The 284,656-nt window shown below is 48.3% G+C and overlaps 8 protein-coding genes, 1 pseudogene and 2 gene segments (V, D, J or C); 7 read left to right on the forward strand and 4 right to left on the reverse strand.

The window, feature by feature from the left end:
• The first annotated feature begins 18,580 nt into the window (after positions 1-18,580).
• On the forward strand, positions 18,581-29,937 carry DERL3 (derlin 3). The gene is made up of 7 exons (XM_075012982.1): positions 18,581-18,785; positions 20,729-20,794; positions 21,398-21,471; positions 22,091-22,184; positions 25,671-25,866; positions 26,538-26,628; positions 27,225-29,937. Exons 1-7 carry the CDS (start codon positions 18,693-18,695, stop codon positions 27,343-27,345), a joined length of 735 nt encoding a protein of 244 aa, XP_074869083.1. The 5' UTR covers positions 18,581-18,692; the 3' UTR covers positions 27,346-29,937.
• A 150-nt stretch (positions 29,938-30,087) lies between these two features.
• Positions 30,088-56,627, reverse strand: SMARCB1 (SWI/SNF related BAF chromatin remodeling complex subunit B1). Of its 2 annotated transcripts, none has more exons than XM_075012980.1 (10): positions 56,447-56,627; positions 51,568-51,679; positions 51,000-51,029; positions 45,945-46,074; positions 44,764-44,901; positions 42,170-42,297; positions 41,344-41,510; positions 40,002-40,192; positions 31,482-31,613; positions 30,088-30,462 (listed from the first exon to the last, which is right to left on the reverse strand). In XM_075012980.1, the coding sequence occupies exons 1-10, from the start codon at positions 56,537-56,539 to the stop codon at positions 30,423-30,425; spliced, it is 1,161 nt and encodes a 386-aa protein (XP_074869081.1). In that variant the 5' UTR covers positions 56,540-56,627; the 3' UTR covers positions 30,088-30,422. The 2 variants fall into 2 exon arrangements, with proteins under 2 accessions (XP_074869081.1, XP_074869082.1); XM_075012981.1 differs by lacking the exon at positions 56,447-56,627 and adding an exon at positions 55,757-55,867.
• A 6,861-nt stretch (positions 56,628-63,488) lies between these two features.
• MMP11 (matrix metallopeptidase 11) lies at positions 63,489-98,376 on the reverse strand. The gene is made up of 8 exons (XM_075012399.1): positions 98,140-98,376; positions 81,162-81,412; positions 77,013-77,156; positions 75,514-75,647; positions 71,648-71,895; positions 71,089-71,302; positions 67,413-67,670; positions 63,489-65,153 (listed from the first exon to the last, which is right to left on the reverse strand). The coding sequence occupies exons 1-8, from the start codon at positions 98,233-98,235 to the stop codon at positions 65,020-65,022; spliced, it is 1,479 nt and encodes a 492-aa protein (XP_074868500.1). The 5' UTR covers positions 98,236-98,376; the 3' UTR covers positions 63,489-65,019.
• Positions 98,377-123,632: 25,256 nt separating this feature from the next.
• Positions 123,633-128,641, forward strand: CHCHD10 (coiled-coil-helix-coiled-coil-helix domain containing 10). 2 transcript variants are annotated; one of them, XM_075012953.1, is made up of 4 exons: positions 123,633-123,773; positions 124,996-125,215; positions 127,611-127,758; positions 128,365-128,641. In XM_075012953.1, exons 1-4 carry the CDS (start codon positions 123,727-123,729, stop codon positions 128,382-128,384), a joined length of 435 nt encoding a protein of 144 aa, XP_074869054.1. In that variant the 5' UTR covers positions 123,633-123,726; the 3' UTR covers positions 128,385-128,641. The 2 variants fall into 2 exon arrangements, with proteins under 2 accessions (XP_074869054.1, XP_074869053.1); XM_075012952.1 differs by having other exon boundaries at positions 123,637-123,773; positions 124,993-125,215.
• A 3,143-nt stretch (positions 128,642-131,784) lies between these two features.
• C18H22orf15 (chromosome 18 C22orf15 homolog) lies at positions 131,785-135,901 on the reverse strand. Its single transcript, XM_075013040.1, has 5 exons — positions 135,877-135,901; positions 134,481-134,567; positions 133,546-133,671; positions 132,916-132,990; positions 131,785-131,954 (listed from the first exon to the last, which is right to left on the reverse strand). Exons 1-5 carry the CDS (start codon positions 135,899-135,901, stop codon positions 131,785-131,787), a joined length of 483 nt encoding a protein of 160 aa, XP_074869141.1.
• A 14,114-nt stretch (positions 135,902-150,015) lies between these two features.
• On the reverse strand, positions 150,016-150,939 carry LOC142022811 (pre-B lymphocyte protein 3 pseudogene; annotated as a pseudogene).
• A 3,240-nt stretch (positions 150,940-154,179) lies between these two features.
• On the forward strand, positions 154,180-164,942 carry LOC142022701 (uncharacterized). 3 transcript variants are annotated; one of them, XM_075012828.1, is made up of 7 exons: positions 154,180-154,659; positions 155,063-155,182; positions 156,399-156,755; positions 159,313-159,345; positions 162,259-162,327; positions 163,913-164,064; positions 164,768-164,942. In XM_075012828.1, the coding sequence occupies exons 2-7, from the start codon at positions 155,179-155,181 to the stop codon at positions 164,882-164,884; spliced, it is 732 nt and encodes a 243-aa protein (XP_074868929.1). In that variant the 5' UTR covers positions 154,180-154,659; positions 155,063-155,178; the 3' UTR covers positions 164,885-164,942. The 3 variants fall into 3 exon arrangements, with proteins under 3 accessions (XP_074868929.1, XP_074868928.1, XP_074868927.1); XM_075012827.1 differs by lacking the exon at positions 155,063-155,182 and having other exon boundaries at positions 154,180-154,223; positions 154,483-154,659; XM_075012826.1 differs by lacking the exon at positions 155,063-155,182.
• An 8,212-nt stretch (positions 164,943-173,154) lies between these two features.
• On the forward strand, positions 173,155-173,756 carry LOC142022814 (pre-B lymphocyte protein 3-like). The gene is made up of 2 exons (XM_075013041.1): positions 173,155-173,203; positions 173,488-173,756. Exons 1-2 carry the CDS (start codon positions 173,155-173,157, stop codon positions 173,754-173,756), a joined length of 318 nt encoding a protein of 105 aa, XP_074869142.1.
• Positions 173,757-246,953: 73,197 nt separating this feature from the next.
• Positions 246,954-254,766, forward strand: LOC142022815 (immunoglobulin lambda variable 7-43-like). The segment is given in 3 exon segments: positions 246,954-246,999; positions 247,144-247,265; positions 254,668-254,766. Coding segments are annotated over 3 exon segments (267 nt in total).
• A 3,842-nt stretch (positions 254,767-258,608) lies between these two features.
• Positions 258,609-259,114, forward strand: LOC142022816 (immunoglobulin lambda variable 8-61-like). The segment is given in 2 exon segments: positions 258,609-258,654; positions 258,789-259,114. Coding segments are annotated over 2 exon segments (372 nt in total).
• Positions 259,115-269,289: 10,175 nt separating this feature from the next.
• Positions 269,290-280,907, forward strand: LOC142022442 (vacuolar protein sorting-associated protein 29-like). Its single transcript, XM_075012273.1, has 4 exons — positions 269,290-269,360; positions 277,054-277,245; positions 278,549-278,784; positions 280,331-280,907. The coding sequence occupies exons 1-4, from the start codon at positions 269,358-269,360 to the stop codon at positions 280,446-280,448; spliced, it is 549 nt and encodes a 182-aa protein (XP_074868374.1). The 5' UTR covers positions 269,290-269,357; the 3' UTR covers positions 280,449-280,907.
• The last annotated feature ends 3,749 nt before the right edge of the window (positions 280,908-284,656 follow it).

The raw sequence follows: 284,656 nt of genomic DNA on the forward strand, positions 1-284,656 counted from the left end.
GAAATGAAAAGTGGTTATGATTATACAGCTTTTCATTGTAAAAAGATTAACTGATTATTTCCAGCCTCATTAGGAGTACATGGCCCCATATGGCTAACATAAAGTCTGCAAAATTCTTATCCACCAGACTATACATCCCATCACATTGTTGATTAGACATGTAAAGAACATTTGGATAACATTATCACAGTGTTGCTATTTCAGACTGCTGTTACCCATCTAACACTGAGGGCTGAGGAGTGGGAAGGACAGAATGCTATTCTTTTGAGCTGAGATTCCAAGGGCAGCTGAATACATCCCAGAATAGACAGCTCTCTTACTCATGAGCTACAAAAGGGTCCCCAGGAGAGCCTACACGGCTCTTTTGTCCACAGTTTCTGTCAACAAAACATGTTTTGTGGGTAGACTCTCCATGACTTTTGTTGACAAAACCCCTGTTTTGTCAACAAAACCCTCTAGCGCAACAGTAGCCAAAGTGAATCACCGGCTTTCATTAGACAACTGACTTGGTGCACCTGGCACAACATGTGATGCAAATGTAATACAGTGAACAACAAGAAGTCCTGTGGCACCTTATAGACTAACAGATATTTTTGAGCATAAGCTTCACGTCGGAAGCAGGTCTTTGCCCACGAAAGCTGATGCTCCAAAATATCTGTTAGTCTATAAGGTGCCACAAGACTTCTTGTTGTTCTCGAAGATAAAGACTAATGCAGCTACCTCTCTGATACTTAATACAGTAGTTACAGAAATGTTTTTATACTTATTGTAAAAATCCAGTAATATCACACAGCCACAAGAAAAGACATCAGTACATTACCCCTAATGACAGAAACACGTCGAGAGAGTCAAATGGCTGGACACTTCATGACAGGAAGCAAGCTGAGGTTGCAAGGGACCTAACGTGGGTTGTTGCCCTCATTAAAAGAAAAGTTGAGAGAGGTTAGCTTATGCTGGCCTGGGCTTGTTCATTGGGGGCCCAACCATTATATGTTAATATGATGACTCTTGCAAAGATCATGGCTGGAAGATGACCAAGTGGTGAGGCCAGAGACTAAACCAACTGTATATTAAGAGATTGTAGAGAGACCAATTTACAGGACAGCCAGGCATACAATCAAGTGGATCCACTTATTAAACTTCATCCTGTTTACTTCAGACCATTTCTCCAATTTATCTAGATCATTCTGAATTATGACCCTATGCTCCAAGGTAGTTGCAACCCCTCCCAGCTTGGTATCATCTGCAAACTTAACAAGCGTACGTTCTATGCCAATATCCAAATCATTAATGAAGATATTGAACAGAACTGGTCCCAAAACAGACCCCTGCGGAACCCCACTTGTTATGCTTTTCCAGCAGGATTGAGCACCATTAACTACTACTGTCTGGGTACGATTAGCCAGCTAGTTATGCACCCACCTTATTGCAGCCCCATTTAAGTTGGACTTGCCTAGTTTGTCGATAAGAATATTATGCGAGACCGTATCAAATGCTTTACTAAAGTCTAGGTATACCACATCCACTGCTTCTCCCTTATCTACGAGTCTTGTTATTGTGTCAAAAAAAGCTATCAGGTTGGTTTGACATGATTTGTTTTTTACAAAACCATGCTGGCTGTTCCCTATCACTTTACTACCTTGCAAGTGCTTGCAGATGACTTCCTTAACTACCTGCTCCATTACCTTTCCTGGCACAGAAGTTAAGCTGACTGGCCTGTAATTTCCTGGGTTGTTCTTATTCCCCTTTTTGTAGATGGGCACTATATTTGCCCTCTTCCAGTCTTCTGGAATCTCTCCTGTCTCCCATGACTTTCCAAAAATGAGAGCTAACGGCTCAGCTATCTCTTCTGTCAGCTCCTTGAGGATTCTAGGATGCATTTCATCAGGCCCTGGTCACTTGCAGACATCTAATTTTTCCAAATGGTTTTTAACTTGTTCTTTTTTTTATTTCAAAAACTAACTCTACCCCTTTTCCACCAGCATTCACTATGTCAGGCATTCCTTCAGACTTCTCTGTGAAGATCGAAACAAAGAAGTCATTAAGCAGCTCTGCCATTTCCAAGTTCCCCGTTACTGTTTCTCCCTCCTCACTGAGCAATGGCCCTACCCTGTCCTTGGTCTTCCTCTTGTTTCTAATATATTTGTAAAAGGCCTTCTTGTTACCCTTTATGCCTGTAGCTAGTTGGAGCTCATTTTGTGCCTTAGCCTTTCTAATTTTACTCCTGCATTCCTGTGTTATTTGCCTATGTTCATTCTTTGTAATTTGTCCTAGTTTCCATTTTTTATAGGATTCCTTTTTTAGTTTGAGATCATGCAGGATCTCCTTGTTAAGCCAAGGCGGTCTTTGCCCATATTTACTATCTTTCCTACATAGGAGAATAGCTTGTTTTTGGGCCCTTAATAATGTCTCTTTGAAAAACTGCCAACTCTCCTCAGTTGTTTTTCCCCTCAGTTTTTCTCCCAATGGGATCTTACCTACCAGCTCTCTGAGTTTACCAAAATCTGCCTTCCTGAAATCCATCATCTCTATTTTGCTATTTTCCCTCCTACCACTCCTTAGAATTGTAAATTCTATGATTTCATGATCACTTTCACCCAAGCAGCCTCCCACATTCAAATTCTCGACCAAGTCCTCCTTATTTGTTAAAATCAAATCCAGAACAGTTTCTCCCCTGGTGGCTTTTTCAACTTTTTGGAATAAAAAATTGTCTCCAATGCAGTCTAAGAACTTATTGGATAGTCTGTGCCCCGCTGTATTAGTGTCCCAGCATATATCTGTAGTGTAACCATAGCCTAAATGCTTATGCTGCTTGTGCATCTGTGCCATCTTTGTACGTAAAGTTATTGATATTGGCTCTATAACTGCATTAGAAATGTTTTAGGGTTAAGGGTCACCATGGAAGGTGTGATCACCTCCCCCGTCAAGGCACATGAGCTAAACAAAGGAACAGAGATTCAGACGTGGATTCCACATCTTATGGAAATTGACTGGGATGTATTGGCTAACCCAGTGGCCAGTGGCAGAATGCCACAACAGGCCACCTGATCAGGTGATTCTCCATTGCCTACGTGAAGAAGAAGGGGTTTTTCTCTCTGCATGGCAAGTCTACAAAGATGTCCCTGGCAGTGGCCATCTTATTCTTCAGTCCTCATGAATTAAGCCTGTGTGGACTGGGGGCCTGTCCCTCAGAGGATGTATTTTTAGAAACTCTCAAGAATAGCAGTTTATGCCATCAGCTGCATCCTGCATCAATAGCTTTAACTGATGTAAGTAATTTGCCACTTTAATGATTTTTTCTCTCACCCTATACTTTCTTTTTTTTATGAATAAACCTTTAGATTTTTTATTCTAAAGGACTGACACAGCGTGCTCTTTTTTTTTTGGGTACAATCTAAGTATATACTGACCTGGGAATATGGCTAGACCCTTGGGGGCCTGGAAGAAGCTGTGTGGATTTGGCGAAATAAGTTTTCATCACCTCTCACCTGAATAAGGAGGGTTACTGTTTTGGGCTTTAGAAGCAGCTAGAGAATGTGTGGGTTTGTTTGAGTAGCTTCTGTCTGGCCAGAGGAACTTTTGTGGCTGGCGTGGTTTGCCTTCTTAAGAAGGAGACTCCAGTCTGGGCTATAAATGACCCAGTTTTAAGCAATTTGCACAGGGTAGATTCTCTCAACTTGGCCCAAAAACCCCTCTAAATATTACAGGCTTGTTAAGTTTGTTCTGTGCATTAGGATGGGTTGAATTAAAGTTTTGTACACTCTCCCTTTCAACTTCGTCTCTTTTTATTCTAGAGAACTTGGGACAGTTACACCAAGCTGCTTTGATACCATGCTAGGGGCCAAGGTCAGCAACCATGGATCCAAGGCATTTAAAGTCTTTCATTCTAATGTTCATTTGTATCCTTCATACTTCGTTTACCTGATTCTTTAACTTTAGTGACCTTTGCCCCGATATAAGAATCAGGGGAAGCTGTTGTTTCTTGCAAGTAGCATATGCTCTAGCACAGTGTTTCTCAAGCTTTTTTTTAAATAAAGTACCCCCTTTATAAATAAAAAAATTACAAGTACCCCCAGACTTTTCTTATCTACCCCTAAGAGCATGTGTACCACCGGTTGAGAAACATGGTCCTAAAGTCATCTGAGGTCTTGAAACAAGTGCCATTCAACCTTTCCAGATTACTGTACCCTTTTCAGGAGTCAGATTTGTTTTGGATCCCACCAAGTCACACCTCACTTAAAATCTACTCACTTATAAAAACATGCCAAAATATCACAGAAGACTACAGTTGAAAACTTGCTGACTTTCTATCTTATTATGAAATAAATGAATTGCAATATGAATATTGTACTTACATTTCAGTGTAAGGCATATGAAGCAGTAGAAATAAGTCATTGTCTGAATGAACTTTTAGATTGTACTGACTTTACTAGTGTTTTTGACTTTGACTGACTTTACTATGTAGCCTGTTGTAAAACGAGGCATATATCTAGACGCACTGATGCACCCCTGGAAGACTTCGGTGTACCCCCAATGGCACATGTACCCCTGGTTGAGAAACACTGCCCTAGCCCTCACAACTTGGAAAGGGAATGAAAAATATCTTAAACAAGAATGAATGCATAGACTTCCCAACCACATGATCGCATCTATTGGGTGAGTTTTACAGGTCAGCTCTTTGAGCTTGACACACTTGGTTTGATATCTGGATTTCCCTTTTCCTATGTGCTATCAAATCCCACCAGCTGGGCAAGGTGTGTTTTAACGCCATCTTTATTTGTCTTGATTTAGCAACATTCTCTCTTGACAGTCGCTCCATAATGAGAAGGATGTCTTCATGTCACCCTCCTATTTGTGAGTTCTTGATGGCTGATCAGCCCAAATGGGGAGCTGCAGCTCTCATCACAGAAAGGGCAGGTGTTGATAGCTGTTGGAGAGGTGCTGCACAGTTTTTGACGTTCTTTCCTCCTTCTCCGCATCTCCTCATCAGCACTGCAGCAGGACCTCTCAAATTGCGCCACCTTCTCCTGGATTACCGTTCTCCGCTGGGGATGGTCTTGGGCAAGGTTCTACCCAGTGTTCACTCCAAAGCTGCACTTTTGCATGTGTGCCTTCAGCATGTCCTTTTATCACTTCCATTGGCCCCCAATGCTCTCCTGTCCTTCCTCCAATTCAGAAAATAGAACCTGTTTTGGGAGGCACTGATGAGACATCCAAACCACATGACCAGTCCGATGAAGTTGTTGATGAATGATAAGGGCTTCAATGCTGGTCATGTTCGACTCTTCCAGGACACTAGTGTTCATGCACCTATTCTCCTAAGAGATATTTAAGATTCTCCCGAGGCAGCATTGATGAGATTGTTCAAGTGCCTTCAAATGTCACTTGCATGTTGTCCAGGATTCACATGCGTATAGTAGCGTTGGAACAACAACTGCTTGGCAGTAACACCATACCACTGACAGGGCTGTCTCCTGTACAAGTTGGTTGATTCATAGGACCTATATGGCATTTTACAGAAGTAGCTATGCCAGAAGCTACATCACCACACCCTGCTGAAAGATGCCACCAGTTGGTCCATGGATATCTGCAGATGTCCTGCATCTGCAGAAGATTCCCCTACTTGCTGCCCAGGGATATGCCTTATGGGAATGAGATGTCCCTTCAGCAGAAGCTACTTATTGCTCCATATTCAAATCTGTAATTTCACCATTGATAGTTTCACCCCGTGACCTGCCAGAATGCTGTGCTGAGCAAAATGGAAGCTGCTTGCTTTAAAGAGCTCATCTGTTTGCTCTTGACACAATGAGAGAGGGCAGACATGTTCCTGAAATAGTTACAGAACACAAAACAGTTACGATTGAAACAAGTTCCAGATGGTGCTTGAGAGGGGTTTGGTTTTAGCAACAACACATTAAAATGGATTTCATGTCTTAAAATTCTTCTGGTATCTAATGAACAGGAAACATGAATTACACATAATAATTTACTACAAACAAAAGAGATGAACTCTGAGACAGGCCCATTTATCTTTGTTGGAGAGCCTCCTTGAGGTTTGCATGTTTAACTCATGAGAGCTAATGGCTTTCTTCCTCCACCTTTGTTTTCTAACTCTTAGCTATTTGGGGTCCAATACGAAAAGGAAGAGGAAGGTGCTGAGTTCTTATTGACAGAGCTTGCTTACCTGTGACCTTGGAGAGATACACAGGAGTTCCTTGAAAAACATACAGCGGAACGAAAAATGTGAGAAAAGATTGCAAAAAGAGGTCAAGGACTAGAGGCAGTTAAACAGGAAAGAGGCACCTGATTTCTCCCACCTCCTAAACTGCTGCACATCCGGGAAATATTTCATGTAGAAATGCAAGACCAAATTTATCCCACGTGTAATTTTAGTGGACTTGCAATAGGGATTACCTGGGCTCATAGGCTACAGAGACCCTTTTCTCAGGCTTGATTTACTGGAAAGTTAGAAAACTGTGAATTGGGAGTGCTTTGTTCCATGTGGGCCTTCAAGGGGTGATTGGATTGGAGGCCAGGCTTTGAGCCAGGCCTAGCCAGCAGCCTTATAAAAAGGTAGCCACAGCAAATACTGTGAGCAGGGAACAGGGGAGTTTGCCTTGTGGGGAGCCCCATAATGTTTGGTCTTTTTCGCTTGTAGTTTGTTTCTCTTCTGCCTGTCAAGGGGACAATAAAATCTTAGGGAGCTCTCTCTGAAGAAAAGGAAAATGGATAGTGATAAGTCAGCTGTTGTGACCTGCACAGTATGTGCCATGTTTGTCTTCCTCCCAGAAGATGGCAGGGATTTCATTTGTACCAAGTGCAAGATGGTCACCGTGTTGGAAGGAAAGATTAGAGGACTTGAGGCCCAAATATCAACCCTCTGGTCCATCAGAGAAGGTGAAGACTTCCTCAGTGGAAGGCAGCATTGAATACTGCACGCACAGGAGGTGGAAGAACCAGTGAGGGCAGTACAGAACAAGGATGAAAACTGGACGCATGTAACCACTAGGAGAAGAAAGCCAACTCAGGTATCTCCTATTCCGGTGGAGGTAAGCAACTGTTTTCAGGCTCTCTGCATGGGCACTACAGTGGAGAATGCTGTGGCAGAGACCTTTCAGGGAAGTGATTAGAAGATGTCCCCACTGACTGGAAGGTATGGGATGCACAGTCCTAGGGATGAGGATTCTACAGCCACCACTCCTAAGAGAAGATGGGCGGTGGTGGTTGGGGACTCCCTCCTAAGAGGGATGGAGTCATCCATCTGCCAGCCAGACCTGGAATCTTGGGAAGCTTGCTGCTTACCAGGAGCTAGAATCCAGGATATGACAGACAGTCTTCCAAAATTCATCAAACCTTTGGCTTATTACCCCTTCCTACTTCTCCATGTAGTACTAATGACATAGAAAGAATGACCTTGAACAGATCACTGCAGATTATGTAGCACTGGGAAGGAAGATCAAAGACTATGGAGTGCAAGTGGTGCTTTCATCCATCCTCCCTGTTGAAGGAAGAGGTCCAGGTAGGGACTGTTGAATCATGGAAGTAAATGTGTGGCTATGCAAGTGGTGTCGGAGAGAGGGCTTTGCTTTCTTTGACAATAGGATTCTGTTTTGTGCACACGGATTGCTAGGAAGAGACGGGATCCACCTAACGAAAAGAGAAAAGTGCATCTTTATGGGCAGACTTGCAAACCTAGTGAGGAGGGCTTCAAACTAGGTTCATTGGGGGACAGTGACACAAGCCCTGAGGTAAGTGAGGAACTTGGGTATTGGGAAGAAACACAAGGAGAGAGGGACAACAACCAAAGACCCCTGATTCAAAAGGGGAAGGGAGGCCAATCAGCTAATTATCTAAGAGGTTTGTACACAAATGCAAGAAGCCTGGGAAACAAACAGGAGGAATTAGAAGCCCTGGCACAGGCAAAGAAGTATGAAGTAATTGGAGTCATGGAGACTGGCGGGATGATTGACATACTTGAAGCACAGTTGTGGAAGGGTATAAACTGTTCACGAAGGACAGGCAGGGGAGAAAAGGAGGAGGTGTGACACTGTGTAAGAGTACGATTGCTCAGAGCTCCAGTATATGGAGGGAGAAAAGCCAGTTGAGTGTGTCTGGGTTAAGCTTTGAGCTTTGGGTTAAGCTTATTGATGAGGGAATGGATTACACCCTCGGCAAATTTGCAGATGACACTAAGCTAGGGGGACAGGTAGATGCACCAGAGCATAGAGTAGACCTGGACAACTGGACGATTGGGCCAAAAGAAATCTGAGGAGGTTCAGCAAGGACAAGTGCAGAGTCCTGCACTTGGGATGGAAGAATCCCAAGCACAGTTACAGGCTGGAGACCGACTGGCTACATGGCAGTGCAGCAGAAAAGGACAGTGGATGAGAAGCTGGATAGGAGTCAGCAGTGTGCCCTTGTAGCCAAGAAAGCTAATGGCATATCTGGGTGCATTAGGAGCATTTTCAGCAGATCTAGAGAAGTTGTTATTCCCTTCTATTCGGTACTGGTGAGGCCACATCTGGAATACTGCATCCAGTTCTGGGGCCCGCAGTATAGAAAGAATGTGGATGCATTGGAAAGGCTCCAGCAGAGGGCAACGAAAATTATTAGGGGGCTGGAGCACATGACCCATGAGGAGAGGCTGAGGGATTTGGGCTTCTTAATTTGCAAAAGAGAAGAGTGAGGGGTGATTTGATAGCAGCCTGCAACTTCCTAAAGCAGGGCTCTAAAGGGGCTGTTCTTATTAATGACAGCCGTCAGAACAAGGAGCAAAGGTCTCAAGTTACAGAGCAGGAGGTGTAGGTTGGATATTAGGAAAAACTATTTCATCAGGAGGGTGGTGAAGCACTGGAATGTGTTACTTACAGAGCTGGTGGAACCACCATCCCTAGAGCTTTTTCAGTCCCAGCTTGACAAAGTTATAGCTGGGATGATTTAGTTGGCATTGATCCTGCTTTGAGCAGGAGGCTGGAATCGATGACCTCCTGAGGTCCCTACCAGCCCTAGGATTCTAAGATTCTGTGACTAACTGCAGTGTTTTTGAGTGCAGCTGATAATTGCCGTTAGGATTGCAAAGTGATTTAGCAATACCGTACCACTGATGGGGCTGTCTCCTGTACAGTGTTGTTGATTGCCTATGCAGATGTGTCCAGTCAGGGTTATAGCTGGAAATGGTTTGCCATTAGCCTGTCCATCAGTTCCAACATGCATCTTGCACAGTCCATTTCACAACAGATTTGATGTGGATGGGGCAGTCAAGCTAGTTTTATAGAAATCTGGGTCATAAACTCAGTGGATAGCAATTCCCAGAGGCCCTGAAATAGGATGAAAGGCGGGGAGTCAGTGAATGGCGGGAGAACCACTGTAAGTTACTGGGGAGAGTGTCCATAGTGACTCTATGTCCAGTGCCCACGTGGGCCAATAGGTCAATGCCCTAGAAATAGAATCAGTTAAGAAGCCCTGGGACAGTGAGTTTGAGCCCTTGAGACACAGACCTTCTATTTTAATTTTTGAATAAATGCCGTTTCTCTTCAATTCTCTCTAGCTTTAACTTTAGAACAGATATGCAGAACTGAGCAATTCGGATGTGGGTGTAACTCTGGAGTGCACTTATATTAATGTGCAAGAGGAAAGATCTAATTCCTGAATCCCATAAAATGTTGACATGCTAATAAAAAGATTAAATCTGTCTCTGGCTATACTGCCTCAAATGCACCCAGCTGTGTCTGAAGTCAGAAGCAAAGCAAGGTCAGGTGGGGTTGGTGTTTGCTTGGGAAGTTGCCTAAGATTTCACACCCTCTAGCCATTTCTTTTGCTTCTTCCAACACTAGGTGGCAATCTTCTCAGTGCTTTGACTTATCCCTTACCACGTGCTTCTCTTAAACCAAAAAGCAAGAAAGAACCTTGAAAAAAGAGTGGACAAGCAGAACTTATCCCGCTTTTCATCTGCCTATAAGGAGAAAATAGGAAAAATGAGGAGATTGTGAAAGTTAAAACTGCCATGCAACAAAAAAAAACAAACTAGAGAAGTTCACGGAAGGTGGGTCCATCAGTGGCTGTTAGGATGGGCAGACATGGTGTCCCTAGACTCTTTTTGCCAGAAGCTTTGGTCTCACCCAGGATGGCTGTTCTTATGACATTCCTTTTCCATCAGAACAGAGATTTTTATATTGGTCCCTGAATGTTTTGTTTGTCACTCACCTTTTCCCCTGTACAGTTAACAAGACTCAGTGTCTGTAGTGCTCACACTGAGATTGTCTGGTTTAGTAGATCGTGTCTGGCAGGGGACCTGGGAGTCGGCTGCCTGCATTCCATCTGCTGCTCTCTGGAAAGAGGTTTGGCTGGAAACTTGCCTTTGTTTCCCCAACTGTAAAATGAATATATTAGGGATGTGCCTGATGGGAGAGGCCTAATTTCTTTACCTGTCTGTCTGTTTTCTAGTGGGGGTGTAGCTAGGCTCATGCATAACATCTTGTGATGCTTAGAGAAAAGAGGCTATCAAAATGCAAAGTAAAAACTTGGGATCTGGGTATCCCCTCCAGGGGTAGATCCTATTGGAGAAGCATAAAGTGAAGAAAAAAACCCCCAAGATTGCTGTGCCAGTTTTCTCCCTCCTTATTCTGAGGGTGGTGGGCCAGCTTTGTATTCCCGCTCCATAGAGGCCACAGCTCTGTCCCAAACCCCTGGTTTACTACAACCGTGCAAAAGTCTTGGAGCCCGTGCCCTGGCTGCACATGCACTGAAGTCACCCCCTTCAAATGGAGCGTGAGTAGCTGCTCAGGAAAACAGAAATGACGGGCACTGCCTCAGTGTTTGTGCTGTGGAGAGCTGACAGCACATTCCATCACTCAGTATCTCTCCACCATTTGGTCCAGCCCTGCTGAGTGATGGGGAAGGCAGAAGGATGGCCACTGCGGGGGGCTGACGTCACCCTCTCCCTTGGAGGTGGGGATCCACATATAGTGCTTGGAAGCCCAGTGCGTGGGTGGAAACAGACGATGCCAATAGGCAGCTGAGAGACAGACCAGAATAAATATCGGGGGATAAAATAGGGTGAACTAATCCCTAGGGCCTGCAAGAGTGTGTGTGACTTGCACCTTCTGAGTTCCAGAGCTCCCAGGGGCCAGTTCGGACCTAGGTGCAGGATAGATTAGCTCTAAGCACTGCCATAAACTGCCTAGTTGTCATGGCCCCTATGGGCTTTGTGGCAGCTAAGGAGTAGCCGGGGCTCAGGACCATCTACTTGGCCCAGGTGGCCGCTTTAGAGCCAGCTTTGTATCTGCTGGAGTTAGCCTGTCTCTGCTGGTATTCCCAGGGGTCACCTATTGGCTCTTGTATCCCCCTCCTGTACCAGGATAGTCTGTGTTAAGTGGCCTCGGGGTAATCATGAAGACTTCAGTCAATTACATTGTTTGTTTTTCTATGGGGACACCCTCCTGGGTCCACTGTCCCTTCTCCCACCACACTCCCCAGCCTTTCTGGACCTAAAGGTGATGGCCTGGAGTTCACCAGCCTTGCTCTGGTTTCAACAACTGCACTGTAGGACAATAGCAACGTAGAGGGTCTAATCCTGCTCTTATGGAAGTCAGGAAGAGTTTGGTCACCTGACTAGTAGGAGCAGGATTGGGCATGATGTGCGCCTGATGCAGCCTTCTTATGTTCTTAGACCCAGACAAACCTTTCACCAGACAACTATTCCAGTGAGCTTGGCTTTTGTTACCTGCCTGGACACTCCTGTACCTCCAAACTCCCACGAACATGGGGCTGTGTCCACAACAAAGGTTATAAGCACAGGTGAAGTTCTGGGTCCACGTTCACCCTTCAGACCTGGGGTTCGCTCTACCTGTAGTCCAACACCAGCATTAATACAAGTATCCCCCACTTTGAGCTGTCAGACCACAGACAACTTCCTCAGCACTTTGGACTGAGGGGCCTTGTATCACCAAACTGTTTCAGTATCACACGTACCATCTCGGCTTATTTTTGATGCCTTTCCTGGTATTTCTCGAACTTCGCGGTCCCCTCATTTTCCAGCTGGGTTTTGTTCTTTACCAAACAGCTGTTCTGGGTGGGGATGTGAAAAGCAGAGGCTTTCTCCCCAACACTGATAACTTCATTTCCCACTAAGGAAGATATAAATGGAAATCTCCAGGCTCATTAAGAATCTGATGACAGCTTTACCTTCTTATTCAGAAACTTAACACCAGACTGATTCCCCTGTGTCTACAGCCAGAATAGTGCCAGTGTTAGTTCTGACTTCATTGGCGAGTTCTGGAAAGCAGGCTCATACTTACACCTCCAATTTAAAAGATCTTCAGTTTGAAGAGTTTTTCATAATATGTGCGACGGTTATTCAGGGAGCTGAGTCTGTCTGCCACCTGCTCAAGAACTGAACGCTCACCTCTGTTACCATCATCTCGGTTTGGAGTCAGTAACCAAAATATCAAGAACAGCCATTTTTTTTCCAATTTGGTTTAAAAAATAAAAAGCTATAATTCAAGACCCATGATGCATATGCACACGAGAGACGGTCCTTAATACATAACCTCAAACCACACTTTTTGTAAACCCCTATTTTAAGAACAATGATTCGTAATGCGATCCATGTTTGCTGCAGGACGTTCACAAATTTTTTACATATTCTATTTCCTCGCATTGTTCATGAATGTTTATACCACTGTCTGCCTTTCACGCCCAAACCTTCTCTCTCTCCTTTGGGGAACGCTAGGAGGAGTTATCCAACGTTTCAAGATTATGTATAATTTGCTATTTAGATAGGAGTGGTTTATTTTTGGGCTTTTAGAGGTTCACCGTTTATCAAAAGTAATCAAGGAGGGATTTTTGTTTCTAACTTTGCCATTATAGCATCCTTCAAGGAGAAGTCCTCAAAGAGCCATATGTGGCTCTGGAGCTTCAGGTTGCGGACCTCTGATTTAGGTGATACCCAAGGACAGAACTGGGGCAGGGCTCAGAAATGCACTGGCTGAGTGTCGGGTGGTTGAAATGTTTCTAATTGTTGTTCTTCCAGTGAACTTTTTCCTATTTGCACCCAACACTTATTCCCCTCTGAGTCACTCTGCTGCACAAGAAGAACTGGGCTTTTACTCCTGAGTGAGAATCAGTAAAAACAACCCCCTCACCCACTCCCGGATCACTGGCATTGCTGCAGCATGCAGAAGGCTCTGTAGGGAGTGATGACACACTTTTTGTCGGGGATTATGAGCACCTGCCTGGTAATCACTGGGGTTGTGATGTGATTCTGAGGCTGTAAGCAGGAGGAACAGGAAGCAATGGGAAGGTCTGAGGGTGAGAGGACTGAGGCTGTATGAAAAGCTCCTTGTGCCAGATGCCTGTGCTGTGTTCCATGCGTAGAAGTACAGAGAAATTAAAGCGAGCTGGGGGCGAATGGAAAACAGCCAGTGTGTGCCCGTGACTGAGGTGACAGAAGCAGGCTAAACAGTGTAGCCCAGCAAGGGTGGGCCTGTCACATGCCCCAAATGCTTTACTAAGCACAAAATCGGAGGGGGAATATCTAGTTTGGGATTTTCTGCTACTTTTTCATAAAGCTAAACTGGTGGCACAGATCACAAACCTACTGAAGAGCAACATTTGTAACCTCCCTTTTGGGGACCTGACAGTCACGCGAGTGCCCTACGGCTGTTGCCATGTTGCAAGAATGACCTCAAAGGATACTCTAGCTCCTGCATTCCCATGTGATTAATAATGCCTGTCTGCATCCTTGGAGCCTTTCAAGTCTGGAGCAGATGTAACCCAGACACCCAGCTGTCGTTCGCTGTCCCATGTAGTGGCACCTCGAGCACTTCACAGAGAGAGAATGTGTCCTCTCTTGCTTACACAGAGCACCACCAGCCTTCTAGCTCAAACCGTAGAGGCACTTGCACTAAGCTCTGGAAGTGCCAGGTTTGAGTCTGCCTGTGGGCAGTTACACGGTACCCACGTTCAACTGAACATCCTGTTGGGAAGCTTGGAAAGTGCTTTTCATCTCTTCCATAAATCATTTAGTTGCTGTGTGATGCCTTTGGGTAGTTTTCAGGGACCACTGCCTGGATAGAAGGGGACAAAGATGCTGGTGTCATTTCTGGTCCCTGCGCTGATCTGATAAAAGCGCTAAACAAAGAGATGTAGCCCTGTTCACTAGCCCAGCGTGAGGTTATTCAGCATAGGGGAAGCCTTGCGATTTCTCACACAACTGGGGGAGACTAGGCGAGAGGCTCCTCGGCGTGTTCTGCGTTGTGTACGTCGGACCAGCCGCACTCAGCCAAACCACCAGGGACAGGCTTTAGTCTGAAAAAAAAAAACAAAAAAAACAAAAAAACCATAGAACAGGATCACTGTTCAGCAGCCCCTCTTTGTCTGCTGCTTCAGCTCAGCTTCTTCTGAGACCCTGCTGGGGCCAGAGAGCACATCCTGGCAGGCACTAGGAAATTCTCCCAGAACTTGTGGTTCCCAGGGCTGCTACTGAAATGAACTGGTCCTTGGAGAACACCAGCTTCACTGGTGCTACGCTACTGTCATTTGTGCATCTCAGGGGTGGGGAGGTGAGGAGTTCCTATGTAAGTTTACTCAGTCCTCCTGATATAGAAGTAGGCAATCAGGCATCAAGGCTGAAAACTAGTCTGGAGGTGCAGAAGTTTACTCTTCAAAGAATCTGACGAGGGCAACTCTGTGTAACACCACATCATCCAACTAAACTGCTGCCTTCTTGGCTGCAGGGGATAGAAACCAGTCAGTCAGAGCTGGCTGGGCTTTAACAGTGCAAGCAAAGGGGCCCCCTACATGGGGCTCCTGGAGAGTACAAGACCCTTGTAGCGGGGAGCGTGCCCGAGGTTCCTGCTTGGACAGGAGCCATGGGCAGGCTGGATCTGTCCGTTTGCCATTTAACAGGCATTTGCCAACCCGACTGTCAGTTTCTGAATTTACTAACAACAGTTGCACCTCACTGTAATATTTGTTCAGAACAAGTTAGTCTATAGGTGGTGGTTTAAAATTTGCATTTAAAACGTTTAGTGGGGTGCTGAAGATTATGGAATCACATCTCTAAAAAATCCTTGGATAGATCTTTAGATGCACAATTGGAGTATTCATCTTTAAATGCTTGAATCTTCAGATACAGCGTTTTCAAAATAAATCCTTCAAAAAACCACCCTTATGTAACGGACACATTTTAATTTTAATTACTATAGTACAAAAAAACTTGGTTCCAAAAGCTTCCTGACCTTTCTGTCCGTCCCTGTAATCTTTCTCCCATCACCCTACTATTAGGTAAAGCCCTTAAAGAGCCAACACTCTTTTCTTTTCAAAGAACTGGACAAACAAGTTTCTCTTTCTTTACTTCTATTTGATGGTCTCGTTTTAAGAGACCCCTCTTGCAAAATAGTTAACTTACTAATATAGAAAATCCCTTGCTATGCTTCACAGTTTTGATAATGTATTTTTAAAGCTGATGGCTGTTCATAAACATGTCAGTTGTTACGGAGATCACACTAAGTAAATTAGTGTTCCCTTTTTCTAAAAGCAATGAACATTGTTATGAAAACTAACCCTCTGTGACTGATTAAAATAATACCTTTATTATGGCAAGTAAAACATGTAGTACACTGGACTGATTGTTTTATGAAGCCTTAACACTACATTTAAAATATAAAAATCAGCTTAAAAATAATGTTTGAGAGAATGTAAAAGACAAGAGCTGCATCCTGGATTCCATAATATTTAACATTGTATTCAGCAGGACAGCTGAACTGCCCTTACTACAGAATTTTTTGCAAATAAATCTCTCTCAGACTTCAGGGTACATCGAAAAACCCATGCCTGGCATTTTTCACTCCCAAATATAGTGCTTTTAATTAAGTTCCTTCTGCATGCCCAGTCTTCACCATCTGGCATTGCAGTGGAAAACATGCTCAATTTTCTTTAGCAAGAAAGTACCAAAGAGTGCAGAATTTTTTTTCCCAAATGTCATTTGCTTCATTTGGATTCTGGGATTTGGCTGGAAGGGAATGAGCAGAAACAGGAAGTGAAGTGTAGGGGCAGGACAGTGGGGTGTGAGCAGGGTCTGTGTGGAGTGGCTTGGGGCAGAGCAAAGGTGGAATATGGGTGGAGCCCCAGACAAAAGTAGGCAGGGGAGCTAACTTCCCCAACCAGCAGCTTCACCCACCTCCCATCATGCATGTAAGAGCAGATCAGTTGCTGCACACCAGCACCTGCTGCAGTCTTTGTAGACAAGGGCTGTACTGTATTCACAGAGCCACACGTGCCAACGCTGGTGCATTCTATGTGAGGGAGATTCTCTCTGCAGGGAGCTGCAGCTGTCTGGCCACCATGAGGTGGGCTAGGGAGCTTGGTAGAGGGACTGCAGGTTTGTATAACATTTGGTGGTGACCATAGAAAGTTCAGGTTCTGCTTCTGATCCCAGCTACCCTGAAAGTCCCCCCAACCCCCCCCCCCACATAAACACACACGCAAACACGTAAAAATGAACTGGAAACAGTAAGCGTTTAACAGTTTCTCTATATTGCACACTATCACTATTATAAGATATTTAACTAGAAACATCAACTTTATTAATTCCCTTTTGCGTATGGAAACCACCATGCATTCTTGGAGCAATTACCCTCACAAGCAAATACATTCTAAAATTAAACCTGACGTAGCCCCTTCCATTGCTGTGTTCTTCAGCAGGCAGCCAACACTTGTTGTCCTTGTTCTTCAAATGAAGTCATCCATGAGACTTGCAACGTTCAATTCAGAGGTGGAGTTCTGATGAATGTACAGAAATGTCAAATGATGGAGACATTCTTGGCCCATTGCGTTTCATGAATAATTTTTCAGACTGCAGACAACTAAAATATCACTCAGCGGTGCAGGTTGGAGGAATTGTGTAGTATATCAGGAGAACTGTACCTTGAACAGCATGTCACTCAGGCCTTCCTTTAGTTCAGGAATTGCTTTACCTCCCTCATCCAATAAGCGAGCAATGTCTTGATCTGCAAATATCACTCAGCATTTCTAAATGAAGAGAGAGCCTGCATTAATGACACCATGGAGAGCTTCAGTTATTGGGACAATGTCCTGTTTTAAGCCATTTGCTACATCAGTTGTGTGCTTCTCCAGTTTACTGCAAATGTAAATATTTCTGTTTATTAAACTCTCTTTAATAACAACTTTGCATGCATCAATGATCCCAACATAGGGATGAAAATACTCTTTGGATTCCTGAAGGTGTGAAGAAGGCTTCTATGGTCGAGCGGCTTGCACTTTCTCAAGAAGGTAGGATCACCTGTATGAAGATTTCTTTCCTTCTTGCCAGAAGTGATTGTATGACAACTCAATGCGCCTCCTACTCAATGCCTCTTGCAACAGGCTCATAACACTTGCCAATGATGTATTTTGGCTTTGAATTTTTGCATTAGCTTCTTCTACAGCATCCATACTTATACAAGAACTATTAGTGTAAAGTACATTGAAAAAGACCAAAGTTGCTGCAAGAATCCACTTCACTGCAAGCCAAATTCATCTGAAGCGTGACTAAATTAATGCAGGCAGTTCATCACGGCCTCGCAGTTGTGAAGCAGTGATTTAATTCTGGTGATCCTTCATGTCAATTTTGTTGGGCACAGTACTTGTCAAGAAGGCTCCCCTTTGCTCTGAATCCTGCCTCCCAGAAGACCCTGATGAGATCTTTCACCATTCTAAATGTATCACGACATTCTGGAACATTATGCAGGGCATGCTCTGTGGCAAGGTAAAGCAAAACGTGCAGCACAGGGCACAAATTCTGCTCTCGGTTCCTGATCCTTCACTCTGGCTTGGATCCCTGAAATAAAATATTGTCTCCAATACATTCCAAGAACTTGCTGGACAATCTGTTCCCTGCCGTTTTAACAAATACCTGGATAGTTGAACTCTCCACATGACCATGAAAACATTATTTGGTAACTTGTCCTAATTAGCTATGAACTTCTATCTGATACAACCGAGTCCTACAGATAGTCGTTACCCTATTAGGTGTGTGAAACTTCTGTGGAGGGATTAAGTATATCAGAGCACAGCTTTAGGGAACTAGGACTATACCCTGCTACGGGGAACAGATTCCCACAGATGGCAGTTTATCACAGTGGTGGTGGTAGGAAACCCCTGTCTGTCGGCATTACCTTCCGATAGCAGGATGAGGTAGCGCATCCTTACCATTAGTAAGCGTGGGCTCTCCCTATTGGTTTTGGGCGGGGGGCAGGTTCCCCTCCGCTGCGCTGATTGGTCATCTCTTCCAGACACGTGGCCCTCTCGTCTCCCGCCACAACAACAGTGCCCCTCCCAGCAGAGTAGCCCCACTCGTGCGCTATCATTGGCTCGGGGGGTCTTCTCACTCGCGGGTCTGTCCCGCCCTCCAGAGCTGCTCTTCTCCATGATTGGTTCGTCGCCGCCGCGGCTCTCACCAGTCCCCTCAGGTCAGTGTGAGTGTCTTCCGGGTTGGTCTGGCGGTGGTTGGCTGCTACGTGCTGTCTGTCGCTGCATCCCGGCGCAGTGATGGGCGAGCGAGAGCTTGAGGGGTGGGGCTTCGCCCGCCCCGCCCCGCCCCGCCCCTGTGGCTCCGCCCACAGCGCTCTGTTGGAGGGGCGGTGGCGGCTCCAGCTGCTGCCCGGAGGTCGGAGCCGGTCCAGGGCGGCGCCATGGCCTACCAGGGCTTCGCGCAGGAGTACCTGGGGATCCCGGCCGTGACGCGGGCCTACACCACCGCCTGTGTCCTCACCACCGCCGCCGTGGTAAGGGGCCCGGCCCGGGCTTCCAGGGGGCCGAGGCCGGGGTGTGCCGCGGTGCGGACAGGCTCAGACACGTGTCCCCAGCCCCGGCCGCCGCCGCCGCCCGCAGCGAGCGCCCCGCCCCGGGGCACGTGCGCGAGCTGTCAGACCCCTACGCCCCGGGCTCCCCAAAGCCGCCAGCGTCTGGCCCCGGCGCTCCGTGTTTCCCAGGCCGCCGGCCTGAGCCCCCCGAGAGTCTCCGTCCTAGTGATCGGTCCCGCGCCTTTTCCCTGTCGCCCTCCCCCGCTGCTGGGGGGAAGGGTCGGGTGTGACTTGGGCTGAGGGGCAGGTCCCTGGGCTGAGCCCTGTACCTTGGGCGCCTCTCCTGATTGCTAGGGAAGGAGGCGGACTGTGGATGTGCCACGTGCGTTTACCGGCTTGCACAGCTGGACTGGGGGTTTGCCTGCTCCTCCTTTCCTACCTGTGGTAGTGATCGGTCACCGATTTAATGAATAGCAACAAGATTTTCGTCTTCTGTGGTTATTCCCTAGGCTAAATGCGGCTAGTAGTGGCATTGGTGGGCTTGCATTTTGGGTCTCTCTCATCTTGCATGATTGGTTCTGATTGTCTCTCTGGCTTACGCTTTCTTTCCCATCTGCAGCCACGGTATAATATCTGTAATGCTCTCTGAGGCCAGACTGCTGGGTGTACTGTGGATGCTTCTATAGGCCTGCAGACAGCAGGCTATGGTTAGGTCTGCACCAGGAAAACAGTTGATTTTTGGACACGCAGTTCTAGGTACACCATTTGCGTCGCTAGAAGCACTGTATCCAAATCAACTTTCTTCCCTTGTGTAGTCTGAGCCTTGGCAGTCTCATGTTGATGTCCCTTACTCCACACGACAACATGGGGTACAGAGGTCGATGGCTGAGGCCAGAGAGGTCGATTTTTGCCGTGTCTTCACCAGAGGCACAAACTCAAACTCTGGAAGATTAACCGCATTGTGTTTGATCTTCCCGTAAGCATAGATTCACCCAGTGTTTTTCCAAACCGTCCTTGAAAATGACCATGCTAGGTAGGTGTTGGAGTAAGCAGTAAGGTCAGAGGTTGCATTTAATGTCCTCCATGAGATGGCAGGTAGGATGTGTTGGGGAGGGGAGTGCCGATGTGCTCCCTAACACATTACAGGTTAGGCAAACACCTGTCAGACATGGTCTAGATAATGCTTAGCCTTGCCATGAGTGCAGGGGACTGGACTAGATGACCTTGCAAGATCCCTTCCAGTTCTGCAATTCTTATGCAGGCACCCATTGTCCACCCAAAATTGGAAAATCAAAAGCTGCTTGCCTGAAAAAGGAGCAGCAAAGGGTGACAACAAGGAACACAGGAAGCAATTGGTACCAGTCCAGCTGCATGCATGGTAAAAGGCCAAAAGAGAATGGCTGCTCCATTTGAGCAAAAAGCAACTCATTCCCCAGTGAAAACACTTCCTATATTTCAGCTCCCCTGTAGCGATAGGCTTCTTTCAGTCTCCAGCAAATTCTACCTTTATCTGCAAATTGCTTGCACTAAGATCCTTCTGTTGAAACAGTTTGACCATTCTAACTCCATCTGTCTGTTTATCCTTTCCCTTGTTCCTCTGCTGTGAGATCTGTCCTGGACCTGTTCCTCTTTCCCTCAAGCCTCCAGCCTTGGCTGATGTCTTGCCCCTTTCGACCTTCCCAACATCATTAAAAACCCAAAACGAAACCCCTCCCCTGGTTTGTCAGCCAGCATAGAAACCTGAGTAGCTGTGTATCCCAACTGTTGTGTCCTTTGTCCTCCCTATCCCTTTCTGCATCACTTCATGCTGTCGTGCCATGTGTAAAATTTAAGTGATCTCTTTCTTAGGGGCGAAGTGTGGTATAAACAACTGCTTCTCATGTCTCACTCCGTGGCTGAACAGTTTCTCTCTTGGCTTCTTTCAGCAGTTAGAATTCATCACCCCTTTCCAGCTGTATTTCAACCCAGATCTGATTTTCAGAAGGTTCCAGGTGAGAGTCTCTTCTTTTACGGGGGTAGTTTTGTGCAGAGTCCCTCGCGCTCTTCCTAGCCTGATGATCCAGAGATTCTGTGAGCTGGAGGTGAAGCCAGCGGCAGCCAGCCCAGCTCCCTATTGGCTTATCACAAGGAGCCCTACTTGGCCTGGAGAAGCTTCTTTACTCCAGATACTCTCTTGTCCTCTCCCTGGTGAAAGTGGCCGCTCGGCCTTGTGGGACTTTCTCACTAGTAGACACTGTGTTCTTTGGGTCCCTTTCCTGCTTTCCTCAGTCCAGTCCCCTTTCAAGATGAAGGTTGGGTGAGATTTATGAGTATCTAGTCTCCTGAGGCTGGATGGGGGAATGGTCTCCTTCAGGAAGGAGTCTTGACTCGCGTGGTGGGATCATAAGTTGTCCCTTCTTTTTAGAAGTGTGGAAATCTCTCACAAAGGGGGTCCTGAGAGGGTAACAGGAATCCATGGGAGGTATCTCATACAATGGTGGTGGTTTGCTAAGAGGGCAAATAGCATATGGAGGCAGCTAGGTGCATGGGGGCCTTCCATATCGCAAAGCAATATGGTTGCCCATCTTGTTCTTTTCCTGTCTCTTCTCTTGCAGATTTGGAGGCTGATCACCAACTTCCTCTTTTTTGGGCCCTTGGGATTCAGTTTCTTTTTCAACATGATATTTTTGTATCCTTTGGTCTCAGCAGCACTTTCAGCTCCCTTTTCGTTTTTAAATTTGACTCGTCACTCACCAAACATCCCGATCTAGCTGGCTTGTCTCATCATCAGTGCTGGGCTGTAGAGTTCCCCTTCCTCAGGTCTTTGCCAATCTGCATTCAAAGTCAGCTACTGGGTAGGGATGCTGCAAAGCCGGTTGGTCTCTTGGGATGGGAGATGGCCAAGCTCGCTGCTGAAGAGACCAGGTTAGTCAGTCGCTCACTCTGCCATCCAACAGACCTGTCTGGCTGGGGCAGTTGTCCTTGAGGAATGGCTAGGGTGGTGTCAGTGAGACAGGCAGCATTAGCTGCTGCCAGGGACTACAAGCTCTGCCAGCTCCTGTAGCTGTGCTGTCTTTCCGCTGCCAGTGCAGTGTGACTTCTGCAACTTGCTGAACAGAGCTGAGTATGTAACTTGCTTTGACCCTGAGTGACCAGACAAATCTCATCTGGCTCTGGGCTTGGGCAGCTGCCTGGCAGCTTCCTTTAATGAAACTGTTTGTGGGTAACACCTGGGACTCAGCCAGTGACACAAAGCAGTCGGCTGTTAAGTTTCCTATACTGCAAACTCTTTTGTTTCCCGCTTTCAGGTACAGATATTGCCGAATGCTGGAGGAAGGCTCCTTTCGGGGAAGGACTGCAGACTTCGTCTTTATGTTTCTCTTTGGGGGATTTCTCATGACAGTATCCTTAGTCTGAGTTGGTCAACTCTGGGCTGCTGTCCCGTGATACTCTGTGTGAATAAGCTGCCATTTTCTCTGATCTCTCGTACAAAGAACCTTCTTAAGCTTTTTTGTGTGCCTCTTTGTTGTGGTTGGCTTTACCTTAAGGTGGAATAGGGAGGCAATGTCTACACAGTAGGGAGCGATTTTTGGGATACTGCCATATCCTGAAATAGCTGCACTGCGTCTGTACAACATGCCGGTCATTTTGAAATAACAGGCACGCTATTTCGACATCCCTGGACACCCCATTGCAGGAGGAATAAGGGATGCCTCGAAACAGCGCTTTATTTTGACACAGGCTATTTCAGCACGTGGCGCTATTTCAAAGTTGACTCCAAATAAGCTACGCAATTTGCATAGCTTTTTTTGAGTTTAGGTTGTTGTGTAGAGGTAACCAGACTGCAGAGTGGCAAAATACACACTGTGCAGGATATGAAACAAACCCTGGAGCCACGTGGCTGGAAGATGCAAGTGCTGTTTATGGGATGGCTCTTCACATGTTACAGCCTCTGTCTGTGTGGGCTCTGAAGTAGTGGGCTAGAAATTCCCCTAGGTTATTCCCTTTGTTCTACACATCTGTTCTTCCTCATCTGGCTTCAAAAGGACACATCTAACTACAAAAATTAGCTGTGGTTTTCTCGGTGACCACAGAAGCACTGCTGTATTTACAGAAGACACACACACAATGTGGCACTTTTGTACTTGTGGGTGCAGGAAGCTGTTTGAGCAATAGGTTTAGTGAGAATTGGAGCCAGTTAGTTGTTACCAGCTAACAGAAAGCCTTTAGTAACCCAACTGAGCTATTAGGTTCTTGATTCCACATCTCTGTCCTGAGCCATGCTGTTGTCACGGGGAAACCACAGCATGGTAAGGGTTTGCATTGGAGTGTCTAAGCAATTGGCTAACTTTGAGAACATAACATAAGAACGGCCATTACTGTATCAGACCAAGGGTCCATCTAGCCCAGCATCCCATCTGTTGACAGTGGCCAGTGCCAGGTGCCCCAGAAGGGGTAAACGGAAAACAATGATCAAGTGACTTGTCTCCTGCCATCCATCTCCAGTCCCTGACAGACAGAGGCTAGGAACACCATTCCTACCCCTGGCTAATGTCCTTTTATGGACCTAACCTCCATAAATTTATCTAGCTCTTTGAACTCTCTTAGAGAGGTATTCAGACATTAAGCCCCAAGCAACCCAGTGTATGTGGGGGGGAAGAGGCATTCTCCTATTGAGCTGAAGGCAGAACTTGCCCATAAATCTTGATCAGCTTGTGTAGCATAAGCCTCTGCACTGTTTATAGTTCCTGGGTGTCACCAGGGCTACTTCTGATTAATTTTTTTTTATTTTGGGGGTACCTAATGTGAACATTGTTTTAAGCTTGAAACCGTTTTCGTATAAGAAAAAGGACAAGGACCAAAATCCCTCTGCAGATAAACTTTCTGGAGTTACTGTTGCTGAATGCACTTAGGAGGCTGTTGCTGCTTATTTCCACCTGGACATCTGTTTACCACCAGCTGCACTCTTCCTCTAAAGCTATTTGTATGTTCATATGTAAATACTGAGCACAGTTGCACATCCTGCTGCTGTGTCTGTAAGTGCTTAGCAAGGCGAATGCTGCTGAAGCTGTGATGGCCACCTCGTGATTGGCCAGGCCTGTGTCCCTGCACGTGGTGGGAGGAATAATGGGGAAGCAAAGCTTCACCTCTGAAAACCTGCAGCTAGCCGGATGTTAGAAACATGTTAGAATGTTAGCATGTTAGAAACAACCCAACCTTTTCTCTTGGCAAGGAAGGGAATTCATTTGTGGGGGGCAGAGGGGGAGGGGGAGAAAAAAAAAGCTGTAGTTTCTTTGACAGAACTCTCTTGCACAGGACAAATGTGATCAGCTTGGATGAAGACCAAGAGTAGGCACTTGCTGGCACCCAAAACAGGACATTTAACTTTGAGAAGGGGCCTGGCTAGCTAAGCCTTGTAATGGGGTACAGAACTGCTCCCATACTGGGTCTGCAATTCAGTCTTCACCCAGGAGTAGTTATAACCCTCTGGTGCTGCTTCAGAGCCCTAGGAGGGATGTTGGCTCAGTCCATTTCCTGCTGGACTAGTAATTAAATCCAGCACGGCACACTAATGGGCATTCTCTGCAAAGGAGGAGGAAGAGCTTGTCATGGCTATTGGTCTACCACTCCTCAACCTTGGAAGGCAGCTTGGTCTTGTGGGCAGGCCATGGTGGAGGGAGTTGGTGGAGAGTACTTCTGCTTTGCAATCAAGCATTGATTCATGGGGAGGCAGGCACGTTCACCTCTCGCTCTTGCTCCTAGCTTCCCCAAAGGGAGAAAGCATGATGTCTACTTTGCCACCTTTGCAAAATGCATAGAGCTCTTTTGAGGAAGAGCAGCGGTGAGGGGGTAACAAACAGTCCTGCCCCAGTCTCTGAAGACTTCCGAGGGCATCAGGCCATTGGTCAAATCCAGTAGCACTAAATTCATGCTCTCTAGATTATAGGAGAAAATTAACAAACTTGGGGTCTCATAAGATGAGCTGGTAGATGTTGGACACTCCCCACCATGACAGTTTGGAGGCAGGAATAATCAGTTTGAACCCCTGGGAGAACCCTTGGGCTCTTCCTGTGCAAACGGTTGCTTGTCCTATACCTGTCCTGGGGAGGAACGTGCACTTCAGAAGAATGACCTGCTGCCACTGCTGCTATTACAGAGAATTGTGTACAAAGTGGGGGTCAGTGTGAGGACTGCCCCCTTTTACAGGAGAGGGATGAAGTTCTGTGGGGTGGACCTGCTAACTTGGACAAAATGAGGGGATGTGTCCCCTGCACCCAGACAGGTCCTGCTCACAGCTGTGTAGGAGACCGGGTCCAAAGGAACCTGTCATGTTCAGGCTCCCCTCTTGCACATTGGGTTTCGGCTACACCCCTGGAACCTGTTAACATCTAACGCTGAAGCCTTGCAATGGCTTGGTGCAGTAATTAGGTCTCTTCCACAGCGCACAAAACTTAGGCTGTTAAAGCACGGTGGCCAGTGCAGGAGAATTGTCCTGCTGCAGGGGAGACCAGTGTCTAGGAAAGTGGAGGGGGCTGCAGGGGTGAGAGTGCAGGAGCCTGTGCCAGGCAGCACAGAAGAGTGCAGTTGCAAATGACACAGCGTCAACGAATGTTTTGTGACCTGGGGAAGGGGCGGAGGCAGAGCTGGGCCAAGGGCTTGGGCTGCCCGAGCCTGTCCAAGTAGCCGGCCGTCACGTGGGCTCTCGCTCACATAGTTGACACCAGCACTCTGAAAGCCGCAGCCAGCCGCTGCCTGTATCGGCCTAACCTGTCAGAACTTGAGACATGTCTGGGGCTGAGGCTAGCGTGCGTTTGTTTGCTATCCTGCTGCTTTGGTGTGTGGCGTAAGCAGAGTAGGCTGCTGGCTCCTTGACTCAGTAGTTCTCAGCTCTTCGGCCTCTTTGCCAGCCTCTTTTTCCTGGGCCAGGCTTTCACCATCATGCTGGTGTACGTATGGAGCCGCAGGAACCCTTACATCCGCATGAACTTCTTTGGGCTGCTCAACTTCCAGGCACCCTTCCTGCCCTGGGTTCTGATGGGATTCTCCCTGCTGCTGGGCAATTCCATCATCATTGATTTGTTGGGTAAGAGCTCACTGAGCAGCCCTTGGAAGGTTGGCTGTTGTGTTTGTACAGCTTTCCCAGCTGTGACTGTAGCAGTAGGTGTTACGGGGCTTGGGGTCCTCTATGTTCATGATCCACCCTGTCTCAAAGGAGTACTGCTGGCCTCGTCCGAGTGCCACAGACACGCAAGCTCAATCTCACTCATGAATTAAGTGCACTTTGAATAGCACCTGCATCTTGTGCCTGTGAAGCAACAACTAGCCTGGGGAGGTGGGGATGGTGTCATCTATGAATCCACAGCAGAGCTGCATCAGCTGACTCTCCAGTAATGGAGAGCTTTAAGCTGAAACTCATTCCCCCCCCGCCATCCTTCTGCCCTCCCAGTTTTTGCCATAGCAGTTCCTGGTTCTTCATTTTACTGTCTCTATCCAGAGTTCTCTGCAGCCATGCTTTATTGTGGAGTAGAAAGCTACTGAAAGCCAGTGCCTTGCTAAAGGTGAGCACACAGCCAATGGGGAGACTCTCAGAGCTTGTCCCCTGGAGAGGCAGAGACAATGCAGTTGTCTGCTTGGAAAATTGCTTCCAGGTAGCTTTTTTTTGCCTGTCTCAGTGAGCAAATAGCTGTTGTCCGCCCAAGCCCCAGGGAGGAGGCATGTCTCAGGGTAATAATTTTGCCCTCATCTTCTCTACAGGAATTGCAGTGGGTCACATCTACTATTTCCTTGAAGATGTTTTTCCCAACCAGCCTGGAGGGAAGAAGTTGCTGCTTACTCCAGGATTCCTGTAAGTGAAACGTTAGTCATCTTTCCTGGGGCCGGTGCGTCGCCAGCTCCCAAGGGTTTTCACCAATACAAAATAACTAAACCTGCCTCAGTGCTGGGAACACTCCAGACCTCACTGCGGGGCTAGTCATGCCTTGAAACAAGTCAAGAACCAGGTTGCAAAGGCTGACAGCTCTTCACTGCCACCAGTGCCTGCTGTGGAAAGTATCACATGCCTCAGACTACTGTGCTAAGTGATCTTGACATGCTCAGCTGCTACTTCTGTGCACTGACTCAGGCCCTTGTTCCTGGGAGTCAGGTTTGCTACAGAAGGAAGTGACTCTTATCCACCACTTACCATGCCATGAGGGAAGCACTCTGCTTGATACCTTAAGTACAATGCACTCATAACTGTGGATAAAGTTGTTGAGGAGGTTAGCAGCAGCACCTTTGTTTCCCTGCCTCAGCTGAGGCCAAGGCACCATGAAAGTCGCCCCCACTCCCCCTGCAGTGCTGAGTGAGGCTTGGCTCCTAGAAGGGATGGGGATGGCTTTTGTCCCCCTCAGGCCTAATTTGTCCTCTTCACTTCTTTTTGTGGGCGGGCCTGGTCCCTGCCAGGAAGCTGGTATTTGACACTCCTGAAGAGGATCCCAACTACAACCCCCTTCCTGAGGATCAGCCAGCGAACTTGCCAGGAGTTGAGCAAGACCAGAACCAGCAGCAGCCGCCGCCTCAGTAGCAGGGGAGAACTTGCTCTCCCTCACCTGACCAAATTCTTCTCCTTCCTGCTGGACTGGTACTGTGCCCTGGGCAGAGGGAGGCTTTGCAATGGACAGATGTTACCCGAACAGCAGTTGTGGACACTATTTTAGTCTGTATTAACAGCTGGCTGTTCCCTGGGGATAGCCTATTTCCCAAGGTCTCCAGAGTGTCTTATGTACAACCGGAACAGTGTAATGTACATGGAAGTGGTGTAAGGAGGGGGTAGAAACTAGCCCCCTGGCCCCAAAACTGTAGTAAATCACACAGCAGTCTGGGCCTCTGAACCATTCCTCCGTCTAGCTCTGCTGGACCCCGTGTCGAGTCAGCTGTCGCTTTGGTAACACACTCCCATACTCGCCTTCCCAAGGGGCTCCATGGCTTGTTTTTAGGCCATGGAAACGTTGGAGCACTAACAATGGCCGTGTCCTGTCTCTCTCCAGACTGGTGCTTGGGGTGCTCATTGCCTCAGTTCTGCTCTTGCCCCTCTTCCCTCCCCCTCATTCCCCAGGTTTTTCAGTGGCAGTGTGGCAGGCAGGCAAAGCCCTAGCCACTGGCTGGGACGCAATCACTTAAGCCACGAAACAGCCAGGGCTTCAGCCTCTGGCAAAAGTTACTTTGATTCAGCTCATAGGAGGGAAGACAGACTAGTGCATCTGCCCAGCTAGGGAGAGTCCCACCGCAAGGCTAGAGAGTTTGCCTGCCCAAAAGATTGAATGCTGCAGGAAGAGGGTCAGGGAGATGGAGGATGTTTAAATACAGCAGCAAGGCCCTTTGAATGTAACTGGCACAGGTGTGTTCTAGGATATGCCTCCAGGCTCTAACAGTGCTCAAAGCTGTCGGGCTCTTCTAAATATTGTACAGGGAGTAAATGTTACGTCACTAAATTTAAACAAGGTTTACCTCTGTACAGCCCAGCAATAAGTTTTAAGCCTTAGCTACAGCTACAAAGTTACAATGCTTTAAATGCTAGCTGCATTGAACCAGGGCAACTGCCTGTGACCTACATCCAAAAGTTAGACTGATTTAACTTAACCTGCTAGGATCCACACCAGGTTGTACCAGTTAAACTAAACAATTGTAAGGGGGTAGACTAGGCCTATGTGTTTCTTTCAAAGCAAAAAGCCCTTCACAGCTGGCCTGTATCATAGTGCTGTGGAAGCCTGTAACCATCAAGAGCCAGGAGACCCTGGAATTAAACAGTAATGAGTAACTAGCATCTAGTTAGAAGTGAAACAGTGCAGGAGCCATCATGCAAGGAAAGCATAGAGCTCAGCCATATAATCAATTCTCTGCTGTTTGTCAAGTACTGCTATCGAGAGACTGAAGCCTCCTCACCCCAAAGTAAACTTGATCTTTGTGCCTACAAAATGAGAAATCCATTGTAATCCAGTTCCTTTCCAGGCACAGGCATGTAAGGAAATTTACTTATGGAGTCATAGAAATTTGAAGTTTAGTTGTGTATGAATACAGCTTTTGGCTAGAGGAAGTTACCCCCTGTTGGACCAACCTTTTGACAGAAGGTAAGAGGCAAAGAATAACCCATGGATAGCACAGTTGGTGAGGATAGAGGTTAAGACTGCAGTGATAGTTACCAGGTTTGCAAGTTCATGGCGTCTGCAAACTCCTGACATCTAAGTTTTTGTTCTTCTCTTCCCCCAGACTCAGAAACCCATTTGTTTTCAAACAGCTATGAACTGAGTCTGCCCTGGTGCAAGATGAAGTATGGTAATATTAATGCTAAAAATCTTCCAACAAGGCTAAAAGTGTGGGTGAGCTGTGTTACACAGCCCCCGAAAGGCTGTGATGCCCATCTCAGATTGCTAATGTCATCTGCCCTGCTTGCAACATTCTCCTGGCTCTTCCAGGAGGAGACTGCAAACCCTAGCAATGCAGCCAACAAGCCATCGGCTTGGTTCTGACTACATAAATAAAAATAAAAGCTGACACTGCTGTATCTTGTTATAAAAACAGCTGAATTAAGCTCTCCCTGGGAAAGGGCAAGTCTCTGCTTCCTCACCCTTAGTGTCCTGCCACCCAAATGTTAAAGGCATGTGTGAATGCAGCTTTTGCCCATGGGATAGCTTAGTTAATTCATTAGCTGCAAGGGAGGGACTGACTGCACAGAATCCTGCATAGAGGTCAGTGGCTTTTTACTGAAGATGCAATTTTAGCAACTGAAATGCAGTCTCTCTTCTGGGAATTTTGGTGTATTCTCCCAACTCAGGTTTCCTACTAACACTCCAACCATAGACAGAGATGAACTTAAAAGCTTAATGAAAGCCATGGACTAACATGCTCACTGAGCAAACTAGCCAGCCTCCATTCGCTGAGCCCATTCTCAACAGCCAGGGCTGGTTTTGATCACACTGACTACACTAAACATCTGTAATTCCTTCACAAGCCAAAAAGCGTTAACATTCTATGTAGTCCTCGTCGTCTCCGCCAGTCCCATCTAACTGCAGCACAAAGACCAGTCCTCTGGTAAAAGACTAGGACAGGGCACAATTCCCTTTGAAGCCAACTGGATCTATTCCAAATGAGGTGATAGTCCCTATCAAGTATGAACATCCAGCTCTTGCTCAGCTGCAGGGCAAGAGGGTGGCTGGAGACAGCCTGTGCAGCTCCAACACCTCATGCTTACACATCAGACTGCTTGACTGGCAGGAGACAAGCACTGGGAGCTGGCCGTCTCATGCGTATGTTACTGATTCAAACCAACTCTTACACATTCCTTTTATTTAAAAAGTTGTCCTACCAGTGCACTTTGCACCTATACAAAAAAAATTTACTCAGTCCACACACAGGTACACAAGGGCTCTGACAGCTGCCACAGGTCTTGGATAACGTGACGATGCAACGCTCTCAGCACATGGCATGAAGGCGGAGGCAAGGGTGGGAGTCTGCAGTTCTCTGAACTGTTTGGCAAGTGGAATGCGTCCCCTTGCTCTGGGCCAGAAAGATGCAGGGCAAACCCCTGCCAGTCCTAGGTCCTCTTGTGGGAGTGGAGTGGAGACAGAGTCTGTAGGAGGAATATCACTGTCTTGTCGGGGACAGTTACCACGCGGGAGCTGTGTTGGCCAAACGTCTCATGCGCCTGTAGGAAGTGAGGGGAAAAAAGGCACAGTTAAGAGATAGGGAAATCACACTTTAGAAGAGCTGAAATTGTAGCACACGTCCCCTTACAGATGCTAAATGGCAAGTTACTGCACAGTCCACAAGACAAACCTAGATGCTGGTTAGCACCATAGTAACCTGGTTGTACTAATTATTTCTCAAATCACATTCTTATCTGCACAGTTCCACAGTGGAGGGAGGGGGTACAGCATTTCTGCCATTGTGGGGAAACCTAGTTACTTGTTTCTATGTATTTTTTTAAGCCTGAATTGGGTTTCAACCTTCATCAGCCATTGACAGTTTAGCTTTACTGCAGGAGCTGACAGAATGTCAGTCTGATCAAATTCACTATTAAGTAACCGGAAGACAGCTTATCAGACACCAAAGACAGGAGCTCCATAGTTCTGAGCAAACCCCAGGTGTTGCTTCAACTGCTAGATTCTCTCAATTTTATGACCTACAGTATCTTGGGGAGACCACTCTGAAGCCAGGCAGATTGCATGTCACATCCAGGCAGGTTTCACCAGCCTACGATGCCTTTACATTGCTGCTTTGTAAGTCTCCCCCTCTCTAGGGGCAAAACCTGCACTTGTAATCACTACAGCATTCCTATCCGTGTCAGCAAACGGGCAGAAGTGCAGTTCATCAGGCTGTGGTTTGGCATGGCTTTCCCACTTCAAACAGCCCCTCTTCAGACATAAAAGAGCTGCTTTGTCAGGCTCCTAGGCAGCATGTGGCATTTAGTCCTAACACTCCTACACACCTCAGATATTCCTGTATTAGAAGGGACCTAGCTTTGAGCAACAGATGGTTAAAATGAAAATGTTAAGACACTCGCAGAGTGAGGCGATGCTAATTTAATATCCTGAAGCAAAGGAGAGGGAAATCCTCTTTCTGGTATATGTATCTGAAATCCTGCCATCAGCAGAGTGGGGGGGAAAAACATCAAAGCTTTTAAATTTTAGGGGCTGGAATGAAAACTGTATGAAGGGGCAGCACCTTGTGTTTCTGTCTTGGTCTCTGATCTTCTTCTCCATCTCTGCGTCTGTTAGGGTTTCAAGCAGAGGGCACCACTGGTCAGCATCACCTGTGTTCCGAATGGCGATCTCCACAGTTGGCAGAGGGTTCTCACTAAAGCCCCAGATCAAAATGAAACACAAAATTCAGGAAAAGCTGAACTGCAACAGCCAAGACACACAGATCTTTCCCTTCCCTTGGGCACTGCTGAGAAGGACATGGAGAGGTGGGTGGAGGGAGGATTACTCAATGGTTCTCAGCTCTGGCTGGGCACTCGTTCTTACATTTCTTGGTACGGTCCAGTTCATGCCCAGTAGACAAGTTGCAGAACCTGGAGTCTGGAATTTCCATGCATTTAACTACTTCAAAGCCATCATCTCTAGTATACATCAGTGATAGGATGTGTCAAACAAATTCTGAACAAGTGCTTATTTTAAAAGGTGTTCACCATCAGGAGGCGTATGACTAAGAACAACAAAATCATAAGGATTGCAGTTTAGAGCCATCAAGGTTCTGACTACCAATCCCAGTCTCAACAGATCCCCTCTTCCACATCAAAGGCTCACTATGTAGCTGGCTAATGGACAGACACATTCAGACCAAGTGACCAAAGACTCAGAAAATGATCGTATCACTTCATGAAGGCTGAAAGCTGTGTCATATCCAAGGGGCCATTCACAAACTGGGAGAGTACCTGGTCTGCTCAGGAATTGGGCTTCTGAGATTTCCTACCAGCATTTCTCAAGTCTATGTAAACTGCGAATGATAATTCTGAGTTACCCAGTACACCAATATGACAGCTCTTCCTTCGCAGCCTTTACTAGATAGTCCTTCAGTTCATAGGACCTGGAGACAACAATTACCTCTTTCAGCTCCCTCTGAAGAGTACCGCATTATTGCAGTTGACTTCAGAGGCCCTAGTCACAGACTAAGTTCCATTACGGTGCATGTTCTACAAAAAGTGACAGGCCCTGACACACACAGCTTCGACTGCTAGTGCGAGTTAAAAACTGGTCTGTTATGAGCAGAGCTACACCTACACATGCTCACAACGCAGTCTTCACTTGTCCCTTTAAGAATTATGGCCCCCTGTGGTTATGAGAGTGACTTCCTAAATACTGAGCTGCTGGAAATCCAGCATAAATACAGGCAAGTCTCAGTGTAAACATTTGTTTCTAATTCTGAAAGTGTGTGCGCAGAGGGCTATTGCAGGTGCACACAGCCATGTCTGACCCCTTTCACAGGCATGCCACTACACAGCGGAGGATCCTATAACTCCTAGGCAACTAATCCCAGCTCTGAGTCACAGTACACAATTCAGCTGCTGATCCCAATGGAAATGGGTTCTCTGCAGCAAAGCTGTTAACCTAGAATGGTCAAGTTTAGTATCACCTGTCAAGGAGAAATTAATCTAATGCCTCTTGGGAGGATACCTCACTGGAGTCTATTTCTGGAGCCCCTTTTAACCACTCTGCCAAGAAAACACTTCAGCCCAGCCTGTGAGCGTTGCTGTGTGGTCCAGAGCTAAATCTTAGCTGTGTATTCAAATAGATGTTTAAACAGCTCTTGTTTTTCCTTGCACACTTAGCCCTTTTCAGGTGGTTAGACGAAGTTTCCTGAAGTACATTTGAGCTACCAAGTGAGAGGCGAATTTGAGGGCAAGATTCTGCCTCACACCTGTACAGGTCAACAGACTTCAATGGGGCGTGCATCCCTGGGCTTAAGAGCAGGATTTCAGCACAGTCTCAAACTGTATCCCACATTTCCATAGACTGTCGGGAGTCAGAGAGAGGAATGGAATCCATGCTCTGGGACAACATCCCAACTTCAAGGGCACAATGCAGCTACCAGGCCAGAGGAGTGGCAGAGGCGATTCTCCCATGGCAGGAAGCCATGTACCGTAAACTCTTTCATATCCAGCATGCTATCATCCAGAACTCAAATAACTGGCATTTTAACCCTCTATAAATTCTAATTACATTTTCCGTGAGTAGAATAAAGTGAAGTATACGTTTGCCACATACAATACAGTAGGGACGCCACATTCGCAAGGGTTCAGTGCTGAGAACCCTCACGAATGTTGAATTTTGCAAATATCCTTTTACCCGCCCCGCCCAGGGTCCAGAGATGGAAGCCAAAGGCAACCTGGCTCTTGGCCATCCCACCTGCATGCTTCAGCTCCATGCACGCCTCTCCTGCACTGTTCATGACTGAGCCGCAGACCTGGGACACTTGTTCACCTTGCACTGACCCTATCGCTTGCAAGGGTGGCGTTCCCAACGGCCGTACAGTATCTCCTTGGAATGGCGGCACACGCAGTGCAATGGTGCACGTCCGCTGAGCTGAGTCCCCGGATCCAGAAGTGTTTGTGTTCAGGAAGGGGGAATGAAATTGATGTGCGCCCTGCACTTTGGCTGCTACACTTGGGGTGGCCTTTCCTTGGGAAGCCACTTCATGCAGGCTGGTTCGGGATGGAGTGAAGGCTGGCAGGGGGCTTTGCCAGACCCACAACAGAGGGGCCAGGTGAGACACCCTTCTCTGTTGGTACCATGCAGGGGATGCCAGCATTTGTGAATAATGGACTTAGTGAATGTTAAGACCTTGCGGTACTATTGCTGTTGGTAAGTAAAGTACTCAACTACATTTGTTTTTTGGTTTTGGTTTTTTAACTATCTAATCTTGTTTTTCCTTAGTGTTATATACCTCTTTATTATCCAGAATATTTGAATATCTCACCACCTTCCAGTCCCGGGGTTGCTACATATGAAAGAGTTTAATGCATAAGGCACAGTCAGCTACCTAATTTTTAGTGTAGTGAAGGGAAGTAACAGTTTTGACCCTCCCTATACCCTGACCCAACCCTCCGGTAACACCATGAGGTAATGTTTACACATGGCAGAGTCCATATAACCAACTGAGCTGGGTGACATTATTTTACTGGGTATAAGGATGACCCATAAGGCACAGAGTGCTGGCAGAATCAGCTTGCTCCGTTAGATATTCAGGTGAAAACTCTTTGGGCCAGGGAATTTGTCTGTAAGGAGCTGTGTAAGTCACTATCTACTTAAATCACAGGGACAGGAGAACTGGATGGGTCCCATTTTGGCCTCTTCTTAGCTTCCACCCACCTACCTACCTAAGTATATAAAACAGTTCTGTAAAGTGGCTCACAGCCCCATACTGCTACATCATGCATCTTGGCTCTGACCTTGTTTTGCACTAACAGTGCTGACCAGCAAAAGCAAAATCCCACAGAACTGCATGGTTTCACCTCTCCCTCAGATGATTAAGATCCGTGTGACTCCTCAGACTTTGTCAGTCCCTGAAGACATTAAGGCTGTTCTTTTGATACTGCTACAACAGACCCTTCTCCTACATGACTGGAATGTCTCTCTTTAGCAACCACAACTGGTGTGGTTTGGGAATTCAGGAACTAACTGACCACAGAACCCAAATATCATTAATCACAAGAAGGTTTCAAAGCCACTCCTCTGCTGGAGCAGGAGGAGGGAGGAGAGGACATTTTCACTAAAAGAAACAAAACATTGGTTTAATTAGTGTTTTTTTTTTTAAAACAAGAGATGTCTGAGTATTGATGGTTTGTTCTGCTGGGGTCTCCTTTCCCCCATTCCTTTCCCAGCAGCAGCCAGCACTTTGATTTCCTTATTTGCTATAAGGTTCCATTATCTTTTAAAGGACGTCTGATGTCTACCTACTGGAATTACCCTCTATGTGCAAACTCGACCTACTGAGACCTTCTAGGGCCACGCAAAAGCCCTTGGTAAATTGGCTTGAAGAAGTCAGGGTATGAAGACACATTTTAGGACCCCAGGCGGATGGTACACCACTGCACCCATGGCAAACTCAGCACTATCTGAGAGAGGTTTAAAGGGAGGTACATTTTCATCTCATGCAAGCAGTTTCCTGATGGAACAACTGTCTACCTGCAGATGGCCTCTTAAATAGGTCACGTGTGAGAAATGGGGAAGCAGAGATATCTTAGGGAAGACTTTGGTACCCAAGCAGGTTCACAAGGCCCCTCTGAAGCACTAAGGGACAAAAACTAGGACTAGTGACCATTTGGGAATGCTCATCTCCACTGGCCAGAGGACACACTGTAATGAGATGGGCAGAAATGGAGGAAGTGTGTCGGTGGCTAATCTAAAAAACAGGCCCTCTAGCCCAGTGCTTTTGAAGAGTTTACTCCCTAGCACAGCCAGGAGAAAATGATTTCCTGTCCCCATTACTGCTTTTCTAGTGCGGACAAGACCAAAAGCACTTCTGCCAAGGGATTTTTAAACAGTTAACTGGATAAATGGGAGCATGTAATTGATTACCCACTTTGACTCAGCTTCTGCTGCTCTTCCTCAGTGTGGCCATGAGGTCCTGCTGCCTGGCCCACCAACCTCTCTGTGGCTGGGGCTGCCTGGCCCACCAACTTCTCCATGGCTGGGGCTGCTCCAGCGCAGTGCAGCTGTCGCTGGTGGAGTTTGTTGCCCAAGGGTCAGTTAACTGGTAAGCATAATGGTGAGCCTCGTGCTTAACCCTTTAACACCCCCATTTCTGGTGAGGCTGCCAAAAATGGTTCAGTTCCTAATCACACCAAGAGATTTCACTGACAAAAGGAAGGGTAAGTCCTGTCCTGAGACGCTAATGAAGGGGATGCCAGTTGCAAGCCAGTCCATGAGCTCTAACAATTAGATTGTATCATAGCTGAAATCCATGACTCAAACTCCCCTTCAGAAAGGCTGTTTGCCACACTTAAGCAGAGTATTTTATGTTACCTTTGCTTTACAGTGAGCCTCGCTCTAGTCTCTAACGTACATTGCTCTGGTGATACCTGTGGAATTATACTGTTTCTGGGAAAACCATTGGGGTATATTCTTGAAGGAAAAGGAACTGAGACGTGCCCAAAAGGCAGACGAGGTGTAAAACACAGCTGACCTACAGCACTCATTTCCAAAGGAGGCAGCTGCTCGTGGACAGTTGGAAACATAACAAGACCATGAGAAACAGCGTGAGGAAAGGACAGAAGGTTACAGTGACACAAACATATATGCTCAGAGTGCTAATTGGCTGGAGCTCTTCTAAAATAACAAACTGACTGATAACTCCTTAGTTACCACCCTTAGAACAACACAATGTGAACTCTGATAATCCTAGGCACCTTGGGATTGCCTTTTACACAATAAACACGTCAAACGAGAAGCGTAAGTGCCAGCACTGAATTCTCTTTATTTGCTCCATGAAGCAGCCTCCTATTCCTACACTAACCCCAGGAGATCGAAGAGCTCCTATCAGAACCTTGAAAAGCTACCTCCTCTTTTCTACTTCTGTACTCTCTCATCCCCTGGAATCAACCCCAAAGCTCTATCCATCCTCCAATAAAGGTTGGGACAGTTTTCTCCAGTCACTGGGGTGTACAATTGTGACAGCCTGACATAGCCATCTGGAACTCCAGAAAACCAAGGTAAGGCACTTCCTTTCCCCCAGCCATAGCTGGCCCAGCAAATCACATACGGTGTTGAATTCTGATCCTTCATATAGTATCACAAAGCACAGTGTAGTCTGCAAAGCCAGCCCAGAAACCAGCCCTATGCCTCTTCTCAACTTGCATACCTGTACTATATTATAATGTAATACATTAAGGATTTAAAAAAAAATCCACACACTAATTCATCACAGACCACTACATAATACAACTGGAACCTATTACTGTCAGGATTCATAACCTGTCTCCTGGTGATAAGTAAATCCTGGACTTGCTGCACGCCAGCTACAAGGTCTGGAATCAAACCAGCTTTTATTCTGGCCAGTACATAGCTCTATAGTGGCTGTTTTAATCAACATTAAGCTCTCAAAATACCCAAGACACCATGGCTCACGAGTCACTGTGGCAGAGGGAACCCCAAGGGCTTAGATGTAACACTCTGTGCAGATAGGAATTGGCATCCGCTGATCTGCAGGGCTCTACTCCAGGAGACAGACATGGTGCTGCTGCTCTCAGCAGCCAGCGCCCCAGGCCGGCAGCTCCTCTGCCATCAAGCCTGCTGCCAGTAGAGCTGTATGATCCCTAGATTAGATGCAGCCACGTGGCCAGGAGAAGCTGCTGGCACAGGGCACTGGCTCCTGGGAGTGGCAGCGCCATGCTCGTCTCCTTTGGCTGCAGCGTCTCCTGGGAGGAGAGTTCTGCAGATACCAATTTCTATCCATAGACATTTGCATCCACGGTTAGACATTCGTATCTGCACAGGGTTCTACTTAGAGGCCTCTAGAGTCAGGGTGGGCAATAATTTTTGTTGGGGGACCATGCCAAGATTTGGATAAGTGGTCAAGGGACACACTTTTCTAAGGAGGGTGTGTGAGGCTGGGTGCAGAAGGGAGCTCGGGAGGGGGCTAGCATGCAGAAGGTGTGTGGGGTCTCTGAGGGAGTTTGGGTGAAGGACGGCTTTGTGACCTGGGACAAGGTTGTGGGTGCAGGGTCCAGGAGGGCATATGGATGCAGGAGACTATTCTGACCTGGAGGCAGGGCAGAAGCCGGGTGCAGGGTTGTGCAGAAGGTATGAGTGCAACAGAGGATTCTGACCTGAGGGAGAGGTGAAAGAAGGGGTGCAGAGTCTTGGATGGGCCTGCGTCAGGGAAGCATAGGCGGTGTGAAGGGTATGGGTGGTGACCTGGGGCAGGAGAGTTGGGATGCAGCAGGGGCTGGTGTGCCAGCTACTGGCTCTCACCAGGAGGCACCTGCCTAGGCAGCTCCCAGCCAGCAGGCCCTCAGGCAAGCTCCCTGTTTGCCACGGCCCCAGGTTGCTCAAGGTGGCCAGCCACATGCCTCTCAGGAGGGAAGGTAGCCAATAAGAGCTGAGAGGATTGTGCTGGAGGGGGGCAGGAGCAATGCACAAAGTCCCTCCTCCTGCAAAGTGGCACATGGCCCAATAGTTAGCTGCTGCAGCAAACAGGGAGCCTGCCTGAGGAACCTGCTGGAGTGTATCTGGCCCCCGTGTTGTATTTTGCCCACTCCTGCTGTAGAACAGGGTGTTTATATCATGAAAGGAGAGCATGATTAAAGGGCACATCTTTTCAGTATGAAAAAGATGAACAGCTGTTACCCAATAGTATCCTGAAGGGCTGTAATATGACAAGAAAGATGTTTTGGAATCACAGAACAGAACCGCCTGGGACAGTTAGTGTCCACAACGCCCCAATGATGAGCGATGGTCTCAAAATGCAAAGTGCACTTAGGCAATGAAGCAGCTGTTCTGTTGACTCAGTTTTAAAATCAAAACATACCCTTAAACTGAATGGGTGAGGTCAGCGAACCCATGAGAGCCTCAGGGTCTGAATGAGACACAGGCCTGAGGCTCAGCAGCCAGAGCCAGACTTCCCTAGAGTTTGCAGTGTTTGCATTGGTTTCATTCCCAGCCCAGCACAGCTGAACTTCACGCTCTCCAGAGCCAGCGTGCACGTTACATCCAAGTGAGGATATACACCTTTTCCCACAGCAGCACCCATTCGGAAATTAGCTTAGGCCAGTGATGACTGCATTGGAATAGCACCTCTGCCAACCAGCCTAAGCGCATCTGCACCTTGACCTCACAGCCACCCTGTGAAATGCGGCTGGCAAAGAGGAAAGTCTTCCTGCAGGATTTCCAATAGATGACCACAGGGGAGCTGCCAACACTGTACTGGAAATGGTTGACACAGAATACTGGCTTTTGGCAATTCTTTTGATTTGTGTTACTCAGACACTTGCCTGAAAAGAATATCTTTACTGCTTAAGAGTTCATCTGCTCCTTCCCCATCTGATGAGCCTCCTACAGCAATTAACTAATGACCAAGTGAGGAGGGCTTCAGGTGACAAACAGAAGGACCACATGAGCTCAAGAAGTCAAAACCTTACTTCCATGCAAGCATCCTTAGGGAGAGCAGAGTAGGAAACCAGAGTGCGGGACATCAACGGGAGTGTCTCCTGGAGAACCCCTTTCACAAGGAATCACAGAACCAGAAGGGACCTCAGGAGGTCCCCAAGTCCAGTCTTCTGCAATCATGACAGGGCCAAACACCATTTAAGCCCATGGTGTCCAACATGCTAGCAACCGGCTAAATAGCCACAAGTTGCTAGTGGAATATGGCTACTTTGCTTGAACGATAAACATATTTTCAGAATAATGTGGCTCCTTTGCTACAGCAGTAGCCACTATAGTGGCTACAGGTTCAGAACCGGTTTGACACCATGGATCTAGTGGCTACAGGTTCAGAACCGGTTTGACACCATGGATCTAGTGTATCTCTAACAAGCATTTGTCTAACCTGCCCTTAAAACCCTCCAATGGTAGAGATTCCACAATCCTCCTAGGCAATTTCAGAGGCAGTTATTGAACAGACGGACTAACTGTTACAGAACAGGATGAAGAGGACGGGATGACAGCTTCCCCCTCAAACCGTTCCAGAACCATGCTGTGGAGACCACATGCCTCAATGAGGTAAGAGTACAGTGTTCTGTACCTGAAGGCGTAAGTCTTCTGATGCCAGCTCAGCTGTCCCCGAATGCTGTAAGCAATGGTGGTGACAAATTCCCCACCAAGCCCAAGTTCTGAACACAGCTTCAGTGCAAACTTCTCCGGGGAGTTCTCCTTCTCCGACATGTCCCATTCAAACTGGTCTACCAGGGAAATGTTCCCCACATGGATATTTAGCTAAACACAATGACAAACACAAGTCAGATGTGTTTGTATTTCAAATGCTCCAACAAATAAATCTCTTCATCACCTTGTCAAGGTCAGGCTTATTTAATGCAGAAGTAAAAGTTCAGCAGCAAAGAAGATAAATGGCCGAACCTATTCCGTGCATTTCTCTAACCATTGTATTTGAGTTCTTTACTGCCCATAGTGCTAGGAAATTAAGAGACCAGTTCCAGCTCCCATCCCTAAAATGCAACAATTTTTCCTTCCCCCTCTGGAACTCACGTTATCTCATTTCCTGGCAGAAGACAGCAGTCTGCTACCAGGGGCTTGCAATGGAGAACATATTACTGAGGAGTGTAAAATCCCACTTCGTTAACCAGCTAAACTCTAGGTTTAATGGATTAAATGGGTGGGGCCGGGCTGGAGAGTCTGCTCCAGTCCCGATTGGTTAGCTGTCACTGGTAAGCCTCATCCATTTAGGCTGAGGCTTACCAGTTAACTGGTTAAACATTAACACTGAGGTGTGATCTAGACCAGGGGTGTGCAAAGGTAGGGGTGCGTGTGTGTGTGAGAGATTTTCTAAGGGGAGCACGGTGTGATCGGCTCCCCCACCGCGGCTTCTGTTGCCTCACCATCCCCCACCTTTCTCCCCCACAGCCTCCACTGCTGCAAAGGAAACCCTCCACCCCCGGGTCCCTGTGGCTGGGCCAACTGGAATGTTCAGAGGCCCCGAGTTAAGCAGCGCGGCCAAGGCAGCGGCACTGGTCCCCACAGCTCAGGAGTCCCTCCAAGAGGCTGGTGTGGAGTGAGTGCTGCCTGTGGGGGGTGCAGAGCTGCCACTCATCAACACAGCACAGCCGTAAATCCCAAGTCCTCCCCCTGAGGCTCCCTCCCCCTTCAGGGCAACCCCTGGAATCCCGTAGCACCCCTTTCCCAGGCACACCCTCCCCTGCATCCTTTCCTATGGTCCTTCCACAGGCTGGGGGGAATCCACCTAATTGCAGTGCCAAAACGTGGGGACTGACATAAAAAGTTTGCTCACCCCGATCTAGATGTGGGACTGGGACCCAGGAACTCCTAGCCTGAGGAGCCCATTACTTTTTCTTCCCCAAGCAGCCTTCTACAAAATAATTAACTCAGGTCATGCCTTCCTTCCTTATTACCTTAATAATAACTCGTTGGTCAGACTGGTCTTCTAGGATACTGTCAGTTGGGTAAGACTCAATCTGTTGTCGAATTGCAGAGGCAATGGCAGGGACAAAGGTCAGAGGATTCAAATCCAGGTCATCACAAAGAATCTCTGAGAACATTTCTGGGGTCATTAGCTTTTCTGATGAAGGTGAAGAAAGGACAACCAAGCCTCATTAGAACAAGCCCGTAGACCCAGTTTATTCAGTCAGAGTAGACAGCAATTAGAATCCTTTTCTCACTCACTGATTACAAGGCACTAGGATCTGCTGCAACCTCCCATACTGAGGGAAATGTCAGGTCTAACCCCTTTCTTGTAAGAGTCAAAGGAGGTTTTCAGCCTCTAGTTTGCAATAGCAAAAAAACCCAAACTTTTACTTAAGGAATGGACTCTGTTTACTATTTGCTCCTATTGAAACAATATAACTGCAATGTAATACATACAAAGAGGGCTGAGATTATGGAGAGAGGGGTTTTTGGTGCTTTGTATTTGTATTCCATCTGAATACCAGATGAGATCAGAGACAGTGGACTGCAGCATCACTGAAAGAGGTCTGCAGAACACGCCCATTACAAAAGCGGGCCTCAAATTACACACACTTGCCGAGCGATCACTGCAACCAGCAGGAAGGACATATAATCCAGGATGAAACTTGACAATTAAATGGAATCTCAGAGAAATGTGAATCCTTGACAGCTTTTGCCCATGGGTGGCAGGGTCTCTATCTCAAAAAGTTGCTGTTGTATGGATGCAGATGAATTGCTTCAAGCTCCCAATACACAACAAAGCTGCTTACATACCATTCATGTTCCACGTAAAAGCATCTCGGAGTTTTTGCCCATCAATTTCCATGTCCAACCGTATTGGAACCAGAACCTCTGGCTGGGATGCATTTTCATGGATCACTGCTGGGTCATGGTCATCAAAGCTGAAAAGAAACCACACCAACATGTAGCATTAGGAGCTGGTAGAAAGTACAGTAGCATCCATGAGATGAGAGAAAGGATTAGGCAGGAGTACCTCCTTCTGACAATCACAGCAGGCTTGAAAACATAAGCTTATGGGTGCAAGGCAGCAAGGGGCACTGGGTTTCATCTTCAGTATGCCTAGGATAAAATAATATACTAGAGAATGCAACAAGGAAGTGCCTCTAGATGCACGACTGGCTCCCTCTGAGGTCTTCAGATCAAATCTTTTGTGGAAGGTATAAAATCATCATATGAGTCATAGCAGCTGGAAAACACTGCAAAGGATAATGTAAAGTTATTGAAATTTCTGCAAAAAGGCAGTAAAATATATATCTTGTATGATGGAGCAGGACAATTTGACTTATCTAGCAGTTGGAGAATGACGATAATATGATTTTTATCATTTGGTGGGATATAGCGCTCCCCCCTTCTAAGTCGTGGGGCCTGTCTCTACTATCGGGTACATGGCTGCGGTGATTGATTCACCGAGGTTCGATTTAGCGGTTCTAGTGAAGACCTGCTAAATTGACTGCCAATCACTTGGACTTCAACTCCAGTACTCTACTGGGAAAAGAGAGGGATAAAGGGAGTCGACAGGGGAGACCCAGCATGGTGTGGACGTCACGGTAAAAAGATCAAAGCTACCTCAACTTGAATTATGCTACTAATGTAACTCAAACTATATAGCTTAGATCAGCTTTCCCCTGCAGTGCAGGCCTGCGCAGGTTGCTCGCCTTCAGAACACTTCTTTAGCGAATGAAGGCCATTAGTGCTGTGTGGCTGGTTACTAGCCTATGTGAACTGAACAGTAGTTTCAGTCCAGTACCCAAAGGTCAGAAGTGCAACTCCTAACCACCATGACAGGCATCCCTACTGATGGCCTTAGCAGAGCTGCTAATGAGTGGGCCGGAAATGAGAGTGAGCTATTCTCTCTACTGACAATGGCCCACTCTGGGATGATCCTGAGACATAGCAAGAGGCAGCACCCGAAAGCCTGCATGGCTGCCTGTGCTGGGTCTTATCACAGACCAATAGATTTGTATCCTGACTGCCAGTCCAGCACCTTCAATGAGCTCTAGATTACACAGGTTTAAAAAAACAAACAAACAAACAAAAAAAAACCAAAACCCAACCCCACAGATTATCATCAATTTCCAGTTAATCACTAGTTAATCAAAAGCGACTAAAAAATATGATAAAGAGCTGGGTACCAGCTCTAGAATCAGGCACAAGAGAATCAAGGTTATCAAATTCAGTGTCTAGCTGGGAACCATGATGTACACAACAGACACACCCCCTGCCGAGGGCAAAGCAAAACTTTAAGCACTTTTGTTAGCAGAGTTAGTAAAGTCACATATAAAAATATTGCACTAGGACACCATTATCATGCATCACACCTCACAGATTTTCACTCTCGTGTGGATTTGGCGCTAAGAGACAGGTGGTTGTCCATGTGGGTCCTACTCTGTCCTGGGCATGCCAGAAATGTCAGATGGTCCAAATCACTCTTTACATACAGAGTTGTGTGGCCTATTATGGTGCCTAAGGGCTGTCATGAATAGTCATACAAATGCCCAGTTTCCCTTGCCTGTTTCTGACTTCTTCCCCCTAATACTGGGATGTTCTTATCCTATGATGTTAACTTAACATGCATACCAGTTTGTTGCCAAAGCAAGTTTGTGATCAAGATAGGAGTGGTGGCAGATGTTTAAACCAAACAAGGCTAGTACCAATTCAATGGTCCTGCTGTCAAATGGACTGTCTCTTCAAGCACAATATTTCCAGCTCACCAAAACTCAGGGGAACTGTGAGGCCTCTTGCTTGTGCTAGAGTTCAAGGCTGGAAGCCTTATCTAACTTTAAGCTAATGCCTTAAGTGATCTAAGTCTACAGATTCTTTCAGTTACTGCTAAACAAAATGCTAAGCTTGCTCCATGGGCTCCGCACACATAGTACTGTTCTGTTTCTATAGAAGGCTGCAGACCTGACAGTTCTGCAAGATACGTCATCCCCTGAAGTGCATAAAATATTAAAAGCCAGGCAACACACATGCTACCGCCGCTGCGTTTTAATCATATGGGGTGAAACTCACTCCAGACTGAGGCCAGTGCTAGGCCTATGTGCCACTCAAGTTTCTTTAAGCATGAAGTGGTGCAAAGGCCTAATGTACAGGGCCTCATGTACTATGCAGGGGTCAATTTCACCCTTGGGGCATAAGCACTTGGCTTCAAGAAGCCCAGTCTAACCAAGAGAGCCTCAGTTTGGGGACAGCCGGGTCTCTATCACAAAGTATAATGTGCAATTTTAAGAACATCCAGCAAATGCTGATACAAGGCAGTACAACACGCCTGCCTTAGAGACATCTTCTAGACAACTGTCCTCATGTGCAGAAAGTCAGCAGTTTCCAACATCAGGTGACCAACTCACCAGAGTGGGAAGGTTCTCTTCTTATCCCTGCCCATGCGGTTTCTGTTGATAGTTGTTGAGCATGGCACTGCATCGAGGTGATGAGAACTGTTGGGTAGGGTTGGCACCCACTGGTTATTCCTTTTTGCCTTCTGCTCTCTGAAAGAGGAGACTTCATATTAAATTTGCTATTCAAGCATCAGATATTGCCACACACACTTTTTATGGTAGGGTCATATATACAGCTCTAAGCCTGACTGCAGGCTCTTGCAATGATAACTGTAAGTTACATAGTAAGTGTGTTTCATTCAGGAGTCTATCATTGACTGAGTGGAGAAATCTCAACCCCAACTGGAAGAGTGTGGGTCTGGCCTTCTGCAAAATAATTTTAGCCATCGGATAACGCTTCACCCTTCTACAGTAGTCACCTGAGGGAGCTCACAGCACTTCATAGAACATATGCCATTGTTCCAATTCATTGACCAGCTTTTTCTGTTTGATTTTGCTTTATTTTAGTCTATTCCAAAGAAACCACTGCCAGGATTTAATAGCCTAAGCAATACTACTTTAGGCTTCTATAAATCATCTTATCCACAGACCTCAAACTGTTTTACAAACTTTAAGTTATATCCTTACACTCCTTCTAAGGCAAGTCAGTTTGCTGACATGGAAATTAAGAGAGAGAAAGGATAAGTAACTTGACCAACGTCAGGAAGAGAACTTAGAGATCCGAGTCTTAGTGCTTTCTAATGGTTCAAACTTGGTGCAGTACTTCCCTTAATTAAGAGACTGTCATCATCTATTCCCTATTTCTCTCCCCGCAAAGAAGTTCTAACTGCCACATGCATCATTTTTAAATACCAGATTACCTTTTGGATTTTGTTCTTTTAAATGACTGCTGGAGCATGTAACTGTCTGTCTTACACCCACTTAGTGCAGAATATGGGTGTATTTTTCCTCAGAACATTCATCCTAGACTCTAGGATGAAATAGATCTAAGGGACGCAACGTCAGCAAGTTTCAAGCTGCATGTGTGCCAACAATCAAATCCTTCCATACCAAAGATCTTCTTTTATGAAACTGTGATTAACATTAACAGTCAGGGAACACAGAGAGCAATAGATACTTCACTAAATAATACTGAAAGAACAGCTCTTCCAATCACTTCCACTCTGATCCTAGCCCTCAGCAATGTTTATTACCTGAGGTAGGTGGGCGGCTCTGTGCTGATAGACACTGCCTTGTATTTCTCATCATTTCCATCCAAGATCTCTTCCACTTCAGAGGCCTTCAAGAGAGTCACACTCGTAGCTAGTGTCGTATAACCGTGATCTGTGATCAGAAAGCATGTAAGTGGTTATATCCGAAATACTGTCAGTCATGGTGCTATGTATAGTAAACTCTTTCATATCTGGCATTTTATCATCTGGAACTTTCAACTAATGAGCATTTTAATCATAAGTAAATTTTAGCTGTGTGTTCCGTAAGTACAGTATAGTGAAAGTAAATACAAATAAATACAGCGAATACACTAGAAGCATCTGACAAAGTGGGTCTTAGCCCACAAAAGCTTATGCTTTAAAAATATCTGTTAGCTTAGAAGGTGCCACAGGACTGCTTGTTGTTTTTGCAGATACAGACTAACATGGCTACCCCTCTGATTCTTGTCAGCAAGTACAGCGTAAGTTTACAGTGTGGTTGGTAAATAAAGTACTCTGCATACATTTTTCTTTGCTTCTTAATATTGAATCTTGTTTTTCTTTAGTGTTATACAATGCTAAGTTTACCTCTCTATCATCCAGAATATTTTACTATCCGGCAACCTCCTGGTCCAGGGGTTGCTGGCTATGAAAGAGTTCACTGTAGTAATTCCGCATGCTGGAATTTGGCAGCGGTTAGCGTCGACTGAGATTGTGTAAAAACTGACCAGCTTGGATTCCTTCATCTTGTCCCTTTAAAGCATTTCATTTCACAAAAGGAGTTTGATCTGTCAGGGAAGCCTCAAGTGCACTCAGGAGACTGTGAAATTCTACTGACCCACCCCTGCCCACAAGCAGCACCAAAAGGCTCTAGCCCCATTATGCTAGAGTGTCTAACAAGCGTAGTCTTTGCCCGAGGGACTATACGCTCTAGTTCTGGGCCTAGTAAAGCCATGTGAGGCAAGTTTGTTTTACATATACTAAGCCAATCAGGCCCAGTCCTTCCCAAGAGAAAAACAGGATTTGAACCCCAAAGAATATGCAACTGAATCACAAGACTGTATGTAATATTTTGTGTATAAAAATATGACAAATAAGGTCTTTTATGAAAGCCTATAATGTTCTGACCCTGACAGTCAATCAAGGTATGTATATAATCTGGGGCTATAAATCTGTGTATTTGTACATAGACAAGTGTGCTTGCAATTTGTGCTACAACATTCAACTCCACCTCCCCAGAGAGAGGGTTTAATTGGGAAGGGAGGAGCTACCCCCCTAATCAGACAAAACTAGCTCCAAGCACCTACCCTAGTACAATCCAGGAAATGACAGTGGTGGCCTACTAAAGCGAGTGGAAGATACTGAAACAGAAGAGAAAACCTCAGTCTTGAAAAACTAAGGGAGGAAAATGCCCTTAATCTGCATAACCATGAATCACCACTGAGAGGCCTGGGCTACCTTAAAAAAAAAAATAGTACCACTAAGGCCTTGTCTACACTGGCAAGTTACAGTGCAGTAAATCAACCCCATCACTAATTCCAAGATGTCCACACTGACAAAACAGTTAGGCTGGGTCTACACTAGAGAGTTTTGTGAACAGAAAGGGCATTCTGTCAACATGACTCAGGGAGCGTCTACACACACAAAGCATTCTGTGGACAAAGTCTCAACAGAACTCCGCATTTTCCTCGACAGTATTATCCCTCAAAAAATTGAGGCATAACAATCTCTGGACATAGTACTGCTGGGAAAAGTGCCGTGTAGGCACTTCTGTCGACAGAGGGGGCTTCTGGTTGCCGGGCTGCCCTCTTTGCAGAGCTGCCATTCTGCTTTCTGGCACCAGAGGGCAGCGCAGTCTGGCAGTTCTCTGTCCACGGGGCGAGCTGAGTGTAGATGCGATCTGTTCAGAGGTTCTGTTAAGATCACCCTGTCGACAGATGCTTCTAGTGTAGCCATAGCCTTAGCGTGCACAAACTCAGGGGTGGCTGTGTGCTACGAAAACCACCTCGACAAGAGGCCTCGATCTTTCTCATGTCGTGACTATAGTGCTGTGGTACCCATGTGGACGCCATGGTGTAGTACACTGCATTAGTGCTGTGACTAGCCTCCAGTAGCTGTCCCACAATTCCTGTTTTCCCTTCTCTGGTCATTGGTTTGAACTGTAATGCCCTGTCCTTAGGTGACCAACCCTTAGACCTGCCCCTTGGGAATGTGGAAAGTCCCCTTACTATTTGCTGTATAACGCTCTCAGTGCTTCTTTCCAGGTGACCATGCATGCTCCACACACACGGCAATTCCCAGCTTGGAGCCACGTTGAGATGCTGGACCTCATCAGCGTCTGGGGGAGAGGAGTATTTCCAGGCTCCGCTGCACTCCAGACATAGGAATTATGCTACTATGAGCACATATGGAGATGCTTGACCCAAAGAGCCCATGGCCAGGATGCACTGCACTGCACTGCAGGGTCAAAGTGAGAGCTGCAGAACGTCTACCACAAGGCACAGGAAGGAAACCATCATGCCGGTGCTGTGACCATGACCCGCCAGTTCTACAAAGACCAGCGTGACCCCATCTCTGTTGCAAAGACCCCTAGGGATACTAGTGGGGTTCTGCAGGCCAAAAGTGGACCACGCCAGGAGGAGAAAATTTTGGACAAGGTAATTATGGACAAAGGGGTTGAGGGGTAAGGAGGAACCAGAGGCGAAGTACAACTCAGCATCCACACTGGAGCTCTATTCTATCCCAGAAAGGTCGGCCAGTTGCAGCAGCCAGAGTTTGGGAAGTGCAAATGGCAGAGGAAGCCTCTCAGCGGCTTTAATTTTGGAACACCTGAAGCAAGTTGTTGGGGGCAGGATGGCTGCAGAAAGCAGGCTTGGGTCTGTACAGGGCTCGTACCAACACATGCCTAGCTGAGAGGCAGAATGAGCTGTGTTGAACTCTCTCTTCATGGTAACTGGGCTCAGACCTCCATAGAGGTTAACCTGAAATTGCACCTTTATATTTATTTTCCATGCAACATGTTTGTTTTTCCTTATTCTTTCATTTTTGAATTGGGAATTTTTTTCCTATTATTAAAGCCTTTTATTTGTACCCCAAAAGGTCTCCAGTGCAAACTGTGTGGAGAATGTCCCTCAAAATGAACTGCAGAGCAGCTTTTACTCAGTTTGGGGGTGACAAACCTGAGAGGAAGACCTCAAGTGTCTGGTAGACAAGAACCTGGGGTAAATAGATTTGGGCAGGCTCAGGCCCAGAAAGCTACTGAGGTCACTCTGCAAGAAACAAGTAGGATGGCAGCAGCCAGAGTAAGACCTGATAAGTGGCTGATAAGAGTTAGGGTTCTGCAAACTGAAACCTTCAGGACAAAAACCTGCACCAATGGGTCTCAGAGACCAGCTCAATAAACTTTTTAGTCGTGCAAGCCTGTACCAAACAGCAGTGTAGGTGTGTGAGTACAGGCTGGAGCCAAGGCTCTGAAATACAAACTGGGGAAGGGTCAGAGCCTCAGCTCCAGACACAGTAACATCATCTATCCTGCAGCCTGGTCAAGTGATCTGGCTCTAAGACTCTCTGTTGCAGCATTTTCTCTGCACTCTAGCCGTACCATGAGTGCTAGAAGCAAAGCATTAACAGGGCAGGTGCTGATAAAATCCCTTGCTGCCCTGGGCGATACCCAAAATGTTACATTAGACCTTATTAAAATATACCACAGAGAAAACATCTGAAGTCTCTACAACCTACAGCACCACAGGGAAATAAGACCGAAAATAAGACCCAAAGTGAAAGCTTCGAAGGGCTGATTAGCGATGGTGCATCATGGCAGCATTTACAAATGACAGCAAACAAGCTGCAGCTACTGGATCACATTCTGCTAGCACATCCCAAACCTAAGAACATATATTATGTGGGTCAACAACTCTGCTAAAAAGACTTAAGGGGCTAATTGTGCTGCAGGACAGGGATGTGTGAGGGAAACGATCAAGGTTCAGCAACGATTGGCACTTCTAACTCTGCTAGGCAGTATTAGGCCTCACAAGCAGACCATCCAAATTTGGGCTGTGGCTCTGAAACATGGACAAAAGTCAACAAAAAACAGACTGAGGTTTGTACCAAACACACACATGAACCCAGAGCTTCCAGGTCCATTATTTAAAGCTTTTTTTGGGGGGGTGGGGAGAGAACAAAAGGAAGAACTTCAGGTTTAGTGAAGAAACTTTAGTGTTCATGAAACAAAAAGAAAAGAAATCCCCAGGTCCTCACTAAAATAAGTGTCAAGAGCTACATCTAACGTGCATTCTATTAAAAATATGACTTCTGGTCTGGAATTCCCATTAGATAAAAGAAATCCTACTAACCTGTTTTTCTTGGACCCACCACTGCAACCCACCACAAAGTAGAGACATTTCTAGGGGTAAGACATAATGCAAAAGGACACAGAGAACAATAGCACTCCACTTTCTTTTCCTGGGGCCACAGAGGTCGGTAAACGCCATCTCAGCCTTCAGTTCTGATGTGCCCTTGGAGCCCTCTGGAGGGATACAGATGAGTACTCACTTCAGCATGGAATGAATACCCCGAGAAACTAATGAACCCTGGATACATAATGGTCTGAAATTGTTTGTCAGAAGGCAGTGACAAAGGTTAATCACAGAACTGAACTGCTGAAAAGACCTATCAAAAATGTTGAGAGGCCAAATTCCTTTGCAGTACAGGAAGAGCTGGGTTACTCAGAATTTGGATAAAAACACATGCTCAGTTAACTGGCACCTGTTCTATTCCACAAAATCCCATGAAAGTGAAGAGAAGAGCCCATGAATTAGGAAGTCAGGTCAGAACAAGTATAGGAAAAAAGCTCCCCTCTTAAAAATGGCTAGCGCCAAAGGCCAAAGATAGAGTAAGCAATGTGGGAAAAGCATTATCCCATTCTTCACATATCTGAGTCTAATGAGCCAGGAGAGGAAAGAATTAAACATCTGACGATACATATTTGATAGCAGCAGGAGACCACAATAGTGATTCTTTCTCCAGCAAAAGTGTAAACAATGTAAGGGGAAGACTTACATCTTCTGGGACTGTGAGACCGCTGAGATTCTGTTGAAAAAATAAAACACAACAAGTCAGCAGAAAACTCAGAGGACAACATAATTCAGTAACATGTCAGGTTTATTGTGATCCAGTCCTGCAGCTTGTAAGGTTATCTTTTAAAAGGAAGCTGTTTCATTACTTCCTTCTCTTGCTAAAGAAACCTTTATTAAGATAATAGGATTCTTACTCCTTTATACAACTACTGAACAACACCACTTTTAAAATCTTGTTCTTCCCATGCCCTTGCCTTGAAAGACAAGGTCAGAAAAAGCACCTAATTTTCAAGAAGAAAAATGTTCAAACCACAACTTTGCAACATCACAAAAAGAGTTGTGCGTGTGAGCGCGCACACACACACACACACACACACACACAATGCCTCTTATGACAAATTTAATAGGATGGGATTTATTTAGAAATGCAAAAATCTTTTGCAGTTCAACACATGTAACTGGTACAATAAAAATCAAAACTTATGGGCATTATAAAATGTACTTAATTTTTTTAAATCTATCCTTTCTGGAATATTTATAAGTTTTCTTACCATGAGAAGATGCAACTATTTTCTTCCTTTCTTCTACTGTGGCTAGTCGCCTCCAGAGCGAGGGATACCTCTTGTATAGGGAGCCACGAAACATACGTAGATAGTTCCCCACCTACAAGCAAAAAGGAGGTTTGTTTTGAGGGATACAGCTCAAATGGAAGCTGTTTCCAGCAGGAATCTGAGGGTAGATCTACACTAGGACAGAAAGTCGATTTCAGACATGCAATTCTAGCTATGACATTAGTGTAGCTAGAACTGACGTATCAGAATTGACTTTGTTCCCTTGTGTAATCTGGGACGTGGAAGTTTCACGTATTGTGTGAAGTACAAGGGTTGATATGCAAGCCCAGAGAGGTCAATTTTGCAGAGTCTCAACACACATATTAAACTCCGGAAGACCAATCTTCCCGCAGTTGATCTTCGTATAAGTATAGATTGGCCCTCAGGCCTACTGATTTCTTGGTGCTGGTGAAGTGGGGCACTTGATGGTTCTTTCAGCAACAAAACACTTCCTTAGATAACAGCGAGACTTATATAGTATTATAAGGCTTTGTCTACACTAGACAGCTTTCACAATGGCCAGGCAGTGTAAAATGCTGTTTTTCAGCACATGTTGACAAAATACTTCCACCCCTTATGAGCGGGGTTTGTGTTTTGGACAGGAGAGCATTCCTGCTCACAAAAAGCCACTTGCGCTGCCATTTGCGGTACCAAGATTTTTGTCTTGGGAGTGGGGAGGACCTGGTTCTAAGCACCTGTGAATGACAAATTTGTTGCTCAACTGGCAGCATAGCCAAAGCCTACCTAGAAAACAAAACTATACTGACCAGCATTTCTTTTACCAACTAGGTGACAAAGAACCCCATCTTAATCATTTTCAATTTAATAAAACCACTAGCAGTTTTCATACAATTTTTAACCATTTAACCTTCCAAGCCTTACTCCAAATGGAATTAACCAGGCCTTCCAGTGTTAAGTTTATATTGTGTTGTTTTGTTATTATTCCCGCAGTACCATAAGAACATAAGAATGGCCATACTGGGTCAGACCAAAGGTCCATCCAGCCCAGTATCCTGTCTGCCGACAGTGGCCAGGGCCAGGTGCCCCAGAGGAGGTGAACCGAAGACAATGATCAAACGATTTGTCTCCTGCCATCTGTCTCCAGCCTTTGACTAAAGGCTAGGGGCACCATGCTTTTCCCTTTACCATTACCATTTTTTAATAGACTGAACCTTTGCTGTTTCCAATATTTTTCTTTGTGCAGAATGCAGTAACTTAAGACCTGATTTGCATTTTGTGTTTTAAATCCTCTGATGAACATGGAGAGTTCAAACAAATCACAATTCATGACTCACTTGCCAACAATTCTTTTTAAAATTCTGTCAGCATCTGTAAAGCAGTTTCATCTTGCTGGCATAATGTCCACACTTGCGTTATTTTATCTAAGCACTAAAGGTTACAGCAATCTTTAGTGAACAATGAGGCTACTTCTATTTTCAGTGTTTCCCAAAGTGTTGTCCACGTACATGGACATGGCATGCAAAAGGATTTCAAAGGGCATGCGGCAAAAAATAAACTATTAAAAACCATGAGATAAGCATTAGGATGGCACTGGGAGAGGGGGGTTCACCGATAAGGTCGAAGTCCCGAAACGGCTATGCAAATGTTTTAAGTTTGGGAAACATGGTTCTAGGCTATGAAACTCTTGGCGGTCACTCAATAAATGAGTAGGATGGTTTCATGTCACCCTCCTATTTATGAGTCCGTTGATGGCTTATCAGCCTAATTCTGGAGCCATAGGTCTTATCACAGAAGAGACAGACATGGTAGCAGTCGGAAGGGTGCTGGACTGCTTTTGCGGCTCTTTTCTTCTTCTGCACCCTTCCTCACCTGCACTGCGGTGGGACCTCTCAAACTTCACCACCCTCCCATGGATTACTGCTCGCAACTTGGGACAGTCCTGGGCAAGGTGCTCTGAAGTGTTGAGCAAATCCCCCAGCAACTGCCAAGGGACAAGCCTGCAACACTTCCTACCCTGAATGATGCCCAAGCTGCATCAAAGCAATGAAGTGCAACAAGGCAACTGGACTAGGTGGAATCCCTGCTGAAGTCTTCAAAGCAAGCAGGTGAGAGCTCCACAAACAATTCCACCTCCTGAGTCTCAAGATCTGGGATAGGGAGCAGCTGCTGTGAGAGTTCAGACACGCAACGATTGTCAGTCTCCTCAAGAAGGGCAACCAGTTGGACTGTGGAAACTATCATGGCATCTTCTGCCTGGCAACGGTCAGGAAAAACTTAGCTCAAATCCTTGCAAACCAACTCCTGCCACACTGAGAAGAAATTCTCCCAGAGTCCCAGAGAGGCTTCTGACCATTCTGAGCAACAGAGGACATGATTTTCACCGCCTGGCGAGTGCAAGAAAAATGTCAACAATAAAATCAAGGCTTATACATGAGTTTAGTTGACCTAACAAAAGCATTCGACTCAATCAATTGCAGCACCCTGTGGACCATCCTCTCAAAGATCGTCTGCCCCCAAAAATTCATTAGCATATTTAGACTGCTTCACAACAACATGACTGCCACAGGAGACAAGGCTGCATCATTTCTGGATCACTGTTCTGCATCTTCATCACCATGACCCTTCATCTCACTGATGGCAAGCTTCCAGGTGGTGTGAAGATTGTCTGTAAAACAAATGGGAAGCTTTCCAATCTCAGGAGACCGAAGGCTAAAAAGCAAGACCTCCATGACCTCGATCATGGAGATCCAATAAGTGGATAACAACATGATTGTTGCTCTCTCTCCTGTAGCCCTTCAAACCATCTTAAGCACCTTTGCCAAAGCATAAGAGAATCTCGATCTCTCACCGAATGCCAAAAAAGACCAATGTGCTCCACCAGCCTTCGCCAACAGGACAATCTCACTAACCTTCTATTGAAGTAAATGGAGAACTGCTGGAAAATGTGGAGCATTTCCCATACCTTGGAAGTCAACTTTCCGCTACAGTTGACATTGAAGCTGAAATCCAACATTGTTTGAGTTGTGCAAGCTCTGCTTTCGCCCGCCTGAAACAAAGCGTCTTCGAGAACCAAGGTATCTACGCTGAGACAAAGCTCCTCGTGTGCCACACAGTGGTTATTCCAATGCTACTGAACGTACATGAAATCTCAACAACATACATATCTCTGAAGGCACCTGAACAATATCATCAATGCTGCTTCAGGAAAATCCTAAGTATCTCTTGGGAGGATAGGCTCGTGGACACTGATGTCCTGGAAAAGTCAAACATGACAAGCATTGAAGCCATTATCATTCACCAACAACTCTATCGGACTCGACACGTGGTTCAGATGGCTGATCAGTGCCTACCAAAGCAGATTGTGTTTTTGGAGTTGAAGGAAAGACAGAGGAGCGCCGGTGTCTAGGGGAAGCAGTTTAAGGACATGCTGAGGGCACACTATGAAGCTATCATTTAAAGCAATAGCATACCAGTAGCCTGTAGAATGTCACACAATGGGGCCTTCCTCTATATTAGAAAAGACAGAGGTTGGTTGTAACTCCAGTTTCAGCTTTTCTTATATGATGTGTTATTTGATATTTATCCGTAAACAGGGTTAGAAATCAGCTGGCAGCTAAGAAAATAATGCTGCCTTTTCCTTCCATGCTGCTAGGACTGCGATTTTACTGGTTGCAAACTGCTGAGTAACATATGTAGATATGCAATTTAACACATATGGAAATGTGTAATTTAAAAAAAATGTGAGGAAGCAGTACATCAGCAAATAGTTACTCCAACATGCTGAAAAAACCCAAAAGAGTTTATGAGAACTGTAGAAGCATGAATAGGATCTTCCTCACAAATACCTAAAACTATCATTTCAATAAACTTCATCACATGGCAGCTTTTGGAGACTCGAGATCTTTCTAAATGTTCACAATATAACCTCATTCAGAAATGTGATGATACTCAGGACATTGCGAACTGGAGAACAGAGACAAACTCCTGTTTTGGGTTGAGTCTTAAGCCCTAATATGGCTAACGCTTCAACATGCTTAAAACTTTTTGTACCTGACCAGTCTAACTGAAACCCTCGAAGCCAAATCCTGCTTCCCAAGCCTGCAGCCATTCTCCCCGCAACATGCCAACTGAAGAGCTCCTAAAGTCATCTCTTATCTATGAGCATCACCTGCAAGACCTTCACAGCCAACACAGGTGCTGGAAAGCACATCTGGACCCTGTGGGTGCTGAAGATGCCCCTCTTACAAGGTTGTGTGAACCAGGCTGCCCTGAAAAGGGACAGGACTTCAGCGCCCCACCTGGATTGGTGGGAGAAAGGAAGCACTGGCAGGGATGTCTCTCCCCTGCTCCTGGGGATTTGCATATAGGGTAGCTCAGTCAAAGCTCCCGCACACCCACCCTCCGATGTATCCTCCTCCTCCTCCTCCCCCCCACTCCACTTCCTGTAGCCTCTATCAGGCCAACCCCCCAACCCGATCCCCCCAGCCGGCTAGACACCCCCCCCCAGTCACCTCCCCCCCTACCCCCACCAACCAGCCCCCCCCACCGCCAGTCCCATTCCTTCCTCCCCGCTCCCCCCGCCCCAATCCGGCCAGGCCACCCCGATCTCCCTCCCCACCCCCAGCCCCATTCCTCCCAGCGCCCGCCAGTCCTACCCCACCCCCCGCAAGCCCCATTCCTCCACCCCCCCCCCGATCTCCCCTCCCTTACTCGGTCCGGCCCGGCCCCCACCCACCGTCATCTCCCCCCACCCGGCCGGCCCGCACTCAAGCCGGCCCCCGCTTCCTCAGAGGCGCCCCCGCAGCGCGGGCCCAGGCCGGGCCATTGTCCCGCTGCCTCCTGCCGGGCGGGCCGGTACCTCGGACCCGATCATGTAGAACTCGCCGTCCTCCTCCAGCTGGAACTTGACGGGCTTCTGCCCGAAGGTTTTGCTCAGCGCCATCATCATCATCTCGGCGGCGGGACGCGGGGCAGAGCCGGAGGCTGAGGGGGAAGCAAGCGAAGGCTGGGTTGCGGCCTACTTCGCAGCGTCAGTGCGCATGCGTCGAAATCCCCCCCCCCCCCCCCGCCGGCAGCCCCCAGCGCGTGGGCGCGGCCTTAAAGGAACCGCCTGCGATTTAACGCCCGCCCGGCTAGGGCGGCACTGGAGCGCGGTACCCACCGCCCCTCCCGCTGCCTGGCTCAGGGGGCTTGAGAGGCGGGGCTCCGGCACTAGGGGGCGGGGCTCCACTGGGGGCCCGGCTGTAAGGGGCGGGGCTACACCTCGGCTTCCCCACGCCAGGCAGCTTGGCAGGAACCACCCCCGCTTTGTGCAGAGGCTTAATGGGGCCTGGCCCCAGACTCCTGCTTGCAGCTCCTACCGCCTTCCTGCTGGGGGGGGGGGACCACCGTGCCCTAGGGCACACAGGGGACACCGGCCTGCGGGGCTGGGCTGCTGTCCCATATCAGAGCTCCTTGGTGATGGGGCTCCAGGGTTGAGGCACCAGGGATGGGGGCTCTGCAGCCTCCAGTGTGGAGGCACCAGGGAGGAAGAGGAGTGGAGAATGCAGGCTTCAGAACCTCCCGGTGGGGGGGAAAGGCCAGGGAGTGAAGCTGGAGTTGCCTCCCTGAGGTGTGGGAGGCCGGCGAACAAGGCAGCCGACTCATGGAGGAGCTCCCTGGCAATGGGGCTGCCTCCCTTAAGCATAGGACTCCAGGGAACAAGGTAGCCACCCTGTTGGGGAGTTTGCCAGCAGCAGGTGCTGCCACCATGGCATGCGTGGGAATGGGGCAGCTACCCCACAGAAGAGCTTCCCTGCAGGAGGAGCTGTGGCCACAAGGTGCAGAGCTCCAGGGAACAGGGCAACTACCCCGGCGGAGGAGCTCCCTGGCAGGAGAGGCAGCCAGCCCAAGACACAGGGTGTCAGGGAACAGGAGCCCAGCAAAATACAGGACAGTTTGCCTATTTTCTTAAAAAAGTTGGAATGTCTGTGAGATACCTTCAATAAGGGACAATAAGAACAGGACAGATGGTCACTCTAGTCCCGGGGCTTCTGCTATTCCTCAGGTGGATTGGTGCTGTGCTTATTTTTCCAGCGCCCCTTGGCATCAGTCCTGCTGGCCCAGTGGCTAATCCACCACTGCATTTGAGAGCGTTGGACCCCTTGCTGGGCCTGTCCTGCTTTGTGCTTAGGGCTGAGTCCACCCTTCTCTCCAAGACAGCATTCCCTACCAGTTGTGCAGCCTCTCAGGAGAGATTCAAATGTTGCCCAGCTGATTAGCCCCAATTAGCTGATTAGATTAGATTGTTTCTACTGGTGGCGGATATTTCCACAGGCCTCAGTGCATGTTAAATTTATTCCACACACGGATAGAAAAAAATCTCCATGTGTGGATGAGAAAGATTAGCAAGAGCTTTGCACAGAGAGCCATGTAGTCACCTTCAGCCTGGTTTAGCCCGTTATCAGCACAGCTCAGAGCACTCCGAGAACAGGGGTAGCATATTTGGGAACAGGACAACAAACCTCCGTCAGTGCTAGAACAATTTATATAGCGGGGGCAATGAAAGCCATTGAGCCAAACTGCAAAGCTGGTATAGAATGGCAACCACTTCAAGCTGGGGTGCAGTAGTAGTACCCCTCATTCCAGCACCTATGTAGATCTCTCAAGCACCAGGCTTCCAGTGAGAAAGCACTGGCACGGTGCTAGTTGTAAAGCCCTGTCAACCCTGTGGTCGCTGGGTTGGTTGCCACTTTGTACTATTGTTAGCTAAAAACATGATTTATAGCCATGAAACATGATTCATGATCATGGCACCGGGTATTTTGACCGAGCCAGCAACGTAAGTGGAGACATGTTTGTCTTCCTGAAGATACTTTGTAGTGCAGAGAGGATTTGCATAATGGGGTTGGGCCTGACTCCACAGCTCCCTGTGAAGCAGTGTATCCCCAAAACTGCACTGTGCACATGCCAGTGTGTTCCCCTTCTCCAACACCAAGTACACTGTTCCCCTTTTGAGGCAGTATGGAATATAGTGGAATCAGGACAATCAGTGGGACACAATAATACCGGGATATAAAATATATTGGAAAGACAGAACGGGTCGTGTGGGTTGTGGAGTGGTACGATATGTGAAAGATAATATAGATTCAAATGAAGTAAAAATCCTAAATGAATCAAATTGCTCCATAGAATCATTATGGATAGCAATTCCTTCCTCTAATAGGACTATGGCACTAGGAATATATTATCGACCACCTAACCAGGACAGTGATAGTGATGCTGAGATGTTAAGGGAGATTACAGAGGTGATCAAAATAAAAAATTCAGTAATAATAGGGGATTTCAATTATCCCCATATTGACTGGGTACATGTCACCTCAGGACGGGATTCAGAGATAAAATTTCTTGATCCCTTAAATGATTGCTTCTTGGAGCAGCTGGTACAGGAACCCACAAGGGGAGAGGCAATTCTCGATCTAGTACTGACTGGAACGCAGGATCTGGTCCAAAAGAAGTAACTATTACAGGACTGCTTGGAAACAGTGACCATAATATAATAACGTTTAATATTCTTGTGTTGGGAAGAACACCGCAGCAGTCCAACACTCTGGCATTTAATTTCAAAAAGGGGAATTATACAAAAATGAGGAGGTTAGTTAAACAGAAATTAAAAGGTAGAGTAACTAAAGTAAAATCCCTACAGGCTGCATGGAAACTTTTCAAGGACACCATATTAGAGGCCCAATTTAAATGTATACCCCAAATTAAAAAACACAGTAAGAGACCTAAAAAAGAGCCACCGTGGCTTAACAACCATGTAAAAGAGGCAGTGAGAGATAAAAAGGCATCCTTTAAAACGTGGAAGTCAAATTCTAGTGAGGAAAATAGAGAGGAACATAAAGACTACCAAATTAAGTGTAAAAATGTAATAAGAAAAGCCAAAAAAGATTTTGAGGAATGGTTAGCCATAAATTCAAAAAACAATAGTAAAATGTTTTTTAAGTACATTAGAAGCAGGAAGCCCGCTAAAAAAGCAGTGGGACCCCTGGACGATAGAGATATAAAAGGAGCAATCAAGGAAGATAATGCCATTGCAGAAAAACTAAATGATTTCTTTGCTTCAGTCTTCATGGCTGAGGATATTACAGAGGTTCCCAAATCTGAGCCATCCTTTGCAGGTGACAAATCTGAGGAACTGTCCCAGATTGAAGTGTCAGTAGAAGAGGTTTTGGAACTAATTGGCTACATCTACACGTGCCCCAAACTTCGAAATGGCCATGCAAATGGCCATTTCGAAGTTTACTAATGAAGCGCTGAAATGCATATTCAGCGCTTCATTAGCATGCGGGCGGCAGCGGCGCTTCGAAATTGACGAGCCTTGCTGCCGCGCGGCGCGTCCAGACGGGGCTCCTTTTCGAAAGGACGCCACCTTCTTCGAAGTCCCCTTATTCCCATCACGGGAATAAGGGGACTTCAAAGTAGGCGGGGCCCTTTCGAAAAGGAGCCCCGTCTGGACGCGCCGTGCGGCGGCAAGGCTCGTCAATTTCGAAGCGCCGCTGCCACCCGCATGCTAATGAAGCGCTGAATATGCATTTCAGCGCTTCATTAGTAAACTTCGAAATGGCCATTTGCATGGCCATTTCGAAGTTTGGGGCACGTGTAGACACAGCCATTGATAAGCTAAACGGTAACAAGTCTCCAGGACCAGATGGCATTCACCCAAGGGTTCTGAAAGAACTCAAATGTGAAATTGCAGAGCTATTAATGGTGGTTCGTAACCTATCCTTTAAATCAGCTTCGGTACCCAATGACTGCAAGACAGCTAATATAACGCCATATTTAAAAAGGGCTCTAGAGGAGACCCTGGCAATTACAGACCGGTAAGTCTAACGTCAGTACCGGGCAAATTAGTAGAAACAATAGTAAATAATAAAATTGTTAGACACGTAGAAGAACATGATTTGTTGGGCAAAAGTCAGCATGGTTTCTGTAGAGGGAAGTCGTGTCTTACTAATCTATTAGAGTTCCTTGAAGGGGTTAACAAACATGCAGACGGGGGATCCAGTGGACATAATATACTTAGATTTCCAGAAAGCCTTTGACAAAGTCCCTCACCAAAGGCTTTTATGTAAATTTAGGTGGTCATGGGATAGGAGGAAAGATCCTTTCATGGATTGGAAACTGGTTAAAAGACAGGAAACAAAGGGTTGGAATAAATGGTAAATTTTCACAATGGAGGGGGGTAACTAGTGGTGTTCCCCAAGGGTCAGTCCTGGGACCAATCTTGTTCACCTTGTTCATCAATGATCTAGATAAAGGGGTAAGCAGTGAGGTGGCAAAGTTTGCAGATGATACCAAGCTGTTCAGGATAGTCAAAACAAAAGTAGATTGTGAAGAACTTCAAAAAGATCTCAGCAAACTGAGTGATTGGGCAGCAAAATGGCAAATGAAATTTAATGTGGGTAAGTGTAAGGTAATGCACATTGGGAAAAATAACCCCAGTTATACATACAATGTGATGGGGGCAAATTTAGATACAACAGATCAGGAAAGGGATCTTGGAATAAAAGTGGATAGTTCTCTGAAAACATCCATGCAGTGTGCAGCGGCAGTCAGTAAAGCAAATAGGATGTTAGGAATTATTAAAAAAGGGATAGAGAATAAGACGAAGAATATCTTACTTCCCCTATATAAAACTATGGTATGCCCACATCTTGAGTACTGCGTGCAGATGTGGTCTCCTCACCTCAAAAAAGATATACTGGCATTAGAAAAAGTTCAGAAAAGGGCAATTAAATGATTAAGGGTTTGGAAAGGGTCCCATATGAGGAGAGGCTAGAGAGACTGGGACTTTTCAGTCTACAAAAGAGGAGACTGAGGGGCGATATGATAGAGGTATATAAAATCATGAATGGGTGTGGAGAAAGTGAATATTGGAAAGTTATTTACTTGTTCCCATAATATAAGAACCAGAGGACACCAAATGAAATTAATGGGTAGTAGGTTCAAAACTAAAATAAGAAAATTTTTCTTCACACAGCGCACAGTCAACCTGTGGAACTCCTTGCCGGAGGAGGCTGTGAAGGCCAGCACTCTAACAGAGTTTAAAAAAGAGCTTGATAAATTTTTGGAGGTTAGGCCCATAAATGCCTATTAGCCAAGGGTAAAGTATGGTGCCCCTAGCCTTTAGTCAAAGGCTGGAGACAGATGGCAGGAGACAAATCGCTTGATCATTGTCTTCGGTTCACCCCCTCTGGGGCACCTGGCCCTGGCCACTGTCGGCAGACAGGATACTGGGCTGGATGGACCTTTGGTCTGACCCAGTATGGCTGTTCTTATGTACGTTCACCAGATGCAGAAATACCACCCTGGGAAAGCTACACATGGCTGCAGACATAGAAACATGGCTGTGTCATGAAGAAAGAGGTTCTCTCTTTAGCTGTTTCTTTGGGATCACTCAGGGGTAACTCTGCCTTTCCCCCAATGTGGATTCCATCGAAACTCTTCTCTCCACACTTTCTCTCAGCAATATCATTTGCTCACACTATTTCAGTCACCAAATTGGCATAGATGATTCAGACCCACCACTCTATTGCTGAGGTATATTGCCCTGTCCAGTCCGGTGTCTCAGCCAACACGTATTCCATAAACTAAACAGTTTCTTTTGTCACAGACTATTGATGACCTCACCATCTTCCCAACCGTACAAGTCAACCTAACTGTCTTCATCAGCTCTAACCCCCATCCCCAGCTGTGTCTGTGTTTTGCAGCTTCTTCTTCCACAATGTCCTTTTCATTCAAGCCAGAAAGCCAAATACTGTCTGCTCTTCAGCACCTCTATTCTTCACTCCTGTAACCTTCTCTACATCTCCCTGACAACCACATAATCCCCTCTAACTCATTCAAAACACAGCTGTCCAAATTATTTTTGTTTCCTGTCACTCTGACCCCATAACCTCCCTCTTTGAATTTTAAGTCTCCTTACATCACCACACCAAGTTCCAGGGTCTTATTCTCATCTCCAAGCAAATTCACAACTCTGGTTCTCCTCCGCTTGTGCACTTGTATCTCAGCCTCTCATTCTTCCTCCGTCACAATAACCACTTGACCCACCTGTTTATGAGCTTCTCAAACACCTCCCCACCTTTTATGCCACAGCTCTCAAGACCAACTTTAACAATCAATGACTACTGGGCTGAAGGGTAGAGTTAGTGAGTTATGCTGCTGCTATTTTAAAATCTACATAGCAATTGTACATGATCATATGTGTTCTAGTGCATTCTCCACCTCTTTCTTACATCCTTTGTCTTCTTAAATTGTGCTACCTTCAAAACAGAGGCCAGGCCTTTGTCAAGGACCAGCTTACAAGACATGAGCAACACCCCCCCCTTTCTTCACAGCTATTTAATCCTTACCCACTTTTGCTAATGCTGCCTTCTTATAAGAACTTTTTCCAAAATATCTTTCTGCGCCTGTCCCTTTAATTATTGCAAATTCAAGCTGCTGAAGACCTAAACTAGCCACTTTGTAACCAGTTACTGCTTCCTGTGCTTCCTATACTTCCTGCTGGAAAATGCTCTTTACTCTTGCTAGAGTTTTCCTTTTCTTATTCTTGAAAGAAGAGTGTTTCTGTCAGCACCAGTTTTGACTGAGGTGTCTAAGTGCTGCTGTAATTTAAAAAAGTTCATTAATGATAATATGACCCAAACTCATCTATACTTGTTGCAGCTGGGTCTGATGAGCAACTCACAATTGGAATACCCAAAATAAAGCAAAACAAAACGAAAAACAAAAACCACCGCTCTTGTACTTACAGCACACACAGTGCTCAAGATAAGTGTCTGTATGCAGGATCTGTTTTAATGTTGTAGTTGAACATTATGTTAAAAGCAATCCCCACTAAACAAGGCATAGAAAAAAGACCATGTTTATTGGTACAACACAGTATATATACACATACACACACAGTATGTATAAAAAGGTTTTATACACATTGTACAAACATTTACATACTTGCTTTGAAGAAAAATGTTGTAAAAACAAACACTGAGAAGTGGAAAACCTAGACCTGAAATATAAATGAGGTAAAACTTCAATGCTTAGAGAGAACATGCAGGCCTAAAGATGAGAAAGGCCACTGAGACATCCTTTATTGCTGTGGGCAAGTTTAAATCCCACCTTGTCTCTGCTAACTAGGTCTGAAAGAAAGCTGATAAACAGATAGGATAACTGAGTATGTTTCTACCCAATCTTGACCTCCCATTCTTGGGCAATCAGAAAGGGTCACCGGAGGTTTATTGTGCTGACCAGGATTGTTCCAACACATACAGTTTTGAAATGCAGCAAAAACCATGAGGTCTGGAAACAGTAACATTTTGCTCAGTTGGAGACATGGGGAAGGAGATAAAGAATGGTAAGCACAAAAGATGGGAAGTTAGATGGGGTGAAGAATAGAGAAGAAAATGTATGGCCCTCTCTTGTGTAGTGATTTACAGGAATAGGTAGAGAATAAAGGAGTGAAATAAGGCACAAGTGTTGGTGCTGAATCTGGACATAGTTAACAACCTGAAATTTTGGTAATGTTACAGACACCCAGCCACTATTGTGGTGAGCTAGTGTCCTTGTGAGATCCCAGAGTTAGTAACAATATACAGAGATATATGGCAGTGTCCTGCACTGAAACCTAGCACCTTTTAAAAACGAACAAGATATTTTTACAAATCAGTACAAAATGATAATGAATATTAGTCACAATACAATGCAAAAAAACAGAAATATCAAAAACAACAAGAAGTCCTGGGGCAACTTATAGCTTACAGATATTTTGGAGCATAAGCTTTTGTGGGCAAAGACGTGCTTCGTGAGATGCAATATCAATAGATATTTGGCTGAAACGCAGGGGCCCAGACTAACCTTTATCATCATAGTGAAGCAGTTCCAGCAACCTGGCCGCATTCTTGCATCTGAACTTTGTAACACTTAAAAGTCCCATGTGAGAAGCATGGCCGTCAGCGGAATCCATTCTCAACGATGCTGATGTCAGGAATGACAAAGGTGGCTCTGCTGTTGGCAAGGTTAACGTAGGGAATACCACTGGAACCTATTTTTTAAGTGGATGAGCCTAGATAGCTAAGGAAGCATGACCCATCCAGGCTGGCCTCTGGAATTTAAGTGCAGGAAGCATTAAAGTAGCCACCCACCTGCAATCAGGCGGCATCCTTATTTCCAACACCAAAATGTGACTGGGGCCCCTGGGCTCCAAAAACCGGGCAACCTCGAACCAGGGGTCTCCTTGAGCCATTTGTGCAGCCAGTGTGTCAGGAGACAGGTGCAGCAGGAGGCCAAGAATGGGTGTGAGACTTCTCTGTCTGAGAGCGTCACATCTTTCAAAGTGATGGGTGGAGACACAGAGAGGCGGGAGGGGGATCTGGCGGGCGCCAGCACTTCTCTTCATCGGAAGAAATTGGAAGAGGGGGCACAGCTGAAGAAATCATGGCTAATCTGACGGGGGTAACCTTCCAGCACTTTCACCTGCACTGGGTCGAACTTCCAGTAAAACCGACCTCTCAGGAAATAGGCAAAACCTGTGGAGGAGACAGGCATAGAGACAAGTGTCAAAGAAGACAGAGCAGATGCAGTTTAGGGGGCTCTTTGTTGTCTAGCATTATTACGCCTTGTGTTTATGTTCTGTAGTGGACTTTATGCTCAATTTGCCAGTGGGCAAAGGGGTTGCAAAGGCCGAGGAGGAAGGACAAGGAGGAAGCTGGAGATGCTGCAAGATTCATGCCCCCTCCACCGAGCTGTGTAACTCAGTAGGGTTCTTCCAGACTATTTTGCTTTACTCAGTGTTACAAACAAGACTGGGGCATGCAGGGATGGGGGATGGGGGCGGGGGAGTGTTAGGGAGTTTAACTTACTGTACTGTTACAGGGACCTGGTTATGGAAAGCTCAGTGAGAGATGAGAGTCAGGATGAGGCCCTTTATCAGTACAACAAGGGCTTGATGGAATAGGTGTAGGATATTGCTGAAAGGAGGCCATTACTACTTTGGGATTTACACAGATTTTCAGAAGGGTCCACTATGAACATGTGGTCTGACCTCCTATCTAACACCAGTCAGAGAACTTCCCTACATTCCTACAGGAGATCTTTTAGAAAAACATCCAGTCTTGATTTAAAACATGTCAGTGATGGAAAATCTGCCACAGATCTTGTAAACTGTTCCAATGATTAATTACTCTCACTATTAAACATTAATGCCTTACTTCCTGTTCTGAACTTGTCAAGCTTTCGCTTTCAGCCAATGAATCATGTTTCTCTGCTAGACTTAAGAATTCATTCAATATCTGTTCTACCTGTGAGCACTTACAGTTTAGTCAAGTCTTATGACCTTAACTCTTCTTTTTGTCAAGATAAATAGATTGAGCTGCTTGAGTTATCACTATACAGCAGGTTTTCTAATCCTTTAACCATTTTCATGGCTCTTTTCTGAACCCCCTTGTATTTATCAATGTCCTTCTTGACTTGTGGGCACCAGAACTGCATACAGTATCGCAGCAGCAGTCGCATTGCACCAGTGCCAAATAGAGACGTAAAATAACGTCTCTGCTCATCAAGATGCCTCTGTTTATGCATCACAGGATCATATTAGCCCTTTGCCACAGCGTCACATGGGGCACTCTTGTTCAGCTGATTACCACCATAAGCCCCAAAACTTTTTCAGAATCCCCAGTCCCCTGAACAGAATCCTTGCAAGGAATGCCTACACTCAGGCATAACAGTCTACAGGAAGCCCTTGGAAGGGGAGGGTTAGATGGATCGGTACATCTGTGGTCAGGTGTTCTCTATGTATCACTGGATGATGAGGCTGTGCTGTTTTCAGCAAGGAGCCCTGTCAAGGGAAACGGCAGAATATCTTGTATATTCCAAACACCATTATAAGGAGCAAAATGCGGCCTGGAGTTCTGTCACATTTGTATCTTCTTCAAATATCAGAACAGGTGCAGGTTTTCTTGTGATTGCTAGGAGTGTGGTGCTCTCAGAGGTGTCTACAATGTCCTATGTGTGTTTCCTTTTTGGGTATAATAGTATTGTTGTGGTACTAGTTGTTCAATTACATCCTTGTCTACAGAATTTGTGAAAAATGCCTGTTATTCACTGCAGGCATAACCACACAATCTCAATACAAACTGATATACAAACGTGTTCATTGTATTTCTCTTATGGATGAAAAATTTGAAAAAGCACTTCACGATTAATAGTTCAGATTAAGATAAATCATAGAATCATAGAAGAGTAGGACTGGAAGGAACCTCGAGAGGCCATTGAGTCCAGCCCCCTGCCCTCATGGCAGAACCAAGCACTTTCTAGAACATCCCTGAAAGCCATCTATCTAACCTCTTCTTAAATATCTCAAGTGATGGAGATTCTACCACCTCCCTTGGCAATTCGTTCCAGTGTTTGATCACCCTGACAGTTAGGATTTTTTTCCTAATGTCCAACCTGAACCTCCCCTGCTGCAATTTAAGTCCATTGCCTCTTGTTCTATCCTCAGAGGCCAGGAAGAACAAGTTCCCTCCCTCTGCCTTATGACACCCTTTTAGATACCTGAAAACTGCTATCATGTCCCCCCTCAATCTTCTCTTTTCCAAACTAAACAAGCCCAATTCCTTCAGCCTTTCTTCATAGGTCATGTTCTCTAGACCTTTGATAATTCTCGTTGCTCTCCTCTGGACCCTCTCCAATTTCTCCACACAATCCCACCGATTCCCTTCGTACCTGAGATGCAGGAAGAACAATAAACCCCACAGCAAGAACCAGCCTCTATGCTGGTCTATACTCACCAAACTCATCCTGGAAAGCAGCATCTATCTCCTGCGGGATGCCACGCCAGTCAGACATCCTGCGGGGGTAGATGGTGTCCACCTGATGGGTGCTTGGGTTGAAGCGCCAGTAATTGCCTCCATTGAAGAAGTAAATCTTGTTCTTCTCTGTCCCCCACATTAAAGCTGCCTGGACAGGAGAAGCAGATAGGCCCAACTCCGAGACAGAAGCAGGGCCCGACACGCGTCTCTCGCCATCATAAATCCAGTACTGAGAGCCTGATGATGGGACAAGAGAAGAATAATATGTAATGGGAGGGGTGAGCTGAAGCTCTTTACTGTCTAATAACTGTATGGTGACCTGTGCTAGTGACCTGGAATCTCAGCCCAGTCCTAAAGAACACTGACAGGATAGGGGAGAATAAACTCTCCTCTCACCAAGGCTGATACCAACGAGATGGTCTGCTTAGTTACTGGCTTTGCATCTGTACCTTGAATGAACAGACAGCTTCATTCTTTCGGGCAGCCAGACAGTGTGTGTAGCTACACGGTGCTCATCACTGTGGTGCAGGTTATACAGCAGAGAGCAGGCTTTGGTTGTTTTTAGTCATTGTGGATAGGCTCAGCAAAAAGAGTGAGCTTTGAATGTTGCTTTGAATGTGCTGAGGGAGGTCAACTCATTTTGCCAACATTCCATCGAAGGAATCTGTTCAGTTTTTAATTTACAGAAAGACAAATATGGAAGGTGTGGAAATCCATGAAGCAACTTTGCCAAAGGACAATCCCGCTCTCATCCACCCTGTGGGCAGGGAGACTAAACCAGACACAAGAGCCAGAGGTTGCCACGTGTGGAGAGGGAGAAGAAAAAAGGGCTTTGCTTTGACGTGGGGGGCCGGGGAGAATTAAGGGAGGGGTTAAGATCCTTGCCATAACAAACTGGGAGTAATATACTCTTCAAGTCAAAGCCTTAAAGAGAGAGAACTAAATATTCAACTGCATGCGCAATTATGCACCAGTGATTGTTATGGCACCTATGAATGACAGGCTTGGAACTGATTATTTGCATGAGCCATTAGGCTCACTCAACATGAAATTGCTGCAACTGCATGTGCAAACCACTTTGCAACTCGCAGGCACGTTATTTGAAAATGTCGGTCTAAAACAATCAGTAATGTGAAGATTGAAATTAAACAACCATTTGTCCGGGAACACATGTAACCAGCCCTTCGTGCTCTTGACGCAGCAAGCTGTCCACGTGGGAACATCAGTGATGCTGGTACACAACCGAGCAAACAAACCAGCCCTGTTAGTGTCAAACTTCGCTAGAAAGAGAAACACGATTGCTAATTGGAAAAAGGTCAAAGGAGTGGGAAAGTCATTTGATATTTGCACTTATTGCAGTATTTGTGAAAAGCAGGGAATGCAAATTAAATGACTGCTTTCTTTTTAAAGCCTCACTGCCTATTTCCTTGTCACTCCTTGGAAATCTGTAGCTCTCTGGCAGCATCTTGTGTTTCCACAACCCAGTTCCAGTTATATCTACTTCCGAGAGAGATTGCCCAGATGATGGAGGTAAGGCTGTGGGAAGGACAGGAGGACCAACTGTTCAGTGCAAGAACCACTGTGGATATTCAATCCTAGCACAACTGGGCCCCATTTCTGGCTGGCCCTTAGGCACTATCGTAATGAACACGATTGATACTTCTATAAATGTGCATGTATTTAAAAGGGGGATCTGCATAAATGAGCAAGAAACGGTCAAAATAAATAAAGGCCAAAATAATATTTTGAGTTTATATTAAAACTGCAGTCTTTGTGATCACTCCTAGGCATTTGAAGGTTGCTTAAAGACACACTCCAGAACACTGTTCTAGTTAAAATCCCAGCAGCTTTAGCAGTGTTGAGCCTTTGTTTGCAGATCTGTCTGTAGGATACTTCTAGATGCTGAGCCATTTGATACGGTCAGTGACACGATGAGTAATGCCGCAGAGGCCACACACGCAACCTGGGCAACAATATCGTACCAGCTTCTGGATATTTTTCTACATAATTTAAACTCCGAAAGAGAGTTAAAGAAAATGGCAAGTGATTTTTCAGGTGAAACAAGGCAAACTATTATTCGTGGGTTCCAGAAGTCCTCAGGAAAAATCTGGCATCTACGCTGGTTTTTAACATCTCTGCATTTACCAGAGAATGCATATATGGCTCCAGAAAGTGGCACTAGGCATGCAAGGGTCTTGTTTAAACTCCAGGCTCTGGTCCAGCTCCCACAACCATCCTCCCCATGGTAATAAGCAAGAAAATGTGCTGATGTTCTGCCACGGTTCCAGGCACTCCAGAAACTCATGATAAAGTGGGAACTTTGAACGTGCACCAGGGGCTCATTTCTTACACCAACTTTCCTGTGATGGCTGGTGCAGAAAGCAGGTGGTAGGACTATGGTCTTACTACCTTTAGTGATTGCAAGACTGTTGTGTGCTGAAAGCACAAATGAGCATGACCGTGGCTTGCCCCTTGCACAGTTTAGTCGGGGGAATGCTCCTTGTACACCCTTCTCCTTTCCCAAACAAGCGCACAAAGGCTCATTGAAATCTAGACCCATGTTTGTAGAATCCTGAAAAAAGTTTGTGCTTGTTTTACAAATTGCACTGTGCATTTTTAAGTCCTTGCATTGAAGGCAGTATTGTCTCATAAGGCCCAGAGGGTATAGCCCAGGGTGTCACCGCACCTGACTGAAATCCAGGCTGCTGGAACACTGATGGGAGACCCTGCAGGTCTGAGCCATCTTTGCCCCTGCTCAGGGCTTACACAAAAGTAGTCTGTGGCCAGAACAGACAACTGGGGCCACTGGCTATAAAAAGTGAAACTGACCAAGGCAAGGCTTTACCTGATCTCTCTTAGATGGGTATAAATCAGGAATTCAGTGCAGCTACACGAATGTAAAACCACTGTGAGGGACAAGTCGCAACTAGGCCTCTGATTCAACGTCCAAGCTGAATGAAATCCAGAAATAAACCGGTACCCATTAGCTGTGGGGCATCAGATAAAACTTTTTTCTCTTCACTACACAAGCAAAAAAGTAGTCCAGTAGCACCTTAAAGACTAACAAAATAATTTATTAGGTGATGAGCTTTTGTGGGACAGACCCACTTCTTCAGACACAGCAGGTCTGTCCCACGAAAGCTCATCACCTAATAAATTACTTTGTTAGTCTTTAAAGTGCTACTGGACTGCTTTTTTGTTTTGATACTAGATAGACGAGCACAGCTCTCTCTCTGTTATTACTCACCACACTAGATTTGGGAAACTTTTTTGTTTCTAAGGACTCAAACCAGCTGGGCAATGCGGCTTTAAGAAGAAATGGCCTGTTGCTCTTTACCAATTTTCATATCAAAATAATAGTCTGTAAGTTTTGCCTTCACTCCTCACCTCTGAGCAAGGCACATTTTCAGAGCTACTAGGCAGAGACTTGGCAGCAAGTAATTTGCTCCTGTCCCAAAGGAAAATTTTATATTTAGCTTTGTCTAAAACGAAGTGAAGCCCCCGGTTCCTCTCCCATGACATCTGTTAAAATATTCAAATTAAAGACAGTGAAAAACAAAGGGACTATTCTATTCGGGGAGGGAAGCGCTCGTGTTACCCCACTAGAGGAGTTTGTCTTTTCTAGCTCTCTGATCCTTTCTCTGTTCTCACTTACCTTGGAAAAACCAGATATTTCCTAGGGAGTCCTCAAAGGCTGCGTCGACAGAACTTGGAATTCCCTGCCAATGGCGAGAGGCCAGGGCTGGGTAGCCGGCCTGCAGCTTCCCATTCCTGAGCCGCCACACGTAGTGCGACTTGAAAAAGAACAGCTCCCCCCGGATGGTGGAAACGGCGTCAAAATCCGTGTCACAGGCATCAGGCTGCACAGACTGAGAATAGTGTATGCCAGTCAGTTGCTGAGTTCTGAGCGGCTCCCCGCCCTGGTGCCAAGCTCAGTGGTCCCCCCCGGCCCTGGCTTGGTGCCGCGCCCAAGGAGGCTGTAGGCTTTCACTGCAGACAACAGGGTCATTCCCAAACAATAATTTAAATCCTTCCCAAGCTTCACTGATTAAGACAAGTGCTCGAATCAAGAAGCCTAGGAGTGAGGAGTTTTAAGCTGCAGGTGCCTCACCAGGGGTGTGTGGATTCAGTGACTACAAAGTTGGGTGTTGCCTTAGTACTACTGGGGCCACTCAGTAATAGTGGCTATGACACAAGCATTGCTGGTCACTCACCCCCACATTGGTGATCTCGTTTGTTTCAAAGTCTGGTGGGTTTGGCTCTGGCTTCTCAGTCGGAGTTGGCACCGGATCAGTCTTTGGTTTCCCATAGAGGTATTGGATGCCTTGTTTGTCATCCTCACTCAGGCTCAGAGGGTAGCGGAAGATGTAGAAGGGAGACATCAGTGACTTGGCGACAGTTGTGTGTTGTAGGCCCAGGACGTGACCAAATTCATGAGCAGCCACTTGCAGCAGGTCAGTGCCTGCAAAGGGAAGAGGGTGCAGGTATTTTTCAGTGCGCTGGAAAACTCTCGGGATGGGCACAGCCCTTATGCTTTGCTCCCCAGGATGGGATCATAAAAAGCTTGGTAGAAAGGGGTTCTCTACTTTCAAGAATGGCCATAATGGGTCAGACCAAAGGTCCATTGAGGCCAGTATCCTGTCATCCCACAGTGGCCACTATGAGATGCCCCAGAGGGAATGAACAGAACAAGTGATCCATCTGTGGTTATTCTGAGCTCATGAAAGGAAAAATGAACTATGATGTTTTCCTTGGTGCTACCCCCCCACGCACCCACAACTCTAATAGATTTAAGAGAGGACGTGCTTAGGTATAAACCACTTGAAAATATCTTTTCAAGGGAACATAAAGGGGATTCAGGTAGACAGAAACACAGGGCACTCTAGGGAGAGCTCATTTAGTTCCCAGCTGATCAGTTTTGGATTAAAAAATTCTAGCAGGAAAGAAGAACTTAAAAGAGCAAATTAAGACTGGGAGGAAGATTCCTGTTGTTTTCTGATGAGTCCAAATGCATCTCATTCTCCCTGGTTTCCATCAGAAATCTCCAGACTGCAGCCCAACTGGCAAAAAGAGAGTCAGCTAACAGAGCTGGTGTGCTCCTATAGCGTACAGTATGGTGCAGAATATGCCAGTGGGGTGTGGTAGGAATACCCAAGAAAGTTTAGTAGTGACCAGCATCTTGAAATCTGAAAAGTTTGCACAGCACGGATGCAACTGAAGTGATCAGAGGCTAGGTCAGCTGATTTCTACATCAGTGACTTATTAAAACCTTTTGAACAGTGTTGTTAAGATTGGTAGATGCCTCGTTCTCTGCTTTCCAGTACCGACAGATCCACTGTGCTGTGCACCAGCTTTTTGAGGAGCTGAACAACAGGATGGCTGAAAATTCTTTGCGTGGGAAGTGCCACAACAGACCAGCAGCACAGACCCAGGAACTCCTGAGGGCTAATCCTGGTTCTGCCAGTGACATGCAGTGTGACCCTTGGGCAAGTCTCTTGTGCCCAAGGCCAGTGACACTCTTCACTGGGCCCTGGGAAATGTGTGAGGGCTCGGCTCTGGACCCCCATAAGGGGTGGAGCTTGTGCTGGGTGTAAGGGGAGGTTTAAAGGGCCTAAGGGGAGGAGCTAGGCTCTCCTTGCCAGCCATCAGTACAGCCTAGACCCAGTGGTTCTTAACCTGGCATGCACGCACCCTCTGGAGGTGCGTGACACCCTTTCTGGGGGTGTGCGACATGCCAGATTTTTTTAGAAGGTAAATCATTGAAAACACAAATTAAGCACAGGCACATAAGTACAACTCCTTTGTTTCATTAAACCTACATATGAATTCAGTTAGCTGCTAACTGTTAGCGCGTTGGTTACAGTTTACTTCCACAGCAAAGCTCTGCAACATCTCTGGGTAGTACTTGCGTATTTTTGTATTCCTACTGTACTATTATTTGTGGTGAGTAATAACAAAACTATTTTACATCTATTTAATATGCCTTTAAAAGTTTATAGCCCCCCACCTCCATCTCCATTTTTGATGCCGGGTGCAAGAACATATTTTATTTTTGATGCAGGGTGTGAGAGCTTATTTTGAGAACTAAAGGGATGCAGGCTGCAGTAAAGGTTAAGAAACCACTGGCCTAGACTACACTCCGTGGGACTCTGGCAGCGATTTAAAAGGCCTGTGGCTCCTGCTGCAGAAGTGGCTGTGGTGGGCTTAGAGCCCTCTGGGTTCTTCGTCTGTAATATGGGGATGATGCTATCACCCTGTTTCAGAGGAGGTCTTAAAAGGTTAAATAAGGCTAACAAAGCTCTTTGAGGATATGAAATTGGAAGTACATGCTATGTGCGATTACCGCCCGTCCTTACTGAAGAGAAAGAGTGAATGATGATGAAATCTGCTGATGTTTGTTTCCACGAGTTTTCAGCCTCTCCTCAAATGCAGGATTAATTAAGAGCAATAGATTAGGACATTTTTTCAAATGGTTTATCTAACTTGTGAGAGTGAAGAAAAGTGATTGCAAATGTTCCCAGATTTTCTCCTTGCAAAATCACTGGGAAGTACCTCTGATCTTGCAAAAAAACACTCCGGCTGATTATTTATTACCTGGTGTTGATGTGCACCTGAACCTCTACAGAGGAACACAGTCCCTGGCTGCAGGGTAGGCCCATCAAAGGCACCAGAGGGGTGAAGGTGGGGCAGTTGAACTGCCCCCAGGCCCAATGTATCAAAGGGGCCTGCAGCTCTGGCCGCCACCAAAGTAGCAGCGGCTGGAGCTCTGTGTCCCTTTGAATTGCCACAGCAGCACTCCTGGGCGCAGCCGGGGGCTAAGGGCCAGCACCATGGTCAGTGTGGCACTGAGGACTGAATGTCCTAGGCCTTGTTTCTTCTGCCTTGGCTCCGCCCCTTCTGGGGCACAGAGCCAGGCCCCCCTCCCAACCTGCTCTAGGGCCCATAGCGCCCAGTGTACAAACTGTCAGTAAAGTCAGTGGAGAAACTATCTTGGACTTGAGTAGGTGCAGGACTAGGAGCTCTCTTGATGTTCACACCTCCGCATTAGCATCTGCCATTGGGCCACAACGCCTCTGACTAAGTTGACTTATTTTCTCCTCTCTCAATGTTCACAACTCCACATTAATTGCCGATGATGGGCCATTTCCACCCTGACTGAACAGGCCTTGTTAGCTCTGGCCCTCCTCTTTACTGAGACCCCCTCTTTAAATCCTCCTCTGGACACACACCCCCCGCCACTCATGCATCTGACGAAGTGGGTCTTTGCCCACAAAAGCTTATGCTCCAAAATATCTGTTGGTTTATAAGGTGCGAAAGGACTTCTTGTTGTTTTTGAAGATACAGACTAACACAGCTACCTCTCTGATACAGAAATGCAAGTGTTAGCTTAGCTGTTTTCCTTTTCTGCTCCCTTTAGATCGTGTTGGGGTGGAGAAGGAGGACGGCTGTAAGTTGCTGTGTGTGCATCTAGCAGAAAAACTGAGGCCACAGGCAGCAAACCTCCTAGATCCCAAGATACCCCATGTATCTTGTGAGATGTTGGGGCCATCAACCGCTGAACACCACAATGATATCAGCCTGGCTCTGTTTCTAGGAAAACAGTTTTTACTTGCTCTGGGAATCAAGTCACTCCCCTGCAGCAACTGTGAGATGCTGTACGGCAGCAGCGTATTCCCAAGCCAAAGCCAGACACTGTGAGCCTGCGTGGCTTCCTGTTAAGACTTTCAAGAAGGAAGGTTTTGGAAACAGATGGGGACTGTGACTGAGACCTGTCTATTATACTGGATTTCGGCGGGGAAATATTCCCCCGCAGTGCTGGAGCTTAGTTTCCCCTCATCTCTCGTTTTATTTCCTAACTGTGGCTTTTCTGGTGACCTGGTGTTAGAGCCCAACTTCACTGTGACCAGAAAGAGACAAGGACAAGCACCCTATGACATGGCCTGATTCGGATGTGAGGACAAGCCTGTTGAGATCTTTGCTCTATAAATTAGACACTTTCAAAATGTATCAATGGCCTGTTCCCCCTACCCCCACCCACTCCAAACATATACAGATGCCTCCATCAGAATGGACAATGCACCTAAGTTGTTCCCAATTGTCCAGGTCTCATCGTAGTCAAAATGGACATCTCCCTCACGGTGAGTCTTGGGGAAGAAAGCATGAGCCAGGATGCCTCCAGGCCCATCGAACGGCAGATTATCACCATGCCAGTACCTGGAGGGCAAACATATCACAATTCAGTGAAAGAGCAACCAAGGGAACCTGGAGAACAGCATCCCACGCTCCCCACCACAAGCTAATTTGTGTCTTTCAACTTCAGGCCCCTCTCGTCCCTGCAAATCTTGCTCTCAGTAGGGAGGCTGAACCCTCTGCACAAGTACTGTGTATCCACATGAGGCTGTAGATACTAGTAGTTTCTCATTGGGTTTGTTTCTTCCCCTTGTTCAGCTTTCATCAAGTCTGTAACATTCAGGTGAAGGCTGACGAAGCTACAGGTTGAACCTCTCTAGTCTGGAACTCTCCCATCCGGCAACATCTGTGGTCTGGCACGATTTTAGTTCGTCAGACAACCACTTGTCTTGGATGTGGCCAAGTTTCCTACCACCCCAGAAAGTTTGTTTGCAACCACCCGTCCTGGCTCTCAGTGTTCTGTGCTGTTATTTAGCTGTTAATTACCCCAAATGTCTTCTAAGACCCCCGTAAGCAGAGGAAGAGTTGGTAATGCTGTTAGACAATATTGACCTTCCATGGCCTTGCAAATTCTCTCATTCAGCGCCAGGCAGGTCCGGAGGGTGCCAGACTAGAGAGGTTCAAGCTGTGCTAGCATTAAGGGAGCACAACTGAACTGAGGAGAACACAAACAGTCTTCCTGGCCCAAATCCTCAAAGTCTCCCTTGAGTCCAACTGCAGTTGACTGAGGCAATCCGGGAGAGAGGTTAACCGTGGAGCAAAGTGCATACAAACATGTTCAATACGGCCCACATCCTCACTCAGATGGGCTCCACAATCCCTTTTAATTAGCTTTGGGTAAACATTCACTGGAGTGAAGTTTTCCTCCCCTAAATATTTTGCAGAAAGTGAAGTTCAAGCCTGGAGTCAAAGATTTATTTAAACGAAGAAACTAAATCTGCTTGGGGGCAAGAGATCAGGCCATTCAATGCAGGGAGAGACTGAAGAACTGGAAGCAGTCAAAACAAACATTCAGCCAAAGATTCCTGGCTGGTGAGTGGTTGCATAAATTAACTGAACAATATTTTACTAATTTGTTTATTATTGAAAATATTAGTTGTGGTATGGTGCTGCAGAAGGGCCCCATCTGGGGATCAGGGCCCCGGTACGCTAGGTGCTGTACACACACACTACACAACAATAGCCCTTGCCCATGCAGCCTTCTACCTAAACAAGAAAACCAAAGTTTTGAAACAGAGCATGGAAATAACTCAGTGAATAAATAACACGCTGCCAATAGTCTGACCAGCTCTAAAGAGGCCTTTGGGATCTGTCCTTTTCACACTGGGCCCAGTGGGAGAAAATGGGTGTTTCCTTTTGGATTCAAACATCTTCCCCTTCCATGCTCACCTTGTGAAATCAATAACTATGTCAGCTCGGCCCTCGTGCACTTCAGTGAAGGTTAATGGTGTCACGTCACTCCAGACTTTCAAGGCTTCCGCAATGGTCCGTCTCACTTTGGCGTTTATGAGTTGCCACGGAAATCGTATAATTCTAAAGAGCAGCAGATAGCATGTTTACAGATAGGAGGTCCGAAGAATGTAACCATGGCCACACCAGGTCAGATCACTGATCTTTCTAGCCCAGTAGCGGACGGTGCCAGATGCTTCAGAGGGAGTGGACCAGAACAGGGCAGTTTATCAAGTGATCCATCCCGTTGTCTAGTGCCAGCTTGTAGCTGTCAGAGCATGGGATTGCATTCCTGACCACCTTTGCTAACAGCCCTTGGTGGACATGCCCTCCATGAACTTATCCACTTTGTTTTGAACCCAGTTATCCTTTTGTCCTTCACAACATCCCTCGCCAGGAGTCCCGCATGCTGACTGTGCGTTGTGTGAAGTATTCCCTTGTATTTGTTTTATACCTGCTGCTGGCTACTTTCATTGGGTGACCTCTGATATGTTATTTACATGAAGGGATAAAGTCTCTTTTCCAAATTGAACACTTCCACTGTGTTGAATCTCCCCTCATATTGAAACATTCCATACCCTTAATTTTTCTGTCTCTTTCTTATACTCTTCCCAATTCCAACGTATCTTGCTTGTGATGGGGCTACCCCAATTTGTTTCTCTCCAATCTCTGCTGCCAGGGCGTTTTATTCCTGTGACAGCTCGTGCTTGTTGACCTCAGTGGGTCCCCTTCACTCCCCATCAACCGGAGCCTAAGAGATTGATTCCACAACCCTTTCTTCATCCCAGTGAACATGAGCAGCCCTGTTAAAGCCAATGGGCACAGGGGATGGAGCTGACGTGCTCACGAGTCACTGTTATGCACCTGCAATGAGATGCTAACTCAGCGTCCCCACTGTAACAATGACAGCATTGTCATTCGAGCGGAGAACACAGCTCAGGGAGGAGGCAGGACACCAAACATTTCTAAATTACTCTTCCCTTCAGGCCACGTCTGCATCCGAGGCTCGGGTACAAGTCAGGGAACATTTGCCACGGACACAATGGGGCACCACCTGGGACTCCACAAAGCCCAGGAAGGGTCCCCACCGACCCAGCCTAGCACCATTCAGTCTGGCCATCAGCACAAGCACTGTCACCAATGGTACAACATACTCATCACCACCATAATCACCAATAAATTCACCATCATTATCATTAAAACAACTGGTTCCTGACCCTGAAATTTGCCTGCCTCAGCATAATCACTGCCAGCACCATCAATTGCTACAGCCTTGGGGGAACTGCCTCTGTCAGCAGGACTTTCCTCTAACTGCCTGGAAATCCCCAGACCCTCCATTAACTCACCCTCCTTGTCCCCGATGACAGTGTGAGCGCTGCAGTTAGAATGGCATTAAGTCACACACCAGCACCACTCTCACCAGGAAGGTCACCCTGGCCCGCACAGCAAATTTCAACCCGCTCAGTGGCTGAACCACTTCTGGCCAAGAGCCATCAGGGAAGGGGATGTCCTTCATCTCAAGCCAGCGTGATGGGGCAGGAGACAAAACTGCCCCTGCACGGAGGAGAAATTGTAAGGCAGTCGCTCTGGTTCGGTGATGAGCGGCTTTGCTGTTGAGGACTTCCTGCTTCCTCATTTCCTGCTTACGCGCCCCCCATTTATGCTAACTCCACCAGCCCTCCCACAGCTCCCTTCTGGACAGCATCGGGCCCTGCTGGCACAGGGAAAGACCGCTCACACCTCCGTGGACTGCCTGGGGTGAATCAAACCCACAACCAGATGCGCTGAGCTGGGAACGGGGGAACACAGGAATTGCCTTACTAGGGCCAGACCAGTGTCCACCCAGTCCAGCATATAGGTTTAGCAATAACCAATGCCAGAGGCATCAGTGGGAAATGAAAGGAACCCTCGCCCCTATTTGGTAGTTATGAGATAATCCAGCCCCGGGGGGCTTCTGTTGCCCATAGAAACATCCAACCCTTGTCTGACTCCTTCTGCGCTCTTGGCCTAAACAGCACCATGTTGCAGGGAGCTCCAGAGTCTCTGCACTGCCTCCGAAGTTTGAGTTAGCCACCTTTCAGTTCCGTTGGCTGGCCCCTGGTTCCTCTAAGATGTCGGGGGCCGGATGGGAGCTGAGGGAAGGGACATTTCTGGAAGTGCTGCCTGCTCCTGGGAAATGAGAGCAGGAAGAAACTACAGGTGCACGTGCAGGCTCTTCGCCTGGATTCACACCGTGCGTTATGGCACTCAGATACCAGGTCCCTAGAAAGGCCTTTGCTAGCACGTCTCTGAGCTGGTGTCTGGACATACCTGCATTGCGCATGTGTGGAGTTCTTAAAGCTGTGGGAAAAGCTGCCATTTCTTGGCACCTGGTTTATGCCGAAGGCAAACGCTCTTTCACTAACTGGCATGAGCCCCGGTATCCCACACCCCAGTAGCTCTACCCCGGGACAATGCGATGTTTCTAGTGTCTGCAGCATCAGGACTGCGATTCCCATGCACAGTGTTGGTGCTTGTTCAGATCAGCAGATTTTTTTTTCCCCCTCTGGCCCCAGGGGCCAGGAGTAAGAAGCCTTTCGCTGCTCTCATAAGCTACGTCTGCACGTGAAGCCTACTTCGAAATAGCCTATTTCGATGAGGAGACATCGAAATAGGCTATTTCGATGAATAACGTCTACACGTCTTCCACGGCTGGCAACGTCGATGTTCAACATCGACATTGCGCAGCACCACGTCAAAATAGGCGCTGCGAGGGAACGTCTACACGCCAAAGTAGCACACATCGAAATAAGGGTGCCAGGAACAGCTGCAGACAGGGTGACAGGGCGGACTCAACAGCAAGCTGCTCCCTTAAAGGGCCCCTCCCAGACACAGTTGCACTAAACAACACAAGATCCACAGAGCCGACAACTGGTTGCAGACCCTGTGCATGCAGCATGGATCCCCAGCTGCCGCAGCAGCAGCCAGAAGCCCTGGGCTAAGGGCTGCTGCACACGGTGACCATAGAGCCCCGCAGGGGCTGGAGAGAGAGCGTCTCTCAACCCCTCAGCTGATGGCCGCCATGGCGGACCCCGCTATTTCGATGTTGCGGGATGCGGATTGGCTACACGTGCCCTACTTCGACGTTCAACTTCGAAGTAGGGCGCTATTCCCATCCCCTCATGGGGTTAGCGACTTCGACGTCTCGCCGCCTAACGTCGATTTCAACTTCGAAATAGCACCCAACACGTGTAGGCGTGACGGGCGCTATTTCGAAGTTGGTGCCGCTACTTCGAAGTAGCGTGCACGTGTAGACACGGCCATATTCTCCTGAGATTAGTGGCACAGCAGCATCCTCTGCAGTCAGCGAAGGTTACTTAAATGCACACCTGCTGAAGACACTTCCCTGGGCCCTACCTACAGGCACAGGAGCAGTCTCCTTTCTGCATAGGACTCGGACTCAGGCCAGCAGTTGCAGATGCGCACTGTGGGGAGAATACAGTCAGCCAGCTAACCCTGGCCCTAACCGGGAGCGTGCAGTGTGTTTCGGGTGACACTGAGGCCCTGCTTGGGAGCACTTCAATAAAGACGGACTCGAACTGGCTATTGAAAATAAAGGCTGAGGTTGAGTCTCAAGGGAAGGCAGGTGCTGTGTGAGCCTGTGGGGCTGGTGCAGGGTGGCGGTGTAAGTCTGAGTGCGTAGGTGACACATGAGTGTGGCTGTGCATGGGAGAGAATGGGAGCGCTCGTGGGTGCGAGGCACCAGCGGGCTTGTGAGCAGCACGAGGATGGTGGGCTGCACATGGGGGGGGGCGCAAGAGGCGGCGGGTGCAAAGGCTGTCACATGTACAGCGAGTGTGTAAGTGGGTCTGTGAGAAAGGGCAGGGCTGAGTGGTGTGTGTGGGGCACATGCCCTGTTCACCCCATCACTTCACACCCGTCTTCCCGGAATTACCGCACCCTGTTTCTTGAACAAGTTCCTCAGCTCGGTCTGCCCCGTAATGGGTGAGCTCGGCCTGCTGCAGCACCCAGGGGAAACACTCCTTTAGGAAGGAGGACCTGAGCGGGACTCACTCCCTGCCTTCCACTCTGCTTCTGGGCGTGTCTTACTTGTAGGTGAGGTCTGTCTTCTCCCAGCGTCCTCCCGACAGCACAAACCGCTTCTGCCGGTTCCGCCCATTCTGGCCGTCGGGTGGGGTGGGTAGGTCCGGCACACCGCAGCGGGGCGGGTTCCAGCTCGCCGCTGGCCTGTCCGTGCTCCTGAAGAAGCCTTTGACAGGGACTCCAGGCTCCATGGTATCAACTGAGGAAGAAATCCAGGGGTTCTGCTCCTTCCAGGCAGGGTGTTTCCGAGACCCATCCTAGGCAAGAGACAACCAGGGCTGTGACTTCTGCAGATGGCAGAAGAAAGCCCAGCACATAGCTACACAAACCTGTCCTTTTGCCTAGGACACAACCACCCCACCGCAGTGCCTTCCTGCCTCATGCCGGCCCTTCCCGAACCCTCCCTTTCAGGGCAGGAGCCTCCTTTCTTCCTGCCATGCTGCTCAGCAAGCCCACCGTGGGTCCTGGTGTTCTCCCTCCACTGAGCTCTGCTGCTCTCCAGGCTGGGCAAGCCACAGCAGCTCCTGGTCTGTGATCCCTTGAGAGCCGGTCAGTGGGCAAAATGTGAGCAGGGAATAGACCCGTGGGAAAAAGAGGAGAATTGCTAGGCAGTAAATTCCCCCACCCCCACCCGCCTCTTTTTACCCAGTTGGCTGCTCGCTGTCATTCACCCGATCACACAGTGCTCCGGAAATGGTTTAGTTCTGTACCTCGCTCTCCCTTGCACTTGGGACAGAAGCATCTCCAAGTCTGGATGCTGTGTCAGGAGGTGGGGAGGGAACGTAGGAACCCCTGCTTTGCCAGTGGGCAGCAGGGGGCTGGACAACAGCTCACGGAGCTTCAGAAGAACCAGGGGTGGGGGCCACACTGGTCTCTCCTTTTGCTCTGTTCCCCCTTTATCATTTCCTTACAGCTGCCTCTGCCTACAGAAAAGGACTCCTCACTGCCCCTTCCTGGTGCACAAGCATTGTCTGTGTGACACCCTCCCCCACCCGTTCCCTGTAAGCTGAGCACTTGAGCGACCTCCCAGGAAAGAGTCAGCTGCTGCCCAGCTGATTAGCAGAGCGCATCCACACATGCCTTTGTGCACGTCGCATAATTCATTCTGCGCATGGAACAAAAACAGAGGAAACCCTGCCCCCCATTCCTGAGGACTGTAATGAATTGCCCCTAACCTGTATACTATGGCAAGAGTTCTCATCCCCCTGTTATTCCCAAGAGAGGTCATGTCAAGTGCACCCAGCCCTTCCCATATAGCTAAATGGGAGAGAAACGGTTCCAACCAGATAGGAGGCGAGTGCCAAGAGTAGGCTGTGTCCTGGTGTGGGAAAGGTTATGAACCATTCGTGGGTGATGACACTTAACATTTTATATAGCGACAGAGAGGTAGCCGTGTTATTCCGCATTCGACCAAAACAAAAAAGCAGTCATGTAGCACTTTAAAGACTAACTAAATAATAATTAAATACTAAAATAAAATAAAAATAAATAATAAAATATTTGGTTAGTTTTTAAAGTGCTGCATGACAGCTTGTTCGTTTTTCATAGAATACTAGGACTGGAAGGGACCTTGAGAGGTCATTGAGTCCAACCCCCTGCCCTCATGGTAGAATACAGACTAACACGGCTACCCCTCTGTCACTATTCAACATGCAAAGGCACTACAGTCAGCCGTTTGGAATGGAGATCCATCAACCACATGAAAAAACTCACCCTTATTTTATTAGTCTTTAAAGAGATGCATGACTGCTTTTTTCATTTTGGTAACATTTTATATAGTGCTTTTCATAAGCACTACCAAACCAGCCGTCTCCCCAGAGAGTTAAAGCAGTCCTACAATTCTCCATTGCACAGGAGGGTTAGATGGAGCACAGAGAAATTAAGACCAACGTTTTCAAATTTAGATACCATCGCGAAGCCAGTGGTACTCAGCCCCTTTGGAAAAATCAGACTGCATAAATCAGGTGTTCGAATGTTGACTCCGTTGCTTAATTTTAAGATAGCCACATTTGGAAATGTTGGTGTAAGTGATGAGGCAGAACGAGTCAGCATAAAAACTGTGGATTCCTGCCTCCCAGCTCTATGTTTAGGCTATTCCCTCACCCTTCTCTGACAGTCACAGCCTGGCCTGCTCCATCCTCAGCAGCCCAGCTGGGCTAAGCGGTGGCTAATATGTTATAGTTAACATAGTTTGGGTAAAACAAAGCAGCAGAAATGTAGCACTTTAAACACAAACAAAATTATTTATTCAGTGATAAGCTTTCGTGGGACAGACCCACTTGTACAATTTGGGCAGACAGTGATGCCTAGTGGACAGAATACTGCACGAGGACTTTGTATTCCTAGTTCTATTACTGGCCTGTTGGGTAACCTTGGGGCAAGTCACTCCACCACTGTGTGCCTCAGTGTCCGCCCCTGTAAAATGGGGATAATGACACCTACTTTCTTAGGGATCTACTAATGAAAATTGCTGTATAAGAGCTCCAAATGTTGTTATTACTACCATGAAACACAGTGACGTGTTACAGTGTCAATATAAATGGGCCGTCAGATGTTCAGGTACCATGGCAATGAGTAGGGTATAAATTTTAGGTCAACAGGAGAAAATAATGCCTGCCCTATTGTGCAGCGGAGCCTTATATTGACATGAGACCTGTATGACAGCCCTCTTTATTGCAGTTGCTAGTGACATTTGCTTGGTCACTGAACAGCACGGTGGGCTGGCACTTTACATACCGGGTATTGTTTGTTGGCTGAGCCCATTCTTACAGAGAACTGTCTGGCAGAAAGAAGGATCCGCAAGAAGGAAAAACACAGTCCCTCCCCCAAGGGTAACCCCAGAAAGGAATGGGTGCAGAGGACCCCGAGTCCCTGACACAAACTTGTCTAACCACCTGTTACAAAGTATACAGCAAACTCCTTCACTGCTGCTGACTCCTGGATTTTACCCTCCAGGTAAGGGAGATAACTGTTAGAAGCCGGCAACACGGGGCAAGATGCTATGGTGAAGGAAGCTCCCTTTAACATGAAGTAGCAACGAAGGGTCCTGTGGCACCTTATAGACTAACAGAAAAGTTTTGAGCATGAGCTTTCGTGAGCTCAAAACTTTTCTGTTCGTCTATAAGGTGCCACAGGACCCTTCGTTGCTGTTACAGATCCAGACTAACATGGCTACCCCTCCGATACTTTAGCATGAAGGGCTCTGTGGGTCACTGGAGCCTCCAGGCTGTGCCCTATCTGCTTGTTTTCTTTAGGTCTCCAGCTCACTGTGACTGTTAAATGGAAGCTCGCTGCGCTGACAGACTCACTCAGGTGCCAGCAGACAGGCCAGCCCCCTGCAGCACCAGCCAGGGGTACGGTCAGCTTGGTACAGCGCTGGCTGGTTTGTAAGGAGGGAACTGCAGTTTAATCCCACAAATTGCCACCTCTCTGATCCAGCACAATGGTTCCATTCATGTGGGCTGTAATGAAGTGTGAAGCTCTCGGCATTAATTCCGCTATTGTGGCTGAGATCTATGTCACAGCACTGTGCCCTCCAGACGGGTGGCGGGGACAGACACGGGAGCTTGGCCGATCAGGCAAAGGCACGTGGTAGTCTGGCCCCTTGCTTCTAGCATTACCCCACTTGCCCATTCTCAGCCAGCCAGAGGCTCCCCTTGCTGGACGGCGACCACTGCCGGCTGGCCTCGTTGGAGAAACCACTCTGGTTCGCTCGTTATGAAGACAATCTTACCTCCCAAAGCACGGAACGTGCCCTAGCGATCGCACCACGAGGGCGCGGCCGCTGCCGGACACCACCCAGGAACACTCTGCACAGTGCCTATGCCCAGCCTTGCCAGAACAACTAGGACTTTGAGGTGATTTGTGACAGGAGGCGGTGCCGAGCTGCTCCTTGGTGCTTCTCACAAGAGCAGAGCCTTACAGGATGAAGGGGACCCTGAGGTTTTCCTCGCAGGGCTGGTCACAGGCCAAGCCACCGGGACCCACCGTGGCACGGCTCACCGGGGAAGTGCGCTGAGGACTCGGAGGCACTTTTAGCGCTCAATGAGACAGGGACTCTGGCCGACTGCCCACTCTCCTGACTCTGCCCACCTGAGAGAGGCCCTGGGCAGCGCCAGACTGATGCGGCTCGGTCAGGCACGGTGCCTGCTGCATCGGCTAGAGCAGGGATGGGCAACCACGCGTGGCCCTCCTTCACCTCAGTGCACTGCAGCAGCCTGTGGGCTACTGGGGTTCCACCTGCCTCTTGCGCATCAGGGAAGCAGAGCCCCGGACTTCCTTGCTCCTCTCCCTCCCTGCCCCAGCACTTCTGGAGCAGGCAAATCGCCTGCCTCACCTGCCCTCCTGCTCCCCCCACCCCCCAGCGATTCCCAGCATTACAGAGCTGGGAGGGAGGGGGGCTGAACAGGGTCCGAGCACGAATCAGGCCATCCGTGTGCTCCAAAACTTCTGGGGGCAGTGGGAGGGGACGGAGCAAGGAAATGTGCAGCTTCAGTGCCCCAGTGTGCAAAAGGCGCCCAGGGAGGGAGGAAGCTGGGGCTGGAGGGGTCCATGGCCCTACGGTGCAGCCCACGGGTGCATGGGGCCTGCAGCTGCCCACCAGTGAGCTGAAGGGTGCTCATGACAGACACCAGGGCAGGGTCTGCTATGCAGCAGCCACCTTAGAACAGAAGATTAGAACCTGCTCCCCCCATCTGTTTTTTTGCCCTGGCTTTGCTAGAGGAGCTGGTGGGTCTCTTGATAGCAGGATCTTGTTAGCTCCACTGGTGCAGCTGGAGCCCCTCTTTGGGAGAGACCAGTCCCCCCCCCCCCCAAGTCCTGTCTTCTGTCTGAAGTCCCCCTCCTAGAGAAGCCCTACTCCTCCACCCCATATCTGGGCCAGACTCCTGGGCCTCCAACCCCACTGCCACCTCCATCCAGCCAGAGGGGCTCCTCACCTATGCCATCCCCTGCCTTTCCTCCTGCCACCCCAATCCACCCCACAGGAACAGCTCTTGTCCCTTCCAAGGACCCTGAGTTTTTCAGATGCCCCCGGTAGGCTGTGGAGGCAGTGTGTGTCATGCATCTTCCTGAATTCATCAGTAATCTCCTGGAGCCCAGGCGTATTATAGCTACCTCCTCGGGCGGTGGAGGCTTTCATCCAATAGACACACTTGGGCCCTGTCTACATCAAGGACCAGATGCGCATTGGTGCGGGTCCGGAGACACAGGGAAGGCAGTTTGTGTCTCCACTGTGCTGGGGCTGGTTTCACTAAGTGGCACCCCGATACAATGAGCCACTGCAGCTACCCAGAGCCACTAGAATTCTGGGTGCTCTGATACTGCCCCAGCCTGATCCCTGTGCCCCTGGGCGTGCCTCAGAGCACCCTTCACAGCTGAACAAGGGATGCTGGGAGAGCAGCCCAGGGCTGCTCTGCAGATGGTATATGGGCCTTCTCTGCTGGACTGCTTTTTACCCTTCCTGAAGCTCCCTATGCACCAGCCCCACCCCTCACTCCTGGCTTGCTTTGCATACAAACTCTGGGATGGGGAGGGAGACCTGGCTGTTGGCACAGATGTCCCTCGTCTCTCGGCTGTAAGCCCTGACTGCTCCTCCGGCCCTGCGGCTCCATTAGGAGCAAGGGCGGGACTGGAATGCGGCTGCGAAAGCCTCTCTTGGCGGGTTTGCTTTTGCTAAGAAAAGCATTAACTACTTAGCAGTGTTGGGGGCTGCCCTCCCCGTCTCTGATCTGGAGGGGAGATAAAATTCCAATGGGCCGCAAGGAAAGAGATGCCATCACGGCGGAGCAGAAGCAGCTCCTGGAGCCTGAGAAGCTGAAGCCTGGAGCCAGGAAAATCAGCAGTCTGGGGAAGAGAAGGCTGTAGCAATGTCTGCCAGTGCTCGTCAGGAATCCAACTCCCCAGGGCTGCTTGCAAAGGGCTGGGCTGTGAGACTCTTACTCTGCCCAGGGGAATGCCTTGCTCTGCTCGTGGTCCCAGGGACTGCTTTAGGGCTAGGTTGCTTCTCACTCTATTGGTGGCCCTATGAGTCTGGGTTGATCAGGACATGGTGGAGGGAGGATTTATACAGCTAATTCCCACTGGCCTTTATGGGACTTTCCAAACCAACACATGGAGCCCAAACAACAGAGGGGGATATTTGGACTGGAAGGGACCTGAGAGATGTTCATTCAGCCTATTCTTAAAAGCCTCCAATGATAGAGATTATACAACCTCCTGGGGTAATTTGTTCCAGTGTTTAATTGTCCAGTGCCTGACAGGTAGGAATCATTTTAACCGAAGTCTCCTCGCTGCAGGTAAAGCCCATTACTCCTTGTCCTGCCCTCAGCGGTTAAGGCGAATAATTTATCTCCCTCTTGATGGCAACCTCTTATGGACTTGAAAACTGTTTCAATTTCTCCACCTCAATCTTTTCTTCTCCAGCCAAAACAAGCTTTTTTTTTTTTTTTTTTTTTGAGCCCAGTCTTTCAGTCATGCTTTCTAGTACTTGAATCATTTTTGTTGCTCTCCTCTGGACTGTCTCCAATTGGGTCACATCTTTCCTGCAGTGTGGTGCTCAGAACTGGACACAATATTCCAGCTGAGGCCGTATCCACACAGAGTAGAGCGGCAGAATTACTTCTTGTCTCTTCCTTACGTTTCTGCTAATACATTTCAGAATGACGTTTGCTTTTTTTGCAACAGTGCTACATCATTGACTATTGTTTAGTTTGTGATCCACTCTAACCTCCAGATGCTTTGCTGCAATAGTTCTTCCCAGGCAGTTTGGTAGTGGCGGTCATTCCCAGGTTTTAAGGTGGGTAAGGTAATATCTTTTATTGGACCAACTTCTGTTAGGGAAAGAGACAAGCATTTGAGCTACTCAGAGCTCCCCACTACCCCAAGGACCAACACCCCAATCAGATGCCTTTCAAGATCCATGTGTCCTATATATTCCTACCACCACATGGACTGTACTGCATCTAGTGCTCTAAAGCTGCGTCTACACGTGCACGCTACTTCGAAGTAGCGGCACCAACTTCGAAATAGCGCCCGTCGCGTCTACACGCGTCGGGCGCTATTTCGAAGTTAACTTCGACGTTAGGCGGCGAGACGTCGAAGTCGCTAACCTCATGAGGAGATAGGAATAGCGCCCTACTTCGACGTTCAACGTCGAAGTAGGGACCGTGTAGACGATCCGCGTCCCGCAACGTCGAAATTGCTGGGTCCTCCATGGCGGCCATCAGCTGGGGGATTGAGAGATGCTCTCTCTCCAGCCCCTGCGGGGCTCTATGGTCACCGTGAGCAGCAGCCCTTAGCCCAGGGCTTCTGGCTGCTTCTGTGGCAGCTGGGGATCCATGCTGCACGCACAGGGTCTGCAACCAGTTGTCAGCTCTGTGGATCTTGTGTTGTTTAGTGCAACTGTGTCTGGGAGGGGCCCTTTAAGGGAGTGGCTTGCTGTTGAGTCCGCCCTGTGACCCTGTCTGCAGCTGTGCCTGGCATCCCTATTTCGATGTGTGCTACTTTGACGTGTAGACGTTCCCTCGCTGCGCCTATTTCGATGTTGGGCTGAGCAACGTCGAAGTTGAACATCGACGTTGCCGGCCCTGGAGGACGTGTAGACGTTATTCATCGAAATAGACTATTTCGATGTCGCAACATCGAAATAAGCTATTTCGATGTTGGCTGCACGTGTAGACGTAGCCTAAATGTCTCAGTAACAGTTATGTACGAGAAACGAGGTCATCATTAGGCTCTCCAGTGAACTCACACAGACTTTGTCCCACTATGTGGTGGATTGACATGGCAACAATCAATCCACCAGCCCTTGATTTTATCATGTCTACTGCAGACGTGGTAAATTGATCTCCAAGCTCACTCTCATTGATTCCTATCCTCCAGCAAGGTGAGAAGAGTAGATGGCGTTAACGGGCAAGCAACCCCTGCTAACCTTACCACATGCAAGATCCCACAATAAGTACGTCAGCTTCAGCTGTGCTAGTTGTGTAGCTGAGGCAGATTGATGTTGCACGTAAGCGTAGACAAGGCCACAGGAAAGTGATCACAGCATGATCACTCCAAGTCTGACCTATCAATCCTGAAAGAAAATCTGCCCAACACTTTCAAAAGATGAGCCCGGAAGGTGAATTCTTAACTGTTCTAGACACTACAGATCCTGCTCCGAATAGTGACACCAACACAGTCTGGTCCAATAAGTATCAGAGAGGTAGCCATGTTAGTCTGTATCTTCAAAAACAACAAGAAGTCCTGTGGTCTTTGCCCACGAAAGCTTATGCTCCAAAATATCTGTTAGTCTATAAGGTGCAACAGGACTTCTTGTGGTTCAATAAAGGATATTACTTCCCCAACCTGGTCTCTTTCCTTAGCAGGCAGTTCCCATTCTGCAGTCCTCCTTAAGTGTGGTACTTTGTACATGTCCATCTTATCCTATTTCAGGCCATTTCTCCAGTCTGTCAAGATCTTTTGGAGTTTAATCCTATCCTTGGAAATGCATTCAACCTCTCCCAGCTTGCAATTGTTTGTAAACTGCGTAAGTGTAGGCTCTGAATTAACCAGGAGCCCCTGCCAGACTTGCTGGCTATTCACAGAACCATGTGGTGCTAGGCCCAGTGGGAAGCCTGACTTAGCCCCACGGAGCAGTCACCCAGGAGCTGATGAGCAGTGCCAGACTGGTGCCTGCATTCTGCGCTCCCTCCTACTCCCATCCCAACTCCATGCCCTAGCCTGACATTCATAGCTCACCATACTATTTTCCTACCCAGATGGGGCCTTTGGGCCTGAACATTTGCCTACCTCTGTACTCGACCATATGTCTCTCTAGTTGGTTTATAAAAGATAGTATCAAAAGCCTTACTAAAGTCAAGCTATAGCTCAACCACCACTTCCCACCTAGCCACCAGTCTTGGTACCCTCACAAAGATGGTTATTAAGTTGGCTAAACGTTTTTTCTTGACCACTCCCTGTTGACTGTTACTGATCACCTTATTTTTTTCTAGGTGGTTACAACCTGCTTGTTTGATTATTTCCTCTCTTAGCCTTAAGGATACCCAAATTAAGCTGAGTGGTCTTTATTTCCCCTGTTTATAGGTTAGTGCTAAAGCTGCCCTTTTCTAATGTCCCTGGGGCATGCTGCTCATGCAAGTACCTGTGTGCAGCACCCAGAACTCAGCCCTTTGGGATGAGCAATTCACACCATCCCCTCTGTCATTTCACTCCTCTTCTGATGGGCTTTGTGGCACAGATGCTGCTCAGTGGCCTCAAGGTGTTTGTAGTTCACCGATTCCCCTCCCACAGCGCCAAACTGCCTCTTCTCCTGAAAGGGAATTAGAATTACAGCCGACCTCTGAAAGAGTCCTGCAGCACTGCCCTGCAACCCATTCAAGCACCTCACGCCTTCCTTGGCGCTCCCTTCCCTTGGGGAGCTGAGAGAGCCAGACTCTCACTCCAAGCGGTCTGTGCTGTCACGTTTGCTGCTTCCAGGACGGATCAGATAGCTACTGTGACCACTGGAGAGGCAAACCTTCACAAGCCCAGCAGTCAGCACACAAGCGCCCTGTATTTCTGCACATGCCCTCCTCCCTGTCTCGGCTCTACTCCTTGGGATGAGGGTGGGGGAGATCTGCATCTTTTTATATCACTGGCAAAGAAAGCTATTTCCTGTAACACCATAGGGCAAGAAATTGCTGCTCTCCATGCTCAGGTTCTCACTTCCGTGGTTCTGCTCCAGGACAGCAGCCCCTCGGGTTTGCACCTCTTGTTCCCTGAGACGTGGGGCAGCTCCAGCCTTCATTCAAAAGAAGAGCATTCGTATGCAGTAATACTAATCACCTTTGCCCTTGTGTTGAGCAAGTCCATCCTTTAACCCAGAGCGGATTTGGATTCTACGTGCTGCGAGAGCTGCTGTGTAGGAGTGACGTTTGGCTGACTCAGAAGAAGTCATTTCCACAGGCAATCAAGGAACCTCACGCACTAGGCTGCATACTAGACTCCGTGGTGGGAGATGCTACTGCTACCAGAGAATCAGCCTTCAGTTCTGTGACATCTTGTGTTTTGGGTGTCCTGCACCCTAGCATCTCTGCCCAGTAGGATCTGATGTAAAGAGTGGCACAAAGGAGACCAGCACAAGATGTTTTATTGATCCTACACAGCCCAAAATGATGCAAATCCTTGGCCTTGTCTACACTACCCCTCTCTTGCAGAAGAGGCATTTAAATGACATGGATCAGAACTGATTAATGAGGCACTGGTATGAATATTCAGCAGCTCATTAGCATAATGGCTGCCAGTCAAGCTTCAAAAATGCTCTTTTCGAAATGCAAACGGGCCATGTAGATATGGGTGAGACGAAATAAATCCCAGACGTCAATATTCCCTTATTCTCCAATTCATTTTAGGAATAAGAGAATTTCGAAGTTGGGTTTATTTCAAAGTGCCCCTGTCTACATGGCCAGTTTGCATTTCGAAAGCAGCACTTTTGAAGTGTGACTGGCTGCTTTTATGCTCATGAGCTGCTGAATATTTATACCAGTGCCTCATTAACCAGTTCCAATCTGTGTCACTTAAATACCCCTTCCAAAAGGGAGGGGTAGTGTAGACACAGCCCTTGAGTGCCATTTTCTGGCACTGAATCTATTAACTATTTACATACATACAGACCTCACAGGACCAGCCCATATTGTTGTCTGGGATGCCAAGCTGCATTCTGATCCACACGAGAAAGCCAACAGGAAGTTGAAGCTAAGGCTGAGGAAGATGCAGGAACAGGGCTCCTTGTACTCCCAGACCAAGGCCTCTCCCTGCCATTTTCCTTGGCAATCCTCTAAAGCAATCTCCCTGTGACCAGACTGTTTCCTGTGTATCTGGCAGTGGCTGTTGTTGGCAACGAAGAAATAAAATGTTTATTTTTCCTAAGCAACAGGGACCACGGAGCACTGCAAATGTTTATGCCCTCAGAGCCAGCGAGAAGGCCCACGCAGATGTGACTTAAACACTTCAGGGTAATTTTCATTCGTAGCCATTTTAGTTGTGTGATAGCATGAGGCGTTGGTCTACCAGCAGCCCTGTTTCCGAGCAGGCAATGGAGCCAAAGCCTGCAGACTACTACAGCCAAGGGGACGCACAAGGAAACAGACCCCAGGAGATCTGCCAAAGATCTCGAGAGTGCCTAGTCTGATGAGATATGAGACCCCTGGGAAAAAATCAAGAAGCCTTCCCTGGACTTAGCACAGGCCAGTCACCCTATTCTTTAGGCGTACGGAAGGTCAAAGCTAAAATGATGCACCAGCAATGAGCACGCGCAAGGGACGGGGATTCGCTCACCTATGGGGCCACATTTGTGCAGGAACCCCACTACTTACGAGGGACATGTGCTAGGGACTGACACCACACCAGTACCAGGCAGGTCAGGCACCAGCGCCCCGACCTATGAGGAGCGTGTGGCTGCCCAGGCCGGAGACTGAGATCCGCTTTTGTACAGAAGCGGAAACCCCTGACCTTTGAGCATGTGCTGAGAGACACTCCGCCACCCCGAGCCCTCTGGCCCAGCCATGGAGATCCTCAGGCTATTGGGAGAATGGACTGAAAAGAGCTGGATCTGTGTGGCAATGCAGCCCACGCCCGCAGACTACTATAGGCAAGAGTACGCACAAGGAAACCGACCCCAGGAGACCTGTCAAAGATCTCAACAGTGTCTTGTGGTGCCTGTGTGGTTCAGTCCCGAGCACACGTCCCTCCTAAGTGGTGGGGTTCTTGATAAAAGGTGGTCATTTCGGAGCACTTTCCCCGACCAAAATACCTCTCTGGTCTTATCAGCACGCTGATTAACAGTGTGATGCCTGTACACCCACACAAACGATGGGACATCAGAGCTCCGTCTTAAATGTAAGTAATGAACAAGCTCTGGAGCCTCTGCCCAGAGCAACAGCCTGAGAATGCCACTGGCTCCCTCCCAGCTTGTTTATTTGCTCATTTACTCTCAGAGCAAAGCCCTCTGATGGGTTATCCAGGGACTCTACCATTTGTTTTCCCTAGACACCTCCTGTCCCATCTGTTCCTCACTGGCCTAAGCAGATAGGGATAGCTGCCACATTTTGATTACTCTCTGAATGGACTTCTGGTCTCAGCCTTCTCGGAATTTGAACCAAGCCCAAACTGAAGTTTTTCTGAAGTTTGCAAATGTTTGGGTGACTGACTTCCTTTTGCTTCCTACTTTAAGGCACCCCCACAGCCCAAACACCCAGCTCTCAGAAGCACCATTCTCGCTCTCCTGGCTAGAATGGGACAGAACCTGAACCTCAGAGGAAAAAAAACAAACAAACAAACAAACAAAAAAAAACCACACACTTGTTCTTGTGAAGTTTCCATCTAGTTCTAGACCCAGGGTGGCCAACATGCAGCTTGCGGCCCAGAATCTGGCCCTCAAAGCCTTTTCCCATGGCAGCGGCACCGCTTTACCCAAACTGGCCAAAGTGAATGTGGGGCACGGGGTGTAGTCGGCAGCTTGCAGCTCTGAAGCTGCATGTGGCTCAACTAACGGAACTACATTTAATTGGTTTAATGGCAGGCAGGGTGGCAGGTGAGATATGGCCATTAAACCAATTAAATGTAGTTCCGTTATTTCAGCACAGCAGGGCCGGGAGCCACCCATGCTGCAGGTGGGGTAACTCAGCGGAAGAGCTGGGGGGGACGGGCGGCTGAGTCTGCCCCTGCTGGAGTCACACAGTCCCAATGGGAAGTGGGGGGAGGCAGTGGCCGCGGAGGTGCAGTGGCAGCGCATGAAGCTTGTCATCTGAAGCAGGTTAATCCTGGGGATGGGGAAGGCGGGTTTGAGGCTGATGGGGGTTAAGCCTGGGGATATGGGAGGGACGGTTTGTGGCTTCTTGGTCTCTGGCCCCAGAACATGTAAAAAATTGCCCTGTGGCCCCCGATGCAAAGGGGTTGGCCACCCTTGTTGTAGACCAAAAAGTTTTGAAACAGTCCATAATATGTTTTTTTTGCTGCTCATCAGACCCACAGAGCTGAGCTCTGGAGAGTCCTCCATCCCTGCCAGCACTGTCAGAGAAAACCAGTCAGTCACTCCTCCTATACTAGTTCTGTTACCAGGGAAAGAGACTCAGGGACAGTGAGGAATTTCTTCAGACCCCAGCTGACATATTCCTGCCCAGAAGTTTGTGGCTTGATGGCCTTTGCTGTTTATTTTTATCCTTCCCAGTGTAACTGCAGATGTGATTCAGCATGTGGGGCAGAGCACCTGGATTTGCTAAGTTTGTTTTACTCCTTCTCCCTCTTCCGACAATGCCAGGCCCCTCCCTTCCTCTCCACCCTGCTAAAGCCAGGAGCTAACACAAAGCTTTCGGAAACTGAAGTTGGCTGGTGTGTGTCCGGGAGGGGGAAGGTGGACACTGCCAAAGCTTCACTTGCTGGAACGTCAATGTTTACATGTGCTCAGGAATCCCCAATGAAGGGGAGGATAAACATATCTAAATTATCCTGAACACTCTTTTCAATATTTAAAGAGTGAAAACAAACAACATATATCAACTTCTGCCTGTGAGCTTTGTCTGCCTGGAAAGGGAGGAGCCAGTATGGCCAGAGCTCTACCTCCTAATGTCACCCCCACATCTGCTCCTGGCTCAGATACCTGGATGTCCGGCATCTGCAAGAAAACAGTGCATTCCAGGTAGGACTGCTGGATCTGGAGAAGAGGGAGTTCCAGGAAATGACACACGGCACGAGGACATCAGTTTTCTCCCCCAAGGCCAGTTTCTCAGTGAGATGCACTGGTGTTAATTTCCCAGCGAAGGCCTGGAGCCAGACCCTCTCCAGATGCTCCATTTGGTCTGGGTGTGCACTGGCGTGAGAATTTGAGCTCTTAGTTTGGGGATTTTACACAAGCCACTACAGATAGCTTGACTCTTGCTCTAATCCTCCCTTTCCTCGGGTGCCAATATAAAAGTTGAGCCCCCTTGACAAGAGCTCAGTTCCAGGACTTAAGTTTCCTTCACCCAGTCTTACCTTGTAACAAACCTTAGCCCGGCAGATAAGTGTTGGCGTACCAACAGCTGACAAACTCCATGCTTCAAGGCTAACACAGACCTGCTGAGGTCAGGAAGAAATCCAGCAACCCCCTTCTCTACCACATCAATGGTATGCTTTTGTACACTGTCTGGGTGCAATGAAAGGGTTTTGCCCTACACCATGTGGTCAATCCAAAAATCCCAAGAAAGCCCATCTTAATATATGAATAATCAGGCATTCAATTAACTTAAATGGCAACAAGTTTCTATGGACATCAACTTGAAAAAACAAGTTCTTGGAAATTCTGAGCCACCTAGGTTATAAATGATACCTTCGACGACTGAAAGAAGTTGGGAGTTGGTGAGGGGAAAGTATTTCAGCTTCTTCACTTAGTCTATTTGACACCACTTCTGTACAGTTAAGTGTCACCGTTTATACTGCATCGTTAATTTCATACTTGCTGGAAAGACCAGATAATCCTCCTGGAAAAGGCACAAGTTACTAGCTGCTGGAAGATGCTCCATCCAAAAAAAAAAGATCAGATTAAAATACCCCAAGCTGCCTGTGCCCCTTTAGAAATGAAATGTATTTTTGCATGATACTCCATTAACAGCCGGGGGGGTGGAACGCTTTGCTGTAAGAAAGTCTTGAATCAAATGTTTTTGAGGAGGATGCTGAAAAGATGTAGCTATTGCATAGGCATAATACGGATATCATCCAACGTTACTCACTAGATCGGGGTAGTTCACAGTCATGATTCAGAACAACATAAACAGCTGGCTGTCAGGGATTAAGGGGAAGTATTCCTCATGGCCAGGTGACTGCACTCCCTCCCTCACGGGAGTGGTCTACCATTCTCTGAAGCATCTGGTATTGGACCCTGAACAAGACAGGCCCGGAACAGACAATCAGGAATAGTGGATGGACTGCATGTGTGGCCCTCCTTCAATTCAGTGGGCTGCAGCAGCAGCCTGTGGCCCAGTGGGGATCCAGCTGCAGTCACCCCAGGGTGCCCCCCTCCCCTAGTCTCTCACACTGGAGCCCCACACTTACCTGCTCCTCCCACCAGAATTTTTGGAGCCTGCAAATTGCCTAGTTCACGCTCTGTCCCCACGCTGCCCTCTCCCTCCCAGAGCTGGAACACTGTAAATCAGCTGTTCACAATGTTCCAGCTCTGGGAGGGAGAGGGAGGCCTTGGGACAGAGCGTGGATGGAGGGGAAGGCTTAGGAAGTGCACACCCCCGGTGCACAACAGGCACCTGGGGGAGGGAGCAGCCAGGGGGCTGCAGGTTGCCCACCCCTGACACAGGCCATTGGACTGAGTTGGTGTGGGGGTTTGTGTCTTACCAATCCCTCTCTTCCTCCTTTCTGTGCCCCAGGAATGCTGGCCAGCATGTCTATGCCTCAACAACCTTCGCATTCCCTTGGCAGCAGCAAGTGGGGGTACTGGGTATTAGGGAGTGTGTGTGCTGGGGATTAGTTTCACTTGGGCAAAGTTATATTGGGACCTTCATTTACACAGGAATTTTAGGGCTGGCAGCACTGCCTTTCTGCAAAGAATCCTGCCGCTGGCCTCTTGGCCTCAGGGCCTGGATTAGATGCACTCTTGGTCTATTCAAGACTAGAGATTTACATGTTTCTTTAGGTAACAAAACCATAGGGGTGATTCAGGAACTCTCCTCTTTCCTCCCCCACACACACCCAGTTAAGGTCTCTGCAGGAAGGAGCAGCGCTCCAAATTTGTAAATCGCTAACTGGTTTGTTGGCAGAGCTACAAATCAACCCTTGGCTAAATTTAGCTGAAGCTGTAACATGGCTGGGGACAGGCAAATAAAGCTATCTCCATTCAGCCTGTGCTCTGCCCTTCTGTCCAGGAAGGCCCAGCTGGGATGAGTTCAATGACATTTTGGTTTGGATAATAAAAGTGCTTCGTAGGCCAAGAATGTTTAAGCCAAGCGCCAGTCCCCAGCAGACCTCACAGCCAAGTTTCAAACCTCTCAGATGACAGAGCTTGACAATAAAACCTTCCGCAGGACCTGCACTAATCCCCAGCGGTGCTACTGGGCATTGCTCTGTCACCCGGTTCATAACACCAAAAAGGCACGAGCAGAATAACCCAATTAGCCATGCACAGCCCCAGGGGAGGCAGCACCGTGTCCTCTGACTTCACTCCCATCAGCACCTCCAAAAGCTAACAGCCCCGACCCCGGGGCAGATTTTGGCAGGCACACCTGTGAAGGCAGGAGAGCCCTGCCCCTTCCTTCAGCAGATTGTATTCATCTACTTCTTTTTAGAGCCCCTCATCGCCTCTCACTTTCAGAGCCGCCTTGGCAGCCTGAGGGACACATTCGCACCAGGCAAAGAAGGCCACTGGACCTTTCTGGAGAAGAGGGGAAGGATCCCTGGTCACCTCCTACCCAGCCAGCCCAGTAATCTCCTGCCACCTCCCCCCCGCACCCGGGGGAGCGCGCTTTGAAAGCGCAGCCTGGCATGCAAAACGCCAGCCTGCAGACTTCACCGCCCTCCAGCCAACCGAGGGGCTGCTGAGCTTCCAGAAACCTGCCCGCTCCCCAACAGACAGGCGTCTGCGGCCGGGGGTACAGCTGGAGCGCCCCGGGAGGGTGGGCAGGTCGGGGGAGAGGGAGTTCCCCAGTTCTTCTCCTGGAGCAGGGAGGGGGTGGCCAAGGAAATGGCCCGGGGGACCCCCGCGGCTGGCTCCTAACCGAGAGGGGTGCGCAAGAGGGAGCCCCGATGGCCTTGTGAAAGGACCGTGGAAATCTGCAAGGGGCCGGGGGTTGGGGTGGGGGGCGCATCCACCCAGCCCCGGGCAGGGTCCCCCGCGGCGGCAGGTAAACAAGGCGAGGGCTCGGCGCTGCTTCGCCCTTCTGCCGCTCCGGCCCCGCGGGGTGCAGCGCCGCGCGGGGGCGCAGGGAGAGGCGCCCGCCCTGTCCCCCCCGGTTGTACTCACCGGGGCTTTGTGCCGGCGGGCGCCCCGCGAGGCGGGCAGCGCCTGGCCCCCCAGCAGCAGCAGCAGCAGGGCGGCGGCGAGCGCTGCCCGAGCCATGCCCCCGGCCGCCGGGACGCGCGCAGGCGGCGGGCTGGCGCGGCGGGCGGGAGCCGGGGCGGGGCGCAGACATGGGGCCGGGGATGTCCCGCGGCCGCTTTTATAGGCGCCGCGGCCTTTTGTTTCCCCCCACGCGCGGGGCTGCCGAAGTGACACAGCCCCGGGTCACGTGGCGTGGGGCGGGGGGGGGGGGGGGCGGCCGCGTTAACCCCTTCCGCGCAGGAGGCGGCCGCTCCGCGCCCCCGGCCGGGCTGGCGGGGGAGGGGGCAGGGGGCGGGCGGTCCGAGCGGCTGCTGGAGCAGGTTTCCCCAAGGCCAGCGCCTCCGGGAGCGCCCCGGGGCATGGAGGGGGGGCGGTTCCCGGGGGCCCATCGGGGCTGAGGAATGGCAGGATCGGGGCCGAGGGAGGGTGGGAAGGGGGTTTGATCTGCTGGCCCCACGCCGCCCCCCGCAGGGCCACGGCCCTCCCGAAGACCTTTGTTGTTCGGCAGTGTCATGAGTGCAACGGCCCCATTGTGTTAGACGTGGTGCACACCACACAAAGGCAGCCTCTGTCCCTGAGCGCCGGGAGCCGGGTGACACTCAGGGTGGATGCCAATCACCTCTTCGCCCCGATTATGCCCCCTTGGGCGGCTGCTGGCCACCCCTCTGCCCCGGACCCTCCCTAGGCGTGGGAGCTGTGATGGCTTGTGTTAGACCAGCATGGGGCTCTGCCGGGGTATCTGGGGCTGCACAGGTGGAACGAGGGCTTGGTAGGACCCAGGCCTGAGTCATGGTTCAGCCAGGCTATGTAGTTCGTTATTTACATCTTGCACCCTCTGATCAATCCATCTGTTCTCCCAGACCCTAACTACTGCAGTTGTTTTTTTCTAAATCCCCTCAAGTTTGGCTATAGCCTTTTTCCTAAATTGCCCAAAACTAACTGCAGTGTTCTAGTGTGATCCCCGCAGGGCTGGTTAGAACCTCCTACCTCCTGTCTGCATTTTAGCTGTGTCCGATCACACTGCAAATTCAGGTCTCATGGCCCATCTCTTCCTCACCAGCTTCTCATCTTCTGCCTCCTCTTGTGTATCTGATGGGGATGGCTTTTCCCAGGAGTATTAGCTTGCGTTTTGCCAAGGAAAATCTCTCTGTGTTATTTTCTGTCCGTGTCTTTACATAAAACTCTCCTGGTCTCCATCTAATTTCTCTCTCCATCTGTGAAGCTCGTTAGCCCGCTGTTTATTTCCTCTTCGAGAGAATCAGTGAGGATGTTAAGTAGAACCAGACCTATGCGTGATATCCCATCTGACAACTCTCTGTTTCAAAAACATGTAGCCATTCTTTTGCAGTGTTATTTTCCCTGCATTCTTGAACGTTGCTGTGGATGCGCCTTGAGGGAGGAGGATGAGCAAACAGTGCAAACTTGACAAATTAGCACCATACATGGAATTAGCTTTTGTTGACAGTTCGTTTGCCAGTTTTCAGTCCACACCATGGTGGCAAGGTGATTAGAATAATTTGGGGTCAAGGGCTTTTACTAATGCAGATTCTTTTCATCCACTCACAGTGTGGTGCTCTCAAAATGGACCAAGATTTTCTCAGATACGGAGGTTTTCTTAGATATGGAGGTTCTGTCTACGCCATAGCTCCCGTTGTTGGCCCAGGTCCAGTGTTGTCAGCATGGATGGAGACTTGGAGTATGTAGCCTGTGAAGAATGATCCAGCCCCCAAGAATGAGGGAGCATGAATTAGATGACCCTAGCAGGATTTTCCATCTCTGGTATCGATGAGAGTGAGTCACACAGGATAAGGCCTTGATTTAGTCGGTGCCTGACTTTGAACATATGAGCAGCCATGCAGAGTTTAATTGAAGACAGTGGAGCAATCCAAATGTTAAAGTCAGGCATGGAACCTGCAGAATCAGGGCCTGGGCGGGTGACACAAAGAGCAGCTATGACATTGTTAATGTCTCCTGGTAGGATCAGATCATCTTCTATTTTGTACTGTAAATGCGATCTTACCCTTGTGCCCAAGCCAAATACGTCACGTGTTGAGATAAATGATGCTGTACATCAGAATGTAAACGATTACTTGATAATTGCTGTAATTCGTTGCCAGCTGTTCCCTCAGTTCTTCATCTACATCCAAAATATTCTCATTTTCTGATTTGTTTTACTTCCCTACACCCTCCCTCCCAGTGTAGCGCAGCAGGAAGAAGCCTGAAGGCGAAAAAAATTCCTTTCAACACTGTGTTCCTCTCTCAAGAGCACATTTCACCATCTTAGCAGGGGCCTGTGAGGAATCAGCCTTCCTTATTGTTTTAGGAGTGCCAATTTTTCTTCCAATGGACACCAGGCCCAGAACTTGTTAGCAGTGAAGGGGGCTTCTTTTTCCAATGAGTGTCACTTGAGCATTGTGTGTGCACAGAAGCTGTACCAGCTACACTAACGGGCCGATGTGAAAATGTTTTAATTAACCCAGCGCAGCTCTGGGAGTGCACACAGATGGTTTGAAGCTGGTTTCACTTGCTGCGTATGCACAAGCTGCTGCAAGGGTGGGAGTTGAACCCATGTAAGCCAGGTTTACATGCATGTAAGTTTCTCCCTCCTCTCAAAACTGCCCTGATTTGACTGAACTCCTTTTACATCATAACTTTAGTTAAACGAAAGCTCACCTAATAAATTATTTTGTTCGTATTTAAAGTGCTACTTGACTGCTTTTTTGTTTTAGTTAAACTAATGCACTTGTCCATGGGGAGGAAAGATATAGGGCCAGTCCCCCGGTCCCATTAAAGTGAATGTCAGAGCTTACGGTAGTACAGTAAACAGCAAATTTATGTAAGTGGCAAAAGGTGGTCCAGACTCTTTTCTTGTCCCTCTTTGCCCCAAAGGTGAGCAAACAAGTTATCAGCCTCCACGGAGTAAACAGTCATTGGGTATGGCCAAACCCACGTACACAGAACTCGTCCCAGCCTCATCCTGCCAGAGCCTGTGCTTGAAGGCTATTTCCAGTCCTTGCTGCTTCTGCCTGGGCTGGGGGTTCTGCACAAACTGTCCTCCCAGGAGGACTTTCAGATCCCTGCTCCCAGCTGAAAACACAAAGGGCCTGAGGTGGGCAAGGTTTTAACAAGTTAAAAAGAGTCAACTGAGGTGCTGAAAAGGGGTGCCCAGCCTGCAGCCCATGGATCATACACGGCCCACCAGAACATTTCATAATGCCCACAGCCTGCTTCAATCCAACAGTGACTATACACATTAGCATTTTATCCTTATGTTTACATTATTTAGTATACACAGGTGTGGAAACAGACAAAACTGTACATAGAAACAGCCTATCTACGCACATATGCAACAGACCAACTTAAAAGTATACATCAGTCCAGGTGACTTTAAATCTTATTAAAGTACATAGAATCGGTTTGGCCCACACAAGGTGCTGCTTAGGTTATAAGATTGGGCCCCACTGTAGTAAGGGGTTTGCTCTGGTCTTTATTTCATACAGGTTGTTTCAGCAATCCCAGATCGGACAGCGAGAGCCAGGTAGAGTGAATGAGTACTTGCAACAGTGATCAAGTGCTCAATCAACTGGCAGGCGCATGGCCCAGGCATCTGCCTTCCTGCCATATACATCCTGCTGCATGCAAGCAGGAGACTGGGGCTTTGGGGTGGGGGCAATAATTTCCCACAATGATCCTCATATTTGCATGTCCTCTTTAATTAAGCAGATGCTTGTGAGAAGCAAGAACCTCCATGACAATAACCATTTAGTCCTGAGGGCGGATGGATGGATGTCTGATTTTAACGCATGAAGAGTTTTCATGGCACGTGTTTGGCATGCGAGTGAAAGTTCTGAAGTCAGCTGTGTGTACACTACCATTCATTTACTGGTGCCCACACCCGATATCATTTACCACTTGAGAGTGGATGGATATAGGGAAAGAAAGCCATCCAAGTCCATTTTGGAGAGAGCAAACTCTGGATTGACTCAGCTGAGACAGAGACCCAGTTTGGACATTGCAGTATAGGGTGCATTTTATGTGAGAAGTCCTGGTCTTTATCGACATCCACTACATGGACCGCAAGTTTGACTACAAATTGCTTCAAGAAATGTATACTAGTAACAAAGCTTTGATCTCTGCCTGGAGTGCAGAAAGAGAGCAGACCTTCCTGGCACGCAGTCTTACATTATTGATTTACACTTCTCTGATGTATTGTTCTCATTTTGTTTGATGTGAACCATATTTAGAATGTAAATACTGCATATAATTAACAGATGTAAAAGAAAGAGAATAATACAGATATGGTGCATTTCACCCACAGACCTTTCAGTCTTTCCAAAGGAGACAAGCATTTGACAGACAGGGAAGCCAAGGCAGAGAACTGCAGTAACTTGCAGAAGACCACGTGGCATGGGATGTGCAGATTCAGATCTCCTGACTCCCAGCTCCATGCACAATCCACTGCACTACAAATGTATCTTAAGCTGATACCCTGCTCCCTGGACAGATAAATGTTCCAGCCTCAAGCACCAGTCCATTATATCACCCTTCAAAGTCTGCTTTGCCTCATCTCTGCAAAGTTGACTTGGAGCAGCCCTGAAGAGTTAACTGCAAGAGATACCAAAGAGAAGGAAGGAATCATAGAATCATAGAACACTAGGACTGGAAGGGACCTCGAGAGGCCATCGAGTCCAGCCCCCTACCCCAATGGCAGGACCAAGTACTATCTAAACCATCCCTGATAGACATCTATCTAACCTGTTCTTAAATATCTCCAGCGATGGAGATTCCACAACCTCCCTTGGCAATTTATTCCACTGTTCGACCACCCTGACAGTTAGGAACTTTTTCCTAATGTCCAACCTAAACCTCCCTTGCTGCAGTTTAAGCCTGTTTTCTCTTTTTCTATCCTCAGAGGCCAAGAAGAACAAGTTCTCTCCTTCCTCCTTATGACTCCCTTTTAGATACCTGAAAACCGCTATCATGTCTCCCTTCAATCTTCTCTTTTCCAGACTATCAGAGTTTAAGAAGCAGAGTTAGGACTTCTCCTACTGTCCGGGCTCTGTCCAGAGTGCATGAGGATAGAGTTCCTGTGATTTTTCTCTGGGGAAGCTCCTACTCTCCTGGCTGGGTTGTTTGGGTACTTATCTGGCTCTGTCAATCTGTTTCTTTACTTCCCCAAGTGGGTCATTCATTTTCTTAAAACTGAAAAGCCACACCCCCAATGTGAGATATGCCATCATGTGCCAGCAATGCCCCTCTGCCATGCAGCCTGGACCAATCATATGCCCTGTGTCTACATGAGCCCCTTCCTTTGGAAAGGGGCATGTTAACGAGCAGGTTCAAAAGATGCTAATGAGGTGCCTCCAGATAGGAAGAACACCAGATAGGAAGAAGGGCTTTCAAAAACTGGTGGGCTCCTTTCAGAAGGTCCCCTCTGCACGGGTGGCGCATGATTCGAAAAGCCGCACTTTCGAATCGCCGCGGCCGCCATTATGCTAATGAGGCATTGCATAGTCATTGCAGTACCTCATTAGCATCTTTCGAATCCACTCGTTAACATGCCCTTTTCGAAAGGAAGGGGCTCATGTAGACCCAGCTATGGTCTCTGCACCAAAGAATGAATGGCATAAATCCAGGATCAGGAATTGAAATACACATTTCCCCACCTTTGATATTCTCAGGAATTGGACACATCCTATTTAATTTAACTGACTTCATCTACTGGACCTATGAGTGACAGGTAACCCCCCACCTTTTCCCCTTCTTGCTTCAGTACCCCCCTCCTCCCTGCTACATAAACCCTGGATTCTAAGTGTCTACTCCAGTCATCTGAAGAAGTGGGTTTTACCCAAGAAAGCTCATCGCCTAATACATTTGTTAGTCTTTAAGGTGTTACATAACTGCTTGTTACTTGTGAAGCTACAGAATGAGACCATTTAGGTGGATCCAGGCATTTTGATAATAATGGCTATATCTACCCTGGAGGGTTTTGTTGACAAAACCCATGGGGCATCCACGCTAAAAATGCATTCTGTTGTCAGTAACTCCACAGAAGGCGGCACTTTTGTCGATAGCCTTCTGCCTCTCCCCCGTGAGGGAGAATGCCTTTCTCGACAGAATCTGTAAACAAAAAAGAGTGGTGTGGATGCTCTGGGGGGCCCTCTGTCAACAGACAGGGCTTCCGGCTCACTGGGCAGCCCTGTCCACTGGGCTTCTGGGGGGCTGTTCTGTTGACAGGTCACTGTAGTGTAGGCATACCCAAAGAGAAAAAGTCCTTTCTCTCTGCAAGTATCTTTCCTTTTTGTTCTTTTTCCTTTGAATGGCTGGTAAATCTGTTGTCGAGCCATCCGTTCTCCCAGCCCACTCCTGTCTGGGAGGAACTCAGTAAGCTACTGCTGGACCCACACCTGGGTAGCAGGGAATAAACGTCCTTCAGTTGTGTGGACTAGCAACAGGCAGAGGCTCCCCTTTAAAGAGAGAAGCCCTTTGCTGCGTGTTGGAGGGCTTGTGTTGCATGTGAATCGGAGTGATGCAAGCTCAGAGTCCTGCAAAGACGCTTATATAATACAACTAAATGGCACCGTGTACTCCAGGGTTGTCTTTAACTAAAATAAAGATTCCTAGTGCAGCATGCAGGTCAAGTTCCTTTTTACCAAGATGCTGCTGCTAAGTCTCATCACACCAGCTGAGGTGCTCAGACAATGCTGTGATAGGGGCCATATGTGGTAGGTAGCTAGGTCTCTGGGGGTACTGAGCCCTCCACCACTGGGAGAGACAGGTGGGTTTCAAGTAATCAGCACAGCAATGCTCACATCACTGACCCGGAGTTCAGCTGTTTAGCCTGATGAATTTAATCAGGCTGCTGGCAACAGCTCAGGGGCTCACCTTGGCATCCTCCTGCAGAGGGACTGGCCTGGTATCTCTGGGAGAGCTGCCAGTTGTCAAAGGGCCAGAGGCCGATCTGCTACAAAATAGATTCCAGTAGGTGTGGCTGCCGGTGATGTCCTGGCAGCCTTCCGGGAGCCACAATCCGTACTGCGACTGCCTCCCCTGGGCCCTCTGTTTTGCTACAGTCTTGATGCATTCCTGTCCTAACGAGTTAGAGTTGCCACTGTTTTCCCACCCAACCTTCACTCTCTCCAGCACATCCTGAAAGGATGCAGCGCTGTTTGGGAAGTCAAATACTATAGTGATAGGGCACTTATAGGCCCGTAGGCAGAATTATTCCCCATTGCCCCACTACTCCCAACCCCAGGAGATGAGCTGGCTACTGGGGCACAACCCTGGACACGTTAGGCAGTAAGGCAGGGCTTGGCTTGGCGAGCACGTGCCCATGGAAGCTCCTTGCTGGCTGCTCACCTGGCTCTGCATGGTGCCAAAGAGCTGTGACTCAGAGCTCCATTTCCCTCGGGTCGTTTTGTTTAACAGCTGTTTTCACCAATATCCCATAACACGAGTCTCGTAACCACGGGGATGAGAACAGGTGCAAGGGGCTTGTGACCAGCATTCCCTGTGAGCTGGGCGCTCGTGCAGCTGCTCAGGAGACATTCGAAAGCTGGCCAGCTGATGAGCAATGCGCCCACAGCTAGGTTTTGTGTTTCTCTTGGTGGTGCCCATTCGCACTTGGAGCACACAAAGTGGATGGAAAAAATCCACACCTGGTTGGATAAGATTAGACGGAAACATTGCTTGTGACCAGTGTTCCCTAAAAGCTGAGTGCTTGGGTGGCCAGCCAGGAGAGATTCTGGTGCCCACTGATTAGCAGAGCCCCCACAGCCATCCACAGCAGGCACCATGTGTTTCTGTTGGTGGTGCACATCCACACATGCTTTGGTGCACATAACAAAATTTATTCTGTACATGACTGGAAAAGATTAGAAGGAAACATTGCTTGTGACCTCCTTCCCTTTCCCAAATGGGAGAAGGGGCCTGACTAGAGCCCAGATAAATGGGAGAGGTGTCCTGCTGTGAGAAAGGTCATGGAACTAGGTCCTGGTTTGGAAAAAGACCCATACTCATTCCGGCATCCCTAAATCTCAGGTAACAGGGCGGTGGGCTCAGCAGAGAGCAATGGTTCCATGCGGTGCTTCTTGTCATCTGTACTGCGAAGCACTGTATCACGCCTTGTGTTTGTAGGCGCCTGGGGTCAGGGGCCTGTAGAGTGCGTTGCGCACATCTATGGCGTGATACAAACAAGCGCAAAGGTGGCAACCGTGGAGGACTTCTGCAGTGCTCGAGACGCTGGGTGTCAGTGCCTCAGTTCTCTCCCATTTGCTTGAGAGGGCTCAAGGTAACTACGGCTCCTCCTGATTGTGCCTTGCAGACTCTTCGACCTCACCCACCTCTTCCACAGACAAAGTCCATTGGTGAGTGCTAAAATAATAGGAGTGTTTTTCTACTGTCACACAGCACCAGGAGTCAGGCTCATTCTAATTACGGCAGAGCTCTGCCAGGAGGGTGTGGGCTGGGAAGGCCAGGCCAATTTCCCTCAGGCAGTGAGGGAACGCTGTGGGAAAACCTGGGGTCCAGGGCACGGTGCCAAGAAAGGTGAAATGAATGATGTGCTCTCAGGGCAGTCGTTTGGAGAAGAGGGAGACTGAGAGTTTCCCCTCCCGCCTGATCATGACAGACCCTGTCTCTTCCTCCCCAGCCGTTGCGCTGCAGGCCCGGATAATACCGCAGCCAATCCCTCAAAATTTTCAGCCCTTCCCTCAGAATGTTTCACCCCCCACCATGTTGTGTACTTCAGCTGCGACAAAATGGCCTCAGTTACTGTCTGCCTGAGCATCCCCTGTTATCGGCATCACCCCTGGGGCTCCATAATGACGATGACTAAGCCTCACCATGTGCTTTTCCAACAGGTGCAAGGGAGTGTTTCATGACTTGCTAGTCCCTGGCTACAGCCAGGCTGTTCAAGGAAGCCCCTCTCTGTTCCGCCTCCCTCGCAGATGCTCGCTCAGGGGGCCAGGCGGGACTACACACAGGCAGAGGAGGCTGCTGGAAGTCAGCCTGGCCCAGCTGCCCCAGACAGAGATGTGCTGGTGGCAGCCCTGCCTCCACATGCCCAGCCAAGGGGGTGGAACAGATAGTGGAGAAGGGCAGGGGGAGGCAGGAGAAAGAGAGAAGTCCTGAAACTCCTCTGCAACTTGGGAAAAATGGGGAATAACTCCACTGACTGCAGTGGGGCTACTTCAGCAGGAAATCTAACCAAGGAGAAGTATCAGGCCCAGGCAGCTTCAGGCAGAAGAGAAGACAGGTGGGGCCAAGGATGGTGAGGGGAAACCCAGAGAAGGAAGGTGACGGGTAATTAATTACCTCTTCCTGAGACAGAAATTCCGCCTGTGTCTTGCCACCTCTCCTGCCAGGCAACTTTGTTCTCCACCCCTCAGCGGCAGGATTTAGATTGAGGTTCCACTGCAGAGTCAGCCGGCAGCTCTCTGCTCCAGCAAAGCCCAGCAGCCAAAGGCCTCAGGACAGGAAAAGCCTCTTTGTTTCTCGGCTGTACCCGACTTCTGTTCTCTGCTCTCAGCAGGCAAGAGCCTCAGGAATTGATCACTGCTCAGTCCGTGGGTACTGCTCCCACCCTCTCATTTCCCCGGGTCCTTCTGCCCTAGAGGGGACAGGCCATGGGGCTGCCCTCCACCCGACAGGATGGACATCAACATTTATCCTTTCGGAAGCAACAAAGCCGGGGCTGCCCCACCTAACACAGTCGCACCAGGTGGGTGGATGATGATGGAGCAGGTCTCCATGCAGCTCCATTGCCTGTAGCCCAGCCTCCATGCATATGCACAGCAGAACTGTGCTGCCAGCGAGGCTGCCAAGTGCCTCAGAGGACTGGGTTGGCTCTGCCCTAAAGCAAATAGCTGCCAGCAGCCCAGTGTTCAGCGTATGACTCTCCATAGGCTGCACACAGGCTCAGAAAGGTGACGCTGGCTGATTAAGTCGTGTCTCGGTGCTAGGGGCTGCACGCACCCAGCAGGAGGCGATGAAACAAACTGTAAACCTTGTATAGAACGGCATCCACTTCAAGCCAGGGGTGCTACAGCATTCCCCGCACCTCTAGTTCCAGCATCTCTGGCGCACAAACATCAACTGGCCCTGCCTGCCAGACGGGCTGGGAAAGACAGACACGCTGAGCTGCACATCATTTGGCCTGAGACCGAGTTTCATCCCTGCACGCTTTCCTGGCCCTGGCCCAGCCCAATTCAATCGAGGAGCCAGGCGCCTGGGAGCCAGTTCTTATTTCTGGTGAGATGTTTCAGCCCCAACTTGTGCAGAGGGAGAGTTTTGCGGGGGGGGGAGCCGGTTTCACCCACCAGCCTCACTTTACAAAAGGGTCCCAGTGGGGGCGGGGGGGGGCGTTACAGGGGCAGGGTGGGAAATGCTGGTCCCCAGTTAAGTGAGAGCTCACAGCTTATTTCCCTCCCCGAACGCTGTGATAATTTTTGAGCCCAGTCGTACTGCCCCAGGGCTGGGTCTCTGCTAGCAGCTGGGAGCTTGCTGTCTCCTTGTACTTGGGGCAGGCCTCTGTGCCAGGCAGCAAAAGCAAGGGGAGGCTGGCAGCCTGTGCCAGCCAGAGCTCACTGCAGAGCCGCCAGCTCCACCCCGCGGCTTGCCCCCCAGGTAAGGAGGTTTCTAGTGCTGACTTGCAGCCCTAACCCTGCCAGTTCTCCACAAAGGAAAGCCACCCTGGTGAGATGTCCCCACCCCGTCTCCCTGTCCCTGGAAAGGCAGAGCTCAGAGTGGAATGTCAGCGCGGAAATGGACTAATTCCAATTAGTCCCATTGTAGCCACGCAGCCTCCCTGAGGAATTATTCCTTCCAGCCTCAGGGAGGCTGCATGGCTACAGTCCAGCGTGGGGTGGGATGAGAGAGAGGTAAGCCGGCTGTGCAAGGCCACGGCGTTATGTTCTAGGCTTGGATCTGCTGGCCTCCCTCCTCACCACCCACTATAGCTTTTCCGTCTCTCCCAGTGCTTCCCGCCCATGCCATCCTCCTCCACAAACGCCTCCGAGTTCTCCTCACTGCGCCTGGAGGTCGCTGCCTGAGCCCCTTCCCCTCTTCAGCACCGTCCCCTCCTTGTGCCCCTCAGGGCATGGTTTTGCCTTTGATAAGCACAAAGCGTGAGGGCCTCAAGATGCACCGGCCAGCTTCAAACATTGGAGGTCATTAGCAGCAACCGCAGAGGGCACTGGCCAGGTGCCAGGCGTCCTCCGGAGCGCTCCCCAAGTTTCCTTAGCGCCAGAGGGGCGGCTGAGCTCTCCCCAGGGAAGCTGCTACGTTGATTGATGCCAGGTGAGCAGCAAGAGGCCGGGCTGTGGGCTTCCCGTCTCATTTCAGTCAGGGGTTATGCTTGGGGTTAAGCAAGCCACATGAAAGCAGCAGCTCATGAGCCAGAGGGATAGGCAGATGCAGCAGGGGAGGGGGCTAGGGCTAGGCAGAAAGAGAAGGGAGGGCCCGCAGGTGAGAAACAGAAACTCAGGGAGTGAAGGGAAGAAGTTAGTTGTATTTATTGGCATTACAGTGGCTTCTAGGAGAACCAGTCCTGGGCCAGCAGCACCCGATTGTGGTAGCTGCATACAAACCCTCTTAGCTGGGTGCTGGGTGCCCTTCACATAAATTAGCATGTCCAAAAGTCACACACTGATGTGTAATAATAAACTGCCTGCACTTCCTACCAGCCTGTGGGGAAGAAAGAGGCTTTGTAGCCTGCCCAGGTAGTGTGATAAATCCAGACTCTAACATAACCGGAGGATGTAACCTCATTGCAATAAATATGCAGTTGCCCACGGCATGGCTTAGCCACAGCCCTGTTGACCCCTGCTCAGTAAGCAAATCCTGGGATGCACGCACTTTTTGGCAGCCTCTCCTGTATGTGCGCAATACACCCGAGTCAGGAGGTAAACAAGGGGTGGACACAGAGAGAGGGTGAAGGTGGGATGTGAGCATCTGGATGAGGAAGAAGCTGTTAAGGCTTGAGCTAAAAGCCCAATATCGCTTTGTTAGAAAAGTGACGCTGAAAAGGATGTGAAATGCCTCCAGGGACTTGTTTAGATTCATTACTTCCCTGCAGAGCTAGGGTGAATTCAGGATCAAATGGCACAACAGCCCTGCGGCTGTAAGATTGAGCTCTCATTGTCCTGGACTCTCTGCCACCGGGGCAAATCCACACCGCAAAGGCAACAAATAATTGCTTCCCCCAAAGTCTAAATCCCCAGGTCCTGGCTTGGTTTTTATTTGCTCCTCACTCAGGCAAAAACCCCCATTGACTTTAATCCCCATTAACTACAGTTGGCAGAAAAAAAAACCCACCTAAAAGTCCAATTCTCTCATATTGCTTATGCTGAGCAGACAAGTTCACAGACACCAGCCCTGGAGGATCTTCAAGCCACATTGTCCACAAGAAAACCATGCCACTGGATCGATTTCCCCCTTGCAGACTGATAGGAAGTCAATGGATTGCAGAGATAAGCTTTATGGCTCAGGCTGTCAGCTGGTGTAAATCATCATACTTCCATGGACAATAGTTCTAGATCTGGCCTCTTAACGTGTCATTAGTATTAGTATTATTACTGCAGTCTAATATGCTAACATTACCTCCTTGTACGTGCTATACGCACACAGTTATGGTCACTGAAACAGCCCAAGATTTCTCCTTCTACTTCACCCAGTGGATTGACTGTTATATGTGTTTTACACGGATCTTGAAGTTTCTGTGGAAAGCCAGAGAGAAGCCAAATCTGGAAGCCTTCAGCCAAAGTTCTTGCCCACCAAAACGTTGGTGGGGTGGATAAAATGGAGGTCCATCTCAGAACAGGGCCACTGCCTCAATCTTATGACATGCTGATGTCATTGCAGATGATGAAAGGTTCTGGGAAGTTCTCCAACATGGTGTGAGGGACAAATTCTTCCCACAGGACTGGATGTTTGTGATTATGTGGTTTAAGTATAACAAGCTTCTCTAAGTCCACAGAGCTGCCAGCCTCCAAGCCATCCACAATGTTTATGCAAAAGGTGACCATCCACCCTGTATTTGGCAGGACGGCCCCGGATTTGGGATGCCAAAAAGGCATCCCTACTAATTCTTTAAAAGGGACTCATTGTCCTGCATTTGGGCCTTCCCTCCGCTAACCTCTTCCACCAGCAGCTGCGCAGGCTGAGAGCACATAGGTCACTTCCCCAGGCCTCAGAGAAGTGAGGGGAGCGTGGGTGACCGCTGCGTCCCTGCTGCTTCCCCGAGGCTCGGGCAGGGCTGGCAGCTGCTGCCTCCTTCCCAGCGCCCTGGGGCTTGGTGGAGCCAGGAGGAGCCCCCCCGCACACCTGTCCCCTATTTGGGACAGGGAGATACAGTCCCCCTATTTATGCATTCAGGTTATTGAACAATAACTCAGAGGCCAGAAACCTATGTTCCCTCTAATCTTTTCCACCCAGGTGTGGGTATTTTTCCCATCTATGAGCAGAATACCTTTTTTAGGTGCACCACCAGTAGAAACAAAACCTGCCTGGGGACACTCTGCTAATTAGCCAGGCAGCATTTTATTTTCTCCTGAGCAGCCACACGAGCTCCCAGCTTCCAAGGAACACTGCCAAAACGACCTGCTTTGGCAGGAACTGGTTCTGCCCCCCAGTTTGGGGCATCTTGTGCCCACTGGGTTTCTGCAGTTACAACAGACTCTGAAAAAGGACATGCAGAAAGCCCTCTGGAAATGTAGTGACCTGACCCCTTGTAACGCCCTGGAAGAGTCCTGTTCGGGGTGTGGTCTCCAGCAGACAGCAGCGCAAACTGTTCAGCCATACTGGCCCTGTATCTGCCGCAATCTGTCTGAGACTCAGTTCCTAGCGTTCACTCAGGAAACAAATGTCACATTTATCGTTTTAGATCAATCACCAGGGTCTGAGAACCTTCAGAACTGAAACTGGGCCAACCCAAAGGGGTGAAAAGCCCTTTCATTTGCTTTGTGAGGTTTATTGAAAACTACATCGTTCATCTGCTGAAACTACACAGCTGTTGAGGTTGCCCTCGGGGCAAACCACATCCAAGAAATGGCATGTAAACTTGAGAGTTCGAGACTTGAAAGCTGAAATGCTGTTCTGCATTAGCTGTTTTCCACCCACCACCCTCACTCTTTCTCCGTCCTGCCTACCTGTCTGTCCTCTGGGCAGTTTGGCTTTCCTTTGCCCTCTCTTGGGCTTTCTCCCTTTATGTCTCACTTTTCTGGTTTCTAAGGCCTGTCTCTTTGCAGCTAAATAAACCCTCAGATCAGAAGTGGCTGAGGTGTGATAGAAGCAATGGGAAATTCATTGTCTGAGGATGTATCTTCAGAAGTCCATGTTGCAATTATGACTAGCAGGGGCTGCCCCTTTGTGGCGGATACAGCTGAAGCACAGGAGATGCTGGTAGCCCTGGGTCAGGAACCCTGGTAGCTGGGGTGCAGATTTGCTGCTGGCCCTGGGCAGGGGGCCACCACCAGCTGGGGGAGGGGGCAGTGACAATGCTGCAGGGAGATAGGTGCACCCCTGCATCCAGCCTGCTCCCTCCTCCTGCCCGCCCCACTCTTCTCCTACATCCCCCCCTGCCCAGACTCTCCCTTGCCCACCCTGCTCCTGCCCAGATCTCCACCCTCAGCCCTCTCCTGCACCCTCCCTCACACACAGACCTCAAAATACCCACACCCAGTTTGCTCCTGTACCCTCCCTCTTGGCCTGAACCCACACAGCCACCCCCAGCCCATGGAGAGGGGGAGAGAAACCAACCGGAGCTCTGGCCCCAGCCTTGCACTGAAGAGGGGGCTCCGGCCCCAGCCCCATGCTGTGGAGAGAAGCACCAGGGGGGCTCTGGCCCTAGCCCTGCATTGCAGCGGAGGGTCCATGGGGCCATTGCAGCAGAGGCCCCAGCCCCCAGTCCCACTCTCTGGCCTCCTCCTATGCTGCATGAGGGGGGGAAGAGGGGTGGGGCTGAGCACCCATCATGTGTCATTAAATAGAAGGACAGAGAGAAGGACGGACAGAGGGACAGACGGATGGCTCTCCTTTTATAATAGTATACAGATTATTTGTATTATTGTAGCAAGTAGGAACCCCGGTCATGGGCCAGGACCCCACTGTGCTGGGTGCTGTACAAACACAGAACAAAAAGACAATCTGTTACCTCTCAATTCTCGCTATATGACCATGTCTCGCCAGGCTATTTTCATGCCATTACCATCCAGGGCTAAGGCATGCTTTGTGCAACCTGACATGGACCAATATTGCAGAACACGTCTTCATTTGTTCCAAGGAATCCTATGAATTCAGTTGATTCACCCTGTAGATTTTCTCCCAGTGAATGAGGGAAGTTTTGCTTGCAAAAATGTTTATGGGCTGAAGGAAGTAGGCACGGGTGGCTATGCATCCCCAAGCAGCTCTGCATGTTTCCACCCATACTCCACCCCGAGACCTGCTCCTTTGTCTCTTCCCCTTGGCTCCAGTCCAGACAGGCTGCTCCTGTTCCAGGAAGCCTGGTGGGACTGGGGTAGTTGGCCAGCCTGCAGCCAGCACTTGGGGTGGCAGGGCCTGCGCAGTATTGAAGGGTCCCTAGGTACTGGGGCCATGCTGGTAGGGCTGTATGGCTGTGGGTGCTGGTGGCGGCCTTGTAGGGGGATTTTGAGCTTCAGTGGGGGAACGTAGGTGAAAGGGGCAGGATATGGGGTGAGAGGGGCAGGTTTGGTCCGGGGTCTAGCCTCCCCAAGCCCAGAGTTCACCCATCACCACCCATGGAAGTGTGATTAAACATGCAAACAGATATTTGCACATGTACTGCAGCCAAAAGAATCTGCATCAGATTTGAAATTTTTTGCAGGCTTGGGAGCCATCCAATCTGGGAGTAGAATTAAAACTTTGCTGATCAAGCACCTAACATCAATAGTGGGATATGACTAGCCCACATACCAAGCAGTAGCTGTTGTGAATAATACAGTAAGAATGAAAGTCGTACATGAAACCCACGTCTGAAATCTATTCAGTCGTAAAGCAGTCCTGAAAGCATTTGGCATGCTTGTAAACACCAAAGATTCTTGGAAAATAAATCACAGACAAAAGGGGGCTCAGTTCATCTGGAGAGTTTGTCCAGCCCTACAAACAGCCATCGCAACAGATGTGCCAACAAACTATATTCAGCCAAACATCTGAAGAAAGGCAAACGTGAACGTACACCCATTGTGCTGCCCAGATCTGCCCATGCATGTACCAGTTCAGTGATTCCAGGTGTAGGGAGGCACACAGAAAACTCAACAAGCATCTGCAAATGGTTCATCAAAGGGCTGTGCTGTGTGAAACAGTGCAGTGCCCAATGCCCTACTGCAGTTATCATAACAGATTATGTACAGCCGGGAGCTGCACCAGTCCCATGTTATGCCATGATTGGGGCGGCCGTAAAGAGACAGAGTAACTCAAGGAAAGGGACTAGTAACAGGCAGGTGTCCGTGTCAGTCTGTATCCCAACAAAACAAAGCAGCAGAAATGTAGCACTTTAAAGACTAACAAAATTATTTATTCAGTGATAAGCTTTCATGGGACTGACCTGCTTCTTCAGATCAGTTTCATTTCCAGTACAGACTGACATTTATAGGAACAGAGGACCCAAAAAAAATTGAAATAAAAGCTGACAAATCAAATACATAGGAGGCAGATGAGGAGTGGGGGTGGGGATGTTAATTGTCCTGCCTGAGATTATTACAAGCATGAAAGAAAGAGAAGCAGTCCTTGTAATGTGTGAGGTAACTGATGTTTCTGTTCATACTACGTGTTAATGTGTCAAATTTGAATGTGAATTCCAATTCACAAATTTCGCCCTGTAATCTGGTTTTAACTTCTCTGTGCTGTAGGACACAGATTCTCAGGTCTCTAACAGAATGGCCCACTCCATTGAAGTGTTCATTGACCAGCTCACTGAATACATCGTTTTGTTAGTCTTTAAAGTGCTACATTTCTGCTGTTTTGGTTTTTTTTTTCAAGAAAAGGGGCGGTGGTGCCAGAATACCCGAGGAAAGATACCCAGGGAGGTAGGGCTACCTGCACTGTGCCTGGGGGAAATATACAACGGAAGCACCAATGCAGCGATTGGCCACCTAGGCTAGTGAGTGGGCCCCATGAGTGGCCCTTCTTCATCTCAGTGGCCACAACATGTTGGAATCAAGATGGTCTCCCAGGATAGGGCTGCTTTGCTAGCTGCGCTTCCGTACCTACAATTTGCCGGTGGAACTGTAGCAGCGCTTTGATTGGACGCAGAGGTAGTGCGTGGCTCTCACGGCCTACATTGTGTGCAATCAGCAGGCACCTCACTTCATGTGGCTTTGCTTTACATTTGTGGCATTTTAGTAACGCTGGTACAAAAAACACCCACATGGATGGAAACCAGCAGGATCTGGCACCCCACCATGGGGGCGAAGGTAGCCAAAACGTCTCCTGGACCATGCATCGAACTCTGATGGGCTGCAGGTTACCCACCACTGCCGTAATGTTTGCTAAACTCCTGTATGTCTCTGTGCATGTTTGCTAAGGGAAAGCGCTCTAACCTTGCACACACAAACACTTCTGCAACAGTTAATCACTACGCCAGTGCAAACTTTGCACTCTAATTCTTGCCAGTTGCTGAAGCCAGCCAAAAGAGGAGTTTTTATGAGACTGAATGTATGAGCACAAGCCCTGAAGCCATCGCATAGCTCAGATTTTTTTTTAGGCAGGGCAACCTCCTGATTCTTCTCTACTTTTTACATGCCCCTATAGGTTCTGGGAAGCAGTGAGAAATTCCTGGCTTTCTGAGAAAGTAGCACCTGAGGCCTGTGAGCAGGGCTCCCTCTAATTTTTTTTATCCCTGGACAGAATCAATTTTGTTATGTGCACCCAGGCATATGCACTGTGCACTGCCAACAGAATACTCAGTTTGCTGCACAGGCTGGAGGGAGCCATAGGCAGCCACTAAAGCTGGAAAGAGCAAGGTGTGCTGTGTGTCTATGCAACTTCAGGTGGGCTCAGAACTCTGGTTTGGGTTCAGGAAAATACACTGCATTGGCAAGGGAAGTGCCAGGAGAGAAAATAGGCCTTCTCCACCTCCAGTGTCACAGATTTTATGAGTTGTTTCCTTCTAGGGCTGCACTGTGTGCACCAGGGCTCCATGCTAGCTTTCAAGTAGGCACTGAATTCTTCTCCTCACCAGGCTATCCAGTCCTTCCAGATTCCATCAGAGGAGAGGCAGGATGGGACAGTGTTCAGTGCACTGGTCTGGGACTTCGGAGACCCAGGGTCCAGCAAACAAGATCCTGGGATGCATTAACAGGAGTATCATGAGCAAGACATGAGAGGTTACTCCTCTACTCAACTCTGCGTGATTAAGCCTCAGTTGGAGTGCTGTGTCCAGTCCTGGGCACCACATTTCAAGAAAGAGGTGGAGAAATTGGAGAAGGTCCACAGAAGAGCAACAAGAATGATGAAAGGTCTACAGAACGTGAGCTATGAGGAAAGACTGAAAGAACTGGGCTTGTTCAGTTTAGAAAAGAGAAAGAGAAGAGAGAAGACTTAGAGGGGACATGATAGTGGTTTTCAAGTACCCTAAAGAGGGTAACAAGGAGGAGGGAGACAAATTGTTTTCCTTGGCCTCTGAGGATAGGACAAGGAGCAATGGGCTTAGACTGCAGCAAGAGAGGTTTAGATTAGACATTAGGCCAAACTTCCTAACTGTCAGGGTGGTTAAACATTGTAATAAGTTACCTAGGGAGGTTGTGCTATCTCCATCACCGGAGATTTTTGAGCTCAGGCTAGACAGACACCTATTGGGGATAGTCTAGATGGTGCTTGGTCCTGCCAGGAGGGCAGAGGACTGGACTTGATGACCTTCAGGGTCCCTTCCAATTCTAGTGTTCTGTGATTCTATGATTTCTTAAAAAAAAAAACGAAGGGTCCTGTGGCACCTTATAGCTTAACAGAAATGTATGAGCATAAGCTTTCGTGGGCAAAGACCCACTTCGTCAGATGCAGGTGAAGCGGGTCTTTACCCTGACTGGGTCGATCTTCCAGAGTTTGATTTTGTGCATCTGGTAAAGACGCGCGAAATCGATCTGTCTAGGGTTGGCAGTCGACCCATCGCTATTGCAAGGAATAAGGACAGTCCATTGATGTTCCTTAATGAAGACAGTCAACATAAGTCAACTTCTGATAGGTTGATTCTGTCTACAAAACTGCCGTAGCTCGAACTGCCTATCTGAAATTGACTTCCAGGTCTAGTGCAGACCTGGCCTCGGTTTGAGGTAAATAACAATTCTGAACTGAAGACAGGAAAAGCTGTTAAACGTCTCTGTCTGCCCTGACAGGAACCTTTGAGCACTCTGCAAATCCAGGCTTGCTACACGTACCTATGGAGTTACTATTGAGTCATTGGTGCTGCATAACATGAAAATCATAAACATGGTGCTTTGCTGCATTGTGGGTCCCTGAGCGCTGGCTGCCCTTGACCCCGCCCCTGCTGCCCTCTGCCCCGCCTCTTCCGGGAGTGCAGACATCTTGCCCGTGGAGGCTGTCGGCGCCTCTAGACATGAGCAAACTCTCTTGCTTCCGCAGCGGTGCATGAAGCTGGGCTATTGTCCGCTCTGAGGGTGTTCCATAGATAACAACACGCACACCTTCTGGGATGTAACCTAGGGAAACCAGACTCCATGGGACACTGCCCAGCACCCTCTGGAAAGCCTGAGTCACAAACACCTCTGCAAGGGCAGAACACACATACTCAGCCCCAGGGGGAGAGTAACTTGGCTTTCTCACAGGTGTTGTCCTATTGTAACCCGCTCCATTTGGAGAGGAGGGGGTTCAGGGCAAGGGTTTGGGGAAGGGGAGGGGTGGCAACTCCTATAGCAGTACTGGGACAGGAACCTTTCTCATTTATGGTGGCTGGAAGTGTCCAGACCCCTGCTCCCAGTGATCCACTTTTTAACTGGTGCAGCACGCTGCAGATCACTGGCTTACTTTTACCTTTCCTGAGCCCCTACCACTGCGGTGTCAGAGTGGAGAACAGCCCAGCCAATTCGGCACCTAAGGATTGTTCGGTGGCTTTCCTGAAACGAGTCTGTGACCCAGTCCAGTTCCCAGGGCACATGCTATCAGAACCTTCTTTGGAAGTATCTGCATCCAGGCTGGGAATCCGACGTGCTACCCTCCGACCACGGCTGTGGGAACTAGGCTAGCTGCATGGTGACCTGTGCCTGGGCCATCCCAGAGCTGCGGCACATTTATTAGCACCCATCTCACCTTGGAGAAGCGGTCCAAAACTACCCCCCACCAACAGACGGACACTGCACAGGCCAGGTAATCAGAAGCAACCAGCCAGAAGCTGCAGTCTCGAGCCTTGTAGGAACACAGGTTTGTCAGTATCATTCCTAGATGCTGTTATTCCCCAGGGCTGACAAGCAGAAGTCTCTGTGTTGATTTGGGGACACTGAGGTTTGAACCAGAAAGAAGTTTCTGGGCATTTGCCAGTTTGCGTGGGCTGGTGCTCCTGACATCACAGATATGGACATCTGAGTCTATTTCAGTGTATTCTCCACTCAGTGTTTTACCAGGCTTGCTAACTCCTCTGAGAACGTGCTAGTCCTGTTAGCTTGCTGCTGCTTCAGCCACCTCCCTCCTGCTTGCAGGAATGTCCTGGCAAAACCAACAAAGACCCTGTTGCAAAGATCCTCTCTGAAGGGTGCGTGTGAAGATGGGAAGGGACAGTGATTGCTACAAAATTGTAGGGAAAGGGGTACGAAACTCTCCTAGTCAGACAGCACAGGAGGTGGTGTTTCCCCACCTCTCTGTTAGAGGTTAGAGCTGTAACTCCTGAGCACAGTCAGCTGGTCTGAATGGGGGCTGTTTGCACATGGTGTCATGAACTTGCAGCTGTGCCCATGATATCTTCATTTTACCACCTTGGTGGACAAGTTCCCTGGGACCTGGTGGGGAAGATGATGAAGTTTCCCACAGTGCTTTTGCTTTCCGCGCCTTTTCTCTGTTTCTCTCTCTCCTGACACAATGAAAAGGGTTCAGCAGCCAATGGGAAACAGCCCAGGTCCTACGACAACGTCTTTCCATTTGATTTCCAGAAAGTCTTGGAGCAGTGGCTGGGCTCTCAGGTGAGAAGGGAACAACAGTAAATGTGGGGCACAGCTGAATAGTTTGTAACCTCCTAGGTGTGCTTAGCAGCTCCCAGCAGGGATCCAATTCTGGAGCTGTAATTGTAATTGTATCTCCCAGACACCAGGAATGGGGTGGGAGCAGGGTGGAAAGTGTCTTTTCCCTTCACAATGGAAGTGATGTATTATCACATGTTTACGATTTCCAGGAACAATAACTCTGTTTCTCTCAGAAAAACACAAGGCTGAGCTGCAGATTGTTGGAGATGTGGGAATAGGGTGAAAGAGAATAAGAAATCGTCAAGGGATCTGGCTGTGTAACTGTCTAATGAATCAGTCTGTGTAGTAAGGTCTGCAGCCCATGTCAACACAGCACTTAAGCTAAAAAGTTGGTTTCAAGGGTTGTCATAGCCGGGTGGTAGTGGGGATAAGCTCCCACTATCTATAAAATGCTCCCATGGCGTGCGTCTCCAATAGCCTCCAATAGCGACATCTGCTTACTGCTGCTCACAGTGCGGAAAGGACTGCCACTCCCGGATTGGATTGCACAGCCACAGAAGACGCTGCTCGGATCAGTCCAACTGGGACGCAAACCCATGATCCCTCGGGATCGAAGGATGCCTACAACTAAGCTAAAAAGTTAGGGGGAGGGATAGCTCAGTGGTTTGAGCACCAGCCTGGTAAACTCAGGGTTAAGAGGTTAATGTGGGGTTGAAGAGGCCATTTAGGGATTGGGGCAAATAGATGCCAGGGATGGTGCTTGGTCCTGACAGGAGACTGGACTAGATGACCTCCTGAGGTCCCTTCCAGTTCTAGGAGATGTGTATCTCCAATTATATTTTAAATATTTTATTGTAGGGTTTGCTTTTCCATTTAGTTCTGCAAGTGGCACTATCACCAATCTAAGTGTTAAAAACATGGGTGGGCCCCAAAATCACAAGAGTGGATTTACAATCATGAGATTTTTGAATAGAATAATTTTGGGGTTCCTTTTATTTGTCTTCGGGTGCTATGCTCTTTGGGATTCACGTTTCCAGGCTTTTCTCTGCAGCCACCAGAGCGAAAATCTTTGCTTTGCTTTGCTTTTTCTTTTTTTAATAAAAACTGATATGTGCACCTAATCCCTTGACTTCAGTGCCTGGGGCCTTCAAAAAAGCACCACCTATTGGGAAGGGTGGCAGCACTGAACAGTGAGGCCTGTGGGTTGTTCGGATCATTTGCAAGAGTGAGTTGTAAAGGCTAAGGCCCGCTGCCAAAATGCTTTCTCCTGCACTTGTGGTGAGCCTCCACTGTTGGTGGGAGCCCTATCTGATAGCTGAGAAGAAAGAGGTAGCTAAGGCCACTCCCGCGAAAACTTCAAAGTGTGAGGTCAGAGAGGCTGAACAGGGTGCTCCATGCATTGGAGAGCCAATACAAGAGAGTAAAGCACCCCCCAGTTCTTGGTGGGTATAGCTGTTAGAGCCACCTTCAGAAACATGGAGACAACACCTCCATTTGATACTATATTTAGAGCCCTGCAAATCTGCAGCTATCTGCTTTATATCCGTGGGTATCTACAGCCACAGATGTGGATGCAGATCTCTGTGGTTCATTTTTGCAGACACAGATGTGGATACAAATTTTGTGTCTAGAACCCTGTAAATCTGCACCTATCCACTTTATATCCACACATGTGGATGTGCAGATCCGTGGATCATTTTTGCAGACGCAGATATGAATGCAGATACCAATTCTGTACCCACGCAAGGTTCTAACTACATTCCACTCTGTTACTACTGACCTGGGGACAAGGTAGCTTAGATACCTACACCACTCCCATTACTACAGTCAGAGCTGTCCTGCCTATTGGACAAACTGGGGCAGTCACCCCAGGACATGTGCTCTTGGGGGCCCCACAGCAGCCACCCCAAACATCCTATGGACAGAAGGGATGGGGGATTACCTGGGGCTGAGGGTTGAGCAGCAGAGATAGCAGGAGTCAGCACCCTTCTCCTGTGGTCTCCCCATCTCCCCATGCAGGAGTTGGAAGCAGGAGCCTGATCCACCCTGCTGTGATGTGCCATGCTGCCCTCCCAGCCCTGAGCCTTGCTTCTCCACCATGAGGGAAACAGAGCTCCTCCGCGGTTCCTGCTGTCTGTGGAGAAACAAGGCACAGTGGGCCGGGAGGGCAGGCTATTGCTCCTTCTGCCACTCACAGGGTGAGTGCAGGAGGGAGGAGAGGAAACCCCTTCTGCCTGCACCTTGCCCAGCCCTCAGCCCTAGGTAACTTCCAGGCACTGTTGCCTGGGGAAGAGCGTAAGGGAGGAGGCCGGGCAGAGGAGGGACAGGGTCTGTGGGGGGTGAGGGGTGCATTGTTCCAGGCTGCATCCCCCCTTGGGATGTCTGACTGCAGTATCTGTGCTTCTCTCTTTCTCCCCAACTATTCTCACAACACAACAGCTATTGTCAGCACACCTCTGTGCGGCAGGGCTAGTTCCTTATTCCCATTTTAAAACAAGGAACTGAGGTACAAAGTCTGGGACAGAAGAGAGAATTGGACCAGCTATTGCAAGTCCCAGGAGAGGCCACATTCACACATCTCATAGAGCTGGAACGGACCTTGTGGGGTCATCAAGTCCGGCCCCCTGCCCTCTTGGCAGGACCAAGCACCATCCTTGATAAATAAATAATAATAATAATAATAATAATAATCTATTTGCCCAGGCCAGCATCCTACCTCTCAGCTTAAATCTACCCCTACCAACATACAACTTCAACATGATAAACTTTGTCTGGCGTGATGTGCCCATTGAATGTGAACTGATTTCAATACAAAGGTGACAGACATCTTAGAAATGCTTGGTAGGCAGGAAAATACTTGATACTTGATAGACAGGTGTGTCCCATGAAAGCTCATCACCTAATAAATTATTTTGTTAGTCTTTAAAGTGCTACTGGTGTGCTTTTTTGTTTTGATAGTATACAGACGAGCACGGCTATCTCTCTGTTACTGTTGATAGATGGGCGTTGCTTGTGAAAATATCAAACCTGGCTTCACTGAGTTATAAAATCCTGATTCACCATGAGAGCTGAACAGTATTTTGTAAGAGGTTATGTAAAGGGAGCACCTTCAGGGTGTGTGTGTGTGTGTGTGTGTGTGTGTGTATATGCGCAAATCTTCCTTCCACACACCCACCATTCACCATACTGAACTTTATGGCAGTGCTGATGTTGCAAAAAGAAGCCAGACAGCTCCCTCTGGTGTGCATATGAATAGTCACTGAATCTTGTAGACATGGGTTGTTTCTCTCATGACAAAAGGACATTTAAACAGATTGGTGAATGCTGGTAATTATACCTCATATGCGTGAGAAGGCCCAGAAACGCCAAAACTAGGCTAATTTACCATTATGAGAACAGCAGAAATGTAGCACTTTAACGACTACCAAATGATTTATTCGGCAATGAGCTTTCATGGGACAGACCCACAGATTGATCTGAAATACAGGGGGTCTGTCCCATGAAAGCTCATCACCAAATAAATCATGTTGTTAGTCGTTAAAGTGCTACATTTCTGCTGTTTTGTTTTGTCAGCGTACAGACTGACACAGATCCCTCTCTGTTACTATTACCATTATGAGGTTAATCCTGGGAAAACGAACTGCCATTGCAGCAATTTATGCATCTTCTGCAACAACAGGGATGCTAGGGAGATACGAAAGTTGTTGTACTGGAGATCACTGCTTTGCACTGACAAATTAGTCACCAAAAAAGTAGCCTGACCAGCAGAGAGCAGGCGGACCGTCCTGAAAGCAGACGACACCTCCAAAAGCACAGCACACCCCCCCACAACACAGGGACAGAGTTCAGCTCTTACTAAGCAATTCCACCTGCGGCTGTCTTGCTATCTCTGGGTGTCTCATGGAGGCACCCGGCACAAGGAGCCCCTAAAATGAACTCTCCTTAATTACTGGGCTGTAATGGGCTCACTGCCCCAACCAGAGGCCATGTGGAGAAGTGTGCTCAGGCACCTGCTCTGTCACTCCTCTGTGTCTCTTTACATACATGAATGGTAACAGAGAGGTAGCCCTGTTGGTCTGTACTCTAACAAAACAAAACAGCACCCACCACCACCTCCTGGAAAACAGCTCAAGGTCAAACGCATGGCTAGTGTCGGGAGCGCGCCTGCGCAGAGATCACAGGACTGGCAGGCCTAGTGAGGGCACCGGCTTCACGTGCTGTCACTGAGCGTGCGCGAGTGCCGCTGGCGCATGCTCAGTAGCAGACGAGCGACTGCGCCTTCCCACGTGAGTTCCCTTGGCCAGCCCTTTAAACCAGCTGCCCGGCGCTCGAGCTCAAGGAGACTGGGGTCGGACGCGGCAGCTGCAGGATGGCCAGGGGTGGCAGGAGCGTGGCGGCCCGGCCGGCTGCAGCCAGGTGCGGCGGGGCGGGGGCTGTCTGGGACTCGGCGGGAGGCTCCCCGCTTCTGGGACAGGACAGTCTGCGGGGGTCCCTGGCCCGGGCTCGGTGAAAGGGGAGGGCTCTGGGCCGGCCGTGTCCCCGGCAAGCAGCGCCTGTGCCTCTCCCAACCCCCGTGGCACTGGGCAGTGTGTCAGGGGGGCGGGAAGGGGGTGTGTGCTGAACTCAACGCTAACCCTCTACTCTGATGGGAGCTACTTCAAATCGGGGGGGTGTTAGCGCCCCCCCCGCCCCAGCCGAGCACCTGTCTCCAGCCTGGCGAGCATGGTGGAGAAATATCTTTTATTAGCCTAGCTGCTGTGGGTGGGAGAGAGAAATATTACCAGTTGCGCAGAGCTCTTCCGTGCGGCTGGGATTGGCAATCCCAGGGTCACAGCTCGGCACAAGGTCAGACAATGAATGGATTTAGCTTAAATCCTTAGTGTGGGTTCTAAGGGCCTGTTCACTGTGAAGTGGCGAATCTCTCCAGATTGTCTGTCTGCTTAGCAGTGCTATCCACGGTTTCCAGTCTGGGAGCTGTCCTTTGCCCTGGTGAAGGAGGCTTTCACATGGAGTGGTGGGAATCAGCTGTACAAGGCATGGTGCTGTGGGTCACCTTTTGTCTGTTTGCAGGCTCCTCCTACCAATATAGAAATGCTGTTCTTTTTCCTGGGGTTGCAAAGGCCGATACCGCTCTGGAGCAAGTTGCTAACCAGTTACAGAACACAAATCCAGCCTTATTTGTAGCAGTGCCCTTGGCTAGCTGAGAGGAATAGGTTCATATGGTGAATTTAGCCATAGTGTTGTCATTTTCACATATTTGACTGAAAGTGGACGTACGGTGAAGTGGTAAAGTGAATTCTTGAGCTGGTGCATGTGGAAGTATGGGAGGAAGCAAATGAGATCTGGGGTGGCTGTGCCAGATTTTATCCAGAAAGCTTTTGAACTGACACCTTTTGAGAAGCTTTTTCTCTTGTCTGCTGCGAAACTAGATGCAGATCAAACTTAGAAAAGTGCCACACAGTGAAGCTGTCCTATCTTGCCCACCCCCAGAATACACCTCCATGAGATAACAAGCAAGCCAGCTGGTGGGGTAGGAGATCCTACGGTAGCTATGTCCTAATGCCTGCTCCTTTCTTTACAAATGTCACCAAACTTTTTTTCCCCTCCCCCTTCTGTTCCTTTCCCTTGTACTCAGCAGTGCAGCACCTTCTCATGCTCCCCCACCAGCTCATCCTCCACCTTCAGCTGTTGCAGCCCCAGCTCAGCCCCAGCAGCCTGGCCTGATGGCTCAGATGGCTAGCACTGCTGCAGGGGTTGCTGTTGGATCGGCAGTGGGCCATGTGGTTGGCAGTGCTCTTACGGGGGCATTCGGCGGTGGCAGCAGCTCTGAGCCAGCGAAACCAGCAAGTGCTGTCCAGGTAATGCAGCTCCATGGTTTGACTAAGGAACTATTCTTCAGAGGTTCATGGATTCTAGGAAGCAGGGCTGGCTGTCTGGTATCATTGAGTAGGCTTCCTGCACTCCAGCATGACACAAACAATATCCACTTTGAGCCCTACTATAAGTAAGGGGTCTCTGAAAGTTGAAGTGTGTACATGTGCAGGTAGGAATGTTTCTGTGCCTTAAACTAGTTGATCAGGCTATATTGGTGATTTTTAAGTGTGGACAAGAGACTGGAACACGACACTATGGGTTTAGCATGTCCGTTTATTGAACTCTGATCACTTAGGGCTTTTAAACTTAATGAGACACCTTTATTACACAACAATCTGTCCTTTTCCTCTCTTAAAGAAACAGTGGGTATTTGGTGTTTTGAGACTAGCTAAATCTAACTTCTGAAAGCCTGTCTCGACTTGAGGAGTTGGAGTAAAATAAATTAAATGATAGTAACCTGCCCTTGTCATCTTTAAATAGGAAACCTGCACCCATACCATGCTGTTACCTGAGCTGTCATCCCAAACTCTCAAAGCTCCACATGTGTTCTTTAGCCTTCAGCAGGGATGTAAAATCCCATCTAATTGGTTAACTGGCCTGTGGTGCTGCTGCAGGAAGCAGGGGCACTCCAGCTGGGCTGGAGTAGTCCCTGTTTTGCGGTAGACCTGGGCATGGCGTGGATGGGGGTGCTGTAGCTGGGCTGAAGCAACCCTGGTCATGGCATGCCACAGGCAGGGCTGCTCCAGCCAAGGGGTGCTCCCACTGGGGCTGTGGTCTTCCAGCTGCCACTCCCTTCCTAACAGCCCCTCCCCAGGGGGCTGCTGTGGATGGGGCTACTCCTGCCTGGTTGCAGCACCCCTGTCTGTGGTGGCCCTGTGGGGCTAAAGCACCCCCAACTCCTTGCAGGCAGGGGTCTGCTCCAGCCCATACCAGTTATCTATAACTGGAAATGGATGAGGCTTATTGGTAAACCAGTTAAACATCCCTAGTCTCCAGCTCTGCTCTCGAGAGATTCACTTTCTAGCCAGTTGCAGCAGAGCATGCTGGCCTGGGGCCTTGCTGCTTAAAAGGACGGGTAATTTAGATGACTTTTGAGAGGACCCATTTGTTTCAACTGGCTCTGAGTGTAAACTTGGGATGGGGATGCAGGATCTTCCTAGTCTAATCCCACTCCTGATGATGGTTACTCTTCAGCACTTGCATAGCTGAATTGCTCTGTCTCCCATTTCTCAGTGTAAAGTCGGGCTAAGGCTGACCAGTCTTATCAGGCTGATGACTAGAGGTGGAGCACAACAGGTCTGTTTGGAAGCAGAGTTGGGATTTTCACCATCTCCTTGGAGAGACATAGTGCAATTCCTGTCACCTGGTGGGGCATCTAAAAGTAGAAGTTATTAGCAAAGTGCAATCATGACATAAATCAGTGTGGAAGATTACTAGGGTCTAGGTGCTGGGAGGCAGGCTGTGGCTTGTAGAAGAAGCCTTGGAATCTCCTTTAGAAAGGCTTTGCCTGCAAAACTCTGCACCTGGCAGTGAAGGTTCCTTCTTGGATGTGGTGGTGCCTCCTAAGAGGTCCTAGGTCAGACTGACTGGGAAGGGAACATCTGCCTCCCTGTTTCACTCGCTGCCTGCTCTAGAATGTTGAGGCGGTGTGTATTTCTGTTCTGCTAGCAGCTGACCATTGTGCCATTTGCAAAAGTCTAAATTTACTAGCCACTGTGTAAACAAGCAACAGAACCTGCCCTGGGGTATCTTGTCTTGCTGCCTGCATAGCTAAAATCCAGAAGCCTCCAAAGTCAACTGAGCATTCAGATACAAAGTCTGTCTAGCATTCGCTGCAACTCAGCCTACAATGTGGCTGGCATTTTAAGGCTGCTGTGTGTCTATGTGCATGTTTGTGCTTGACTGGCTGAATGTCACTGCCCTAATTTACATTGAATATAGGGCCCAAAGAATCAAAGGTGGTAAACCAAGCCAACCACTGCCCAGCAGTAAACAGTTTTAAACAAGGTCTGGGGTTTGGACAGTGCCTTCAACCTGCTTGGTGCCATTCAGAATCCTTTAACTTTTTACAAAAGGTACAGAAAAGAATGAAAACAGTTAAAATTTCAAATCTTCAGGCTTTCAGATAAAATCTTCTGGCATTCACTGGTGTCCAGGAAAGGTTCTTATTTCTCAGTTTGGCCATCCCTTCTGTGTATTTGATTTATGAACTGATCATTAGCACTGTAATTGTGCATTGGTTTCAGAACAATGGCAAGATGTGGGCTCCATTTAGTCACATGCTCACCCTGACTGGGAGCTAAATGGGGATCATTGTGGTTTGTCTGTCTGAGTTGGTGTCCCTAAACTGGGTTGTTTTTCTGCTTTGGTTGCCTGTAGGAGCCGAGACAGCCTGCATACCAGCAGCCACAGTATGGACCTTGCCACTATGAGATGAAGCAGTTCCTCGAATGTGCTACCAATCAGAGTGATCTGACCTTGTGTGAAGGCTTCAATGAGGCACTGAAGCAGTGCAAATATAATAATGGTGAGATTTTTTTTTTCTTGGTTTTGCTGCAAGGGGGAGAGAAGGAAAGCTTAAGTCTGGTACTAGCAAGCAAATGTTTTAAAGTAGCCTGGCTTAGCCTGGCATGGTTCTGAGCTTTCTGATAGCAGCTTAGTAGTAGCTTCTCCTAAAGAAATCAAACTGGCTAAATGTGGATTAGGTTGTTGTCCTTCCATGTGATGTGATGGCAAAGTCTCATGCCATTTTCACTAGCGGAGTCTTCACCATGCTTGGGAATCGTGGAAATGGGAAGAGGGGCACCTTTGGTCCATATAACAGAATGAAAATGGTAGTCCAGCTACTGGGCTCAGAGCATCCACTCTGAAATAGGGAACTCCATTGCCAAGTTCTCTGGGGGATCCTACTCCATTCCCAGAGCACTGGCAGCTATTCCTCTTGTTTCTTGTCCATTTGCTGGAGAGTTGGGTTCACTTCTCCTGGAGTGACATACTAACTAACTAATTAATGAGTAGACCAGCCCCCTTTATATGCTTGGTCAGACAGATACCCTGCATTGTGACTCCCTCAGTCATGTGACAGGCCTCTTGCCAAATGCTGAACTTGAGTTTGTCCAATCTTTCTTTGTAGGTGTCTCCTCACTCTTGTGAAGAAATTCAGTGCTACCGCAGGGAACAGAGAGCCTGGACTGCAGACAAGAATGGAAGAGATGGGAAGGAAGGGCTAGTGACCAAAGTAACCACTGGGGAGGAGGGATAGTCTGACCAGAGCAGAGAAGCACTTTAGAGTTTATATGCTTCTAGGGTGGCCAGGAAAGAACAATGGCTGGAACTTCCTGGGGCTTTTAGAATCAGATCAAGTTTGTTTGGCTGTATGTAATAAAAGGAGATCTATTTTAATCTGTGAATAGGCTGTGGTCTGTTAAACTGTAAAATGTCACTCTAATCTCTGAATGTTTTCTCCTCCTCTCTTCTCCAAACAAGGGGAGCAAACACCTTTAACATGCATGTGGCTGGATGACTCAGCAAAACCAAATCAGGCCAGGCTTGGATTTTCCCCCTCAGAACAGGTACCACAGGGGTAGCAGATAAGGCCAGAGCAGAGAATCTCTGAGAGCACTGCCCTGCAAGTTCTTCACTGACTAATGCGTGAAAATCTCATCATCTACTGACATACTTGGGACAGAGGCATGGAAAGAAAATGTGACCTGGTCAATTGCATGACTAAGAACAGGACTGACTGGCTGATCTCATTTGAGTCTTAGTGTGTTATGTAATATGCTGAAGGTCACTAACATCCTGTTAAGTTCACTGGCACCACGTGCGGATTTAACATTACACTAGGAGCTGACGGGTCTCATGTAACAATCCAGTATAGCTAGTCAGTAATGGAAATGGATTAGAAGTTGTGCAAACTCCACACCTTTTTCAACTGTACTGGGCTTTGGAACAGCTTGGGTGACCTTGGCACAAGCAAAACTACGCTGCTAGCAGTCAGCAGGCTTTGGCTGGCAGGAATGTAGCTCTTGTGTGACAAGCAAAAGAATGCTTGGCCTAGTAATTCTGGGATTTGGGTGAAATCTCTGAACAATGGGTTATTTTCATTGTCTTTGCTCTGTAGCTGCTGAGCGCTTTGTAAGGAAGACGGTTGCTGGCAAGTCTCTGCTAGTGCAGTTCTGTTACTCTTTGCTGTTTGGCAAAACTGGGAAGTTACATTCCTCTAACTACAACAAATTAATGGCTATGCCTCAATCTTGCAATGCAGGCCTCTTCCCCCACCCAAAGGTCCTGACCTTGGCTTTGGGCATTGCAAGCTATGCATAATGCAGGAGAAGCTCAACAGCCGGACTGCCAGGTGCTACGGGGTGGGAGAGCCTGCCAAGGAAAACCTAGGTGCAGCGGACATTCTAAAGCTGGGGGACTGGCAGCCCAGGTGGTGGGCCAAGGCAGTCAGTCCTCAGCAGCGCTGGGCCCTCCTACTTCCTTCAGAGCAGTGTGCAGTGGTGCAGCAGCACTGCCAGAGTACTTCAAAGGGGCCCAGAGCACCTGATGCCAAAGTAGCAGCAGGAGCTCTGTCCCCCTGTCCAACTACCTGCTGTGTGTCATCCTCTGGTCAGCAGGCCTGCTCTCAAGCCTTCCCGCTTGTATGAGGGGTGAGAGTGATCTGAGGAACACTAGTATAAATCTGGAGCTAACCAAAGGGGTCAGAGCTACCCAAACGTACCTACCGAAGTGCATCTGTAGCTGGGCTAAAGCCTCTGAAAGAAACCCATTCCCTGCTGAACAAAACTACATTTCCCACAATCTTTAAACCTCTGTTTTTATTCTGTTTATGTATCTAATATTTATGTAGAATACATTCTACTTTGATTCATAAAAATAGCCCTACAGGATCCACTTTTCCAAATCAGTCAAAAAAAAAAAACAAAAAAAAAAACACCTAATGGGACCATGAGATCACTGTAGGAGATGTCAGAGCTGCTTCTTCAGAAAGGCCAGTGCCAGAGGAGTTACTGTGAAATACAGTGGGGGATTTTTGGCAAGCTGCCTTGCAAGAATTCCATATCAGAATTGCTCAGTTTCCAAGATTATATTTTTCTTTGACAACCAGCCCTAAAAACTGAACCTGGGTATGAAATTTAAGATTTAATTTAAAATTAATTTAGTTTTCTGCATTGTGCATGATCATAAAGAGCCTCCCCGTGGATGCAAATAATACTATTGAGGGAGTAGACTGACTACAATCCACTTTGGTCTCCCAAAGCTAGTGTGCTTATGTGGTGGTAACTGCAATAATATAATGCATATTTTCTTCTCACAAATGGCACTGGATTCTTATAAATGTACCAGTTGGCCTTGGCCTGAGCAGGAGAGATGAGTGTTCACTATGAGAGACATGGGCTACGTCTACACGTGACGCCAACATCGAAATAGGCTATTTCGATGAATAACGTCTACACGTCCTCCAGGGCTGGCAACGTCGATGTTCAACTTCGACGTTGCGCAGCACCACATCGAAATAGGCGCTGCGAGGGTATGTCTACACGCCAAAGTAGCACACATCGAAATAAGGGTGCCAGGCACAGCTGCAGACAGGGTCACAGGGCGGACTCAACAGCAAGCCGCTCCCTTAAAGGGCCCCTCCCAGACACAGTTGCACTAAACAACACAAGATACACAGAGCCCACAACTGGTTGCAGACCCTGTGCCTGCAGCATGGATCCCCAGCTGCCGCAGCAGCAGCCAGAAGCCCTGGGCTAAGAGCTGCTGCCCACGGTGACCATAGAGCCCCGCAGGGGCTGGAGAGAGAGCATCTCTCAACCCCTCAGCTGATGGCCGCCATGGAGGACCCGGCAATTTCGACGTTGCGGGACGTGGATCGTCTACACGGTCCCTACTTCGACGTTGAACGTCGAAGTAGGGCGCTATTCCGATCCCCTCATGAGGTTAGCGACTTTGACGTCTCACCGCCTAACGTCGAAGTTAACTTCGAAATAGCGCCCGACGCGTGTAGCCGCGACGGGCGCTATTTCGAAGTTAGTGCCGCTACTTCGAAGTCACGTGCACGTGTAGACACAGCTATGGTGTGCAGCAAATACGCTTGAGAACACTTCCTACATCAGAAGGTTCTCCTGTTTCCAGTAAGGGTTGCTTGAAAGTGTTACAGTAGTTCAAATGGAAGTGCATGATGCAAACTGATGCTCATGTTGGGTTGTGACTATCAAAGCAGCACCTTTTTGCGGAAGGGACCTGCACCCACGTGTTGGAGTCATTAACATAAAACGTAAGCCTGTACTACTTTTAGTCTGTTGGCCTTGACCTAAACTCTGTGCAGAGGATGACACAAGCCCAGCTAGCCTTCCATTTGAAAAGGTTCTGGGTGTGTGCATGTGAGAAGGATGCTCTGTGGTGTTTATAAAGCAGTGGGCATCTTGCATTCTGCCCTAGGGTTTGACTCCTGGGTGCCTGGCTTTTTGACCCTGTGTAGAGTCTCTGGATGATGTTTCCAAACACCTGGAAGCCTTTTTCCACAAGGGACGCTATCCTCTGTCTAGGTGGGCTTGCTAGAGAGAGCAGAGCCTTTCTTAGTCTGCTGTGTGCTTCTGAATTTGGCTGGGGAGCCCAGGAGCGGTTCTTTATGTGGGCGAAGCTTCCTCTGCATGGAACTTCTCCCCATGTTGTCCTTCCGCTGAGGGTGTGCTGATAATCTCCACAGCCGTTCTGGGAGACAAACCCAGAAACCAGCGATCACAAGTTAGTTTCTGGCTAGGCTCCTGTTTTCTAAACCAGAGTGCATGGCTTTCTGCCAGCGGACTGATTCCTTCCTTGTTTATATGACAATAGAAAGTGAGGGAGTGTAGAGGCCTGAGCCCCAGCATTCAGAGACAAGAACTACTTTGCTTTTTAGTCAGTCCCTCCCCGGGTTGAGCAGAAGACAAAGCAGGCAATTGTCCTGAGGCCTGGTGATTCCAAGGGGCCCAGAGCTCCTGGCCCCTGTGGCTGGTGCTCAGGCAGCCGGAGCTCCAGGCTCTTTAAATTGCAGCCCTGCGTTCTGCATGGCACACTCCAGGTGGCACTGGGCAGTGAGTGTGCCGTGCTCTGGGTAGTGAGGAGAGCTGGCTGTGCCCCGGCACCTTCCAGGAATTCAGAGCTGACCCCCCACTGCTTGCCCAGGGGCCTGTGGAGGCTGTTAGTGCCCATTTCCAGTTTCTGAGCATCTGTCCCTCTTTATCCTGATATAAAACATTCCTCTGCCTCTGTTGCCCCACGTATGAAATGGGGTTGGTAACTTGCCCATCTCTGGACATGGTAAGGCTTAGTGAGAGCATACGTGTAAAACACTGAAGAGAGAAACCTGCAGGCCTAGTAGGGATTGGAAATACTTCCCAGTTCAAGCTCAACAGACCCATTTTAGCTTTTTTTGTTAGTTCCTTTTCCCACCCATGTCCCTGGGATGGTTCATTCCTTTAACCAGAACAACAATTTTTGGCCAAGCCAGTTCTGGAAAAAAGTCACAAAAGAAGCCTCAGGCCAAATTCAGCAGAAAGGGGCTATGAAATGCAGGGCTAGTGATGGTGCATGATGACACGGGGCAGGGATCTGACTAATAATGTCTGATGTCACACAGTTACATCACTGGTCTCCCTGGGGAGATTTTATGCACAAGTAGAACAGCTCTCACCTGCCAGCTCAGGGTGGTATGTTCCCAGGTTCTCCAGAAGGGATTCATAGTAAGTTGGTTCTGAGCCTTCTCCTCCTGCCAACACAATTAGCAGAGCCCCATGCTAGTTTTTCATATCCTGGAAGTAGGTTTTGGGCCATAAGACGTACCTGAGCTTGTGCAATTCAGTTATGTCACTTCAAGAAGTGATCCTTTCATGCTAGCTTGACACAGGGTGTGAGTTTGTCATGACACAATTGCCACATGGTTTCTTTCTATCCACCTACTACCATGCATTCATTGTTGTGCTGTGTTTCTCTACCAGACGCACTATTTTCTCTATTTGCTTGTACCTTTGCTCTCTTGTATGCATATAATTCATTTTTACACAGTGGGATGGATATCCCACCAACTTTGTTCATTTATGTTGGTGTGCAACAAGCAAAACCCCACAGAAGGAAGGATTCGGGGGTCCATTCCAACAATGGAGTATGCTGCTTTGCAGGGAGTAGCACAGCATTCCTAGGGTATGTCTACACTAGGGAATAAATTCAAATGTATTAAAGTCGACTTTATAGCACTGGATTTTATAAAGTCGAAGTTGAATGTCTACACTTGCTCAGTTTACAGGGGGCTTGGCAAACAACTTACGAATGACTCTGATGAGGATATAGTGCTGCCTCTCTTGTAGGTATTTACTGGCCAGCTCAGATGCAGGACTTTCCACTTGACTCAGGTTCATCAGGGTCCCTGACTCATCTAGAAGATCAATACAATCTGCAGAGAGAGATTGAATTAAGATTTTGTTACATGTGTTCAGCATATACCTGCACCTTTACAGTTCATGCAGAGTTAGGGCTGGCTTATCTACACAAGTCGGTCATGAAAGTGACTGAAATGGAACCAAATGGAGGCCACTTTAATTCTAAATAAATGTGTCCACACAAGCATCTAGGGCAGTTAACCCAATGCAGTTTAAATTCACAGCTTTAGTTCATTTGGATTAACTTTCCCAAGTGTCTGTGTGTATACAGGCCCACAGTTGCATGTGTAGTCTCCGTGCCTAGAGTAGAGCTATCCCCATTTGACACAGCCAGCGAGAGGCTCCGCCTGGCAAAGTGACTTGGTTACAAAGGCAGGAAATTCATTTGCTGCCTCCATGTTTTGTAAAGCCAACATTTTTAGATCTCTTGAACATCCAACAAACCATTGTTAGCTGCCTAGTTTGTCTGTTGCTTAGTAAAGGGCAAAGTGAAATTTCTAGTGTATTATATGTAGCATATTATACTGATCACAAGCAACGTGGAGCTGTGAAGGAGGGAATCTTTATAACATAGGACAGAGAAGACGTCATCTGCTACAGTCCCCTCCATTTTGCATTTTTGCCTGACCCTCTTAATCTCTACAGGACCCATTTTCACCTTTCCACTGGCTCCCTCATTGTCTCTGATACTCTAAGACCATCTGAAAAAAACCCAAGCATCCTCCAGCACTTTAAAGACAAAGAGCATCTGAGTCTATCTCCCACGCTATCTCCCAGGCCAGTGACCTTCACTCCCATTAGGAAGGGGATGGAAAGACAGTACCTTCTGGCCTGCACTGGCATTTCTGCTTCAGGTGTGTGATGAGGCTCAGGACCCGGCAGTGCAAGTTCACAATCTCTTGGCAGTCAGCTGTGAAGGATGGATAGGGAATTAGCAATAGGAGGAGATGATAATTTTCTCCAAGTTTCAGGGGCTGCACAACCCACCGAGTTGCAACAGATTGTGTCTTTGGAATACACCTTTCCGCTTCATAAGATGCTTGGGCTTTGGTCTGGCTTATTAAAATTGGCCTCATAAAATAGAAGAAACAGGCTCAGAGTTTGATAGCAGAGTTTCCAGGTTGCGACTGAGGGCCATTAGTTGGGTTTGAGTAAGGCCTGCACCAGTCCCACTCTTGCTATTGCTGAGCCCTGGCCTAAGCTGTCAAACCTTCATTGTAAGAGTGCTCAAAACATTGCACTGTACAGAGCAAATCAACAAATGGTCATTTTCTCAGGGGAGCCAATTCTGTAGCTGAACAGCCCATTAGTGTGTGGGTCACAGAAAGGCCACTTAGCGCAATTAAGTTGGGAGTTGGTCTGTTCTGCAGTGGTAGGAGCTGCCCCCAGCTCCCACACACACCCTTTTTTTTTGTGCAGGGCCCAAAGGTGCTCCTCGTGTTGTTCACCAGTCAGATGGCACTCAGCAGGCAGGAGATGTGGCTAAGGTGCTCAGGAGTGCAAATGAGCACAAAAGCTGTTGTCACTGATGTGATCAGAGATGACTCTGCAGACAGATGTGGAGCAGAGTTGCCGTTTCTACACAGTCACTTTGTTGAGGATTGTCAAGTATCAGAGGGCTCTAAACTTTTCTGTTAGTCTATAAGGTGCCACAGGACCCTTCGTTGCTGCTTGTTTGTTGAGGATGCGGTAGCTGCATTTTAGAGAGGCATAGACCCTGCCCTAGGGGAAGAGGCAGCTGCAAAACACAGGAACTCGGTTTCCAGCAGGTGTCTCTTGTCAAATTACTTCACATAGTGTATGTTCCTGAATCACAGAATGGTAAAACTCTGCAATGACCACCCCCGCTTTAGAAAGATGGACTAAAGTCCCCTTTAATGGTATGAAGCCTGTCTCTGCAAATCATACCAGATAATGTTCAGCTCTGATTTAAGTATGTTTAACTCTCGCTCCCAAATCACTTTACAAAGGAGGCAAAATACCCATTTTACCATTGGGGAGACTGAGGTACAGAGCATGCACAGTGAATCAGTGATTTCCTGACTCCCCGCACTGCCATCTAACCACTAGGAAATGCTGTCTCCCCATATACCCTTGCCCAAGCCACTGACTTGAGGCAAGCTGAAAGCACCACCGAATTGTGACAAGAAGGAGAACACAAAGCATGCTGTTCTGAGATGCTGGATCCAGTGGGTAAAATCTGGGCTTCCCCCACTTACCTCCATAGCTCACGGTCATGAACATGTAGCTTACACTCTGCTGGGCCTAAACCCCCTCTGCAGTGCCTTTCTGGAGGACTGGTGTCCCTCTACCCCAAGCCAGAGGACTTTGCTGCGGGATGGCTGGAATGCTCTGACGGCCTTGTGTTTTTGGGCAGAGTTGCAGGCAGCCGCGGTGACAAAAGCCTGTTTGTAAGACTGGCATAATTAGCCTGCTGAGAGCCCAGGGAGGGGTGAGCACGTCCCTCATTAAGGCTCCTATTGGTTTCAACAATCAGATTTCCCAGCAATGAGGTAATAACTCCTTCAGATTCCAGAGCTTCTCAGAGAAGCTCTGGCAGGGGCGAGGGACAGGGGCTGTGCTGAAAGAGGCAGAAACATCTAGGAGGGCTGCCCAGCCCGTCAGAGCATCTCATTGTTCCAGGCCGTCTTGATGCCACTGTCTCGTCATCACCAAATAAGAGTCTCAGGGGCCTCTGCTTTGGATTCAGAGGATTCCTCACCCATCTCATTTGCATCCAGACTTTGTCAAAGTCTCAACCCAGCTGTACAGAATCTCTTTTTCTCAACCCGTGCGCTATGTGCATTTTTAAACAACATTAGCTTCAATAAAATATTTAAATCTATGGCCTCATCTGTGTGCCACGTCGGCAAATCCTGAGCACAGTCCTGACTGTACAGCCACGATTGCTAGTGCTAATAACTGGCAGAGCAACATCAATTGCTGTATGTCCAGAGAAGAGGCTGGGTGGCCGGCTTGGCAGCTAGGCCAGGCTTGGCCAAGGGGATTGCGTGGGCCAAGAGATGGAGTGTTGCATGCTAGCCCAGCTCTTCTGCAGGTGACGTTGGTAAGTCACTCTGTACTTCAGCCTCTCCCTTTGTATCACAGGGATAACTGCTGTAAACAGAGCACATTTGATAGGATTATAGCATGGGTGGAGAGCTGGCGAACAAGATGTCCTGAGCGCTGCATTTCTAGTCTTTGCTGCATTTATGCTTCCGGTTCAAAGCCTTTCTTCCCTCCGTTGGAATGATGATCATTCCCAGTGCTTATCTATCACAAGGCCTCTTCTGAGCTATTTACAAACAGCAGAGAGAGCACATTGCTTCACAACCAGCCATGAACTCTGCAGGCAAAGCCTGGTTTATCCCCATTTTACAGAAAAAGACCAGGCTGCCCAGGGACCTGCCGGGTTTGCTGGGCCTGGCCTGGAAGTGCTGGGTAGTGCCCATTTGAATGGTGTGCCAGTTCATGCACGTCAGCACTTTCCAATTTCTCTCAAGCTACTTCTCTGCAGTGGCAGTCTCGTCCCTCCCTTTGATTTCTAAAAATCCTGTGGCCTGCAAGGAGCCTTGTGCCTTCTCCAGGCTTTGCGATTGTTTCCACGGTAACACAAAACACTGGCAGAACTCTGCTATAACCCTAACTGTGACACTTTCTGCTTCAAACTGTCCCTATGGCGATGGTTGCCAGGCAAACCAGGAGGTATTTATATTTTGGTCCCTTGGGGCCTTTTTAGAAGTTGCCTTAGCGGTGTCATCTCATGGCATGAGCTGTGTATTCAGGGGCGCAGGCCTGAGCTTGCAGCTGACAAGGTGGCCTTGTTTGGGCCAAGCGTGCGTGTCTGTGGAGGGCTCTGGTGTGCCTTTAGGAAATAGGATGCAAATTCTTATATTATGGCTACATGGTCTCATCCTCAGCTTGAGCTGAGCAGAGGGAGGCCTCTTGTCTGCCCGGAACCCTCTGAGGGGAGTCACAGGCTTCACAGTGATGGGCAGAAGTATGTTTGCAATACCGGAGCAGCATGGGTTATACCCTGGCCTCTGCCGATTCCAAAGAGCGAAATAGCTCATGATGTTATCCAGAACCAAACGATCTGGTTGGTTGATGGTTACGGTTGCGAAGTGCAATTTAGGAGAAAAGTATCATTGAAATCACCCCCAGAAAAATCCCAGCCTCAGACTCCACAGCTAAGGAAATCACAAGCTAAACGTACCTCAGTATTCCTGGCATCAGCCTCATCATTAACACCCAGTTTGCCCTCTCCCCATAAATCAGTCCTATTCCCAATTGCGAGCACCCCCGTCACCATTGTGTGAATATTTTAAAGAGGACCACACCGGTTTTCACTGCTCTCAGTGGCTTTCACAGCTGCAGAGATGTGAATACTGCTGAGCGGCCACAGGAGGGGGGTGTTTGTTGATGCTGAAACACATGGCTCCCAGACATAGCACCTTCTGCAGCGATCCTGTCAATGGATGCGGTTCTGCCCTGTCCTTGTCTCAGAGACCATCAAGGAAAACTCAAGGGGTTTCAGAGGTGAAGGGGTGGGCACCGGAAGGTAGGGTGACCCCCATTGCCCTATGGCAAGTACGGGACACTGGCCTGCAGGGATGGGGAGCTGCTGTTCCATGTCAGGCCTCCTCAGTGACGGGAGCAGATGCCCCACAGTGAGGCACCAGGCATGGTGACTTTGCAGCATCCTGCTGAAAGGGGCTTCACAACCTACCAGCAGACGAGCACCAGGGTATGAAGAGGCCACCCTATGGCAGAGCTCACCGGTGGTGGGGGCTGCCTCTGTGGGGGTGCCAAGGAATGGGCCAGCTGCCCAACGGAGGAGTTCCCTGGCCGTTGGGGGCTGCCACCTCGAGACAGTGGGTGCCAGGGAAGAGGAGACCCACAAAATATGGGACAATTAGCCCATGTCCTTAAAAAAGTCAGGACGCCTGTGAGACCACTTAAATAAGGGACTGCCCCAGGAAAAACGGGATGGATGGTCACCTTCCCTGAAGGTGACATGGGTCCCAGTCAGGCGACACTGAATCCGAGGGCCCCGAGCGGCATCAGCATGCACCAAGCTGGGACCGGTGCCTTCTTTCAGACGGGCCTTCAAACCAAGGCCCTGAGTGCCTGTGGGTTAAAGATTCCTGGGCACTTTCCATTTGAGCAGGTCCACGTCTGCCAGATTCACACTCAAGTTCCAGTCATTTGTATCCTTCCACAACTGTCACCTATCTGTCCTGCCCCCTGCCCTGGGGGAGTCCATTGCTATGTGTCTCGTTACGTAATTCATTCATCATCTAACATGGATTCACCTCTTCAGTGTGTGATCTGACTGCCTCATCCCTGGCCCCTCCTCCTCCTTCACACCCTTCTGCTCTCTGAGCAAGGGCTGCTCAGTTCCCATTAAACTCACTGTTGTTTCTGACGCCACCATCTCCCATCCAACCCGGCGTGCTCTGTGAGCGCAGCCCGGGTCACTGCTTGGCATTTCGCCACTGCAGCCGCACTTGCCTCGAGTGGCCTCATCTGTACCGTCCCACTGCCCTGAGGTGGTCAAGAAATACAGCCAACCCTCAGTTTAACGGACCCTGATATAATGGACTTCGGAAATAACAGACACTAGCCGTGTCTACACGTGCACACTACTTCGAAGTAGCGGCACTAACTTCGAAATAGCGCCCGTCACGGCTACACGTGTTGGGCGCTATTTCGATGTTAACATCGACGTTAGGCGGCGAGACGTCGAAGCTGCTAACCCCATGAGGGGATGGGAATAGCGCCCTACTTCGACGTTCAACGTCAAAGTAGGGACCGTGTAGTCGTTGCGCGTCCCGCAACTTTGAAATAGCGGGGTCCGCCATGGCGGCCATCAGCTGAGGGGTTGAGAGACGCTCTCTCTCCAGCCCCTGCGGGGCTCTATGGTCACCGTGTGTAGCAGCCCTTAGCCCAGGGCTTCTGGCTGCTGCTGCTGCAGCTGGGGATCCATGCTGCACGCACAGGGTCTGCAACCAGTTGTGGGCTCTGTGTATCTTGTGTTGTTTAGTGCAACTGTGTCTGGGAGGGGCCCTTTAAGGGAGCGGCTTGCTGTTGAGTCTGCCCTGTGACCCTGTCTGCAGCTGTGCCTGGCACCCTTATTTTGATGTGTGCTACTTTGGCGTGTAGACGTTCCCTCGCAGCGCCTATTTCGATGTGGTGCTGCACAACGTCGATGTTGAACATCGACGTTGCCAGCCCTGGAGGACGTGTAGACGTTATTCATCGAAATGCCTATTTCAATGTCGCCACATCAAAATAGGCTACTTCGATGTAGGCTTCACGTGTAGACGTAGCCACTGACTGCCCATCCCCCGGCCTCCCGCAATAAATGCTGGAGACTCACCAGAGCCGCCACCGGCGCTGGAAGGGCTGGAGGGGCCGCCACAGCCAGAGGAGCTAGCGGGGGGGCTGTGGCGGGGTGCAGGAGGTCTCCTCCCCCAGCCCCGTGTGCATGGAGTATGTCTAATGGTGTTGGAGGCTGCTGCCCGCTGGCAGGCTGGGGGTGGCCACACTCTCTACCTTTGCGTTGGTAGCTTGGAGCTGGGGGCTGGAGAAGCTGCAGTGCTGAGAGCTGCAGGAGGTGGAAGCAGCCAGGCCGACATTCAACTCCTCTCCTGGTAATTGGGAGACGGAGATGGAGGTGTGAGGTGAAGAATAGGGCAGAAAGGGGGAAAGGAAGAGGGGGCAGAGAACAGGAGTGAGTGAAGGGCTGGGAAGGTCAGTGCAACGTCATGCAGTATAACCATTTGGATATAACGGACTTTCGGCATTAATGAACACCCCTTCCCCCTATTGGTCTGTTAAATCGAGGGTTTACTATAGTCACAGAGAGGTAGCCGTGTTAGTTGGTATCTTCACAAAACACAAAGAGCAGTCCTGTAGCACCTTAAAGACTAACAAAATAATTTATTAAGGGCAGACCCACTTCTTCAGATCTGGAAATAGTGCTGAAAGTGAACTGGCGTGACAAGATATAACAGAGATAGAAAACCAACGAACAAAAAAGTTAAATGAAAACTGACTAATCAGCAGGGAAGTACCAGATGTAAACAAGGCTGATGGACGGTTGCTTGCTAAGTGGTGATTCTTTGGCAGGAAAGTGGGTGGGGGCAAAAAGAATCTACACTGTCCCCCCAGATTTCCTGGCTGGCGCCATTAGACCCAAATGGAAATGCTCCTCAAAACTTTTCAGTATTCACATGGAGCTCGCGAGCTGCAAGGAACAAGCTCACCATTTGCAGCATTGCTCATGTTGGGTGTCTGCAAAGAGAAAACTTTTGAAGTGAAGCAATGTTGGGTTTTACACGTCCGGTGATTGCTATCAAGAAAAAGAGAAGAGGATCAACTAATGGAAAAACATAAAGTATTTGCAAAACCACAAATCCACCACCTTTTTACACAGACCCAGAGGCTACATGTCTCTGCTGCTACAGGGTTGTATCTGAGGCTGTTTACTGCGGGGGGGCATGACTTTTTGGTGGCTGATCAGTATTGATGATTACTGGTGATATGGAGCTACAGTGTTACAGTTTCTTTAGTAAACAATGAAGTAAGGTGATAGCAGCTAACCAAGTACCAGAGAGGTAGCCGTGTTAGTCTGTAGCTTCGAGAACAACAAGAAGTCTTGTGGCACCTTATAGACTAACAGATATTTTGGAGCATAAGCTTTCATGGGCAAAGACCCACTTCGTCAGAGGCATGAGTGGCGGGGGGAGGGTGGTTTCAGAGGGGTATTTAAAAGAGTGGGGTCCCAGAAAAAGGGAGGGACAGAGCTGACAAGTTCTATTCAGCAAGGTGGAAATGGCCTATTATCAACAGTAGGTATAAAAAGAGGAAAAAACAAGTCAGCTCAGACAGGGGGAATATGAGCCATTGTCAGAGTCTAATGGGGAGATCTTAACGCCCAGGGCAGAGAAGCTGCCTTTATAAGATGTGAGCCACTCCCAGTCTCTGTTTAATCCTTGGTTAATGGAGTCAAATTTCAAATAAATTGCAGCTCAGAGATTTCTCTCCCCATTTGATTTCTGAAATTTCTTTGTTTCAGGACTGCTACCCTTAAATCTGCTACTGAGTGTCCAGGGAGATTGAAGTGTTCCCCCAAGGGCTTCTGTACATTACTGTTCCTGATATCTGATATATGTCCATTTATTCTTTTACGTACAGACTGTCCAGTTTGGCCACAGTAAATTGCAGCAGGGCATTGCTGGCACATGATGGCACATATTATATTAGTAGGTGCGCAGGTAAAGGAGCCCCTGATGGTATGGTTGATGTTAGGTCCTGTGATGATGTCAGTGGGGTAGATATGTGAGTGGAGTTGGCAGCGAGGACCATTGCAGGGGCTGGTTCCAGGCCTAGAGCCATTGGTTCGTGATTTGTGGTGGCTGGTGAGGATTTGTTTAAGGTTGGCAGGCTGTCTGTAGGCGAGGACAGGCCTGCCTCCCAAGGTCTGTGAGAGTGAAAGATCGTTGTTCAGGATGGGTTGTAGATCACTGATGATGCATTGGAGAGGCCTTAGGCAGGGGCTGTATGTGGTGGTCGGTGGTGTTCTCTTGTTTTCCTTGTGAGGCCTGTCTTGTAGCAGGTGGCTTCTGGGTACCCGTCTGGCTCTGTCAATCTGTTTCCTTACTTCCTTAGGTGGGTATTGTAGTTTGAGGAAAGCTTGGTAAAGGTCTTGTAGCTGTTTGTCTCTATCTGATGGATCAGAGCAAATAAAGTTGTATTTGCTAACCAAGGTTGCTAATCAAGGTTGTCTTGAGACACTCCTCACTGCACGTACTGTGCAATTCTGTGGACGAGGGATGAATTTATGAGGATAGCAGGCCGAATTTATGATGAGGTAATCCTGATTCATAGCCGACTGCACTTGCAGATATATATACAGGGGTGAAAATCACGTTGTTTTGAGGTTAGCACTTGCTCTATTCAGTCTTGGAACAGTGTCAAAAAAGGAGGAGCATGCACTTCAATGTGACCTGCCAAGAAAAGTTTCACCAGGGGTGGGAGACCTCTGTTCCGGAACACCGCTTGTCTGGATCGAGACCCAGAGGCTCAGGGCTCCCTTCTCCAGCATCTGGCCTGTGGTGGGGTGGGACTGCGGAGCCCTAAGCCTTGAGGGCTGGATCAGGCAAGCCAGGGCTAGATCTGGTCCATGAGCTCTGATAGGGTGGATGGGGGCCAGGAAGTGGGTGATGCCACTGTTCCTGTGTCCCCTCCACTGCCTGGGGGAATTGGAGGATAGTGCTTCCTGCAGAGAGGCTTTGCCCACTGCTCTGGTTGGCCAGAATTCCAGCCAATCAGCATTGTGGGGATGGGTACAGAGCCCGGCAGCCGTGGAAGGAAAAGCTCCCTGGAGAGGCTTTTCTCCAGCTGCTGCCATTTCTCCAGCTGGGGGACGGGGTGGCAGCAGTGGCATATGGAGGTAAGCCTCCCCCTGAGCCTGCTCTTGCCCCCCCCATGACCAGACCCCTCCCACCCTGCTCTTGCATCACCCTCCCATCCAGACCCCCATCCCCAGCCCATTCCTGCATCCTTTCTTCCACCCAGACCCCCCACCTGCTTCCCAGCAGCCTCCTCCCACACACTGACCCCTGAACCCCCCCATTTTTGGCCCCACCTTGGGTCCCTAGAGGAGTTAATTTTGCCCAGGGGAAGCCCTGAACCTCAGACCCCCACTTCTCTACCCTCTTGCCTGTGATGCTGGAGCATGAAGGGAGTGAGGTGTCTCAGATAGGGGCCACATCAGTGAGGGTTTTTTGTCTTTGCTTCTCACTTTTATGTAACCCCTGACTTATTTTTTCTGTGAGTAAGTGGCTCCCGACTCAAAAAATGTTCCCCATCCCTCCTTTAAACAATGGATTTGGGGGGACCTGTCTTTCCCCTCCTTTAACATGTATCAAAAAGAACTTTTGCAATGGGCTTTCTGCTTGCGTTTTACCTCCAAAAAATCCAGAATTTTAAGTATGGGTTGGCTGGGAGACTTGATGCGTGACAGCATCTATACTAGAGTTGTCCTTCTAGTCAATTTGAGGTCTTATACCAAAGTACCTGAGCACTTTTCTCATCCTTAATTGAAGGGGCAATATTACCTAAAGCTTTTACCAAGAGCAAATGGAAGAGATTCAGTTTTCCTTTTCTTTTCATTGAGTTTTTACAAATATTATTCGTCTTCCTTTATAGCCCTAGTGATGATCTCCTGCTGAGCTCCTGTCTGACTGGTGAGCACCTTCTCTTCCTTCTTGCTTCAGGCTTTTATTTCACATGTAAGTGGTTGCTGGTAAAGAAGTGCAAACAATCTCCTGTGCCTCTCTTTAGGCATCATCATACACTTTGCAACAAATAACAATACAGCCTTATTCTAATTCCTAACAGGTGGGGAGGTCACCGGATCTCCAGTCTTTATATCTCCAGTGCAAGATCAGGCATACATTTCCACACTTAAGGGAGAATTTCTAGTGATGTTAATGGGAGTTGTATGTATGGATCAGAGTCAGCTGATAAAACCTGACCAAGAACCAACTGAAGTCAATGGAAAGATTCTCTTTAACTACAAAAGGTTTTAGATCAGTCCCTTTTGGTATAAAATGCATTAACACAAGAAAATAAAAAAGAAAGGTACAAATCCACCAGAACCCAGCCCATGAATAGACACTGGGGTGGAATTCAATCTTTCCTTTTGCACCTGCTGTAATAAATACTCCTAAGTCAGCCTATTACATGTATATGTCCTTCTGTATATTATATTATATTATATTATATGCATGTGTCCTTCTGTACTGTATATTAGTAAAGGGTCACATCCAGGATGGTCTGATCCCATTTCCAGCATCCTGCTCCTGCCTGTAGAGTCCTTTACACAGCCCATCAGCAATGAAATGATTTATCCAAATGTGCAGTGAAGCAAGTGCTTTATAAGTGCTGATCTTTGTATTGAAGGCACTCAGTCTGCGTCTACATTAGCAAGTTCTTTTAAAAGATTTTTTGAAAGAAGGGGGCACTTTAGAAAGATCCCACAGTGTCTACACACAAAGAGTGTTCTTTAGAAAGTAAATCAAAAGAATGTGGTGCTCCTTTCGAAATCGCTCTTCCTTTCCCTTTTCAGGAACAGCACCCCCTGTCGAAAGCTTCTTCAGAAAAAAAACATGTGTAGACACTCTGCAGGCCCTTTATTTCAAAAGAGCAGTTCTCATGGGGCCTGATTTTTCAGTCCTTGGCCTGTTCTTTCAAAAGAGTGTGGGCTGTGCAGATGCTCTCTTTCGAAGGAGCAGATCGCACTTTTGATCTGTGTTGGGGTGTGGACATAGCCTTTTGAAAGAAGTTCTTTTGGAAGAGATCTCCCGGAAGAGCGTCTTTTGGAAGATATCCATAGTGTAGACGTAGCCTCAGACTTCAGTCCAGTTCCAGTCCCAGTGGAGTTGCTTTGCAGGGACGCTTAGTTATTGGCAACATGCAGATCCATTGATAACTAATATAAATGATGATAGGAGTAATTTTTTACACTTCTGTAACCTCTGCAGTGTTTTAAGTGCTTTACAAACCTCAGAGCGCACTGTGAGGTGGGTGGATATTCCTACTCTGTAGTTACAGGTGAGTAAACTGTGGCCTAAATTGACTTGCCTCAGGTCACAGAATGAAATTTACCCCAGGGCAGAGGACTTGTGAAAAGCCACTACATCTACAAAGTCCCACAAAAGGACTGAGCAGGGGATCTGAGCAGCATACTGAGTAGTATAATTCAGGCTGGCAGGAGCCAAGGTGTGGGTGGTAGACTGCAGGGCACACAGACACAACTGGGAGTGACTGACGTGCTGGACGCTGTTTGCATGTGAACAATCCAGGCTGGAGATTACAGCAGCAAGATATTGCAAAGGGCACCCGAGGTGCAGGATAGGAGTGACACAGCAACTCAGTAGTCTGGATTATAACCTGGGCAGGTCACACATGCAGGAATGATAGGTCACAGATGTGTAGATGATAAGTGCTGTATAAGTGCTACCAGATTCACAGTATTCCTCAGTGTATCCCAGCCCTAGCAGGCCTGTTTTCTGCTCTTCCCCACCTGTGGAGTCACTGCCCACCTGTCTCTCACCAAAGAGAAGAAGCTGTTTCTGCTCAGACAAGAGCAGCAGATAAATACAGCACGCGGCTGCCCCCCACAGTCCTTACAACTCCCTTGTCTGTGCTGTGGTCAGTGCAAAGGATTCTGGGTGTCTTTGGGAGCGAAATGTGCCCCCATGCAGTGGTGCTGGAACCTGGGTGCCCATCCAGAGGAAGGTGGATGCAGACCTGACTGGGCCTTGGGACTGGAGGAGCAGGAAGGGGCTGGGAGGGGCTTGACCCTCCTTGTTGCCCAGGTGCCACACACCACAGGCCATTTGAGGCAGCCATGTTATCAGAAGCTCCACTAAGCCCCCTTCCCCACCCAGCCCTGTCAGACCCATAGGCTGGGTTCCAGGTACAATTTACAGGGTCCCAGACCCGGCGCTGGCTGAGCCCTTCCAGGTCCCATCTTTCATGGGGGTGTGGCCATGGCTGTTTGTGGGGCAAGAGAATGGACTGCTCAAGATAGTTAAAACCAAAGCAGACTGTGAAGAACTTCAAAAGGATCTCACAAAACGGAGTGAGTGGGCAATAAAATGGCCAATGAAATTTAATGTGGATAAATGTACAGTAATCCACACTGGAAAAAATAACACCAACTATATGATGGGGGCTAATTTAGCTGCAACTAATTAGGAAAGAGATCTTGGAGTCATTGTGGACAGTTCTCTGGAAACATCCACAGAGCGTGCAGCGCCAGTCAAAAGGGCAAACAGGACGTCAGGAATCATTAAAAAAGGGATAGAGAATAAGATGGAGAATATCTTATTGCACTTATACAAAACCATGGTATGTCCACATCTTGAATAGTGCGTACAGATGTGGTCTACTTATCTCAAAAAAGACATATTGGAATTAGAAGAGAGCAACTAAAATGATCAGGGGTTTGGAACAGGTCCCATATGAAGAGAGATTACAGAGACTAGGACTTTTCATCTTAGAAAAGGGGAGACTAAGGGGGGATATGATAGAGGTATATAAAATTATGAGTGGCGTGGAGAAAGTGAACAAGAAAAAATTATTTACTTGTTCCCATAATATCAGAACTAGAGGACACCATATGAAATTAATGGGCAGTAGGTTTAAAACAAATAAAAGGAAGATCTTCACACAGAGCACAGTCAACCTGTGGGACTCCCTGCCAGAGGAGGTTGTGAAGGCTCGGACTAGAAGAGGGTTTAACAAAGAGCTAGACTCATTCATGGATGTTAGGTCCATCCATGGCTATTAACCAGGATGGCCTCTGTTTGTCAGAAGCTGGAGGGGGATGGCAGGAGAGCGAGGGCAGGGGATGGCAGAGGGATGGCAGGAGAGCGATTGCTTGATCATTGTCTGTTCGGTTCCGTCCCTCTGGGGTGCCTGGCACTGGCCGCTGTTGGCAGACAGGATACTGGGTTGGATGGACCCAGTATGGCCGTTCTTATGTTCTTATGTAATGTTTGCTGGGGACCTGCCACAGAGGATGATGGCCGCAGCTTTTGAGTGACAAGCCAGCTCTCAGAAACCAGGAGACCAGTGAGCAGTGCCCAGGCCTCAATACATTGTATTTCAGTGAGCCTCCTGAATGAGGTCTGTGAGGAGAGCAGGAGCCAATGCCCCAGTCTAAGAAGCAATCTGGTGTGCAGAGCGGGGGTAGCTTTGTCACAGGGCTACTGCAGAGGAGCGGGGTTTGTCTCACTTCCCCATAAGTACAGCAAATCTGTGGATATCCACATCATCACAGATCTGCAGCTCATTTTTGGGGGGTACAGATCTGGATGCGGTTACAAATCAGCCTTCCTCTGGAGACAACCATTGAATGTGGTGGGATATAAGAAGCCAAAGGACACTTCTGTATCCTTCACTGGGGAAGAAAAAAGGACAGTGCCATCTGCAGTCCTGAGGAGTCCCAGCCAGGCTGAATGGAGGTGGTTGGAGACCACTTTAGGTGAGACACTACTTTAGACAAGGGGTTAGCCTGTTAAAGTTAAGTTCATACACTCTAGGAAGCGAGTTGCACCTATTGTTTTGTATGGAACCACTTCTGTGTCCATTGGCAGCCTAACACAATAACTCTTAACTCTTAACCTTTGAACACTTAGGGTATGTCTATAATTACAAGAGGATGGACTCATTCAGGGTCAGTGATTTAGCACGCCTAGTGGGGATGTGCTAAATCAAACCATCAGGGTTCTACACCTGACCCTGATCCTCCCCATTGTTGTGAGGAGTAAGGGAGGTCGATATTTGTCCTGTCGACCTTCTGCTGTGTGTACGGCCTGCAAAACTGATCTACGATATGTTGATTCCAGCTACACAACTGTCGTAGCTGGAATTGCGTATCTTACATAGACTTTTCCACCGAGTGCAGACCTGGCCAAACTTACAACAGTCGTTATTACATTTGTATCTCATTGCTTCAGGGTTATGAAGGAGCTGGACCTCTGTTAACTCAGACAAGCTAGTGTGTCCATTGTCCTCTTTGGGACAGCAAGTCTGTTAACTTCTGGGCATGTCCAGTGACAGAGGCTGGAGTCTGCTGGGAATGCGCCGAGTATGTGGGGACAACTGTGCACCTAGCACTGCCTGCATAGAGCCAATGAGGCCTGCGATGGCCTGGAAAGCAGTTCTCTGCTGCTGGAGGTGGATGGACTTAGGGAGCTGAGCTACAGCACAGCAGGCACAGACAAGATCACGTCACACTCAGCACAGGCAGTGGTGAAGTATCTCACAACTCTAGGTAACCTCAGGGAGGGGCAAAATAACCAGCCAATCTAATACAAAGAGCAGCAGCAGCAGCAGAAGTAAAAGGGCATTACGTCTGTGCTGTGTCTGAAACAATTGCAATGAAGCATAGAGCTGCAGTTTAGAAAAATAACAATTTTGAGAGATTAAGGAGAGTATATTCCATGCAGCCCAGGCAACTCTACACTACACAGGATATTTGGCATGAAGCTAATTATTAGCATTTATTGTTTGTCTTGCAGAATCTCACAAAAGCCTCAGTCAGGATCCAGTCCCATCACGCTGGATGTTTTTCACATCAAGTGACACGCAAGAGGGAAGCATCACCTCAGCAGACTGTTGCTGAACATGTCCGAAGGGCTCAACGCTGTTCGTTTGATAACACCCACCTTTATGGACATACACCAAGTCCCCATACACCAAGTGTACTGGGCTAGAGTAAAGAATGAATAACAGCAAAGTAAGGCCTCAGAAGCACGTGCAGAGATGTGAAAATTGTCAAAACAGGGTTATTTGAGCCCTGAACCTGCTCTCACTTAAGCACAGATAGAACTTTCCTCACCTGAGCAGCCCCATTGCCGTTAATTCTGGGTTTCATTGGTCCAATAAAAGGAGCCCCTTGGTGGGTTGCTCTTCTCTGTTTGGGACGTGGGAGTGCATTGAATGGCTGCCCCAGGCCCAGCAGGTGTGGTGGTGCTCAGAGTTAGCTAATCACCCAGGTCCTTGTGCACACCAGAGAGAGCAGATCTACCCAAAGACTGGCAGGCAGGGCTGCTGAGGGGCTCAGGGCTGGGCCCACGGTGATGGGAGGTTTATTATTTACCCCCCACCAGAGCGTGCAGGGCTCTTGCTTCCCTTGCCCAGCCAAGCTAGCGATCTGTCTGAATTCCTCAGCTGTTGTGCTGGCGATGGCTGAACTCAACTCACAGAGCATTTTGCTCTTCCCGCAGGGTCCTGTGTGTCTGAGCTAAGGCCTCTGTACTTAGTTCTACCATTCTTAGCTAAGACTCTGTACAAAATCTCTCTCATCCCACTGAGCTAATGGCCTTGAGTAGAGCCAGGAACAGAGGCCTGGAATCTATGTTTGGTTTCCCAGTCCTCCACCCCCTGCTCTGCTTCTGGGCTCGTTGCTCTGGCAGGCTGCACTGCTCCCCCTTCCACCTGTTCCCCTCAGCCTCCCTGTCCCCACAGTCTTCAGCAAAGTGTCCCTCTGCCCCTCCACACCAGAGCTGCTACCTTGCTCCCTGGCAGAGGATGAGGGTGCAGGTATTTGGACCGTGCGGGGCACCAGAATTTGCAAGGACGGTCCTGCAGCCTGCACCCACATTCCCTCCCAGAGTCTGCACCGAAGACCGCCGCCTGCACCCAAGCCCCACATCCCCTGCTCCAATCCAGAGCCTGCCCTCCTTCCCCACCCAAACTCCCATCCAGAACCTCAGGCAGCTGTCAGGGGTGGAGGTGGAGAGCGTGAGAGGTGTGGGTGCTGGGCATTTTGGGAATCACCAAAAGTTTTCCAAACTTGCTGCTCCTGGGTGGGATCTCCATGCAGGGACAGATGCAGGTGCTCAGCACCAGGCAGGATCTGGGCCTATGTGTCTCGTAGCATTCTGTGCTCCACCAGGTGACATACCTCAGACAGGAAGCCACTGTCTGTCACAGCACTCTGAGCTCAACTTGCTTCTAGGCTAATTCAAGGGTGGGGAACAGGGGTCGTTTGCTTTTTCCATTCCTTATAGGGCTGTGGTTCCATCAGCATGAAGCTCAGCAAGCAGGGGCTCAGCAGAGTGTCCCAGGGGACAGCACAGGTTTTGGTTCTGCATTTCTAGAGATAGTAGATGGCATAGCTGATGGAGCAGTAATAGTCAGCGTCATCCTCAGCCTGGACCGTGGTGATGGTCAGAACACAGGCGTTGCTGGCGGGGTCCTTAGTTGCAGAGAACCGGTCTGGAATCCCGGAGGGCTTGTGCTTGTCCACCTCTGAGTTGTAATAGAGCAGGTACCGCGGAGGGCTGCCAGGCCTCTGCTGGTACCAGGCTACCCCATACTCTCTGATGCTGTAGCCAGGATTCAGAGCACATGAGAGTTTCACTGTTTGTCCCGGCAATACTACAATGGAGGCTGGCTGAGTCAGCACTGGCTGAGCCCTGGAAGCTGAGTGAAACAAAGGCTTAGTTGCAGACAGATTGTGCCAATCCCACTCCTGATCTCTAGCCTGTTATGGTGTCCCCTTCTGCTCCCCAGCTATTGTTTGATATCTCATGACCATGCCTAATCCACCCATCCCCGTCTGAAGGGCAGCCCAGGGGACTCACCCTTTGGTCCCTCCCTGTGCAGAATTCCCTGATGGCTTCCACCTCCCATGAGAACATACCTGGCACCAACACCCCGAGAAGGAGCAGAGTCAGGAGCCACAGCGCCATGGCAAAGGCCTGGGAGGCAGCCAGAGGGAAAGGAATTGGCAGCTGCTGTGCAGCTTGGCCTCCAGCTTTGTGCAAACCTGCAGCAGCTTGAGAGCCCCGGGGGGCCAGACAATTCAAGTGGGTCTATGCAAATGAGCTCTGGGGCTCAGGGACCACAACAATGGTCAGGTGATGATCTGCTGTTCTCTGTACTATTCAGCCACAAGACTGCCACCATTGGAATAAAGGTGCAATCACCTCAGGGAAGAATGGATTCAGGGCTCACACCCCAGCTGTATTTTGGGCTGTCATTTGCTGCAGGATCCAACCATGCACTCCCCTTGTCTTGCCTGCCCCCCTCACACCTACAGGTGCCCTGTGTCGCAGTGAGAGAACTGGGTTCTGTTCCAGCTCTGGCTGCAGATCACCCATGCAACAAAAGGGCAGATTAAATTCGATGTTGATAAATGTGAAGTAATGCACATTGGAAAATATATTCCTGACTATACATATAAGATGAGGGTTCACAGTGAGCTGTTACTGCTCAAAAAGAGAGCCTGGAATTGTGGCTAGTTCTCTGCAAACATGTGATCTGTGTGCAGTGGCAGCGAACTAAGTGAACAGAATGCTGGGAATCATTAAGAAAGGGATAGATAATGAAAGAGAAAATATCATATTGATCACATAGAGCCATGGTTCACTCACTTCTTGAATCCTGCATAGAGATGTCGTCTCTGCGAGAGACATTGGCATTGGAAAACTGTACGTAGAAGTCCAGACTTTCACTACGGGTGGCATTGGTAAAGTTTCAGAAAAAGGTAACAAAAGTGATTGCGGGTTAGAACTGCTCCCAGATAAGGAGTGATTAATAAGACTAGAAATTTGCTGCATGAAAAAGAAGTGCCCAAGGGGGGATATGATTGAGGTCTATAATATCATGACTGGTGTGGAAGAAGTAAATAAGGAATTGTTATTTACTGCTTCTCATGACACAAGAACGAGGGTCATCAAATGACATCAATAGGCAACAGGTTTAAAACAAACAAAAGGAAGTGCCTCTTTTCACACAACACACAGTTTGTGGAACTCTTCGCCAGATGTTGTGACGCCCAGGAACGCAACAAGGTTGAAAAAAGAACTAGGTAAGTTCATATAGGTTAAGTCAAGTCCATCAATTGTTGGCCAGGATGGGCAGGAATGGGGTGCCCAGCCGTGCCTATGCTATGCCCCCACCCTATTCCCTCCAAGCTCTGCCTCACTCCACGTATTTCCACCCCCATTGCCCTCATTGTCTGAAGCCACCTCCTGCAAGCAATGCAACAGAGGCGCTGACCGGAGGCCTGGCATGGGGATGCACCAAGGCTCAGGCCCCTGTAACATTAGTAGATTTTAAAATGAACATGTCAACCATTATTGTAACCATTGTCCTAAGTTTTCACCACATCTTGTGCCGGGGGGCCAAGTGAGGCGCCTCTGTACTTGTGTTAGCAATGTTAAAGTGCTGGGCTTCACAATAGGTTGGCATTGCCACTTCCTAGCTAGGTGAACATGGACTTAACAAAGAAAGGGCCTGATCAGACTCCAATCCACGTCTCAGGAATTTCATCTGGAAATCTGCCAGGGGCAGAATGCCCCAAAAGAGGACAGACAGGTGAGCTAATTGTGTGGTTCTCCATCGTGTACGTGATCCCAGGCAGGAATTTCCCTCCACGTGGGCAAAGGTACGAAGAAGACCCTGACTCGCCATTTTGTCTCCAGTCGGCAATCTCCATCTTGTCTCCAATCCTCAGGCTGCAGTTTGCAGGAACATCTCTGCTAGGAACTGAGCCTGGAGGGGCTGCGGGTCCATCCAAACAAAGGATGTATTTCCAGAGACCAGTGCTTTTTTTGTGCCGATACTTGCCAGTACTGAGTGCTGGCACCTCAGCAGCCCCCAGCCAGGGGAGTGGCTGGGGGGGTGGGTGGGGCGTGCTGGCTGAGCACAGGCTCTTCTTTTCCTACAAAAAGGCACTGCCACAGACTATTATGATAGCAGCATATTCCATCGGCTGCAAGCCTGCACCAAGGAGTTTATAACTGGTGTATGCAATTGAATTGCTTTAGCAATTTCACTCTCACCCTATTCTTTCTTTGGTTAATAAACCTTTAGATTTTAGATTCTAAAGGATTGGCAGCATGCTGGTTTTGGTAAGCTCTAAGTATATATTGACTTGGCAATGGGGCTGGTCCCTTCAGGGAGTGAAAAGACCCATGTGGATTTGGTGAGATTGGTTTTCATAACCTCTCTTCGGTGTAAGGCAGGACACCAGGGAAGCTAGAGAGCCTGAGGGATTTGCAATGTGGAGAATCACAGGTGTCTCATGGTGGGTAGCAGCTTATTTACAACACAGGGGCAGCAATGGTTCGCTGACTGGCACAGCAGCACTTGTCTCTAGTGGCCTCATTGCCACCATCCCACTGGCCTGAGGTGATCAAGGAAAAATGAATGAGTCATGTTGGGCTGCTGCTTCCAGGTCCAGCTCCTCTTTCCAATCCCACTTTCTTCCTCTCTTTTCAGTCTACCAGACTCCCCTGCCTCTGCTATCTCTTTCCATTATGGTAGAGCTTCCTCATAATGATGGAGGGACAATGTGCATGAGGTAATACTTTTTATCAGACCATCTTCTGTTACTGAAGGAGACAGGCTGCTGTGCTACACAAAGCTTTGTTTAGCTCAAAAGGTTTTGTTGTTGTTGTTGTTGTTGTTTTTTGGGGGGTGGGTGTTAACCAACAGAAGTTGATCCAGTAATAAAAGTTGGTCTAGTAAAAGATATTCCCTCACACACTGCCTTTCATATCCTAGGACCAAACACAGGTCGAACAACATTGCAAGCTTCATAATGCTAGTAACACAAGATTTTCACATTGAAAATAGGAGATTTCAGCTGGAAGAGTATTAAGAACACCTCCTTCCACCTGGGACCATAGCTCCCAGTCCTCTAGCTCCAGAGCAGAACTCCCAGACTTGCTGCCTAGGGATAGGAATGCCTGAGTGGTGGATCATGTTTGTGGTGGTGAGCTGACCCAGGATTAGAGGCCAAGGGAGGTGGTGAGGGAGAGGCCGATGGGTGAGATGGGACAACGTAAAAGTTGACGTAATGGACAAATGATGATGAGGTAAGGAAGAGCCAGGAGTTACAGTGTGAGGGAGAGGGTTGCTATCCTGCAGAAAATGTCATTTTCAATATCTGACCCTGCAGGGAGCTGGGATTTCCCCCTCCTGGGGAAGCAGCACAAAGAATTTCCTTCAACATCATTTCAATTTGGTAATTATTTCTCTGATCACGTTTGTTCCATTATCCACTCTCCGCTGTTGTTATTTCTTGAAAAGGTCAGTATGCTGGGGCTGCATTGATGTGGGACATGTCTCCTCTGAAGCATGTACTTTGGGCGGTCTTCACTGCAAGGCCGTGGGGGCAGAGCAGGGTTATTATTAGGGCTACTTATCACACCCTTTGCTTGTGTGCACCCTGCAGACTACTTCCCTGGGTGAGGTGAGAGATTTTCTCTCTCTTCTACTCAGAGGCATACCCAGGTTGCAGCTTCTACTGTCAATAAATGGTGTCTGCAGACTCTACAAGCAATGTGAAACTTTGGAGGTAGAGAGTGACAAGAGGAAAAAGAAAGCACATGGGATAAACATGGTTCTTTCTGTTGCTGTGTTGGTGGTTTCCTTCTTTCTGGAAGTGTTCCTTTCCCTAGGTAAGCAGTCACAATGCTCAGGTATTCTTCTGCCTTCTGCCTTGGGCATTTGAGAAGTTTGCTCAGTGGAAAAGCCAGATGGAAGACCTGCAGTCCGGGGTTTGGGGTAGCTTAAATTAGAAAATGAAGAGACAAAATATGAAAGATGTGTCTGAAGTCCAAACCCAGATCAGAAATATCTTGAACTTGTAGAGGCTCAGAATCCAAACATGGATCTGGTCCATCTACCTCATAGGGTCAACTGAACCCCCTAGATCCAGACACTTCTGGATCGCCGAAGGGCTTGAAATCTGGGTTTCAACTGAATTTTGTAGAACAGATCTGGCTCTGTTAATTAGGGCTGTGTGTTTTCTTGCTGACAGTATTCATCTGTTTGAATTACTTTATTTTTGGTGCATCAAAGGAGAATTATTCTTTTCGGATTTTTTAATGGAATGTGATGTACAAAGTGTGCTGAATCCAGATTAGCAATGAGATGTTCACCAAAAGAGAACTTGCTTTCATACAGCATGGAAAAAAATGAGTGAGTAAAAATGCCAATGTGATGAATAGCAAGTGAAGTTTTCATCTGAACTGTGTCTGAATGAAAAAAAAATAGCAATGTATATAAGCTTTAGTATTAAAATCTAACTCATGATTGCAATAGAAATTGAGGAATTAACATGGAAAATAAATGAGACAGTTGCTTTGACATGGAAAAATAATAATTTTTCCTAGATACAAAGAAACAATTTAATTAGACTTTTTCCGGTAATGCTTTCTTTTGGGTTCTCTAGAATGAGATTAAATAATTAGTTCTTGGTACTTATTACAAAGTAAATTGAGGAATATAATTGATGAAAAATTATTATCTAAGTAGCATTAAGTATTTGAGGGAGCTGGTTAAAATTGGGAGCATTATTATGTATCTAACTAGATTTTATTGCTATTCAAATATTTTTAAAAGACTATTTTCAAAACCTTTCACAGTTCCACAGAGACGAATGAAAGCCTAGGGTACTTATCCTGTCTACTTACGAAGTTATGGTCTATCCAAATAAAACAAAAAAGTGGTCATGTAGCACTTTAAAGACTAACAATAATTTACTAGGTGATGAGCGCTGGTGGGACAGACCCACTTCTTCAGCTCATAGCCTTATAAGAACAGACTCCGTGATCTGAAGAAGTGGGTCTGTCCCACAAAAGCTCATCACCTAGTAAATTATTTTGCTAGTCTTTAAAATGCTACCTGACTGCTTTTTGGTTTGGTAGAATACAGACTAACACGGCTATCTCTCTGTCTCTATCTAAATAAGATTACTTTATTGAACAGAAGTCTCCTAGAGCATCAGATGCAAGTGGTGTTCCCAACAGTATCTAATTGTACAATGAACTCAGTGGGTAGAAAAAGACAAAACCCCATCACATTATATACAATAATACAAATGTAACAGTGATGCACTCCAAATACTCGACAGGTCTTAAAGTCAAGATCAACAATGAGGAATATTGTTGGAGAATGTCCTGGAAGCTTGTAATGCTGGAGGCTTGTATATGCTGTATCTGTTTTGTGGCGAAACAGAGGCATTAATTCTCCAAGGTGGGAGATCTGGCAGCTTTCGCCAGTGATAAATTCACATTCACCACAGCATGAAGGGTAAATGAAATGGAAGTAGGCTGAAATAAGTGAAGTCATTCTTTACAGAACAGGAGGTTCCAGAGTTTGCTGAGGTGCTTTTAACTATGTTTTTCTCCTCTAGGTTCCGGGGGAAACCCTCTGATAATAGCTGAAGGAGATTCCGTCTATTTTGAGTGTTGCTTTAATGGATCCCCTGCTCATGGCAATCCATTCTATGAGATAATCTGGGTGCGTGAAAAGTCCCCTAAAAATATATCCAAGAGGATCCTGCAGTTTAGGATGACTCGTTCCAACACCAGTGCCCCCATCTCAGTCACTGCTGGCCATTTTAGGGGTCAGTTAGAGTTTGAAAAAAACACCAGCTCCCTCTTCATTCCTGAGGTGTGGATGAACGATAGTGGCCTGTATTACTGTGAAGTGACCATAACGCCACTCTTTATTAATACAAGAACCAATGGGACTCATCTCATTGTCACGGGTGAGTGTCTCTCTTTTTCTCTCCTATTTCTTTCTCTCTCTTGGATATTCTGCTATGTGTGCATAGGCACCAACTCCGTAGATGCTCCAGGGCTCAGGCACCCACAGAAAAAAAAAAAGAAAAAACAGTGAGTGCTCAGCACTCAGGAGCGTGATCTGCAGAAGTGGGTCTGTCCCACAAAAGCTCATCACCTAATAAATTATTTTGTTAGTCTTTAAAGTGCTACTGGACTGCGTTTTTGTTCTCATGTGTGGAATGTGATTAGTTCTGTGCTGCTAACAGCTAACAGAGGCAGGGCCATTAAATGACCCTGAGAGCATTCCCAGCCAGTCCAGTGAAAAGATAGGAAACAAATGGCAATGTATGTTTTCAGAATAGAGAGACGTAAAATTTTGGGTCCTCCAGGGGCTTGGACCAATGCTGTTCAACCTAGTCATAATCGATTTGCGAAAAGGGTTAAAAAGTGAGGTGACAAAGTTGGCAGATACATAGTTACTCAAGATAGTTAAGTCTAAACAGACTGCAAAGAGTTACAAAGCAGGCTCACATAATTGGCAGACGTGGCAACAAAACAGCAGATGAAATTCAATGTTAAATGTGAAGTAATGCACATTGCAAAATATAATCCCAAATCTTCATACAAATTAATGGTGCCTAAATCAGCAGCTACCCATCAAGACAGAGATCTTTGGGTCCTTTGCAGTAGTGCAGTACTGCAAATTCATAAGAAACTTGCTCAGATCCTGAACTCTTCCTCCAGCTACAGAAGACTTAAAAATTGTCTCCAGGCACCAAAGGGACAGACACTAGCGAACACTACAGCCATCCGTAATGAGCAACAAAATAATACCAAGCAACCTAGATGTAAATAAAATTGTTGATAGTTTCATCCAGAAAGCTACAGTGAGACATAATGTCTTTCGAATGGGACATTAGTGAAAAATGTTTGTAGGTGAATGCAATGATTATAATATCCTGTAATTCATGATACTGAATTATAGAATCATAGAATCCTAAAACAGGAAGAGACTCCTGCACTAACAGCAGGGTTAAGTATCATCAAACTGTTCCTAGCTGGTGTTTGTCTTATCCACTCTTAAAAATCTTTAGTGATGGAGATTCCAAACCTCCATCGGCAATTTATTCCAGTGTTTAACCACCGTGACAGTTAGGAGCCTTTTCTTAATATCCAACCTAAACCTCCTTTCCTTATGTAGTACATAACAATGCTTCATTAAAATAATAAGGATACCAATGAATGAGATATCCAATAAGTAGACTGTGAACAAATGTATAAATATGGTGGAAATAGCCTCCCACAAAGCTATTAGACTGGCCCCCCCAACACTCCTCTTCAAAAGTACACAGTGGTAAAACCAAGAGTCAGCCCCTATGTGATGTGCATGAACTATTTTAGATCGCTTGCTTTCCATGAAATTAACAAGTCTTAGGATGCAAACATGTTTATGTCTTGCTTTAAAGCATCTTCAACTACTATAATTCCCTTGTCTGTATTTCCATGGCATCCCTTTATTTTAACATTGCACATAACGATAGCTTATTTATCAGACCAATCGTGTTACTTGTATTTCACTATTTCTGATATTGTGAACATGGACATTGGTTAGAATTGTCTTAAATATGTCACACTATACAGGGACTATCTGGAATCGCTGAACTTGATGTGATCTAAGAAAAGTCTGTGAAATTGGTTTGACTAAAAATACATAATTAGTTTATAGTGGGAAGTGGTTCTATAATAACATATAGTTGAGGGCTGGTGGAGAATAGTTTGTAGCTTGTTTACAGAAAATTGTATAAGTACATAGCTTCTTGTATATAATTTCTGCAAAGTTACTAGCAAATTTTAACCAAAAAGGAAAATTTGCCCTGTTTTATAGCAATGGTAGACTTTTTAGTAGCTGCTCTCCAACCCTAGGTCAAAATTTATACTATATATTCCAGTATAAATTCCTGTATTTTCTCCCTTTAGTTTATGATGCAGAGTAATTATTTTCTTCCCTTACCCCATTACACAGAAATGAACTTTATTCTAAAAATACAATGCTAGTTTAGTAGTGCTAAATCTAACTATATTTATGGAATATTGTTCTGATATAAAACTTATTTGGAAAAGGTAGTCCTGATGTATGTTATTTATACCTTATACTATTTTAATTGGCAGTTATAAAATAATAATTAAACTAAAATAATTCATAGTCATGGAATTTAAAGTTGCTTTTTAACATACTATCTGTATTAACCTAAAACCAAACCATTAACAGAAAGATGCTGATTTTTCTAATGTTTGATTATTGTATTTTTATAGCTGAAATAAGATCTATATTTTGAAATCTGGTTTGGTAGAGCTATGAAATCGGGATAGGTATAGTCATCATTATCAGATATATCTCATACAGCTGAGGTTCTAAATAAATGACAGTGCTTATTGTACTGTACATGGACCAAAGCGAATTGTTTCAGAAATATGGACATTTTTCACGTTCCATCAGTATTCTGAACAGCATATCTGTCTTTTTATTGACATATTTTTCAGGGAAACCCACAAATAAACCATCACTTCTTACACGTAAGTAATGATATACTCTTATTTTAGTGCATTAAATTAATTAACTGGATTAACTATGATTCAAAGATTATTTTATATTCAATAAGACATGTGTGTATTTAGAAATTGTTCTTGAATCTAATGTATGTTTTATTTAGGAATGTTAACATTTAGCTGTTTAACTGTTTAACCATTAAGCCTCTCCCTAAATGGATGAGGCTTAAGTCCCGCTGTGGGAGAAGGTTGTTCCAGCTTTGTAGGGCTGCCATAGGTGGGGTCACTCCAGCTAGGCCAGAGTAGCCCCTGTCCGCGGGGCCCCACAGGTGGCAGGGATGGATGGGGAGCCCGCTCCAGCCCAGCAACAGGGGCTGCTCCAACCGGGCTGGAGTGCCCCACTCACAGTGCGCCAGTGACTGGGATTGCTCCAGAGCAGCAGGAGCGCCACTGCCTGTGGTGCGCTGGGAACCAGGGCTGCTCCAGCCTGGCAGGACTGCTCCTGCCTGTGATGCACCAGACCAGGGTTTCTCTGGCCCGGCAGGAGTGCCCCAGCCCATGAGGTGCATGGGACCAAGGCTGCTCTGGCTGCTCCCACCGTATCATCACAGGCAAGGATGGTCCAGATGGACCTGAGCAGCCCCGGTTACCGGTCTGCGGGACGTAGGGGCACTCCAGCTGGGCTGGAGCATCCTCCCCAGCTGTCTCCCCACCTGTTAAATTGGTTAACTAATGAAACGGGATTTTACATCCCTAGCTTTAATATTAATTCCCAAGTAACTATTGACTACAAGACAAATAACAACAGGAGCAGTAACCTTATAACATCACATTTGTTGTGGATTGTTGTATGATGTTTATCTTATTACTCGCTCTTTCTTCTGTGGTTCTTTAAGCATATTTTTTATACTAAATTAATTGTTTTGGGTAAATCTTCATAGTTTAATGCATCAGGAAGTGTATGGAACAACTGAAAGTTCAGGATTCAAGATTCTTTGCACACAAAAACTGCAAAGGATTTGCTTGGTTTTCATGCATTAGCAAAATCTTTGCTCTTTACCCCCTCTGGATTTTTTAGAAAAGCAGAAGTGCATATTTAAAATACGGAAACTCAGCTGTTTGTCTGAAGAAGTAGGGACAGTGATGGCGGTCACACGGTCTGGAGTGGCTCACAACAGCTCATGAGCATGAGTGCCTCTCTCCGGGCAGACGCCCCCAGGCTGATAGTGTGTTTATAACTGTATTTCAGCAAGTGAGTGACAAATGTGAACTGCTGGCTTACAATAACTGTGTTACAATGGAGTCCGCTTAGACTCTCCAGTCTATTTTGCCACCCAGACAAGCTGCGCTGTGTGATAAATGCTCACTTACACTCATGGGTGTAGTTTGACTTCTATATTTGAGGGGCCAGCTCCAATCAGGCCGATGGGGCCGTGCAGGGGAGGGAGCAAATTCTGCTTCTGCTTGAGGCTTGAAATTTGGGTAGGGCAACACCCCTGCTTGCCCGTGTTTTTCCCGAAAATCACAAAATATTCAGGTCAAACACAGTCCCAAGAAACCAGTCACTCTGTGGGATAGAACATATCCTATTATGTGGCCACCTCCCACGTACTATTGTAATAATCTTTGTACAAGTTACATCCTGCAAGATATCATTTAAAAACTCATTGGCTAGTCAGTATTGTCCTGATAAAATATGGGTGGCAGCTCTCTATGGGTTTACAAGATCTCACTGTCTGATTTGTTCACACATTTTTCCAAATCACAGCCCTGCCCAAAGTAAAGCTGGCAAACAGGTCTGTCCTCAAATCAAATCTCTGTGCTCTGCCTGCTTTCCCTTTATGCTGTAAACTGAGTCATCAATATGAAGGAAAACAAAGGAAGCAGATGCCTCAGCCACATACAAAAGTGGCTGATGGGCATTTCTAAGTGGCCCATTCTTTGGCAGGAAAGGGGGCAGGGGCAAAAAGAATCTACACTTTAGTAAAGAAACAGAATGGAGTTCCCATCCCCACTGACTGCCTGGTAGGCTCCTTTAGACACAACCGGAAGTGCTTCCCAAAACTTCACACAGAGTCCAGGATCTGCAGCATCTCTGGGCTAAAGCTCACCATTTGCAGTGTGGGTTTATCAAAGCATTGTTCATGTTGCATAGCTGAAAAGAGACACCCTTTGAAGTGCACCGATGTTGCATTTTGCAAGTATGGGGACTGCTATTAAGAAAACGAGCAGGGGATCAATCAATGGAAAAACTTAAAGCATCTACAAAACCACAAACCCACTGCCTATTCACACAGTTACCAATCTACATGTGTTGGCTGCTAAAGCGGTCTGTCTAAGGCTGTTTACCCCTAGCAAGACTTTTTGGTGGTTGATAACAATTATGGGTGATACAGAGATATAGTGTTGCAATTCTTGTAGGTAGCAAGGACGTAACATGCGATATCAACTAACAAAGCTTGTCCTGAGGCAATCCTCACTGCATAACAGTGCTGTGGACAAGGGATGAAGTTATGAAAATAGTGGACAGAATTTGTGATGAGGTAATTCTGATTTACAGCTGATTATACTGGTAGATTGTACCGTGAGTGAATATCTCATTGGTTTGAGTTTAGCACTTGTACTCTTCAGCCTTGGATCAGTGCCAAAAGTGGATATACATCCACTTCAAGGTGACGTGCAAGAATAGTTTAAGCACTGGGTTTGTGGGGGTTTGTCTTTTCCCTCCCTTAATATACATAAATGACTTTTGTAATGGGCTTTCTGCTTGGGTTTTGAATTTGAAATACCAGGACTTTTAAATGTGGGTTGGCTGCAAGATTTGCCATGCTACTGCATGTATACTTTCTGGTCTAGTTAGGGTCTTATGCAATAGTATCTGAATACTTTTCACATCCTTTTTATTTGTTTTTCACAAATGTTATTTGTTCTCCTTTATAGACTCAGTGAAGTATCTGATCGGTGGGCTCTTTCTGTTGCTCCTCCTTGCATTGGGAATGTATTTTAAGTGTAAGTAATTGCTAGTAAAGAAATTCAACAATCTCCTGTGCCTCTCCTGAGGCATCACCTGAGACTTTGCTACAATAGTTCATTTTAAGTGCTGTTGGTAACAGAGAGGTAGCTGTGTTAGTCTGTACCCTCCCAAAACAAAAAAGCAGTCATGTAGCGCTTTAAAGACTAACAAAGTAATTTATTAGGTGATGAGTTTTTGTGGGGCCCCATAGAGGAACAAATACGCTGCACTCCAAGTCCTAAATAAGGGTGGAGGAGAGAGGTGGGTGAAGTGTTGAACTGAGAAAAAAAAAAGGAGGGCTGCTTCTTGGTGATGACCCTCACCACTGGGATTGATTTTGCTATTGCGAAAGTGGTGTAATCATAGCTGTGGCTTAGACCACACTACTAACAGGAGGAATAGGATTACACCCAAAAAGAAGAGAAACACCCCCTGAGGTTTAATGAAAGCTCATCACCTACTAAATGATTTTTTAGTCTTTAAAGTGCTCCAAGACTGCTTTTTTGTTTTGTTAAGTATTGTTAGTTACTGTTGCGGTCTCAGCGAGGTGCTGCAGATCCTCAGGGAAATGACCATTTCTGAGTGTCCTTCCTATATTAATTCGGGGGGTAGTCATGTTAGTTTGTAGCTTCACAAAAAAACAGCAGTCCTGCAGCCTTAAAGATTAACAGATAGCCTTTAAGGTGCTACAGGACTGCTTGTTTTCCCTAAATTAACAGCTCCAGGCTTAGTCTCTTCTTTGTTGACAAATCTGTAACATTCTTCAAGTTCAAAGCAAGGAATAATAAGATAATAAACCTCTTGATTATGACAGTGCATGACTGGTGCATGCACAAAGCGGCCGTGTTCTAATACAGGGACGGCCAAACTTGCTGAACCTCTGAGCAGCATACGATAATCTTCACAACCTTTAAGGTACCAGAGGATGTCTCATTGCTTCTTCATATACTTGTGAAGCAGGTACACCTGCTGGGGCTTCAGCCCTGTGGTGTGGTGGTGCGGCTTGGAGCAGGCAAGCATGCCCAGTGGAGTTGAAGCCTCTTGTCCCACCTCCCCATCCCATGGCAGAAGCTCTGAGCTCTCCTCATGCCAGTTTGTCAGACAGAGAACTGGGGGAGACTGGGCGGATCTGGGAGTCAGACTTTAACTATAAAAGAGCTGCATGTGGTTCACAAACTGCTGTTTGGCCACCCCTGTTCTAATACCTAATAGCAAGGGAGGATCACCAGGTCTCCACACGCTTTGTGCCTGGCCTCACCTATACCTTTCCACATGGACGACAGAATTTCTAGGGATGTTAACAGGAGTTGTACCATGGATCACAGTCGGTCTGTGAGAGCCTGATTGAGAGCCAACAGAAGTCAATGGGAGGGCTCCCTTTAATTGTAAGGGCGTTTAGATCAGGCCCTTTAGGTCTAAAATAAATTAACGGAAGAAAAGAAACTATCAGCACCCACAAAGCCAGAAGCCAGCCTATATATGCAGACACTGAAGCAAAATTCAGCATTTCCCATTACGTCTGAATTAGGTATTTTCAAGTCATCCCACAATATGCATGTGTCCTTCTGTATTTTACATTAGTGAAGCGCCGAACCCAGGCCCAGAAGCCAGAGGTTTCCCAGGAACTGTCGGATCCCATTTCAAGCACCCCTGCCCCTGCCCAGAAAGAATCCTTTACAGAGCTTGTTGACAAGGAGATGATCTATTCAAAACTGCAGTGGAGCCCGTATAGTGTAAGTACTGATCTTTGTACTGAAAGTCCTCAGACTTCATTCTGGTCCCAGCTGAGTCACTTTGATAACTAGTGAAAATGATGATAACAGAACCTTTTTGCATTTCTGTAGCCTCTGTGGCTTTTTCAATGTTTTACAACCCTCACAGCGCACAGCCTGGTAGGTGGATATTCCTACCCTGTAGTTACGGATGAGCAAACTGGGGCATAAGCTCACTCACCCCAGGTCACAGAGTGAAACTCACCCCAGTTCAGAGAGCTTGCGCAAAGCCTCTTCATTTACTAAGCCCCATGTAGTGTGTGAGCAGTGGATCCCTAGGCAGAATGGACAGCCAGGGGTGTCTGCCATGAGACAGATCTCTGCACTGGCTTTCCACCAGCCAGCCTAGAAGCCATGTTTATGGAGAGCAGGGGAAGGAGACACAGGCTTGTTTATGTGAACCCAGGGCCCAGTATTCCCTGCAGCTGGTGGGAAGGGTGTTATTGCCGGTCACATATGGGGAGAGCAGCTGCAGTTGTGCGGCTGCAGAGCAGCCCACCGTCCCAGCCCCACCCTCACTGTGGCTGATGCATGGAGCTGCCTCCTACACTTCATTTCAGCCTCTTCTGCCCCTCAGCAGAGCTCCATTGCCCCATGAACAGCATCACTGTTACCTGTGCTGCGATGGTGTAACCAAGGGGCGTGTGTGTCTGTTTGTTCTCAGATGGTGTCCTCTCCTGGCAGGAGCACTCACTCTGGCGAGCCAGTGACAAAGAAGCCCAGCACGGGGAGCAGTGACCCAGGGACAAATATTGTGTATGCCACGCTCCAGGCTCAGTGAATGTATTTCCGCTCCCCACCCACATCTCGAGTTCCACAAATGTCTCCAGCAAACACCCCTTTCCTCCAGTGGTTTGGCCCTGGCATGTAATAAATGTCCTGGTGAAAGCTGTACGATTGGTGACACTGATCTTCAGGTGGAGTGTGTATGTGGGACATTACCCAGGGTTGCAATGTTGCTAGGCAATGTCCAGTTGGCCTGTCTTGTTGAGGCCCGGGCCCTGCAGTGACAAGGGTCAGAGGTTCCCCTCTCCCCTCCCTGTCTCTGATTGTACTGTACCAAACTCGGCCACCTTCCTGTCTGTCACTCAACCAGGGATGATGTAACAGCACTTGTTTCTGCAAGGTCATGGCTCTGGCTGCACCTGCCTTTCTCAGGTCAGGACAGAGCAGCTGGTCAGCGCTGGTAGCATTTCAAAGAAGCTCCTCTGCACCCAGCCAGAGGGTCATGCCACAGTGCTCCCAGCTGGTGCGGGTTAGGCTGGAAGAAACACAAAGCTGCACATGGCCTCAGCAGTCCTGCAAGGCTGAAAGTGAAACTGACTAGCTCTGCAGCTACCATCGCTGGTTACACTGTGTGCTTTCAGGGCCATGAAGGGCTCCTTGACTCAGCCACGTGAACCTGGCACTAGTTCCCCAGCACTAGGGTGCGGCAAACTGCTGGGGCAGAGGGGTTTGTAAGGAGTCAGTCACGTCCATCAGCTAGCCCTGCGTATTTCGGGGGGGTGGGGCTCCCCTTTCTCTGGGCGTAGCGATGGTGCTCTCCCAAGGTGATACAAGAGACTACCTAATTTCCAGTGTGATTTCAACTCCAAACACCCTCATGTTCTGCAGCAGGGAGAGGCTCTTGCAGCTGTAGGTTTCCAGGTCTGCTCTGTGGTGCCTCGCCTCTCGAGAGGATCCCTCTGGTACTTCCATTGACATACATCAGGACTAAGATCCAGCCTGGGGCGCCACAAGAAATCAACCTTCAGCACAGGGCGTTGGGAATGCTCTGGGGACGAATGCCTCTCCTACTGTCACAGACAGTGCTTCATGATAGCAGCTTCCAAGTACCTGGAAGGGTGTTACAAGGAAGAGGGAGAAAAGTTATTCTCCTCGGCCTCTGAAAATAAGACGAGAAGCAATGGGCTTAAACTGCAGCTTGAGAGGTTTAGGCTGTATCTTGAGAAAAAATTCCTAACTGTCGGGGTGATTAATTACTGGAATTAACGCAGGAGCCTCTCCAGTTTGAGCTAAAAGCCAGCTGGCTCGCAGCTAAGGCTGCAGAGGAGACTCAGTCCTTCTCTTTGTTTAGTGATCTAAGTGCCACTACATGGGACAGTAAACCACACTCATTAGGTGTATGGGTTATACATGTGCAAAGCAACCATCATCTGAGTGTACAATCTCCATCATTGGAGATATTTAAGAACAGGTTAGATAAATACCTAAGAGGGATGATCTAGATGGTGATTGGTCTTGCTGTGAGGGCAGGGAACTGGACTTGATGACCTTTTGAGGTCCATTCCAGTTCTAGTGTTCTATGATTCTATGATCCTGCATTTCTGATCTAAAACATCTCTCTCTAGCATTGGGGAAGAGTCTCTACACAGCTTGTCTATGCACTTTCAGCTCAGTCCAGCTAAATCCCTAATAAAGCCGGATGTTAGTTCCCTAAATCAACCCTGATTCTCAATAACTTCTGCTCATCATGGACCAGAGATAGTGCTGATGCTTCACTCACTGGCTTTGTCCCATCCCCAATGGCCACACACAGCTCAGTGGAGTTCACAGTTCTCTGCCTGCTACCTATCCACCTTCAGTAACACCATCTGTGTGGCGCAATTCAACTGCCACTGGTTGACTTTGGTGAGATTATTCACAGCACAGTTGAGAGCAGACTCTGGTTTGATTTCTTTTTCTCCGTCTGCAGACTCTGGCCAGTGCTGCAGCGGCTCCTGTTCAGAGTTTTTCTTCCCACCCACAGGGACTCTCAATTTTAAATACAAGTGAAATTCTGCAGCATCATACCTCTGCCAGTACTGCACTGTTCTGTGGGCGCCCCCGATGCTACCACATCATTGTGAGCAGCAAGAGCATTGCTCTGTCCAAGGTGTGAACAGTTCACCAAGAAGGAAACCAGACAGTGGGGAGACAGGCTCTGCAGAGAGCTCTCGCTGTGGTGATGAGGCTGAGGAGCTGGAGCTAGGGTTGAAGCAGTGACACCTCCACCCACTTTGCTTCCCCAGCAGACGAAGTGTGAAGCCACACACACCAAGAGAGCCAGCCAGGGCTTCTCTCCCAGCAGCTCAAAAGACAAACCTCTCTTGCTCTCACACTGCATAACAGAGCTACATCCATCCACCATGGCCCAGAGGAACTTGCACAGATCCAGCAGCAAGAGGGGTCATGGCTGGGGTGGGGAGACAGAGTTGACGTGAGGCTCTTTTAAAAATGCATGTGAGGTTTGTTAAGACCTCAGCTGCAGCACCAGGCGTGTGTGAGGCCAATAATTACAGCAACCCAAAGGGAGATTGCACCTGGTCTGTGTAGAGCAGATTTCACACCAAGCTTGTGTGGGAGAGCAGATCTCTTTCTCTCTCACACTAACCTGGTAATAGCTCACTGCTTATTCCCACACCAAGGCTTATGCCTGAGCTGGAAAAGAGATGATCACGGCAATGCAGAGGAGTCACAGTTTGCATTTTCCCAGGTTATGAGCATACAGATCTCAGGCATGATCAGGATGTTTCAAGCCCCCTCACCTCCATCATAATCTATGTCCATTCTGCATGGGCTGACTGAAGTGAGTGGGCCTGGGCTCAGGCCCTGCACATTGTCTAACTCCTGCTGTAAAACTGGCAGCAAGCAAATTTCTATACACTAAACCCCCAAGATGCGCACGACCGACTTGCACATGTCTCAGATTACTGCAATGCAGGGAAACTGCTCCTGTCATGGGCGGCAGCCTGACTCTTAGCTGCTGCCCCTAACAGGAGCAGTTACCTGGTCCTGGAAGTGGCAAGGAGTTGGGAACCAGGCAGAAGCCTGGCTCCTGGCTCCCATCCACTGGTTGGAGCCAGGAAACTGACCAAGGCTGTTGCCCTGGTCAGTTTCCAGGCTGTACAAGTGGAGGAGTGTCCACAGCCAGGCTGCTGCCTGGCTCCCAGCTCCCTGCCCCTTGTGGGACCTGGGAAACTGACCAGCCACTGTTGAGCATCATATTGGGGTCAGTGGACTCAGCAGGCTGCAGTTGTCCTGGCTGTACTGGGCTGTCCCTCTTCCCCGCTGTCTGCATTACAGCTTAAGTTGGGCGAAATGGGGACCTCCCATGAACAAGAAACATTTAAACCTGGACTCAGAGCATGCCCTGGCTCTGGCATCTGAAGCTGAAACTCTTGAGGGTGGTAGAGAATGAGACCAACTGGCCCACAGGGACCAGGCAAATAGTCTGGGTTGCAGGCTACTGGTGGTTTTCATCCTTTGTGTGGTTCAGATGCTCCAGCTGGGTCAGACTCTATTTGGGCCAAACTCTGCGTGAGACTTGGCTGCTCTTTGTGGCTGGCAGGCTCTGTACTGGCTGGATACTACTTGGGGGCTGCAGCCTGGCCTGGGGGTTGAAATTTCCCTTCAGATGGGATGTTCTGGGCCAGACTGTGCCTTACTGATGTATGGAGGACAGGGGAGCACACAGGGACCCCCAGCATAGGGCAGGCCAGCATCAGCACAGGTGTATTGGGGACCACAGGGACTGTTCCCTCCTTACAGTCACATTCCCTGTCCACACAAGCCTGCAGAGCTGGCTTGGCCTGTTGGGGACGCTGGCTACCCCGTGCAGTTGCATATTACACAGTCCCCCCTGTGCTCCAGAGAGTGCAGGAAGAAGGAGTCACAGTCCCTCTGTGATGGGGTGGATTAAGCTCCAGTGCCCTGTACAGGAATCCAGAGGCCTTGCCACTGCCTGTCCCAGTGAGATGAGTAGACAAGAGATCCACCAGGCAGGACAGAGCATCTGGCTCTGCTGCAGTCGATCAGGGCCTAGTCGGCCAATATGAAAAGAAGCTGCTGGGCTAGGGCTTGGCAGTTCCTCTCAGGAGCTTGACCCAGGCAGATTGTGACACTGTCTGGCAGACCAGCAGCACCTTGGACAACTCTGAATGCGAGCTGGACTTAGACCTGGGCAAGATCCAGGCCCAGTGGCTGAAGACCAGCCATAAGGCTAATCTAAGAACTGACAGCTCCGTGGACAGGGAGTCACACCCTAGCCCCAGAGCCTTGGAGACAACCAGGCAAAGACTTTATGCAGCACCCCTTTGCCACAGAGAAGTGCTCACGAGCGGGTGACCCTGTTACACGCTCCCCCAGCAGCCAGTGCCAGGAAAGGGGTAAAATTAAGACAGTCTGACCTGCAGGGAGCTAGAGGAGTCATCCAGGCAGGCTAGCCCAGGTTGTGCTTGTGTGTGGGGCTGCCTGGCCTTAAGTCTCCAAAACCCCTTCCAGCTCATACACATGAGAGAAGCCAGAGCAGGGGGTGCGGGGAGGGATGGCCACACAATGCACATGGGCCAAGTATGTCCTTCCAGGCATTGCTTGTTCTGCAGTGGTGCATGGAGAGAACATGGTCGTCATACACTGGCAGCTTGCACGCAGACGATGCTATGGCAGTCAGTCCCCACGAGAGGGCAGGATATTCCAAGACCTGATTTCATGCTGCTGTGCCCCTATCACTGCTATGTTTAGAGATCTGAGATGATGACGACGATGAATTGCATTAGTGCCCAGAGGCCCCAGGCTGGAGGACCAGGGTCCCCTTGTGCAAGGTGTTGTGCAAACACATTTATTCACATATTTAAACCATTTAAGCCCTTGGTACTGATTGAGCAGGTCCCACTATGTGGGATTTTCACCCTCCCTGCGGAACATCTGTGATTGCTACAGACTATCTTTAGGCACAGCTGTCTGGATTGCTGCACAAGTGCCCACAATGGGGGGCTTCTGTCTTCCTCTTCAGCATCTGGCCCTGGCCCCTGCAAAAAGCCAGGCACCGGATCAGGTGGATCGTCAGTCTGGCCTAGCCTGGCTGTGTACATGCACGGGCCATGGAGGGGTGCAGGGCATGGATGGGTAGCATGGAGACCAGTTCCATGGTCTCAGGTTCTAGATGTAATGCTCTGTGTGCATATATACAAGGTGGTCAATAATTTTTTGGTCAAGGTCCACATTTCTGTCATATTCAAGGTCCAGGCTCCAGGGAAACAATTTCCACACCACAAAAGCAATAATGGTAATAAGTGTACAAAGAAAAATTCACAATCCTTTCAGAACATTGGGTGGTCTACATTTGACCCGCCGTGTGCTTATAGATTACCTCTGGCATAGTACATAGAAAAGAAGTTATCACTCATGTTCTTTTATACGTCAGCCCTGTAACCGAATCCTGCTGAGCTCCTGGTTTTACTAATCCCTTGCGGCACTCAGAGAGTACAGCACAATGCAGCGCATGCAGGCCAGGTACATCTGCCATCATTGTAGCCTCCTAAGCCGACTCTTTGACATCCATTGGTTGCTGCTGGGCTTCCACTCCAGCTGATCTCTTCAGCACTGTCTGTTGGCACGTGAGGGTTTTTTTCAGGTCAAGTGCTGACGCTGTGATGGAAACCAATTCCCCATCTAAATTCTCCCAAGGGAGGGGCAGATTTGCATGGCCCGCTCCTGTTGTAGGGCTGCTTTAAAGACCTCACCAAAGCACCTGTGGTCCATAGTGGAGGCAAAGACGCACAGAAGGACTTTGCAGTGCTCTTGTACATTCAGATCCTTTGGTGGAGGCCAGTCATGCTACCTCAGCTTTCTGTGGCATTGGGACTCCTAGTGCTTTCTTTAGCATGTAAGTTCTCAGTATATTTCTTTGAGTTTTGCTCTCTCAGTGATGACAAAGAAGGGTTTGCTTGCTCAGCATCTCCCAGTGGGCCGAGCCAGATCTACCTCCCATATGTATGTTTGTGTTTTAATAAATTTATGCCACTAGGTTCTGCTGGTGAAGCGAGGGGCCGGTGAAGAAGCTTGAAGGATGCTTTGGTTAGATGACTATTGCAAGACCACTCGGCAGCATTGCTTGCCGACTGGCCACCTCAATAACACTGTCTTTGCTTCCTGCAGATGTACAAACCCAGCCTGTCCTGACTCAGGAGCCCTCGGTATCTGTCATGCTTGGGGAATCAGTCACTCTGAAATGCATCATGAGCGAGGGCTAGTTCAAGAATTATTGTGTAGAATGGTACCAGCAAAAGTCTGGCAGCGCCCCCAGCTTCGTTCTGCAGTACTGTGCAAAAAGTGGTCTAAAGAGAGGAGAGGGGGTTCCAAAGAGATTCTCGGGCTCCAAAGACCATGAACTCAATGAAGGATATTTAAACATTTCACACGTGCAGCCTGAAGATGAGGCTGATTACTATTGTGAAATCTGGGATGATACCCACGAAGTCCACAGTGGTCTAGTCACACAGAGAGCCAGTGCAGGAACCACCTGGTAGCTTCATAGCACACACTGCGAATGACAGTCAGCTATGACCAACCACAGCATCTCTCCTCATCTCAGGTCATATCACCCCATTGGACATTTTACTCTCTCCTGTCTTGGAATCACTGTTGCCAGCTTGGGAATCCTTCCCTTCCCTTCCCCAGTTACAGCATCTCCCAGGTGTCCCCACACTGCAGTCTCCAGAGCCACCACTCAGTGACATTTGTTTGATGTTGAGAGTGGAATTCGACTCAATTGTATCTGCAAATGGAGCAGAGCCTGTCTTCCAGCCAGGACCCATTGCTGACCTTCACTGAGACCAGCCTTACTGCTCATTGGTCATTTCCATGTGCCCCTTACATGGGCAGGTCTTGTGAACATGGCCTACACACCATTCCTTCAATGCACCCTGATCTCGACAGACAACACCTGTTGCTCTTTCAGTGTGGGAATCTCCCAAGGAACCTGCTGGCTGTGCCAAAGTGGTGTTGCACGAATGATCTTGACCAGCATCTTGACAATAGTGACAAGTGAAACCCCCAGATGTGGGATGATGCAATTTTTAAACACAGGTACTTATCTGAACTCCCAGACTGTGGAAATCCCTCATCCCTCTGCTCTTCCCTCATGGACGTTATCTCCCCACAAATGTCTGTAAGAACTTCTCCCACATTCCAGGGTCTGCTCATTCCCAGATAAGCCTGTTTGGGCCAGCCAAGCCAGCCCCCCTGTCAAATATTCTTGCCTCCACATCCAGACCCCTGACGCCATCTCGGGTATGATGTGCCTGGGGACCTACCTTGTCATGCGTGATGTTGGCTGCTGCTTTTCTTAGGTTCCAGGTCCCTCAGACACTCTACATGTAAGTGTCTTTGGCACAGCCAGAAGGATTCAGCAGAGGCCTAGGGATGCCCTGAGAAATAGACACATGCTTCCATTATTACAGCCGCAGGCACAGCAGTGAGGCAAGTTTCCTCGGCTGACCCTCTGATTCCCCAGACACTGGCTTCAGGGCTGGGCTGCCCCAGCACTGGCGTCCAGGCAGGCGGCTGGTTGTTCCCATGTTCTGTGGCACATCAGCAGCTCTGTCACAGTGATTTAGTCTCAGAAGAAGCCCTGCGTTGCTTCTATGGTTAGCGTCTGAGATTAGACGGCAGCCTGGGGAAGGTTCTTGCCCTCTGACACCTAGAACAGGGATCGGCTTCAGGTGGATCTCCAGGTCTCTGAGGAAAAGTGGCTTGTTCTGCCCAGACTGGGGCCTGGTTTGATTCTCCTCCAGGAACACTTTCCACCCCAGCATTTCTCAGATATGAAGGAGTTCAGCCTCCCAGCTCTTGACGGGGAGGGGGTTTCTTATGCCTGCCTTATACATGGGGACTTGGAAAAGATTGGCATCGCTGGGGCCAGAGCTGGAATAGAACCCACATCTCTCAGTCCGACACACTGCACCTGCAGGTGTGAGGGGGTCAGGCATGACAAGGTAAATATATTGTCTGTATCCTGCAGGAAATGGCATATCCCAAAACACAGATGGAGTGTGAGCCCTGAATCTGTTCTTCCCTGCCGTGATTGGAGCTTCATATCCACAGTGTCAGTCTTGTGGCTAAATAGCACAGAGAGCAGCAGATCACCACCTGATTGCTGCAGGAGTCCCCGAGCCCCGGAGCTCATTTGCATAGACCCACTTGGGCTGCTGCAGGTTCACACAAAGCTGGGGGCCCAGTGCACAGCAGCTGCCAATTCCTTTCCCTCTGGCTCTCTCCAAGGCCTTTGCCATGGCGCTGTGGCTCCTGGCTCTGCTCCTCCCTGGGATGTCGGTGCCAGGTACGTTCTCATGGGAGGCGAAGGTGATCAGGGATTTCTGCAGCGGGAGGGACTGCAGGGCGAGCCTGCTAGGCTGTGCTGCAGACAGGGATGGGAGGAGCAGCTGGGCAGACTGCTGGAGGTGTGGCACTTGAGAGGTAGCTGGTGTACATGCGATGCCGGAGGGGATGATGTAACAGGTTGGAGACCGGGGTGGGCTTGGCACAATGTATTTGAAACTGCGCCTTTGTTTCATTCAGCTTCCAGGGCTCAGCCAGTGCTGATTCAGTTGGCCTCCATTTTAGTGTTGCCGGGACAAACGGTAAAACTGTCTTGTGCCCTGAATCCCGGGTACGACATCAGGGATTATGGGGTTTCCTGGTACCAGCAGAGACCTGGCAGCCCTCCAAGGTACCTGCTCTATTACAAATCGGAGGTGGACAAGCACAAGCCCTCAGGGGTGCCAGACCGGTTCTCTGCGACCAAAGATCCTGCCATCAATGCCTGTATTCTGACCATCGCCACGGTCGAGGCTGAGGACGGCGCTGACTATTACTGCTCGATCATGTTGTGATGCTGCATTCCATGTTCTTTGAGGAAATATGCTTAAGAATATGAATGGGCATAATTGGAAAATGCGTTATGCAAAATAATTCCTGTAAGGATCATTGGAAAGTATGTAATCGACTGAAGGTGTATATTGTATGTGTATATCAACTGAAGGTGTACATTGTATGTGTATGCATGTACCGTTTCTGTATCTGAACTTAAGAATATTAACTATAGGTTTATTATCAGTGTGTTCATGTTGGGAAAAGCCTCTTACCAGCCCATCAGGAATAACAGTGAAGAAGCCAGACACAAAGGCTACATCTACACTAGCATTCCTCTTTCAAAAGAGGCATAAAAATAAAGGAAATTGAAAATGCAAATGAGGCACAGATTTACATATCTGACACCTCATTTGCATATTCTTCTTTTGAAGGGTTCTTTAGACGATGGGGATTACTTTTGAAAGAGCCACGTCTACACTGCTTTTCTTCTTTCGAAAGAAGAATATGCAGGTAAGGTCTCAGATATGTAAATCTTTGCCTCATTTGCATTTTTGATTTCCTTCATTGCATGCCTCTTTCAAAAGAGGAATGCTAGTGTAGATGTAGCCAAAGCTAATAGCTGATTAGCAAGAGCCTATTGAGAGGGGGAGAACTGTCTTCCTGCAGATCCGCTACAGATGCATGGACTCTGGGGTGCTACCAAGACATGTGACCATGTCACCTGGTGCTAGAATCCATGTTGAATTTTGTAGTTTTCCACAGGGGTGGGTAGGGATATCAAACAAAGGCTTTCTGCCCTGGGGAAATTCTGTATGATTGTCTTAAGCTGGCTTTAAAGACCACCTCCCCACCCCAGGAGAATACAAGAAAACTACTACTACTTACCGCTACTTAACCTTTGTACTGCACGTGGAGCATACGTCATCTGCAAGTCTCTTCCACTTCACTCTGTCTTAGGATAAAACATCTAGCTGGCTCCAGGAGTACCCCAGTTGTTGTCCTTCAATCTCCTGGAAACAAAAGCACTGTAGAGAGAAGGGTGGAGAAAAATTGCTGGACCAGGGCAGAAAGGACATCTCTGGCGTGAGAAGGATTTTCACCTGAAATAAGAGCTAGAGTAAGAAATTATGAATTGTAACAAATTTTCTTAGCTGGTGTGTTTTGTTTTCTTTTGCTGAGGAACTTACTTTATTCTGTCTATTATTAGTTATAACCACTCAAAATGCTACTTTTTATAGGTAATAAAATCACTTTTGTCTATCAATAAACCCTGGGTAATTAATTGTTACTGGGGGGACAGCTGTGCGTCTCTCTCATTCATTGATAAAGGAGGTGAACATTGTGTGAGCTTGCTCTGTATAAAACTTTACATAGAGTAAGATGGATTTTACTGGGATTCTGGTCCCCCTGGAGCTGTGCCCCTGGGTCTGGCAAGTCCCTTTTCTGGAGCCTTCCCAGAGCTGAGCTGCTCTGTGTCTATATTACGCAGCATAGCACTCTGACACCAAGGCTGGAGGTGACCTCAGGGTCTGGCTGAGCAGGACAGGGTGGTGGGGTGCACCAGAGGGCAGGTTGATGGGCTCGGTGGTATTTCAGCACATCAAGTGACAGTCTCAAGGGTATATCTGGGACTGAACCCGTCATGCACACGTGCCATCTACTGTCTCTAGAAATGAGGAACCAAAAACTGTGCTGGCCCTCTGCTGAAGCTCTGCTTGTAGATCCTCCTGCTAAAGGAACCACAGCCCTGTTAGGAACAGAAAAAGAAACGGCTGCTCTTCCTCAGCCTTGAATTAGCTTAGAGCGGAGGTTCCCCGGTCAGTTATGCTCAGAGAGCTGTGACGGATGGTGGCTTCCTGTTCAACGGATATCATCTGGTTGAGCACTGAGTGCTTTGAGCCTTGCGGGCTCCAATCCTGCCGGGTGCTGGGCAGCTGCCACTGCACAGAGATCGAGCCTAACAAAGCTAGTTTTCCTGCCCACAGGCCCCATAGGCTCAGAGCCCCGTCAGTTGCATGCAGGGCATTCACTGTAGCTGATGGAAAAGACTGATTCCTAAAGCACTAGTGCTGATGTTCAGGAGTGTGTTACCTGACTGTCCTACACACAGCAGGCCAGGTTCTCAGTCACGCTGCTTCTGGGCTTGGGGCAGGAACAAGGAGCATGGATGGGAGTTACTGTCTCTTTAAGCTACCTGTGCGCTTCCTCTATACAGGACCCTGTGCAGGGCCTGGTGTGAATGAAAGTAGTTTCAGGGCTCTTCTGATTTACGCTCTGCTTCCCACTTTGCTCCCGCTGACCCCTGACCCTCAGCACAAGTGCTTGCCACAGGCGGACGTCTCCATTCGCAGTTCTCAGGGAGTGCTTTTGTTTAAATGGGAAAACAAATACAACCCTGGGCTCCTCCTGGGTCTCTTCAAGGCCATTAGCTGTGGGGCTGAGAGCAATTTTGAAGAGAGCTTTTCCCCAAGATGGTGGCAGCGCATCACTGCCAGGACTGCAGTGCCCAGGAAACCATGGCCATCAGCCAGCAGGACGCACAGGGTGCGGGAGGCAGAACCTTAGCTAAGAATGGTAGAACTAAGTACAGAGGCCTTAGCTCAGACACACAGGACCCTGCGGGAAGAGCAAAGAGCTCTGTGAGTTGAGTTCAGCCATCACCAGCACAACAGCTGAGGAATTCAGACAGATCGCTAGCTTGGCTGGGCAGGGGAAGCAAGAGCCCTGCACGCTCTGGTGGGGGGTAAATAATAAACCTCCCATCACCGTGGGCCCAGCCCTGAGCCCCTCAGCAGCCCTGCCTGACAGTCTTTGGGTAGATCTGCTCTCTCTGGTGTGCACAAGGACCTGGGTGATTAGCTAACTCTGAGCACCACCACACCTGCTGGGCCTGGGGCAGCCATTCAATGCACTCCCACGTCCCAAACAGAGAAGAGCAACCCACCAAGGGGCTCCTTTTATTGGACCAATGAAACCCAGAATTAACAGCAATGGGGCTGCTCAGGTGAGGAAAGATTTGCCTGTGCTCAAGCAAGTGTCAGTCTGGAGGTGACACGGGCCTGGTTTGTCATACCCAGGGCCCGAGTTTCAGATCTCTGCGTGTGCTTTTGGGGCTTTAGCTGCTAGCCATTCTTCACCCTAGCACTGTATCCTGGAGAGGTTTGGTGGATGGGACACCCACGGGGGTGACTGCTGTCAGTGTGATCTAGCTAACAGTATCCTGCCCTTAAGGCACATCCAGCGATGATCTGATGAGGTGACACTTCCCTCTGGCATGTCACTTGCTATGCAGAACACCCAGCATGCTGGGGGCCGGATTCTGCCATGTGCCTTCACTCATCAGCTGGATGCACACCGTCCCCCAGATTCATGGAGCGCAGCCAGCAGTGTCGAGCCCTGTCATTAGTCATGCCTAGAAGATACCAGGTTTGCTGTGCCTAAGGGGACGGTGGACTCACTTATTTGATTTAACTAAGAATCGACTCCTGTATAACCTCGCAGCCCTGAGAAATATGTGTAGTGGCAACTTCCATGAGTTTGTTACCCCAGGCTAAGAGTTAAGAGTTAGTGTGCTCGGATGCCAATGGAACCAGAAATGGTCCACACAGAACAAAAGATACAACTCACTTCCTTGAGTCTAAACTTTATTTTAACAGGCTAAACCCCAGTAGAGTCTCACCTAATGCAGTATCCCAGCCCTTCGGGCCAGCCTGGCTAGGACTCCTCTTTCATGACTGAAAAAAGCATTGTCCTTTTCCTTCCTCAGTGAAGGATACAGAAGTGTTCTTTGCCTTCTCCTTACACCCCACCGGCCCATTCAGTGTTTATCCACAAAAGCTGGCTGACCCCAGTGCTTTGCTCTCTGGGGGTCGGGTCCATATTGCCTTCGCATCTTCATGTTGATGTGGTATGCCAAGGGGGCTTCTGCTGTGTTGAAGTCCATTGTCTGACGTTCATAAGAACTGAGGCAGAAGGTGGAGAAACCTCCTGTGTCCGGCCAAGGCTTGTTTGTCAGCTGGGCTTTGACTCAGGCATTAGAACATATTTGCCAATGTGTGCACGTAACTCCTGGGAGACGGTCAGGACATCCGTTTCACAGCAGTGTGAATAGCCAGTGTGATCCTGGCTTTCATTTCAGAGCTCACATGGTGTTCTTTGGAGAGAGCTGCCCTGAAAGCAGTGTGCATCACAGCAGGAGTTTGGCCTGATAAGAGCTGCTGCTATAGAACACAGGATGCCCGGGCAGTTCGCACTAAAAGGTGCTTTGGGTCACAGTCGTATGCGTTACGGACAGAATAACTTCTAGATAAGACCAGTGGTTCCCCCCATATCGAGGAGTCTGGCTCTGCTGTTGGCCTGACTTGAATGCTGCAGAGAAGCGTGCAAGACATCTTACAGCAGATGCTTTTCAAATAACCCACCCACAGAAGAAGTTTTTTCCTCACTAAAGCTTAGGCCCTGAAACAGGTGGGTTTATACCCCTTGTGCTAGTTTTGCTGTCTAATGTAACCGTGTGCATTCTCACTATAGGCATAAATGCCTCGGCCTTTTTGGGATCCTACAAGGCTCTTCACCTAGCAGAGCTTTATGGCGATAAGTTCCACAGATGCATTGTGTAGAATTAGTATTCCATTTTGTCAGTTCTGTATTTCTTCCCTCTGTTTCATTAGATGTTCCCTTGCCCTTGCACTATGAGAGAGGGTAAACAAAGCCCCAGCTGCATCTTATTGAAAAAGATTTGAGGCTTGGGGCGGATAATCAGCTAAATCAGTGTGGTGGTGTAGCCTGTAACAGGGAGGCCACTAGACCCTGCTAGGATTGGGAAAAAGGCAGATCAGGCCGCCAGCATGAGCTAGGGAAGCAGCTAGGGCTGCAATGCAGGTGAGAGCAGTTGGCAATCAATCAATCAATCAATTAATGACAGCCAGCTGAGCTGACTGCCAGTAGGCTTAAAAGCAGCCCAGGCAACCAGGGAAGTAGGGTTATGGTAAGGGACAAAATGTAAAAGCAGACAAGGAATGGAAAGAGCACCCTCAAGAGAGCTGTGGCAGGAGGAGAGGTTGGGTTTCCCTCCCAGCAGATAGCTCTGGTTGTTGTGTGAGTAGGTAAGACTAGTCAGTGGGCCAGAATAGTAGAGGTAGTTGCAGCCTAGGCCTTACAGTCAGGGGTAGAAGCAAGAGACCTGAGCCAGACAAAGGGGCACCTGGCCACAGGCCTTAAAAGCTAATGCAATCCTGGGTTGCCAAATCAGGGGAATCTTGCATTGGGACAGTGGCTACATTTCTTTTGTATTAGGCAGTGCTGGGGTATGTGTCCAGCTCTGGTCCCACAACTCAAGGAGGATGTTGATAAACAGGAGAGAGTCCAGCTAAGAGAATGATTAAAGAGTTAGAAAACCTGCCTCATAATGGTGGACTAAAGCAGCTCAGTTGACTTGGTAGAGGAAGGATGTGGATGCATTGGACAGGGTTCAGTGGAGGGCAACAAAAATATTAGGGGGCTGGAGCCCATGACATATGAGGAGAGGCTGAGGAATTTGGGTGATTAGTTTGCAGAAGAGTGAGGGGTGATTTGCTAGCAACCCTCAGCTTCCTGAAGGAGGGCTCTAAAGAGGATGAAGAGAGGCTGTTCTCAATAGTGATGGATGGCAGAACAAGGAGCAGTGGCCTCAAGTTGCAGAGGGAGAGGGGTAGCTTGGCTATCAGGAAAAACTTTCGCCAGGAGCACTGGAATGTTTTACTCAGAGAGGGGGTGGAATCTCCATCCCTAGAGGTTGTCAAACCAGGACTTTAAGTCCTGGCTGGGATGATTTACTTAAGGCTGATCCTGCTGTGGGCAGAGGGCTGGACTAAATGACGTACTGAGGGCCCTTGCAGCCCTAGGAGTCTCTGATGCTATGATTTAGCTGAAGAAAGAGAAGGGTAAGGGGTGACTTGATTGCAGTCTGCCTATATACACAGGGAACAATACATAAAATATGGGGCTCTTCAACCTAGCAAAGGTACAACAATCACCTGTGGCTGGTAGCTGAAGCTAGAAAAACTCAAGACTGGAAGGCTGTGGCTCTGCTAGCCCCTGCCTTTGGAAAGGGGGTATGGTACTGAGCCACCTTGGCAGATGCTAATGAGGTGCTTCCATGAATAGGCAGCACCTCATTAGCATAATGGTAGCCACCAGTGTTTGGAAAGAGCTGCTTTTGGAAAGCCTGCTGCATGTGTAGATGGGGTCTTTCAAAAGGACCTGCCAGATTTTGAAAGCCCCTTCTTCCTGTTTTTGTTTGGGGGGGAGGGCTTTTGAAATCCCCTGGGTCCTCTTAAAAGGCTCCTGTCTACACAAGCAGCACTTTCAAAATGGATGTGGCTGCCATTATGCTAATGAGGTGCTGCATATGCATGGTAATGCCTCATTAGCATACCCCTTTTGAAAGGCAAGGGCTAGCGTGGGTTCCAGCACCACTGCATGGGGGCACACTTCTCTCCCAAAGACACCCAGAATCCTCTGCACTGACCACAACACAGACAAGGGAGTTGTAAGGACTGAGGGGGTGGCCGGGTGCTGTATTTATCTGCTGCTCTTGTCTGAGCAGACACAGCCTCTTCTCCTTGGTGAGAGACAGGTGGGGAAGAACAGAAAACATGCCTGCTAGGGCTGGGAATATGGAGAATCCTGTAGCACTAATACAGCATTTATCATACACTCACCTTTGATCTACCCAGGGGATCATCCAGGCTACCTAGTGGCTGTGTCACCCTGCTTTTCTGGGGTGCCCTTTACAATGCCCTGCTCTCATAGCCTTCAGCCTGGATTGTTCACACAAATATGTGTAAACTAGATCCTCATACTTAGCAGATCAAATAACCTCTAGAATGTCAGTAACTTTCAGTTGTCTTTGTGTGTATTGCATCCTGCCAGCCATGCTTTGTCTCTTACCAACATGAGTTATACTGCAGCATGACCCCAACACACTCCCAGTCCCTGATTTCCCCCAGAAACGTATGTGGTATACTGCCTAGTCCTTTCCTGCACAATGCAAGTTGATAGAAAACACATCATCTTATTTGGTGAGATGTACCCATCTTATCTTAAATGGATTCTCCTCACACTTCAATTCAAGTGTACCGGACTAGATAAAACAATTAAATGAGTTTGTTAACTCCAAAGAGGTAGATTTGAAGTGAGTATAGGAGGCACAAAAATCAGAAATGGTTTCAAGAAAACATAAGAAATGCAGTTTGTGTCTAACTCAACAATCGATGGCTATATATATATATATATACTATGAGATAAATTTGATTTTATAATGCTGAGTATTATAAATTCAAATTTGAGTATCCTCCTCTCCCCACAAATTCCTGACAAAGTCAAGTTAGTGCTGCCACACTAAATCACCAAACATAAACTGCAGCAGTGCATTGTGGGAACCTATCCCACAGTTCCCTCAGCCCCGTAGCAGTCTGGTTTTTTTTTTTGCTGGTGCAGTGTGTGAATAAAATGCCCCACAAGTGGTGGTGGGTATGTGATGTCATCTTCCCACATTGCATTGCCCTTATTCCCCTCCCATGGAAAGCAAATGACCATTTTTTCTAGGAGACTTCCACTCTGGCAACCGCCATCCCCTGCGATCTTACTTCCTGAGCAGCTGGAGAGCATCAGAGATGCAACTGGCCAGAATGGACAACTGTGGGGCATTATGGGATACATGTGGAACTCCTCTGGAGGCCAGTAAAATTGGTTTAAATGGAAGCTGTTTCCAAACTACCATTAATGCAAATGTTAATCCCACGTGGGTTGGTCGGAGTAAAACTATGGGTCATAGTGCCCCCTAAATTTGAAATAGTGGTATTTGATGCATGAACAGTCACGATTAAAATCGAGCTAAGTGCCTTAGGCCGTGTCTACATCAGCACACAACTTTGAAATGGCCATGCAAATGGCCATTTCAAAGATTACTAGTGAGGTGCTGAAATGCATATTCAGCACCTCGTTAGCATGCTGCCAGCTGCAGCTGTTTGAAATTGCCAATTTTTCCTGCCGCGTGGCTAGTTCAGACAGGGGTCCTTTTTGAAAGGACCCTGCCAACTTCGAAATCCCCTTATTCCTATCAGCAGAATGGGAACAGGCAAATTGTGTGGATGGGAATTCCATGCTGTTTCTTTGCTAAGATGTAGATTTTACACCCATGCCCCTCTTCCTGCCAAGGAAAGTGTGTGAATAACTTCCTGCAGTGGAATATTATAACATTGCCATACATTTTACCAGGACCATAATCATCTGCAGATTATGAGGTTGTAAGTGATATGTCCCAAGATATACTTGGTACGCAGACTATGACATTAGAGGATGCAGGGGCAGAGTCTGTCACGACTTCTTACCATACTTTACAGAGTAGGGCAAGAATCGTCACTCCCATGCCTGTCAGTGTCTGCGTGCGCAACTCCAGGTTTCACAGGTCCAGAAGTGCCAAAGTGTTTTTGCCAATGCACCAGTGAAGGGTTTTTAGATTATTTCTCTCTCTACAAAGCACCTGTCATTGGATGACAGACCACCTCTTCCTGTTTGTTCTCTTGATGCCCCTCTCCCTGCTCTCCCTCCAGCCACGCAGCGGACTTGTGTTTGGGTGGATGCTTATAATTGGCCCATCTGATTCCTTTGGGGTTTTCCGTTGGCAATGAGGCCATGTGCCAATTTTTACCGTTAAGCCTGTGCAAGCTTTGGCCATTGAGCGCCGCCATCTGAGCTGTTCCAGTTCTCTCCATTCCTCCTCTCCTTTCGCTATTAATTGTCAATAAGCTGGATTCCACACAAGGTGGTTGTGCTGCAGTGATACAGATGGTGCAACAGCTCTGCAGCATTTCAGTTCCCATCTGTGCTGCCTTTATTCCTGTCTCTGAATTTGAATGTTCCAGCTGGCCATTCCCAGCATTTGCGTAACCAGGACAGGTGCAACAGGAAGATGCTCCGACCCTGTGGAGGATGGGGGAGCAGATCTTGCCTTATTTGCATTGTGAGAGCTAATGGTACTAACCAAAGACGAGTGTATCCAGTTGTCGCACAGATCCCACCCTTGGGGTTCATTTGCATATGAGCCAGCCTCAGCCCTACCACTCATGCTTCTAAAGGTGCCCAGAGAGTTGCTCTGAGCCAGGGCTCCAGCTGCAAACAGACCTAACAGAGTTGTCAAATCAGGCTCCTTCCTACCCGCCTTCAGCTCGTCTGTGCACCATGGCCCAGGCCTCTCTGATGCTCTGTGTCCTGGGGCTTTTCCTGGCAGGTGAGTGGTCGGGGGTTGTTATACCCAGTGTGCTGGCTAGCAACTCTGTGGTAGGACTCATTGCCCTCAATGGGCCATGAAGTCTCATAGCTGCTTTTGAATATGCCTCTCTGTGTTCCAGCTGAGGGGCCCTGAAGCCCCTTCCAGATACAGGGACTATTAGCCCCCATGGGCCAAGGGGAAACAGAGGCACAGATGTGATTTGTCTGAAATCCCAATGGAGCCTTTGGCAGGGCAGGGTGCAGGCCAATAAATCCTAACTGGCCATCCTCTGTTCTAGCTGTGGAAACCCAGGGAAAACATTAAGGTCCTCTGTTCCCCTTTTCATCAATTCCCTGCACTCTGGCCCTGGCTTCTCTAACTCCCTGTCTCCTGGGGCTTTCCTTCTAGCAACTCATGGGACATGTGATGTACAGTGTGAATTCAGCTTTTGTCACTGCTAACTTCTCTCTTGGTTTCTGACAGTGCCCTACGCCAAGGCTGTGTTGACCCAGATGGCTTCGGTGTCAGTGTCCCAAGGAAATTCTGCTAAACTTTCCTGCACCTTGAGTGCTGGTACCAGCATCAGCAGCTCCCATGTGAGTTGGCTGCAGCAGAAATCAGGGGATCCTCCCAGATATCTGCTCCTTTGTAAGGATGAATCCAGCCAAGGGCTGGCCTCAGGGGGCTCCACCCGGTTCTCAGCTATCAAAGAGGCTTCCACTAATACCTGCTATTTAACCATCTCTGCAGTTGAAGCAGAGGACGATGCCACTTATTACTGTCTGACATGAAGTGGTGGCGAGTAGCACCGGATTACAGCTTCATGGGGAACTGAGACCAAAACACCTTCCCCTAGGCATCATGCACACAACAGCCTGCACGCTCCCCTCTGGCCTCCATCTCTGAACACATGGGCTTGCAGGCTGAAAGGTGAAATCTCCACTGACGGAGACATCAAGATGCCAAATTCTGCTGCTCTGGAGAACCTGATTTCACCGAGGTGGAATCCTGGGAGCTCACGGGGAGAGGGCCCATACGCTTCCTAATGCCGCTCACTGTGCATAAGGTCAGGCTGAGAACAAAGCTGGATCCCTGGCATCAGCAACCCCCAGACTGGGTGCCAAAAGTGGCACACAAACCGCTTTTCATCAGCAGGTGAGGCAGGAGCTCAACCCTGTCCCTCCTCCCCAAGGCATCCAGGAGCTTGTTCAAAGCCAGGCCGCCTGCACTTTAACAAAAGACCATCTATTCCTACCAGCCACCACCTAAGCGCTAAGGCTCTGCATCTGAATTTATTTATTAATGAAGCTGTTGGAAGTAGGGCTATTGGTGACTTTAAAAAGTATCGCCGGCACTCGGACCAGAGGTAGAGGTCAAAAGGTCCAATTTTGGCACTTCACTTTGGAAAGGTTGCTGACGCTAGCTGTAATCGTAGCAGTCAGTGGCTCTTTACTGGCCCGTATAACAAGGCTTTTATTCCCATCCACCTCATGGAAATTCAGTTTGGGCTCAGAAGTCCTCTCAGGTGGATCAGCTGCTCAGGGCCACAGAGCACGGAAAGCAGGTATGTCACAGCTGCCTTCGTAGACCTGCTGGGGACAAGCCCCAAGACATCCCCTCCTCCAGCCTGATCAGTAGATCCCTCTGCCCACACCCAAGTGGTCAATGATCAGCCCCTTACTCTACAACCCACTGCTCTCCCATAGCCTGTGTCCTAGGCTGGGTGTTCCACTTTTCAGAATGTGGAGCTGCACAGTGCAGTTGTGGGTGGGGAGACCTGGGCTGGGAACCAGCCTCTTGGGAGTGACTTGCCCCTTGGGAGTCTTGCTGTCTGATCTCATTACAAAGGAGCGTTGAGGCAGCTCCTTGTGGGGGAACTATGGGATCAGAAGGTCCAGACACAGCAGTGAATTGCTGAGGGCCAGCTGCACAGGACCAGAGGAGGAGGAGATAACTGATGGGGTGAGGGTAGCCAGGTGATGGGATCCCATAAGCCCAGCCCTGTCAGATGGGCTGCTCTGAGGGAAGGCGCTGGGAGAGGCTGTGCTGGGCATGGTGCTTGGGCAGATGGGGAGTCTGACTTGTACTGAGTCACGCAACAGGAACATGACACACAGGAGCAGTGGTGAGAAACTGGTTTTGGTTCCAAGCCTCAGACATCTGACCTGGGTGGAAGGCGGAACACCCCTTTCTGTCAGTGTTACAAGACATAGTAAAGGAGTCAGGGGAGTTGAGAGCCCTCCGAAATCCCCTGTGTCTCAGGATGACTGATAGGGCCCCTGGTGCAACCAAGAGTTCCTTACTTGTACCCCACAACTCGTGGGCCCTGAAATCCCCATCAGAAGAGCTAAGTCTGCACAGGAGCCACTAAGGGTCCTGCCAGGCAATGACTAGGTCACAAAGCAGCTCATATGTCAGATGAAACACAGGCTTCTCCCCCGCACTCACAGAGTATGAAATGACCCGTTCCTGCTTCCAGACTACATGTTCTGTGTCTGATTCTCCCAGGGATGCCAGAGGCCTGGGGATCATTGTGATTTGGGGCCTTGCAGCCAGCTGTGGGTTCCTTACCTTACTGAGCTGCCTCAGCCTGCTGGCTCAGACCACTGAGGTACTGCTCTGACAGCCCAGACCTTGACTGACACGTAGTGTTTCCTTGACTCTGCCTCACATAATAATTTCAGGTCACATAGACCTTGCCATAGGGCTCATTTACATAATGGGAGGCCTCTGCCCCACAGCTACAGGCTCTAAGGCCTGGGCCATATAAAACCAGCACTGGGCTGCAGACAAGCAGAAGCCCAGCTACAGACCCAGGTTCATTCTCTTCTCTCTCCATCTCCTCCTGACCCCATGGCCCAGTTGGCTCTGGCTCTCTGCCTGCTGGGGCTTTCCCTGGCAGGAGATTTTGCTGGAATTCACAGGACACACACACACACAGATGACAATGTGAATTTAGCTGTGGTCACTTCTAACTTGCCTCTTTGTTCTCACACCTGCCTCTGGCCTGCTTCCTCAGCCGGCCTCTGAGACAGTGTCCCCTGGAGGCACTGTCAGACTCTCCTGCACCATGAGCAGTGGGACCAGTATCAGTGGCGACCCCATAAGCTGGCTGCAACAGAGGGCAGGGAGCCCACCCAGGTAGCTGCTCTATCACACAGACAAATTGGCCAAGGAGCTGGGCTCTAGGGTCTCAAAACGATTCTCAACTTCCAAAGACGCCTCCACTAACACCTGCCATTTGGTCATCACTGAGGCACAGGCATGGGACGAGGCGGATTACTACTGTCTCACGGAGACCGGTGCCGTGGCTCACAGTGCGTCAGGCAGGTAGGGAGCTGAGGCTGAATCCTCTGAGCACCATTGCTGCTCACTGGGGCTCATCTCTGTGTGCGAGAGCCCTCTGCTTCCTGTCAGGAAGGCGGCAAAGGCCCCATCGGCACATGTGCATCAGGTGCAGTGAGGTGTGAGACTGGCAGTGAGGGAGCTGCACGTGTCTTTGCATCTGCAAGATGTCTAGAGTGGCCTCTTGAGAGGTTCTGCTTTGACTGCACCCCTGTAGCGCCCTGGAGCAGAGCTGTGAGGAAGGGCTGGTCTGTTTTGCACACAATGCAGCAGCAGGGGGAGGCGGAGCTGAAGGATCTGCTGGTGCTGTTGCCAAGTGCAGCCCCCAGGATATCGGCCTCCTCCCTTCCCTCAGGGGAAAAGGGCTCAGAAACGGAAGATGCCCGCTAAAGAGCAGAGCCTGTGTGCTGTGGGATGGGAACCCTGTGATGGTGCTTAGGAGGCAGGATTGGTTCTGGTTCTTGGTGATGGAGGGAAAGTAACTGAACAGCTTCACTGAAGGAAATAAGGGCTGTTCCTGCTCCGTGAGTCGGGCAGGCCCATAAGCAGCCGAGGCCTGTGCTGACACCCTTATCCCAGCCGCCCGCCATCACAGAACCCCAGCAGTTGTGACAGGAGAACCCAAAAGAATCAGCAGCTTGGGGTGGAAAATCATGGAGCTGTTCTGAGGCTGACACAGACATCAGGGACAGCTGAGGGTTCCCCTCCTGTAGCCCTCCCGCCTTCCCCCTCTGCAAAGCAGCCATATCCCCTCTCCCTTTGTCACCACCTTTGCTCCATGGAAACAGTGCTGTTTGGGGAGAGCAGGCTAAAAGATTCCCCATTCCCTGCAGGAGGGACCAGGACAGTGTTTGCTCCATAACCAGTGTTCTCCAGGAGGGAAAGAGGCTGGGCTGGAAGCAGCTGCCCTTTTGGGGAGACCCTGCCTCCTCGGCTCTTCGAGGTCAATTTGGTCTCTATGCAGCTGCCTCAGGAATTTAAACTTAGCTCATTCCCCTGCGGGGAACTAGAGTGCACAGGTCTCTGCCCTTGTTCCGAGGAGAGCCACTGACCTTGTGAGACATTAGTCCCCATGCAGAGGGCTGGCACAAGGCCCATGCTCATCTAAACCCCCAGGAAAGATTCCTTCCCTCCAGGAAAAGGGGATCTGACACCCTTTGTGGCTCTCCACAAGTAGGGTTACCACCTCTGACCGTACAAAAAAAGAGTACACCCCTCAAAGGGAGTGTGTTAATATCTACCAACTCGTGTTGTATTAATATGTAATAGTCAGTCCATATCACCTCTATTCCCTTGTCCGGAAGGGGCTGTTGAACTGCAATGCAGGTTGCTTGGAAAGCCAAGGTAGGTGTGCTACCACTCTGGACTCCAGACAGTTGGCATCTTGGAGAGCTGGAGAACTGGGCAGCGTGACCAACTCTTATTCTGAGCCTCATGATGTTTGGTGAGAGTCTGAAAGCCCCAGTTCTGGAGTCTTGGCCATCTCAGCTTCCACTGAAAAATGGAAGTAAAGTTTTGGGCTTGGTGGTTATGGAGAGAAACTGAAACAACGAGCCCCCCTGTGACCTGAGTGCTCGCAGAGCAGAAGGCAAAGGATAGGAGTCAGTGGCATTTTTGTGTTCCCAACATCGTCTCACTTCTAAGCCAATCTCCTAATTCTGGGGGCGGCGCTGACTCTTGATTTTTGAGGCTGGCAGTACTGTAAGCACAGGACACATGTAGAGATAAGGTGCAGAGGCCTGGCCTGGCCATGATAAAAGGGATCCCAGTCATGCCAAACTTAATCCACCTCAATTTCTACACCACTGCCAACTCCCACCATACAGGTAAAGGATGACTGGGTATATGCAGCCCCTTGGTGTTTCCCCTGGAAGCCCAGGCCGTCTCCGAGGGGATTTCCTTTATTCAGCCATGATTGGACCTGTGAGAGAGGCCTGCAACTGGAAGGGTCAGCAGAAGTTCCCCACTCACTAGCATGTAAAGGCTGAAGGGAAACCAGGGTTTCCTCATGACCCTGCAATCCAGGGACTGAGCAGATTTATCTAAATTCCACACGGTCTATCGGGGCGGAGGAATCTGCTCTGGTAAGCAGGCACTGGGGGCGGATGGGGCGAAGGTTCTGTGGCAGTTGGGGTGTGAGCGGGTTCAGCGCAGAGCCCGGTTCAAAGAACTTTTAAATGAACATACAACAGTCATTCACTTAGGCCCGGGGGTGCAGGCCGAGGGGTGTCTCGGACCTGTCATTTGTTCTTCCTCTGCTGTTTTCTTTGAAACAAGTCATCTTAATAGACTGTGGAGTCTCATATGTGGCTTTTGAAGAGCTTCTTTGTGACTCCCAACATTATAACTGCAAAGTGAAAAATAAATAAATAAATCCTGATTATTTCTGTTAAACAGTGAATGTCTAAAAGTCCAACAATGAACAATTCAGATCTAAGTAGCAAACGATATGTGATCTCAAAATACTGTTAAAATTCTTGCTATCACCCACAAGCTGCCTTCACTAACCTCCCAGTTTAAAGATATTGTGTCTTACTGAAGTTTTGTGGCTGAAACTGTCAGCAATCTTACTTCCATCTCGGTTCTCTGATATTGTCTTGCTGCACGCTAAGGGCAGCTACATCATTCAGTTGTATCTGTCCCATTGATGGCTGGAGATAAAGTTTGCATCTTCTGAAGCTAAAGAAGGAGTTCAGCATGTTGCAGGCACAGTGTGAAGGAGTGTGATGAATTTGCCATGCTCTGCAGAACTGGAAGTGACCCCCAGATCTCAATGGGTGACAGATGATTTACACTCAACATCTCTGTATAGTTGGGATTATATATTGCCATGTGCATTTCTTTGCACTGAACATTGCACTTCTGCCATTTTTGTTGCCAAATCAGCCAATTTTGTGAGCTCCTTTTGTAACTTCTTGGCAGCCTGTTTGGACTTAACTATCTTGAGTAATTTTGCATCATGTGCCAACTTTGCCATCTCACTCTTTAACCCTTTCTGCAGATCAGCTACGAATATGTAGAACATCCCTAGGACCTAGGTCCAATACAAGCCCCTATGGAGATACCACTGGTTACTCCTTCCATTCCTTTGTCTCCTGTCTTTTAAATGGAGAGCCTGACAATGCTGAAGCTCCCGGGGACCCACAACATGTAGCACAACCAGTAAACCCTACAGGGAGATTTCCTTGTAAATGTTCACCCCAAGCTGGGTCCCCTGTGGAATGGCCCATCTGCCCCACACTTCCATACCCACGCCAGCGTCAAAATGAAAAAAGGTCTATGATATGTGGGGAAACCCTGTGTCCCCTGCGAGCCCCAGGCTCATATGGCCTAAGCAGTGGGATACACACACAGCCTGGTACATGTCCAGTGCCATCCAAAGTAGACACAATGTCTACGCTCACTGTTGAGCCCACCCAGCTAGGTGTCGTCCAGTGTAGTTCAGAAGAGGAGAAAGGGCAGTTTACATCATGTTGCAGAGACCCAAGTTAAGAACATTAACTGCTTTATTTAGTAAATGAAGGTGCATGAATGCTGCTCTCTGCTGCTTCCATCCCCAGTCTAAAGGATTGTGTGTTACTGAAAAGGAATTGTCGCACCGTTTTGGAAAGAGAAACAGCCGAGCTGGCTTTTATATTCAAATTCGGCACATTAGCACATGGTTTAAATCGTGCTGGGAACTTTCTGAGTCACTATAGGGGCTTGTCTGCATACTTGGCTCAATCTAAATCTTGACCTTCCCCCCCACCCCTCCACTCTCTGATTTGCTCACCTTGATTATCTTTTTCTGATTTGTCCTCCTTGCTTACTGTTTTTGGTTCTCTGTGCCTTAATTATTGAGTCTGTTCTGGTCTGGCTATGGTCTGAAGAAGTGGGTCTGTCCCATGAAAGCTCACCTAATAAGCCATTTTGCTAGTCTTTAAAGTGCTACTTGACTGCTTTTTGTTTTGAAAGGTTCTATATGTTTCTCTGTCCTTTGCGGTAATGGAAATCAAACTGTTTGACTCCATTAACCATGGAGTAAAGAGAGAGTGGGAGTGGCTCACAGCTTACAAAGGCAGTTTCTCTGCTTTGGGTGCTAATAGCTCCCCATCAGACTGTGACAAAGGCTCACATCCCCCTGTCTGATCTGACTTGTTTTTTCCTCTTTCGATAAGAACTGTTGATCCTGGGCCATTTCCACCTTCCCCAATAAACCTTGTGAGCTCTGGCCCTCCCCTTTACTGGGACCCCTCTCTTTAAATACCCCTCTGAAACCAACCCCCAATCATATATCTGATGAAGCGGGTCTTTGCCCACGAAAGCTTATGCTCCAAAATATCTATTAGTCTGTAAGGTGTCACAACACTTGTTGTTCTCGAAGCTACAGACTAACATGAGTACCTCTCGCATACTTGTCAAACTGCTTGAGAATCTCTTGTTTATGTTGGGAAAGTTGGGCTGCAAATTAATTGTCCAGCTATGCATGCTGTTAAACAATAAATGCCATTTATTTAAATATTTTGGATGTTTCTATATTTCCAAATATAATGATTTCAATAATAATGAAAAACATAGGATATACAGTGCTGTGTTTATTTTGTATTGGTAGCTGGGCATGGGCTGGGAGACATCATCATGAGCAGTGTGATTAAATGTGGTGTTAATCAGGTTAAAGGTGAATTTGTTTCCATAAAAGGGTAATGCACAGGCTGTTTTCTGTGTGTACAGCACTGACCTGCTTACCCAAGTGTTTGTGATCTCAGTGCCCCCTGTAGAGACCAGCCCGGTTATAACCCATAAATCTGCTTAAATACTGAGCCTTCCAAGAATGACTTTTTTGATTGTAGTTAAAGTTAGCAACAGGTTTGCAAGACTCAGTGCATAAAAAGCTTCAGCCAGAATACACATTGTGCAGTAGGTGAAAATTACCTCTATTTTAAAGATGGAAAAAGAGGCTCAATTATGATGGGTATTAGGATATTTATCAGGCATGAAATAAATCGCTTTCCAATGATATTCATAATATTGTCTGCAAAGGCCCCATTGACACATGTGCATCAGGTGCAGTGAGGTGTGAGACTGGCAGTGAGGGAGCTGCACGTGTCTTTGCATCTGCAAAATGTCTAGAGTGGCCTCTTCAGAGGTTCTGCCTTGACTGCACCCCTCGAGTGCCCTGGAGCAGAGCTGTGAGGAACAGCTGGTCTGTTTTGCACACAATGTAGCAGCAGGGGGAGGAGGAGCTGAACGATCTGCTGGTGCTGTTGCCAAGTGCAGCCCCGGAATATCGGCCTCCTCCCTTCCCTCAGGAGAAAAGGGCTCAGAAACGGAAGATGGCCGCCAAAGAGCAGAGCCTGTGTGCTGTGGGATGGGAACCCTGTGACGGTGCTTGGGAGGCAGGATTGGTTCTGGTTCTTGGTGATGGAGGGAAAGTAACTGAACAGCTCGACGAAAGGAAATAAGGCTGTTGAAGTGCAATGCAGGTTTGCTGGGGAAGCCAGGGTGGGTGTGCTACGACTGGACTCCAGACAGTTGGCATCTCGGAGAGCTGGGGCAATGGGCAGCGTGACCAACTCTTATGCTGAGCCTCATGATGTTTGGTGAGTGTCTGAAAGCCCCAGTTCTGGAGTCAGGGCCATCTCAGCTTCCACTGAAAAATGAAAGGAAAGTTTTGGGCTTCGTGGCTGTGGAGAGAAACTGAAACGAGTCCCCCTCCATGACCGGAGCGCTCGCAGAGCAGAAGGCAAAGGATAGGAGCCGGTGTTGTTGTGTGTTTCCAACATCTTCTCACTTCTAAACCAATCTCCTAATTCTGGGGGTGGCGCTGACTCATGATTTTTGAACATCTGGGCCTGGCAGTACTGCGAGTACAGGAGACATGTAGAGATAAGGTGCAGAGGCCTGGCCTGGCCGTGATAAAAGGGCTCCCAGTCTTGCCAATCTTAATCCACCCCAATTGCTACACCACTGACAACTCCCACCATACAGGTAAAGGATGGCTGGGTATATGCCGCCCCTTGGTGTTTCCCCTGGAAGCCCAGGCCGTCTCCCAGGGGATTTTCTTGATTCAGCCATGATCTGACCTGTGAGAGAGGCCTGCATCTGGGAGGGTCAGCAGAAGTTCCCCACTCACTAGCATGTAAAGGCTGAAGGGAAACCAGGGTTTCCTCATGACCCTGCAATCCAGGGACTGAGAAGATTTATCTAAATTCCACACGGTCTGTCGGGGCGGATGAATCTGCTCCGGTAATCAGGCACCGGGGGCGGATGGGGCGAAGGTTCTGTGCCAGATGGGGTGTGAGGTGGCCCAGCGCAGAGTCCGGTTTCAAGAATGTTTAAACGTATATACAACGGTCATTCACTTCGCCCCTGGGGTGTGGGTCGGGGGGTGTCATTCTGATGATCCCGGTGAGCCAGCGAGGCCAGGAGTGAGTGGCTCCTGGGACGGAACATGTTGTTGCTGTAATACAGATTATAATCAGTAAAGACTTGTCAGTTCTGTCTCCAGAGGGTCTCAGTTCAGTTATTGGCATTCTTAGGTAACATGAGACTGTGAAGTCCAGTCAGGCGTGTGGGGAGACATATCCAGTATTTCCACTGTGAGCCAGTCCTGGAATCTGCCAAAAATAAAAGAGCACATCCGCTCACTGTGTGTCTCGTATTCTTTGTGCGGTGAAATGGAGAACAGGCAGGATGCGGGGAGTAAGGGCAGTTCAGATGGGTGAAGATTTAAATCAGAGGTGGGCAAGCTTTCTGGCCTGAGCACTGAACAGAGTGGGTCAAACCCCCAGCTACTCATCCCTGTAGCAGACTGAGGGCCTGATGAAAGTGTCCGGTGGGTTAGATGTGCCTCATCACCCTTAGTTTGCCCCGCCTTGATTTAAATGATCCTCTCCTTCAGGCCAGTAAAGTAAAGTGAAGGTAGCAGGCACCCACGTAAGGAAACATCTGAATATTGTAACTGTCCTAATAAAATCAGGGCTTCTGGTCAGCCTAGATGTTTCACACCTCAAAGGGAGAGACCAGAAGCCCATGGCTGAGCAGAGGGCTGGGTGAAGGAAGCAGCAGCTCATATGGTGGCAGAAGGACTCTCACAGCAGACTGATGCAGGGCATAACTGAACACAGACCACATCAGTCTCTTGTCCGCACTTTACACCAAGAACTATGAACTCCTGAGAATGGCCACACGGGGTCATAACAAAGATCCATCTAGCTCAGTAGCCTGTGTTCCTACAGGGGCCGATGCCACATGCCCCAGTGGGAGTGAACAGAACAAGTAGTCTGCAAGTGATCCCTCCCCTGTCATCCCTGTCCTGCCTCTGCCTGTTGCCACAACAGCAGTTTCTCAGCAGCCCCTCTGTGTTCCAGCTCAGACTTCTTCCTGTATTGCTGGGTGTGCTCAGTTGGTCTCAATGCTTGCGTGCTGTCACGGACCTGTAATTTGTTCTTTCTTTGCTGTTTTCTTTGAAACAAGTCATCTTGATAGACAAATACTTGTTCAGCTTTGTGTGTACGTGTGTGTGTTGGAGGGAAACATCACAGCAGCCAGCTCACGAGCCTCAGAATAATCCAACTTGCCTCCAGGGTGAGAGCAAAATATGATCATCTCAGTGAGACTGGCTGACTCCAGATCATGACTGCTCTGCTTCCCTTCTTTGGCTGCGGGAGAACCCTAGAAGGGCAGAAGGCCCCACTGGGCTCTGGGAGGTTTTGCTCAGGGGAAGGCCGGGTGAGGATCATCCCTTGTGTTTGGCATCATCCGCGAACTTGGGTACCCATATGGGACTGGAAAAAACTCTGAAGCGGGGGGAAGAGGGACTAATCCAGGCTCCTTCTACTCCATCAGATTCCTGAAGTTTAAAATTTTCACTTTAGCTCAAGACTTCCCAGTCACTGCAAACATAAGAAAAGTCCCCAGTATGTCTCAGAGTTGTCTCGTGGGCAATATGGGTTCCCAGAGAAGCAACCAATGATGGGGGAGCTGATTTGCATAAAGGGGCTGTTTTCCAGTGCTGGGGTTTTAAAAGCACATTGAAGGGTCCCAGGCATTGACCTGTTTGCATCAGGAAGCCAAGCTCCTCTGGATCCCCACCATGGCCTGGGCCCCTGTGCTCCTCGTGCTGCTCACTTACTGCTCAGGTGAGAGAGGATCCCATGGCACTAAGGCAGCCCTTGACAGGGTTTCATCTTCCCTTCCCTCTCCCTCTGGGGAATTATACAAGTGTCAGGCGCTAGGGCGGATCTCATGGCTTTGTTTGCATTGTGCTTTCCAGGTACCAGCTCCCAGTATGTGGTGACTCAGGAGTCCTCCTTGTTCGTGTCTCCTGGAGGGACTGTCAAACTGTCCTGTCGAGTGAGCACCGTATCCGACATCACCACCATCTACCCGTACTGGTTCCAGCAGCGAGGGGGTGGGGTGCCTCGCCTGCTCATATACAATACTAACATCAGAGTGTCAGGGACCCCTGTGCGGTTCTCTGGGTCTAGCTCTGGGAACACGGCCTATTTAACCATCAGTGGGGCCCAGGTGGAGGATGATGCCGATTATTACTGTTCTGTGTGGACTGGTAGCGCTCATCACAGTAACACAGCCAGATGGGGAAGTGATACAAAAACCTCCCTCCCCAGGCTGTGCCCTGCTGGGAGCTGTGCTGGCTGCAGTGCCCAGGCCGAGTGCAGGAAATCAGAGAGCTGAGCAGTGCTCCCTGTGAATTCCAGCTCCACCCCTCTGCGCAGAGACAGTGCTCTACCCGCCCTCCAGCACACTGCGCAGAGGGACAACTGACGCCTCTCACAGTGACTGCAGGGCCTGCTCCTGCAGTAACGGGCAAAGACTAGGGGTACACTGGTGTCCCTGCTACTGACGTTGGGAGGGCATCAGAGAGGTCGCTACATGAACAGGGGAGACCTCGTTACTCACATGCGTTTATGGTGCACGGTGCCTCAAAGCAGCCCCTTGCAACCCCCCGTATTCCCCACTCTTATATAATTATCATATGTTTTGTACAAAGTGGTCTTGTCAGGTATCATTATAAAAGTCCTGATCTGCTGGACATCAATACCGTGGTGGACTGTGTGTGCCGTCATGGCACAGGAAGTTTTGAATATTTGCTGTGTGTGTTACTGATAGAATTGTCTGCTGATGGCCCGAGAAAGGGAGCCCACACTCAGAAGGACTATCTTACCAAGTAGACTTTGGAAACTTCTCAGAGACCGTACATAGCCCGCTCAGAGTTTGTACAGAATCAGCTTGTCCTATCTCACAACAAAGGCTCTTTCCAGCAAGTCGGAAGTAGCTATGAAGGAGGAGGAATGACATCCCCAAAATGTATTTTGCTTGTAGTGCTGAAGAAACCTCTGCTCTGTGTACGAAAGCTGGTGTGCCTCCTTTGCACAGTGAGGGAGGGACAGGCTGAGTAATAACTTTATAGTACTAGTCAGATCAGACCAGGGCTTGCTCTGGGGTCCTAGGATGGGGAGCCAAAAGAAATTAGCCGGAGCCTCCCTGCTGTGGGCTCATAACAGCTCTTGAGCTCGAAGCAGAACCTGTAACGTTCCCTGTGAGGCATCTCAGGCAAAGTATTTGCCCATTTCACCGATCTTTCTTTTGGCCAGAAGAGGTCACTAGAGCTAGAGACATCACTTGGTTTCTGCTTGTTCCTGTGGTTAGTTTGACAAAGTGTAACTCCTGGGTATAATGGAAACCACTGCAAGCCAGGGCTGTGGCACCACCCCCAGAACTGTGTTACCAACTTTCATTCCATGCAGGGCATAGAGCTCAGTTGCTCCATGAAGACTCTGAACAGAGCTAGTGGTTCTGCCAGGCCCACAGTTCCCATCCTGGGGAAGGGAAACTGAAAGAGGAGCTCTATGATGGTATTACAGTGGAGTTACAGCTACCCAGCATCACTGCAGCTGATTGCTACAAGCAGACAGGTGGACAGAGGGGAAGGAGAAAGAGAAAAGGAAAACAATGAAATAAGGAACAGAAGGTAGAAACTCCATCTGGGGCCACTTCAGACCTTATGTCCCTGTACCACACTTCCATGGCCCTGGAAAGCAGTCAGATTGGGGTGGGCCCTAGTTAGCAGACTACAGGTCACTCTTCTGCTCCATTTTGACACCATGAAGAGGCCAGGAAGTCCGGATCCCATTCAATCCTCTCTGAGCTTTCTCCGGTTGGGGCTGGCTTTGCGACCCTCGGTGGCCTGGTCTCACTTTGTACTTGGCTTTTACTCATGTAAGGACAAGTTATTCTCCCGGTACCCAAGACAGGTGCAGAAAGTGGACAGGCAGCAGTGCCAGAGAGGTTCTGCCATGTGGAGGTGGCAGGCTAACGGGATGCTGATGTGCAACCCCTATTCCGCCATGTGCCGTCCCATCCTGCAGCTGAAGTTTGAGGTATGGGCTCAAGCCAGTGACTCTGTGACTACAGGAGGTGCTATGGTCACACAGGGGATTCTGGAGCAGTTGTGCTCTTCCATGGCAGGTGGGGGTCAAAGGGTTCCATGCCCTTCCCCCTCTTCTCCCCTCCCCTTCACATGGGCTGTTTCTTCAGGCTGTGTCCTGGGACCAGGGCATTTCCAAAAGAGAAATGGAGTGACTGGGCTGAAGGGGCCAGGTGGAGCTAACCCTGTAGTGCGCTTGCAGAAGGCACCAGGCAGCAACTGCCTTTCCCAGGTGCTGAGTGATGGATGTCCTATACCCCCAGTGGAATCTCCCAGCTGTGTACTTCCTGTTCCCTGCCCCTTGTGCTGCCACTAACATGTGCCCTGGGAGCCCCAGCGCTCTCCCTGCTCTGCCCCCTGAGCAGGGGTGAGGCCAGTGGTCAGCAAACAAAAGAGCAAGAAGAGCCATTTTTCTTTGAATTTGGTAAAATCTCAGTGATTCAAGAGCCACAATGGATGTGAAGATGAGATGGTTCTAAAAACATCACATCAAATCCTACTTTTTGTAACCCCTGTTTTAAGAACAGCACACACACAATGATTTGAAATGCAATATGTATTTATTGCAGGATGTTCATAAATGTTTTACATATTCCATTTCCTCACACTTTAGGTTAATTTTACTTCCATTTTAATTTTAGTTTTCTTTCTTAAAATGGGTATTAGCCCTCACAGCAGGAATGCCACACACTTCCTTTTCAAAATCAAGACTTTATTATCAATACAATCAAAGCACAGATACAGTATCCTATCCCACAATGCACTACACATATTAAAGGGGGTTTTATCCAGTGTTTGGAGATCACATATCATTTGCTACTTTGATCTGAGTTGTTCATTGTTGGACTTTTAGACGTCCACGGTTTATCAGAAATAATCAGGATTTATTTATTTTTTTTCACTTTGCAGTTTTAGTGTTGGGAGTCACAAAGAAGTTCTTAAAAAGCCACATATGGCTCCACAGCTACAGGTCACAGACCCCTGGGTGAGGTAGAGGCACAAGAGGACCAGTGACTGCCAAAGTCCTGGAAGGAATCCTTATCAACAGCACATCTCACACATGCATCTGATGAAACAAACATGGAAAGGGATTATAAAGCTATATGAACTTCTTGTGTTGCTGAAGAGACAGAGGTCACACTGGATGACACTGTGTAGAGCTGCAGAATTTTAATGACAGTCTGTTAAAATTCTTGCTATCACCTACAAACTGTCTTCACTAACCTCCCAGTTTAAAGACATTGTGTCTTACTGAAGCTTTCTGCAGATTACCAACGAATAACATCCTAGGACCTAGGTCCAGTACCCGCCTCTGTGGAGATACCACTGGTTACTCCTTCCATTTCTTTGTCTCCTGTCTTTGAACTGGAGAGCCTGACAATGCTTTCAGAAGTGTCTATGGAATATTCAATTAATTTAATGATAAACCTTTTGTTATGTTAATCACCCTGCCTCTATTTATAAACAAACACCCTGCCCCAAGCCTACCAACAGGATAGAGACAGCAATTGGGTTGCAGTTTATTATGGTTTTGTATGATTGGCACTGTCCCAATAACCCCTGTATGGGGTGGGATTGAGCCTAGGAATAAGGATGTGAGGTGGTGCCAGACAGGCCTCTTTGGTAAGAAAGATGCTGGCAGGCTGAAGCCTCTGGAGAACTCCGGAGCTAAGCAAGAAACACTAAGAACATACCATTGACTGTGAGGAGTCATCCTTGCCCTCACAGTTTAGTCACCTGCTCTGAAGCTCCCTGGGACAGACGACGTCTAGCACAACCAGTAAACCCTACAGGGAGATTTCCTTGTAAATGTTCACCCCAAGCTGGGTCCCCTATGGAATGGCCCATCTACCCCACACTTCCCTACCCACGCCAGCGTCAAAACAAAAAACGTTCTATGACATGTGGGAAAACCCTGTGTCCCCTGCAAGCCCCAGGCTCACGTGGCCTAGTAGTAGTAGGCATCCTTCAGTCTGCATAGACTATGTCTCGCGCCCTTTAAAGTTTCAATTGAGGACTTCATTTACAGTGTCTATTGTGACTATAAAGACCCACACGAGAGTGACAGTCCTTGCTGCATCTCTTGCAGATGTCGTGGGTGTCTGGCAAGTCCTTATTGTGCTTTCTGTGCGCTCACTTCTCCTCTGCTAGCTGTCTGATCTTCAACTCGCCCTTCTGAAGGCCCTTGTGTAACCCCTGCCTCCATCTGCTGCGGTCGTCTGCTAGTTCTTCCCAGTTGTCCAGCTCGATGTCTACCTCTCTGAGGTATCTCTTGCAGACATCTTTGTAACGCAACTGGGGGCATCCGGGAGGTCTTTTGCTAAGCAGTGGGATACACACACAGACTGGTACATGTCCACTGTCATCCCACTCAGACATGACTTCTACCCTCACTGTTGAGCCCACCCAGCTAGGTGTCGTCCAGTGTAGTTCAGAACAGGAGAAAGGGCAGTTTACATCGTGTTGCAGAGACCCAGGTTAAGAACATTAGGTGCCGCTCTCTGCTGCTTCCATCCCCAGTTGTTGTAAATTCCTCTTTAGAGAACATGTCCCTGGCCATGGGCTGTGAGGTTTGTGTGCCTTCCACTACCCTTTACCAGATAGCCTCGAGGTATTAAGCATTTCTAAATTAAAAATCTTATTTTTATTGTCCTAACAGTATTCCCCATCAATCCGCCTAGGAATAGAATTAAAATATAAAAAGATTTACTTTAAAAATTAGTGTTGAAGTGGTCATGTAACATAGGTGTAATACAAGGTACAGGAGGTAACCGTTAGGGTTGCCGGTTACTCATAAATATGTATTAGCTGCATAAATATTCATGAGTGTAGGTTTAAATTCTGATGCACGGATTGGACCAGTTAGGATGCTCATGAATATGTATATGGAAGGTGCATCTTGGTTGCTGGGGCAACGCAGGTGCGGACCTGACACCTGCGAGTGTTCAAACAGGTCTGCCCTGGCTCTATACATTCCGGAGCCCAGCCCTGGCTACCTCAGTCCGCCGGAGGACAGCAAAGGAAGAGGGCAGTGGATGGAAGACCCAAAGGACAGAGTTCAGAGCTGGACTTCGCTTGTGGCCGAAGGTTCGACGGAGAGCTGAAGCGGACCTCCGTGTCAATCGGCGCACCCCAGCCGCCGCGGGACGCAGAAGCCTTTTCGAAGAGCTCCGGCTACGAAGCCTTTTTGAAGAGCTCCTGTCAAGAGGATCCAGTGACTGAACTGTAATCACTGTAAGCCCTCAGAACTTTACCTGAGGCAGGCTCACCGGGCAGACCGCGCCAGCAGGTGCCCTGCCTGGTGAGCCGCACAAGCGGCGGCCTCTGCTGGCCGGCGGCGGAGCCGCTGCCGCCTTTTTGCTGCCAGGGGTTTTTGTTTACCACGCTGGCCTTTTCCCCTGGCTACCTCTTCTTTTCCTACCTTTCCTGTCTGCCTGCCGCGGCTGCCAGAAAAGCGCGCCGTGAGGGCTTCATTTCCTAGCTGCAGCGGAGACCCTCGGGCCCGGCGCCCGGAAAGACAGAGCAGGAGGGATAGGTATTTTAACATCGAGCCTCCACGCATACATTAGGTTATTTAGTCAGTTAATACAAATGGAGTTAGGTTTGATATTTTTCATTTTGTCAATAGTATTGTTGTTAATGGCAGTATGTATATTGATCCCTTGCTGTTGTTGTTACATGCAAGGTAGATCTAGTAGCATAAATATCGTTTAAATAGGCGCCATAGATTTTGTGACCCTGTTCCCTGGGGCTTTTATTGTAAAGCACAGGAGGCGGTCTAACTGACCTAGCCGTTATACTTTACAGCCACTATAGAAGACTAGTCTAGATTTAATTATTTAGAAGGGATTCAGAACTGTAGCTCCCTCTGCCAGGTAGAGCTCACCTAGGCTGAGGTTGAAGCATTAGGGGATAACCTGCAATCAGGAAAACCTCAATTTACACTTATACATATAAATAGGAAACATTTAGGGGATAACCTGTAGAAAGGGAAAACCCCATTATTAAAAAATCCTTGCAGGATATTGAAGACCTTGGGCATTATCAATAAGACCTGAGGCGGCCATAGGAGGCATAATATCCTATTTAAATTAGACTGAGGAGTCAGTACCTACAATTTTTTACATCAAGCTGAGGTAGTAGTCGGACGAGAGGGCTAGACCCGCGGCTACTTTTGGAGTCAACCTGCCTGGCCAGCAGGCCAAACTCACTCATCTATAAAACCATCTGTTCCCTTAGGAGGCTGGGCCTAGGGTGGAACCAGCACCGGCCATCCTCTAAAAGAGGAAAGTGCACTGAAGGGGGCGGGTGCCCCGAGTAAAGGGAATACAGTATAGTCCAGTCCTTCCTGGAACAAGGCAGTAAAGGGACTCCCATATTAGGGGGAACAACATAGGCGGCTTCCAGGAGGCATCGTATTGTAGTCCTTTTAAACCAAACTACCCACAATTTGGGCGATAGGACGCTAAGGTAAAGGGAGGACAATATAGTCTTAATCATTGTATTGTAATCCTTTTAGGCTAAAATATCCTATATAGATACTGGAAGCCCGTTACCAGTATAAATAACCTGGCACATATATTAAAATAATACATATAAACAGTAATATACACATATAAATATACATACATATATAGTCGGTAGGAATATTTGTATGCAGTTCTGATTTATTTTCCCTTACAGCATACGAGGAAGAGCACCACGTTGTGCAGCCCTTTGGACTCAAAGTAAGTTAAGAGGGTCTAGGATAGAACTGACGATAATATACAGACTAAGGGCTATTAGTCTGTTAAGTCCCAAATCCTGTGCTAGGCCCAGGGAATAAGGGAAAAACTAGATGTAGTTCTAGGACAATTAGGGACATAGAACAAAAACCAAAACATAAATAGGAAGAAAAGCATTATAATATATAAGCAAATCCGCTCTTGTTAAATAAAATCTGTTTTGTGGACAGTTGATCACTGGTCTGTTGTCCTTCCTTGGGAACAACGCAGCTCAGTCACACACCCTGTACAACCCCACTGGACTAGGTCCCGTTGACATCGATCCAGGTTGCGGGGTAAAACCTGAGGCGGTGCTTGGTTGCTGGTGGGAAGACTTAGATAGCCTTACAGGCCTTTTGGTTGTCTCTGAGCTGACCACTGAGGCCTCGCCTTGCATCCGCCGAGCATCGTTACCAGTGACTGTCCATGTTACAGTCCTGGGTTGAGGTCCTGGAGATGGGAAAGTCTCAGGCTGCTGTCCTTCTCTTCAGCCTTCGGAGGAATTGTGATGGGAAATGCTGTAATCCTTCCCAGTCCGTCAGCACGAGACATGAGCAAGAGCCAGTCTATGTTCATCTGATGTTTTGGGGGTCCAGAATATTTCCACCTAGAGAAAGGAATGGGAGACTATTAAAGAGACTTTGCATCATGACTTCTAGAGAGGCTTCTGGGGGACTTTTTGATGATAAATAGAGAAAACACTTGATTTAGCCTGTAGGGTCTAGGCAGGACCACACCTCTGGCTGTGAGGAGGTTTTTTAGTGATGACCTCCACACCGTCAGACAGGTGGGAATTCAAGTCCCTGAAGTGCAATGCACTCACCTGAAGAGGATGCTCATCCCACAGATGCCTGCTGGTGCAGATAGATGCAGCTTTGTGGAGTAACAGAAGGCTGCAGCAGGAAGAAAGAAGTACGTAAAGGGCCAGAGAGATGCAGCAAATTGGGTGTGGACACGTGGGTGAGTCCTCAATGGATAGCTCCTCCTAAATGAAATGGAAACAATAATATATTAGCCATGGATGAAGCCTTGAGGGGAGCCATTACCTATTCATGTAGGATGAGAATGCACACAATGTTTGTTTTTGTATTCCTCTGTGCAAAATAAAACAATAACCCAGTGAATTCCTGATGATGATAATTTACTGGTAATTAGCTGTCTACTAAGAGCTGCCTGCAAAATTATCTGTAAAGCTTTCGGCCTCTACACCATTCTGAGCCTTTGGCTTAGCTTTGGGACTTAAACACTCATCCCCCACACTCCCTCTGCCAACTTAGTGCCATAAGTGTGATGCAAAGCTTTTCTCTTACCAAGAATTGAGGGCTGACTTTATGTAGTCCATCCTCTCTGACGGGAACAGCGGTGTTAGCTGCAGAAAAACAGACAGTGACACTAAACTTTAGACAAATATATGAAAATACGTATGTAAAATGTGAAAACTTTCATTATCACTATAAATGTGTAGACACATATATAAAAACTAACATATTTCAACACTTCTAAGGAGATGGATCATCCTGAGACCCAGCAGCATTCATGCTGCACCCCCTATGAGATTTCATGCCCCCCTAAGTGGCCCTACTCCCCTCTTTGCTCACCGCTGGTTGAGACGAACAGCAAAGATGCTTGCAGAAGTGTGAATAGTAGCGCACAGTGACAAAGAGCTCTCCTGGAGGCCAAGTTGAGCACTGACTTGAGCTCAGTGGCCCAATATTTATACTTGTGTGCGGCGATGTCATAACGACAGCAGAATTGCCGTGACAGCTAGGTGCAACTTCCTAAAATGGCAATATGTTGGGTGTCGTGTGTGTGTGTGTCCTTACTTGGTCTGCCCAAGGGTTTGTGTCTTCTGTTGCCTTCTGCAGCCCAGAACAAAAGTGCAAACTTTAGGGAGACCTGACTGCGATTATTCTATAGCTCAAGTGGCAAAGGCCTATATTTGAGATTGGGATTTATGATCCTGAGAGGTTAGTGTGAGAACCAGAAAACCCCTGGGTTCTGTTGTTTCTAGCTGCATTCAGTTTCAAATTCTGTCGTAGTAATTCATGATAAGGGGGGCAAAATGTAGCTCTGGGGCCGTCCACAAGTGGAGGTTAAGAATCAGGAGAGCTGGGATCCCTTTGGAATCATGCTCCAGGTTTTTTTGTGAGATGCCAGTGTCACTGCCCAGCGCTGTCCCAGTGGTAGACTGGGGATAAGACTTTTACTGAAGAGGAGCCAGATACATAATTTGTGCTGTGGGGGTTCATGGGTGCAGAGGTGTATAACCCTGGGGAGATGGGGAGGTGAATTTCCTGTGTGTGAGAAGGTGAGTTGGGGGCAGGTTTTGTTTGTCAGGAGAGGGTTTTTGTTTGTTTTTGTTTTGAAAGCAGAAGTTGAGGAAATGTTGGCTCTTTTGATGATGAATTGGGTGTGCTTGCTGGGAGAGAGGTGGTAAAGCTCATTCCTTTCCCCTTCTCTTGTCCTTCATCGATCCAGCGTTCCCCTTTGTTTCATGGCCATGTGTTCACTTTCCCCCAGCAAAGTCTCTCTCCTTTTTTTAAGAACCACAAACCAGAGGGCAGGGTAAAGTAGTTGTCCTACATCTCATTATTATGGTTTCCTATTAAGCCTATTTGCCATCTCTACACTTTTGGTTCATTTATTTCCAGTCCCACACGTCTCTTCTTTACCAGGCATAATTGTTTGTTCTTTTTATTTCTGTGGTGCCATGTGGAGTGGCTCACCAGACGCAGTGGCAACTGCAGGCAGACTGCTCAGGGACAGGGCACATACCTCGAATTGGTTTGATGTTCTACAATTCGATTTCACCAAGCAAGCAATAACTGTGAACTCTGACAGCCTTATTATAGACTTAAGATGGAGTCTCAGTGAGTCCCTTTAGTTGCCCCAGCTAGCATGTGGCTAAAACAGAGTGTCGCTTACAGCAGAACATCAGAATATTCCAGTCACTCCTATTTCACAAGTACCAGTTGCTTGTCCAAGGGCATTTGCACCTGGATTGCTTGTCAAAGCCAGAACTTGCAGCCAATCTTGTAATACATGAAAGATTATTTCACTAGAGAAGCAAATAAGGGTTATTTACAAAGTTAAAGCAGGTAACACAAGCACACACATCTGAGACACAATCCTAAGGAGAAAAGTGAATGAAAGGTTCTATATGTTTTTCTGTCCTTTGGGGAAATGGAAATCCAAATGCTTGAGAATCTCTTTTGCTTATGGTGGGAAAGTTGGGCTGCAAAATTAATTGTCCAGTTACGCATGCTGTTAAACAATAATGTAATGCCATTTATTAAAATATTTTGGATGTTTCTATATTTCCAAATATAACGATTTCAATTATAATGAAAAATGTAATATATACAGTGCTGTCTTTATTTTGTATTGGTAGCTGGGTTGGGCTGGGAGACATCATAATGAGCAGTGTGATTAAATGTGGTGTTAATCAGGTATAAGGTGAATTTGTTTCCATAAAAGGGTAATGCACAGGCTGTTATCTGTGTGTACAGCACTGACCTGCTTACCCAAGCGTTTGTGATCTAAGTGCCCTCTCTAGAGACCAGCCCGGTTATAAGTCATAAATCTCCTTAAATACTGAACTTTTCAAAAATGACATTTTGGTAGGAGTTAAAGTTAGCATCAGGTTTGCAAGACTCAGTGTCTAAAAAACTTCAGCCAGAATGCACATTGTGCAGTGGGTGAAAATTACCTCTATTTTAAAGATGGAAAAAGAGGCTCAGTTATGATGGGTATTAGGATATTTATCAGGCATGAAATAAATCGCTTTCCAATCATATTCATAATATTGTCTGCGAAGGCCCCATCGGCACATGTGCATCAGGTGCAGTGAGGTGTGAGACTGGCAGTGAGGGAGCTGCATGTGTCTTTGCCTCTGCAAGATGTCCAGAGTGGCCTCTTGAGAGGTTCTGCTTTGACTGCACCCCTGTAGCGCCCTGGAGCAGAGCTGTGAGGAAGGGCTGGTCTGTTTTGCACACAATGCAGCAGCAGGGGGAGGCGGAGCTGAAGGATCTGCTGGTGCTGTTGCCAAGTGCAGCCCCCAGAATATTGGCCTCCTCTCCTCCCTCAGGGGAAAAGGGCTCAGAAATGGAAGATGGCCGCTTAAGAGAAGAGCCTGTGTGCTGTGGGATGGGAACTCTGTGATGGTGCTTGGGAGGCAGGATTGGTTCTGGTTCTTTTTGATGGAGGGAAAGTAACTGAACAGCTTCACTAAAGGAAATAAGGGCTGTTCCTGCTCCGTGAGTCGGGCAGGCCCGTAAGCAGCCGAGGCCTGTGCTGACACCCTTATCCCAGCCGCCCGCCATCACAGAACCCCAGCAGTTGTGACAGGAGAACCCAAAAGAATCAGCAGCTTGGGGTGGAAAATCATGGAGCTGTTCTGAGGCTGACACAGACATCAGGGACAGCTGAGGGTTCCCCTCCTGTAGCCCTCCCGCCTTCCCCCTCTGCAAAACAGCCATATCCCCTCTCCCTTTGTCACCACCTTTGCTCCATGGAAACAGTGCTGTTCGGGGAGAGCAGGCTACAAGTTTCCCCATTCCCTGCAGGAAGGGCCAGGACAGGGTTTGCTCCATAACCAGTGTTCTCCAGGAGGGAAAGAGGCTGAGCTGGAAGCAGCTGCCCTTTTGGGGAAACCCTGCCTCCTTGGCTCTTTGAGGTCAGTTTGGTCTCTATGCAGCTGCCTCAGGAATTTAAACTTAGCTCATTCCCCTGCGGGGAACTAGAGTGCACAGGTCTCTGCCCTTGTTCCGAGGAGAGCCACTGACCTTGTGAGACATTAGTCCCCATGCAGAGGGCTGGCACAAGGCCCATGCTCATCTAAACCCCCAGGAAAGATTCCTTCCCTCCAGGAAAAGGGGATCTGACACCCTTTGTGGCTCTCCGCAAGCAGGGTTACCATCTCTGACAGTACAAAAAAAGAGCACACCCCTCAGAGGGAGTGTGTTAATATCTACCAACTCGTGTTGTATTAATATGTAATAGTCAGTCCATATCACCTCTATTCCCTTGTCCGGAAGGGGCTGTTGAACTGCAATGCAGGTTGCTTGGAAAGCCAAGGTAGGTGTGCTACCACTCTGGACTCCAGACAGTTGGCATCTTGGAGAGCTGGAGAACTGGGCAGCGTGACCAACTGTTATGCTGAGCCTCAGGATGTTTGGTGAGAGTCTGAAAGCCCCAGTTCTGGAGTCTTGGCCATCTCAGCTTCCACTGAAAAATGGAAGTAAAGTTTTGGGCTTGGTGGTTATGGAGAGAAACTGAAACAACGAGCCCCCCTGTGACCTGAGTGCTTGCAGAGCAGAAGGCAGAGGATAGGAGTCAGTGGCATTTTTGTGTTCCCAACATCGTCTCACTTCTAAGCCAATCTCCTAATTCTGGGGGCGGCGCTGACTCTTGATTTTTGAGGCTGGCAGTACTGTGAGTAAAGGACACACGTAGAGATAAGGTGCAGAGGCCTAGCCTGGCCATGATAAAAGGGATCCCAGTCATGCCAAACTTAATCCACCTCAATTTCTACACCACTGCCAACTCCCACCATACAGGTAAAGGATGACTGGGTATATGCAGCCCCTTGGTGTTTCCCCTGGAAGCCCAGGCCATCTCCGAGGGGATTTCCTTTATTCAGCCATGATTGGACCTGTGAGAGAGGCCTGCATCTGGAAGGGTCAGCAGAAGTTCCCCACTCACTAGCATGTAAAGGCTGAAGGGAAACCAGGGTTTCCTCATGACCCTGCAATCCAGGGACTGAGAGGACTTATCTAAATTCCACACGGTCTATCGGGGCGGAGGAATCTGCTCTGGTAAGCAGGCACTGGGAGCGGATGGGGCGAAGGTTCTGTGGCAGTTGGGGTGTGAGCGGGTTCAGCGCAGAGCCCGGTTCAAAGAACTTTTAAATGAACATACAACAGTCATTCACTTAGGCCCCGGGGGTGCAGGCCGGGGGGTGTCACGGACCTGTCATTTGTTCTTCCTCTGCTGTTTTCTTTGAAACAAGTCATCTTAATAGACTGTGGAGTCTCATATGTGGCTTTTGAAGAACTTCTTTGTGACTCCCAACATTATAACTGCAAAGTGAAAAATAAATAAATAAATCCTGATTATTTCTGTTAAACAGTGAATGTCTAAAAGTCCAACAATGAACAATTCAGATCTAAGTAGCAAATGATATGTGATCTCAAAACACTGTTAAAATTCTTGCTTTCACCCAGAAGCTGCCTTCACTAACCTCCCAGTTTAAAGATATTGTGTCTTACTGAAGTTTTGTGGCTGAAACTGTCAGCAATCTTACTTCCATCTCGGTTCTCTGATATTGTCTTGATGCACGCTAAGGACAGCTACATCATTCAGTTGTATCTGTCCCATTGATGGCTGGAGATAATGTTTGCATCCTCTGAAACTAAAAAAGGAGTTCAGCATGTTGCAGGCACAGTGTGAAAGAGTGTTATGAATTTGCCATGCTCTGCAGAACTGGAAGTGACCCCCAGATCTCAATGGGTGACAGATGATTTACACTCAACATGTCTGTATAGTTGGGATTATATATTGTCATGTGCATTTCTTTGCACTGAACATTTAACCCTTTCTGCAGATCAGCTTCGAATATGAAGAACATCCCTAGGACCTAGGTCCAATACAAGCCCCTGTGGAGATACCACTGGTTACTCCTTCCATTCCTTTGTCTCCTGTCTTTTAAACGGAGAGCCTGACAATGCTGAAGCTCCCTGGGACCCACAACATGTAGCACAACCAGTAAACCCTACAGGGAGATTTCCTTGTAAATGTTCCCGCTTCATCAGATGTATGATTGGGGGGGTTGGTTTCAGAGGGGTATGTAAAGAGAGGGGCCCCAGTAAAGGGGAGGGCCAGAGCTCACAAGGTTTATTGGGGAAGGTGGAAATGGCCCAGGATCAACAGTTCTTATCAAAAGAGGAAAAAACAAGTCAGATCAGACAGGGGGATGTGAGCCTTTGTCACAGTCTGATGGGGAGCTATTAGCATCCAAAGCAGAGAAACTGCCTTTGTAAGCTGTGAGCCACTCCCAGTCTCTCTTTACTCCATGGTTAATGGAGTCAAACAGTTTGATTTCCATTACCGCAAAGGACAGAGAAACATATAGAACCTTTCAAAACAAAAAGCAGTCAAGTAGCACTTTAAAGACTAGCAAAATGGCTTATTAGGTGAGCTTTCGTGGGACAGACCCACTTCTTCAGACCATAGCCAGACCAGAACAGACTCAATAATTAAGGCACAGAGAACCAAAAACAGTGAGCAAGGAGGACAAATCAGAAAAAGATAATCAAGGTGAGCAAATCAGAGAGTGGAGGGGTGGGGGGGAAGGTCAAGAATTAGACTGAGCCAAGTATGCAGACAAGTCCCTATAGTGACTCAGAAAGTTCCCAGCAGGATGTAAACCATGTGCTAATGTGCCGAATTTGAATATAAAAGCCAGCTTGGCTGTTTCTCTTTCCAAAACGGTGCGATAATTCCTTTTCAGTAACACACAATCCTTTAGAATGGGCATGGAAGCAGCAGAGAGCAGCATTCATGCACCTTCATGGTGACTTTGTTTCCATAAAAGGGTAATGCACAGGCTGTTTTCTGTGTGTACAGCACTGACCTCCTTACCCAACTGTTTGTGATCTCAGTGCCCTCTCTAGAGACTACCCCGATAATAACCCATAGATCTCCTTAAATACTGAACCTTCCAACAATGACTTTTTTGATAGTAGTTAAAGTTAGCAACAGGTCAGAGCAGCAGCAGCCAATGAGCACGGAGCAGTTTTGCATAAAGGGGCCATACTCCAGCTCTGGGTGGTTTAAGAGAGAATCAGAGAGTCCCAGCCACAGACCTGTTTGCCTCATGAAGCCAAGGTATTTTGCTAATACCAGCCCTCACTTTACATCACCTCTTGGATTTCAGCAGGGCAAGGGGGAGGATGTGATTTCTCAGCATAAATGCAGAAAGTGTGCATACCCCAGGGGTTGGAAGAGCAATTTAAGCTAAGGAGCTCTGGTGGCACAGGAACAGTTGGGCATAAACTGACTATGAGAAATTAAAACTGAAGCATCAAAGGAGGGAGGGTTTGAAATAACCTTCCCCCTAAGAGCAAATCACCTCTATTTTAAACTGAAGCTTGCTAAGGTAACGAGTCAGCTTGTGTGACTAGGTCCTCTGCAACAGCAGGGACTGAGATGATAAGGCACACAGTCCCTTCCACCTCTGCGTACTGAGAGGCAGAGACAGCTCATCTAACAACCTTCTCTCTGTTACTGGTTTTGTATCAGGATCCTGGGCCCAGTTTTTGCTGACTCAGCCACCCTCAGTCTCAGCATCTCCTGGGCAAACGGTTTCGATCTCCTGTGCCAGGAGCAGCGGCAGCATCAATTGCTACTATGTCTCCTGGTACCAACAAAAGCCTGGCAGTGCCCCAGAGCTGATTATGTATCAATGGAGCTCCAGACCTGCTGGAATCCCTGATCGATTTTCCGGGTCTAAGCACACTTCCAGCAATGCTGCCACTTTAACTATCTCAGGAGTCCAAGCCATGGTTGAGGCTAATTATTACTGTTCATCATATCACTGCACAGCAATGCCATAGTGCTAAAGAAATGGGGAACTGAGACAAAAACCTTCCAAAGCTGCTCACGTTGCACTGCTCTGGTCTCCCTATATCTGCTGAGGCCCTGCAGGGAAATTAACTGCCTCTCCCCCATCACTGGTGTTACTGTCTCAGATAAAGGGCAAAGTGTGAGGCAGCTTCTTTCTACCTCATGGAAAAGGGATGGATGGAAAAGGCACCTGGAGATACTGATGCCCTTTGGAGACAGGTTATGGATTTTATGCTTTGATGGGACAGATGTCTGGGGAAGGCCTGTGCTCTGTTGTGCTCCTTACCTCTATGGGGGCAAAGAGTGACATGTGCTTTTCTCCCATCCCTGATATCCATTGGCACATAATGGTGTGGCCTTTCCATTCCCAGCTCCTTGCTGGGCATGCTCCCCATGGAGCTATGCGGTGCCACCAGGTGACCCCAAAGCTGGACGCTCTGAGGGATGCTAGATCTAGGGTGTGTCTAGATCCTGAAAGGCACAGTAAGGAAGGACGATTCTTGTGCCCCACCAGGAAACAGTCAGGGAGTTGCTCAGTGCACATGAGATAGATGGTGCCCAGGATGCATACATGGGATGAAAGATTAGTGTGGTCAGCAGATAAGTGCCAGGGAGATGGGAAGGGGCTTGGAATGACTGGGACAAGGGACCATGTACAGGTTTCCAGAAAGCCTCTTGTGTGCGAATTCCCAGTGAGGTGGGCATGCAGGTGGGAAGAGCCAATATCGGGCAGGAGACAGGTTGGCATATATCTGTCATAGCAGATTGTAGCAGGTGCCAATGTAGCCACAGGTGTTGTCAATGCCAAGGAACTGAATACGATTTTCCAGAGCCCAGAATGCCCAAGTGTAAAATAGACCCAACAGACTGGTGCCAGGACACCAGGGACATGTTTGCTGTTTGGGACAGTAACTAGAAGGAATTCACAGAGAGAATGCCACTGACTGACCCCAGATGCAGAGGGCCCTCCAGCTTGTAGGCAGGCCGATCCACTCTGCCAAGTGGTGTGGGGAGAAGAAATCACTGGGTGGTTGGGAAATCAGGGGAAATTGGTACCAATAAATGTAAAGCCAGCTCCCAGGGGAGGACAGGAACAGCACAGACACCACATGGGCAGAGCTATAAGAGGGACCATCCAGCCCTTAGAATTGAAGTGAACTTATATTTTGTGTCCCAAATGGTAATCTTTGGTCAGAAAGAGGCTCAGAGGATGAAACTATTGGAGAAGCAAGAAGATGGCGAGAGAGTGTTCTCAGTGGTGACAGGTGGCATAACAAGGAATAATAGTCTGAAATCACAAAGGGAGAGGTATAGATTGGATAAAGGAAAAACAATTTCATCAGGAGGGTGGTGAAGCACTGGAATGCGTTACCGAGATAACGATGCTAAACTGCGTGGACAGCTCAGAAGCAACCAAAAGGCAATAAGGCTACTTAAGGCGTTCCACCAGTGGCCAGACACTGCCCCAGGTTTTACCCCGCAACCTGTGTCGATTGTCACGGGACCTAGTCCAGTGGGGTTTTCAGGGTGTGTGATGAGCTGTGCTGTTCCCCAGAAAAGACGACAGACAGGGATCAACTTAACCACAAAAGGATTTTATTTCTCAAGAAAAGGATTCTTTTTATAATATATTATTTCTTTTATAATAAATTATTTCTTTTTATATTAAAGTGAGCTATTCATGTCTATTTATGTTTTTGTTTATGCTATAAATACAACTATTTATTATCCCCTACTTCACTAAGCCTTAGCACAGGATTTGAATACTTGCAGACTAGTAGCCTTCAATATGTTATGATATTATAATAATCAACACTACTCTACACCCTCCTAACTTACTTGTGTTCCGGAGAGATGCATAAGGAAATGCTCTTCGTCGGGTGCTGAAAGGAAAAATTATAGCAGAACTGTATATTTATATTTTTATACGTATATATTATATTCCTTTTACTCTTTCAGCTCTTATGCTCTTCCTCAGCTCTTCCTGTCGGTGGCTGAAGGTCGCTCAACCCTTGGCCCAATTACCTTGGGGAGCAGGTGGTATAGAATTTGCCTATGCTATACTATAGGACTTAAATTAAGTGAGTTGCCCTGCTGGCCAGGCAGGGGAGAGCTCCAAAAATAGTACGCGGGTTTCCCCTTTTAACGGACTATTACCTTAATTAGTATGGAACTGCCTATGTCGACCCCCGATTACGGGAAACCCTTTACTGCACTGTTCCAAAACCGATTTTACCCTTAAAGGGTCTAAATGTCGGGGTTATCCCTTTAACGGGTTGTCCCACGAGTGCTCTTACCCCTGCTTTAAGCGAGGGAGCTAACAGTTCTGAATATAGTATTATTAATGGCTACAACTATATTAATCCTATACTAGTCTTCTGTCTGCGTGTAAAATATTAAGGCTAGGTCTAGTAAGACCGCCTCCTGTGCTTTACAATATGGCTATAGGAAGTGGGGGTTACAAAATATATGGCGCGCCCTAATTAAACAACATCAGAATTCCTAGGTCTGCCATAAACATAGCAGCAGCAAGGAATAACCACTAACAATGTAACTACTAACAATATTACAGATAGTATAAAGAACACTAAACCTAATTCCATGACTAACAATAAATGTCTAACTAACCTAAATACCCCTATGTGTGTTTGGAGGATTGATGTTATTAAATACCTATGCCCTCCTGATCTGTCCGTCCGGGTGCCGGGCCCGCAGGTCTCCTCACCAGGTGCTAGGAAGAGAAGCCCTCACGGCGCGCTTATACGGCAGCCACGGACAGGCAGACAGAAAAGCAAGGAAAGAAGAGAGGCCAGGGGGAAAAGGCCGGCATGGTTTACAAAAACCCCCTGGCAGAGAAAAGCAACCTGCAGTTCCACCGCCAACCCGCAGGGGTCGGCGGCTAAAGCAGGACCGCTCATACGGCTCACCCAGACGGGGCACCTGCCGGCGTGGACCGCTGGGTGAGCCTGCCTCAGGTAAAGCTCTGAGGTCTTTGATAGTGATTCAGTTCAGTTCAGTTCTTCTAATCTTCCGGGCTGGAGCTCTTCGAAAAGTCTTCGAAGCCGGAGCTCTTCGCAAAGGCTTCTGCGTCCCGCGACGGCTGGGGAGCGATGACTGACTCGCAGGTCCGCTTCAGCGTTTTCCGCTCCGAATGTTCGGCTACCAGCAATGTCCAGCTCTTTACGCAGTCCTTTTTGGTCTTCCGTCCGCTCCTCTCCTCGTCCTCTGGCGGACTGAGGTAGCCGGGGGTGCGCTCCGGAATTTATGGAGCCAGGGCGGACCTGGTTGAACACTCGCAGGTGTCAGGTCCGCACCTGCGTTGCCCCGGCAACCAAGATGCACATTCCACATGAATATGTATAAGCATCCTATTCTACCCTATCAGAGCCTCAGATTTCAAACCTACGCTCATAAATATTCAATTACCTAATGAATATGTATTTTCAACCGGCAACCCTAACGGTTGCTCCCTATACCTTATATAGTACCTGTGTTGCCTAAGCACTTTTACACTATATTTTAAAATAAATCTTTTTCTATTTTTATTTTATTCTTAGGCGGATTGATAGAGGACACTGTTAAAAGGATAAAAGTAAAACTTTCTAATTTAAAATTGCTTAATTTCTCGAGGCTATCCAGAAAGGGTAGTGGAAGGCATACACAAACCTCACAGCCCATGGCCAGGGACATGTTCTCTTAAAAGAGGAATTTACAACACGAGAGAGGTGGTAGAATCTCCATCCTAAAGGTTTTTAGGTCCCAGCTTGACATGGTCATGGCTGGGATGATATAGTTGGGGTTGATCCTGCTTTAGGCAGGGGGCTGGACTGGATGACCTCCTAAGGTCCCTTCCAGCCCTAGAATTCTTTGACTCTGTGATTCTAAGCAAAGAACAATGAGAAGGTAACAGTGACCACTAGGGGTCACCCTCACCCACACAGTTTCACCAGCAGTTCTGAGGCTTTCTGGGACCGACAATGTCTAGTGTACTCAACAAACCTGCAGGGGATGTCCTTCACTGCTGACTGCAACCCATTACTCACTCTGTGGAATGGTCCACCTGCACCGTTGTTTCACAACCATCTCAGAGTCATATACAAAGCAAGGGCTGCAGAAAATTTTGGAGGACCCCAGGTTAGCATTCCAGGCTGGTGTGGTTTGACAGCTGGGTTGCACACAAGCCATGGTCCATCTCCATGGCAATATGATAAGCAGAGGAAAAAGGCTCCACAAGTGTATGTCAATGGCAAAAAAGAGAAGTTAGCACAGCACTTCCAGGACAGCTTTATCTGGGGTTCAGGAGATGACAGTGGGCTGGGATTGCTGCTGGCCAGCTGTGCGGATGATGTCCCTGGGGAATGAGAGCCTGCAGACAGTGCGTCTGTGGAAAGAGCAGTCCACTGTCAGTCTCTGCTCCTTCCATTCCCCAGGGCTTTGTGTGTGTAATGGCTGCACATCAGCTCACTCAGGCTGGAACCTCACAGCCAACGCATGTGGCTCTGGAGACGGGAAAGTCCTTGGTCGTTGCGTGGTTTTTTTCATTGTTCAGGATGGCTGGGCTGTGAGGAGGGAAGGTGCTTAAAACCTGCTTAATCTACCCACAAGGACCATATGAGCAGTCTGGGTTCATTTGACAACACAGGCTGAATAGATTAAGAGGATGCCTCCATCTCTGGGAGCACACTGGGCTTAAAAGTTAGTAGTAGTTCTGAGCACGTCTTTGGCCACAGGCCTGCTTTACCCCTTTTCCCTATGTCCTCTTTGGTCCTGCTCAGACAGGCCCCTGCCCCTCTCTCTGGGGATTTGTCTCTTTTTGCTTACGTCGTTGAACTCTGGGAGCTCCTCCCACATGGTGTCGCTCCATCTCTCTCCCCGACGGTTGCTGTTGCTAATCAGACCAGTTTCCCTCTCATTCCTCCCAAGGGCTGGGTCCCATGCTCTTTCCAGCAATGTCCGGTGCCTACCAAAAGTGACTCCCGTCTGCCTGGGGTATGAGGGCTGTCCCTTGGGAAAGTGACTCATCCTATTCCTCCTAACCAGCAGTTGCACCCAGGCAAGAAACAATCCACCCAGAATACAAAGCCCCACATATGTAAGATCACATCCAAAAGTAGCAATGTAACAAAGGGGTATTTCACTGGGCAGAGGCCACTGGTGCAGGAATTCCAGGTGGGGCACCGAGCATGTGCTGCTGTCCTGGCCTCACCCCACCATGCTCCACCCCTTTGAACCCATGCTCCACCCCACCCTCCCTTACTCTGCCTGCGCCCCATCCACTGTCCTGCTCTGCCCCTCCCCATCTTCCTGTGGAAGCAGCATGAGGCTGACAGTGAGCGCAGGGGGCTCATGCTGGGGGTACGTGACCCCTCCCTTTGTACCCTCCACACATCACCTCTCTCACGGGGGACGGGAAGCTGAGGCACAAGGAAGGAAATGGTTCTGCTTAACTGATAAATGCTAAAACATTAATAACACAACTGGACTTACACCTCCCCCTCTTCTTAACTCTACCAGAACCCCAGCTGCAGATGGAAGCCCTCCGCTGAGTCTGGAGATGGGTGTAGCAGCACTGCACACATTGGCCAGTTTACAAGTACCCTCTTAGAGTATTTTTAAGCTTAGGTAGGGCAGGATCCTCTCCTGGGAGGGCCTCACCTGGCTCCAGGTAGTGAATGTGGGGCTGGTTCTCTGCTTCTGGATGCTGCTCCCTGGAGAGCTGGATGTGTGTGACCACGCGCTGGCTCCCACAGCTGTACAAAGCCCCTATGAGGGGAGTGGTAGCAGGCAGGGGCTCCCTCTGCTCTTCTGCTTCTCTCTCAGCTCCAAAAGCAAACAGCCAAAAGAGAAGCTCAGGGAGTGTCTGAACTGCCCTGTGCTCAGGCTCTGGATGTGCTGCGCTGGCACTGCCCCACGCTCACGCTGCGGGTGTGAACTTAAAGGGCGTGAGCTCACACTGAGGTGTGGAGAAGCACGGGGGGGGGGGAAGGCTTCAGAGCCCAAGCTCCAGGCTGAGCACTGATCTGAAAGCACTGATGACACATCTATTTTTAGAGCGCTAACGAACACCCGGCTACTCGGACTCTATCCACCTGGGCTGGGACTCCTAATCACTTCAAAATGCCATGTGGACATACCCCTGGCAGTGGTGTCTCAAGCTGTGCTACTTCTCCCAGCTCCTATTGGCTGGGAACAGCAATTCACAACCAATGGGAGCTGCAATGACCTGTACCTGCTGCAGCTCAGGTAAATGTAGCAGCAGAGGCCCACCAGGGGCTAACCCAGGCAAACCACAGCCATTTAATTGCCCTGAGGTGCAGAAGAGGAAGACGTCTCCACTCAGGGCCTGACCATTCAGTCAGTGCTGCAATTCTCTTTCCTTATTCTGGGACCTGCCCACTGGCCACTGATGGGATAATCTGACCGGAGAAATTCCTGATCCAACACTTGTTCTAAACCCTCCAAGAGACACACAGATAATCCAACAATTTCTCTTTTGCCTCTGGAGACATGAATTCAGATCCTGACTTAGGTCGCAAGGGAAAACCTGTTTGGTGGTTCCACTGGTGTCCCCAGTTTGATCCAATACAAAGGGAGCACAGGGGTAGAAATGAGGGGAAATCTTGCCATAAGAGAGGCTCAGAACACGCAGAGCAAAGCCGTTCCAGACAGGGGACTGGCAAAACAGGGCAGCAGCCTGCAGCTGGGATAACTGGAGTCCCCCAAGTCAGGACTGGAATTGAAGACTCTCATACAGAGCAGCCCTATGCTGCACCTGACTGCAGCCCAAGGGATCAGTTATGGAAGGGAGCCCAGGGCTCACTCCCAGCTGGCCCTGTGCTGCGGAGGCTGAAGGATGACTGGGAGAGCTTCTCAGTGTAAGAACGTTGGCTGGTGCTGGGCAGGGGAACATGTCCAAGTGAGGAGCCATGAATCAGCTGGAACCTCAGGAATCTACTGACTCCTCAGAAGGGTGGGAAGCTGGTCACTGTTTAACACAGGGCCCCCAGCAACCATGAGAGCACACAGAGGGGAACGTGGCCTGCTCTGTGCTCTCAGCCCTGTGACACAACATCCCTGGGGGTGGCTCTGCCCCTTGAGAACAGAGCAATTGAAGGAGTCACTGAGGGAGCAAAGATTTGCATGAAGGGGCCAGTCTTCACCTCTGGGGATTTAAGAGAGAGTCAGAGGGTTTCCAAAAGAGAGACGTGTGCCTCTGACTTCCCACCATGGCCTGGGCCCCTCTGCTCCTCACGCTGCTCACTTACTGCATTGGTAAGTGGGGGTTGATCTGCTGAATGCAGCACAATAGGAATTTATACCCAGCTGCAACTCGGCTCTCTCTGCAGGCCGTGCTGAGAGCGTCAGTTCTGCTCCGCACTGTGGGCACTCCTGATGAGCTTCTTTCTGATATTTCAGGTTTCAGTTCCCAGCAGCTCCAGTCACTGAAGCCGACTGAGTTTGTGTCTCCTGGAGAGACTGTGACCCTCTCCTGCAGCCTCAGCAGTGGGGCCATCGCTGACAACAACTACCCGTTCTGGGTACAACAGAGACTGGGGAATGTTCCTCGGCTCATCATGCACAGCACAAGTACCAGGCCCTCGGGGATCCCAGAGCGTTTCACTGGCTCGAGATCGGGTAACACTATGTCCCTGACCATCAAGGGAGCCTTGGCAGAGGACGATGCTGATTATTACTGTGGTGCGTGGACTGGTAGTGCTCATCACAGCGATACAGCCAGATGGGGAAGTGGTACAAAAACCTCCCTCAACCAGGTTCTGCCCTGCTGGGAGCTGTGCTGGATGCAGTGCCCAGGCCGAGTGGAGGAAATCAGAGAGCTGGGCATCACTTCTTGTGAATTCCAGCTCTTCTTGTCCGTGCAGGGACAGCGCTCTGCCTGCTCTCCAGCATGCTGTGCAGGGGGATGATTGATGTCTCTAACAGTGCCTGGGGCTTCCTCCTGCTGTAACCAGGTGAAGCCTGCTGCATACTCCAGTGCTGCTGATCGAGAGCATCAGACACTTGGCGACATGAAGGGGGGAAAGTTATTTACTGACACCCTTGTTAGAGCAACTCCAGCCCACACCCAGTGCAGTAACCATGAGCCCTTTCACTGGCTGCACAGACCCTGGATTGAGGCCTTCATCTGTGCAGTGGGTTTGAGGTTGCCAATCCACATGTTCTGGGCCAGAGTGGTTAACAGATGCTCTCCTTACAGGCTTGTCACAGAAGTACAGTGTGGTAGATCTTGGGCCACCCTGGCTGGGCCCATGGTCCAAGTGGGATATCAGTCAGATAGGTCAGCTGCACCAGATCTGAATTCTCTGCTCTGGTCAGAGCTGTAGCTGCCCTGGTATCAGTGGGATGAGGGTGATTTATCCTATCTGAGAACTGCTACATAGTGCCCAGCTCTGAGAGAGTTTTATTATTTAGCTGATTCTTCCCTGATTCTTCCCACCCCTAACAGAGGCTCCTAGAAACCCTGAGCCCCCACCACTAAATTATGGGGAAAATGAATGAAGTACACAACGAGCTGCCTTTGTAGCGTGGAGACTCTTTTCCAATTCGTCCCTGGACAGATGCCAGCACAATCCCTCTTTCTGCCTCTTCAGCCCCAGATGGGGAAAAGCTGACGGCTGGGGCTTTGCTCCCAGGTTCACAGAGGGGTGAAAACCCCTTTGGAGATTGTGTTAAGGGAAATCGGTTAATTTTATTTATTTTCTTATTAAGGTTTGTGAACAAGATGGCAGGCTTCTTGACTCCATTTTGTTTTATATGGAGGCCAGAGTGCTGAATCATAGTTACCTCAGGTTTTTGGCGGGAAACTTTAGGCAGGAAATACCTGGAGTTTTGACAGGAGTTGCCAAGCAACCAAAAGGCTATATAAGAGGATGCTTAGAACCTTCTGAGTCTATCTCAGTTGATCCATCTGTCTTAGTTGAAGTTGGTCATCTGACAGGGAAATTGGGCAGTCCATTCAGGCTCTCCTCTAGCCAAAGGGAGACTGAGGATCTTACTACATTTAGGCACTCTGTCTGGTGGCAAAGTGGAATAGTCCCCCAGAAGATAGTGAGACTCGCGCTTGGTTTTGAAGTTTTGTTGTTAGGTGGAATAGTTACACATACCCACACGCACAGAACATTTTGTTATAGGCTTTCAGCACGCAGGACGACGAGAGTAAGAATAAAGGATTGGAAGAAAGAAGGTAGACGAATGAAGAAAGCTGAGGAGTACAGCAAAGGCATCGTCTTTTCTATCGTACCTGATACACACCTAAATCCATCTGGGAATGAGAGACTGTGCTAGGGGGAGGTCTTTATAGTTCTCTTTATTTAACTCCAATGACAACTGGATATTTAGTTTCAGTTCAGTAAAGTGTCTTGTTGTTTACCCCATTCTGTGTGACACATGCGATGATAGAAGCGCGTAGGGCGTCCAAAACTGACCTTCAAATTAATTATATATTTCACCCAGAGTTTTGGTGAACAATTGGACGTGGTCCAACGAGGATAAGCGCTTCATTGTTTCCTTGTGCTTCCTCTGTCCTGGCCACCTCTGTGTGTGTCCACTGATGTCTCTTGTCTGTTGTGCAGATTGAGCGCTCTTTGGAAGAAGGTCTGTCCTGAGGGTTTGTACGGTACCTAGCACAATGAGGCTGGTTCATGCCAGAGGATCCAAGGTTATCCTGAAATAGAGCTAACTGACAATAATGCTAGTGGGATGACAGGTCTCTCACTTACAGCATTTCTTGAGCAGCTCTTCCACGCAGTCACTCACAGAGCCCTGGGAGCAGAGCACCTCAGTTTTGGACAGAACCAGTAATGTCCACTGGGAGGAATCTCCCAGGTCACAAATCTGTCATTTGGCCAGGAGAGGGCACCAGAATTGCAGAAATTGCCTGGTTTCTGCTTGTTCCCGAGGTTAACTTGCCATGCTCGGGTCCCCTCTTTACTGGGGCTTTGGAACCAATGTTATGATTGGACTCTGAGAGCCTTTGAGGCAAAGTGTAACCTCTGGATATAATGGAAACCACGTCAAGGCAGGGGATGCAGCAGCACCGCCAGCACTCCTGATTCCAACACCTATTCCACCGCAGGCACAGAACTGCACAGAGCTCAGCTGCTCCATGAGGACTCTGAACACAGCTTACGATTCCGCCAAGTGCATAGGTCCCATCCTGGGGAAGGGAGTCTGAAAGCCGAGTCATGCGATGGAATTACAGTGGAGTTAACAGCTGGCTGGACAGAGGAGGAAGAGAAAGAGAAAAGGAAAGTGAAGAAATAAGGAACAGAAACTAGAAATGCCATCTGGAGCCACTTCAGCTTTTGTGTGCTCTGGACCAATGCAGAAAGTGGACAGGCAGCAGCGCCAGAGAGGCTCTGCCACCTGGAGGCAGGAGAAACATGGACACTGCACAGATGCATCTCACATTGTCCCATGTGTCCTGCCTGGATTCCTCTATCCCAATCTGCAGGGGAAGTTTGAGGTTTGGGCTGAAGAAATTGGTTCTGTAGCTTTGGGAGGTGCAATAGGTTACACGGGGGATTCTGGAGCAGTTCTGTTCTTCCATGGCAGATCGAGGGGCCCCTGCCGATGGGCTTGTCCACCCACATAGCAGGAGCGCATTTGCGGAAGGGGTCAGGGAGGAGCTGCCGTTCCTGGTGCCCATGTACCCTGGGAGCCCCAGTGCTCTCTCTGCTCTGTCCCCAAAAAGGGGAGTGTGAGAGGAACTGGCAGGAGCAGTAATGGCCCAAGTCCTGGAAGGATCCTCAGCAACAGCAGAACCCCCCATGTGCGTGATTAAATAAACCTGATCTCAGAAATTGTCTGGGAAAAGTTCAGTCCCTCCCAGCCGCCTTTGCCATGTTTTTGTGGTCATAGTCTCAGAGGAGTAGTAGCCATTTTAGTCTGTGGGTTCACAAATTACCAACAGTCTTGTAGCTCCTCAAACACTAACAAATTTGTTAGTTTTCAAGGGTAAGATCCACTTTTGCAGATGAAAATGGAGTAGAAAAATAGTAGAAAAAATTCTGCTCCAATCCCACCTTCATAGACAAAATCCTACAAGATCTTCATCCAACTTTTATGAAACTTAATTACCCCCGGTGATGTTAACAAACAAATGGACAGAGCCAGATGAGTACCCAGAATTCACCTACTTCATGATGGGCCAACAAGGAAAGTAACAGAACCCCTCTTGTCATCACCCATAGCCTCCAGCTTAAACACCTCCAACAGATCATTGACTACCTACAACCTATACTGGAACACGATCCCTCACTCTCACAGGCCTTTAGTGACAGGCCAGTCCTCTCCTACAGACAGCCGCTGAACGTCAAGAAAATACTCACCAGCAACCACACACCATACCACGGAAACACTACCCCAGACAACTATGCCTGCAACAATTTCTGTTGCCAACTCTGTACACATATCTATACAAATTACACTATTACAGGACCTAACCACATCAGCCACACACCATCAAGGGCTCAGACAGCTACACATCCGCCAATATGATATAGCCCTTCCATATCCCTCTGCCGCATACACTGGACAAACTGCATATTCTCTTCACCAAAGGATGAATGAATATAAATTTGACATCAGGAATACACATAAATCTCTAGGGGAACTCTTTAACCTCCCTAGACATTCAATAATGGATTTACAGGTAGTTATTTTTCTACAAAGGAGTTGTACCACAAGATTAGAGAAAGAGAGAGAGAGAGATCTGAATAGGGATTCATTTGCAAATTTGACACATTTAGCGTAGGTCTCAACAGGGATCGCAACTCTCTTACACTTTACAAGGGCAATTTCCCCACCTTTGATATTCACAAGAATGGAACAAAAGCCTACTTAATTTCTTCTCCATTTTCAACTGAAGAAGTGGGTCTATCCCACAAAAGGTCATGACATAGTAAGTATGTTAGTCTCCAAGTTGGTACAGGACTGCTTATTATTTGTGGTCATAGTTTGGATATTGTCTGTATTAAAAGCAGAAAGTACAGCACACCAAAGGATCCCATTCTGCCTGAAATGGATACCAAACATAAGTCTTGAATCACTAAGTATCAGTTTAGAGGATTTAAAAAGCTATGCAAAAGTCTTGTGTTGCTAAGAAGGGAGACAGGCTGGTTGCCCTGGATAGCGCTGCATACAGCTGTAGCTATCAGACTTCTTTTTAAATCATTGGCTGTAGTGCTTAATGACTTAGTCTGAAAATGGGTGTTCTGGAGGCCTGGATTCTAATCCTGATTGTAGTAGAACTTTCAATAATACAATTCTGAGGACCGCCATCCCCAGTTAATTCCTGCACGTGGCTGGGAAAATATTATCCATTGAGGGGTCTTTTTCCTTCTCTTAATCAGATTCCTCTGCTTGTTTGTTCATAAGGCTCCCTTGTTCCTCTGCTGACTTTTGAGACTCAGCTTCTGTTTTTAAAATTTTTCTTCTCTAGACCATAATCATCACCCAATGAGAAGGGAATGGATTTGCATGAAGGGGCCGGTCTCCAGCACTGAGGGTTTAAGAGAGACTTGGAGGGTCCCAGCCAAAGCCCCTTTTGGCTCAGGAAGCCAGGCTCATCTGAATTCCCCAACATGGTGTGGTCATCTCTGCTCCTCATGCTGCTCACTTACTGCACTGGTAAGAGCAGAGGGCAGGTTTCTCTGTAAAGATCCCAGGACCAGGGGGTTGATAATTTAAGGGAGTTTGGGTTGAAATCTCTTGTGACTTGTTCTTTAATTTGGTAAGGACATTTCTTGACAATAGGAGCTGACTGTGATTGGTGGTTTCTGTCCCTCCCTGCAGGTTTAAGTTCCCAGAGCGTGCTGACTCAGACAAACTTTGCCATGGCTGTGGCCCCAGGGGAAACTGCCCAGTTGAACTGCACATTGCAAGAGGTGACTTACATTAGTGACTATTATCTATCCTGGTATCAGCAGAGATCAGGAAATACCCCTCGGTTACTGATCTACAACTCAAGAACCAGAGTGTCTGGGATCCCTGAGCGTTTCTCTGGTGAGACAACCGGTAACATGGGGATGTTAACCATTACTGATGTGCAGGCCAATGATGAGGCAGATTATTACTGTGCTGTGTGGTACTCTAGCTCTTATCACAGTGATGCAGGCAGATGGGGAACTGAGACAAAAACTCACTTGCTGAATGAAGCCTGCCTGTGTTCCATGTATCAGCTGTAGGCCAGGGGTTATGGCACATGTCCCATGCTGATCAGTGACAGAACTAGCAAGGTAGTGACAGCCAGGGGCATGTGGGACATGAGACAACCGTCCCCATTTTCCCATCCTGGTGCTGGCTTCCCTCATTTACCCTCATTCCTTTTCAGTCCCAGTCCCCTAATCTGGCCCTTTTCAGCTCCTGCCACCCTTCCTAGTTCCCCTTCACCTTGTACAGCCCCCTTCTCTCCTGTGCTCAGACATCCCCTTTGAGTCACCGGCCCTAAGCAGTGGCCACAAGAGAACTCCTGGCCACAGCCCAGCCCAGTGTGTGAGATTCTGGGTGACAGGCAGGTGTGGCAGGGCTGTCAAAAGCTGCAGGTCCGGTAATCCGTGCATTGAACAAGAAGTGCCATCAGGACTGTAGCTTCATACCCACCCAAAGTGTGACGCGTATGGAGCTCTTGTCCTTGTAGCATTGAATAAGGTGTGACTGCAGCAGGCTGGCACCACAGAGACGCATTCTGAATGGAGGCAGCATGGAAAACGCCCTAACTTAGGCCCAGGGAGTAGTGGGGTGTGACCAGGTGTGTGATGCTGGCCATAGCCCGGAGGGGGTACTGTGGACAGGCAGAAGCATAGCAGAAGGAGACGCTATAGACAGGCTGCTGAGGGTTAGGAGGGCCCCTCTTTATGAATGTGGCTGTGCAGTGTTACTCCCTGACTCCAGCCCTCTGTGCCACTGGCACATTGCTGCTCTCCCAACACAGCTGAAATGGGCTACCCTGTGAAGAGGCAAACGGGAGCTGTGAGCTTGGCATGAACTCTCTTCTTGGGACTGGCTGCTAAAGCTTGTGGAGATTTGTTTGAAGGAATCCCTGGGATTTCTCTGGGCTTTGAGTCAGGCCTGTGGAGGAGAATGTGTCAGGGATGGGAACAACAGTCTCAGCAGGAAAAGGCACCAACCATTTGAGATATAAGGCTTTTGGTACCCCAAGCCTCTGTGCCTCCCTCTCTGTCCTTGCTCAGATGGACGCACGGACTCCTTGTTGTGTACTTGGTTGTTGTAGTGATAGAACTTGTTGTAGTTATAGTAACCGAGTTAGATCATTAGGGGCTGGTTCTAGCTCGTTCTATGCAGTGGAATAAACAGGAAAACCTGCAGTTCCCTGTGTTCCAAGCGATTTTTTCTTACTCGGTGATTGCAAATGACACAGCACTCTTGAGTGATGCCTCCTGAGCTGGATCCTTCTCTTGGCTGGTCAGAGCTGTGCCCAGAGTGCCCCTGGACCCGAGAGCACAGGGCCTGGTTCCTCTCTGCTGTGCAGCCACTGGGCCCAGCAGCACCTGCTCTCCGAACCTGCTTGCGGCCCAGCTGATGTGTCTCCAGCTCCGCAGGGAGACAAGCTCAGCGACAGGAGGAAGTGTTTAATGCTCCAGGGATGGATGTTCACGCAGCGTCAATCAGAACAAATCTCAGAGCTCTGCCTTTCTACCCAGCAGTCAGAGGCTGAATATAATGTATTTCTCTGCAGCCGGGGGCACGAATTTCCTGCAGTAGCCGGGGATCCAATTTCCATGAAGGGCCCATTATCCAGTGTGGGGCTTTAAGAGCAGATCAGAAAGTCCCAGGCAGACTCGCTTGCTTCAGGAAGCTGAGCTTATCTGGAGGCCTGTCATGGTCAGGGGCCCCCTGTTCCTCAGATGTTGCTTGTGTGAGAAATGTTTGTCTGCTAGGCAAATTAAATAAGTATTTTCCGTAGCGGTTCTGCCTACTAGCCCCACTCCTTCTTTACCCTTCTTAAGGGCTGTTTCCATGGCAATGAGAATTCCTTCCATTTGTTAAGGCCAGCTCCTTCTGTAACAATAACTCAATTGGAATAGGAAAACTGTTTAGTGACTTAGGTCTGGGTTCACCATCTTGTTTTCATTTAAGCAACAGGGAACCTCCATTTTGAATAGATTTCCTCCTTGTGCAGAGGAAAGGCGGGAAGATAAGGAAAGAGTGGGAAGATGTTGCTAAGCAACATTAGTCCATAAATCAGAGTGCTCAGGATTCTCTGGGCTCTTTCTCTCTCCTGTCCACTGAGAGGTGCAGGGGGTGCTGCTTCACTGAGTGACAGGACCCCTCCTGAGGTTGGTCACTGGCTTGGAGTGACAATTTGCTACTCTAGTGGGGTTACATCAGAAGGTGTATCTGCTCACTGGGAAGCATACCTGCAGTCACATATCACTTTAGCCAGATAAAGTCCATGTGTACACTCACGCAGACACAAAGGGGTTGAGCTGGGTACTTAATGAGGATCTAGCCTGACCTTCTCTTGCGTTTTGGGCATCTTTGATTCTCATTGTCTGAATGGAAATCCTGAAATTGGCTTTAGCTTTGTGGTGTGATAAGGAGAAGAGTAACATCTGTTCCTTTCCCCCCATTGTGCATGTTTGGTTGTCTGTGTGAGTTCATCAGCTTGCAGACCTAGTTATTCAATACTTCCCAGTCCTTTTTAATGTTCCTTACCCCATAGTTAATAAAGTATAGTTTTATTATAACTGGGTATTAACGATGCTCTCTGTAATGGACAGCTCAGAGATAACCAAAAGGCCTATAAGGTTACCTAAGTCTCTCCACCAGTGGCTAGACACTGCCCCAGGTTTCACCCCGCAACCTGTGTCGATGTCACGGGACCTGATCCTGTGGGGTTTTACAGGGTGCGTGAACGAGCTGCGCTGTTCCCAGGAAAGGACGACAGACCAAGGATCTACTTTGCCACACTAAAAAGGTTTATTAATCAAGAGCAGGATTCTATTTATAATAATGCTTCCTTCTTATTTTTTAACCTAGTTATGCTTGTTTATATTGTTTTGTTTGTTCTATAGATACAACTATTAATTCCCCTATTCCCTGAGCCTAGCACAGGATTTGATATTTAACTGACTAATAGCCTTTAGAGTATTATGTTGTTGTAACAAACAATTTTAAACCCACTTGACTTACTTTGGGTCCAGTGGAATATACAACGAGGTGTTCTTCTTTGAATGCTGTAAGGGAAAAATACCAGAACTGTATATAAGTATTATTCTGTCTCTCTATATGTATATATGAATATGAATATCTATAACTATGTGTATGTGTATATATGTGTGTGTGTTATTTTATATGCGTGCCAGGATATTTATACTGGTAACGGGCTTCCAGTTATATGCCACGATATTTATACTGGTAATGGGCTTCCAGACTATTTATTTATGGGTAGTTTAACTAAAAGGACTACAATACAATAAACTAAACTGCACTGTATTCCCTTCACCTCGGCGCACCCGCGCTCTCCTTCCCTTTAAAGGGCTAGGCCGTTCCACCCTAAGGTCCCAGCCACTCTAGGGGAACAGATGTTTTTTTTTTTAATGTGCCTAAGTGAGATTGCCCTGCTGGCCAGGCAGGGGGCCTCCAAAACCAGCCGCGGGTCTAACCCTCTCGTCCGACTACCACCTTAGGACTTAAAAACACAGCCTCCTGGAACCGCCTATGTCGCCCCCGAAAGGACCTTTACTGCATCGTCCCAGGCGTGTGTATATAATACCCTCGTCAGGGCCAAAATAGGTACTGTCTCCTCAGACATATAGGTGCGCTGCCGTATAATACCCACCAGCAGCTACCCTTAAGGGGCTTTCACCTAATTTTTATCAATATTACCCGGGATTTAAAGTTATGGGGTTTTCCCTTTACCTCCCTGGCTGGTACTTCCTAATCACCTAATTTGGACTCTTAGCTCCTAATCATCTAAGTTGGGGTCTAAAGGGTTATCCCCGTCAGAGTCCTTTTATATGTATATGTGCATGAAAAAAATGGGGTTTTCCCTTTAACGGGTTATCCCCTCAGTGCTTCTACCTCAACTCAAGCGAGCTCTACTTGGAAGAGGGAGCAAACAGTTCTGAATCCCTAAATACTAATATAATAATCTAAACAAATCCTATACTAATCTTCTATTTGTATGTAAAATATAAAGGCTAGGCCTGTTACGACCGCCTCCTGTGCTTTACAGAATGACTCAGGGAAAAACAGGGTTACAGAATTTAAGGCGCGCCTATTTTAAACAATGTTGGAATTCCTAGACCTGCCATAGAAATAACAGCAGCAAGGAATGACTACGGATAATGTTACTAGTAACAGTACAATGGACAAAATAAAGAATATTAAACCCAACTCCATAATAATTGAGTAACTAACTAACAATTAAAGAACTAACTAGCCTAACACCCTATAAATATGTGGAGGCGTGATGTTAAAAATACCTAGCCCTCCTGCTCTGTCTATCCGGGCGCTGGGCCCGCAGGTCTCCTCTGGAACTAGGAAGGGAAGCCCTCACGGCGCGCTTTTTTGGCAGCCGCGGCAGGCAGACAGGAAAGGCAAGGAAAGAAAACAGGTGGCCAGGGGAAAAGGCCAACGTGGTTAACAAAAACCCCTGGCAGAAAAAAACGGTTGCAGTTCCACCGCTGCCCAACAGGGGACGGCAGTTGGAGCAGCAGCGCCGCTTTCGCGGCTCACCAGGCAGGGCACCTGCCGGCGCGGTCTGCCCGGTGAGCCTGCCTCAGGTAAAGTTCTGAGGGCTTTGAGTGATTACAGTTCAGTCTCTAGATGTCTTGACTGGAGCTCTTCAAAAAGGCTTCGTAGCCAGAGCTCTTCGCAAAGAAGCTTCTGAGTCCCGCGGCGGCTGGGGAGCATCGATTGACACGGTGGTCCGCTTCAGCTCTCCGCGTCGAATCTTCAGCTACGAGCGCAGTCCAGCTCTGAACGCAGTCCTTTTGGGGTCTTCCGTCCGCTCCTCTTCTCTTGCTGTCCTCCAGCAGACTGAGGTAGCTGGGGCTGGGCTCCAGAATTTATAGAGCCAGGGCGGACCTGGTTGAACACTCGCAGGTGTCAGGTCCGCACCTGCGTTGCCCCGGCAACCAAGATGCACATTCTATATACATATTCATGAGCATCCCATTTTGTCCTATCAGCGCATCGGAATTCAAACTGATACTCATGAATAGTCAATTACCTTATACATATTCATTACAACCGATAACCCTAACAGTTACCGCCTATACCTATATTGAACCCAATTACCCATATAGTTTTATGATATTTTTTGAAGTAAATCTTTTATATTTTTTATTTTATCCTAAGGCGGATTGATAGGGAATACTGTCAAGAGAATAAAAATAAAACTCTTTTTAATTTAAATGCTCAATATCTCAAGGCTATCTGGTAAAGGGTAGTGGAAGGCACACACACCTCACAGCCCATGGCCAGGGACATGTTCTCTAAAAAGAGGAATTTACAACAGGTATGTGAACTCCTGATTTGAAATTCTGATAGACAAGTGAGGGGGGAACCTAATAAGAGGCCTGGTGGATCTGTTTGGAGTCGTTTCTTTTATATCTTGGGATGCTCAGGAATAGGTGTCATGAACTGGATTCTTGCTTTGTGGCAGATCCCCCAATTCGCAATAGCTCGGGGTTTCCAGGCGGCTATTTAGGAATCTTCCTCTATATTAGGCACTGTACCCCCCAAGTGTGGGAGCATTTTGTCAGTTCTTCGCGTAAACCATAATAATGTTAAAGGGTGCATCTATATTTAACTGTACTTTTCCTATGCCTCAAGAAAGAAATTACAGACAGTGTGGACAAGCCATGAATGAATTCCTAGAAAGGATTAAACCCAGAGAGGGTGGGTTCTCTGTTGGCAAGCAGCCAGGTGAGCCAATGGGAAGAGAGAGGGGGATTTTTGCATTGAAGCAGTTACCTGCTCAGGGGTCTTTTTTTTTGTGTGGCCAGAGGAGAGAGAGACAGAGGTGTTTAAACCTGGGGAGGCTAAAGGAATTCAGAAAATATCCAGGCCACAAGGCGCTCTGGGCAAACAAACATGTGAGTAGAAAGGAAATGTTTTGTCAGGCGAGAGAGCAGTAATGTATATTTGGGAGCAGCTGCAATAAGCCTGAAGAAAATGGGGGGAGGGATTGAGGAGACTGGTGTGAGGTGCTCTCCGGTAAAAGAAAGAAAATGAGTTAAAAAGGAAAAAATGGAAGTACAGCAGCTGTGGACCCTTTACTGCATCCTCCAGCAGGGTAGGCTCACATACTGACTGGGTCAGGCATGGCGCTCTGACCCACCCACTATTTTTGCCAGTGGCTGTTTGTGCCAGCAATGCCAGAGCTTTAGATTTTTGAGGCACATTGGGCTTGGACTTGTCCACTTGTTTGGGTCTCAGTCATGTCTCGTGCCCTTGGAGCGCGGCAGGAAGACAGCAGCCCTGGCAAGCTCTTGTCCAGAGCCTCCTCAGGGGACAGAACTGGCTTGCTATGAGGGGGTTGCTCTGTCTTGGGTGAAGGGGATTCCCTGTTAGCATCTGCTGTTGCTTAATTTGTTTTGAGACTGCAGAGCTCGCAGCTGCTTTATCTGACACCACCATATGACTAACATAAACGGGATGCAGAGAAAACACAGCAACTGTAAAGTGCTGAGGCAGAAAACTGCTGTACTGTGTAAAATGCTGAGACAAGATAGAGCTCACTTGAGAAGCCCCTTGACCTCAGCGACCGCCCCCCGCCCAGCTTCAGGTGAATAAAAAGGCTCTAGCCTGGTCAAATAGGCAGGCAAGAGCAAGAAAGTATGTGCAGCAGAAGCCGCTCTAAACCTGAGGTAAAATAGAAAGAGCGGGGGAGGGGAGGTTGGAGGGGACCCTTGCGAAGAGGGAAAAGGAAAGAAAAAGTGACAAACGCCCCCACAGGGCTTTCCCCTCAGTAAAAAGTAACAGCAGAGGAGCTCAGCTTGTTCACAGCTCCACTGTGAAAAGCAGATTTTTGTTGTAGCAATAGAGAAGCTGTTTTTAAGGCTAAACCCGAGAGAAGGATGGGAGGAAACGGCTAGGGTCAGCCCTGAGGTGAAAAAATGTGGCGCACACTGTGATTCTGACTGGCGACGGAGATGGTAGAGAAGGACTGGAGGGAAAGGGGGATCACACATGCGCAGTAACTCTCTCTCAATAAGGCTGTCTGAGCATGCGCAGACAACCCCACTAAGCCCTGCTAAAAATCATCTGACTGGGTGTGTGGGGGCACCCAAACACCTCATGTGGAATGTGCAAAGGCACCGACTCGAAGAACTGATTGTTCAGACCAAACCAGGTACTCCATGGAATGGCCCGTCTATAACATGCTTTCATACCCATGTCAACGTCAAAGGGAAAAGAAGTTCTATGACATGTTGGAAATCCCATGTCTCTTTGCGACCCCTAGGCTGACCTGGACTGAACATTGGGCTACACACAACACATGGTATGTGTCCAGCACCATCCAATTTAGACATGATGTCTACCCTCGCTGCTCAGCCCACCCTGCTAGATGTCGTCCAGAGTGATTTGGAAGAGGAGAAAGGGCAGTTTACATAGTGTTGCAGAGACCCAAGTTAAGAACATTAGCTGCTTTATTGAGTAACCGAAGGTGCATGAAGGAATGAGTGGCCACCTGTCATTCTGTGCTGCTTCCGTCCTGGGTGCTCCATTGTTGTAGTGAATTTTAACTCACTGATGCTAGAGCCTCAGTCCACGGTTGTGCCCCTGGAGATGGGAAAGTCCCAGGCAGCCGGCTTTCTCTTCAGCCCTCAGAGGAACTAAGCTGTGGTGGGAAATGGTGAAATCCTTCTCTGTCCACAAGCAGAACACATGAACAAGAGCCAGGCTAGATTAATCTGATGTTTAGGGGTATGGGATATTCCCACCTATAGAAAGGAATGGGAGAATATTAAAGAGACTTTGCTTCATGACCTCTGGTAGAGGTTTCAGGAGGATTTTTTGATGATGGAGAAAATACTTGATTTAACCTCCAGGGTCTAGGCAGGACCACATCTCTGACTATGGAAGAGATTTTTTTTAGTGCCCTCCACACTGTCAGATGGGTGGGTATTCAGCTCCCCAAAGTGCAACACACTCACCGGAGGAGGCAACTAATTCCACAAATACCTCTGGTGCAAATAGATGCCGCTTTGTGTAATATGAGAAGCCTTAGGAGGAGCCATTATCTATTCATACCTATTCATGTAGGGTGGCAATGCACGCTATGATTGCTATTGCATTCCTATTTGCAAAATAAGACAATAACCCAGTGAGATCCTGATTATGCTAATTTACTAGTTGTCTACTAAGAGTTGACTGCAAAATTATCTGTAACGCTGTCAGCTTATGCACCATTCTGAAACTTTGGCTTAGCTATTTGATCCAAACACTCATTTTCACCACTGTCCACTCTATGCAATGTGTGTGATGCAAAACTTTTCTTACCAAGGATCCAGGGCTGACTGTATGCAGTCTGTCCTCCTCTTGTGGGTATTGTGGTGTTATCTAGAAAAAAACACACATTGATCCTAGAGGTTAGACAAATATTCTGGAGAATTAATACACAATATTCTGGCAAAAAAAATGAACTGTCTAGCATACGAATGTGGAATCACAACTCAATATGTAGTGTGCACAGGTTTGTGAAACTGGACATTGGAGGAAATTTACTTACTTCTATTGAAGGTCTGTATGTCTAGGGTCTACTCTAGATGAACTCCAGAGATGCTTCCAGAAGTGTGGTAATAGCGCACAGTGCCAAACTGTTCTCCTGGGGGCCAAGTTGAGCACTGACTTGCTCTCACTGGCCAAATATTTATACCTGTGCTGGGTGATGCCACAACAACAGCAGAATTACCATGACACCTAGGTGCTATTTCCTAAAATGGCAATATATTGGGTCTCATGAGTGTGTGTCCCTGTTGGGTCTGCCCAAGGGTTTGTGACTTATTTAGCCTTCTGCATCCCAGAAAAAGAATAAACGTCCAAGCATTAGGGAGGCCTGACTGTGATTATTCTTTAGCTCAAGTGGCAGAGGCCTGTTTTTGGGGATTTAAGATCCTGGGAGCTTAGCAGGAACAGGAGAAAACGCCTGGTTTCTGTTGTGCCTACCTGCATTCAGCCTCAGATTCATTAATAGTAATTCACGACATGTGGGACAAAATGTAGCTCTAGCGTAGTTAGGAAGGGGAGACTGAGAATAAGGAGAGCTGGATCCTGTTACAGTAATGCCCTGGATTGTCCATGACCTGCTAAAGTTCTCTCATTGAGGTTTGATGTGATCTTGTTCCAACATCCAGCCCAGTATTGTCGAAATTACTAGTTAGTTGGGAACAATGCTCCCTTTAATTTTTTCCAGTCATATGCACAAAAAAACTGTTATGTTCACCTAGGCATGTGTGGATGTGCACTATCAGTAGAAACATGTTCTGCTGGCTGTGGTGCTGTGACTACTCTGTTAATCAGCTGGGTGGGGTTTGGATCTCTCCTGGGTGGCTGCCCAAGCCCTCATTTTACAGGGAATCCTGGTTGGGAATCCTGGTGTGCATAGTTACAACTCACACCTTTGGAACCCTTCTGTACCTACAACAGATAATACATTTAGCAAAGTGACAAACACTCCAGCCCAGCAAGGTTGATAGAGGTCAGACAGAATATACATCTGCACATCCATATACTGACATTTCAGGTTTCAGTTCCCAGCAGCTCCAGTCGCTGAAGCCGACTGAGTTAAGTGTCTCCTGGAGGGACTGTGACCTTCTCCTGCAGCCTGAGCAGTGGGGCCATCACTGACAACAATCTCCCATTGTGGGTACAACACAGACTGGGGAATGTTCTTCGGCTCATCGTGCACAGCACAAGTACCAGGTCCTTGGGGATCCCAGCACGTTTCTCTGGCTCGAGATTGGGTACCACTATGTCCCTGACCATCACGGGAGTCTTGGCAGAGGACGATGCTGATTATTACTGTTGTGTGTGGACTGGAAGTGCTCATCACAGCGATTCAGCCAAATGGGGAAGTGATACAAAAGCCTCATTCCCCAGGTTCTGTCCTGCTGGGAGCTGTGCTGGCTGCAGAGCCCAGGCCGCGTGGTGCAAATCAGAGAGCTGAACATTTCTCCCTGTGAATTCCAACTCTTCCCCTCTGTGTAGGGACAGTGGTCTCCTTGCCGTCTGGCACACTGTGCAGAGGGATGACTAACACCTCAGAATGCCTGCAGGACCTGCTCCTGCTGTAGCTGGGCAAAGCCTGCTGGGTAAGATGGTGTCACTGCTACTGAAGTTGGGGGCGCTTCAGACACTTGGCTACATGGACAAGAGAAAGCCATTTACTGAAACCCTTGTGAGTTGCTGTGGCCTTCCATTGGCTGCATGGATGCTGGATGGGGCCCTTCATCTTTGCACAGGGTTTGGGGTGGCAAACGCAAGTGTTCAGGGCCAGAGGAAGTGGCAGTTTTTTCTCCTTAGAAATATCCCCAAGACACGGAAGTGCTGTGTGGGTGAGTTCTGCCCTCCTTCATTGTTATTGTCCCATTGTTTCCTTATGTTCCCCACCCCCTGTCAGTCCATCTGCATTGGTTGTTTCTTGTCTACAGGACACACGTTGGGCCCAGACTGTTGTGTTGTTCTGGGGTCTCACAACACCTAGCAAAAGTCCTCAGCTGACAGTGAGTGGAAGGGCCTTCCTCCATAGCTCTTACACACAGGGCCCATAACATGGGAGGTACCTTGGGGAAAGGCAGTCTTCACTCTCATCACAGACCTGCCAGTTGGCCAGAAGAGGTCACTAGAGCTGCAGGAATCCCCCTGTGTCTGATGGCTGTCGTGGTTACTTGCCCTTGTCTGCTCCCCTAAGCCTGCAAGTGATTTGAGGCTGCCTAAAAACCCAGCCGCTTGTTCCTGCTCAGCCTCTGTTCCCCGGTTGGTGGAGTGAAACCACGAGCATGTGATAATGGTAGAGGGGAGCTAGACTTCTTCAGCCTCCTCCCAGCTGACTGGCGCAGACAGAAAAGACATTATCTCACTCACCTTGTCTCCCTACAATCCTGGGACTGTCATGGCTGCACCAGCACCACAAAGCACAGGAGTAGGAGAGGAGGAGTGGCCTGAGAGAGAGGAAAGAGAACCTGAAAGGGAAAGAGAAGAAATGAACAGGAGCCATTAGATGAAATCCCCTCTCTGGGGCAGCTCCAGTTTCTCCATTCCCCACTTTCTTCCCATGCACATGGCTGTCCCGCTACACAGCAGCTGTCCGGGGTGTTGACAGGCTGGTGGCTGTGCCCCCTGGACATCCATTCTTTCTTTGTGGAGCAGACTAGTAATTCCCACACCCGCACCTCCCTGCTCTCCTCTCAGATCTCCAGCTTTGTGTCCCTGGGTTGCCAAGTCCCTTTTTGACCTTGGCTTCTAAGACGGGGGACATTGGGGTCTCCCGGCTGTCTAACTGAGGTTGCGGGGGAAGGCAACGTATGAACACAGCATGGCCAGCAGGCCACAGTTACACACAGCCATCCAGGGTGTGACTTGCATCCTGGAAGGCTGTGAGTGGCCCACCTGGGAGCTCCTTTAGAGAGCCCCTGCAAGGCGCCCAAGGATTCAGGCGGGGGGAAACAACTGCCCATTAGCCTAAATTGTACCACGCTATGTCACACTTTGCAGATCCACACCAGGGATGATGGAACCATTCTGCTGCCCTTCTGGTGTAGCTTGGGGCTATGGGGAAGGTTCCACGTCCCTCTTGTACAACATCCCTTTGCTCAGGCTGTGTCCAGAGCCAGGCATTCCCCACAACAAGGGATAAGGGAGCAACAGGGCTGCAGGAGTCAGAGGGGAGATGCTCTTTGTAATGCACTTGCAGAGAGGGTCAGGCAGGAGCTACTCTTAAAGGACACTGAGTGATGTACTTTCTACACCCCCCAAAGGATTCACCACTGTCCATATTTAACCTTGCATTAAACACCACCCCTTGTCCAGAGTGGTGCAAAGTACATGTGCCCATGGAGCCCTGGGATTATTCTGCTCACCCCCACCCACTCTGAGAAGGGGAGCAAGAAAGGAACATGGAGACCTTGTGAAGGCCAAATTATGGGAAGGAATCCATAGCAGTAGGAGAACTCGCACAAGAGTCATTTACAGCAACGACCTGACTGATTCATGGGGAAAAGTTCAGTTCCTTCCCACCAACCATGAAAAGTCTTGTGCAAATTGAGAGTGGAAATTCCTTAAAACTAGAACAATCAAGACAGCCTGAAACCCACACTCACCATCTCCCAAGCTCTGTTCAGTTAACCAATCATGGCAAGGATTTCAAAAAACAAAACAAACTTCTTGTAATGCTGAAAATAGAAATGTGGCCAATTCCCCCACATACGGCTACCTCGTGCTGTACCCATCCAGTTTCCTAATATTGACACCTTGGGCTGTATCACACGGTGGTTTCATGTGCTCATGCATCTTCCAAAGACCTGGATTCAAATCCTAGGTGCATCAGACTGGGAAATAGTGCAGTTAGGATCTGTGTTGTCATCGATTCATTCTTATACTTGGCAGATTGGCTGGCAGAGTCCTGGTGCTTCTTGGGGTCCTTTCGAACATAAGAACAGACACAGTGGGTCAGATCAGTGTTGCAGAGACACAATCCAAGAGTATTAGCTGTCTGCCTTGTTTAGTAACTGAAGATGTGTTGAATGTGAACACCAGCCTCCGGTCAGTCTCTCCTGCTCCCATCCCCAGCACTCTGTTGTTCCAGTGAATGTAGACTGTAGTTCACAGTCCATGCTCATGGCCCTGGAGATGGGAAAATCTCGGGCAGCTGGTTTTCTCTTCAGCCCTCAGAGGAACTGTTCTGTTGGATGGTCCCTCTGTTGCAGTCCTGCTCTGCCCACCAGCAGGACACATGAACAAGAGCCAGTCTAGGTTCACTGGATGACTAAGGCCTGATCTATATTAGGAGATAAAATAGAATCGAAGGGACTTAGGTCGATTTAATAATGCATCAGTCTTCACCAAAGGGCTCATTAGGTCCATTTTAAGAGGCTCTAAGGTCAACTTTTGTAAACCCAACTTCACAAGGAGTAATGACAAAATCGATTTTTCAATGTCAAATTTATGCTGGTGCAGACAGCAGTGTTACTAAAATTGATTTTATTAGCCTCCAAAAGTATCCCACAATGCCCCCAATGTGTCTTTTCTGGTCATCGCTTTCACCTCCGCTGCTGTCCAGCTGAGCAGGAAGTAGGTAACAGGAAGCAGGGATTATCAGCTTGGGAAGTTTGAATTCACTGCCTTTCCTCTCTTGCCAGTGTGGGTAGCAGAGCTCAGGAGCACAGGTCAGCAAGCACAACTACTTGCCACGACTTCAGAGGGTCGCAAAAGAGCCCCAGCATAGGGCTCTGAGGAGATCCAAGACTTCGTTACTGTGCGGGGGGGAATTAAACTGTCTTCAGGAAGCTCAAAAGAAATGCAGACATTTATGCCAAGATATCGCAGGGCATGCTTCAGAAAGGGTACACCAGGGACCCTCAGCAATGCCACGTTAAAACCCAGGAGCTCAAGCAGGTGTACCAAAAGAGCAAAGAAGCCATTGGTAGGTCTGGGTCATCTCTCCAAGCATGCTGCTTTTATGAGCAGCAGGATCTTATTCTGGGGAGAGACCCAACCACTTCTCCCACAAAATGCCTGGACTCCTCAGTAACTTGTGCTCTGCAGACCCTGGAAGGAGCAAGGAGGATGAAGCAGGGTGTGAGGTGGTGGGTAAGGAAGAGGTGGACAACAGCAGAGTTCAGTCCAGTGCAGAAGATGATCCTGCAAGCCAGGAGCTTTTTATAACTTTGGAACTGATCACCTCATCCGTGGAGGTTTCAGAGACAAACCGTGATGCTGGAAAGGGCACTTCTGGGGAGCATGCTTCTTTTCTACTGATCATAGTGTGGTGCAAACATGATGGGGTGGGTCTGTGCCCATTTACCCTAGAACAGCTTGTTAATATTTCAGCAGATGGAGCACTGATCCTGTTTGGACACCTCACTGAATTTCTTAGACAGGCATTTTTTGATTCTCCTCATGAGATTTTTGGGGACACCTTACTTATTCTTGCTTCCATGGTAAAACAGCCTATCATGCCAAGCCACCCGTAAGTAATCTGGAATCATGGCACCTCAGAGCATTCTTACAGATTTTTCAGCCTTGTGCTCAGACAGCATTCTTTCCTTATCCCTTTTTCTTATTCTGAGGAGGCTGATGTCTCCTTTGGCAACCTAGAATACACGGGAAGTTTCATGATTCACTGCAGTGACTTAATGATATTTTGCCTGTGACCCAGACCCAGCATGGAGCGCACTCCTGCAGCTTGACTATGGCTCTTAAATCATGGCACTGTTTACAGAATCCCATGTGACAAGCCCTCGTCCCCCAACCCTTGCATGGGCAGGTGGACTGTCAGACCCCCAACACACCCCAAACCCCTTCTTCATGGGCTGGTGGGCAATCAGACCCATGGCACACCCCATCCTCCTCCTGCGTGGGCTGGCAGGCGAGTGGACCTGTGGCATACCCACCTCCCTCCCACGTGGGCTGGCAGGTGATCAGATCCATAGCACACCCCATCCCCCTCCTGCATGGGTTGGCAGGCGCTAGGAGCTGCAGCACACCTCATACCCCTGCTGCATGGGATGGCGGACCATAGGACCGTGCCCTGGCTAATGTGTGTGCCTGCAGTGATTTTTAATGATTTTTTCCGTGTAACCCAGCACTGAGCAAAACTCCTGTAGCCCACGTGTGGCTTTTAAATCATGGCATGAGTCAAAGTGCTGCCCAGTGCTCTGTGGCATGCCCCAGTCACATGGGAGCTGGGGCGCTTCCACATTATTTTTCCCGTTAGCTGAAAATATCTTTCCGTTGTCTGCAAGGTAAAAGTCAGCTGCAGAAGATTTTGAATCCTTCTGGTCGGATTCTTGTATTCTCAGCCTGAAAAGTCCAGGGAGTCCAACTGAGTTCCTCCTCTCCCGCTGTTGATGTGCATAAATGCCCCCCAGCCTCAAGGTTCTCATCATCCAGGCTCATTACATTTAGACTATATTGCAGCAAAATTTAGGAAGACAACAGAAAACACTCTGCAAAAGAGTGAAGAGTTTCTTGATCCACGCTGTATTTGTAATGACATATCGCAGGCAATGTAAAAACAGTGCAAAAATTGCCTTAGCCATATTTTTTTTTGTTTTCAGTGAGAAGCAGGAAGTGAGGGAAATGCACTCTGGGATGATATCAGACACCCAGAACCACTTTTCTCCCACAATGCGTTGCTGCCACAGTCGAACTTAGAAGATTTAATGGGGACACACTAAATCAACTTTGTGAACTGCTGTGGACACTCAACTTTGACTTTATACAATGTAGTGTTAAAAAGTTGACTTTAATAAATTATATCCAAAGATGTGAATGTAGGAAAAAGTGCCTTCATCCATCATGACCTCTTCTTGCCAATTAGGTTAACAGCAGTTTGGATTATGTCTTCAGCTTTAGGATGTTTCTGTTTCAACCTACAGAAAGGAATGGGAGAATATTAAAGAGGCCTTGCTTCATGACTTCTAGAAGAGGTTTCCTGGAGGATTTTCTGGGGATAAATGGAGAAAAAAATGCAGTTTTTTTCCATCTCGTTCTCCAGAAAGCAGTGGAAAATCAAGATTAAAAGCTTAATTGACACAGAGGAATCAGGACATGAGAGAGAGATGGACCTCAACTCAACCTGGGTGTCAATTTCCCCAAGGCCTGCAGATGGTGTCAAGGTTTTATACCCTACTTGTGTGGACCAGGTATTATTTAAGAGTGGTCAGCGGTGGGATGGGGAAGAGGAAAGCTCTGTGAAATGTAAGAGCAGGCTAAAATTTTAAACCCAGAACTGACCACGGTCCAGGCAGGACCAGATCTGTGGTTGTGGAAGTGTGTTTCAGTGACAACCTCTACATTGTCAGAGAGCGGGAAATTCAATTGCCTGGAGTGCTGCACACTCAGGCGAGGTGCAAGCTGATCCCAGAATTACCTGTGAGGTGGGTCATCATACAGCATTGGGGAATAAGCGAAGCCTGCCGCTGGTAGAAAGAAGTATGTGAAGGGCCAGAAGGATGCAGCAAATTTGGTATGGACACGGGGGTCAGTCCTCAGTGGAAAGTTCCTCCTAAATGAAATGGAAAGAAAAAAGTATTATCAGTGAATGGAGCCTTGGAAGGAGCTATTACCCATTCATGTAGGGTGAGAATGCATACAGTGGTTGCTATTTTATTCATATGTGTAAAAGAAGACAATAACCCAGTGAGTTCATGAGGAGGGGGATACTATATTACTAATAAAAGCAGATTAGGGACCGTACTATAAGGAAAACAATGAACACTAGAGCAGCTAAATCATTGCTGACTCAGATATTGAGCAGGAAACGCCATTGAAAAAAGTGGCTTAATGAGGTTTGTGAGATGTGTCGAAAAAGAATATTGAAGAACAGGATGTATGAGAAGAACCCAGACATTGAACCTCAAAGGAGGAAGAAGTAGACATGATGTGTTGAGTTGCCTGCAGAGTTATCTGTTAAGCTGTTGGCCAATGTGCCATTCCGAGACTTTGGCTTAGCTATGTGCCTTCAACATATCTTCCTGCCTGGTCCCCCCAGCTCACCCTGGGTTAATGTGTGTAATGAAAAATTATTTTCTTACCAATAATTGAGAGCTGGCTTTATGTAGACCATCATCTTCTGATGGGTACTGTGGTGGTAGCTGGAGAAGAACAGACATTGACACTCGACATTAGGTAAGTACTCTCGAGTTTTAAAACACAATACTCTAGCCAAAGGAATGAACTGTCTAGCGTAGGAATGTGGAACCACAACTCAATTAATGTGGCATGTTTACAGGTTGTCAGACTGGGCATTGGAGAAAATTCACTTACTTCTATTGAAGGTCTGCACACCAGGGGTCTTGACAAACATCAACGATGCTTCCAGAAGTGTGGCAGTAGCACACAGTGCCAAAGAGCTCTCCTGGAGGCCCCGCTGAGCACTGACTTGAGCTCAATGGCCCAATATTTATACCTGGCTCTGGTGATGTCATAATGACAGCAGAAATAGCATGACACCTAGTTGCTATTTCCTAAAATGGCAATACATTGGGTGCCATGAGTGTGTGCTGCCCAAGGGTTTGTGACTTATTTTGTCTTCTGCAACCCATAAAAAGAACAAACGCCCAAACATTGAGACCTAACTGTGATTTTTCTTTAGCTCAAGTGGCAGAGGCGTATTTTTGGGGAGTGGGGACTTACAATCCCGAGAGGTTAGCATGGGGAGCAGAAAACATCTGGCTTCTTTTGTGCTTATGTGCATTTAGCCTCAGATTTGGTAATAGTAATTCAAGGCATTTGGGACAAAATGTAGCTGTAGAGGAGTCTGCAGGGGAGGTTAAGAATCACAAGATCTGGGATCCCATTGTAATCGTGCTCTGGGTTCTCTATGAGATGACAAAGTTATTGAACAGTGCTGTCCCAGTGATAGTATGGGGACAATATTTTAAGACCTTGTCTCAGCTTTTTAGGTAAAGCTCAGTAGATTTCATTCCCAGGATGCATTACTGGAGAGGAGGCAGATAATTAATTTGTGCCATGGGGGCATATTGAATGCAGAGTTAAATTGATTTTGGTCCATCGGGAGAAGTAGGGGTGTGTGTGGCCTGATTGATGAATCTTATTTTAATTACACAGATTATTTAAGAAATCTCAATGTTTGCTTTGAGGTTTTATAGGTTCTTGTCCCAACATCCAGCCCAGTAGTATTCCAATTACTAGGTAGCTGCCACCCATGTTCCCTTTAACTTCCTATGTGCAGAAATGTTCTTGTGCACCAAGGCATGTGTTGATGAGCATTGCCAGTGGAACATGTTCTGCCGGCTGTGGATGCAGTGGGCGCCCTGCTAGCCAGCAGGGTGGAACTTGGATCTCTTGTGGGTGGTCGCCCCAGTGCTTGGCTTAGAGAGAGTAGTGGTTGGAAACACTGGTGTGAACAGTTGCACCTCACCCTGGTAGACCATGGGGATGGGTGTGCAGGAGCCAGAGCTCAGTGTTCTGCACAGTGACTTGCTAAAGCCCAGGTTGTGAGTTCAGTCCTCAAGGGGGCCATTTAGGGACCTGGAGTAAATAGATTGGAAAAAAAAACAGTGGGGATGGTGCTTGGTCCATCAAAGAGGGCAGGGGACTGGATTCAACTGAATGACCTCCTCCGGTCTATGAGATGCGTATCTCTGTATACTTATATTTAACAAACCCCTATTTTAAGAACAGTGCACACACAGTGATTTGTAAAGTGATACATGTTTACTTCAGGGTGTTCCCCATTTATCAAAAATAATCAGGAGGGCTTTTTTTTTCACTTTGCAATTATAGTGTCAGAAGCCACAAAGAGGACCTTAAAGAGCCGCATGTACCTCCGCAGCCACAGGTTGCAGACCCTTGCCCTAAAAGATCTAAAAGTTGGTGAATTTCCTTTGTTGCGACAAGTTGAGTTGGGGGCAGGTAGATGAGTTGCTTTTGTTGTCAGGAGGATTTTTTTATTTTATTATATTTTCAATGAAATCAGAAGTTGAAGAAATGTTGGGTCTCTTGATTCTGCTGTCAACCAGCAACCCCTGTTCTATCCTCATCAGTGCAGGGTGTCAGTTGCTATGGTACAGGCACTTGTTATTAATAGCCCTTCTCCCATCATAGAGTGTGGGGGGGGGAGGTCAGAGCAGCAGCTGCCAATGAGCAGGGAGCAGATTTGCATAAAGGGGCCATACTCCTTCGCTGGGGGTTTAAGAGAGAATTGGAGGGTCCCAGCCACAGACCCGTTTTCCCCAGGAAGCCATTCTCGTCTGGTTTCCTGCCATGGCCTGGATCCCTCTGCTTCTCGTGCTGCTCACTTACTGCTCTGGTAAGTGGGGCATTTTGCTAATACCAACCCTCACTTTACATCACCTCTTGGATTGTACTAGGGTGAGGGTGAGAGTGTGATTGCTCTGCATAAATGCAGAAAGTGGGCATATCCCGGGGGTTGAAAGAGCCATTTAAGCTTAAGGAGCTCTGGTGGCACAGGAAAAGTTGGGCATAAAGTGGGTGCGAGAAATTAAAACTGAAGCATCAAAGGAGGGAGGGTCTGAAACAACCTTCCCCCTAAGAGCAAATCACCTCTATTTTAAACTGAAGCTTGCTAAGGTAATGACTCAGCTTGTGTGACTAGGTCTCCTGCAAAACAGCAGGGACTGGGATGATGAGCCACACGGTCCCTTACACCTCTGCATACTGAGAGGCAGAGACAGCTCATCTAACAACCTTCTCTCTGTTACTGGTTTTGTATCAGGATCCTGGGCCCAGTTTGTGCTGACTCAGCCGCCCTCAGTCTCAGCATCTCCTGGGCAAACGGTTTCGATCTCCTGTGCCAGGAGCAGCGGCAGCATCAATAGCTACTATGTCTCCTGGTACCAACAAAAGCCTGGCAGTGCCCCAAAGCTGATTATGTATCAATGGAGCTCCAGACCTGCTGGAATCCCTGATCGATTCTCCGGCTCTAAAGACACTTCCAGCAATGCTGCCACTTTAACCATCTCAGGAGTCCAAGCCGAGGATGAGGCTGATTATTATTGTTTATCCTATGACAGCAGCTCCAATGCCACAGGACTACAGAGCCATGGGGAACTGAGACAAAAACCTCCCACAGCTGCTCACGTTCCACTGCTCTGGTCTCCTTGCATCTGCTGAGGCCCTGCAGGGAAATGAACTGTCTCTCCCCCATCACTGGTGTTACAGTCCCAAATAAAGGGCAAAGTCTGAGGTAGCTTCCTTCTACCTCATGGGAAAGAGGTGGATGGAAACGGCACCTGGAGATACTGATGCCCTTTTGAGACAGGTTATGGATTTTGTGATGCTGTAGGACAGATGTCGGGGGAAGGCCTGTGCTCTGTTGTGCTCCTTACCTCCATGGCGGCAAAGAGTGACATGTTCTCCTCTCCTGTCCTGGATGTCCATGGGTACATAACGGTGTGGCCTTTCCATTCCTGACCCCTCGCTGGCCATGTTCCCCATGGGGCTGGGCAATACCACCAGGTGATCCCAAAACTGGACTCTCTGAGGGATGTTAGATCTAGGCTATGTCTAAATCCTGAAAGGTGGAGTGAGGAAGGAAGGAAAGAAGCTACACCTCTCCCTCTGTAACTTGAGACCACTGCACCTTGTTCTGACATCTGTTACTACTGAGAACAGCCTCTCTCCATCTTTAGAGCCCCCCTTCAGGAAGTTGAAGGCTGCTATCAAATCACCCCTCACTCTTCACTCCTGTAGACTACATAACCCCAAATCCCTCAGCCTCTCCTCATAGGTCATGTGCTCCAGCCCCCTCATCATTTTTGTTGCCCTCCGCTGAACCCTGTCCAATGCATCCACATCCTTCCTATACTGGTGGGCAGGGGAAAGGGGGTAGAACTGGACGCAATACTCCAGATATTTAAAGGAAGTAAATGCAATGTTTATGAGCTATCGATTCAGTTGAAAAAAGTGGGTGTGCCATGGAATGTATTGTCTCACTGAAGTGTGCCGTGTTACTGAAGAGGTTGGGAAGCACTGCCCTAACCACTCACAGAGGATGATGCTGATTATTATGACTGTTTTGTGTGGCACAAGGATGCTTAGCATAACGATTCAATCAGATGAGGAACTGACATAAAGCTTCATGAGGCAGTGATGGCAAACATGCAGGCTGCACAGCTGGGAGGGAAGCCAGGGGCTGCTTGTGCTGTTCATGGAAGAGCTTTTTCCTACATCCTCTTTGCTCCTCCTCAGACAGGCCCCTGCCCATCCCACTCTGGGGCTCCGTTTCTTTCTGCTTGTGTTGTCGAACTTTGGTAGCTTCTTTCCCCCTGCCGACCCCAGTGCTGGGTCCTAGGCTCTTTTTTTGCAATGCCCGGTGCCTACCAAAAGTGACTCCCCTCTGCCTGGGACATGACTGGACATTTCCCCTGGGAAAGTGACTCTCACCCTATTCCTCCTAAGGAGCAGTAGCATTCAGGCAAGAAACAATCCACAATAATACAAAACCCCCATATAAAAGAGCACATCCAAAGGTAACAAAGGGGTATTTCACCAGGCAGAGGTGGCTGATGCAGGCATTCTAGGTGGGACATCATCTATCTGGCCCCTCCCTTCCCATACCCAACCCCTTTGTACCTATGCCCCACCCCTTCCACCCATTCTCTGACTATGGCCTGTGCCCTCCCCTGCTCTGCCTCCATCGCGCCTTCCTGTGGGAGCCGCATGGCGCTGATGGTGAGTGTGGGGGTGCACAATGCTGGAGATACATGTGACCCCTCCCCCCTTTGCACTGCCCCACGCGTCGTCTCTCTTACTGGGGACAGGAAGCTGAGGCACAAGGAAGGAAATGGTTCTGGTTAACTGATAAATGCTAAAACATTAATGACACAACCAGACTTACACCTCCCCACCTTTTTAAATCCACCAGAACCCCGGCTGCAGAGTCTGCACACATTGGCTAGTTTATGAGCGTTTTTAACCTTACGTAGGTCAGGATCCTGTCCTGGGCCATGCCCCTCTCCTGGGAGGGTCTCAGCTGGCTCCAAGTAGTGGAAGTGGGGCTGGTTCTCTGCTTCTGGATGCTGTTCCCTGGAGAGCTGGATGTGTGTGACCATGCGCTGGCTCCCACAGCTGTACAAAGCCCCTATGTAGGGAGTGGGAGCAAGCAGGGGCTCCCTCTGCTCTTCTGCTTCTCTCTCAGCTGCAAAAGCAAACAGCCAAAAGAGAAGCTCAGGGAGTGTCTGAACTGCCCTGTACTCAGGCTCTGGATGTGCTGCGCTGGCACTGCCCCACACTCACACTGCAGGTGTGAACTTAAAGGGCGTGAGCTCACACTGAGAAGCTCAGGGCTGGGGGGGGGTGTTTCAGATCTTGAGCTCCAAGCTGAGCACTGATCTGAAAGCACCGATTACACAGCTATTTTTAGAACGCTAACAAACAACTGGCTACTGTGACTCTGTAGACCTGGGCTGGGAGGCTCAATGCCATGTGGACACACCCCTGGCAGTAGTATCTCAGGCCATTCTACTTCTCCCAGCTCCTATTGGCTGGGAACAGCAATTCACAACCAATGGGAGCTGCAATGACCTCTACCTGTTGCAGCTCAGGTAAATGTAGCGGCAGAGGCCCACCAGGAGCTAACCCAGGCAAACCACAGCCATTTTAATTCCCAGAGGTGCAGAAGGGGAAGACGTCTCCACTCAGGGCCTGACCATTCAGTCAGTGCTGCAATTCTCTTTCTTTATTCTGGGACCTGCCTACTGACCACTGATGGGACATCTGGCTTCAGAAGTTCCTGGCTCCAGTACTTGTTTTATACCTTCCAGGACATGCAGCTCCCATTAGGGTAAACATGCTACTGCTGGGGAAACTTCATTGCCCAAGGAGCTGGGGATTGTTTTTTGTGCACAATGCAACCACAATCCTTATGAGGGCTTTCAGACATCTCTTAATACACACTGTGGTAGAATCAGCTTTGCTCCTGGGCGCCAGACCCATTGCCCTGCTCAGCGTCCCACAGCTAGCTAGGGTCCTACAGGCTCAAGCTGCAGTCTGCCCCAACATCCCTGGGCTGAGGGAGCTGGGGGAAGGCCCCTTCCTTCCATTGCCTGAGGAGCAGTAGGCCCCAAACATTCTGTGTAGGGACTTTTCACCTCCCCTTGCTGTTTCTGGCATTGCTGAAGCTCTTTCTTTGCTCTCTAACTCACTCTCACCACTCCAACATCCTCATCCATTCTCCCCCATTGATTCCCAGCATGAGGTGCTTTTTAACCAGTCCTAGAGCAGCCTCAAGTGAGCTCAGCTGGCTCTAATGAGTTTGTAGCAGCCCCTGCTTGGTTGCTTCCCCAGCTCAGCCGTTCCTTGCTGCCCTGAGGTTACCCCCTCTTCCTTTGCCAAGTGCTGCCTCTCTGTCACTGAGCTAGCTTTCTGGCCTAACCCTGTCACAACACAGATAATCCAACAATTTCTCTTTTGCCTCTGGAGACCTGAATTGAGATCCTGACTTAGGTCACAAGGGAAAACCTGTTTGGTGGTTCTACTTGTGTCTCCAGTTTGATCCAATACAAAGGAAGCACAGGGGTAGAAATGAGGGGAAATCTTGCCAAAAGAGAGGCTCAGAACACGCAGAGCAAAGCCGTTCCAGACAGGGGACTGGCAAAACAGGGAAGCAGCAGCCTGCAGCTGGGATAACTGGAGTCTCCCAAGTCAGGATTGGAGTTGAAGACTCTCATACAGAGCAGCCCTATGCTGCACCTGACTGCAGCCCAAGGGATCAGTTATGGAAGGGAGCCCAGGGCTCACTCCCAGCTGGCCCTGTGCTGCGGAGGCTGAAGGATGATTGGGACAGCTTCTCAGTGTAAGAACGTTGGCTGGTGCTGGGCAGGGGAACATGTCCAAGCGAGGAGGGTGGGAAGCTGGTCACTGTTTAACACAGGGCCCCCAGCAACCATGAGAGCACACAGAGGGGAACGTGGCCTGCTCTGTGCTCTCAGCCCTGTGACACAACATCCCTGGGGGTGGCTCTGCCCCTTGACAACAGAGCAATTGAAGGAGTCACTGAGGGAGCAAAGATTTGCATGAAGGGGCCAGTCTTCACCTCTGGGGATTTAAGAGAGAGTCAGAGTGTTTCCAAAAGAGAGACGTGTGCCTCTGACTTCCCACCATGGCCTGGGCCCCTCTGCTCCTCACGCTGCTCACTTACTGCATCGGTAAGTGGGGGCTGATCTGCTGAATGCAGCACAATAGGAATTTATACCCAGCTGCAACTCGGCTCTCTCTGCAGGCCGTGCTGAGAGCGTCAGTTCTGCTCCGCACTGTGGGCACTTCTGATGAGCTTCTTTCTAACGTTTCAGGTTTCAGTTCCCAGCAGCTCCAGTCACTGAAGCCAACTGAGTTAGTGTCTCCTGGAGACACTGTGACCCTCTCCTGCAGCCTGAGCAGTGGGGCCATCGCTGACAATAACTACCCGTTGTGGGTACAACAGAGACTGGGAAATGTTCCTCGGCTCATTATATACAGCACAAGTACCAGGCCCTCAGGGATCCCAGCGCGTTTCACTGGCTCTAGATCGGGTAACACTATGTCCCTGACCATCACGGGAGCCTTGGCAGAGGATGATGCTGATTATTACTGTTGTGTGTGGACGGGTAGCGCTCATCACAATGATACAGCCAGATGGGGAAGTGGTACAAAAACCTCCCTCCCCAGGTTCTGCCCCGCTGGGAGCTGTGCTGGATGCAGTGCCCAGGCCGAGTGGAGGAAATCAGAGAGCTGAGTTTCACTCCCTGTGAATTCCAGCTCTTCCCCTCAGATTTATGGTGGGCGGACAACACGTCTAGCACGTGGAACTTCCCTGTGGTCTCTCCACTCCATCGAGGGTATTCTCCAAGGTGCTGGCAGTAGTGGCAGCTCATCTGCGTGGACAGGGGGTGTTAGTCTTCCTTTATCTGGACAACTGCCTCATAAGAGCAAATTCTCTGCAAGACACACGAACAACAGTCAGTGTCACTGGGGACCTCTTTCGACCCTTCGGCTGACAGAGAAATCTGTCAAAATGTCAACTCCATCCCACACGGGTGCTGGAGTTCATAGGGGTGAGACTGGACTGCATAACTGCCCCTGCATCCCTGCCCCATCACAGGTTTCTTGTTATTCAGGCGCACATCCAAATACATTACACAGGCCTGCAAGCCACCTGCCAGGGTGTGTCTCTGGCACCTAGGCCACATTGCAGCAGCCACCATGGTAGATCCTCATGTACAGCTGCGTATGAAGCCATTGCAGCATTGTCTGGCCTCATTATACAGGCCAGCGAAAGACAGCCTCCTCAAGTTGGTTTCCATGCCACTTGGCTCCAGTGGTGGGGGAGCCCCTAAACATGTGCGCTGGGGTCCCTTTCCACAAACCAACCCCGTCCTTCGCCAGCACAACAGGTGCCTCTCATATCGGTTGGGGAGACCACCTTGCTACTCTCACCATGTGGGCTCGATGGTCACCCACAGAGACCACCCTGCACATCAACGTGCTCAAGCTACACACAGCGTTCTGTGGATACCAGGACTTTTGACGCTACATCTCCAACTCCATGGTGCAGATCTTTACAGACAATCAAGACGTGATGTTGTCCATCAACAGACAAGAAGGTGCCAGAACTTACCCCCATGGAAGGAAGCGGTGTGTCTCTGAACATGGTAGATCGCACATAACATAACCCTAATTGCCTCATACTTGGCAGGCAAAGACAATGTGAGTGCGGATGCTCTCAGCAGGAACTTTGTCTCCAACCAGGAATGGGCAATGACCCCCATCATCTGCATCAAATCTTCCAGTTCTGGGGATTCCTCTAACGAGACTTCTTCACTACCCAGACCAACAAGAAATGTCTGCAGTACTGTTCACAAGCAGGCATTGGCTTACACTCACTAGGGGAGGCCTTTACTCTCCACTGGGGCAGAACATTCTTTGTGCTTTTCCCTGATATCTCTTCTCCATCATGTGGTTGATAAGATCAGATTAGACAAGACCAATATTATCCTCATGGCCCTGAATTGGCCTAGACAAACCTGGAATACTTACCAGCATTTGGTTCAGAAAAGGGCAACAAATATGATTAAGGGTATGGAGCATCTGCCATGTGAGGAGAGATTAATAAGAGTGGGACTTTTTAGTTTGGAAAAAAGACAATTAAGCAGGGATATGATAGAGGTGTATAAAATCATGACTGGTGTGGAGAAAATAAATAAGGAATTGTTATTTACTCCTTCTCACAACACAAGAAGTAGGCAGTCACCAAATGAAATTAATAGGCAGCAGGTTTAAAACAAACAATAGGAAATATTTTTTCACACAACGGAAAGTTAACCTTGCCGGAGAATGTTGTGAAGACCGAGACTATAGCAGAGTTTAAAAGAGAACTAGATAAATTCATGGGGGATAGGTCCATCAATGGCTATTAGCCAGGATGGGCGTGGACGGTGTCCCTAGCCTCTGTTTGCAAGAGGCTGGACATGGGTGACTGGGAATTGATCACTTGATGATTACCTGTTATGTTCATTCCCTCTGCGGCACCTGGCATTGGCCACTGTCGGAAGACAGGATACTGGGCTTGATGGGCTTATGGTCTGACCCAGTACGGCTGTTCTTATGTTCTTACCAGCTGCAGATGTCGACAAGGCAGCCATGGCTTCTCCCTCAATTTTCATGCCTCCTCACCCAACAGAACACTCATTTCTGTTACTCACACCTCTGCACCCTCCAGCTTCAGGCATGGTTTCACAGTGGCTCACTCTCCTAGAATCACAATGCACAGACCAGGTTTAAGAAATCCTCCTTAACAGCCGCACATCTACCTGAAGATCTTAACTGTATAAATGGAGATGTTTCCTTGCCCGGGCTATTTGGACTTAAATATCTTGAGAAATTTTGTGTCATCTGCAAACTTTGCCACCTCACTCTTTAACCCTCTTTAGAGATCATCTACAAATCACAGAATCACAGAACCAAGAGGTCATCTAGTCCAGCCCTCTGCTTCAAGCAGGATCAACCCCCACTAAGTCATCCCAGCAGGAGGTCGTCCCCACAAAAGTCTCTTTGATAAGAAAGTGGCCTGCAGGCAGAGGACCTCAGAGAATCCCGGAGCTAAGCAATGAACGCTAAGAACATACCATCAAAACAAAAAGCAGTCCAGTAGCACTTTAAAGACTAACAAAATAATTTATTAGGTGATGAGCTTTCGTGGGACAGACCCACTTCTTCAGACCATAGCCATACCAGAACAGGCTCAATATTTAAGGCACAGAGAACCAATAATAGTAATCGAGGTTGACAAATCAGAAAAATATTATCAAGGTGAGCAAATCAGAGAGTAGAGCGGCAGAAGGTGGTAGGGGGATTCAAGAATTAGATTCAGCCAAGTATGCAAAAGAGCCCTATAATGACCCAAAAAATTCCCATCCTGGTTCAAACCACATTAATGTGTCATATTTGAATATAAAAGAGAGCTCAGCAGCCACTGATTGCAAGGTGTCATCATTGCCCTGCAGTTTAGTCACAAGCTCTGAAGGTCTCTGGGTCAGACAATGTGCAGCACAACCACCAAACCCTGCAGGGAGATTTCACTGTAAATGTTCACACCAAGCCAGGTCTCTGTGGAATGGCCCATCTGCATCACACTCTCATACCCATGTCAGTGTCAAAGGGACAAAGAAGTTCTGTGACATTGTTAGAGGACCCTGTGTCTGCTTGTGAGACGTGGCCTGAGCACTGGGCTACACAGAATGGTTAGTATATGTCCAGCACCATCTGATGCAGACAGGATGTCTGCCCTCACTGTCCAGGCCACCCCTCTAGCTATCATCCAGTATATTTCAAAGGAGGAGAAAGAGCAGTCTACACAGTGTTTCGGAGACCCAAGTTAAGAACATTAGCTGCTTTATCTAGTAACCGAAGGTGCATGAATGGAAAGAGCAGCCCCTTGTCTCTCTGTGCTGAATCCACCTCAAAGAGCTCTGTTGTTCTAGCGAATGTACATTTTAGCTCACTGATGCTAGGGCCTCACAGTCCGTGGTTGGCCTGGAGACGGGAAAGTCTCAGGCAGCTGGCTTTCTCTTCAGCCCTCAGAGAAATTGGGCTGTGTGATGAAATATATTGAAATCCTTCTCTGCCTGCCAGCAGGACACATGAACACAAGCCAGTCTAGATTCATTTGATATATAGAGCTTCCAGGGTTTTCCATCTACAGAAAGGAATGGGAGAATGGGAATGGGAGAGACCTTGCTACGTAACTTCTGTAAGAGGTTTCTGGGGTATTTTCTGGTGATAAATAGTGAAAAAAAATTAGCCTCCAGGCTCTAGGCAAGACCACATTTCTGGCTATGGAAATGTATTTTTTTTTGTTTTGTTTTATTTCTCAGTGACGACCTGCACACTGTCAGAGAGGTGGGAACTCAGCTCCCTGAACTGCAACACGCTCATCTGAGTTACTTTTACTTTTGTGGGTACGAAAGCTCAGGACCTAATACTTGTGTTAGTCTCTAAGGTGCTACAGGACTGCTTGTTGTGTGTGAAACTACAGGCTAACATGGCTGCCCCTCAAAGATTCATGGAATTTAAGGCCAGATGGGACCATCTGAACTTCACAGGCCACTAATCACCCCAGCACACACACACTGAACACAACAGCCCAAATGAGACCACAGTGTTCCAGCCCCAGGGAGACTAGACTGGTATGTGCTGAAGGCAGAGCACAGGAAGGACGGAGATGTACCAGTGCTAAAGCCCCTACATTAGCAGGGAAATGGTTCAGTGAAAAGTACCCATACACTTAGCCTGCTGAGTGCCCCACGCCCACCTGCTCAGCTGAGCTCAGAGGGAGAGTTGATCCGTTCCCAGGGTAAAAATGCAGATCGAAAGGCCAAGCCATCCGGATCTTTGCATGATTGTTCATGAAGGAGGTGGAACTCCTTACCCTGGCCATTTCTGGAGACAGGAGAGAGTGGCTGGAGCGTTCGGCTGACCCAGGGCTACAGGCCTGAGAACCATGGGAGCCTGGATTATGAAAAGAGCAGGATGCTGCACATGTATTGTCTGACTGCCCCCCACCCCCGCGAGTCATTTGCATATTAGGATGCTCCAATTTGACCCCCAGAGGACTGATTTGCATACATGGCTACCTCACCGCTGCCCTTAAGGGCTCTAAAGGCTGCCACAGGGTAGGGAACCAGCTTCTGTGATCTGTCCCCATCTCTCTGCACCATGGTCCAGCCCACTCTGCCTTTCTGTCTCCTGGGGCTCTTTCTGGCAGGTAATGGCCACAGCAGATCAATGTCTGACCAAGCCTGGGGACTGAGGTTAGCGAAAAATTTGGCATTAACCGAGGGTACTCACCTCCCTGCTCTTTGCTTTCTGCAGGTTGCTGTGCTCAGGTGACTCAGCCGTCCTCTGAGTTCGTGTCTCCCGGGGGGAACGTCCAACTGTCCTGCACACTTGAGGGCAGTTACACTGTCAGTGCCAACCGAGTTGTTTGGATACAGCAGAGACTGGGCGGCACCCCCAGATTCCTGCTGTATTTTTTCACTGAATCTAACAAAGGCACAGGGTCAGGGGTGCCCAGCCGGTTCGCTGGCTCGCGGTCTGCCTCTGACAAGATTGGCTATTTAACCATCACTGGGGTCCAAGAGGAGGATGATGCTGTCTATTACTGTACTACATGGACTGGGAGTGCTTGCACAGTGCTACCGGCCTAGGGGGAAGTGAGACAAAAACCTTTCCCCTCCACCGCAGCCCTGTAGCAAGGCTACGCCTGCGCTCTGCACCAGCCTGCCTCTTAGACGGGGGCGTTGGCTCCCGCTTCCCTCATAGCCCTCGTTTGGAGGCTCACCCCTTAGCACTGAAATAGCCTGTGAGTTCACGCCTGGCTACTGCTCAGCGGTCTCTTGGTTTCCGACAGTCGGCTTGTCGCTCGGGAGCTGAGGCCTCTGTCCTCTGTGCTAGGTCGCCAGGGAACACTGTCCATTCTCCTGCACCACAAAGAGCCAGGGCTACACCCCATGTGAAAGATGGGACCTGGAAGGGCTCCGCCAGCGCAGGGTCTGGGACCCTGTGTATTGTGCCCGTTAGCCTTAGGCTGCATGGACAGGTGACTGCCCAGCAGGTGGCAGCAGAGCACAGCTACGGCGGGTCTATAGCTCCGACAGGGCTGGATGGGGAAGGGGGGCTCAGTGGGGCCTCTGATAACATGGCTGGCTCAAATGGCCTGTGGTGCAGGACACCTGGGCAACAAGGAGAGTCAAGCCCCTCCCAGCCCCTTCCTGCTCCCCCAGTCCCAAGGCCCAGTCAGGTCTGCATCCACCTTCCTCCAGGCAGGCACCCGTGTTCCAGCACAGCTGCATGGGGGCACATTTTGCTCCCAAAGACACCCAGAATCCTTTGCACTGACCACAGCACAGACAAGGGAGTTGTAAGGCCTGAGGGGGGTGCCCGGGTGCTGTATTTGTCTGCTGCGCTTGTCTGAGCAGAAACAGCTTCTTCTCTTTGGTGAGAGACAGGTGGGCAGAGACTTCACAGGTGGGGAAGAGCAGAAAACAGGCCTGCTAGGGCTGGGAATATGGAGAACCCTGTAGCACTGATACAGCATTTATCATACATACATCTTTGACCTGCCCAGGTTACAATCCGGACAACATAGTGGCTGTGTCACCCCTGCTCTCCACCTGGTGTGCACTTTACAACGCCTTGCTGCTGTAGCCTTCAACCTGGATTGTTCACAGAAATATATAAACAAGATCATCATACTTTGCAGATTAAATAACCTCCATTTCATCAGTAAATCCCAGTTGTGCCTCTGTGTGTATTGCAGAGAGATAGCCGTGTCAGTCTGGATTCTATCAAAACGAAAAAGCAGTCCTGCAGCACTTTGAAGACGAACAAAATTTTGTTAGTCTTTAAAGTGCTACATGACTGGTTTTTTGTGTTTAAACAGGGAAGCGTGATGAAGCTAAAAAAGTTCTGCTTCTGAACACTAGATGGGGCAATTGTATTACACTGTATTAGACCCAAAGCTAATTGTGATGAAGAAGTGAGGGAGTTCTCTGTCCGAGCTGGAGGCTGGGCTAGGGCTCCGTTTTGGCTTTCTCCAGTTGCTCTGGGTACTTTAAGAAGACAAATCCGGAGTTCAGCTTCTCCCCTTTCTCCCCTGCAAATTCTCTTTTTACTGTGCAAATAAGGGGCAGCAGAGTGACTGCTGGGCAGGAGCAAATCAAATGGGCTAAATGCAGATAACAAGATGTCTGAGCGGTTGGCTAAATCATAGGGCACCACAGCTCATTTGCATGTGGGCTTATCCCAGCCTGGCACCTGGGGCTCATTTGCATGTGGCCTGTCCCTTTGGGCTCTAAAAGCTGCTACAGGGTTCCACAAAGGCAGCCGCCCGCTGAAACCTAACGACAGGGTTGACTCCTTCTCTCCCTCTGTCCATCCTCTCCCTGCACCATGGCCCTGTTTGCTCTGCCTCTCTGTCTCCTGGGGCTGTTCCTGGCAGGTAGTTCCCAGCCCAGGGTGACTTTTGGGGCGCAAGTAAATGAACTAATTAGAGGGTTAGCCCAAGATGGGCAGTGCTAACAGTTCGGAGTTTTGTCTCCAGCAGGTTCCAGTGCCCAGCACGTGGTGACGCAACAGCCCTCAGTGTCAGGGTCTCTGGGGCAGACAGTGAAGCTCTCGAGCAGTGTCAGTGGAGGATACAGTATCGGTAGCTATGGAGTGGGTTGGTACCAACAGACCCCTGGGAATCCTCCCAGATACCTGCTCTATTATTACAGCGCCTCTAGCACAGGCAGGGGCTCTGGGGTCCCAGACCGGTTCTCTGGCTCTTCCTCTGGCAGTACTGGCTACTAACCATCTCCGGGCTCCAAGCAGAGGATGATGCTGATTATTACTGTGTGACTTGGGATGCCAATGCTAAGACAAACACCGTGGTGTAATCAGAGAGGAACCGAGACAAAATCCTTTCACATTTCACTGACCAAACCCTGCGTGAGACCGAGGAAGAGCGTTGACACTAGTGTGGCTCAGCTGTGGCCTGGGAAGCGGCTCCCATGACTGTGTTGTATCTGGGCCATGTTAAAGGGATTGCTTTTCCCTTGCTGTAGATTCCCATGCTCTTAGACTCACACTATGAAAAGTGGGGCCTGCCCTCAGACTGGGAGATCCTGGGCCCGATATCTGTGAAGTACCCACAGCAAGAGACTCTGAGATAATAACTCCAGCTGAGGGCTCTGGGGCTGTCTCCTGGGGCTCAAATGGCAAAAATCTAAAGCAGTGATGAACAGGGAGAGACATCTTGGCCTTGCCTTTGAGTGATGGGAGTCAGCCTCAGTCGGGGTCATGTGGAATTCTGTGTAACTCCAGTATGTGGCTGGTATCATGGGGCAGCACACACCCTCCTACTAGCAAAGGTTTGGATGGGAACATTTGCTTGGGCAACTCCACTTGCCCGTCATCCCTGCAATGGGAACACCAAAGCCTTCTGCTCCCGAAAGCTTATGGGGCAACACAAGGCAGGAAGAGGAATCAGAACAGGTAGATGAACTGGAACTCAGGGATTCATATCCTGTCCCCCTGGAAGTGGCTGCAGAGCACAATACAGTCTCCGCTCCTCTACCCCAGCCATGGCAGAGGTGACAGCAGTGATACATTGGTGCGTGCAGGATTTACACCCAGGCAGATCAGGATCACAAAGCCAGTGCAGCATGAGCCTGAGGGCCGATAGCTCTGAAGTCTGTAGCTCCCCAAATGGAGGTAGATTCCAAAGCCATCAGGGCTGTGACCCAGGCAGATGAGACCAATAAATCCTCAGCAGGGTGTGCCACTCTCCCTGTGCTCTTGAAATCACCATCCACTGTTTCCCTAACGCTTGTACATGTGTGGGCACATACTGAGCACTTCCCTCTGACACTGAGTGCCCCCAGCTGGCCTGGTCAGAGAGCCTGAGGCATGTTCTGAGTGCGTGCATCTCCCATGAGAATTTTGCAGGCTGTGTTGTGGAGGTGCCAGGTGGTAACCTATAAATGGAAAACCCGTGTCCGGAAGCAGGGACTGAGCAGCTTTGCTCTGTGTTCCCCAGGGTCTGTCAGCAACGATGAACAGGCATTTGCTGAGCTGCCAGCTCCAAATTCAGCTGGTGGGGGGAGGGTTTTGCTGGGATGTGATGGTGGTTGGTGAACAGGGAGTCTGCAAGACAGTGGGGCTGGGAATCTTGCCAGGAGCATGTCATTGCGGAAGGACTCTGAGGGTTCAAAGTTAAGTCTGGCATAGAGGGTAAAATCCTGCTTTTCCTTTACGCAGAGCGTCTGTGACTGGCGAAAAGGAAAAGCGCATCTAAGTAACTTCATATATGACAGTCTTTCTTGTTAGGGTCCGTGGTGAAAGGTGGAGCAGGCAGGTTAGAAATGCAACCAGCTCTGGGCTGGGATGAGCATGGAAGGTGACTCAGGCCCCTGAAATGGGAGGGAGCAAGGAATTTTCACTAAGGATACTGCGTAAATGTCTCCTGTGATGAAAACTGCTATGGGATCTGTGATGGGCCTTCAGGCTGGAAAAGAGCGCAGTTTTAAGGTCCAAATGCATTCTGAGTCTGTCTCACAGCCTATTGTTCCATCAAGCTGGTTCTGAAAATGAGCACTGATCAGTAGACTCTGGTAATCATAGCATCAGAGAGTCATAGGGCTAGAAGGGACCTCAAGACGCCATCTACTCCAGTCCCCTGCACTCAAGGCAGGATTAGGAAATTACCTAAACCATCTCTAAGAGGTGCTTCTCTAACCAGCTCTTAAATATCTCCAGTGAGAGAAATTCCACAACCCGGAGTGCTGGAACTATTTTTAGAGTCGGGCACTGAGTGTCATTGAACTGAACCGGAAACCCTGTGTATGATGGAAACCGCTTCAAGACAAGGGGTGCAGCACATCGCCCTCCCCCGCACCCCTACTTCCACCTCCATGTCCATAACCTTCCTATATTCCAATATTCTGGCTAAGAACATTAGAACATAAGAATGGCCATACTGGGTCAGACCAAAGGTCCATCCAGCCCAGTATCCTGTCTGCCGACAGCGGCCAATGCCAGGTGCCCCAGAGGAGGTGAACCGAAGACAATGATCAAGCAATTTGTCTCCTGCCATCTGTCTCCAGCCTTTGACTAAAGGCTAGGGGCACCATACTTTACCCTTGGCTAACAGCCATTTATGGACCTAACCTCCAAAAATTTATCAAGCTCTATTTTAAACTCTGTTAGAGTGCTGGCCTTCACAGCCTCCTCCGGCAAGGAGTTCCACAGGTTGACTGTGCGCTGTGTGAAGAAAAATTTTCTTTTATTAGTTTTGAACCTACTACCCATTAATTTCATTTGGTGTCCTCTAGTTCTTATATTATGGGAACAAGTAAATAACTTTTAAATAAGTTTTCTGTATTCACTGGTTCAGGCCCCTCTGCCCACGCAGCCTCACTATGGCAGGAAACCATTCAGGCCAGGACTTTCCATAAGGGGCTCTAGTAGCTCACAGACAGGCCACACATCACTGTCAGTTTCTGCCCAAGTGGGCTGCTGATAAATGCCTGTGGGCTCTTAGGGATAGTTCAGTGGTTTGAGCATTGGCCTGCTAAACCCAGGGTTGCCAGCTCAATCCTTGAGGAGGCTATTTTGGGACCGGGGCAAATAGATATCACAGATAGTGCTTTGGTCCTGCCAACATGGCAGGGGACTGGACTAGATGACCTCCTGAGGTCCCTTCCAGCTCTAGGAGATGAGTGTGTATCTACCAGTAAATGAAACTTGTCCACTGCTGTACAGCCCAAACCTATGTGATGCTGAGGGCCTCCCTGAAGGCTGAGCACCCATGTGCCACCTGAAATCACTGAGAACTGGGGATGTTTCTACAGTGACCAGATACTGAGTGTGAAAATTCAGGGTGGGGCTCAGAGGTAGTGGGCATCTATGTAAGAAAAAGCCCCAAATATCAAGACTATCCCTATAAAATTGTGTCTTCTGGTTTCCTTAGATGTTCCTCATTGAGCCAGCACACACGGTCTCTAAATGCTGTAGCTAGTTTACAACTTTTGAGTTCCATCTGAGATGCTCTGCTGTGCAGTGCCGCACTCTCTCACTGGGACCTGCCATTTGTTCTTTCTTTGCTGCTTTCCTTGAAATTAGTCATCTAGATGGGCAAGTACCCGTTTGGCGCTGTGGGGGCGGGGGGGGGGGGAAGAGTCACGGCAGTCAGATCACAGGGCCCAGAATAATCCAACCTGGCCCCAAGGGGAGACCAGAAAAAGATCGTCCCAGTGAGACTGGCAAGCTCCAGCCAAGAGTGGAGCCAACCAGATCATGAGAGCTCTGCTTCCCTTCTTTGGTCATGGGTCAGCCTCAGTCAGGCTCTGGGAGGTCGTGCTCAGAGGAAGGCCGGGGGACGATCATCTCTTCTCGTTGGCATCATCAGTGAACTTGGGTACTATTATGGGACTGGAAACAGCTCTGAAGCTGGGGAAAGGGAACTAATCCAGGTTCCTTCTAACCCAGCAGATTCCTGAAGTTTAACCTTTCCCCCTCTAGCTCAGGACTTGACCGTCACAGCAAATATAAGAAAAGTTCCCTGTATATCTCTGCCTTATCTTCGGGCTATATAGGCTCCCAGAGCAGCAACCAATGAGGGGGGAGCTTATTTGCATAAAGCGGCTGTTCCCCAGTGCTGGGGTTTTAAAAGCACATCAGAGGGTCCCAGCCACTGACCCATTTGCCTCAGGAAGCCGAGCTCCTCTGGATCCCCACCATGGCCTGGGCCCCTGTGCTCCTCGTGCTGCTCACTTACTGCTCAGGTGAGAGAGGATCCCATGGCACTAAGGCAGCCCTTGACAGGGTTTCATCTTCCCTTCCCTCTCCCTCTGGGGAATTTCACAAGTGCCCAGCCCTAGGGCGGATCTCATGGCTTTGTTTGCATTGTGCTATCCAGGTACCAGCTCCCAGTATGTGGTGACTCAGGAGTCCTCCTTGTTCGTGTCTCCTGGAGGGACTGTCAAACTGTCCTGTCGAGTGAGCACCGTATCCGACATCACCACCATCTACCCGTACTGGTTGCAGCAGCGAGGGGGTGGGGTGCCTCGCCTGCTCATATACAATGCTAATGTCAGAGTGTCAGGGACCCCCGAGCGGTTCTCTGGGTCTAGCTCCGGGAACACGGCCTATTTAACTCTGAGTGGGGCCCTGGCGGAGGATGATGCTGATTATTACTGCCTCACTCACTACTATCAAGGAAGGGATTTTAAGGCTACACAGTGAGACATTCAGATGGGGAACTGAGACTCAAACCTCTCTCTCCTCTCCTCCTAGGTGAGACCAGCACAGGGGGCAGCTTGACTTCCAACATCCCCCTGCAGCCTGACTAGTCCTCAGTGGGGTTTGTGCCCCTCACTCCCTGCAAGGGGAACATGGGGGGTGCACTTGTTCAGGGGACAGACAGCTCCTGCTCTGCTCCCTTTTCGTTCTGTCCTGGTGGTGCAGGGGCTGAGCTGTGCACTGGGCCTAATGTCCTAGTTTGGAGCTGGGCAGTTTTGTCAGATACAGCCGAAAGAGAACCGGCTGCAGAAGGTTATAAAACGGAAGCTACAACTATTTGGACATATGTGCAGAATGAACGATGAACGAAAAATGAAGACCCTGGTATTCGGCGTAATGGACGGTTCGAATAGGAGAGGCAGACCCCACAGAGAATGGGTAGGTGATGTAGTAGATTGGTGCGGAGCTGGTCTACAGAAACTGAGCTACTCTGCACTGGACAGGGACAGATGGAAGGAAATAGCGCGAGAGGCATCAGACACCAACGGGCGCTGAGCCCACGGTTATTGATGAGGAGGAGGATGAGTTCCTCCCCCGTTAAACTCTCATCTGAGCAACTCGTCCCCCACCTCCATGCAGGAGTGACGTCCTCGTGAGTCCATCCACCAGTTTGCCAAACTCCTCCTGCCCACCTGTATCCACAGTCAGAGGGGTGGGACGGCAGGCGGTTAAGATCCCCCGGTCAAACACGGGCTTCCGGTGCTTTGATTTGGCTCAGTTATGAGTTAGCAAAGAGAACTCAGACCCATGCAGTGGTTTGTGTGAGAGAACAATGCACCTCTCTGCAGTATGCCCCCCGTGTTTCTCCAGAGCTATGCATGACACGCATGAGTGCAGAGGAATTCCTTCTCCCACTGGGGTTCTCTCAGCAATTGTGTGGCTTGTGCACAGTTGAACCCCAAGAGAGACTCAACCCTCTCAGGCTGTGTACGGCTGATGCTCAGCGAGATTTGGAGGTGTCTTTAACAGAGGAACGCCAACCACAAAGCGCTGGATCCCTTGTCGTGAGAGGTGGGGACCAGTCATTTCTAAGGGTGCTCCTGGACAGTGGCAGCTCAGACCATCCTCTCTGTGCACTGACTGTTGTGATATTTATTTATTTACTGAAAATATTTTTATCCCACCCACCACTCCATGTAAAATATTCAAGGCCACTTGCAATTTTTTTTAAAAATTACACAAATATATATAAAAATATTTTAAAATAGAAAACCCCAGAGGGACATAAAACTTACTAAAACACCTCAAAAGAAGGAGCACACACAAACTCAAACATCCATAAAAGCCTGAGTAAAAAGGGTGGTAGCTATGGACCTATTTTGCACCACATCCCTAAAGGGCTCCCTCCAAGGATTGAGCTCATAACCCTGGGTTTAGCAGGCCAAAGCCCAACTGCTGGAGGGGTGGGATGGCTCAGTGGTTTCAGCATTGGCCTGCTAGGCCCAGGTTGTGAGTTAAATCCTTAAGGGGGCCATTTTGGGATCTGGGGGAAAATACAAGCGAGGGGGGGCGTAAATGGGATGGTGCTTGGTCCTGCCAAGAGGGCAGGGGACTGGACTCCGTGACTTCTCAAGATGCCTTCTAGCTCTATGAGATGTGACCTGTGCCCAACCCCCTTTACAAGGGCAGTGCTGAGGGGTTTGTAGGGAGAAAGTACAGGCCAGACCTGGCAAGGGTTAAAACCCTCTATCTGAGTCGAGCCAGCACCTGTACTGATTACACACCCAGCACCCAAACAACTGGACTACAAGGAGCCTCCACAAAACCCTCCCCCTGAGCAGGGACTCTTCAGGTGTTGTCCGGCTTCCCCTCTAGAGGGGTTTCTGAAGAGCCCAAGCAGAGGCTGGCTTCAGCTGGAGCTAATTGCTCCTTACTGGGGAAAGCAGGTGCCATAAGAAGGGAGAGTCAGGCTGTTATGAGGGTGAGTTGTGTGTGTTCTGGGATGAGAGGGAGCTCTAGGGGTTGGTTTATGTGGGTTAGTGCTGATCTTAGAGAGGAGGAGGCTGTCCCCTGTGCTAGAACTCAGCTTACCTGGCCTGTTGGGCATGTTTCAGGCAGCCCATTATAGGGAAGGAAGGCTTAGGTAGAGGGCAATGTAAAAGTGTTGCAATAGTCGTACAAAAAGGTCAGCTACTGAAGCCAGACAAGAGCAATCACAAATGGGAACCTGAGTGAGTAGGTTTGCTGTATGTTCCCTGACAGGACCAGAGTGTTTTCCAGGTAGGGATGAGTGTGTGGAGTGTAAAGCAAATGATCATGCTCTGCCTTTTCCTGTCTGGGCAACGAGCTAAAGGGGGAAGCCCCTCTGGGCAGGAGTTCTACCACAAGCTGTAAACCCACAGGAGCCAGCTGAGAAATGTGGGATTTGCCCCCAAACTGCACAGACCTGAGCTTGGTCAGACTCAGCAGCAAAGGAGGCTTCCATCTCCACCTGCCAGTGTCAGCCAGGTGAGGCAGCAGCCTGGGAGTCAAGTAGTGCTCAGGGGAGAAGTGAATTAAGAACAATGACCTCTTCCAGTCAGCTAATGCCAGTGTTGTCCTGGGGTATAGCACACAGGGGTTTAAGACAAATGGGTTCACACCATCCATTCCTGGAGGGCTGTGTTAAAAACATGTACCCACACCCAGCCCTCTCTCCCCCTGCAGATGAATGGGATAGAGGGGGAGATGGCAAAATGGTCTGCCCAGCTAAAGGAGCTTTGCTCTAACAGCCTCAGAGCAGAGTGCAAGGAGAATAGCATCACTGGATTCTTCTCTTTCAACTACCTCGCTTACTGCCCTCCCTAGCCCTCTCTAATGGCAAGTATAACAGAGCAGCTTACCCCAGTGGTAACTTCCTTCATGTACTGGAAGCCCTTGGGAGTGGGTGCTATTCTCCCTGCATAATACCAAATGCACTCCATGCCGTTGCACCTGGCTTCAAATCAAATTTGGGGATGCAGTTTGCCATGCACTGGGAAGGAGATTCAGAAACCCTGGACTGAATGATCAGGCCATTGAGCTAGAGTCATTGCTCATGCTGCTGTTTTCACCGAGTCCATGAAACGAGCTGCACACTGACAATAAATAACATAGAAACAGTTCAGTGAGATTGTTTTCCAGACTGTCTTTGGGAATGCTGTAGGATTTGTCAGAGTATGTGGTCAAGTCCCATAATTAAAACTGCTCTTTCTTTGAGACACTTAGAAGAAAATACATTGGGCCCCCCAAAAATGCAAAAAGATCTGTGTTGGCACCATTTGTGATTTTATAGCAAATCTCATGATATTTGGTGGTTTCTTTGAAGCCCCAGTTTCCAGTGACTGCTAATTACATGAGAATCTCAGCTTTTTTTTAAATGCAGTATGTTCGTGGAGAAAAGCTTACAAATGGGAACCCTAAAGTCTCAGGAACCCCAAGGCAAATAATAAGAACCCCATGTCTTTTTTTTTTTTAAACCTCATAATTTTTAAGCCTGTATCAGGATTTTTGATGTTTGACTCTTGATTTTTGAACACTTGAGGCTGGCAATGCTGAATGTATGCACACACCATTATTTGTGTAAGTCAGAAGAGTAATGAAAGCATTTATTTGTAATTTCAGGAACACAAAATACCATATCAAACAAGTAGCTTTGGAAGGATGAGATTTGTATTGGTAAATGTTGATTTGATAGTACACAAGAAAATCAACAAAATATATGTCCACCAGGAAAGATAACATTTTACAGGTAGGCAAAATAAGAAGAATACTGCTTGAAAAATTACTAGGGTTTGGCTTAAAGGGATGTATTTTGTCTATTTTGATATGTGGTGTTGATCATTTGTGTTTTAATGATAAAAAGCTGCTTTAGCATTTTGAATCTCAAAACCTACTGTCATTAAATTATACTCTGACCCTCCACAATTTCCCCAAACTGTGAAACTTTAAATAGATAAAAACAGAAAAAAATTAAAATTTAACATGGATATTAGCTATTGAAATTCTAGTAAAACTGATTTGTGCCAGGCCTAGTAATAAGTGTTGCTAGAAGGGAAATAAGAAATGTTGAAGCTGATGACAAAAAATGATGCATTGTTATGATAAAGTCTAACAAAGTTTGGCTGTGCATCTCTGAATCCATCTATCCCCTTATCACACTGAAAAGCTGTTTTCTCTAAACTCAGAAACCCACTTCACCTGCGACATCAGTGGAACAAGCTGGAGCTAATAAAGTAATTGATGGATTTTTCATTTTTGAAAGCTCTCTCTCATTGCAATAAAATGCTCTTAGCATCAACATCTTGTTAATGTCAGCTACTTCTTCTGTAATATCCACGTAATCCACAATAGAAACCTGTGTTCACAGCTAGGTTAATTCTGTTCTCAGTGCTATTCCAGAAGGAGATGTTGCCAGAAGCAGAATGCTGGCTTCTCTAGTGCCCCAGTCCTGGAAATCCTAAAACATGCCTTTACTCTGGCAGCAGAGCAAGGACTGCTTTGCAGCTGTGCAGGGCTTTCTCCTGACAATCTCCCAGGAATTCACAAGCAAAGTCCTGCAAACACATATGAAATGCAGCAAGGCCTCACTACGCAGGCTTTTCATGAGCCTTCTGCAGAATAAAGACTAATATGCCCTCTAAGGCTGGGAGGGCTGCTTACTTTGCTGCTCATTACTGGCTAAGCTGAGCAGTCTGTGATGCAGTGTCTCCACTGCCAGTTTACCATGGTTCTCTGCACTATATAGACCATCCAAGGTAGACGTGATATCCCCCCTCACTGTCCAGACCACCCCTCCAGGCATCATCCAGTGTATTTCACAAGAGGAGAAAGAGCTGTCTACACACTGTTGCAGAGGCACAAGCTACAAGCATAAGTTGCTTTATTTAGTAACTGTCAGTGGGCTCCGATTGCAGCTGCCCAGCTATGGGGATGATCTCTTTGGGGACTCAAGGGCCCCAGGTGGTGCATCAAGGGAAAGAACAGCCCCCAATCGCTCCCTTTGAAAGTAGAAGTAGGTGGTGTTTAATTGGTGCCGGGGCTGCACCAGCTAGGATTTGCAATTCATTACCTGGCTCTGACAACTCTGGATTTGTTGCATTTGTTATGAATGTAAACAAATTTCTTGAGCCCGAGCACCTGATTGCTTGAGCCTTGGCCACTCTTTCATTGAGAAATAAGCATTGAGAGCAGGAATGGAAATAAACTCTTGGTTTCCCCTTCACTGAGTTCAGATCACTGAGAAGGATGATCCCTCCTTTATCTGACTTGAAGGAGGCTGGTGCAGACAGCAGGAGCCAGTGAGCGGGGAGCTGATTTGCATGAAGGGGCTAATCTTGAACTCTGGGGGTTTAATAGCAAGTTGAAGGATCCCAGCCACAGACCTGTTTGCCTCAGGAAGCCGAGCTTGTCTGGATTCCCACCATGGCCTGGACCTCTCTGCTCCTTGCGCTGCTCACCTACTGCTCAGGTATGGGAAGAGTTTGGTCAATAACAGCTGTCGCCTTTAGCTCAGCTCTCTGTCTTATTCTGATAAATGGGGACAGTCTCATGTAACAATGTTCTCTGTGCGACTTGTTTTATTTCAGGATCTTTGGCCCAGTTTGTGCTGACTCAGCCGCCCTCAGTCTCAGCATCTCCTGGGCAAACAGTTTCAATCTCCTGTGCCAGGAGCAGCGGCAGCATCAGTGATAGCTGGAATTCCTGGTACCAACAGAGACCTGGTCAGGCTCCTGTCCTGGTTATATATAAGGATAACCAACGGCCCTCGGGGATTCCCAGTCGATTCTCTGGTGCCATTGACAGCTCTGCCAATGCGGCCACCTTAACCATCACTGGGGTCCAAGCCGACGACGAGGCTGATTATTATTGTGCTTCCTATGACAGCACTGGCAATCTCACGGTGCTACAGACCTCTGGGGAACCGAGACCGAAACCTTCCACTGCAGTTCAAGTGAAACACCTCAGCCCTGCTCACACTGTGGCTTTGTGCTGCCTGAGGCTCTGCAGTGGGCCCTCGCCCATCGCTGGTGTTACAATCCCAAATAAAGGGCAAATGGGGAGGGAGCTTCTCTGTGTCTAGCTGGGGGGAGCAGCTGCCCTCTGGGGATGTGCTGGGGCACTGTCCTGGCCTGGGGAGGGGACAGGGAGAAGGCCTCACACTGAGAAGGGAGGGGCTGCTGGACTCATAGCAGTGATCCAGGGGATGCTGTTAACTCCTCCCTGGGCAGGACATGTTGCACTTAGATTGGGGGACTGTGACATGAGGGGGTAGCTGATCCCTAGCACTGCACATAACCAGAGTGTCTCTCTTGGGCCTGGCTCCTGCACAGGAGCATTGATGGGAAAGCTGCGCTGAGATGGGAAGGGATTCAGGAGAGTGGGGATGTGTGTCTGTGTGGGGGCTTCCTTCCCGCATGTGTGTCATAAATTCAAAACCGGACATGCTGTGGGAGGCGGAGGTCTGAGCCAGCTCCCCTTGGGATGGGATGGAGATGTCTGTCTGTCCTAAAGATGATACCAAGTGGGATCAGAGCCAATAATAGTGCGTAAGCCACGAATCTGAAGATAGACATTCCAGCGCATGAGCTATGTGAGCGTGAAGGAAACTTGATCAGGCTGCTGCTATCAAACCAATGGCACATTCTTTGCTAGGGAGAATAACAGGCATGAATTCCTATAGCATGTACAACCAGTGTGATCCCACTCCTGGAAGGGCTGCCTAGATGTCGGAGGTCAGAACTGCACTGCAAAGAAATGGAGGGAAAAGAAATCAGTGGAGGCTGCAGAAACCAAGGGCCTCGGTACTAATCAAAGTAAAACCTCTATCCCAGGGGAGGAAATGAACAGCACAGATGCAGACTGGGGCAGGGTCACAACCGCTAGGTGTCATCTTTGCCCCACAGTTTAGTCACCTGCTCTGAACCCCTGAGGACAGACAATGTGCAGCACAAACAGCCAACCCTGCAGGGAGATTTCCCTGTACCTGATTGTTCACCCCAAGGCAGGTACTCTGTGGAATGGCCCATCTGCACCACACTTCCACACCCGCGTCAGAGTCAAAGGGAAAAAGAAGTTCTATGACATGTTGGAGGACCGACCCTCTTGTCTCTTTGTTAGCCCAAGGTAGGCGTGGGCTGAGCACTGGACTACGCACAAAGCCTCGTACGTGTCCAGCGCCATCCAACATAGACAGGATGCGTGCTTTCACTGTCCAGGCCACCCCTCTAGGTATTGTCCAGTGCGTTTCACAAGAGGAGAAAGAGCAGTCTGCAGTGTTTCAGAGACACGAGCCACGAGCATTAGTGACTTTATTTAGTAACTGTCGGTGGGCTTTGGTTGCTTCTGCTCAGCTGTGGGGATAATCTCCCTGGTGACTCAGGGCCTCCAGATGGCGCATCAAAGGAAAGAGCAGCTCCTGGCTGCTCCCTGAGGCTTCCCCCCACATGGCTGAGTTGATATAATGAATGTACAGCAGCTCACCGAGGCTAGAGCCTCACAGTCCAGGCTTGTGGCTCTGGAGACAGGAAAGTCCCAGGCTGCTGGTTTTCTCTTCAGCCCTCAAGGAAGCTGAGATGCGGGATGGAAACTGCTTAAATCCTGCTCTGCCTGCCAGCAAGACAGGTGAATAAGGGTCTCAGTTCTTTGGGGACAAAGCAGAATACATTATAAGGTCCTTTCATGTCAGTGTGCACAGAGGTCACTGATTTCAGTAGGAGTTCTGAGCATTTCTAGGACTTCAGGATCTTTCCATGTACAGTAAGGAATGGAAACATGCATGGGAAACCTTTCTTCATGACTTCTAGAACAAGTTATTGGGGTTGTTTTCTGGGAACAAGTACAGAAAAATCTTCAGTTTGCTTCCATCTAACTCTCCAGGAAGTAGTGTAAAATCGAGTTGCAAACCTTAATTGAGACAGAGAACTTTCAGCTGTGACCAAAAGATGGACCTGAACACCAATCTGGATGTGAACCTTCCCAAAGCCCATAAATCGTGGGAAGGATTGATACCCCACTTGTGCGTACCAGGGTTCATTTTCCAGTAGTCAGTGATGGGCCAGGGAACAGGAGAGTTCTCTCAAAGTAGGAGTAGCCGGAGATTCATTGGTGCCAGAGCATGCCACAGCGGTACCATCTAGGATCTACAGTTCATTGCCCGGCCCTGACATCTCGGGGTTTGCTGCATTAGTTCTGAATGTAAACAAATTGCTTGAGCTCCAGCACCTAATTGCTTGAGTCTTAGCACCTCTTTCATTAGGAAATAAGCATTGAGAGCAGGAATGGAAATAAACTCTTGGTTTCCCTTTCACTTAGGTCAGATCACTGAGAAGGATGATCCCTCCTTTATCTGACTTGAAGGAGGCTGGTGCAGACAGCAGGAGCCAGTGAGCGGGGAGCTGATTTGCATGAAGGGGCTAATCTTGAACTCCGGGGGTTTAATAGCAAGTTGAAGGGTCCCAGTCAGAGACCTGTTTGCCTCAGGAAGCCGAGCTCGTCTGGACCCCCACCATGGCCTGGACCTCTCTGCTCCTCGTGCTGCTCACTTACTGCTCAGGTATGGGAAGAGTTTGGTCAATAACAGCTGTCGCCTTTAGCTCAGCTCTCTGTCTTATTCTGATAAATGGGGACAGTCTCATGTAACAACATTCTCTGTGCGACTTGTTTTATTTCAGGATCTTTGGCCCAGTTTGTGCTGACTCAGCCGCCCTCAGTCTCAGCATCTCCTGGGCAAACGGTTTCGATCTCCTGTGCCAGGAGCAGCGGCAGCATCAGTGATAGCTGGAATTCCTGGTACCAACAGAGACCTGGTCAGGCTCCTGTCCTGGTTATATATAGGGATAACCAACGGCCCTCGGGGATTCCCAGTCGATTCTCTGGTGCCATTGACAGCTCTGCCAATGCGGCCACCTTAACCATCACTGGGGTCCAAGCCGACGACGAGGCTGATTACTACTGTAATGCAGGGGGTCACAGTGATTCAGACAGATGAGGAACTGAGACAAAATACACACCTTCTCTCAGCCAGGCTGTGCTCTATGCTGGCAGGTGGCCTCCCAGCTCCTGCAAACAGCACGCTTAAAGAAAGGGGATCTAGATCTGCAATGTGTTTTTTTCTTTTTGAAGAATAAAGGTTGATGTGGTCCACAGACACTATGAGATCCTGTTGCTATGTGAGTAGCGACCACCCCCGGCTAAAAGATGCCTGTGGTGAGGCATCTACAGGGCTCTGGAACCCAAATACTTATGGGGGACGCCTGAAAACAAGGACAGGTGTGGAGGTCATAGTTCAAAACATAGGAAACGAAAGGGGGTCCCGACACTATGCGATGCTGGATACTGACAAATGTTCCAAATGGCCTGGGCACCACAGGAGCGTAGGACCTGAGGGCAGCGGCGAGCCCCTTCAGACAGAAAGGGAACACCTTCCCCAGCCCGCCCCATGGGGAGCACTTGCCGGTAGGAACCTTCCCAGCAGCTCCAGTGGGAGATGCCCGCACAGGGGTCAGCAAAGTGTTGGGGGGGGGGGGTGGAGAAAGGGATGAAATTTCCTGGGGCGGGGCGGGGCGCAGCACACCAGCTGTGGAGTGTCCGGCTCACCCCTCTCATTAAAAACGTGGGAATGTGGTATTGTTTCTCTGTCTGTGTATTCACATTCCTCGCCCCATTCATAAAGTTTTTACCCTCTACAGACTTATTTTCTTGCACGTGCCCAGAGGGGTTTTCTCCCCACGAACACAACCCAAACTTCGGTCTGTTTGGATGACATTAGCCCGGTGTGCGTGTGGCTGGGCGGGGGGCGAGGTGGGAATAACCGCAGGGGGAAAAAGTGGCGCCGGAGGTGAAAAGTTTGCTCGCCCGCCATGAGCAGAACCCCAGCGGGGCTGATGTCTTGCCCCCGCCCTCCGGGACAATGCTGGGTCTGGGCTGCCCGCACGTGCAAGGCAGAAGAAGCCCCGCCCCCCTCCTGGCACCGGCTCGCCAGGAAAAAGCCTGGCTTCCTGCCGCTCTCTAGTGCGGGCACACGGCACCCGCGGCGGCTTCACTTCCCTTCATGCGCATGTGCAGCTGAGTGATTTTTTTTTTTTTGTCCCGTCTCCGAGGCGGGGCTTATAGTCACGTGTTTTACGCTCTGTTCCCTGATTGGCTGGGCGAGCCACTGACATGCACTCGCCCTGTAAGCGTGCCTCCTGACTGGCGCTGCAAGAGGGGGCGAGCGGAGCCGGGCAGGATGGTGAGCGGGCAGGGGCCCCGTCCGGTGGCGGGGTTGTGCGCCTGCGTGGGGTCGGGGCAGCCTGTGCGGTGGGGAGGAGGGAGACCGGCTGAGTTCCAGCCCCTGCCCTGGGGGGTGGGGTGTGCAGGACCCGCGCCCCCCCCCCCCCCCCCGTTTCCAGCCCCTGCCCTGGGAGTGGGGTGTGCAGGACCCGCCCATCCCCCCCGTTTCCAGCCCCTGCCCTGGGAGTGGGGTGTGCAGGACCCGCCCATCCCCCCCGTTTCCAGCCCCTGCCCTGGGGGGTGGGGTGTGCAGGAACCCCTTTTCTCCATTTCCAGCCTCTGCCCAGCAGGGTTCCCTCTAATTCTTTCCATCCATGAGCTGAATAATTTTTTGTTACATGCACTGAGGCATGTGCAGATGTGCCCCACCAATAGAAATACACTCTGCCAGCTGTGAGCACTGGGCTAATCAGCTGGGCAGCACCTGACTCTGCTGGGCAGCTGCCCAAGCCCCTCAGCTTGCAGGGAACTGTGCTGCCTGGTGGTGGTGTGGGCGGATTAGATACAGATCAGAAGAGAGCTGAGTTCTGTCTCTCACTTGCCCTATGTCCTGCTCAGAAGGCAGCCAGCAGGGACAGTGCAGGAAAGCCCAGTTGCTGATCCTCCTTTGTGCTATTATAAAAAGAGAGGTGACTGTCTATCCATCCATCCCACACACGGTGTGTCCAGCACAGCTTTACGTAAGGCTTCACTGACATGCCCACCATGCTCCGGGTTCAGCCTGGCCCCACCCTCAGCCATGTACCGGCTTCAGGAGATCCCCTGCAACCCGTCACAGCAGCCCCAAGGTGGGAGCACCCGTGCGGGCTCTGGAGCCTGGCTGCTGCCCGGCCTTCTCTGCACTCCAAGGTACCCTTTGCTGCCTCCACCTGGAGCAGGACTTGGCCGCTGTGGGCTGGAGCCGGGCTCCTGTGGAGTGGGAGAGGCGGCACAGTACTGCAGCCTCGGGCACCGCGTGACTCCCAGGTGGCACAGCACTGTGGCTCTGGGCCCCTTGTGGCTCCCAGGCGTGGCAGGACCTGGCCGCAGAGAGAAGGTATCCAAACTAATTGCTTGCCCTGTGGAGGGTGTGCAGCCAGGTGCCACGGGAGGATGGTGGGTGCGCATTGCTGTGAAGCCTGCTGGTTGCTGGGGCAGGGCGGCTGGTGAGGGCAGGGGGTAGGAGGCCAGCCCTCAAGATGGCGGCATGCAGTGGACTCAAGCCCAGAGGCGCCTTTTTCATTACCTGTTAAACGTTATTGTTAATGGGATTACAAGGGTGCCTTTTGCAAAAAAAAAAGTTAGAAAAGCAGTACCCCAAAGAAGTACTGGGGCCTGTCTACAGGCACGTTGGCTAGAGCTGCCACAAAGGGGCAGATCCTGCTCTTGTTTACTTATTCACTCAAAACAAACCCCCCAGTCACTTGGGACAGAGCTGCAGGCAGGCCCGTTCGCGACCGTTCCTCTCACCACGTGAAGCCAGTGCTTATTTTCTGTGGCGTGTAATCACTAGGATGTGTGTGATGCTGTAGTTGAAGGCCCTCGCTCTGCAAAGCCATAGGCATGTTCATAGCCTGTCTGTCCTTGGGAACCTTCCTGCAAACTGTTGACTTCCTCCATTGTTTAAAGTTGCAAACAGGCTTTTTAATCCTTTGCAGGATTTGGGCATTGGTTTTAAAATGTTTGTTCACTCCTCTAAGTTCAAAGTTCAGGGGGATTCCTAAGCAGTGATATAGATTAACAGTTCTAAAAGAAACACTTTACTCTTTTGCAAATTAACCTTGTGAGCATAAATTTCCTTTTTTATATACTGAAGTATTGTATTGGTTTAATGCTATTTAATTCCCTCCCCCTGCGGAAGTATAGTTGTCCAGTTTTCTGGAATAGTGTAAACCTGTGAAAGATTAGCTTGAGTTTAAACTGCTACTCTATGGGTGTATTTTCAGATGATTTGTCAGAAAGTAATTGATCCTTATTTGACATTCAAAGGAGAGGGGTTGGGCACTAAAAATAGATGACTGAGAAGTTACAACACATAGCCTTACTTTTGTGTTGAGTAATTGTCTGGAAAACTCCTCAGTATTGTTTTGACCACAGTTGAATAAAGCTGGGTAGTTTTAAATTCTCTCATAACATTCAGTAATGATTCTTTGTAAATTAATTTGATTAATATTATTTTCCCTTTCTGTTGCTTTCTTTGAATTAACATTGTTCAAATTTCACCCTGGTTTTCTCATTCCCCTTGTCTGCAATCAACTTCTTCATTCCAATAAGGCTGGGCACAGAGCAAGTTTACTCATGGCTCTTGCTAACAATGGTGATGGGCAAATGTCAGTGGAGCTTTAAATAGGTAAATAGATGCTGATACATTGTGATTTGTTGTTGTCATAGCATCTTAGGCAGAGAAGTATGATATGCAGAACAATGAAAAAATTCCTTTTCTGGATTTTTTCATTTATCTTGACTTCTTGTTTTCATACACATCCTGCATGTTTAAATTATTCTTTTGCTAGCTTTTGCTTCTTTGCTTTGTAATCATATATATTGCTACAGAGTGGATAAGCATTGGATAATATATGATAGCTCTGGAAAGGTCATAATGCCATTTCAGGTCAAAAACTGTTTCAGGAAAGTTGAATTTAGTCCTTTTGTAATTTTATGTAAATATAGTCTTTTATATAAGTAGGGCTCTTCAAACCACTTAAGTCCCTTTGCTTTTTTCCCCAAAAGAGGAATTTCCAGGAATGTAATACATCATTTTCCATGAAAATTGTCATGCTATGTTTATGTAATATTAAAATGTATAGCAAAAAGCATCAGATGGCAATACAAACTGAAGTCAGATTATTTTACTCTTCCATGATGGCTCCAGGCTTTTTGTTGTTACAGTTATTTTGGCAAGTGGGAACTTGAATATGGTTTAGGAGCAGGTAATTCTGGTTGTCTGTCCATCTATCAGTATGTAGTGGATCAACTTCTGCTCTGACACTCATACACAGCTCCATTGTCTTCAGTGAAGTTGCTTGTCTCTAAAGAAGCATAATTTGGCTAGCGGGTATGTGTATAATTCTGACGAGTATTCTATGCACACATCTCTTGAGTATGGGTTAAAGACCCTAAGGGTTGCCATCCTGTTATATATAGATGGGGAATATGTACTGTAGCCTAAGACAAATATTATGTGTAAATAGTTGAAAGACAAACTTGATACATGAAATGCATGTGGAAGTGCAGAGGGAAACAGTAAAGGTTGAGCCTTCCTAGTCTGACAATCTTTCGTCTGGCAATATTCGTGGTCCCACGTGACTGTAGTTAGCTGGATGTCCACTTACCATGGGTGGAGCCAAGTTTCTCATGGCCCCGTAAAGTTTATTTACAGCCATCAGTCCTGGCTCGCAGTGTTCTGTGCTGTTACTTGCTCTAACTTACCCCTAAACGTCTTCTAAGAGCCCAGTAAGCAGTGGAAATATCCCATGATTCGCCAAATTCTCTCGTTCGGCGCCAGTCTGGTCCCGAGGGTGCCAGACTAGAGAGCTTCAATCTGTATCTTAGTGACCTGGTAGATTGTCATTTTATTATCAAAATCAGTTTTGTTGGAGTGAGAGAGATTCACTGACCAGTGGATTTGATAGAGTTGATTTCTGCTCACTGTATTCACAGAAGTTGGTCAGTGAAGGGACTTGGTAGTCATCCAGGCCATCATTGTTCCCTGCACTACTAGCTGGCCACTTGGAAAAATGTTCACAAAAAGCCAGAAGCCACTGCCTACGCTAAGATAGAGGCTTGTATGTTTTTATTGTTTTCTTAGGGAAAGCCTACACAATTAGGAAGTTGACCCAGATCCTATTCTTGATTCTTAATACAGGATATCAAAACTTAATTGCTTCCCCAAATTCATTCTACTATATTTTTGTGTGCAAGTATATATTAAAAAAAATCCAACTTCGTTTTGCAAATTAGCATTACTCTTCCCTTTCCAGAGGATACAAAAGACTTATTTTAATGAGTTGGTCAGATGTATTGTAACAGCAACGAAGGGTCCTGTGGCACCTTATAGACTAACAGAAAAGTTGTGAGCATGAGCTTTCGTGAGCAAAGACTCACTTCATCAGATGCTGGTCATGGAAATCTGCAGGGCCAGGTATAAATAAGCCAGAGCAAGGCTGGGGATAACAAGGTTAGCTCAGTCAGCAAGGGTGAGGCTTACTACCAGCAGTTGATCTGGAGGTGTGAACACCAAGGGAGAGGAAGCTGCTTCTGTATTTAGCCAGCCATTCACAGCCTTTGTTTAATCCTGAGCTGAGGGTGTCGAATTTGCAGATGAATTGTAGCTCAGCAATTTCTCTTTGGAGTCTGGTCTTGAAACTTTTTTGCTGTAGGATAGCTACTTTTAAGTCTGCTACTGTGTGGCCCGGGAGATTGAAGTGCTCTCCTATGGGTTTTTGTATATTGCCATTTCTGATATCTGATTTGTGTGCGTTTATTCTTTTACATAGACGCTCTCCAGTTTGTCCGATGTATATAGCAGAGGGGCATTGCTGGCACATGATGGCATAAATTATATTGGTAGATGTGCAGCTGAATAAACCCACGGTGGTGTGGCTGATCTGGTTAGGTCCTGTAATGGTGTTGCTGGTGTAGATATGTGGGCAGAGCTGGCAACGAGGTTTGTTTCATGGATGGGTCCCAGAGTTCGAGTGACTGTGGTGCAGTGTATAGTTGCTGGTTAGGATTTGCTTCAGGTTGGCAGGTTGTCTGTGGGCAAGGACTGGTCTGCCTCCCAAGGCCTGTGAAAGTGGAGGATCGTTGTCCAGGATGGGTTGTAAATCCCTGATGATGCGCTGTAGAGGTTTTAGCTGAGGACTGTAGGTGATGGCTAGTGGTGTTCTGTTGGTTTCTCTCTTGGGCTTGTCCTGTAGTAAGAGGCTTTGTGGCACACGTCTGGCTCTGTTGATCTGTTTTTTCACTTCCTCAGGTGGGTATTGCAGTTTCAAGAATGCTTGGTAGAGATCCTGTAGGTGTTTGTCTCTGTCGGAGGGGTTGGAGCAAGTGCGGTTATATCTTAGTGCTTGGCTGTAGACAATGGACCGTGTGGTGTGTCTGGGATGGAAGCTGGAGGCATGAAGGTAGGCGTAGCGGTCAGTGGGTTTACAGTACAGGGTGGTATTGATGTGGCCATCACGTATTAGCACCGTGGTGTCCAGGAAGTGGATCTCCTGCGTGGACTGTTCCAGGTTGATGTTGGGGTGAAAGGTGTTGAAGTCCCGGTGGAATTCCTCCAGAGTCTCCTTCCCATGGGTCCATATGATGAAGATGTCATCAATGTAGCATAAGTAGAGACAGGGCGTTAGTGGACGAGAGCTAAGGAAGCGCTGTTCCAGGTCAGCCATGAAAATATTGGCATATTGAAGGGCCATGCGGGTACCCATACCTGTGCTGCTGATTTGAAGGTATATATCGTTGCCAAATCTGAAATAGTTGTGTGTGAGGATAAAGTTACAGAGCTCAGCCATCAGATGTGCTGTAGCATCATCAGGGATACTGTTCCAGACAGCATGTATTCCATCTTTGTGTGGGATGTTGGTATAGAGAGCCTTTACATCCGTGGTGGCTAAGATAGTGTGTTCTGGTAGGTCATCAATGTATTGCAGTTTTCTCAGGAAGTCAGCGGTGTCTCAGAGATAGCTGGGAGTGCTGGTGGCATAGGATCTGAGGAGAGAGTCCACATAACCAGACAGTCCTTCAGTGAGAGTGCCAATGCCCGAGATGATGGGGTGTCCAGTATTTCCAGGTTTGTGGATCTTGGGTAGTAGGTAGAATAGCCCCGGACGGGGCTCTAGAGGTCTGTTGGTATAAATCTGTTCTTGTGCTTCTGTAGGGAGTGTCCTGAGCAGATGGTGTAGTTTCTTAGTGTATTCCTCAGTGGGATCTGAGGAAAGTAGCCTATAAAATCTGGTATTGGAGAGTTGTCTGGAAGCCTCCTTCTGGTAGTCAGACCTGTTCATGATGACAGTAGCTCCTCCTTTATCTGCCTCTTGGATTATAATGTCCGAGTTGTTTCTGAGGCTGTGGATGGCATTACGTTCCACACGACTGAGGTTGTGAGGCAAACGATGCTGTTTCTCCACAATTTCTGCGTGTGCGCGTTGGCGGAAGCATTCTGTGTATAGGTCCAGACTTATTTCTACCCTCAGGAGGAGTCCACGTGGAGTTATTCTTCTTGTGCTGCTGGGAGGGTGTCTGTCTAATGGTGTACTGGTCAGTGTTATGTTGAAAGTATTCTTTGAGTCTGAGACGGCGAAAGTAGGCTCCCAGATCGCTGCAGAACTGTATTATGTTTGTGTGGGTAGTGGGGCAAAAAGAGAGTCCCCGAGGAAGAGCAGACTCTTCTGCTGAGCTGAGTATGTAGCTGGACGGATTGATGATATTGCTGGCTGAGTTAGTGGTACCACTGCTGTGGCTCTGTGTGGCAGGCAGGAGTTTAGACAGCTTGCAGTCCTTTTTCCTCTGTAGAGTAGTGAAGTGTCTAATGTAAATTACCTGTCTTATTTTAGTAAAGTTCAGTGGTGTGGAAGTTTGTGTTAAAGGTTGGTTTTTTATGAAAGACTCCAGATTTGAGAGCTCTTTGTTGCTGTTTTCCTGTTTGTTGTACAGGATGCTGATTAGGTGGTTCCTCAGTTTCTTCGAGAGTATATGGCATAATGTATTGTAGTATGCTTAAATTACTATACTATTAATAGCCTATAATTAATCGTTAGAAGGGAAGTCATATCTTTATTTGGGACATCGACAAAGTTGTGGAACTAATCGCGCAACTTGGATTTTAACATTAACTAACTAATCAATGGCAAGAACTAATCGAAAAAGCTGGAATTTTATCTGTAGTTCCTGTCAACTTGCTGCTCTTCATGTGTCTCCATATGGAAGAACTAGAAACCATTATATAGGAGCAAAATTGTTTCTAAGTTGATTTAAACGTTCAATTAAGAATCAACTGCAGTTTAGTGAGTTGCTCAGAGTCTTTATGCTGAATAAGCGGTATCCAACCGTAGCCCTTTCCTTTTCCAATTTGGATTAACTTCAGTTGAAATGTCCTTACTCTGCACCACTGCAGACTTGAGCTGTTGGTGTTCTGCAGGCAGGATCAGGGAACAAGTCAGATGGAGCACAAGAGAGCAGTAACCCTTTCCTTGCTGTAATGACTAAAAACAGTACTCTGGGTATCTTCAGAAAGAGTCTCTGCTTTTATTTTATTTTTTTTATTCCTTGCTCTATTACCAGCTTCTCATTCAGTGTTAGCATGTAAAGAAATAGCCTGCACTCCTCATTGTCAGCTGCACAAATGCAAGTACGCTCCAATCCTAGTAATCCCACTGCAGAGTTTGGGATTGAGAAGTTGCAGTGTTTGTAGGGGTCCGATCCTGCTTTGTACATTAGAACAGCCTCTTGTGCTCCAGTAAATCAAACTGATGTTAGTGGCTTGTACATTTGGGGAATCTTCTTTTTCAGACGGTCGAAGCATCATTGGTAGAAATGTAGTTTTGTGTTTAATCCCTCCCTGAGTCTTTTTAGTAATGGACAGTCAAAAGAGGGCAAATGGCTGTTGAATGTTGATTTTATTTGTTGCTATAATAATTTTAAAATATGTCTTCATATCCCTGACGTCTAATAAGTTGGTGTTAGTGTTGGGCGACCTTCACATCCCACATCGATGCAACAGCCTGCCGGCTAAGTTCAAAAAATTGCTGGTTCCGGGCAAGATTCAGCACATCCTCTGCACGGGGAATCTCTGCACCAAGGAGAGCTACGACTACCTTAAGACTCTGGCTGGGGATGTTCATGTTGTCAGAGGGGACTTTGATGAGGTAATGGCCTATCTATATGTTCTGTGTGGGAGGGGGGCAGTGGGGGTGTGTGTGCAGGGGGCAGCATTGGAATGACTTTCTCTAAGCTGTTTAACTTCAGTCTCATTTGACATTCGTCATTCTTGCCTTGGGTAACATACTGGGGACAAGTAACAAATACAGCGTGCTGTGTGATGAAATCAATGGCTTTTAAAAGCTTAGTTCTCCCATACGTAACAAAACTCAAGACACCTGTGCATGTTTGTATAATGCAGCTCATATGACTGTATTTGAGTCATATTTGTATGGAAATAGCTAGACTTCTGGCTTTGTTTTCCCAATGCCAGACTGTAGACACTGATGTTCCTTCTGTTGCAGAGGTTGTGTGATTTTGTGTCTGTGGCGGGGAGAGGGGAATAATACTACAATTGAGCTTGGGAATATGAGATGTTTATCAATAAATGTTAAGCTTTAATTTTACCATGTACCAGAGTTTCTCAGACTTTATATAGTTGGAACCTGTTTTTTTTTTCAGTACCTTTTTTGCAGCCCAAAAATATAAATGCGTATTTAAAAAAAAAAGAGAGAGAGAATAAATTTTCACTGTTTATTCACAATAATACATAGTATAAATCTTGAGATTACTTAAGTGCCTTACTTATTGTTACTGCCTTAATTACATGGGAAAATACAAAATATACCAAATGAATATGATCGCATGCAATAATTTGCATGTTTTCTAAGGACCGATTTTTGGTCCAAGGACTGGTACTGGGCTGGGGACCACACTTTGGGAAACGCTGCCATATACCCAGAATATTTCCTTTGATCATGACAGAAATTTACAGCTTGGAAAAAATACTGCTTGAGTTTGATTTTTTAAGGGTATGTGTTTTGTGTATGTTGACAGCTTGTGTGTTAAGGCTTATAAAGCTTAAATGTCTTGAATTTCAACACTGTCTTTGTTGTCCAACCCTGGACCATTTTCTGCAGCTGTGACAATATTGATACTCCCCAACATGATGAAGATAAATTTGAAGTCTGCCAGGCTTGTTGGTATTTAATGCAAATTTGGAACAACGGAGCAGTACCATGTTTAGTGTTTGTCAGTTTCACTCATTCCCACCAACTTTGGGGTCTCTTCCTTGCACAAGAATGCAGTTGAGACTATCGGGGTAGGGGGCCAAGATGGAATGGATTGTGAATGACAAAGCTGAGAATAAAAATAGTTGTCCATAAGGACATCGCTTACTCATTTCCTGGCTATGAAGTGCCTTTCTATGTGTGAAGGAGTGTAGTAATGTGTGCTGTGTTTTGTTTTCAGAACTTGAATTACCCAGAACAGAAAGTTGTAACGGTTGGGCAGTTTAAAATTGGGTTGATCCATGGCCATCAAGTTATTCCGTGGGGTGACATGGCCAGCCTGGCACTGCTGCAGAGGCAGCTGGATGTGGACATTCTAATTTCAGGGCATACGCATAAATTTGAGGCATTCGAACATGAAAATAAATTCTACATCAACCCAGGATCAGCCACAGGAGCCTACACTGCCTTGGAGATGTGAGTTAAATAAGTCTGGGGAGCTTTGTGGTACCTAACATCATAACATTTGACTACCTCTTTGGTATATATGTAGTGCTGGTGCCCCCATGATGATGGTACCTAGGTATCTGTGGTTGCAAGAAGTTTTAGGTACTGGAACAATATCTTGCCTCTTCTTGAACCATGCGTCAAGGATGGATAGTAACAGAGGGGGAGCCGTGTTAGTCTGTACTCCAACAAAACAAAACAGCAGAAATGTAAGACTAACTAGGTGATTTATTTGGTGATGAGCTTTTGTGGGACAGACCCACTGCCTCAGATCAATTTAGTTTCCAGTACAGACTTACATTAATAAGTACAGAGGACCAAAAAATAGAAAAAATTGTGTCAAGGATGGCTTAGGTTTAGGGAAGAAAATGCTAAAAATGGCAGCTCAGCATTTGTGCATGTGTTTGTAATTGGCTGTTTCCTTTGCATCCTAAAACTGGACTGTTCTGAAAAGCTAAAGCCCTCTATTAGTTGATGTCCAACGGAAGAGGGACAACTGTCCTCTGGTTTTTCTGACATTCCCTTCAGTGATGTATGCCAGAGATGGGCAGATTCAGAGAAGAAGAAGCTGGTGGGGGGGTGGGGGGCATTTCCATGCTAACTAAGGATGTAAAATCCCATTTAATCAGTTAACCTGTTAAACTGGAGAGGTGGGAGAAGTACAAAGGCTAGAGTGGGACCCCCCTCCATCTGCTGCAGATCAGGTCTTCTCCAGCCCGGCCCAAGCCCCTCTGCCTGTGGCTTGCCCAGGGCCACTGTGGATCAGGGCTGCTCCGATTGGGCCGCAGGTCCGCTGCCTGTGACAGGCCCAGCTATAGCAGCTCCCGACCTTGGGTGGATAGAGGGGGCTGCTTCACCACCACCCATTTAGGTTGAGGCTTACCAGATAACTGTTCAGCCATTAACATCCCTAAGGCTAACCTCACTGCCCTGAAATTACCAAGGGCATTTTTGTGGTTGATTTCAAGGATTATTCTTGTGTAACTTCAAAACCCCTCTGCCTGGGATGAATTGTAGCTGCAGTTTCTCCAAGTGTTCTATTTGCCACTCCTCTGTGGCAGAACACACTCGCAATGCAACTTCTAAATCCGATTCCTTGGGACAATTCACACTTTGTCAAAGTTAGGCTACGTCTATGCTGGAAGCGACAGAGTGCACCTACATGCAAAAGCAGATCAACAGCAATCCGCAGTGTAGACAGAGAGCAACCGGACTGCCCTGTCCTCTGGCAGCAGAATGGCTGACCAGAAGCTCTGCAGACAGAGCTGCCTGGTGAACCGGAAGCCCTCTCTGTCAACAGAAGTGGCTACACTTCACTTCTGACGACAGTGTTATATCTGAAAGTTTTGAGGGATAACTGTTGAGACACCAGTAGAGTTCTGTCGACGGAAGTCTCTGTGTAGACACTCCCTGAGTGCTGTTGACAGAATTCTCCAGTGGAGAGACAGCCTTAAAGGCTAATGCTGCCAGTTTTCCAATTGTCAATTATATTAACCAAAATGATTTTTCTTTCCAGAAACATCATTCCTTCGTTTGTACTGATGGATATCCAAGCTTCCACAGTTGTGACTTACGTGTATCAGCTGATAGGGGATGACGTGAAAGTCGAAAGAATTGAGTACAAAAAGCCCTAAAGCAAATTGTCAGTAGCCTCTCATGCTGCTTTTGCTGTTTTTCATTCCTTTTTCCTGTTAAATCAACTAACACAACAGTCGTGGTGCATGCGCTTCACTGCAACACTTTATTGGATAGTTTACACACTACACCAATCAGTTTTTTACTTACTACTACTTGTAAGCTTATTGTAAACAATAATCGTGTAATTGGTTTACAGTATATAACTTCCAAGCATGGGTGTCATGCTCAACTCTCTTCTGTGTATAAAACAGCTAAGTTTGTCAGTGTCACACAGCTGTTAAGTGACTGATCTGAAGTACCTGACTACATTGCAGGAATTTGAGACTGAACGGGTTACATAATTTATTTGCACCTTTAGTATTTAAATAAACACTTATCTTGTGTGTAGTTTGTGTGCCATGAATATCTTTTTTTAAAGGAAATGTTTTGGGCTTAAATTAGAACGGAACTTCTCAAGGTGCTTAAAGACCATCAGGACTATTAAGTAGTCTATTTTTTTTTAATAATGTTTATTCAACCTGCATTTCTAATACCGGTCCCGGTGTAACATGTGACTCGGTCTGAGCAGAGGAATAAGAGACTGACCTCAACATTAAAGCAGAAAGCCTGAAGTTATCCTGTATTATCTTCCTACTGGGTCTATACTGCAGCTAGTAATGTAATTTGTGTCCCTACATTGGCTGTATAGGACAAGTCAGTTCTGTAAAAAGGAAGCCTCCTGTTATACCCCTCTGCTCCCGAAAACCAAACACAAATGTTTCTTGCCCTGTAATTTCTCTTGTCAAGGTTAAATGTCCAGGGTGGCATTATTTCAGGCTGTGCAATCACTGATGTACAACATAGCTAGCCTCTGCTATCACCGAGCTTTTAGCATGGATACTGCCCCTTCTGTGCAGAGAAAGAACTGCAAAGGTGTCCCTGGGAATCCTCCATAAATGTGTTAGTCAACCCCAGAGAGCTATAGCCAGTTTTCCCAGAACTGCTAGGGGAAGTTCATGGAACCTGGCCCCAAATGTCCATGAAAGTTTGGAGGTACTTGGCTATCTCCTTAAATCAGCTCAGTGGTTCTCTGTTATGCCTTCCTTCGTATTAGCTAACCAGAACCCAAAGAGTCCTCGTGTTGTCTGAGTGGAAAGAAATCCCTCTCTACCCTGGTAACTAGTCTGACAAAGTTGTTTTCTCCCCAGTGGGCAGTGCTTATGAGCTATGGGTGGAAGAAAGAGTGCAGAAGCATCCGTTGCATGTTTTACTCCAGGTGGCCCTGGAGAGTCAGGCTGTGCCATTTAAAAACCAGGGCCGTAGAGAAGTTACTTTAATCACTACCTCTTTGTCCTTTTGTGTAATGTTTTCCCCATGCATTGTATGTGGTAGCAGCTGTGATGCTCAATAAATGTAATGAGGTGCATTCCCTGTAACCATCTGCAAAGCCATCTCATTGTCCATCTTCCCATCCATTCACAAACCCTTCTTTTAGCATGATGCCTGCAACACTCAGGCGGCCAGGCACTATGGTCGCTCCCCTGGTCAGCCCATAGATTGGGCAGCCCCACAGTCCCACCCCAGGGATTTGGCAGTCGGGCAACATAGGGGCTGCTCTTCCAGCCCCCTTGCCGTGAACCTCTCCACCCTCCACACCACTTTCCTAAGCACCCCCAACCTCCTGCACTTCCTCACACCTTTGCCCCCCACTCCTACACCTTCCTCAGCCGAAGCCCCTAACTTGAGCCCCCAACACCCCATTCCATGTGTAAATTTCTCACAGCTTCAGTTTCAGCCTTTCTAGTCCCACACCCTCTGGCCTGGCCACGTGTGGTCTGGCCTGGCTTTAGTTAGCTGGATGTCCACTTATCATGGCCAAGGTTCTAGCAGTCCCATAAAGTTTGTTTACAGCCACCAGTCCTGGCTGTGATTGTTCTTTGCTGTAACTTACCCCTCAATGAAGAGCCCAGCAAGCAGTGGAAGTGTTGGTAATGCTGCTAGATAATACTGACCTCCCGTGGTCTGGCAAATTCTCCCGTCCAGCACCAGTCAGGTCCCGAGGGTGCTGGACTAGAGAGGTTCAACCTGTACTGTCATATCACAGTCCCCCCTTAACTTCTTGCCCTGATTCCCTTCCCAATATGGGGCTGTGATAGGACAGTACCTGTAAGAAATTGAAATCACTCTCCCCTCTGCTCCCTCACCAACAGACGCTGGTCCAATCGAAGTCATTATCTTGTCCATCTTGCCTTTCTAATAGCCTGAGACCAACAGGGATACAACTCTAATAGGGGGCATCCTTCCTGGTTTTGGCCTCTGGGTGACAATGTCTGCCCACTTTACTGTGCATAGCTGGTACTGGTGAGCAGGTGCCTCATGGGTGATGGAACTAGCTAAATATAGGGGGCTTGTGCAGCTGCTGTGAACGGAAGCATGGGACCACACTGAGAACAGGAAGTTTTGCTCCTTTGCACATGATGGGTTTGGTCAAGAAGATACTCAGTTGCTCCAGACCTCTGCTCATCATGCATGTGTGTAACTGACCTTGCCCAGCAGTGCTGTCTGGGTAGTGCTGTCAGTGATCAGCAGCAATTTTCTGATGGGGTTACTCACGGGGTGAGGGGTGTGAGGATTTTAAAATCCAGGTTGTGAGTCCCATATTGAAAAATGGATTGAATTCTCTGCAGGAAAATGAAAAGGAATCATAGAATCATAGCGCTGGAAGGGACCTCAGGAGGTCATCTAGTCCAGCCCCCTGCTTCAAGCAGGATCAGCCCCAGCTAAGTCATCCCAGCCAGGACCTTGTCAAGCCGGGACTTAAAAACCTTGAGGGATGGATAATCCACCACCTCTCTAGACAACGCATTCCAGTGCTTCACCACCCGCCTGGAGAAGTAGTTTTTTCTAATATCCAACCTACTCCTCTCCCTCTTCAACTTCAGACCATCACTCCTTGTTCTGCCATCTGACACCACTGAGAACAGTTTCTCACCCTCCTCTTTAGAGCTCCCCTTCAGGAAGTTGAAGGCTGCTATTAAGTCACCCCTAAGTCTTCTGTTCTGTAAACTAAACACACCCAAATCCCTCAGCCTCTCCTCATAGGTCTTGTGCTCTGGCCCCTTAACCATTTTTGTTGCCCTCCGCTGAACCTGCTCCAGCTCTTCCACAATTCAAGTCCTCTCTCTCTCCAGTTTAGCAGTGTGATGTATTTTTCAGGGCCTTGTACTTTAAACTTATTTCCCAGATGATGAGTTTTACTATCATCGCTTCGTCACCATGGCCCCCGCCAAGGCTGGGGGCCTCTGCTTAGGGCCGGGCGCGGGGAGCGGGAGCCATTGTCTGGGCTGCCACTTTGACTCTGCAGTTAAGTCCTCCAGGAATATGTCTGAGCCTGGCCACCGAGGCCCTGATCCTGCTAGGGGGCTGAGCAGCTCTGGGGAAGTACACAGCACTCTCAGCTCCCAGTGCGGGCAATAGGAATGGAGAGTGCTCAGTAGCTGGTGGAACTGGGCCAGGCTGGAGTACAACATGCTCCCTGCTTGTATGTGAACTCTTGTCCACGCAGTCACTGCAGTTGTACAGGAGTGGGGTCTGTGCGCACAAATGGGTAGACCGGGACTGGCTCTTCTGTCCTTCCGTAGCCGGGGTGGATGTGCACAGCGCTGGGGTTTCGCATCCCAAGCAGAGCACCCATCCCAGGGGAAATGCAGGCTGAGTTCCAGGCTCAGCTTTCGGAAAGTCAGGCCCCAGGAATACAGGCTGTTCCTCCTTCCTGCTCCCCTCAGGGCAACCGGATCAGGTGCTGAGACGGGGCATGAGGCAAACGCTGTGTAGTGTGGGACGTTGCTCCGTGTAAAGGGCCCCCAGTCGCAGTGACGGAGGGGCAGCTTATTCATACGTGGCAGAATAATAGTCCTAATGGAAAGCCAGCATGTCTCCAGCTCAGCCAACGTCTGTGTAAGGGAAAGAGACGCTCGGCGCTCCAGCTGCAGCCCTCCACCAGGGCAGTCAGTCGCCACCCCCCAGGGGCACAGCTGCAGACTTCAGCGGCTTGTGTTCCTGGAGAGGTCCCCTGGGCCTAGAAGAGAAAACGTTGCCCCAGCTGGTTACTGGAGCCTGGCAGCAGAGTGAGTTTAAAGGAGGACAAGAGTAAACTGACCAGCCAGTTCCCTGCACAGGACTCCCCTGGCAGGCCAGCAGGCCCTAGCGTTCCCAGCAGCCAAGT

Source organism: Carettochelys insculpta, chromosome 18, assembly GCF_033958435.1.
Source record: "Carettochelys insculpta isolate YL-2023 chromosome 18, ASM3395843v1, whole genome shotgun sequence".
Lineage (NCBI taxonomy): Eukaryota > Metazoa > Chordata > Testudines > Carettochelyidae > Carettochelys > Carettochelys insculpta.

Coding starts and splice junctions, on each gene's coding strand:
- DERL3 (XM_075012982.1), top strand. CDS start 18,693: ATGGCCTACCAGGGCTTCGCGCAGGAGTACCTGGGGATCCCGGCCGTG. Junction 20,795..21,397: donor TGATTTTCAGAAGGTTCCAG/GTGAGAGTCTCT, acceptor CTTCTCTTGCAG/ATTTGGAGGCTGATCACCAA. Junction 21,472..22,090: donor TTTTTCAACATGATATTTTT/GTATCCTTTGGT, acceptor TCCCGCTTTCAG/GTACAGATATTGCCGAATGC.
- SMARCB1 (XM_075012980.1), bottom strand. CDS start 56,539: ATGATGATGATGGCGCTGAGCAAAACCTTCGGGCAGAAGCCCGTCAAG. Junction 41,511..42,169: donor TTTTACGTGGAACATGAATG/GTATGTAAGCAG, acceptor CACCTTCATCAG/AAAAGCTAATGACCCCAGAA. Junction 31,614..40,001: donor CAGAAGACTTACGCCTTCAG/GTACAGAACACT, acceptor CTGGGGCTTTAG/TGAGAACCCTCTGCCAACTG.
- MMP11 (XM_075012399.1), bottom strand. CDS start 98,235: ATGGCTCGGGCAGCGCTCGCCGCCGCCCTGCTGCTGCTGCTGCTGGGG. Junction 81,413..98,139: donor CCCGCCGGCACAAAGCCCCG/GTGAGTACAACC, acceptor TCTCTTGCCTAG/GATGGGTCTCGGAAACACCC. Junction 71,303..71,647: donor ACGAGATCACCAATGTGGGG/GTGAGTGACCAG, acceptor CACTATTCTCAG/TCTGTGCAGCCTGATGCCTG.
- CHCHD10 (XM_075012952.1), top strand. CDS start 123,727: ATGGCCAGGGGTGGCAGGAGCGTGGCGGCCCGGCCGGCTGCAGCCAG. Junction 123,774..124,992: donor GCCCGGCCGGCTGCAGCCAG/GTGCGGCGGGGC, acceptor CCTTGTACTCAG/CAGTGCAGCACCTTCTCATG. Junction 127,759..128,364: donor GCAGTGCAAATATAATAATG/GTGAGATTTTTT, acceptor CTTTCTTTGTAG/GTGTCTCCTCACTCTTGTGA.
- C18H22orf15 (XM_075013040.1), bottom strand. CDS start 135,901: ATGTTCATGACCGTGAGCTATGGAG. Junction 132,991..133,545: donor TATCCTCATCAGAGTCATTC/GTAAGTTGTTTG, acceptor TTGTGTTGGCAG/GAGGAGAAGGCTCAGAACCA. Junction 131,955..132,915: donor ATACCACCCTGAGCTGGCAG/GTGAGAGCTGTT, acceptor TTTGTCTCCCAG/AACGGCTGTGGAGATTATCA.
- LOC142022701 (XM_075012826.1), top strand. CDS start 154,599: ATGGTTCTTTCTGTTGCTGTGTTGGTGGTTTCCTTCTTTCTGGAAGTG. Junction 159,346..162,258: donor TAAACCATCACTTCTTACAC/GTAAGTAATGAT, acceptor TCTCCTTTATAG/ACTCAGTGAAGTATCTGATC. Junction 164,065..164,767: donor TGCAGTGGAGCCCGTATAGT/GTAAGTACTGAT, acceptor GTTTGTTCTCAG/ATGGTGTCCTCTCCTGGCAG.
- LOC142022814 (XM_075013041.1), top strand. CDS start 173,155: ATGGCGCTGTGGCTCCTGGCTCTGCTCCTCCCTGGGATGTCGGTGCCA. Junction 173,204..173,487: donor CCCTGGGATGTCGGTGCCAG/GTACGTTCTCAT, acceptor CCTCCATTTTAG/TGTTGCCGGGACAAACGGTA.
- LOC142022442 (XM_075012273.1), top strand. Junction 277,246..278,548: donor TCAGAGGGGACTTTGATGAG/GTAATGGCCTAT, acceptor TTTTGTTTTCAG/AACTTGAATTACCCAGAACA. Junction 278,785..280,330: donor GCCTACACTGCCTTGGAGAT/GTGAGTTAAATA, acceptor TTTTCTTTCCAG/AAACATCATTCCTTCGTTTG.